Source organism: Echiichthys vipera (assembly GCF_963691815.1).
Source record: "Echiichthys vipera genome assembly, chromosome: 19".
Lineage (NCBI taxonomy): Eukaryota > Metazoa > Chordata > Actinopteri > Perciformes > Trachinidae > Echiichthys > Echiichthys vipera.
In genome coordinates, this window is record NC_139844.1 from 15,854,254 (window position 1) to 16,120,008 (window position 265,755).

General features: G+C 40.6%; 5 protein-coding genes across 7 annotated transcripts; 1 reads left to right on the forward strand and 4 right to left on the reverse strand.

Moving 5' to 3' along the window:
• The first annotated feature begins 988 nt into the window (after positions 1-988).
• On the forward strand, positions 989-178,369 carry utrn (utrophin). Of its 2 annotated transcripts, XM_083933790.1 has the most exons (79): positions 989-1,391; positions 3,274-3,438; positions 19,595-19,656; positions 20,426-20,518; positions 21,589-21,666; positions 24,192-24,284; positions 25,073-25,245; positions 26,628-26,743; positions 27,536-27,702; positions 31,919-32,149; positions 33,434-33,615; positions 34,431-34,581; positions 34,901-35,020; positions 35,468-35,569; positions 36,025-36,132; positions 36,265-36,444; positions 37,182-37,345; positions 37,447-37,570; positions 37,674-37,761; positions 38,476-38,720; positions 39,178-39,346; positions 40,633-40,760; positions 42,843-42,980; positions 43,073-43,186; positions 43,416-43,571; positions 43,831-44,001; positions 44,144-44,335; positions 45,102-45,236; positions 47,052-47,201; positions 47,700-47,861; positions 48,195-48,326; positions 48,557-48,730; positions 48,934-49,089; positions 49,180-49,350; positions 50,282-50,461; positions 51,077-51,205; positions 52,069-52,239; positions 52,433-52,489; positions 52,642-52,794; positions 53,539-53,676; positions 53,854-53,949; positions 54,178-54,348; positions 54,592-54,764; positions 56,449-56,599; positions 57,508-57,683; positions 58,012-58,147; positions 58,625-58,774; positions 59,001-59,153; positions 59,257-59,358; positions 59,555-59,675; positions 60,180-60,397; positions 60,658-60,775; positions 60,938-61,143; positions 62,068-62,222; positions 62,368-62,557; positions 107,160-107,332; positions 108,856-109,012; positions 117,670-117,799; positions 119,526-119,794; positions 120,718-120,864; positions 123,012-123,090; positions 124,455-124,515; positions 131,660-131,721; positions 132,829-132,903; positions 137,173-137,374; positions 137,903-137,988; positions 139,321-139,478; positions 143,230-143,396; positions 145,978-146,089; positions 150,578-150,714; positions 155,487-155,525; positions 156,046-156,111; positions 159,869-159,934; positions 167,947-168,108; positions 169,682-169,907; positions 173,151-173,226; positions 174,307-174,390; positions 175,786-175,811; positions 177,060-178,369. In XM_083933790.1, exons 2-79 carry the CDS (start codon positions 3,366-3,368, stop codon positions 177,066-177,068), a joined length of 10,611 nt encoding a protein of 3,536 aa, XP_083789916.1. In that variant the 5' UTR covers positions 989-1,391; positions 3,274-3,365; the 3' UTR covers positions 177,069-178,369. The 2 variants fall into 2 exon arrangements, with proteins under 2 accessions (XP_083789916.1, XP_083789917.1); XM_083933791.1 differs by lacking the exon at positions 155,487-155,525.
• Positions 178,370-215,785: 37,416 nt separating this feature from the next.
• epm2a (EPM2A glucan phosphatase, laforin) lies at positions 215,786-223,056 on the reverse strand. Its single transcript, XM_083933499.1, has 4 exons — positions 222,746-223,056; positions 221,017-221,191; positions 218,556-218,800; positions 215,786-217,364 (listed from the first exon to the last, which is right to left on the reverse strand). The coding sequence occupies exons 1-4, from the start codon at positions 222,990-222,992 to the stop codon at positions 217,081-217,083; spliced, it is 951 nt and encodes a 316-aa protein (XP_083789625.1). The 5' UTR covers positions 222,993-223,056; the 3' UTR covers positions 215,786-217,080.
• A 405-nt stretch (positions 223,057-223,461) lies between these two features.
• LOC310961647 (hydroperoxide isomerase ALOXE3-like) lies at positions 223,462-233,764 on the reverse strand. Of its 2 annotated transcripts, none has more exons than XM_083933797.1 (15): positions 233,691-233,764; positions 233,303-233,454; positions 231,755-231,959; positions 231,538-231,619; positions 228,818-228,940; positions 228,582-228,685; positions 227,707-227,879; positions 227,390-227,533; positions 227,005-227,208; positions 226,342-226,428; positions 226,014-226,180; positions 224,986-225,107; positions 224,728-224,828; positions 224,330-224,500; positions 223,462-224,210 (listed from the first exon to the last, which is right to left on the reverse strand). In XM_083933797.1, exons 2-15 carry the CDS (start codon positions 233,447-233,449, stop codon positions 224,031-224,033), a joined length of 2,010 nt encoding a protein of 669 aa, XP_083789923.1. In that variant the 5' UTR covers positions 233,450-233,454; positions 233,691-233,764; the 3' UTR covers positions 223,462-224,030. The 2 variants fall into 2 exon arrangements, with proteins under 2 accessions (XP_083789923.1, XP_083789922.1); XM_083933796.1 differs by having other exon boundaries at positions 233,303-233,458; positions 233,691-233,756.
• A 4,243-nt stretch (positions 233,765-238,007) lies between these two features.
• On the reverse strand, positions 238,008-254,157 carry LOC310962223 (uncharacterized protein; the record flags this gene model as incomplete). Its single annotated transcript, XM_083934611.1, has 29 exons — positions 238,008-238,187; positions 238,289-238,459; positions 238,921-239,021; positions 239,227-239,348; positions 239,475-239,641; positions 239,787-239,873; positions 240,275-240,478; positions 240,812-240,955; positions 241,125-241,297; positions 241,469-241,572; positions 241,736-241,858; positions 241,961-242,042; positions 242,169-242,373; positions 243,627-243,789; positions 244,058-244,181; positions 246,444-246,609; positions 246,730-246,900; positions 247,893-247,993; positions 248,090-248,211; positions 248,370-248,536; positions 248,642-248,728; positions 249,364-249,567; positions 251,305-251,448; positions 251,618-251,790; positions 252,173-252,276; positions 252,402-252,524; positions 252,617-252,698; positions 252,814-253,018; positions 254,005-254,157. The coding sequence occupies 29 exons, from the start codon at positions 254,155-254,157 to the stop codon at positions 238,008-238,010; spliced, it is 4,152 nt and encodes a 1,383-aa protein (XP_083790737.1).
• Positions 254,158-257,504: 3,347 nt separating this feature from the next.
• On the reverse strand, positions 257,505-262,683 carry LOC310961563 (F-box only protein 30-like). The gene is made up of 4 exons (XM_083933683.1): positions 262,545-262,683; positions 261,513-261,585; positions 258,569-260,722; positions 257,505-258,325 (listed from the first exon to the last, which is right to left on the reverse strand). Exons 3-4 carry the CDS (start codon positions 260,651-260,653, stop codon positions 258,131-258,133), a joined length of 2,280 nt encoding a protein of 759 aa, XP_083789809.1. The 5' UTR covers positions 260,654-260,722; positions 261,513-261,585; positions 262,545-262,683; the 3' UTR covers positions 257,505-258,130.
• Positions 262,684-265,755: the final 3,072 nt, after the last annotated feature.

A 265,755-nucleotide genomic window follows, 5' to 3' on the forward strand; every position in this document is an offset into this window, starting at 1 on the left:
TGGTTCCGGTCGAAAATTTCAAAATAAATGTGATGACGCGACAATTGTGGAGTAGCTTCGTAAAATGATAAAGACTGTGGGGTGGCAGGGTACTTATTATGTTGAAAGCCTAAATGGAAACCTCACTAAGGCATGGACGGATTACTAAATAAAACAACACAAAACGACCACAAAGGGCCACTGAGTGACTTAAAGTAGACGCAAAACCATCAACAACATACATATAAACTAACATATTAAAGGTTGAATATGGAGAATGAGCAGAACACCACCATCTAGTGTCTCAAGATCGTAGTCGCAACAACAGTAAATAATTCCAGCAGTCAGGTTGCCAGGTTGGTCAGACCCGGCCCAGTAGCCTCCAGGAGACCTGAGTCTGTTTGAGCCTGTTTGAACCCGTCCCCTCCGGCAAATCCTGTACCCCTCAAAACGCCCCGTGGGTGTATTTATTATTATTTTCTAAATATAGCTTTTAATAAAGATCTACATTTTCAACCTTTAACTACAAATGACCCAAAATGACTACAAGGAGGTGCAAAACAACTAGAAATAGATGTTAAAACAAGCACAAAGAGACAAAAGGTAGATAGATAAAGTAAAATCAGTAAAAATTGAAACAGAAAGACTAAAAAAATGACTTCAATGAAACGTAAAACTAAAATGGGTAAAAAAAAAGAATAAAAAATGCTCAATTACCACAAAGGTACAGCTTGGATGTTGTTATATGCAGACTGGGTGGGGGGCTCTTACCGGTCTGTGCATAGGGGTCCATTGTGTCCTAATCCGTCCATGCACTTAAGATCTATCTTAAATGCACAGTTTTCAGTAAAGGTAACGGGATACTAGCTAGCTGTCCTTGCTTCCCCGTGTTAGTTGGGCCGTCTTCAGACCCCTTTTACTTTGAAGGACTTGTTCTAGCACTTCCGCCACGCTTTATCTGACTCTTTCTAACTCAACATCGGTGTGAACAGCAGAGAGAAGAGTCAAAAGTAAGCAACAGGAACAAAGTTGTGGGGACGTGAGTCCACAGTAGCGCGGTGTTCACCCGTGAAATGTAAAAACCAACAACCATCTCTCCGTTTCCATAGAAACAGCCCGCCGTGCGCTTTCAAAGACGACGGTAGCTGTGCTTTGCTTTGCGGTGCTAAAAGGCGTCTCTTTTGGGGCACATTGCGGAGACTGGATGCGCTTGAGGACGGCTCTTTTTTAGTTGGATAGTTAGTTAAGAAGAGTACTTCGTACCGAGTATGAAAATGCCTTAAATTAAGTGGATTAATGTACTTTTTTCGAATCTTCTCCAATACATTTGACTGTACTTGTGTATCCATACTCTGCACGCACTGGACTTGTTGTGAGGGAGCACGTCTCCTGACTCCTTGGTGACAGCAGAGGTGAGTGAGTGCGTGTGTGTGTGTGTGATTGGGAATGAATAACTATTAAAAGTTAAAACGTTCAACAATCACTGTTTATACTTACTCTGAAGTTTTGCATGTAGCAATAGCCTGCGACCAGATTTGAAACTGCCTGATGAAAAGTCAGTCAGCTTTTACACCCCAGATAAAACATTAACTTCGACAAGGCCACCATATATTTACAGTTTAAAAGTCTCTATGTGTTTTGTAGCTGTATCATTGTGTTGTTTTTTTGTTATCACAGGGGTCCTTTAAAGTTATTGATCCCAAGCCAAGCCATTGACACTACTCTTGTTGAAACCACCCAATCTAAAAAGTACTGGACTCCACTTGTGCCTGTTGAAGTTTATATCTTAAAAAGTTTTCAGCCTAAACTGTCTGGTTTGATTGTATCATTTCAGTTGTTTTTGCCTTGGTTTGTCAAGACTTCTCCTCTCTCAGTGAGAGGAACCGAAATTTGTAAAGACACCATTAGATATCTGGGGCTGTCTTTTCCTTGAGTTTACAGTTGCTATTTTAAGATCTTGCATCATCTCTGAAGAACTGTAAGTCACTGGAGCACTGCTTGATAAAATGGCACATACACTCCTTTAATGGTAAAAGCAAGCTATTTTGGGAGTGAACATGGCTGAATTTTTAATGAAAGGATACTGAACTAAAACAGCCCACAAGTACTTAAGCATTAACCCCATGCACGGAAAAAAACAGGACTAACTGCAGCAACATTTGGAGATTATGAAATATGGTGTTTCTGTTTTGGAGCCGCTAGAAGTTTAGCATTTATCACAGCTGCCTTTAAGAAACATTACAATTAAGTGTAATATAATATTTGAGTGATCCCTCAGAGGAAACTTGCAGGAAATCATAGTTCGGGGTAAGCTGCTCTGGACAAAGGTTTGGATGACATCTGAACTTAATTGACCCATTAAAAAGCATCACTTGTATGAAGATAAACTTTACCCACTGCAGGCAGTAATGTTTTTCCATCTTCCATAATGCTGTTTGATCCACAAACCATTGTCAGGGTCTGAAATTAGGACTTATTAGCGATTGACTAAATGCACCTCACTGTAGTTAGACCTGTTGTAGATTAACTTTTTTTTGTCCACCTGCCACTGTGGCTGACGGGCTCCAGCCACACAATAGATTACCATTGTTTTTTGGCTGGTGAATGAAACAAATCTAGCAGGCACTTGCATATTTTACCAGCATTTGGCTGGTGCTAATTTCCAACCCTGGTTAGGTTATTTATTGAAATCTTACTGCTTATACTGTGGAAAAACGTTGTAATTCAGCATGAAGTTCCACAAAAGAAACCATTAGATTTGACAAGACGTCGACAGCATGAGATCGTTTGTGGGGACGGACCAAAGCAAAAATAAATAAATAAATAAAAACAAATGCTATGGTGGCTGACCAAAGACCAATTTCACCTCTACTGGATGCTTTGTGGGTGTTGAAAACTCTGATATTATTGGCTTGTTTTTTCCCCGCAAAGTCTACACTATGATTTTCCATTATTACAGCAATTACTATAATAGGAGTCGTTTTTTAAAGATTAATCTGTGTCTGGATTGTCAGCCTAAGGCCATGGTGTGAAACCAGTTTGTTTCTTCCCCAACATTGTTTCAGGGACATGGAGGTGAAGTCTCAAACAGCTGTTTTTGTTTTAATGACCCTACGGTGATCCTTGTGAAGTGCAAGATCTTCCTGTGTGCTATGTGACCATGTTCGAAAGTTTTGTGTGTGTAGCGCCAATGCATGTGACTTCTCCACTCCCAAGGCCTCCTTTTGGGATTATTTCCACTGCTTAAAGTCATATTAAAGCAGAACGGAGCTTAAGTTTTATTCTTTCTTACAGGTGCAGAAAGAGGGCTGTTGCACTGTGTGCCAAGAGGCCTGGACCTGTATCACACTATTTCAACTGATAAAGCATTGAATTTATTGGCTACTATGGCATCACACAGTGACACAGCAGAGGGCGGCGCCAACGAAGAGTTCAACGACATCATCAGGTGGAGATCTGGTATGTTTTTGAGAATTATTATCTCATAGCAGGCTATGTTTAATGCTTGATGCTCCATGTGGGACACACCCCTTCGCTTGCAGAGTGTGTAGTATCCATGCAGAACCAAATGCTGTCAGATCATTTTGACTTATGACTGGTTGTCCAATAACTACATTGACATTTTAACATTTTGTTTTACGTGCATAAGAGCGGTCACTGAAAGGAAACACTGACAGAGCCAGAAATCCTGTTGTGCGTGGTTAACCTCAGTTCCCATGGAGGCAATGGGGAAGGGACAGAGGCAAAGCATAGCAACAAAGGCATGAAGAGAACAGGAGATGGTTAATTGTGACATGTTTGCCAAGAGAAAGTCACAGGCAATGTGACCAATGGCAGTAGAAAAAGGCAAGACAAGAATGCAGGGATGGGTTTAAAAGAGCCGCACCCTGTGATCTCTTTCTCTGTGGATCATTCCATTACATAGGTTGATCTTTTCTTTTGTAGACACCACCCTCAGAGAGAGAGAGAGAGAGAAAGAGAGAGACAGACAGACACACACAAACATGTTGTCGCTCTGGCAGGGGAAGTGTTTTAGTTGAGCAAACCGTAAACATTCAGGATCAGCACAAAATATATCAGATCGTACCTGATACCTTGTGTGCACCTCTGCTCAAAGTGGGAATTTCCTCCTGGAATAGGATTTAATTTTAAGTGACTTTGTTCATGTGCTGTACATTTGCCTAAAAACTGTGTTGGTGTGATGACAAGTGATTGAGGGAGAGGCAGAAAGAAAAAGAAAAAAGGACCTCCTGGGTGTCTTCATTTTGCCCTCATCTTAAAGTACGGGACTTTAGTTTGATGCTCACAAAGGTGCATTTCACACTTATGTATTTATCAAATTAATGTATGAATGCTTGTATATTAGGCAGAAGAGGTTGATACCCTATTCCACAATGAAAATGCTGGATACAGTGAGTTTGGTAGATAATGCAAGTTAATCATACTGAAAATAATGATGATAGTCCATAGTGAATTCTTCTTCTTCTTCATAGTGAATTATTCTTGTCTCACATCTTGGGACTTGCTACTGTATTAAGTTATACAGAGGCAAAGAGGAAAGCAGGCACACATACTATATCCATTTGTGTAAAACATAGTATGTAAGACTGCAACTCTGCCATACAATGATGTTTGTTCTAATTAACGGTTATATGCAACTGGAATTCATCAAATAAATGCTTATGTTGGCATCAACAAGTGTTGGCATCATCAGGTGCTTTAATTGGAATCTGCCAGACTTCCTTTCCCAGTCTCCCTGCCAACTCTCCATCCTGGCTGTTTCTCTCTCTCTCTCTCTCTCTCTCTCTCTCTCTCTCTCTCTCTCTCTCTCTCTCTATCTCTCTATCTCTCTATCTCTCTCTCTCTCTCTCTCTCTCTCTCTCTCTCTCTCTCTCTCTCTCTCTCTCTCTCTCTCTCTCTCTCTCTACTGTAAACTGATATGCAAAAAGTAGTAATGAGAAAAGTGGGTAGATTTATCCATCCTGTCCAGTCCTTGTGCCAGCTTTCCACACCCGACCAGCCTCAGAGAGCTGGCAGGTTCTGTGCCAGGAATTCCACCGTGCCGATGAAGTTTGTAATTTACAACGATCGTGTCCAGACCACAATGATTCAGGTTTCCATAGAAACCCTAAAAGTAATGTTTTTTTGTTGTGGCAAAAGAGGGATACATTTAGCATGTAGCCTAGCTGCACTCTAAAACAGCCTACAAAAAATTGCAGGGCACACTAGTGTTGAAGTAAACTGCAGGCCTTTACCTAATTTGATCTTACCCTCACTTCAGTCGGTGGCTTTCCAGAAATATGGCTGAAATTAGGTGTTCTATTTTATAATTCATAGAGTATGAGAACTCTGAGAAACCAGGTCAAACCAGGGGAAGCGGCTGCACAGTTCACAATGAGAAAGTTCTGAAAATTCTGTTTTGTTGAAATTGGTCACGGTGCAGCCTAACAAATCTGGGCTTGTCTGCTGTGGTGTCAAAAATTGAGACCGGAAGATAGGGCTGAAATATTGGCTTCAAGAGGTGATTGGAAGCGTGTGTGTGTGTGTTTGAGGTGGGGCAGGTGGAAGGATGTTTTCACAGCTGAGACGAGCCTTGTGAGAAAAGCAGTGCGCTTGTTCATCTGATCTCCATACTGGCCACCATGGGGGCGTGTTTGAGTGGTTGAAGAATATAGTGTATCTATTGTGTGTATTCAAACACACACACACACACACACACACACACACACACACACACACACACACACACACACACACACACACACACCCTGATCTTGTGGAGGGAGTAAACACATTTTGTTATTTGGAAACTCAGTTCTAGTTATTTCAGCTGCTGTGTGTTCCATATGTAAACTACAGTGAAAACACCACTACTGTGTGCGTGTGTGAGTGTATGTGTGAGTGTGAGTGTGAGTTTGCGTGTGCGTATGTGTGAGTGTGCGTGTGTGTGTGTGTGTTGATGGAGGCCAGCTAGACAGTCTGTCCCTTTCACAGGCGCATGCACACTCATGCTTCTTGAGGGGCGTAGGGGGTGGCTCATGTTTTCCAGCGTGTCAACTTGTTATGCAAGCTTGCAATGAACCAGGGAGAGAATGTGCAGGGTAGAACCATGGAGAAAGTAGTGCATCTGGGAAAATTGCTCTTAGGTAGAAACTTTATTGCATCATTGGTGGGTTTAAGCAATAAAACATGTGACCATGTCGTATATTGGTCAAATAATCTTTAAGTACTGTTTTTCCTTGCTATAATACCAAGTTGGTGGGATCTAGCATTTCAGTATTGTAATGCCACTAAAACTTTTTATAAGATTAACATGTGTTGAAACAATTAGTCAATGGACAGATAATTATCCGACAACAAATGTGATTATAAATAATAATAATAATAATAATTAATCAGATAAACTGGTTCCAGCTTCTCAGCTGTGAGTATTTGCTGTTTTTCTTGAATATCTTTAAACAGGCAACATGAAGAGATCACATTATCATTTTGTAACTTGTGATTTTCACTATTGTCTCACATTTAATAGACAAATCATCGGACAATCTGTAATGAAAATAATAATTCCCTGTAGCCTTAAAATTGACCTAATAGGCTGAACTCTGTTTGAGAACCAGATGTGTGGTTTACCTCATGGCACAGCAGTTTCTAAAAGGGCTGAAACAGATTACAAACTTTTTTTTATGACAAACACCTGGTTGGATTACCCTATAACACTCTGAAGCCCTATCTACCTATTCTGCCTGTGCACTTCCCCTCCCCCTACCCATTCCAGAGTGCAGACAAATGTGAAAGGTCAAATATCATTCACTGGGTTAGGGGCTGTTGTTTAGAAACCATTACACAGTAATGGACACTCACCTAACCTTATTTCCTTATTTGTCACTTGAGAGCTCTGCCGTGGAAGATGGATCTTGTTCTACACCATTTTTCTCTTTTCTGTTGTTTTAAACCATTTCCTCGCCTCACTCATTACTCTCTCCTGTTATTAAGTGTGTATCCGCAGCAGTCCCAAGCAATGTACTAAAGATTTGGTGGTCTCCTTGAGTGAATGCAGCATTGAATTATGTTGCCTGTGGGTTGGAACCCTTAAAGATATACTTTATACCAATTTTGATCCAGGTCTGTGTCATGGCAATGTAGGCATTGCATTCAGATGGCCAGTGTTTGGCCTGTCTCCATGACAGAAGTCCCTGTGGAACAGAGCATCTGAGATCTGCCTGAATCTGCAGAATGACGTGTAAATCAGATTTTGGCATATCTCTGATGCTCCATTCCGTAGACTATGGAGACAGAACACAATGCCCACATTGCCATGACACAGACTTGGATTAAAATGGGTAAAGTATCTCTTTAACTTTTCTCAACTTTACCATAGAACCATCTACTAACACACTGTATTTGGGTGTGACATGCTGTATTGTGAAAATACATATTGTATCCAATAAGAGAACAGGAATGTGATAGTCACCAAACAGAGGGAGTGGGGGGGTGTGGCAAGAAGATTTGTTCCCATACTGGCTCAGATACACGTCATGGATCCTTGGCTGCTCGTAGCAGGGTGGACCGAGTACTTTAAAAGGTTTCAGCTGGTGTGTGAGTGCATGTTTGGAAAGAGGTCGGATTACGCATTCAGAAATAATTGGGTGAAACATTTACGTTGGTGATATTCGCCACCTAGCTATGACTGTAAAAACTCTTTCTGTCAGTGAGTGCAGTGGTATGCAGTGTTATGTAAATATGTAATGATGGGTGTGCATCTGCATGTGTGGGTAACAGGGAACACAAATCAAAACAAAGAAGCTTTCACTGTGGCCACCCCCTCGTACTGAGATGTCATGACCTGAACTTTTCTTTTTCTTTGCCTCCGGTCTTGAGCTTCAATGTCTTGTACAAGTCTATGGTCAGTGAGAGTTCTCATGCGCATCTTTCTGACCTTGAGGAAGCTAAATTGTCCACAGGGAATGCAGCTGGATGTGTCTTCACAGCAATTTATAGACACAAGTTTATGTTTGTGTCTTTGCTTGTAGCTGGATCTGGCTGCCTAGGATGTGGGAGGAAATTTGGGAAGTTAAGCACTGACCAGAACATCTCCCCTGGGTGTGGTTGTCTGTGGGACTCTGCCTTTTTGGTCCATGTGCGTCTGTGTGTATGTGTGTGTGTGTGTGTGTGTGTGTGTGTGTGTGTGTGTGTGTGTGTGTGTGTGTGTGTGTGTGTCCAGCAGCATTCAGAAACCCTGCCCAGCCCAGATGATATTTAAACTCTTTTAGAAAAGGGTGGAAATGGCAAGAAAATGATCAGTGTTGTATGCTCCTGTTGTTGTTGAACACATTCAAACTGGTCTCCTCTTTCCAAAGCAAGCCCTCCAAGTTTAAATCTCCCTTTCGGCCCCCTTTCCCTAGCTCATTAGGGCTACAAAGCCATGTTGCCCAATCTACCTTCTGACCCCTCGCATGACAGGATTTACTAAAACAAAAAAACAGACTGAGGCCCAGAGAGAGTTTAGATTAACCCTTCAAAGCTACAGTGGTATTTCACTACTGAGTTAGTTGAAGGGGTTGAATCTCTATTGAAATGCCCTTTTTCTCATAGTGCTAACGTTTCTTTTTCATCCTTTGCTCGTTGACAGTTTTGGGTTACTTGTTTTAGTATTTTTGGGGCTAAAACTAGGTGCATATTGCAGATATTTTAAACCTATCTGTTGCTTTTGTGTCTTTCCAGTGCTGCACAGAGTGGTCTATAGAGATAGACAGGACAGACAAGCAGAGAAACAATGTCTAAGGTCGGCAGAGTATGTTGTGACTACATGTAATGCACTTCTACAAAGAGATTTTGAAGATTTTGAAGCTTGATTTATACTTATGTGTAGACATGGGAATCTACTTTTCCAAGGGAGGAGGCCTGTGGAGTTATGGGAGATTTGCATTTTCCATCTCTTTCTTTTAGATGTTGGTCGGACCATGGATTCTCTGTGTGTGAGTGTGTGTGTGAGTGAGAAGCGCAGCCATGATTACCTCTGCTACTTCTGGAACAGTATTTTTCCTGTTAAAAATACTGTTCACCCAACCCACCCAGAAAAATCACATATAAAAGCAGCCATTTTCAACAAATCCTGCATTTGGAGGTCCTAATAATCACAAAGATGTTCATCATTAAAGGGGAAATGCCTTGTGAAACAAAAAAAAACAGTAGCCCTAAGGTCATCATGGGTTGTTGCAACAACACAAAAGTTAAAGGCGGGACTCTTGATGTCTCATGACTGTTAGGGATCACAAACGGAAATCAAAGTTGACAATCAGGACAAGAGGCTGAGAGAAAAAGGGCACAGCTACAATTTCATCACACATTTTTGCAGGACACTGAACATGAAAAAGTGACAGTACAGTGGACGTTTCTGAAGCCTACACTATACTAAGGCATGGGCATGTGACCCTTGATTGAACATTTTTTATTTTGACTAAATCTTGTGTGGTTTCTTGAGCCTGTAGAAGAGGAGGCTTTGGTGGTCAGCCAGAGAAGGATACACAGGCTATAAGGCTGTGTGACGTAAGGATTAGTCATATCTATAAATACAGTGTGTCTTGAATCACTCAAGTTAAATTAGTAAACATCCAGTAAACAAGTGGCTCTGAATGTCATGTAAACTCAGCAACGGTTGTGGTGAGACATGGGAATAAAAGGTTTAATTTTTTCCAACCATTAGTCAGACATAGGATTTTGATACACACACACACACACACACACACACACACACACACACACACACACACACACACACACACACACACACACACACACACACACACACACACACACACACACACACACACACACACACACACACAGATGTGCATATTCACTTGCAAGGCTTCATTTAAGCAGCTCGACGACGGATGCTCTCGGGGTGGTGTGCGAGGATGAGATGACAGAGGGGGGACGCCTGTCGTTGTGTTCATGACTGATGCAGCCCAGTGGAAAGTCCCTTTTGGTTTCTGATTCCTTCAGTCACTGCTGAGGCCGGCCTCACCCAACCCTAGTCATTCCTCTTGTTTTGTGGCCAGAGCAGCTGTTGTAGCTCTGCATGGAAGGAGGGGATTTAATTCAATCAGACTCTGGAAGTTGGTCACGAGTGGACCAGGATGGTATTCCTCCTTTACTTCCTCTTTGAAAACAAAACACAGGAAAAAAAACTTTCTCTCTCTGCCCCCCCATCTATTTTACCCTCTCTGTGGGAATAGAGTTGTTTATTCAGTTGCCCCTCATTGACTAAATATGTCAATGAGCAAATGGACTCAGGCCTTTGCCCTGTTCCCTTTTCCACCACACTGGCTCACAGATCACGAGCCATGTCACAGCTTTGACTATGTATCCAGCATTTATTCTAAGTCATTTTTTAAAAAGTTTCACTTTCATGTAAACAGTAGCAAAGGAAGTGCCTCCGTTGGCTCAGGGTGTCAGCGGTATGTTTTAGACTACAACCACACTACCACATTTTCATTTTAAAACAGCGTTTTTCTATGTTTTTTCAAAACAAAGACATTCTCCATTCACACAAGCGTTTAAGCGCCCTATCAGAAATAATCTCCTTCCATAATAACACACCTGAAAACGCATATCACGTGACCATTCCCATATACTGGGCATGCATGTGCCAGTGTAAAGGGGAAGCAGATGTGTAAGTTGAAAATACTGAAAAGAGTAAAAACAGCAATGGCGAAAAGCAACACCAGAGATTTATTTGCTTAGACCAATGATGAGGTAAAACTATTACTGAAAGTTACACATGTGGTGGAAAACAAAGCAAAGCAAATATGGTGACATATTATAGCGGTAACAGGAGCATTAATCATCACCTGAGGAGGTCAAAGCTAAGGTAAAGGAGTACCCCCACGAGAATGATGAGGTCACAAATGAGACTTACGGACGTGGTTGTCTGTATGATCGTTTCCAAAGGTCTCGGTTTCTGCCCGTCCAATCTAAAATGCAACCCTGGAATTTTCAAACTAAAACAGGCTCAGCAGCATTTCCAAATGTCTCCATTTTTAGGGCTCATATAAGTGGTGGTGTGGATGCTAGGCATAAACATAGCATAAGATAACATTTTTAAATGGATATATAGTCGTGTGGATGTAGCTTCAGTGTTTAGTTCACTGTGGATCATGTTTATCTGCTGTCATTCACTGTAACTCGGTAGAATCAGAGCTGTTGTTCCCATCAGCACTTTGTGTTTTCAGGAGAGAATCAGCTGTCAGTGACATATTGCGCACAAACACACACACACACACACACGCACGCACGCACGCACGCACGCACGCACGCACACACACACACACACACACACACACACACACACACACACACACACACACACACACACACACACACACACACACACACACACACACACACACACACACACACACACACACACACACACACACACACACACACACGCACACACTTCTATGTCACCTGTCACGTACCTTTTTATTGACATGCCGAAGCAGTCTCTGCTCTTGTCACTCACTTTTCCCACCTTCCTGTGCGTGCGTGCGTGCGTGCGTGCGTGCGTGCGTGCGTGCGTGCGTGCGTGGGTGCGTGTGTGCGTGCGTGCGTGCGTGCGTGCGTGCGTGCGTGCGTGCGTGCGTGCGTGCGTGCGTGCGTGCGTGCGTGCGTGCGTGCGTGCGTGCGTGTGTGTGTGTGTGTGTGTGTGTGTGTGTGATGTTACATCTGACAGCCCGCCCCAGTACCCCAAATAAACAAACCCACCATACTCTGTTAATGCTCTCACACCTCTACTTCCTCTTTCTCTTTCTCACTCACTCACCCACCACCACCACTACCACTTACTTGCCTTCCTCTTCCGGATTTGTTTTTGTTACTTCTTTGCTCTTTTTTTGTGTGTTAAAAAGACTTGCTTTCCGTCATGAATTTAAGTAAGTGGATGTCGTGGAGAAAGCGTCACTTTTTCAGGAGGAAAGGAAAGCCTGAAAATAGTCTTGATCTCGGTAAGTGGATGAGCTCGTCTGCAGTCCTGTCCATCTGTTGAGGAGTTTAACAATAAATTCAAAGAAACATTACAGAAAAACTAAGCTTAACTTACAAAGTGATCAGCCACTTTGCCCTTTTTGCTAGTTGAAAGGTCTGTTTAACACAACTGAATGTTCCAATGATGCTCTTGTTGACTACTGTAACTCAAAAATTAGTCTGAACATAACATAAGTTGATTGTCACTGTTTTTCATACCCACAGAATCAACATTATCTGTGACATCTTAGCTTTCCGTGACTCTTGTTTTGTCCTTGTTGCTTTATACAAAATAAACAATTGTGTGTACTCTTCTCTCAATCTACATATATTTGTAGTTTGTAATTATGTGCTGGCCTGTATCTCAAGCATCTCCTGTGTGGCTCTCAACCTTTGCTGCATCCAGCTTGTCAGCCGCTGGTGTCAGGTTATGTCTTTGAAAAGAAATGCACAGATTTCTCATTTTCATCATCTAGAATAACCTTTTTGAATGCAAAAAGGTGTGTTCATAAGATTGTTATGTGAAATGGGACCACAGTCGTATTTCACATTTTCTCACACTGCTTCACATTTGTATTTGAAATAGATTGACCCTCTTTGCAACTGAAGAGCCTTTTCTAGTTGTTTGTCAAAGTGCAGGCCATTTTCAATATCACTGGACTGTTCACTTGGGCTACACACACCGGACACCACTTCTTAGGATAACCGTAATATAATATAAATGGAGGATTGATCCCAAATTTCAAGTTGTGTTTTTTATTATCATCAAATGCAGATCAGAAAGTGAATGCCTCTCCGCCCCACCACAACAGTCCTGTGTTGTGTCTGTATTTGTGCGGTGATCTCTGGGTGATATCTTCTTTGTCTCTCTTCCCCATCCTGTCACGGCACATGCGCTCTGCCCTATTGCACGCAGGGATGGTGCCGAACAGTGTCTTTGTGTTTACCTGTGTTGATCCCCTATCCCGCGATGCATTATGACTCCCCACACTAGGCTTGCCCTGTCCTGTTCTGCTCTGCCCCCAATCTGTTTTCCTTTCATTGGCAGTGTCCCTTTTTCCCTCCCCTCTCTCTTTGCTGCAGCATTCTTCTGATCTTTTCCCTCGCTGGTCAAGGAGCAACAGAGGCAGAGGAGAGGGAGGCAGGAATGTCAAACTCTGTTTTCTGCTGATACTCTTGGACTATCTTGTCCTACCCTTTTTTTTTGTTTTTTTTGCTTTTGCTGCTTCTTTGGTTCAGCATTGTGGCGGCTCGCTGTAAAAGATGGCAGAGTATGGGCTTAAACACAGAGGTAGGAACTTTTGACAGGTATTTGACGCATGGCCCCGCTGGAAGCTAGGTGTGCTACAGGTGGTGCAGTTTGCCGTGATCGACTCAGACTGCAGATATGGTGGCAATTGCTGTGTAGATTTAGTGCTTTCCTGTAATCTGATCAAGGTGTATGCAAGCTTATAACCAGTTGGATAGTTGGATATTGTATAAAGTGTTAGTTTTTCAAGTGGATTTTAATTGCAGATGTACTATTATTTACTTTGTCTTGCACTTCAGTAAATGAAATAGTTAGATATTTAGTGTGTTCTTGAAAATGCTGACTTACTGAAATACATGATTTTTGGTCTCATCTTCCCCTCTCTCTGCTTATTTTCTCATTCATGTTACAGGCTGCTTTTTATATCTCTGGCTTGGCTCACAGTTTGTCAGCCTGCTCTGACACCACAGAGGTGTTTTTCAGGCTGCTAAGTGGGGATATGGGCTAATCTTTCTGGACGTTGGAAGTGTTTTCCTTACAAATTCCCAGATCTTGGCGAGGGAAGCGTGTCAACAAGGCTGTGCCGGCTGGGACAAGCTTAGACAAGTGACCACTGGAGGGAGGAGGGAGGAATGCATGGGGGAAATTAGAGGAATACTATGCATTCCTGTCAACCCGAATAGTCAAAATAAAGTAGATCTCTTCCATCAAACTGTTAATAGTATTGCATTTTATGTGACATTCTTTGTGTGTACATATATGAGGAAAGGGGACATTTGTCAGAAGGCTTTTAAGTCCACTGATGGACAACGGCTGGCTTGAAAGCCTGTGATTGTTGTAGTACTGTGTGTGTCCTGTGTAAGGATTAGTTCCCTCCAATAGGCTGTGGGCGGTACTGTACTGTACTGAAAGACAGCCAGCAGCTGAGCTCCTTCTAGACTCCCATCAAGGTGAAGTTCACCCTGGGAAACTTTTTTATGAGTGCAGTCTCTGCTTGAGAGTTGTCTCGCAGCCAAGACATAAACCCTCTGTAATTTTTCAGTACCAGTGACCCAAGTAAAGCATGCGCAAAAAAAGTTTATTTTGGGTACAGTGGCCTTGGACAGCTCTGAAATATACATCCCATTTCTGCCAATTAAACTTTCAGTGACTTGAGCTGATACTGGGGCTGAATGTACTCAGTTATTCCTTCAGTGGCCACACATGCATTGAAAGCTATACCGAAAAACAATGATTGGGAAAATCTAGAAGTTTAAGCGGTTAAGTATAACTTAAAGGTAATTGCTGCTCACTGGTGCGGCTAAACTTTGCAAATAAATCTATTTGTCTAAGCTCATAGCTCTCATGTTTACTGTGTGTTGCTGCCGTGGAAACCCCGGATGGTTTGTTTGTTTTTCACCTCAGTGCCTCCCACCGTTTTTTACCCCTCCTCCCTGATGTGTGGTCACAAGCTCTCTCCACCTGTGAGGGGGGGCTGTATATTTTATGCGTCTGCTCTGTGTTCCCAGCTGGCTGATTTGAGGAACATGTGTGTTTCTGTGAATTCTTTCATATTTTGTGGTGTCTTTTCTCAAACTTCTCATCTCGCCTACGTACCATTGGTCAACACTGGGTCAAGGACATGGGAGCAGCCGAGGAATTTGATAGATCAGTCATATCTCAGAAAAATAAACTTGTGCAGAATGTATTGCTGGCTGTTTTTGTGTTCATTCTTCATTTTCACTAAATCACTTCTGTTAACAGAAAGCTAAAGCAGGTTGTGAACATGATTAAGAGAATGTGTTTTGTGTTAGTAAGGGAACCCTGCATTGCACATCACTTGAAACACTGTAGTCTGTTGTGGTACAAACATGCATGTGTGTAAATAACAGAAATATTGAGAGCGTGTGCTCAGTGAGCTGTGAGAGGACACCAGTGGGATTTCTCTTCCTGTAATCACTACTTCCTGTTTGGCTGTTGAGGAAGAGAAATATTTGTTTGACAGCATGTTCACTGTACATGAATCTGCTTACACTAATGTGTGTGTGTATGTGTGAGCGTGTGACTGTGTATGTAGCTTAGCTATGGGAAATACGATGACTATTTGACAGGGGTTGATATTTGTTCTGCAAACAAACGCGGCTGTGACTTTGTTGTTTCACTGTGCTAATGCAGTTTGTTCACTTCCAGTCACTGAGCTGATGGGATATCTTTATCATATCACCAAGTCACCCATAAAGACTGGTTTCTAGTAGTCTTGACTAGGACCAGTCAAAAACTTTACTTTTTAATATTAATACTGCCTCAAATTCAGTGATGGCCTCTATTGATCTTCAGGCATCAATTAGTAAATTGTAAGTTAAAAACCCAAAAATTGTATCCTGTGAAGTCAGCGAGCTGTACACGTCAGAATATTCTATATAGCAACGCACTTAGCTCATGTGATTTTCAATCACAATGTGAAATACTTTTATTTTTCCTCTGCGTCTTAGTGTAAATTTAAAATATTGTATATACAGTATTGATCCTGTTATTCTTATGTTTTAGTTCCCTGTTTATATTGTTCATATTTTTCTATATGTTCTACAATTTATTGTTTCTTATTGATTTTCTTCTATGTTAGCTATCCACTTTGCTGCTGTGAAAAGGAAATTTCCCCTTTGTGGGATGAATAAAGGAATATCTTCTCTTATCTTAAAGGATCACAACTTACTGAACAGAGTTGTAGGATACACTTTGTGTTTGTTTTTGTGCATACCTGGGCATTTTGGGCATCCAGCTCACCCAATAGGTGTGTTTTTGCACAAAATTTTCATTTAGTATAGTTGATTGTAAAAGGAATGAATTAAGTCAAATTTATATTGACTCTAATAATGGCTATTGAAGCTTTAAGTGCTTCAGGTCTCTGTGATTTAAGACCACAGCTGATTTGACAGTTTGTTCACAACTAACTTTAAGTGTATATGTTTTTTCCCCTAACATATAAATGTCATCATGTAACTTGTGTATAACACCCACAGTTGAGATACACACACACACACACACACACACCAACACACACACACACACACACACACACACACACACACACACACACACACACACACACACACACACACACACACACACACACACACACTCTTGAACACAATTGCACACACAACCCCGTCGCTGCTTTGATCCGTCCAGCGGTAAGACATTCCTGTGCTTTGGTGAGTAGGAGCAGCAGACAGATTGAGGTAGAATAGCGTGTATGAATCGAGTGTATTGTCCTGTCAAGGTGGTAAGGTGGAGAGCCCAGGAGACCTGAGCCAACAGGGACCCTCTCCTCAGGGGCCTCAGAGGCCCTCCACAGGGTGCCGATAAGGCTGTAAGGACAGGAGGCCTCCACATGGGGCTTTTTTTTTTATAAAAGGGAAACTGATATTGTGTTGAAAGAATGCCAGTACTTTACCTGTCCTGCTCCTTGTGAGTTGTTTTCTAAATTTTGTTGTTTCTCTCCCTCTGGCTTCCTCTATTTATCTTTCCTGACCCCTCTCCTTATTTTTTTGTCGTTGTTTTGTCTTGTGGTCTGCCTGTCTTTTGTTCTTCCTTTCCCCTTATCTGTCAGGACATGTAAAACCGTTTCACCTGGAAGTTTCCACTGTGATTGATTGTCATTAGTTATCGGGCCCCCTGTAATGTCACCTACCCTTTGTCAATCACGTGGTCATATTTTTCAAAGACCTCTTCTTTGTCTCCTGTAACCCTTTCTCCATCATCTTCTTCATTCATCACCTCCTTCATCAATCACCTCTTTGTCTTTTTCACCCCTCGAGAAAGAATCCTTTAGGTTTTATTGTTGCTGCCTGAGATTTATGTGGAAAAATAGGTCAACATACTCTCAGGAGGGCCTTTTACAGTGTTACGGTTCAAAGCACTTTAAAGACAATGGCACAGAGAAGACGACACAGTGCAAGTGTGTATACTAGTCTAGGCAACTAGCCTCTCTTGCTTTTTGTCCCCACCTTAAAAACTCACCCTTCCAGTTGTCTCTCTTCACAGAAAGACTTGATGTGTCAGTCCCAGTCATCTTCTTCTCTGGTCTTCATGACATTTCTGGAGCATTTAAATGGAAAATACTGTATGTTTGCCTGATTCCTCATACATTCATACACATGTATGCACATACTGTGACACTTGGTAATAAGAATACTTGACAGCAACCTCTGACGTAGACCAAAAAAAGCCCGCTCTTGCGCCACGATTGATCTCCTCCTCTCACCTCTGTCAACCCCAGCTCTGGCCTCCTTTTGCAGTACATTTTTGTTTTTATGCTCCTTCTCTCCCAGCCAGCGGCTGTGAGCGCACACACACACACACACACACACACACACACACACACACACACACACACACACACACACACACACACACACACACACACACACACACACACACACACACACACACACACACACACACACACACACACACACACACACACACAACCCAAACAAAGACATTGACGACTGCTGGGCCTGGTGATCATAACCCTTGACCTTTTGTTCAGTTCATGGTGCTTTAAACAGCGGCTAGTTGAGTGACGGTGGCAGTTTAACGCTCATACACACATTTTTTTTACCACTTCTCCAACCCTAGATTACGGTCTGAGACCTCTCACGGGGCTTAGAAGCAGATGTGAATGCATTTCTTTTCTGACCCTCTCCCTCAGGTGTACAATTCTGAGACAACTTAATGAGCTGGTTGTTTAGGAGGTTAAAGAAAGGGCACATGAGAAAGGAAATAAACATTGCAGAACATGGCAGGCTGAAGTACAGATGTTTCTGAGGTGCAGGTTCCCCTCAGGTGTACAGTTGTTTACAATTCTATTGTAGATGCTTTTGTTCAGTATTTGGCTGTGGAAGGTTATACAGCTGCTGAACTGTATTTGTTGTTTATCATGTCATTATGTGTCCACAATGATTTTTTTGTACTGGTATGGAGTTTAATGATCCACCACTCTACATTCTTTAATAGATAATTACATCTGCACAAGATTCATTCTTTTCATGGCCTGTACTGTTTTATTTTATTGTTGATTTTGAAAAATTTACAAAGTTCCATCACAAGTCAACAGAGTCCAAAGTGCAGATGCTTTGGTCTGACTTTTTTTTTTTAATGATTCCAATACCTAAACTGGGAACTGGCCATTCCAAAGGTCCAGCAGCGAGTGCCAATCCGATAACAGTGCTCTCTTTTTTCCAAATTTTAAATCTGTATAATGCTAAGCAAATTAATGGAGCTCAGCAGAAAATATTAATGTATCGGGTACCCGATCAGCTCAATAACATTAGCATCAGGACTGATACTGATCTGACTGATATGATAATCAATACAGGTTTTGAATCATTACTTTAAAAATTACTTAAAAGTCTCCAGCACAAAAATGCTGTTGATCCATTTTGTGTCCATTCATTAGTTGTCTCAACATGGAGCAGGCATATGGAAACAGATTATCCATTTTCATTTATCACTAATGAACTCTGAACAGAACATCTATAGGTTATGAAGGTTTTCTACTCACACACTTTGGGCCACCAAATGTCATCTTTGGTTATGTTATAAAACATTCATCTTTAATATGTAATTTTGTCCAGTTTCCTTTGATATGTGACAAGCATACAATACATACATACAATACATTGTGAAGATATAATTCTAGTCATTATATTTGATATAATTTCCTCTCTCCCAAATGTGGAACAAAGTAGAAAATAATTTCCTAAGTTAAGTCCAGTTCTTTGTATGAGCTACTCTGATCCATTACAGCAGCCAGCCATCGCCCATGCACATCAAAGCAGCTGACCCGCTGCCTGCCACACAATGAGGCCTTATTAGAGAGCCATGTTGGAGAAAATGAATAAGGAGCAGAGAGGGAGGGAGTCAAGCGGGAAGAGAATGTGAAATATTTGTACAATTGGATTCAGAGACCAGGGGAATATTATAAATGGGCAAGGGCTTACGCACAGGTGCAGATTGTCTTTTTTTGGACACGGTGGTGTGTTAGCTTTACTGACATGGCACACCTTTTTACATTTTTCACGCATTATCCAAATACCCCACTTGCCTGCATTTTGTTGCTGGAATTTTCTGATGTTCCAGCCACATTGATCACAATGCTTTTAAGCCATGATGCCCCCAGCTACAATTACCATTTACCAGACCGTCAGTGTGAGAGTGATTATGGAAAGTGGGTTCCTGAAATAGACTTTGAGTTTTAACAATGTTCTTTGCTCTCATAATATCAGACAGTATGTACTGCCAATGTTCTTTTGTTCTGTTCATCTTTCTAACAAGCCCTTTTTTTCTGTTTCACAGATGAGCATGATGCAGTACAGAAGAAAACATTCACCAAATGGATAAATGCACAGTTCTCCAAGGTAACATGAAAGACCCCAGACCAGCTTAAATGAAGGCCAACCTTGAAGTTAAAGCGAGATAATGAATTTAAAACTTATCTGTGTCATATGCCTGTTATTGAAATGACAAACTAAATAATTACTGAGGTGGTGGGAATAAATTAAGCTTATTTTGGTCCTAAAATATGTAGTTTGTTTTTCTTAGTCCATTACTCTACCAAGCAACAGTGCTAATGGCTTAACGTGTGTGGTCTTGTTATTCTATCTCATTATTCTCATTAACACACCATTGACAGAACTGTGTTGAATATGATTAGTTTGTGGTCTTGTTAAAATATTTGCACTCAACATAATCTCTGAAGCTCTTAGATGTTCTTAGTTTCACTTCGTCTTCTTTTGTTGGTTGAAAAGCGTTGAATGTCTGTGACAATGATAGCAGTTGGTATGCCAAATTTTCTCTTCACCTTTTAACTATTTGACGCATTCTGATTCCTTCCAATCTTATCTGTTAAAAAAAGCTGTTAAAGGTTAATGACCTGCGTTGGGTTGTTGAGCTCGCCCTTTCACTCTTTTTTTATTAAAATACATGGAAATGTTATGCAAGCCGACAGTCACTCTGAATATTCACTTTTTTTATTTGACTACATAATTGATTCATAGTTAATAAATTAAAGGGATAGTTATTGCCTTTATTACATAGAGCAGTTGAAAAATGACAGGAATTAAGAGAGAGGGGATGATGAGCAGCAAAGAGTCGCGGGTCAGATTCAAACCTGTTTTCTTCTATCAGACAGGGAAGACGCCCATCACGGATATGTTCTCTGACCTGAGGGATGGGAGGAAGCTGCTGGACCTTCTGGAGGGTCTCACTGGCACAGTATTGGTGAGTTTGTGTATGTGTGTATCAAGGTTTACTGGCCTTTTTGTCACCTCTTTGTGACCAACACATTGTTAAGAAATTAGTCATTTGAACCTGAAATTCCTGAGATTTTTTTTCCTTTACTACCATTGGTTTACCTTATCAATACTTTATCGATACATTTGAAACCTGAGCTCTGGCTTGAAAAAAATGTTGTCTGCTGTGCGAGTGCATTTTATCAGGCTGTACATGGGCACATTTTTAAAGCACTGATTCCAAGCAAGGGTTGTTTGGCAATGAATGCAATGATATTGCAAGAGTTCTGTTTTTTTATCTGTAATGGGACTGCTGCATCCACTCAAGCCAGTACAAGCACATGCATTACCTCACATAAACTCAAAGACTAAATCTAATGTAAACATTAGAGCCACACAGGGGACCTCAGCAGATGTATTTTGGATGCTTGAATAGCATTAATTAACAATTTTTTTGCAAACACATTCCATTTCTCATTTCAGCAATTGTAGATGTGTTGAGATTGTAGTATTTCCTGCATGTAAGAGTTTTAGAGAAATAGATTCAGTCACATTATCAGTCACCTCTCTGTCACCCCTTCAGCAGCATATCTGCTTTCTAGCACATGCAGCCATTCTAAGTGTGAATTGTCCCTATGCCATGCATGCAGGCACCTACATGTACACACACACTCTCTCTGATACAGAACAGTAATTCTGTAATGGGGTGCTAATGAGTGGTTGAGGTATGGGAAGACTTAAAAAGGATTTACAGTTGGCAGCTATTCATCTTGCCATTCTTTCCATAATTTGGCCTGTGGACAATGCTGATAGGGTAATTGGTGTGATGACTGTGTGGAGAGAAACACTCGCTGAGTGATGGCATACCTTTTCTTGGTGTAGCAATACATCACATTTTTTCATGAGTAAATGGTTGTTTTATACACTTAATTTCCAAGAACAATTCCATGGATCTCTGCTGATCGTATGACCTGTCAAAGACTCATGCAGTCTTATGATTGGCTAACTAAACACTGTTTACACAGTCACCTGATCCGTGTTGTGTTTCCTGTTCCTCAGACCAAAGAGAGAGGCTCCACCAGAGTGCACGCTCTCAACAACATCAACAAAGTACTTCAAGTTCTGCATCAAAATAATGTGAGTATCAGGCGTTTTCTCTGTTGGCTTTTGTTTGATTTTGTTACGTCATGGTTGGCAGATGGTTTTAGTCAAATTGCGTACGTCAGTGGTTCTTAACAAGGGGAAAGACTCTGCAGGGTTTCATTTGAGCCACATATGGCAGCATAGTACAGCCAGAAAGAGGGAACTATAATGAACTGTAAACTTGGATGCTGTTGTGTTTTGTTGAAGTAAAAGCCCACAAACTCTTTGTCTATGGTACGTTTAACATTGTCTCACACTATGAGAGATTCCAGCCTATCTATTTGAATGTGCCATTTTATCTCCATTGAGTTCTGTATTTTTCTTTTTATGCCTCCTTCGCTCTGTGTACAATAGTCAGACTTAATGCCTTGACCTTAGCTGTGGGAGATAATGGGAAGGGCATGTTCATGGGAAGTAGCAGAGGTTGGAGTTTGCAGGCCTCCCCTGCTGTTTTTTTCTCCCCCAAGAACAAGACACTGTCAGCAGGCTGTGGAGGCCAGAGTTCCCACAGGCTGGCTGGAAAAAAAATGAAACAAGACCTTAGAAGTGTTTTTAAATAAATAGATATCCTAAAAATACTTGATTTTTCAAGTATAGAAACCACATTTAAAAAAGTGTTTTTGCTGTATTATTCCTTAATACTATTCCATCTTCGCCATCTCATGACCAGAGTTTAATGTGTGTGATGGAGTGCTGCAGGATGATTGTTGTTGCTTCAAAAGCTTTTTTTCCCAAACTTTTGGGAAAATTTGAGTTCACAGGGCAATACATCAACATTAGAAGGTGAGGATGGAAACATCGACACAGTAGCGCAAGTATGAGGAACTGAGCTTCTGTGTGAGAGACAGAGGTGCAGAAGAAAAAGAGGGACAGAGAGAGAGACAGACAGAGAAGGGATAATGTGGCAGGATGGAGCTAATTAGCACAAGAGAAGGGTCAGAGATCAGCTCTGCCATAGACAGAGAGGTAACTTTTAAGTTTGACCAGACACTTGACCTCATGTTCTACTTTGTGCCTTGATCCTCTCCAAAATATTTATATGTAATTAGTCTGCACTTGGTCTCACCTCATATGATAAATGTCTGACAAGGCTGCAGACACACTTCATAGGTAGCATTGGAGGGTGTAATTAGAGTGGGCTAATACACTGTGTGGGGAAAATGCATAGTTCAGAAGTTTTCAGCTGTAACAGTGTGGACACTCATTAAGATTTTAAGCAATAGTATGTACTCAGTCTCCACTGCAAGAAACTCAGATGTTATTATGAGTTGCTTCAATTCAATTTTATTTATAGTGCCAAATCATAAACTAAAGTTATCTCAGGACACTTTACAGAGTAGGTAAAGACCACACTATATGACTTATTTAAGATTTAAGACCCAACAATTCCCCCATAGAGTACGGTGGCAACGAAAACCTTTGCTATAACAGACAGAAACGTCGGTCAGACCCAGCTCTATGGAGGACGGACATCTGTCTTGACCGGTTGGGGAGGAAAAAAAGGAGAGAGAAAGAAAGAAAAGACGGACAGATGGATAGAGAGAGACAAAGACAGACAAAAAGACAGAGAGACAGACACACTTCCAGAGATGCAAGAAACCAAAAAGTAACAGTAACTATAATAACATCTATAGTAATGTGAATATGACTTATATGTTATGGCAGTTAATACGGCAGAATAGTAGGAACAAGCACATCAAAGGTGATAGAATATGAAAATGATAATAATTATGGTGGCAAACATGATCAATAATGAGTAGTGGCAATAGCCGCTGCGATACAGCGAGACATACCACTGATGGTGTTTTTATGGCTACAAATTTTTTAGTTTCTAAGACTGGTGACAGTATATATGACTAATAGCTATAATAGTAGCAGGAAGCGTCATGCAGGACCACGGCAGCAGGCACCACCACGATCAGCAGAGACCTGCGAGACGACAAAGCACAGCAGAAGTTGAATTAGTGACATGCATTGATGAGACATGAATGATATAGACAGAGAGGAGAGAAGCGCAGAGTATCTGGAAAAGTAATATTCCCCCGGCAGACTAGGCCTTAAAATTGTAGCAGCATCATTAAGCAGAACAAAATCAGCTTAAAAATAACAACATAACTAAGGGCTCGTAAACCCTAGCTGTAAGCTTTATCAAAAAGGAAAGTTATAAGTTTACTCTTAAATATGGGGACAGTGTCTGCCTCCCGAATAACACTTGGGAGTTGGTTCCAGAGGAGAGGAGCTTGGTAGCTGAAGGCTCTGCCTCCCATTCTACCTTTGGAGACTCTAGGAACGACACTTGAGTTTGTACATGCTGTAATCAGCTTATAAAAGATTTTATGATTACAGCAAACAAAAGATTTTCACTGAGAAGATTTTAGATTGCGTGCAACTGGGTTGGCTTTCCAACTAATCTGCTCAAAACAGGAATAATTTCTACTTAACAACTAATACACAACTTTGCACCACCGCTTGTATAATTAATTATTCATTTTTTCTTATCGTCTTGTCATTTCTTTCAGGTTGATCTGGTAAACATAGGAGGGACAGATATTGTGGATGGGAACCACAAGCTGACTTTGGGCCTCATCTGGAGTATTATCCTTCACTGGCAGGTGAGCACACATTCCTGTTCCTTTCAACCCCCATCATGCACACACACACACACACACACACACACACACACACACACACACACACACACACACACACACACACACACACACACACACACACACACACACACACACACACACACACACACACACACACACACACACACACACACACACACACACACACACACACACACACACACACACACACACACACAAAGACTCATTAATGTTTGCTCTGACTGTGAACTCATAATCCACTGATGATCCAGATGGAGTATTGATGTGCACACATGCATGCATGCATGCATCTAAATATGCGTATCATCCACTGCTTTGTATAAGTGTGACCTGCTGAAAATTACAATCATTTGAAGGAAAATAGTTCATCAATAGGTTCTTGGCACTGCCAGTTCTTTCAATATTAGTTTTTCATTATTATTTGTTTATGTTCATGTCACTCTGGTCACTGTATGCACCATGTATTTTATGGTGTTTGTTGTTGTGCATGCTAGACATGCTGTCGTCATCATAGAAAGTCATCATTTCACATAACCACAGATCATTGAAGTGATTGTGTTTTAATGTGATCTTTTCATATAATTTCTTAAATATTTTGGAAATCTATGCAAATCACAGTGGGAATGATGCTCTAATCTTCCATGTTTGCCTGATAATGAGTGAACCATTAGAATAATTATCGCTTTTCATATCAACAAAAAAAACATATGGAAAATAATTAATTCACACGTACTAATGTTAATGTATGTTTTTCCATGTTCATGTAGGTGAAAGACATTATGAAGGATATCATGTCCAACTTGCATCAAACCAACAGTGAGAAGATCTTACTGAGTTGGGTACGCCAGTGCACCCGCTCATACCCAGAAGTCAATGTGCTGAACTTCACCACCAGCTGGGCTGACGGCCTGGCTTTCAACAGCATCCTACACCACTTCAGGTGGGGAGAGATCATAGATTGTGGAAGTTGCTGGAGTGCAAAATGTGGTCATGGTAGCAAACACTGTCTGCAGTGATCTGATGATCCTTTTATTACATCTATGTCTTTGTGTTTCGGCATATTTAGTATGTATTGTATTGACTTCTTGCATACCAATTCTGTGAGACTGCATTTCCCATACTCTCTGTGCCATGTTTTGATATTTGTTGCTTATGGATTCATTTTCAGATTTAAGTTGACATATTTGACATATACCCTTTGACCTTTAAAGGTTTTTTTTAAGAAACCCACGTCTTGAATTTAGTGTGTGTGTGTGTGTGTGTGTGTGTGTGTGTGTGTGTGTGTGTGTGTGTGTGTGTGTGTGTGTGTGTGTGTGTGTGTGTGTGTGTGTGTGTGTGTGTGTGTGTGTGTGTGTGTGTGTGTGTGTGTGTGTGTGTGTGTGTGTGTGTGTGTGTGTGTGTGTGTGTGTGTGTGTGTGTGTGTGTGTGTGTGTGTGTGTGTGTGTGTACCCACAATCTGTGTAAGTAGCGAGAGGTCAGGTTGGCAGGTCAACGCCTGCCGGGTGTGTGTACACTGCTTGACTTGCCCTGTTTACGCCTGCCATGCCCTGTTTGAACATGCTTGGCGTGTGTGTGTACACTGTGGTGTGTGAAAGAAAGAGGGTGAGAGAAGCGTCAGGGGTATTTTCCCCCCTTTCTGTAACCCCTTTTCCTTACTAGTGACATGCACGTATGCAATCAGCCACACACACACTCTCTCTCTCTCTCTCTCTCTCTCACACACACACACACACACACACACACACACACACACACACACACACACACACACACACAGCCTGTGAGCTGTGAGAAAGGCCAGTGTTGGTTTAGACCTGGGCCAGGGTTTAGGTGGATCACTGAACACACACATTCCACTGCCAACTGGCCGCAACGCCAGTCCTCCTGCACCGCTAAGGGAAGAGTATTTTCCGTTTGGAGGACAAATATATGTTTCAAATATTTCTTATTTCTTGGGTGCCAGTGGCTCAGTGATTAGATCTGGTGCTCTATGTACCAAGGCTAGAAGGCCTCGACACAGCGACCCGAGTTCGATTCTCACCTTCGGCCCTTTGCTGCATGTCGCCCCCCTCCTCTCTAATTCCTGTTCCCTGTCATTCTTTAAGCTCTCCCATACAATAAAGGCATGAAAAGGCCAAAAAATTAATCTTAAAAAGAAAAAAAAAATCTTTCAGAAGCAGCACTTTGAGAAACATGCATATTAATAAAGATATGTGTGTTTTATGAGCTATCTGAGACTGTGAGCTTAATACTGGAAACCCTGAATTATAGTTATAGTCTCCAGGTTGCTGCTCTCATCACCACTGTTCTTTGTGTCTTCAGACCGAATGCATTCAGCTGGGATCAGGTGGTCAGGCTGAGCCCTGTGGAGAGACTGGACCATGCCTTCACTGCAGCAAAAGACCAGTTGGCTATTGAGAGGCTACTGGATGCTGAAGGTAGGACCATTCTGGGCTGTTTTAAAAGTTTTAAAATGTAAAAATTGATTACATAAGAAAATACCTTTTGTAGTACCCCTAAAGAATAGCTGGATATGAAATGAAGTACATTTAACTGTTCAGAAAATTCCCACATATCAAAACCTGGTCTGTATTCACGAAGCCTACCTTCATGTCCTGCCAGCAGTTGGATACAGTCACGGTGGAGCAAATACCTTGGTGTTGTCTTTGGCTGAAGATTAGTAACAAGCTGCTAGCTTACGAAGTCCATGTAGATCCTGTGCGTTTACTTGAGCTGTCTATATTCAAACACTTCTTGTTATGTCATGACTAGGGCTGTCCCGAATACCATCTGATTGATCTCTGAATATTCCGTACTAATCAGTGAAAAACGACTGTAAGTTACAGCAAAACACAGTAAAGACTGTCGCTGCAACACATGCCTTTTGCTCTAATTACATTTTGCATTAAATTTTAAAAACAAACAAAAAAACCTGCACATTTCCCAATACCAAAATTGAAAACTGAATACCTACGCAACTAACAAATATCAGAATATCTGAATATTCAAAGCCCTAGTCATGACACAGAGATAATCACACCTGACCTGTGTCAGGGCAAGGTTTAACCAGTACAACTTGCCTCAACCTGCATTCTTTTTAAACTACGATCTCACTCCATCTGCTATGCTGTCTCATGCAATTTTCACCTCTCTTTCCCTCACTCTCCTCTTCCTGCTTCTCATAATTAATTTCTATTTCTGATTTTTTGCCCCCCCCCACCCGCCCCCAGATGTGGCGGTGCAATTACCAGATAAGAAGTCAATCCTCATGTATGTAACATCACTGTTTGCCGTGCTGCCCAAAGACGTGAGCATGGAGGCTATCAAAGAAGTGGAGACCCTGCCACGCAAATACAAAGTGGAGTCAGAGGACTCAGGTCCAGGCCTCAGTGCTCAGGTAAAACACAAAATACAGAAGGTTTGTACTTTATGTGATATGATATTAGACGGTTAAAGAGTCACTGTACTATTTGCTCAACCTTTTAAACTGCTCTCACAAAAGTTGCTCGCTAGAATCCATGGATACATCTGTTTTGTAAGAAATCCAAGGTGATCTTTTATGTGCAATCTTTAAACATCCACAGCTGGTAACCGGCAATGTAGACAGAAGCACAGTAAGTCCAAACTAAAGGAATATATGACTGGAATAAAAAAAATGTGTTTTTTAAGAAATAGCTTGCTCTTATAGGTTCGGATGCAGATGCAGTTCACAGTTGCACAGTGAGAAAAAAACAGGATGACATTCAATTCCATTTATGTGGAAAAACTCATTTGCTATGGTTCTTGTTCTATAAATGAAGGCACATTGGCCAGTAAGCGATCTAAAATGTGTTATTTGTTTGTCTGTTTTTAGACCTTTTGCTGTAGTTAAACAGTGTCTAAATGATAAGAGAAGGTTTTTTCACGAGAACTACGTGTTCTCATGCGTGTTTGCCACTAGGGTTTTGCCATAACGATGCAAGCTATGTTTTAACCTGATTCATCAGATGGTTTGATACACAGGCCTAGTGATAGGCTGATACATCGGCGATATTAATGGCTGATATTTGCGTTTTATATTTGTATCCTATCGGCCGATGCAGTAGGATGCAGAAAGGCGTCCAAAGGCAGCTCTGTGTTTCTGAAGATGCCTTTTTTAAGTTCAATAAATATTCCTTTTTTTAAATTGAGACTCTTAACATTTGGTATCATCATTGTGTCATTGTATGATGTAAATCGAGGGAGCAAAAGTAGTACGGGCTCCAAATATCAGCTCAAGAAAATTGTCAGTCTGTATTGGTCATTGGCTAAGGCTGAGATAAAAAAAATTGGTATCGGCATCGGCCCTGAAAACTCTGTATTGGTCGATCCCTACACAGGTCTATATGAGAAGTCTATCAAACACTTGCCAAAGTCAGTCAGGAGAAGAGGGAAAACATCTTTGCCATCAAGAAAAGCCTTCAGTCAGTAAATACTCTTCAATTCTGATAAAACTGATGCTATTGCAGTGTCTATGCTAACCTTTTTAAGAAGCTACCATTGTTGTTTTGAATGAGCGGTCGTCTCTCCTGTCTTCGTCACTCCCGGCTCATAACTCCCCCCTCAAATGTCTGTAGCTCCTTAAAAGGCTGCTCACTTCTGCTCTAAACACAAATGCATTACCTGCAGACTTACAAGATGGATTTGACACGTGAACCTGTGATTCTCGCTTAATCTTGTGTTATCGCGAGAATTGGTAACCAATGATTAGTATAATGTGTAAAATTTGTTCTGCAAATTTATTGTACTATACTAGACTGAAACCTTATGGTTCATAGGACATACCAAATTGATAAAAGCATATTGGATGTCCTACATCAGACTGTCCATGAAGAATTTGTGTATCGTCCACCCCTAAAAACTAAACAAAACAGCATACTACCTCCTTAATACCTATGGTTCAGTTATGTCAGTAGTGGCAGTGCTTCCGACCAGCAGATATATCTCCCCCAGTGGCTGCGTGTCTGAACCCCCGTCTGTGCGGGTGTAAACAAACCGTTATCTCTCTTCATGAATGGAGAGATGATAGACCAGCTCCTGAACGTCAGCTTCAACAACTGAAAAGCCAAAGTCGTAAAAAATTTGAACCCATAACTGCTTCAACCTTCTGCTGCTGTGTTGCGTTTACGATAACATTCAGATTGAAGGCCACAGAAGCCGTAAATGTGCAGGCATAAGGAATATTGTGGAGTGTTTCATTGTGTGTTGCCAGATAGAACGGGTCACTCCCACCCTGAAATAGCCAATCTCCTTCATTCTCTCCAGCGCTGCTCATGAAAAGCACAGCAGGCACAGGCAAATAGGGAGCAGAGCCATGACTCACCCCTCTGACATTAGCCAACAGACCAAACTGCATGCTGCTGGAAACACAGAGTTGTAAAGGGGTGGAAGGAAATGAGGGAATAAAGTGGTGAGAATGCAAGTGCGTGTAGAGAGCTATCAGGGAAGGTTATTTGAGCATTAAAGATGCCAGTGTGCTGGTGGGTGGGTGGGTGGCTTTAGTATGTGACTGACATGCACATACTGATGCCGTTCAATGTTTAACATCTGCGAGCATTTTAGTGTCTTATTTCCACACCTGGACTTTCCTGCTGTTTAACTAACTTGTGATTGTGATCCAGTTCATATTCATAACATATATCCCACAGTAACTCCAGCAGACCAAGCACATTTAGCCTCAGGGCGGCTCGTTCATTTCAGTCAGAAATCAGAAAATCCCGAAACCACCTCTTAAGTTTTTATTGCCCGTGGACACATACTTCCCACGTCTTGGACCGAGTGCTGGAAAAGTCTTTTTAAATAGTGCCCTGATTGGTCCAACAAGGGGTTTACTTTCCTGGCACAGACACTCTCTCCATAGGAAGTGATGCGTAATACTGCTGGTAGTGAGACTGAGTGGAGGAAAAATAAAGGCTCTTTGTTTTTGATGACTGTATTTGGGTTCCACCCTTAGCTTCAGGATTTAGGTTCACGATATTTTTGTTGAGTTATTATTGTTGGTTTTAGATAACGATTGTTTTCAATATCAATGACAACATCAGGTTGAGATCTAATGACATGCTGACACATACTGTCAAATTTGGAATTTCACTGATGATATAAGTGCACTGACGCATGCATGATGATGCATTACATGCTCCAGAGTCACAAATGCAAAAATGATGAATGCAGGGATCGAGTTGAGCAAATCATCTGGTGATAATAAAGTGTTCTGTTGAAAGCCAGACCACAGCTATTTTACAGCCATTCAAGTCAATAAATAGACCAAGGCTGCAGTTCTCTCTCTCTCTCTCTCTCTCTCTCTCTCTCTCTCTCTCTCTCTCTCTCTCTCTCTCTCTCTCTCTCTCTCTCTCTCTCTCTCTCTCTCTCTCTCTCTCTCTCTCTCTCTCTCTCTCTCTCTCTCTCTCTCTCTCTCTCTCTCTCTCTCTCTCTTTCCCCCACTTGTCTTTCTATCTCTCATTGCTGCTTTGTCTCTGCCAGCCTCCACTGGTCCGACACAGGGCGTACAGTATTTTTGCGACTAACTCCAAAATATCCAAAAGGTCATCAAATATTTCCAGCAGGTGACCTTTTCCTGAGTGTGCTACACAGACATTACCTTTGTATAATATCAGCCTGGAACACAAAGGTCCATTTGACTTGTTACTGTATCAGTCTCTGCACACCCATTAGCATTTCTGTCATCTTCGACTTGGCATGGCTGTCACTGCCAAGATTTTATCTCCCATTCATTTCAGCTCCAGACAGATTTTTTTTTTTTGAGCCCTGTCAAACTTTTTCCTACTTTCCTTCATAAAATTGGAAACCTTAAATAGTTTGGTAATTTAGTTGTCTACAAAGGACGTATTTAATATCTTTTATGGTGTTAGATTTAGGAACGTATTCAGGGAAGTTGTTTTTCAAGGACACTGCACTGACAAGACTACTGCCATTCAACAAAGTTGTCTTTGCACTTACATCCAGAGTCTTGTTTTATTTTGAATTACTTACCATGTGTTACATTTGAACATGTTTTCACTCTTGTCAATAAACAATTTTTAAGCTATTTCTCCTTTGAAGCTACCCCATCCATCTCTTTGACTGTACCGTACACCCAACCTTACCCAGGATAACACTGTGTTTCAAACTTACTGTTATTCCTAGAATGAGGATTGAACTGCCCAGCGTGCCAGGGGCACCTCCCAGCATCCTATAATAGGCCTGCAGTTGTTGCTTTTTTCTTAGCTGAGCAGGGCAGGTTGCTCTGTGTGCTCCAGTGCAGCACAGGCCCCTCCCAGATGGCTGGCTCTATTTTAAAACTCACCAACTGATAGCACAGATGAAAATCAGAGTAAAGGACAAATGGAGGTTTTGGACATGGCTGTGTTTCATAGACACATGTGGCCATGTGAATGTGACACAAGGGAATCAAAACTTACTTTTTATTGTTTTCTACACATCCTGATTCTCCTGTTCCATGCTATCTGTGAATGTAATGCATGGCACAGTATTTCCTTTCAATAATATGTTACTAGAGTAATGGTTACCCAAGATGTAAACACATTCTCTTTAATATGTTCAGCTGGTGCATTCATCCCTTGCTTCATGTTTTTCAGAATGTACAGATGGAGGGAGCAGGCAGCAGCCGCTGGCCTGAGACTCCCAGCACCCTGACAGAGACAGAGGGGGAGATGGAGGTCAGTTTGCTGGAAGTAGACCTGGACAGCTACCAGACCACGTTGGAAGAGGTACTGACCTGGCTGCTGTCAGCTGAGGATGCCCTACAGATTCAGGAGGAGGTGTCGGACGATGTGGAAGAAGTCAAAGATCAATTTCACACACATGAGGTAAGAGGAGAAATGCAGACTGGCGAGGATGTAAACGCATAGATAGAGGTGCAAAAAAACATTTTTTTTTTTCATTAAAAAAATTACAATTAGATTAGTTTGGAATGAAACATCTAATTGAGAGACCACATTTAAAGACAAATGATGACACACTTATATGACAAGATATTTGTCTGGATTGCACACAAATTTTTTTGTTTAAGAACTTTAACTCTCCAGGGTTGAGACTGAAGATAGAATCCCAGAGATAGAGTCCTCAGTCAACAGTACATGCTCCGTACATGTTGGAAATGCCAGGAATTCTGGTGAGAACAGTGGCGCACAGCACCCCTTGGTGCTTTGGCGCAGAGCGTACTTGCATGCTTGAGAAGGTGTAGCTGCAGGGTTTGTGTCTGTGCTTGTGTGTAAAGGGGCTTTGGCTGGATTCCCTTGGCTGCAATGTGAATATTTGTGAAGTCTAATGTCTGGAATCCAGGTCAAAGCTGAAAGCTTGTAGTGAGACTGAGAGCAACAAAACCCAAAGCCTCTTTAACAGCCAGGCTTTTCAGGAGGTCTGAAAAAAATCAATCCAGTTTGTTTCGGCCTTGTTGTTCACATACTTACTCCAGCTTCTCCAGCAAAGCCTGATCAAAAACAATGTGCTCAGAGGTGCAGTCAGAAATGCTTACTCATCCAGAGAGCTCATGCAAAATAGATAATAACTCAATTCATTGGGCTTCATATTGCTCACGACAAGAACCAGGAAAAAGCAACTCCTATAAAGAGTTAAGAAGCAACCAAACTCCCTCAAAGTTGTTCTTGTATTCTTCTTGAAACATCTTTTCCTTCTTCTTTTGTTTTGTAATTGGCCTCATTTGGCTGCTTGACAGACTCTGCTTCAGTTTGTCTAACTGTTGCTACAGCAACACTCGTGAATGCAACAGTGCAGAGGTGATGCCCTGTGCTTCTTTTGGGCATCATTAAGCGTTATACCAAGTGAAGGGTGGGCAAAGAAACCTTTGCAGATTTTAGTATGTGGGTGCCAAGTGCCAGCATGCAGCCTCAGACTATATAAGCAACGTTGGGTCTCCATGTTAGACTGAATCTAAGGTATTTAAGGTATGTGGTTATACACTGTCTCTCTTAACTTGACATAGTGTACATACAGCTAGTGAGTCCCAGGGCTGTTTTGTTTCTGTCTCACAGCTTGATCGAAAGACCAACATTTCAAATTGAAACTGTGTCACAGTCAGAGGTTTGCAGGAAATCTTTTATCATAACTGTTTACCTCCCCTCCCCTAAAAGGCCTTTATGATGGAGCTGACAGCACACCAAAGCAGTGTAGGTAATGTGCTCCAAGCGGGTAACCAACTGATCGCCCAGGGCAATCTGACAGAGGAGGAAGAAGAGGAAATCCGAGAGCAGATGAGCCTCCTCAACTCCCGCTGGGAGAACCTCAGAGTGGCCAGCATGGACCGCCAGGCCAGGTAGATACACACACACACACACACACACACACACACACACACACACACACACACACACACACACACACACACACACACACATACACATACACATACACATACACACACACACACACACACACACACACACACACACACACACACACACACACACACACACACACACACACACACACTATATACTGCTTTAGTCCTGTGAGGAATTGCCACACCTTTTGCTGTTGTTCATTTCATTTGCAAACATCGTATGGTTGTAGTTTATCTGTGTCAAAAACTAGTGATATGACCCACTTGTGCCGTCATTTAAAAAAGAAAAGAAAAATAAGGCTTAAAACTCAAACAGCTGTGAAGTTTTTTTTAGAAGAATGTGCACTGCCATCATATCATAAGCCACAAATTGGCTGACGGAAGTAATTTTTCTCTCAGTGTCACTGCTGACCTCAGATGTTTGAGACTGCAAACTGTGGGAAGGTGACACCTAATAAGTCTTGATCCCTCCAAGGCTTTACAAGTCTAGCGCTCAATCGGTGTTATCAAGGTTTATGAAGCTTTTGACACACACGCAAGTTGTTTATAGATCGTATTCATGATGTCCATGAGAGCATTTGTTGACCCTGATATGTTTGTGTGTGCCATGACTCATTGTCAGTGGAGACTGTACAGTATACAGCATTGTCACTTATTGTAGCATTTGTGCTACTGCGAGGCAGTAATAATGAACAGAACAGGCAGTGTCACCTTAAAAATGATTAAACCCACAGCGTTCATGTCCCTTCTTCCCTTCTTCTCTCTGTGCTGACTTTCTCCCTGTCCAGGCTCCATGAAGTCCTGATGGATCTTCAGCAGCAGCAGTTACAGCAGCTATCTGATTGGCTGACGAAGACAGAGGAGCGGATAAGAAAGATAGAGACAGAACCAGCACCTAATGACCTGGAGCTCTACCAAGAACAGATAGAGCAGCATAAAGTAAATACAGTATCCCATTCAAATGTTTTCTGTCTCAGTGCTTATATTGCATGAATCTAATCAATGAAGAACTTGTCATTGATTTAACATGGACAGGATCACGTAGAATATAAAAATAACTGTCACAGTCTCACTGCACTGCTCTTGTCCCTAAAACCAACAAGTCTTGTGACCGCTTTGTCACATGTTTGATCCTGAACTTTAATGAGTCATTCACTGTCTCCATGGTGTCAACATAAAGTTTAAAAGCATCTCTGCCAGCTCTGTTAATAGGTAATATGCGACCGTGCTGAATTCACTATTCACCGTTTCTGTTCAGGAGCTTCAGAACGACCTGGAGGCGGAGCAGGTGAAGGTCAACTCTCTAACACACATGGTGGTCGTGGTAGATGAAAACAGTGGCGAGAGTGCCACCGCTGCCCTGGAGGAGCAACTACAAGTGAGTTGTCTGTAGTGTTTAAGAATATGTCAGTTCATGGAGGAGAATTCTCCTTCAGTAAATGCAATACATTGTTTTCATTTTCAAGTCTCTCTACTGCTACCTTATTTACTGTATAGGTATGTGTTTATACATTTATAACAATTATACAATTACATATACAGTACAGTAATTAAAGTTCACCCTCCTTCTTATTTTTAGAACTTCATCGACAAATCTGCCAGTGTGAAAATAACATTTCTATAGACTGTCAGGCTGTAACTAGTTTGTCTTTGACCCATGACTTCTGTAAAAAAACAATAGATCTGGAAGCTGTTTTAATTGCAGGTATTTTTGGCCATACTCTAGAGGTCCAAATAAAAAGTATTAAACTTTTCCCTTTCCTTTATATTCCTTTTTGTGAACATCCCATGTCTATATTAACGTTTTTCTTTTCCTACATTTAAGTCTTTGGGAGAGCGCTGGGCGGCTGTGTGTCGCTGGACAGAGGAGAGGTGGCACAAGCTGCAGGAAGTCTTCATGGTGTGGCAACAGCTTCTGTCAGACCAGGTAGGTCATGCAGCATGCTCTCCCTCTTGGACATACACGCACACGCCTATACATGCGCACTGTCTGCCTTAAATTATAAGGCATAATGGACTACTTCAACTCTCTCTCTCTACACATTGAGCTATATTGAGATGCAGAGAACCCCATAGTGTAATTTGAATATTCAAGTCTGTTCGGTTTTGCAAGGGAATGCCACTGTCATGAAGGACAGTGTTCAGTCCTTGACTCCATGACATCAACTTCAGCATTTTCAGTGCACACATCAAATATTTCACTTTTCTAAGATCATTTTATATTAGATATTTTTACTTAAACGGAAAGTCAAGTCTCACTGGTTTCTAATTTAGGTTAGAATTCAAGGTTTTACACATTACAGGACACAAAGACTCTGTTTGCAATGTTTGCTAAGTATTTTAAGTTAATGCTATTTTCCCACCTCTTCTCCTCTTCTGTAGAGTTTGTTTAGAGCGTGGTTGGCAGAAAACGAGGAGGCCTTGAGTGAAGTACAGACCAGCAACTTCAAGGACCCAAGTGAAATGAATTCCAATGTGCGCCGATTAGCAGTAAGTAGTCTTTGTAGATACTGCCACAGCAGATACTATAACAACTAACTGCCTTTAACTTTGTGAAATTTAATTATACACTTTCCCTGTTTAGTGTGTAGTCTTTGATTCCTTTGTTATTAAATCCTGTAGATTTTAAAGGAAGACATGGAAAACAAGAGGAGGACTCTCGACCAGCTGTCGGATGCAGGACAGGATGTGATTTTGCTACTTCGGAACCCTGAGGCAGGAGCCAAGATTGAGGCAAACACAGAGGAGCTGGCACATAGATGGGACAACCTGGTGCAGAAGCTGGAGGATTGCTCCTTCCAGGTGTGTGTGTGTGTGTGTGTGTGTGTGTGTGTGAGTGCGTGCGTGCGTGGCCTTTATTTGCATAAGCTTTATTCACAATGTATCTCACCTTCCTGCTTATTGCCTGAAAATTCCAATAGTTTACATCAGAATATAGATTATTTAAACATCCAGCGGTCAAAGTTGGGGGAGCCAGATCACTGGGAAAAAAAATACACTACAGAAGTTTAATTTAGGTGACTAGAATAAATAATGACCAGAACTGCTGTTTTAGACATAAAATCTCAACTTCATCTGACCACCACGCTGGTCACCAGCGTTGGTTCAGAGGTGATGCCCAGTGCTTCTTTTGGGCATCATTAAGCGTTATACCAAGTGAAGGGTGGGGAAAGAAACCTTTGCAGATTTTAGTATGTGGGTGCCGACTGCCAGCATGCAGCCTCAGACTATATAAGCAATGTTCGGTCTCCATGTTAGACTGAATCTGGATCATTTTAAGGTATGTGGTTATACACTGTCTCTCTTAACTTGACATAGTGTACATATAGCTAGTGAGTCCCAGGGCTGTTTTGTTTCTGTCTAAAGTCACTGCTGTACACTGTTATGGAGTGTATAGAATAAGTTTAGTTGCAATTGAAATTGCAGTGTTTTGACTAAACGTTGTTTTTTATGTAGTTTTTAAATAAAGTGGTTGTGACTTGAGTCTAGTTCATTTTTGTCCCATTTTTGTCCCATTCTGACTGATGCTCTGCCTAAAGGTAATGGAAGCTGTGACAGACTCTGGGATGACTGAGGCAGAAGAGCAGGTCGTCGTGGATACAGTTGCTGTGGCTGCAGCTGCCTCGATCGCTGACCAGGAGTTGAACCCACCTGCTCCCCCTAAGAAACGACTGGTGGAGACAGATGCAGAAGTCAGACGGATGTAAGAACTAGGACATACACAGACTAAACCTCCTTTGCCAGAAGAGTTTGGGAAAAAAGTATGCACAAACACACAATAATGTACCACATTGTGTTCTGCAGATTTGAAAACAAGCTTTCTGACCTCCTGAGTTGGATTAAAACATGGAAGTCGTCCACTCAGGCGCTGGCCTCCACACACCCTGACACTGCACCTGACACACCAGACCTGCAGGAGGAACTTAAGGTATAGCTGCAGGTGATACGGCTTCAAAAGACGATTTTAACTTCATGTTTGGGGACATGTTGTAAAAATCACACTGTGAATATGTGTTGACCAATCACTGCAGGATTTGGAGATGGACTTCACAGCAAAGGAAGCCACAGTTAGTCAAGTGATCAAGGAGGGACGGGACTTGATGGACCAGCTGGAGAGAGGTATGAAGGAAAGAAGAGACTCTCCTTTCTTACTGACACTGAAATGGTACATTATTATACACATCAACCAAACAATTATTTTACAGAAATCATCCAAGTTTTGTCAATCACATTCTGTGTTATTTATACTTTATCAGACACAGAAATTTTCCATTTCCCAGTTCAATTTCGTTTGTCTCTTAAGATTGTACTACTTTTCCACAGATGCTTGGTATATTCTGGGTATTTACAAGCCTACATTTAAAAAAAAAAAAAAGTTTTTCAGTTTTAGATGCCAGTAATCTGAACGTGTGTTTGTTTGTGGACAGAGTAGTAAAAATCTCTCAGTCTGCAGGGTTGCTGACTTCATATAACCACTCAATGAAATGAAGAGGCACTCAGAGTTTTAATGTGTTTACACTGTTCTGGAGGCAGTGAGGGGTAGTGGAGCTACACGGCTAAGTTGGAGCAGATTTGTTAAACACCAAACATTTCACTAAATTCAACTTATTTTTTCTCTCATATCTGCTGTTCTTTCATCCATACTGTCTGTTTTCCAATCTTTCATCCACTTGGGTTTTTATTCTTGCTAGGTTCTCTTACTTACACCAAAAACTTACAAAACAGGCTGTGACACATACTGTAGAGTAAATCATGTTCAATTCAAAGTCTGCTTAACTATTTACGTACATTTGAAGCAATCCTTTAAATCTGCCGGCTTCTATCTCTCCGTAGAGGGAGTGTGTGTGGACTCAGTGAGGGCAGACATAGACCTGATCCAAACCGAATGGGATGTGTGTGCGCGGGAGCTGCAGGCAGCCCGTGAACGAGTTCACACTCAAAGCCGGGTCAAAGTGGTGTCTGCAGAGCTTGCAGACCTGGACCAAGCCTTTGAGGAACAGGACCTGTGGTTGAACTCAACCTCAGCGTTGGAAAAGTGCGATGAGGCTGAGCTCAAAAGCCTGAGTGGCGAATGTCAGGTAAGAGTCATTGTTTCCATCCACATTCGCCCTGATCTCCTTTGTGTGACTTTAATCCTTAATTTCACCTCTTACCCTTTCGTCTATCCTCTTACATTCAGCTCATGCAGCTTGGGTAATTTTACAAACATTTCAGTTTCCTCAGCAGAGATGAAACACTTAAAAAGAAAATCATAACACGACTCCATCCATTAACCTGTGAATTTCTCTCCAGACTAACTTATTATTGCAGTCTTTGGTGCAGGCTTTCTTCATTTTTATACAGAAAAAAAAGATGAATTCTTTAAGAGGATTGGATGATGTTCAATGGCACAAATAAATCAAATACAAGAAAAATGAATTGCCGAAACTCTGTGTGGGTGTACAGAGAGAGCAACAATTTTCCCTACTGACTTATCCTTGAACAATTCTCCACTTACAAATTAATCAACTGTCGTTTTCCTCTTTTGTTCTTCAGTCTCGACTTGTCCGGGTCGCTGCCTTGAGTCCGCGATTGGAGCAGCTTTCCGCAGAGGTGGGGTCACTCGGAGCCATGCCCTTTCTGAAAGACAACATGGTGGTGGTATCGGCACATCACGCCTCCACACTGCAGCAGCTACAGAGCAAAGAGCAAGAGGTCAACAAAGGTACTTTTGCTGAACTATATCAAATTGATCAGTGCAGAGGAAACCTGTTCCAAAACTTTTAGCGGGTTCCTCTTTATTAACGATACCATATGCTTTTCAAGACCTGCCAGCCTTGAGGCATCCTCCTATTTCAGAGAGCCGCAATACAGGAGATTTAAGCCTTCCTTAAAACAAAGACCCATTTCTCTCCTTGCTCTTGGCTCAAAGCATTCAGGTTTATAGACTGAATGAGTGATAGTTAAGATCAGCAGTGCTCAGTCCCACAGGGGTTGTGTAAATTTCACATCAGCTTTTATATGAATCCTTGGCCAGCCACAAGTAATGGATGATGCCCTTATATGGCCTCCAAAAGCTCACAGATGCGTGGTTGTATACGTGAGCGATTGAGTGTAAGATCATCCCTCTGTGCCAGCTGCATCTCTACCTGAGGACGGGACTTGGACCTGGAGCAGCCCTGAAAATCAGTCAATTGGAATTTACATGCACTCCTATTGGCCAAAAACCAGTCTGTAAAGGGAGACTTGAATGCTCCTCTCCACTATAGGTGTGTGTGTGTGTGTGTGTGTGTGCGTGTGCCACTGTCTTTATGTTCCTCTTGGGCTTTTATGACTGTGAGGATTTGGACGAAAGCCAAGGAAAACCATTTTGTTTCTGCTTGAGGGCAGTTTGCCTCACGCTGGGGCCCCTCTCAAGCAGTCCCCCCCCCAACAGTTACGCTCCATCTCTGCTCTTTGTATATATAAACCTAGCCAGATTATGTAAGCATTAAATCACCTTTGTAATTAAAATGCTGACAGTTAAAGAGAGAAGAGAGACAGTTGAGAAGAAGAGCAGGGACAAAAAGAAATATAACCATTCAATATAAATAAGGTTTTCAAACATGCATAAAATATGTACAAGCACAAATATAAAAAAAACAACAGAAAAAGCTCACAGAACAAAATACGAATAATTTAAATGAATGATAAACTTATACACAAACTACAATCAGGAATGCACTTATTAAATTCTACCCCTTTTTTGCTACTCAGAAATTGATTTCCAAATTAAATCATTATCATTTACATATACACACAAACATACATACACAAACTCTTGCTGCCTGGAAAAAAGCACACATGCACAGAAGGGAAGTCCCAAACCTGCCCACTGCCCCCTTGTGGTTTAAAAGCTGATGCTTAAATGCGGTTGCTAAAGTTTTGATACCATAACTTAATATACTCTTTTGTCTCCCTCCTCCCTTATCCACACACGCGGTCCTCCCACTCCCCCCTGTCTTATTCCAGCTTTAGTCAGTCTTGAGGCCAACCAGATGGCGTCGAGCCAGGTGGAGGGTCTGGAGGCCAGGCTGGCCACTCTGAGAGAAGGAATAGTGGACATTCCTACAGCTGAGGGAGCAGTGGAGCGGGCACAAGTGAGTAGTTTATCATCTTGATAAATGAAGTCATACCTCTCTGTGAAAACTATGAATAAAAACCATCTTTCCACCAAACTACATTTAAATCAGTAAAGTACATATATTCTTATAACTACCTGACAGACTGATGACTCAGAACCAAAAACATTAACTCTAGTAAGCTGGTGAACGTTAACACACAAAGTATGATCACAAAGTCTCATTAGTTATTGTTAGATATTATTATTATAATTATATTTATCTTATGGTTTTAAGTTGTTTTTGGGGTGTCACTTAGGGAAACAATGTTTTCTTTTATTCTTATTTCTCAAATATTTGTATTCAACTCTTCAGTCTATAAATTGGCACAACCAATTCATTTCATAGATTCACTTTTATTTTTCTTACAATTATATTAATGATTTTATTATCCACAGTGTTGTTTAATGCTGATATTGTCACATAGTTTGTGTTGATAGTCTGCAAGTCATCGTTGCTGTCTGTATTTGTTACCAGATACCCTCCTGAAAGATTTTGATTCATAGAATTAATAAAAACTAAAATATCATTAAGTTAAAAATACAGACACAACTGCATACTCGTGTTGGAATAAAACAATGCATATTGGTTCTTTTGAATTGTCGCTGTGGTTTATCTGGAGATGGTTATCGGAATAACACATGTGCCCTCTGACATCTTAACTAAAAGGCTGCCATTGTTTGTGTCTGTCCATACGCTTGTGCGTATATCAGAGTAAGTGTTAACTGTGTTTTTCCTGCACACTATAGGTCCCTTTATCAGTCACTTCTCTGTATCAAACCTCTGTGTAGGAGTAAAAGGGTGTGTGTGGGTGTGTGTATGTGTGTGTGTGTGTGTGTTTTGGTATGCAGCTTTGTGATATAGGCGTTGTTGTGTTTTGTGTGTGTTGCTGTGCGTGTTTCTCTCCTCAATCCTCCGTTGGAATGTGGCTCAGTCCGTGCTCTTGTTATCGTGGTAGATAGGGCATGGTGCCGAGGAAGGGGCGGGGACTGGGCACATTCTGGGCAGTGTGCCCGTGCATGCTGCGCAGCGTGGGGTCACTCAACCAGTCAGTCAGCCTGACAACTGCCGTACAGTCCCATGACAACATCTCTCACTCCCATTAGCAATTAGCCTAATGATCGAAGGTGATATTCATCTGTGTCCACATGTTTAAATTGATTTTCTACTTTACAGAAATGTGAATTGCTTTTGAAATTATAAATTAACCAAAAAAAGTTGGTAGAAATTTAATCACCAGCGTGTATGAATGTATAAACTAATATGTATGAACTATGTTCAAAGAAATTAATGTGATTGCAGGTTGAAACAACATTGTTGCCTCTGTGCAAACACCTTTAGTCGAATACTTTGTTCTACATTGTTGTCTCATCCCTGCACATTGTGTTCATTAAACTTAATTCCTTAAGGTATTTTGTGGAGATTTTGACCACTTGTATTGCTGCGTATCAATGTTTTTAAAAGCTGGTTCCCAAGCACATCAGTGATATAATACCCATTCTTGCTGGCAGTTTCACACTACTCCACTGATTCACAGTGGCAAAACAAATTGTTGTGCCACATTTATGTCATATAAGACTTACTATAATTACCAGTCTTCAACTAAAGAGGCATTCTCATCAATATCCAAGTTGTGATTACAAGTGGTATTTTTTTAACAAGCATTAATATATTTGACTTGCTGCCTAATAACTCAGAAGTGCCTGAAAAACAAACAAACATGTCTGCCAAAGTCCGTCGTTTAACATAATTAATCCCAAATGTGGTGGTTTTAGCTTGATGTTTTTTTTAACCTTTGCATCACAACTCTGCAGTCAGATATATTGAGTCGTCCACGCGATATTAAATGACCAGAACTTTTTTCTTCCATATTGAAGCTTCAGTCAATCATGCAGGTTAAGGACATCTTAGGTTCTCAACCAAGGGAATGGCTCACTAGTAGATTTTGGTATTGTTGTTGTGACTGCATGCGTAATTCCTTCACAGACAAGAGTTTCCATGGTTTTCCATTACACGCAGCTTAGACGTGTCACTTAAAGTTTGAACTCTTGTTCACCTTAGGGCCTGTGTCTAGAGATTGAGCAAACACAGCAAGCCTCCGATCCTGCAGAACTGCAAAGATGGAGTCAGCTGTCCTCCAGGGCCCGTGAGGAGCTGGGCACACTGCAGTGCATCCTGGGTAGCATGAAGGACAATCAGGTAACGTAGCTGTAATTAGTGGCATAGAACGCCTACAAGTGTTTTTGTGTTTACTTGAGTGTTTTCGATACATGGTTTAATGTTGTTGTTAGGTGCGTTTGGTGGAAGTGGAACGTTGGTTGGACGCGGTTCAGGAACTGTTGTCTCGTGATGCCACGGGGTTGGGTGACAAAGAGAGTCTTCAGGAAGAGCTTAACCAGTGCAAGGTTGGAGGACAATGCAAAACATGAAAACACTGGTTGTTATCTCCCCCCCCCCCCCCCCCCCGACACATTTTGACATTTCAATGTTAAGGACACGACGACTTCGTCACTGAAAACTTACTTTTACTGCTGTTTATATGAAGACAGCAGTCATTTGACAACATATATTTTGACCTGAATTGATTACTGAGTTGCTTGTTTCATATTTACAAAGTATTATTCTTTATATAAGGAGTATGTGAATGAGATGGAGTCAGTGGGAGGTTCATTGAAGCAGATGGGAGAGAATGTGAGCGCCGTACAGGCGGCTGCAGTGCCAGGACTAGCCAAGTGGGGGCAGGATCAGTTGGACGAGTGCCGAAGCAAATGGGACGCGCTCAGCAAACAGGTGAGGAAAACGTTTCCCTTGGCTTTCTTTGGGGTTAACGATGATAACGATGACCTGGACAAATGAGAACATTGACAGGCTTTTCTCTTGTTTGCATTATGTGCTGTAATTTCCTACAGTTTATGTATGAAAGACATACAGCTTCTTATTTTGTGTGAATGTTTGTCTGCATTCATTCACATAATTACATTTTAGCGTCATTAGCAAGCCGCCGAGACATCTGTTGTACAAAGTCACACAGGGTCTCATATTCCTCCAGCTGTTGAAACATCAGGAGCGTGTAGCAGAGAGCCGGGAGAGGCAAGTGAATCTGAGGAAGGACTTGGCGGAGATGCAGGAGTGGATGACCCAGGTCGATGAGGAGTTTCTCATGAGGGACTTTGAATATAAGAGTCCTGAGGAGCTTGAATCATCGCTGGAGGAGATGAAGGTGGAAGCTGAGGCTTGATTATAACCTTATAGAAACACAACCTCTGGGAAATGTGTTAATTCTCTGATAAACACAGTGACTTTGAGTGTGTGGGTCTAACTGCCTTCCTCTGGCACTGTCGTTGTGCTCTTACCTCTTACAGAGGGCTAAAGAGGATGTGCTACAGAAGGAGGTGAAGGTGAAGATCCTGAAAGACAGCATCAACCTGCTGGTGTCCAGAACATCGCCCCCTGGTGGAGGCAGCGAACAAGAGCTGACCTCAGAGCTAGAGGGGGTTCTAGCCAACTACCACAAGCTCTGTGACCGCTTCAAGAGCAAGTGTCACACTCTGGAGGTAATGTGTATGGGTTTATTCTTCTGTGTTGGTTTATAGTATGCTGGTTTCAGTTTCAAATGTTGGCCACCTATGCATTTATTTATGTACTGTAGAAATGTATTTGCATCCCAGCTTCACAGTTTATTATAGAAGACTATAGATGAAAAAACAAGAAGCGTCTAGTCATACTGGATATAATTTAGTTTTATGTTAACAAGTTTTCCTGGTATAAAGAGGTCCCCTGAGACATATTAAAAACAAAAAAAAATCATAATTTTCTGCGTGGATGGCCTAATTTATCCGTCAACTTGCACCTCTCATGTTTCAGTATTGGAGTGACATGTTGGTTTAAGCAATGTGTCATTTCTCCAGCTCCCTTTCGTTAATTTTCATGCAAGAACAAGATAATAGCTGGAGGGGCTTGATGATTCTGGTTTTCAGAGCTAATCTGTGAGTGTAAAGTCATATCTTGGGGCACTGTTTTCGATTATTATCCCCCAGACTCTGCAGGGTAAAGGTCAGACACAACACCAAGATGTGCTTATGTTCATGTATATGCTTTGCCTCAAGTCCATTAGTCATCATTCCTCTTTATCCCTAGTATTTTGCTGTTTATTTTCTTTTGTAAAATGCCATCACAGTGAAGTCATGTTGTCCCAGGATTGTATTTGACTGCATACTTTAATACAGCTCTCAGTTTGAGGTAAGGTAATTTTAGTTTCTCTGGTTGTGCACAACTGTTTTTAATTATTTCTGAATGTGTTTATGTGTGTATACTGTGTAGGAGGTTTGGTCGTGTTGGATGGAGTTGCTTCAGTACCTGGATATGGAGCAGAGTTGGCTCAACACCCTGGGGGAGAAGGTCAAAGCCACTGACAACTTACCAGAGAGCACCGAGGCCGTTAATGAAGCTCTGGAGGTACAAATGCAAACGCACACACTCGTACACTTACTGTAATCACATTTAATTAATCTGTTATAGTGAAAATTGTTTATATGTATAGCATCCATCTTTGAATATGTTGCAAATTAGCATTCATTCTATTTCTTGCACCTACATTATACCGTATTTTCCGCACTATAAGGCGCACCACATTATAAGGCGCACCTTCAATGAATTACTTATTTTGAAACTTTTTTCATATATAAGGCGCACCGCATTATAAGGCGCATAGAATAGACGCTACAGTCGAGGCTGGGGTTACGTTAAGGACCGCCTCTAAATTCATTGATGTTAAGTTTGCGTGCTAGCGCTGTTGCCTTCAGTCGAATAGTGATTGTACTGACACTTCTACTTGCTGCTCTCTGTTCAACAACCCGCTGTTCGAGTTTGTCCTCCAACTGTTGCCATCTTGCTCTGTTACCTCGGAAAATCTGTTTAGTTTTCTTTACTTGGCGAAGGTCATCTTGTTGCTTCCTCCACTTCTGCACCATTGATTGGTTCATGTTAAACTCTCTCGCTGCTGCTCTATTCCCGTGTTCTACTGCGTGACTAATCGCCTTGAGTTTAAACTCTGCGTCGTAAGCATGTCTCTTAATAGGAGCCATTTTGGAGTCAAACACACAAATGGAAATGAAACGGCACGCTTCGCACAGTTATTTTTCTCAACATGCACCGCACGTTACTTCTTCTACGGGGGAAAATGGAGTTGGTGGCTGCTTACCGTAGTGGCTCAATATTGTTCCATAGATAAGCCTTATAGTGCAGAAAATACGGTATTTGAGATGCCCAGGAATTTAGTTTTAGTTTTAGCTTTCAAATGGCACGGAGACTAAATAAACCAAAGAGCCATTTAATATGCTAACTCTTAATAACCTCATTGTCTTTGACTTTGTCTTCTAAGATTCTTCTGCTTTGTCTTACTCCAATGCTATATCTGTACTGAAGACTTGCCCGCAGCATGACTGTCAAACTCACTTTAATCACAGTGCTGCTTCTGTAACATCGCATAGTGATGAAGGAAATTGAAGACCCTTGGAGACAATGTTTCCCCTTCTCCTTTTTGTCCTTGTGTGATTTTGGCTTTTTTTTATTTCCCTCTCTCCCTCACCCAGTCTCTCTCTCTCTCTCTCTCTCTCTCTCTCGTTCTCTCTCTCTCTCACTCTCACTCTCACTCTCTCTCACTCCCTCTCCATTTTTCTGAACCTCCCTCTCTCACCCCTCACCCTTTCCATTCCCCCAGTTTCCTAATCAGACTCACCTCTCTGGAGGGGGACTTTCGCTCTCTCTCTCTCTCTCTCTCTCTCTCTCTCTCTCTCTCTGTCCATTACCTCCGGGAAGGAAAAGCACATTTAATGACACCACATAAACAATGACTGTTGGATCCAAACAAGTGCCGTGACTCGACCAGCTTCCCTCTCACTCGTCTCTCATTTCTTGCTCAGTTATCATCTTTTTTTTAGCTTGCCTCCATCTGACACACCCAACGTTGCAATTTCTGCATCTGCACTCCATCTGTTATGCTATTTAGTTCTTTCTCTGTCTTGCACACACACACATTCACTTTTGACTAATTCACTGGATTTATTTTTCTCTCTGATGTTCTCGAGTGTTTGGTTTCTAGCTTCTTCTTTACAGTTTCTGTGGCAAATTTTTGCCAAAATTATTACTATTTTGACTTTTCATTTCATAATTTCTTCAGGCTCACTTCCTTTACCTCCCTCCTTGCTTGATTTTTCAGATTTTTATTGCCCCTAACTTTACCCATTTCTCTATCTCTTCATTCACTACCAGTCTTTGGAGAGTGCGCTACGCCACCCCGGGGACAACCGGACACAAATCAGAGAGCTGGGTCAGACGCTGATAGACGGGGGCATACTGGACGAACTCATTAGCGAAAAACTAGAGGCCTTCAATTCCCATTACGAGCAACTCAACCACCAGGTCAGGACCTTGGCTTTGTGTCTAAGCAAATGTGGGATATGCGTTTGTGTTTGTTACTGTAGAAAAAGTAAAATCAGACGTATGCATTTTCCTTTCATGTAGTATGTAATTTGTATTTTATTATATCCTTTGCAAATATGACATTGTGTCATTTTTCTAAAAATATTCATAGACTGTACACAGAAAGTTGTCACAATTGATTTGACTATATCATCACAAATTTTGTGTATTTATAAGCATCTTTAAACATTTTGTTGTACTCGCATCAAGGCAAATACATCAGGAAAAATGTATTTCAGATGGGTGTTCACATTCCTGAGTATAATTTTCAATAAGTGAAAATATCAGCTAGTATAGTCTTTTCCATCTACAGTTTTAGGATATGAACTTATTGGTAGTTGCTTAAATCAGGAATAACACATGACTGATAATCTTGACCGTGAATATTTCAAATCCATGACTTGACGTCTATGCCCATATGTCCCCCCTCCCTTCCAGGCGGTGAACAGGCAGATCAGCCTTGAGCAGCAGCTGCAGACTCTTAAGGAGAACGAACAGGCGCTCCAAACACTTCAGGAGTCTCTCAGCCAGCTGGACCACACACTCACCTCCTACCTCACTGACCGTGTTGACGCCTTCCAGCTCCCACAGGAGGCGCAGGTACAGAACACATGTGCACAACACACACTGTCAAACACGGAGGACAAGACGTGACACTCGGGGAAGCACCAACAACCTTATGGATCTTACTTCATGTAGTGTCATCTCACTTGTATGAAGGCTCCTTCACCTTAAGGTCCATGGAGCAGTCATAAAATATTATATTATTAGTAATATATTATATACACAATGACACAGCATGCTGTCCACAGATGTTCTGGAAAACTTAGCAGTCCTCAGCAGTCTGAAAAACTATAACAGGTATATTGATGTTTTAGTGTTTGAGTGCACATATACTCATGGTGCATGTGTTCACCTCCACTTTTCCTTCAGACCATCGGGGCAGAGATCGCAGCCCACGAGGTGACAGTGGAGGAGATGAGGAAGAGAAACGTGGCCAACTTGCCTCCCCCCTCCACTGATGGCAAAGCGGCTCGAGGTGGGACCATGCTGGACCAGTTACAGGTAACACTGACTCCTACTGGAGATCATCAGAAACTGCAGGAAGTCATGTCAGGCTGGTTTCTCTTCCTGTCACTAACATTACATAATCATGATTTTACAATTAATGTTAGAAATACTTTCATATTTTTTAGCATAAGAAATCTTGGCAGCATGGTAAGAGAAGTGTGTGTTTGTATGTGTGTTATTGTGTCACAGATGTATAACTTTCCTAACTCCTCCTTTCCTTGCAGAGGAAACTGAGGGAGATCTCCACAAAGTACCAGCTTTTCCAGAAGCCAGCTAACTTTGAGCAGCGCATGTTAGACTGTAAAAGAGTCTTGGATGGTGCAAAGGCTGAGCTTCACATTCTGGATATCAGGGACGTGGAGCCGGAAAAAATCCAGCCCCACCTTAGTGGTTGCATGGTGAGAGCTACAACTTTCTCCATCCCTCTTATACACAAATAGAAATGTTTTTTTTGTTGTTGCTGATTGCGTGAAGTGTTCTGTGTGTTCATTAAAGGATACATAAACAAACACATCTGCCAGCCCAGCTACCTATTTATGACACAAACACAAAAAGTTAATCTCTCCCTCACTTATTCTCCTTTTTTCCCTGTGAATTATAGAAATTATATAAGTTGCTGAGTGAGGTGAAGCTGGAGGTGGAGACAGTGATAAAGACCGGTCGACAGATTGTGCAGAAGCAGCAGACGGAGAACCCCAAGGCCATGGATGAACAGCTCACAGCTCTTAAACTGCTCTACAATGACCTGGGAGCACAGGTAAATTATTTTCACATGAATTCTCCTTCTGGAAATATTAATTATATCTCTGAAACCAATTAAGAATGTTCATTTCCCTTCTCTTTACAGGTAACAGAGGGCAAGCAGGACCTGGAAAAAGCTTTGTCTCTGTCTCAAAAGTTCCAGAAGGAGAGTGCCACCCTGGAGGAGTGGCTGACCACCAATGAGGCCCAGCTCCAGCAGAAGAACAGCTGTGGAGACATGCCAGCTGACATTGATGCTGAAATTGCGTGGGCTAATGTGAGTAATTGTCGAAACCTTTCTTCAGATCTCTCCAGCAGGAGAAAAGAAGTGTTTCTGCTTTTGGCCAGTAGGGAGAGCTGAAGGACAGTAGGATGTTCTTGAAAACCACAATCTCTCTCTCTTTCTAACACTGGAGAGAAATTGTATCAGTATTAAGAAAAGAGGATGACAAGGATGATGAGAGTGCTCCATTGTTAAAAAGTGTTGATTAAATCTACATCTACCTTTTTAAACAGTGAAAATGTGTCAAGGATTGTATGGATTGTATTGTGTATGAATCGCTTTCGCCCCTCACTGAGATACCAATTCAAGGCAAGTTTATTTATATAGCACATTTTAGGAAAAAGAAGATTCAAAGCGCTTCACATAAAACATGGAAAGGACAGTTTAAAACTATTGACACAGTAATTAAATATTATGGAAAATACACACAAGCTAAAAAAAGAATAACAGGTTACTTTGCAGTGTAAGTAATGAATAGTAAAATAATAATATTATAATTTAATACAAGGCAGTGTCAAACAGAAATGTCTTCAGACTTGATTTAAATGAACTGAGAGTTGCAGCGCGCATGGAGTTTTTTTGGGGAGTTTGTTCTTTTAATGCGGTGCATAAAAACTGAACCCTGGGGACAGAAGGCAGCACTGAACCAGATGACCTGAGAGGTCTGGATGGTTCATAATGCAGCAGAAGATCAGAAATGTATTGTAGCCCTAAACCATTCAGTGTTTATAAGACAAACAGTAGTATTTTGTGATCAATTATTTGACAGACATAAAGTGAAACGGCCTGAAACTATAATATGATCCCCAAAACCCAACTGACCCCGTTTTTGACTCCTTTATGCCCAAGGAATTGTGATGATGGTACTCAAGGTCACCCAGTGTGTGTGTGCGTGTGGGTGTGCGTCTGCGTGTGCTTCCTTCAGGGCTTACTCAAGGAGTCGGAGCGTCGTAAGGTAGAGCTGTCCAGCCTGATGGAGACCAGCACTGGTCTGCAGACTCTGGTGGAGAGCAGCGAGGCTCAATTGGAGGACAAACTCTGTGGCCTCAACGAAGCCTGGGACCGCGTCCGCACTTGGACAGAGGACTGGCTTAGTGCTGTGCTGGTGAGTGCAAATATTTCATAGAGTAAGGCTTCACACAAAGAGTTGCTGTGTTCGTTATTTTATTTTCTCTGAATAAGTAGAATTGCTCACCTGCTTTTTAGTTTTATGCTTAAACACTACTTTCATTTACCAAATGAAATAAGGTTACTCTTGGGAGATTAAATGTATTCCTGTCTTTTAGCATGCCCTTTTTGTGGGAAATGAGAATTCTTGGATCAATTATGACTGCATTTATGGTACATACAATGTGCATTGAGATTCAAAAAAGTTAATTGAATTTTAAATTAGTTTTTCCCAACCTGGAAAAGATTTAAAAAAAAAAATAGCATTACAAGGTTATTTCTTTAGAACCCAGTAAATAACTTGAAAATCAAGAATAAAGCAAGGACATGCAAATCACTTCTCCAATAAAAATGCTATTTGAAAAGACTGAGAAGCGTTTGTTCTTGAAATTGTGCACTGCAGCAAGTCCTATAAAGGTAATGGAACCCTCCGAGAATCATTAAAATGCATTTGTTTTAGATTAGGTAGTAAATGGGAAAAACACATGAAGACCTTTAATTACTGTTTTTATTTCCTAACACTGAGTCTTTGTTTTTCTTCGTATGAGTACAGAGTCACCAGAATGAAGTAGAAATTTTTGATGAGAACTTGGCTCACATCAGCACCTGGCTCTACCAGACCCAGATTCACCTGGACGAGGCTGAACGGCTCGCCCCGTCAGAGAGGCAGAAGGTGGTAAAGGTAAGGTAGAGGGACTCATCTGAAGAGAGAAAGCATCAGTATCAATAAATGCAGAATGGCCCTAAAGTGTGGACTGGATACAGCACACCTGGTACATAAAGGAAAGTTAAAACGTGTGAGATCACCAGTCTGTCTTTTTCCATATCATTAAAAAGTTATTAGTTTATAGGTCAGAATATATGTAAGATTTGGCAGAGCAGGGCAGATTATATAATAGTAGTTTAGAAGTGCTTTATGGAAATCACTTCATTGGGCAAGGAGATACATTCTGTAAGAATCCATCAAGAAAATCCCCTCCTGTTACCTTGTTGTATACAGAGATTTTAATGCGTTTACATGAAATTAATAGCAAGGTAATGATCTGTCATTTCTATATGTCCCATTTTGGATTGCCCACTGTTGCAGCAGATTTTTTTTGTGCTTGGCTAAGATAGGAATATTCAAGCACACAAACCTGGACATTTCCTGTAGTTAATAACTATTGCCTTCAACTTCACCATGCTTAAAGTAATTGAATAAAAAAGGGAGTGCATGCTAGTTGTCAGGGGCAACAGAGAAGTTTGTTGAAATATCGGAAAGAACATGGCTAAGTGAGAAAATGAGAAAAGACGAGAAGCTGAGCCTTTTTATGGTAGTGTCAAAAAATGTATATTAAATTCTTTACCCTTCCTCACGCCATGACAACTGAAGGTCTCACAAAATATCAGCTGCTGGTGCCTGGCAATGCTAACCTTGATCAGTACATGCTGTGCTAAGCTCTTTGGTCTGAACCAAGGCTACACCACCATCCAGTCTGAGAGAGAATTTCTGATAACATAAACCAATTTAAATAGATGACAAGCTACTCCATGGTCTGTCCTCAGCGTATGCTAGAGGAGCTGGAGGACATCGGTCTGCGTGTGGACAATGTCAAGGACCAGGCTATCATCCTGATGACCAGCAGGGGGCCCGCCTGCCGAGATGTGGTGGAGCCCAAACTAGCTGAGCTCAACTGCAACTTTGACAAAGTCTCCCAACATATTAAAACTGCCAAGGTACAAAAGCACTGATTGTATGTGAACCTAACCCCACTGGATCAAACAAACCAACATTCATTATTGCATTTACCAATGCAGAATGTAGTGATGAATTTAATCCTGCTGTATGCACAGAACGGTTTAATTGTCACATTGAAAGCATGCGGTATAGTCTGTACAGTCACCTTGTTCCTTGTCTTTCTGTATTCAGATGATGACCAGCCTCGAGTCAGGTGGTGTTGAGTTGAATCAGCAGATACCTCAGCAGGTACGGCAATTTCATCCAGTCTACACTAAAAATAGCTTCCAAGATTTTTGAAAAAAAATTCTACAAGGATGCATTTGCAGTCAGTGTATCACAAATTATACCACAGCTTGTACTTGTTTGACCTGAGGTGTGTTTCTGCTCTTTCTCATCAGGTCATTCGCAGCCAGGAGATCCAAGCGGAGAGTCAGACTCGTCCTGCTGATGCTATAGCCTCCAGTGAGGTGAGGGACCTGCAGGCAGAGCTCCAGGACACATTGAGGGCTCTGCAGCAGCAGGACCCAGCCATCATCCTGGATGATGACAAGGTACACAAGGTCATCTTTCAATTTTGTCCTTTTGTGGCATTTCATTTCATTTTTAAACTTTCAGTACTCACGATGATGATTGATAATATAATGAGAAAGGTACACATAGATAAGGCATGAGCAGCCAAATAGTAATAAAAATTGAGCCCCAAATGTCGAATTATTGTCGATAGGGAAATAGCTACTCTGTCTTTTGTCTGGCCAAAGATTTCCATTATGGTTAGCTATCTCAAGCAATTTTCCACAGAAATGTGAAAACACGCACACAAAATTGCCCCTGGTTGCCGATTATTCTCTTTCTGAAGTTTTATGAGATTTTCTATGAGGAATATGCTGGGCTACAGGCTATATAAAGCTGCCACCTGATAAGAAAAGCTTTGATTGGGCATTTCAAGGCCTAACAAGTCTGGAATTCCATCTGTTATCAAGGTTTTATGACGTAAAACACACTGCCCGAACAGACCTGACCAGTCCAAAGCAAGGTCAGCGTGCCAGTCGGGAAGCTCTTAGTATGTTCTAAACAGTATTTTACTGAGAAGCGTCCACATTGTCTCGAGTCTGAATGTGTTGGTTGTTTGACACAGGAGCAAGTTACAGCTAATGCTGTGTGTAAGTTGTTATTTCTTAAACTAACTGAATTGATAGATTTAATTAGTTAGTTAGTTTAATTAGACAGTAAACCTGTCTCCAAAGAACTTTGAATGGCGGCCTCTTGAACTGTTTATTTGACCCGTCTGTCAACAGATGGATGAGGAGAAAGCCAGTGTGGAAGACTTAATGAGAAGAGGAGAAGAACTGCTGCAGCAAACTACAGACGACGGCCAGAGGGAGGAGTTAAGACTTCTCCTAGTCCGCCTGCAGAGCCAATATTCTGCTCACAGGGTGAGATGCATTAAAAAACATGTTGTGTCTTCCTTAAGCTGGGTTTATATGTAAATGTTTTTTTAATCTAAGAAAACGTAGTTCTCTGTCCTATTATGTTTGCCCGATGTGCAGTTTGATCAGTGTGTGTGTGTGTGTGTGTGTGTGTGTGTGTGTGTGTGTGTTTTACTGCTTTAGGAGTTGAGGGTGCTACGGATCAGACAGGTCGAAGTCTCTGTGGAGTCCTCGTCTACTCACATCTTCAGGGAGCAGATAAGAGAGTTTTCAGCCGAGGTGAGGGATTCACACATGCATAAGCACCTGGTCTGTACACACAGACTCTAACTAGGATGTGACTTTAATCACTGAGTTATGTCTTTTACTATGTAAAGTAAAGTAAGTCTAAGTACTTGATTGGATTGACTGTACTTTAGCATAGTGTGCCATGCTGTATTATGATGTGGCACAATAGGCTTTAATGCAGTTTTCCTCTTTTTTTTTTTTCTTCTTCTCCTTTTGTAGGAAATGTTTTCAGTGGAGCGTAGCAGCGTTCCCTTACTGAGTCCCTCTGACTACCTGCTGGACATCAACAAAGTTCTCCTCGCGATGGCCGACAACGAGTTGCTTCTGAACTCCTCTGAACTCAGCGGGGGGCTCTACGAAGATTTTTCTTGCCAGGAGGACACACTGAGGGTAGGTCATTAGAAATTCTCATTGTAAACATCACAAAAATGATATATATAATTGATATTTTACTATACTAGCTTTTATGTAACAGTAGTAGAAGTAGAAGATAACACTAGTTCTGCACCTTTGGGAGAGCTTTCAAAATGCAAGTGTTCTGGTATCAATCATTCGGACATTTGAACTTTTCTCCCACCTCCCTCTCTCACCATGCTGTCTCTTTTCCTTTATCTTGCTTTCGTATTTTTATAGAATATAAAAGAGAATCTAGAGTGTGTTGGTGAGCAGGTCACAGGGATCCACGAGCGGCAGCCCGATGCCATTCGAGATGCTTCACCTGCTGAGGTTGCCCAGATCGGAGACGCCCTCACACAGCTCAATGCAGAGTGGGACCGCCTCAACCGCATGTACAACCACCGCAAGGGGTGCGCCAACTTCACACACAACCACTACAAATCACACTATACATACATCACTGAGAAGTAAGGTGTAGGATCAAACTTGATTAAGTTAAATGTTGCAGCAGTGGAGAGAAGTTATCAAGCCGCTGTTTTCAAATGAGCATTAATCTGTTTGTCAGGAAATGTGGTCGGGACTGCAGGGATACTAAATGCCAGCTGTCCGCAAGTCAGGGGACAGCAGGAACAGATACAGAGATAAACCAAGGCAAACAGTCGAGCTCCCTAAACACACAAACACACACACTGACCTTGGATACTATCAAAACAATTCCTTGGGCATAAACAATCTCATGCCTACTCACATTTTCACACGCTTATTCACTTACTGACACACACACACACACACACACACACACACACACACACACACACACACACACACACACACACACACACACACACACACACACACACACACACACACACACACACACACACACACTGGGTGACCTTGAGTACCATCAACACAATTCCTTGGGCATAAACAGTCCTCATATGCTGAGTACAGTATGTGCACATGCTAGAATAAACTAGTAAGCTAATTTTGAAGATTGCACACAAATGCTGAAGCACTCCGTCTGTAATCACAGTGACCTCTGGGCATCATTAAAAACCAAAAGAATGGAGTATATTTTGTAAAGTTGCTCATCCAAAACTCATTTCCTCAACTTCTCTCTCTCATCACATTTGTTGTGCTCCAAGGAGAAATAGCCCTTATGCAGACCATCAATGAGATAAAATCAGTTTTTTTTTAAATATAAGTCATTTTATGTAATCAGCCTTTCTGTCTATGCTGATTTATTAAATAGCATCTCTATGACCTTTCCTGTGTTGTCAGAGGTTCTTGATTGCTATGACATTTGCTGGTGTTTTAATAGAGGTCAACTGTGCCGTTTTCCTTATCATAAACCATGGAATGTGTACCGCGAGGGACCAGAAATTATTAATCTCTCATGCTACTCTATATTGAGCCAACTGGCTCCCAATGAAGCAAGAAGAAAAGAAAATATTTATATTAAGTCATTAAGAAGCAATCATAACCAGAATCTACTGTCATCCAAATCAAGAACAACATGAAGTGAGATTTAAAGGTCACATTCTGCTCACTTTCAGGTTCTCATTTGTATGTTGGGTTTCTACTAGATAATGTTTACATGCTCTAATGTTCAAAACCACATCATTTTTCTCATAATGTCTGTCTAAATAAACTTGTATTCAACCGTTGTCAGAAACGCTCCGTTTTAACACCTTTCTCTTTAAAAAAGCCATTTCTGTGCATTTCTCTGTGGATTGAGTGTTTTCACAGAATTCATATAGCACCCCAATCTGTTTTATAATCAAAAAGACATGGAAATCTCACTTGTTACGATATGGGATCTTTAAGTTTACAAAGCAATATATTCTTTAAAAAGATTAAGTTGGGTAATTGCTGTTAGTATTGGTTTCACTTTATGAGGGAAATTAATTTCATTTGGAGAATTTCCATTTGTGTGTTTGATGTTTAGTCAGAACATTTGTTTTAAAATGTCCTTAATGTGTATGAGATTTCCTTTTACATTTCCATTTAAGATATATGTAACAGGTGAAGTTGGTGGATTTATACTATCAATAAGAAAGACCTGGTGTGTGTTTCTTTGTCCTGCTGCAGGAGTTTTGACCGTGCTGTAGAGGAATGGAGGCAGTTCCACTGTGACATGAATGATCTGAACCAGTGGCTGACTGATACAGAGACACTGCTGTCGGAAAGCATTGGCCCTGATGGACAACTGGACCTGAACTCTGCACGACAACACCAAGAGGTTAGTGGAGGGTGACGGAGCATGCAGAGGTCTGAATATGTTTGTGTCACTTTACATGTAGAGTGGTGTATTTTACGATTAGGATTTTTATGTGTGCATTTGGTCACACACCACCACAGAGACATCAGTTAGTCTCATTAAGCAGAATATACTATATTGTGTTATATTTTCTTTTGTGGCATTTCTCCTTCATCTTTCGTCTAAGTAGTAAATATAGACAGACAGTATCCCACATGTTTTCAAGATTATTACCTTCCCAGGTGTCATTAGTTTGAAATATAAGCAGCTAGATGGTTGGAAATGTTAGACAAGAGATAATTGCATTTTGTTCCCCAAGGGGGAAAATGGGGGCCACACTGTACCTGATAAACAAACACCCGGCACACATACCTGTTCATTATGCAGAGCGAGAAACGGATAGAAGTCAAATGAAATATGAGAAGGAAGCTTTTTTTGTTTGATTTCTAAAGCGCTAATTTCATTTTCAAGAGGAATTAGATCCTCCGAAGCTGCTGCATTAGCACCATTTACACCTTTATCAGGGTGATTTGCAAAGAGCTGTCTAGCTCTTATACCTGTTTTCACAGTCTCCATGATTGATGCAAGGTGATGGAAATTGAGAGATCAATTAGCTGACTCACCCTTTCGTGGACTTCACAATCTCTCATTGTGTTTTACGGGTTTGATGTGGGAAGTTAAATCTGTCTCGGTGAAAATAGAGATTTTGCAGTTTAAATCTTGATGTGCCACAAATCATGCCTCTGTGTCAATCAGAGATTAGCTTGGTGAGTTGGACTTGAGTGGGGGATTTGGCCCTGAGTAAACCGGCTTATGCTGTTTGATTGATCCCTGATTCCACCTTTTTTGTGCTCATCATGCTCTCTTTCATTCCTTTATACGTTTTTTAGGAGCTGGAGGAAGGTCTTGTCAGCCACCAGCCTGTCCTGGCAGAACTGACCCGCACTGGGGAGCAGATAATTGGGCAGCTGTCATCCCCTGATGGATCCCTGCTTGAAGAGAAGCTAGACACCCTCAGCCAGCGTTGGAGAGCTGTCAACCGGCATGTCCTTGAGAGACAGCGCAGGTAATCGGAACACATAGAATGTTGCATCACCTATAGATTGAAAAGATTGAGACGTGGTCAAATTTGGATTGTGACTCACAATAAATATCATTGCTGTTTCTTGACAATACAACGTTTAGTTTTTACAGTATAATGTAGCACAGAGGTTAGCGCTCCCTCTCCATCACTGAAAGGCTTTGTTTCCTAATCAGGGTTTGGCAGGTTGACATTATCACTGTGCTCAATCTCTCTGTAACAGTAATTTAAATGTAAATTTTAAGATTAGGCCTGCAACCTGCGGGGAAATATAGATCCTAATCTGAGAACAATAATATGTTTGTGTTTGCAGGCTGGCTGGAGGAGACCCGGCCCTGTCAGACCTGGTGAGGAGACGCGAGGAGCTGGCTGTATGGTTGGAGCAAGCGGAAAATGCTGTCAGTTCCTTACCTGTGACTGCCACTGACAGCGATCTCAAAGAACTCAAGGTATAGAAAGGACCAAACCATGCTCCTGTTGCTGTGATTCATTAGAGTGCAGAGGTTTCTATTTTTGCTCAAGAGCTGGTAGATTCAGCTGTTTTTTATAGTCAGCTTTGATTCTGTTTTCCTTTGTTCTTTTTGCTTCACTGTACGCACAAGTTGCTCTCTGTATCTCAATCACAAGCAAAAACCTGTCAAAGCCAGCAAACAGAGAGAAACTAACTCAATGCAGTTTTGTTGAAGCAAATACAATCACTCACTCATTCCTTCCTGACAACTACCTCAGCAAGACTTTTTCTCCATGGAGACATATTGTGAGAAGTACCATGAATGATGTTTTGTGGCTATATGAAGAACTCTGTTCTACTGCTGACCTTCACAGTGTTACGTCTTATTTGCCATGTTTGTGTTTTTCTGTCATTTGTTATCAACAAATCAATTTGTCTTTGTGGAATTAAGTGTCAGTGCCTTTTTTTCTTGCAGGCCCTTGCCGAGGAAATGGATGTTCAGAATGAACGTCTCGGATGGGTTAACAAGCACGCCCCTCAGATCTTGGCCAGTCCTAGTGTGAGCCCTCAGAGCAGAGACCAGCATGTTGGCAAACTGAGAGCCATCAACCTCAACTGGAGCAAGGTCTTGACTTTTTATTAGTTTATTATTCTGATTTGTCTTCAAAGTTTTTGTCGTGGGTGAAAAGTTGAAAGCAAATTCATACTGTAATGTTTGCTATGCTTTACAACATCGTAACAGCCACAACACATCCTGTCCTCCCTGTTTTCATCATTTGCTCTTTGACTTCTTCTCTCCTGTCTCTCCACCTTCTTTCACTAATATTTTTTCCTTCCCCTTTCCTCTGCAGGTGACCCATGACTTGTTGGACAAAGTGGGGGAGTTGGAGACCAACCTGCAAAGTCATGCGCAGTTCCAGGACAGGATGAACAGACTCACTGACTGGGTTGTCGTCACACACCAGACCATCATGACTAGAGGCCTGAGCCCTGGCCAAGCGCAGGTAGATCGTCTGACTACATCAGGAGAATCAACACATCTAACCTCACTGATAATCCATTTTTATCATAAATGTTGCACCTAAAATGAGTTATTACCTGTTGTAGGCCTTGGAAGCCTCCATGAAGGACAGGAAGAAGGACCTGGAGGATCTTTTGGCTCATTCTATAGAGCTACAGAGACGACAGCAGCTGTTGCCTCACGAAAAGGTCCCAGTTTCCATAGCAATATGATTTAATAAAGATGTACTGCTGCTGTAATTGTAACATATAATTATACCATATTGCTTTTTAAAGCGGCACAAGTTTAATTGGTTGTCTTATTAATAGCTGGGTACGCTATGCTTTCTGTTGCTGATATTTTGTCATTAATTATACATTCCTGTCTATGCATTCATGTGTATAGAGTAAGGTAGAGCAGCTGGCAGGTGATTGGAAAGCTCTGGATGGTCGACTGAGGGAATCTCTTCAGCCACCCGTCTCCCCATGGACCCAGCACCAGCATGTTGTCCAGCACCAGCAGCTTGGTAAATATATCTACAAAGGCACTTATTTAAATGAATGATTCATCTCATTTCTGTATCCCATCCTCTATTTGAACAATACCTCAACTGTTTAGGGATGAAAACAGTCCCAATGTAGTATTAAGCCTTTAATGAGACAGAGAAAATTCAAATCAGATCGTTAACAGGAGAGGACGATAAACATTCTTGTATTGAGGTACAAAGTACTCAGGTGGCAGATTTGAAATTCCTTATTAGCTTGGCTATATCTGGTGCATGAAAATGCATGATGAAATTACAAATAAGAGGTGAGCAACAAAGTCCTGCTTGTGTATCACTAAAACAAACCCTGGTGTCTCATTCATCATGATTTAGTGCGATGCCACTATCCCCCTGAGAGCGATTTGACAGCACCTCCTCTCTCGCTCTAACATCCTTAATGTTCATTGCATCATTTCCTTTGAAAGAAGCTCTATATGTCAACATTACTTGCCTTGAGTTCCCTGCTTTTTCTTGCCACTTCTCCAGTGTCTGCGGTCCCCTCAGCCGTGCAGATGGCCAGCCTGGTGAGCGAGGACCCACACCACCAAACCCCGCACACACCGGACACTGTGGCGCCCACCGATCTCAATGAAACAGCCACCGAACTGGCAGACTGGCTACTCCTCATCACACAGATGCTAAAGTCTAACATTGTCACTGTGGGAGACACGGAAGAGATCAGGACTACTATGGGACGTTTGCAGGTGAGAACTGGGGAGCAGAGAGGACAGATGGAGAGAAGTTGTTGATATGTTCGTGTGATGAGTATTTTTTAGTGGAATAGTCACATGTTTTTGTCAAATTTAATTGCCAAATAAGATCATATGAGCAATTACCACCAAGAGACATTTCAAGCATCAAGCTTTTCTTCAGACAAAAGTTCTTCTGTCTGGCACCTAGTATTTATCCTCTGGATGTCTGTGCTTTTGTTTAACCTTTTGTTTTTGTGCCTTGTCCTTGGCAGGTGACGAAGAGTGACCTGGAACAGCGTCACCCTCAGCTAGAGGACATTTTCACCCTGGCACAGAACATCAAAAACAAGACCTCTAACCTGGACGTTCGCACATCCATTACTGAGAAACGTATGTAGAATGTAGGATGATCAGACTTTTCAGGATTTTTGAAAAATGTGCAACTTGTTTTTACATTTAATTGGTTTGATTTCACAGCATTTACATCTACTGTATGCTCACGTAACAATATCTTGTTTTCAATGTCAATGCATCTGTCTCTGTGTGGAGAAGTGGAGAAGGTACGCAGCCAGTGGGACAGCACTCAACATGGTGTCGAGGCACGGCTGCAGCAGCTGGACAACATGATTGGCCACAGCAACCAGTGGGAGGAGCAGAGGAAGGAGGTGAACGCTCTTATTGGGCACAACGAAGGACGTTTCCACCACCTTCTTCAGCAGTCTGGCGATCCCCTGACTAAACAGCTTTCTGACAACAAGGTTAGGGAAAAGTTTCACTGCTAGATGGCCTCTGGGTAATGCCTGTCCTTCCTAAGGTCATTTGTTGTGATTCTGTATCCTTTTCATCACAGTAGACTAGAAATATACTCACAGGAATTTGTCTGCTTACTTTCGTAATTGAAAGAAAATCTTAGACTAAACCAAATTTTACTTTATAAAGTGTTAGAGGTCCTTTTTACAGCTTTATAAGTCTGTGCAAGGTGGGAACGTATAAATCACCTCTCTGCAGTATCACTTAGAACCTTAATAACATTAATACACCCACATCATCCATCATTTTAATTTGAGATGATGACTTGTCTGAGAGTTCCTGAAAACAAATTCTGCCTCCTGAGAGTGTCTGACACATACAGGGACCAAACACTAGGGGGCAACTGAGTTTAACAGAATCCAGCAGGTTAGATGCACAGCTATCTGCTCCTGGTGGTGTGGTCTTGTTATGAGGAGTAATTGTCCATTTAAAAGAGACAAGTGTACCTTTTTGTTAAGGAATAAGAGCCTTGGGGTCATAAATATATGAGTTATTTGCTATTGCTTAATTTAAAAATAACATGGCCTCATGAATAACAGTTGGGTCTTATGTAACCTGCTTGATTAAGTAAAGGTTAAGATAACAATGTCACATTGCTGAGCTGTAGAATAACACATTTATTTGAATTTCAGGTGCCTGAAGTTTAATTTAATAAACTTTAGAGAGTTGCTCATTAATATTCTTACATAGCAAGCAATATATCTAACTAAAGCTGATACCAAGTCAGAACAATTTATAGAAAACTGTGCATACAAATTAATATTAAATAGTACCAACAGGGCCCTTTTCAGTGACACATAATGGTTAAATCACATATGTTGCATTGTCAATGTCTTAATGATCCTAATGCCACCATGCTAATTGCTTTATAGGTGTTTCTCCAAGACCTGGGCCGAGGCCAAGGTACAGTTGTGGCCTTCAACGAGCTGTCCAATCATCTTTTGCGGGAATATTCTACTGACGACACCAGGAGGATCAAAGAAGTCACAGATAAGCACAACGTTGCCTGGAACAGCATCAATAATAGGTGCACACCAACTCGCCTGTTAACCTGTACATACAGTTTGATATCGCTGCCAGTAGAGAATCATGTATTAACTGTTACAACAGTCATTTTCATAAATAGTTTGCATGTATAGCCACGTATTTGACTCATCGTTATTGATTGGCAGGGCTAGTGACCGCCACGCCCAGCTTGACAGTGAACTGAAGGGCCTGCAGATGTCTCTTAGGGAGCTGGAGTCCTTCCTCAAATGGCTCCAGGAGGCAGAGACTACGGTCAATGTTCTAGCCGACGCTTCCCAGAGGGAAGACCTGTCGCAGGACTCCGCCCATGTGAAGGAACTGAGGCAACAACTGGAGGTAGGCCTGTAAACGGATGGAGAAACTGTGTGTGTGTGCGTGTGTGTGTGTGTGTGTGCGTGTGTGTGTAAGCTATGCACAGGTGCTAGCCTATTATCTCAGTGTCATCCTTCATTAGTGCATCCTTCTCCAGTAGGACTGAGGGGTGTGTGTGTGTAGGTGCATCCATGTGTAAGTGGCTGGTTTAAGATGTGTGAATGAGAGGGCATACAGAGGGCGTGTGAGTGCTTGTATGCATTGAGTGCTGCTCATTGATCCTCTTGTCCTGTGCTGCTTAGGAATTCATTGTGTGTGTGTGTGTGTGTGTGTGTGTGTGTGTGTGTGTGTGTGTGTGTGTGTGTGTGTGTGTGTGTGTGTGTGTGTGTGTGTGTGTGTGTGTGTGTGTGTGTGTGTGTGTGTGTGTGTGTGTGTGTGTGTGTGTGTGTGTGTGTGTGTGTGTGTGTGTGTGTGTGTGTGTGTGTGTGTGTGTGTGTGTGTGTGTGTGTGTGTGTGTGTGTGTGTGTGTGTGTGTGTGTGTGCGCGCGCGCGCGCGCTGATGCTTCCTCTGACTAGTTTGTCATCTACCCAGACCTTCCCTCAGGGATCTGTTGACACACATCACCTTATGCTTAATGTAATATTTTAATCCTCAAATCGCTTCACCTCACCCTTATATTCTTTTTTTAGTGAATTTGAAAGGTCTTTTTCTTTTTAAGTGCTGACCCTGTAGGTCTTGTCCTTATTGCTTTCGAATTCTGCACTGAGGGGCTGTCATTTGTGCAAGACATTGTAAAAGATTGTGTGTGTGTATGTATCCAAGCTTCCTGTTGTTCTTTGGATAAACTCCTCGTCCCTGAGAAATTGCCGCTGTGTCGTACATCTTTCAGAACTGAAAGCTTTATTCCAATAATAACATTCTTGGTTTCATTGTCTTCAATGCCACAGTTCTATCACCCCCATTTCCAGTGTCCAATTATTTAAAAGCAGCCCAATGTTATAGGGCAAAATGACACTGAATCACTGCATGAATGGCCACAAAGATTTCTGAGGATTCATTAACTTGGTGTGGACATGAGGCTAAGAGACTTTTGCAGCTCATTGTTGAATCCTGGCTGAATTTGGTCTAATACAATTCTGACCATTGGAAAGAAATATATATTATTATTATGTTTTTCTGCCCGTTACAGTGATCTAAAGTTCATGTGTGGAACATAATCCATCATTGTAAGCCATTTGAAAACATCCTTTGAGCCTTAGAGGACATGTGTTGACAGAAAGTTGTCTCCTCAACCCTTTTATTAACTCACAATAACTGCTCTGCCGCTGTTGAGTGTCGGGTTACTCTAATCACAATTTTTGGCCACAGGCCATTGTCATTCTGACGGCTGTTTTCATATTAAGCCCACAGTTGGTGAGTGCTATGGAGCAATGACAAATACAAATGTGGCACATTAATTGAAATTTCCTGAAAACGTGCAGGCTGAATGGATATTGAATAAAACTTAACTGAGACAAGTGATGGGCTAATGATAGAGTGGACCACAGGCCTCACCAACTTTCGTTAAAAATAAACTGAGGTGGTGTCAAATAGTGCGACAAGTTGGGAAATGCAAATTTTGCTTTCTATCTGATGAGAAAAGTGATATTATTTTATATCATAATATAGATATTTATTGATAAAATCCTCTGTTATGGTTCATCTAGTTTTATATTGCATTCTCCATATATAGTACATTGTGGTGGTGTAGTTTATTTTCTGGAACTGTGGTTGAGCAAATTATGTGTTAATCCAATCTCGTCGAAGCTGCTCATGAATTAGCAACATTGTCTGCAATAGTCCAATACAACCAGAGACATTCGAGGGATAATTACCGCAGACTAATTTCCTATCATCTCAAAGTACATAATAACATATTGTCTCAGTCTTACTGAAGCTGGCATGTGTGGTATATAGAAGTCCCTTCATCATACCACACCACACACTTGCACACATGGTTGAAAGGTATAGCAATAATGGCATCAGCAGATGCAGAGGTGCATACAGCAGGAGGAGCTGCTTTTTTCAAGCTCGACCGGCATGTTTTTAGTGTGGGCATTAGAATGATGTGCCTCTGTGTGTTTGTGTGTGTGTTGAACACAGCAATGTTAGCAACAGAGACATAGATCGCTCTTTCTACAACCTTTTAGTTGAGAGCCGGCACTGTCAGTGCCTTTAAGACCAAGCCAACAAAACACTCGGTGTCCCTTGTAATTCTCTGTGAAGCAGAGTCAATACTCTGTGGAATGACTGGAATTGATGTTGTAAACCCCTTCTAAACAGAGTAAGCTCTAAGGTTGTCAATAGCATAGATACTTCAATACTAATCAATATATTACAAGGTTTAAAACTATGGCTCTTATCACTAGTCTGAACCTGGAGTGAGCTGAAGAGGTTGAAAACAAGGAAAACACACATAAAGGCTGCTTTCAAAGAGAGAAGGCTCTGTGGGTCAGTTTACCAATTAGCAGGCCTCTGGTAGCTGAGTAGTTAGAGCCTCTCTCTCCGGACAGTTCTCGCTGGCGCTGCCCTCGGCTTGCATGAGCAGTCAGCGCCGTTGTGTACTTCAGTTCAGGTTTCGTTGGTGCTACTTGGATCCTCAAAAACAATAGTGCAGGTGTCCATTGGCTGAAATGGTGTGAAGCTGCGGTGTGGTCCAAGCAAACCTCTCAAAAATGACGTTCAGGTCCGCCTTGTTCACTTGACAGTCCTGTCGGCCAGTCACTTCCACCAGTCAACCGGACAGTGACATCTTTTGTCACACACTCAACATAATCACACCCCCAACTTTCTCTCAGCATACGATACAATATCAATATTTGATGGTATCAAAAGTACCAAAGGTATAAAAAAACCCCGATCTACAATCAGTTTTTTTTATTTTTTTGCTGTGGTAGAGTCTCGTTTTTTTAGGCTGGTATTATATCAAAAAATTCAAATTCTGGTATTGTGACAACCTTAGTAAACTCATCATGATCCCCTCTACTGGTAACTGTGTATATATTTGTGCACAAGACTGTCGGTAAATGTTGATTACTGTAGCTGGATGCGTAGGTAAGCTGCATGTTGGTTTAAAGGAATTTGTTTGCCTTCATTTCCCCTTCATCTATAAAAAGACAAGGCAAGCAGGGACCAAGTGCTGTTGCGCTACACTGAAAACACTGTTTGTGTGTCAGTTTGTGCTCATTTTAAATGCATGAGTGATAGTAACGGGGGGCTGTCGGTGTGAAATGTGCTGCTGTTGGGCGATACAGATGTTTTCATCCTCACTTCAAATGGATGCCCCATGTCTTGTGGTTGGGAGAAAGATACATTTTTTTAACAGCACTTCAAATAAAAGTCAAGAGAATGAGTCACAGACAACATGAATATGTTTAAAATACCCAGTGTGTGTAATACTGTGTGGTCAGTGGCTCTGCAGGAGCTGAGCGACTGCTTTTTATGATAATCTCTGCTGATTGTGCCTCTGTTTCTTTTTTGTCTCTTGATGCCGGCCCTTTTTTCTCTTCCCCTCCTATTTTCTCTCCTCCTGCTCTACTTTCCTCCCATTTTTTCTTTTCTTCGACTTTTATCTGCAGCTTTTCAGTAAGGCCTCCCTCTTTTCTTCTCATTTAATCTTTTAATAGCTGCATTTGGTCCACAAAAACACAACACATGCACTCTCTCACTCTCTTTCTTTCTCTCTCTCTCTCTCTCTCCCGCTCTCTTTTCTTTTTTCCTGCTGTAATTTTCCTATTTTAATAATATCCTCAGTGTTTCTCAACAAAGAAGATGCATCAAATGCGTCTTGCAGTATTCCTCACCAAATGAAGTTTTTCACAAGCTGGCTTAGGTTTTTGAGATTGAGACAACAAGCATTACAACTCTGAGAAATTTCTGAGAAAAAGCTTTCAACTGTGAGAAATCATGTTTATCTTTCTGGCAAGGCAAATGGCTGTAAAGACTACGATACCAATGAGCCTCAGCTGACATATGGAGGTCAATGAGGGGCGCAAAATAAAAATTACACCTGTGAATTTTATGAATTCATCCACAATTGACTCTTAATCTGAAAGCTTGGCATTTGTGGCAAACACATCAGAAATTTAAGCTCTGTGATCAGATACTTCTGAAATGCTCCTTGTGAACTCATCTGCTGTATGTATGTTTTTAAGACTTGTGAATTTGTCTTTTATCAAAGAAAAAGATCTTTTCTAATACTGTTACTCAGCTTTTGTCCTCATGATTCAACCAGAAGTTTCATGGCTGTCAAAGCAGTAGACATGCTCCAACTGTCAGTCACTAACATTGCCATGGCAGGAAATAAATAGGACATTTGCTTCCAGGAACCCTGGACAGTCAAAATAACTCCTTCCTTTCCGTAACTCTATTGTGTGTGTATCTCATTTGTGCACTGAGTTCTTGCTCAGTCTCCTCTCTCTCTCGCGCTCTCTTTCTCTCTCGCTCTCTCGCGCTCTCACTCCCTCTCTCTCTTTCGCTCGCTTGCTCTCGCTCATTGATTTGTTGGTTGTCTCGCATAATGTCATTCTGCTTTTATGGCAGAGGCAGTGTTTGTCGTCCCTTACACCGCTGCATTTGATTTGTCTCTCTCTTTCTTTTCTTCTCTGCTTTCTCAAAGGGGCTTTCTTTCTCTCCCTTTCTGTGATCCAAAAGGAGTCATATCTCTCTCTCCCTCTCTTTCTCTCACTCATTCCCTCTCTGTCTCTCTCCGGAGCAGTGGCTGTAATAAGTGATCCGTGTACGATCAGCTTCTCTTCTCTTCCAGTGCAACTCGTGCCTTCCTCTCTCCTTCACCCCCCCTGGTTGCTGGCACTTTTCACTCTTTCCACCCTGTTGATTTTTTTTTCTTCTTCTTCTTCTTCATTATTTCTTTTTTTCTTCATTACCCTTTTCTGACTCTGCAGGGCGCCATCACAAGTGATTTGTTTGATTCTCTTCTGGCTCTGCAGTCGGGTTGCGCGTGTGAATGTCCGCGTGGAGGAGAAAGTGAGTGTTTCGTCTTGTCCTGCTTGTCTGCATCATCGTATGTGTGTGTGAGAGTGTGTGCATGCTGAGGGCTATGTGAGAGTGACTGTTTATAAAAAGAGAGAGAGAGAAAGAGAGAGCGTGAGTGAGATAACTGAGGCTGTACTACTGTGTGTAGTGTGTGTGTACGTGTGACGAAACATGCTGAGCTGAGTACGCTTGTAAGTGTGTGTGTGGTTTTTTGCTCTCTGCCTCTCTCTGTGTGCATGTGTGTGTGTGTGAGTATCACGTCAGCTTGGCTGGGGTCTGGTCGGCTGGCTAGGGAGAGGGAGAGGGAGAGGGAGAACAATATGAGTGGGGTAGGGCAGTGCTAGCATGCGGACCAGGAGCAGGCTGCTGCAGAGTTGTAGCAGTCTTAAGATGATGGCCATGGTCCGGACCTCCCTCCAGAAAGTGGTGGTCTTCCTACACAGGCTCCAGAGGATGGCCATCTCCTCGCCGCGCTACCAGAAACTCTGCAAGGTATGTGGACTCCAGGCGAGAGAGCGGCTGCAGGACTGAGAGTTTCTGTGTTAGTTTTTTTTTTTTCTTGATTTTTCTTTTACTTAATTGGACGGAAATTGGTTTTCAGCTTGTGCATGTGTGCAGTTTTTTTTTTCTTTTACACTTTTGACTCAGCTTGAGGCTTTTGGATTTGTTTTTGAGCCTTTGTTTTTAACTATGTACGGTAAAGGCTGTTTGGACTTTGTGTATGCCTATCAGCGGATAGCCACAAAGTTTTTGCTGGGTTTCTGTATTTTTTTCTTTGTAAATGTCATAAATGAGGCGTGTCTCACCATGCAGTCTGTCTTTGCCACATTGTTTCTTCTTTATTTTTGGTATATTTATTCATGAGACAAGACATCCTGTATATATATATAGAAATACATTTTTTTTTCTTCTGCAAAATAAATAATGACTGAAGCAGTGCATCCCTGTTGTGGTGAGTGTGCGCCTGTGTCTTGTATTTTTGTCTGGATAGTGTCAGTTTGAAGTGAGTTTTGACTGTAGGTGGTGCAGGCATTTATAAACTAACAAGGTGTTGTGCTGTTTATGACATCATACATTTTTGTACTTTATGTTTTTGAGAGGCATCCTTAGAGGATATGTTGTTTTAGTTCCTCAGTGATTAGAGGATTGATAAAAGTTTGCTCTATAATGGCCATAATGAACAATTAACTCTCTTAATTAAAGTCATGAGCTGACTTTCTTCTGGAGAAGTAATTTAAATGCTGAAATCACACACACAAATTTATTTGGAAAGAGTAAGAGAACAGACTTGTGTTCTTGATGTTTAATGAAAGAAGTCAGTCGTATCACTCTGTAAACTGTTACAGCTGTTTGTCCGCTCTATCGATTTCACTTTAGAGGAAACGACTACTGTTGTGTGGTGGACTTGTCGTCATTTTCTACCACTGTTGATCATTATTGATCTCTGCTCTTCATTGCTGTTTCTCTTGCGTTGCAAAACACTGACCTGCTCTTAGTCAGGGGCAGAGGGGACCAGCTGTTCAGATTTGACTGTGTGAGAGACTAATGCATCCGACTAGTTTCTGATTACATGCCAGCTTCAATCATGCCTCACTAAATGTGGTGGTTAAACTTAATCCATCCTTAATCCATGAATCCATCGCTCTTTAGTGCTCCAACCTTTATTCTACTGCATGTTCAGCTGTTTATCAGTCTTTCTTTCAAGTGTGGTCATGGGTAAATTCTGTTGAATGTATTTTACAGGTTTCGCTTACCTGTCTGGCCCTTTAGAAAATGGAAACGCAGAAATGGAATAGACGTGTGTGTGTGTGTGTGTGTGTGTGTGTGTGTGTGTGTGTGTGTGTGTGTGTGTGTGTGTGTGTGTGTGTGTGTGTGTGTGTGTGTGTGTGTGTGTGTGTGTGTGTGTGTGTGTGTGTGTGTGTGTGTGTGTGTGTGTGTGTGTGTGTGTGTGTGTGTGTGTGTGTGTGTGTGTGTGTGTGTGTGTGTGTGTGTGTGTGTGTGTGTGTGAAACAGCATTAGCCATCAATCATTTTCCTGCTCTTAGTTATTTACCTTTTGGCTGCTGTACTTGCGTTTGCTGTTTAAACCAGTTCTGGGAAAAAAGTGAAATCATATCATTCTCTCAGCCCTGCATGTTAACAGTATTTGCACAACCATCGCTTACTCTTTTTTCATTGTAAACTTATTTGACTCCGAAGTGGAATCGCTCATTTGGCTCCATTTAGCATCTTTAGAGGCCAGGCCTTCCTGGATTGTGTCCCCACCGGCGGTGGGAGGCATCAGTCATTCCACACTCGATTACCCTCCCCTGGGTTGCATCAGTCATTCCAGCTTCGTTTGGCCTTCCCTTGGGAGAATCAGTAATGCTGGGCTTGTCCTGCCTTCCTGGAGTATGTTCACTGGCTGCTAGACTGGAACAGTGACTTTTGCGTGATGGATTTGCTCAGGGCTCACCCTCCGGGGTCCGACCATTTCTGCCTCTGGACCTAAACAGCCCACTTGGCAGATAATAAGCTCTTAAATAAAAAAGTGGCGCCTCTTAAAGCAGATTTATATTGATTAATAGGAAAGGTAACCACTGTTAAAAAGAAATTCATGATAAAGATGGAAATAAGTTATGAGAAGTTATTAGTTATCAAACTTATGGGGCGCTCCGCAGTGTGCGACTCAAATAGCTTGCCAGCCTTGTCTTCTGCTATCAGGCTACTAAATTCAGACATTAGTCATTTTAAACTATCATTATTTAATGTATTTCGTGGATACTGTGCCTTTTTCATGGTAACACATGCAACAAATGACTATTCATTAGCTATTTATATTTATCCATCTTACTGTCCCTCACCGACCTCTGTTTGTTTGTTGACCTGGGGTTTTTGACATGCAACATGATGACGTTGTTAATGTCTGTGTGACTGTGGATGAGGTGAGCTGCAAATAAATTGCCTTAATTGGGACCAATAAAGTTGTCTGGATCAGAAATCTTATATGAAGGTTGTATATTACATGCAGGCTGTATTTTACTCTTGGCAGGGCAATTAAGTTGCGCAGCCAAGCTAATCTTCTCAAACGTATTGACTTCCATCATATTGGTCCTCACTTTGTCTGATGTCTTACAGATACGTAGGATAGACGGGGTGACCGCCGTGCCACCTCACCAAGCTATGAATGATTCAAATTTCATAAAGACTCATAACCGTTTAGTCGTCTCTTTCTGTTAATTGTGCTTCGCTAGAAGCTTTTAGGGTTTTTGGGAGTGCCCTTTAACAGCACTCATTATGTTGATGTATAATACTGAGCTTTGCAGTCTTTGCAAGCAGAAGCCATTAAACTTCAACAATTTTTAGAATTGCATCTATTATTTGGTACATAAATTGTTTTCTTCTCCCACTTTCCGAATTCATAGCAATACCGTTTAATGAGCTTGTAGGCTATTAGGGAAATTTACATCTATACAGTGCTCCCTAAAGCTCTGTTTATGTGTACGGTCTTATAGTGTATTTATCTCACACACAAAATCGCTCTCACTCCCATTAATGACGCCAGCTGAACGCCTTAAATGTAAATGGGAATCCTATTCTGATCATTTCTTTTTCCACTGTCCTTTAGCTTTACGTCCTTGTTCTCAAAGGATCACTTGTAGTCTTTGCTTGCATGCTTGTGACATAAGTAGTTTTCTGGTAAATAGTACTTCTGCGTAGCATGGCTGGTTAGCTTACATTGAGGCATACAATGTCCCGGCAGCCACAGTTTTGCTCTGCCCTGTCTCTCTGTGTGTAATCACTAGCTGAGAATTGGCTAAAGGGCCCACCTCCCTCCTGAGGAGTGTCCTCCTACTCTCATTACTGTGACATCGGCTCCTTTTGTGTGTGTGTGTGTGTGTGTGTGTGTGTGTGTGTGTGTGTGTGTGTGTGTGTGTGTGTGTGTGTGTGTGTGTGTGTGTGTGTGTGTGTGTGTGTGTGTGTGTGTGTGTGTGTGTGTGTGTGTGTGTGTGTGTGTGTGTGTGTGTGTGTGTGTGTGTGTGTGTGTGTGTGTGTGTGTGTGTGTGTGTGTGTGTGTGTGTGTGTGTGTGTGTGTGTGTGTATGTGTATGTGTATGTGTGTGTGTGTGTGTGTGTGTGTCCGTGTCCCACTTTAGAATAAGCCCTAAAGCATTGACAGTAGGTTGTCATCCCTTGTCTTTTCTATTGTTTGCCTGGCAGGTTCCACACTCTGTCCACCTTTGCTTGTGGCTCACTGCTTCCCCAGGACAGGTGACTCATGGCACGGGCATTGAGCCCAGCTGTCTGACCTTTCCGTCCTTGAGCTCCACCGGGGTCCTCTGGGTTATTAGCAAGTGTTAGCTTTAGCAGTTACTGCCTCAGGTGCAGGCAGATAAGCCCCCCCCCCCCCCCCCCCCCCCCCCCCTCACACACACACACACACACTCCCCCTGCTTGGACACATTTAGTTCATGGACACACATGACCACAATGCATTTAGTTACCTTGTGCACTTACACACACTAGTAAACAAACTCACTTACTTCGCAGCTAGTCTGAGTGATGAGTCACTCGTGGGAGAAAAATGTGGTGACAGATTCTTAAATGCAGATCATTTAAATTCATCAAGACGATATTGAGAGAGAGCAGGGACAATAAGAGGAAGTGAAGATGGGATTCTGCTCCCAATGAACATTACATGTAAATCATCGCAGATGGACATCCCATTGGCAGTACAGTGTAGTGGTGATTTGAAATAGCACTTAAATCACTGTTACAGCCCAGAGTTAAGCTGCTCTCCTGTTCTCAATTACCGTTACTGCAGCAAGTGAGCATTCGATAAGGGAGGATGAGGAGAAACTTGCCATGTGATTGACAAATGCCAATCTGGGATTAGATGAGATTTATATTATTAGATACAAATATAAATGGAGAGAAAGCCTCTCAACCTTCCTGCCTTTCCTCTCTCTTTACTTTTTTTCTCCCACATCCACATCCAGTAAACCCATTTATTGAGCTTGTATTGCATGCGTGCATAGAGTTTGCATCTTTGTGAGGATTTTGTACACACACTTCCATTAGTGGCTTTGAGACAGACTCTTAACAGCAAGCTCAACCTGCTAAGGCTTTTGTATTTTATCGTCAGATGGCTACTGGAAAGCTCTATAATCACCAAGCCCCTCAACATGTGATGGCCAGAATGAACAACAGTTTGTAGCCAGGAAGGAAGAGGGAAAGGAGGGGGAGACAGCTACATTAATATTGCTTTACAGTGTCTTTGAGGACCAAGTAAAAGAAATGGAAAATTTTTTTTCATTCATTGGTTAACAACTTATTGTAATTGTTAGTATGATGAATCATTACATTTAGTATGGGCAAGTGTTTTCAGCCCTTTGGCAAGTAGAGCTGGAAATGTTCCAGTACTGGTGTCAGTGAGCTTAGCTTACCATAAAACAATGGAAGCATGGGGAAACAGATAACCTGGCTCAACCATTAGCACATCTGAAATTATTATTAATTAACCCACTGTTTTTCTTGTTTAATCCATATAAAAACATCAACTTCATAGGGGAGTTGTGGCCTTTAAGAAACAATTGTAACACACACTTATTGCATGCAGTTAAACAGTTATGACTTATTTTAGCAAATCAAATCAAAGAATTTGTCAACAAGATAAATTAATTCAACTTTCTGCACAGTATTAGGCTTCATACTACAGCCACATTTCTGGTGTGTACTCAAGGTACTGAAATTTAATACCCAGCTATACTGTAAGACTTGTTTAGTTTTTAGACAGCAGACTCGGCCAGAACTCTCTAACTCACTTGACATTATGATATATGGCCGGCTCAGACATCCCGCGCCGGTCCCACTGATTTCAGACAGGATAGAGATTACAATGTCCTGCAGGCTCGGTGGACAAAAGACACATCTCACATATCGTTCAACTCCTTTTTTTTTTAGATTTTTTGCCCTTCTTTCGTTTCACTTCTCTTTCATGCCATGACCATCTCCCCCTCTTGAGCAGAATTGCTGTAAAAATAAGCGATTAAAAGTACTAAGAGATTTCTAGAGACTAACAGAAAGAAATCAAAGGGGACATGTTGACCTAGAGGAAGTGAGAGGCCGTGAAAGGCGGGAGGTGCTGCTGATTGTGCCAGCTTGAAAATCTCTTTGACCTTCCAGCTCCCCCTTACCCTCCTTTACATCGCCCACTGTTTTCCACATTGAGTCAGGGACCGGCCTAAGTGTAAGAAACAAAATGAGGAGTGCAATCATTTTTCCTTTGCTGCTCCTTCTATTCCTGGCCTTACGATCAATCTACAGGGACAAGGTCTGAGCTCTTTACCCCACCACTGTCCCACCCTGCCAATATCTATGATAAGGACACAAACACAGTGCTGACTCACAGTCCATGTTGTGTTTTTCTCTGTGTGTATGTGAGTGTCTGAGGTCTTGTGGTGCCTCTGTGGTGCTGACAAATACCACAGTTTCAGATTGGAGGAGAGATTACGGTGTGTAATCATCGCTCTAACACACTCTCACACACAGTGGTCCTCACTCATTCAGCCTCACACATGCGATCAATAGCATTAGGCCAGAATACTGATCAGAAGAGGATTGCCTCAATTATTATTATGCAGGTTATTACTTCCTGTTCTTTCTCTCCTCTTTTCTCCTTCATTCCTCCTGTCCTTCTGTTTACCCACCTTAACTTTAACGCTCATTCTTTACCCCTTTATGTTCTTCTACCTTTGGCCCTTTTCTCTCTCCTGTCAAGGGTAATTAGTTCTTTAAAAAGAAGTGGCTGGAAGATAGTGCCTGTTCCTTCTACATCTCAGCGATTTAGTTTTATTTATATGGTCCACTGAGTCCAAATAGTTTTGTATTTCTTCTGTTTTGTGGAAGACACTGAACATTTTCAGTGATTTATCACTCTTCAAATCTCTTATTCACATCTGAGTGAATGTCTTTGTTTTGTTGTCATTCTGTTTCTGAATGGTGAGACAAACATTTTTTGCAGAGACAGACATTTCTTTGATCAATTAAATAACCTTGTATTACAGTCACACAAAAAATAGCTATTTTTAACAAAGCCAATATGAAGCCACACTCTCCTCCTGCTGTACCCGTCGTCTTCCTCTTCTGTTATCACTCATCTCAGTACCAATTTCCCTAATACCACCCCTCAGTAAGCCAGTAAGTTAGCATATGCTCTGGCTCATATCCTCCTCTTTCCATTTATGCCGTCATCTGCTCTTCGCATGCCACTCTTAAATCATTCATGCTTACCCTTTTTTGTCCCATCCTTCTAAAACCTTCTGCCCATCTCGTCCCCAGGTCTTAGACAGATGGCTTACATGCTACTTGAGCACGCCTTGATGCCACGCTTATGAAGCAGATCATCACATGCTGCTTAAACATTGATCATATGCTTTCTCTGACACGGCAACATCTAATTATGCAGGGTCAGATACTCGTGTGTGTGTGTGTGTGTGTGTGTGTGTGTGTGTGTGTGTGTGTGTGTGTGTGTGTGTGTGTGTGTGTGTGTGTGTGTGTGTGTGTGTGTGTGTGTGTGTGTGTGTGTGTGTGTGTGTGTGTGTGTGTGTGTGTGTGTGTGTGTGTGTGTGTGTGTGTGTGTGTGTGTGTGTGTGTGTGTGTGTGTGTGTGTGTGTGTGTGTGTGTGTGTGTGTGTGTGTGTGTGTGTGTGTGTGTGTGTGCGTGTGTGTGTGTGTGTGTGTGTGTGTGTGTGTGCGTGTGTGTGTGCGCGCGCGTGCGTGTGCTGCTTCTATAGAGGTTTTGTGTATGTTTGCCTATTTTACAGTAAGCATTGTGAATGCTGCCTTAAAGAGCCTTTCAGGTAAATGTAAAAATTAGGGGATGTGTCAACAATTTGTCAGACAAGACCTTAGTTAGGGAATCATCTGAATACCTTGTGGATCAAAACTGTTCATGGTTCCTGTGATGGGCAGACCCCTGTCAGCGGCCTGAATGAAAGGGAAAGGAGTTGAAAGAGAAGCAGCACCTAAAGGTGGTTGGTGGGATCAAACAACAACAAAAAAGGTAGAAGTACAACAGAAAAAAAATAACATTAAGGAGAAGGTACAGGGATGAAGGAAATAGCTGTGTGCATTGGTTATAGGAGGAGATTACACTGAGCATGCCCTCAGAGGTAAATACTGTAGTGCGGTAAAAACAAAGAGTAACTGAAAATGGTTTCTGCTGTTATATCACAGGGAGATTAAAGATAAATCGTGCTATAAATAGTCTGTAATCTGCGGGAGGGTACAGGCTGCAAAAGGAGCCAGAGTAAAATGCCACAGTAGAAATTGTGTTGAAAAAGAGTTTGATTGGTATGAATGGTAGTCAAAAGCTCTTCACAGAAAGAGTTTGTTTAATATCTTAGCTTTACCCAAAGAAGCTCTTGCTGTTGACATGTAGTTCGGGTGCAAAGCAGCTTTTGGTAAAACTAGAAAGACATCAGAAATGTCCTTTTCACACAACATGGTAAAAAGATTAAAAGACACGAGACAGTTCCATCAAATGTGTTATATTCAAGAAAGTTGAGAAGGGGATCAGAGACGACAGGATCAGTGTGAGCAATAAAAAAGTTTGTGAAAGACAGTCCAACATAAGCTTTAACGCCACTTGAGCGGTACCTTCACACATTGGACCACAGACATCAAAGAGCTGTTAGACGTGAAGAGGAATCAAAGTAGATTTACCACAGTGCTGTAAGTGTTTATTGGTTCTGCATATTTCATATTTATCACCCAAATGTCTCAAAAGAGGGGCATTTGAAAAAAAAAATATTATTTTTTGGCAGTTCAAGCCTTTATTTCACAGGACAGACAGGAAGTGGGGTTGAGAGAGAGAGGGGAGACATGCAGCAAAGGGCGGCAGGTCGGAGTTGAATCCTCGGCCATTGCCTCGAGGACCTTCAGCCTCTTAACATGTGGCGACTGCTCTAACCACTCAGCCATCGGCCGCCCCAAAAGAGGGGCATTATCACTCATGACCCCAGAGGAGATAAGTCTGGCTTCCCAAAAAAGGAAGCAAGGAGGGTGATGACAAAAGATTATTTTTACAGGAAACAATTTAAGGTGATGAAAGAGAGACAGAAACATGACATTGGGGAAGGATAGAAAAAGAAAAAAGAGGGATATTTTGACAAGACGAAGTGGGAATTGGACATGGAGAAAGGGTGGGAACAAAGCGGTTGAAGCGATGAGAGCCTGACACAGGAAGAAAAGGAGGAAGTGGTCGATAGAAGTGCACGGTTGCTCTTTCCATCTTTGAGGTTTGCAGGGCAAATGTGAGAGTCATTGGAGACACACACACACAAACACACACACACACACACACACACACACACACACACACACACACACACACACACACACACACACACACACACACACACACACACACACACACACACACACACACACACACACACACACACACACTGTCCAGGATCGATTCAATTGCCCATTTTCAGTCTAAAGGATATTCTCAGATTGGGTATGGGGTGAAAATTCATTTATTGCTTCACTACATGAACGACTTCATTTTCACCGGCTGCCTTGCTTACCACTGTGAACAAAAGAAAAATACCCACAAAGCCTATTACACATTTGTGCAGTTTACAGCCGGGTAGGTCTTGTTGAATGTTTCCCTCTTTTAGTCTCTATCCCCTCTTCAGTGTCTGTGTGTGTGAATGTGTGTGTGTGCCAGTTCGTGCCTGCTAAATATCATTGGGATAAGCACCGGGGGCTTAATTAAAAAGCAATTACCTTTGGTCGCTGTGGGCGACGATTGGCGGAGAGTAGCTTGACTAATCTGGTGAATGGTGTGCGGGACCCTCAGCGTGCTACACACACAAACATGCACACCAATTGTGCAATCGTCTGCAGAATTAAATGAGGATTATAACAATTGTTAATTAGTGGAGAGTGGTGGTGGCTGAAAGGGTAGAGATGGGGCTGTAGGGCCAGGCACTGCATTCCCATCTGCCTTTGTGTCTTTATTTATGAGGCTAAAGGGGAAAATGATATACCTATAAATAATTAAATTTTCCAATATCGGCTAGTAAGCATGCTCTCTCTTTCTCTATGTCCATCTCCATCTCCACCGCCCCCCTCTCTCTCTCTCTCTCGTGCGTGCATGCGTGCGTTATTATATTATATCATTATATAGCACGGCAGCACACACAACTATGAATTCTACTAGCTGATAAGCCAAAGGTTTAGTGGCAGTACACACACATATTAGCCAACTACCAGAATGTAACCCTTAAGGATCTAAAAATAATCTGCCATAATGGTAAATAAAGCAATTATGCCATTTCCCAATATTGGCCTGATGAACTTGGTTAATTTACTCAAAATGTCAGTCAAAACAGTTAAAATTCAGAACAGACTTTTGCACAGGCATACTTGGGATGCTCTTTAAGTGAAAAGGGAAAAGGCAAACCTCAGACTTGAGAAGTGTGTTGTCACCGTAAGGAAAGGTTAGGAAAGGTTGTTGTTTGTCCGTCCTCTCAAAGACAGAGCTATGAATTGTGTATGTGCGTGTGTGGTGTTCTGTTTGCCCTTAGGTTTGTCAATTTGTGGTTATCAAGATTTAATTTTGGATTGATGTATTCCATCCCAGAGAGAGACCATTAATAACCGCTTACCACTCTGGAACACACACACACACACACACACACACACACACACACACACACACACACACACACACACACACACACACACACACACACACACACACACACACACACACACACACACACACACACACACACACACACACACACACACACACACACACACACACACACACACACACACACACACACACACACACACACACACACACACTAAGGCACACCCCTGGCTGACGTATCATAATTGTCCTCTGTCCTCTTTATATCCTGCCTTGCTCTATTTATAGCCCATTTTAAGCCCCGCCCTGCCAGACAGTGGCATAGCAACTAGATGATTGACAGGGTAATCGACGAGTATGCTCGATCCATCTGGCTCTCTCCTTCCTCTCCTGTTGACCTTCCCTGTGACATCACCAGCGTCTGACTGTCTACTTTCACTCCGTACTGTCTGTGCGCGTGATCATAAGTCAGTTGGGATTGGCCTCACAGCTCGCTGCTGAATGTCCCCTCTCACACAGAGATGGAGTGCCCAGCTCACAGAGGGGATGTGGGTCACAGAACACTCACTCACAAACTACCTTTACTGTACTTAACTACATGAATTACTAACCCCTTTAACCCCAACCTTTGTGCCCGTACATTCATTGGGCTGTCAGCTTTTTATTCAAAGTTTGAAGTACCGTTTGATTGTGTGGAAAGAATTCAGTATTGAAACTGTTATCAGTTGTGCTCGGTAGTTTGCTGACATTCTATAGTGTCTAACAGTTAGGTTGTTATTTGAGTGAGGCAACCAACAACGCAAATTAAAGGAAAATGTCAGTTATATAGCATGGATTAGGATGAGGCAACATGAGTATGAGTGAACATGACTTGTATCTAAATAAATTCAAATATATTTAACTTGATCTTTTTAAGGCATATATTTATGCTTCAGATTTATTTCTAACAAGGGATGTGTTTTGACATTTTCTTTGTTAATCCTCCTAGATTGTCGGCTGCTCAAGTTTTACATTTGCAGCAGCAGCAATAGTGTTTTGTTTATGATAAAAAATAATGTCGAAGTAATGATAAAGTAGATGAAGTCATGAGAAGTTATCTATGGTAGTGCTGCCAGGTAGTGTGTAAAATAAATAAACTAAACTAAAAGAAACACCTACTTTGAAGTGGACTGAGACTTGTATTTTCAGATAGCATTAAATGTTATTTTGTGTAAGTTTGAATGACACCTGTCACCTTTTTTTAAATCACAAGCCCAAAACATCTTCAGACTCTAGAGTTTGATTGACCATATACGCTGCCATGGTGCTGAATTCAAACTGATTCTCACATGTGTAGCAAAAACAGGCCAAATCCTAAAACCGGCTTAGAGATCTGCTATTTGTTGTCACACTGGCTTCACTTTCACAGCATCTGTCTACCTCTCTGTTTAGCAGAAAGATGAATTAGTGTCCTTGCGTGTAGCGGTACTCACTGCTAAATCTCCAGCCATGGTAACACTCAGTCCCCTGTTGGCATTCAAAGAAATACATTTTCAACTTTTTAAGGTTTGTTGACAGCATGGGGCTTACTGTCTCAAGATCAGCAGAAGTAGTGTTCTGACCGGGTGAACGAATCTGAAGTTGGAATCATGACTATCTGAAAGTACATGCTTTGGGAGTCTAACTGATAATTTTTGTGTCTCTGCTTAGCTGCATCTCAGAGTGCCTATCAGTTGAAGTATTATAAAAAAAAATTTCTCGCTATCTTATCCACCAGCTCCTTTTCAGAGCTTTACTGACTTCCACATTATGTTCTTAAATATTTGTTTGCTCTTCTGTATGGTCGAATGATTTAATAAATATTTTCAAAATTATGCAATGTAGTAGTTTTTCAGAATTGCTTAAACACTAAACTCTAAGCCCTAAACATATTTATCGACATTATTCACTCTTTTTAATAAAGCTATTAACACATTTCCACTCACTAAAACAAATTGCACTGTGGTGCACTATGGTAAACACAGGCAGCAGAAGCTGAACACAACACTTTTGCGATTGTTTAAACATAAGAATTGTTCACTCTTGTTTCTTAAGATGTGATTAAACAAAGTGACTAAAATATAAAAATGTTTTTACATATGAACCCCGGCTAGTGTTTGGAGAGTCAGGTCCAGAGATAGTTTGGAGTTTTTCTCAGTGGGGGGGGGGGGGCATCTGGGTAGAACCATGAGGGGGGAGGACATGACGCAAACGACAACGCATGGGCAGGTTCTTTATTTGTTTAAATTTGTCTGATGATTTCGGGCATTATATTCAAGTTATCAACACGCCCATTCAACCTTCATGAATACACAGGAGAATAAGTGGCTGTATTCACACCTGAGCTTCATTTCTGATGAAATTCGAGCAACTGAGATAGACCTTGTTCTTGTTCATGAAATGACAATGACAAAGAGTTGCAGAAGAAGGTCTATGACCAAGGCAATGGACTTGGCCTGCGGTGACATCGAAGTGAAGTCTTGTCAAGGTTTGGGCGAGGGTTTTTCCCCTGGTGCCTGGCAAGGGAGAATATTGAATGTGATGTGGACAAAGTCCTCTGGCCTGTACAAAGATGTGATGCAGAGGCAGGAAGAATCCCTCGTATGTATTATGTATTTAAAAAAACAAAAAAGAAAGAAAGAAATGTGTTTATATTATGCACGATGTAAATGCTTTTCTGAAGCTACATGCCCTGAACATTTTCAGATTTAATGTGTACTCGGCCCAGTCCCAGCCTGGTCAGAATCGTACATGAACTGATGAAGCCTCTTGGATGAGAGGTGAAACGTCTTCCTACACAAATAACCAAGTCCAGTTGCTTTTGAGTTAAATTTCTTTGGGGTTAACGATGTCCCGACAGATGCGAATATTTACAGGCTTATTTAGTGTGTAATGACTCCTCAACAGTGTTTATATACTGACTGGCTGTGTGTATGATCTGAAAGCACTTTTTGATTTTAAAGTGGTTTTGAGGCGATTGTTTGATTTTTTGGTAAAAACATCTGACCTGAGTGATCTGATTACAAGTTGTGCACACCGGGCAGCATCCTACCTCTCCACACACGTCTTCAGTGACCACTTGTGATCTGATTCCACCTCCCTGCTCTGTATGTAAATCAACATGTACATCATTTTCTTTAGGATATAGCTGGATATGTGCATTTGCAGCTGTATAAGGAACGGACGGACAAATTGCCCACAGTCTAATAATAACATCCAGAGCACTCGAGTCACTCTCAGTGGTTTCTGTAACATGAGAAATACTTATGATTATAAAATAATATTGTTTAAAAATACAAACACAGCCAAAATACATAGAGCTACAGGAACAGAAGTTGTGGACACAGCCCGTGAATGAGGACGTACTCTCACGCAGAGGGCTCAGTTGAGTAGGCGGTCCCTAATGTGGACAAGGGTCACATCCCTGTTCTCACCACCTCTGAATGTGGTTTTTGACATCTGTTCTCAGTGCGTCCTGAGAGTGGTTTCACCTGTAGTTAGAGCCGTCCACTTATGTTCTGATCACTCGGACCAAACGTTGCCGCTAAATGGAAACAGGGTCAGAGGTTTTGTGAATGTTGTTTGAAGATTCAGTTTTGCTTTTGCAGTTTTGAGAAAGAAGTCGAAGGTCTCAAGAAATGGGTCTTAGCAATTGTTAAATATAAGAGCACGGTTTCCCATTGAAAGGCATTCATCTATCTGCAGTATTTCTCCCAAATTATGTCCTTCTCATCTAATCCTTGTATGAAAAAAGACTGACAGCATTACCAAGGTGTGGGCTTCATTGTGTTGGGTTACAATACTAGCAAGCATGAACTGCAAGTACTGGTTGCCATGACAGTGTCACTGGCAGCCTGTTGGAAGAAAAAAAAAAGAACCACTGAGCGGGCAGCCGAAAGGAAATGAAATGAAATGTCAACTTAACCAACACATGAAGCGGAGATATACTTGAGTTGTATGTTCACAAACATAGAAGTGCCAAAGCCAGCTGCAGTTTAATAACAACAAACCAGGACTAAGGCTCTCCACACAACACAGTCCTGACACAAGCTTTGCCCTTTGCCACCTTACCACAGCTACATGAACCTCGCTAACCCTTTTTGTCTCAGGCCTCTGGTTTTTATTAATGTTTGACTGATGTTTTAGCCAGCGTATCTTAAAATAAATATACAAAGACGCATCAGAAATACCTGTACTGTAAGTCAGTAGACAGGGAAAGCTGAGGAAACAAGACCTCAGTGCATAAAATCAATCAAAGTTAGACCAATTTTTTTCTATTTTTATGACAAATGTCAGTCAAGCTGAAAAAGGGCCAGAGTAAAGTGTTTTAGAGAGAAGAGACAGCATTCATGCTCATTTATAGCCTGGCTTCAAAAGGCTGTTCATTGTTTCTTCCTAGCCATTCACATCTCTGGTTCAGATATTTTAATGGCTTCAAATATGATAAAAGTGGCTTGCACAGTAGATGGCACACATTAGAGTAATTGTATCCGACTTCAGTGGTTGTTAACCCTTGCAAGACAGTGTACGGTTTCAAACACTTACTGCTGGTCTCCTGTTGTGTGAATACCTTAGACTGTATAAAAGAAGTGGACGTAGCCTCCAGGTCTAAAAAGTGAAGCCGCTCTTTCTAATGACCAGCAGGTAGGCCACTCCACCAGTTACAAAAAGAAGTCAGATAGTAAACAAGTCAATAGGAAAATGACCCTACTTCTCACTTCATTTATTATCTTATTATCATTTTTCCAATGAGTTTATGGTTTCAGCCGCTCGTTTAAATCTTCTTCAATACAATACAACGAGGCCGCTTTGTGATGCTCTTATAAAAATGCAATAATACAGAAGTGTTGTAAAAAACTCCACAGCTGAACGAGGCTTAGTGCACTTAGTCCTCAGATGCAAATTCACACTGTATCGTAATGTCCAGCCAAAGCTCTCTTTCTTTTTCTTGGGCATTGCAGGTTATATTGCTGCCCTAATGCCATTTCATCATATAAAAACAGCTGTAAGTCTGATTGAATGGCACCCGAACCCCAGAATTGTATTTTCCCAGTAGTATGACGGCAGTTGGGCTGATGTGCTGTGTTGCAGAATTGCTTCTGGAAACTGCATGTATTAAGGGCTTGAACTGGAGGGGACAAATAGTCACTGTAATGGAAGATGGCCTTGGGCTATGTCTGTGGTATAACTCAGTTTTTCCCCAGCTATTGTAGATTTTATCAACTTCTGTTCTCCAATTTCAGTATAGAGCAATCGCAGGCGGCGGAGCAGTTTTTCTCTATTTCGTCTCTTTCTATGTTTTTTTCATTTTTTAAAGAAGTTTTCTTGTAAATTGCCTGATGGGCCCAGATGACTTAAACCTTGGTGATGTGAGATTATGCTTTTTCCTCTGTCTAAACCCACTTGTTTCTGTTTATACAATTGCAAGGAAAAGCCTTGGCCTTAAGATAGATGGTAAATGAAAGGCCTGGGCCTTAAGATAGATGGTAAATCAATTTAGGGCTCCAACCTCTCCATAGATGTGTCACACATCACTTTCACCATTCACTACTATACTTTAATTAACTAACACACACTCACAGCAGCTTTGCTATAATTGTAGTTTTTCACAAAGCAGACTAGAATGATAAATGGCTTTGACACTGGAAGTGCTGACTTGAGTTTGTGAGATGCTGATTGGCTGCACAGTTGACACGTCATACCCACTCTGTCTATAACACTCTATTTCCATTGTTTTCCTCTTTCCTGCCTCTACCTCCCTGTCTGTACTGAGTGTACTGAGTGCCTTGTTATTGCTTTTAAATTATTAAGTTGTTTCAGGCCATGATGTACTAAAAGTTGTGGGTTTGTTGTCCCTTCATCATATACCCTCCTCCTTCTGGCGCCTGTGCTCGGACCACATGCATTTTTTAACTCTGTCTTCACCTTGACCTTAACTATACACCTGTAATATTTGGGGACCGTATCTTGGAAGGTTGCCACGCTGTCGCAGTGCAAAAATCTGACCACAGGTGTTTTCATACAGAGATTGTGCAATTAAGGAACGCTGGCACGCAGGGTTTTGGGTCATTGACACAGAACCAAGCAAGGTAGCGTACAGCCACCCCAGTTTTGATATCAACAGAGTGTCGGCATTCTGGAAGCAAAATGGATGTCATCGAGTGTTTGTGTCAGTTTTAGAGAGAGAGTAAGTTATTTATAACTTCAGCGACTCTGAATGAGTACAATGCTTTGTAACTGTTTGCCCCTCCTGTGAGTCGACTCACCATCACTACTGTATGTCGTTCTGTCCTGCCAGCTTTTCCATTCACACAGACGTTGGCTCGGCAATACCAATTGCACCGTCACAGCTTTTAAAACATACCGTGATATTAGTTTGTCAAAGAAGCGAATACATGCATATTTACAGGATTTTAGACACATTTTCAATCCATGAGGTCTCAGTGATACACTGAGATGTGTTCTTTGAAAACTTGTGTGATTAAATCTGACTTACAAGTGTGTTTTAAATGCAGTCAACAGCATCTCAGATGTTTTCCCTCTTCATGGGTGCATGTATCAAAAATTGCACATAGCGTTATGTTTCATGGAAAATCAATTTGTAAAGAAAGAAATACCCACAGCAATACTGCCGGCACAGACAAGAAACTCAGCCTGAGGAAAGTTGTTTTTGTAAATTTAGCTGCATTTTCATGGTCTAGTATTGCTTTGATCTTTAAAAATAGACCCAGCTATATGTTTGTGAAAGGAAATCCTTATTTATGAAAACTTTCTTTAAGTTTTTACTTGAGCTAATTTTGGTGTACTAGAGATGGTATGAGTCATTAGTTAATTTTGCCAATGAAATGGGGTGACTCATTGCTGGCTCCACTTCTACTACAGAATGCACAAAGAACATGCACAAACTGTATGCATGCAGATAATTGTTGTTATTATTAAATCAATGGAAAAAATAATGATTTTAATGTTATTTGTCATTTCAGCCTTGGGTATCTCACATCATTTGTGTTGAGGGTTGAGCCTGGTGAGATTGTTGTCATGCTGTGGCATTTTTGTTTTATGGATGGGTGACCTTCATGGTATCATGTACTGAATATTTCTGTTGGTGAGTTGTTAAGTTCAGATCAGTTAGTTGACGGATCACCTGCTCGCTCTTCTGTGCATGGACAAAAATAAATCTCATCTTTGATTAAAAACCTTCCAATGATGTTTGGTTGATTATTAAATATTTATTGCCATCAAGCTGCAAACAAGGCAGCTGATTCTTGAAAAGCGGTAATTTTCATAATTAACATTTTTTAAACGTGATCCAATCTCTCTATGAACTTACTGCAGGTTTCTTGATAAATCCCAAAACTGCATAACCTAGTTTTATAGAAACTTTAAATAATTTTGAAGAAAATTGCAAAAACAACACTGTTTGATCAGTTTAGTTGGAAGACATTTAAGAATCAGCAAAAGCCGTGCTTCCATAAACATATTTTAATGCACATTTTAAAGATTTGCATTCGCTGACAGTGAACATTTAACTCAAAGGATTGATCAGCTGTTTGCGCTCTTGGCTTCCACCTAGATATTCCCATAACGTGTTTTCATCTCTGGACAGCATGAAACATGTCCAATACCAGCTTACATGAAGGAACAACTTGCCAAATTAAAACAAATTCCTGAAGACCTCTCGCCGTCTTTCTCTCTTATAGGTGAGATGACAGAGGTCACTTTTTTTGTTTTGTAAGCCATATATAGCCTATAGCGCCGACTTCTGATGAAACCACCTAGTTTATTTGCTCTGAACCAGTTGATGGAAACACACCTAAATCGAATTTCTTTTGTCACCACACTTCAAAAGTTAACTTGACAGTTGAATGGAAACAGCTATAGAGTCGCCATCTCAGCAAATTTATGTTGTATAGTTGAGTTTATGTTTTTAGAAGGAAACATTCTAAATTGCTAAACATTGTACAACCTTGAAATTATCTTGCTGTAGTTTTTAGGACCAGTATCAAGTACCATGACCATAACTCAACATCCTTTCTAAAAAATACATAGCTTTAATTGCACTCTGTGGTTTTTATATAGCAGTGCGCAATGTCTCATTAAAATAAACCGTACTGACATTGTGCTCCCACAGCTAAGGCGAGAAACATCCAAAGCTGCCTCTTTTTGAAATAGTGTCTAACAAAGGTACCTCAGTGTACTTTTCCACTGTACATCATTAACCTCCTCGCTGAATCCATAATAAGAGTAACCTTAATTTGAATTCCAGCCAGTGTTGTAATTAGGCCACAGTCTTCTTGTCTGCCTTCCCCTCAGTTGCTGCTCATAAATTTAACATCTGAATCAACGATGTTTGTGCTTTAGGAAGAGATAAGTAGACGACAAAACCACTCATAGAAAGTAGCGGGTCACATGAGATCATCTGTGTTTGCATTTTCCCCATGCAGCTCTTCCTCTTCTTTCTCTCACTTGCTTTTCACATTTTACTCTCTCTTGTGCCATGCCCTTGTCTCTTGTGCCAGGAAGTTTGGAGGTCATAGCTAGCTGACTGGAAGGTAGTCTCTTTTTCCTGAATGTCTGTCATCGGTTCTTGCCTAATTTTCATTGATTGATGGTAGAGGCTTTTAAATAAGTAAAAGTCAGCCATGTGATTACATTACACACAATACACATTGCCAGTACGGCAGAACGGTACGTACCCTTTTTGTGTTTTTCTTACATCTTTCACCGCAGGTAGAGATCGGAGCTCTTAATTTGGCCGCACTGTGCTGCACTGCTGAACCTTTGTCTCTACAGGACCACAGTATGTAAAAACTGTAAAATCAAAGTAAACAAATTGAGAGAGATGACCCTCACTGCACTTTCTAGAGCACGTCTTTTGAGTTTGAATCAATACTCACTTCCCCGGAAGACAAGCTCTGTAATACTGACCATTACTCTGGAGCTTTTAGTACATTTACTCTGTGTCAAAATTCCTTGTATGTTTGTTGCTTGTGTGTGATAGAGAAAGAAAGCTTGGCACGGGCTGCTGTTAGTGTCTTGGCGATTTTGAAACCTTGGAGCATCCTTATGTATCTAAAGAGCACTGTATAAGGGAGTGGTCAAGTCCGTTAAAATGAATGATATGTGAAGGCCGCGTATGTGTGTGGCTGGGAGTTTACTTGCAACATGATTTAGAGATTGGGCATTATGTCAACACAATTACTGCATCACAACTCTCCCACTCAGGGTTAAGTGGACTAACGGAGGCATAAAGCGTAAATCACATCCCGCCGTTGGACTCCAAGCGGGTCTGATGACAGTCCTGGTTGTGGAAGGAGAATAATGGGAAGAATAAGTGCAGTGTTGGAACCTTAAATTTGGTTATAATAAAAGTTTCACTCAGTGCGATTGTTGAGTGCAGATAGTATCAGTGTCAGTGGTAACTCAAGTTGTTTATTTGTTTTTTCTTCTTTCTTTTATATCCACTGTTCTTTCTGCTTTAAGCCGACTTGGTTTAAGGCCATCACGCACTGAATAGAATTTTTCTGTTATTTCAAGTGTGGAAGATTCGTGATGGTAAACATCTATCGCCAGGATGTCCTGGATTCTTCAAAGCATGTTATTATTTCATTATTTTTAGCCTGGAAAAATAGGATCTCAGCCACATACTAGGTTCAATTACAGAGAGGCTGCTGTCATCAGAGATGACGGCTCAGCAGTTCAGGCTTCGTTAAATAAGGGGAACTGTATTATTATATTTTTAAGCACTGCCAGTCAGAAACATGCATTATGCTAATATACAATACACAGATACACAAGGAGATGCAAAAAAAACTGTGTGCTAATCATATAAAACAAACTGACCCACTGCTGGACAATATGGGCACGCAGAACTACAGAACCAAGTTTTAATTTGAACATTATAAATCTATTCCATGTGAATTAGATTTTACCACTTTTATTTGCTCAGCAAAAGTATATTGGGATGATATTTTAACAGACGGCTAATAGCCTCATATACTCAGTACTTCTGAACTTGACTTGACTCTTGACTTGACTTTACTTCACTGAGTGATTAAATAAATCTCAAAGCTCTCATGTTGAAACCACTGCAGCCTCAGTGCTTTATACTCTTACTCTGTTGCTGTTTTCATTCTGTTTTACAGTATCTGTGTTGGCAATATAAAGTTATCAGTTCCCATCGTGCCTTCGGCTGGCTTCTGTTGCAGACTACTGAATCTGTCAAGCCAACATACAAAAATGAAACAGTTTCTTTCTTCTCCAGTCTGTTTTCTTCTTTATCCAGCTGCTGAATGTATAGCGGGTTAGAGGAGGGTTAATTGGGTACCAAAAGTTAAGCATCTGCTGACATCACTCATATCCACAAGCACTAAATAGATGCAAATCATAGGCATGAAAATAGAACTTAGCGGTCATCTTGCTCTCAGCCCAGACAGATATTACTGCCACTTAACAGGAACGGCATTAAAGATTCTGATGTATTTCTTAGTATGTTCTACATTAAAGAGCTCATCCTCGCTGTTAGGTGATGATATGACATGAAAGGTTTTTCATCCCTTCCCACTGGAAGGTGCACTCAGGAAATGAGCTCATGTCTTGAGTTCAACTTCTACCCACTAGTTGGACAGTTTAATGTATTGCATGTTTGATTGCCATGAAATTTTCTACAGACATTCATAGTCACAAAGAATGAATGCTATTGACTTAAGTGATCCTTAGACTTTTCCTCTGGCACCAGATAGTTTTTGTTTTTAGTGAAATGTCTAGGACAACTTTATACTCATAACCTAGGTGATCCCTTGATTACGAAAGGTTAGCACTCGAAAACACAAAACTAAGATGATGAACATGATGATGGTTCCGCCTGCTGAACATCACCCTGTTAATATTGTTATTGTTCACATGTTAGCAAGCTGACATAAGGATTTAGTTCAAAGCCGTGCTGTGCCCAAGTACAGCCGCAGAGTGCCGTTAGCATGGCTGCAGACTCTTATTGCATAACAGATGCTATTTATATGCTATTTATAGCAAAAATTAGCAGTGCACTTTCTTCCATTGAAGTAATTTCTTGTATTACGTGTGCTGCTTTGACAATGTTTTACATCACTTTGAGATTACCCAATACAAAATGTCCTTTGAAAACAGGGCTGTTTCAGTTGTCATTAAGTCAGCTTTTTGCTCTATTTAAAGCATCTTTGAGCTACAGCTGTAACAGCACAAGCCTCAACGATTAGACAAGCCTTTGAAACAAACCATGAAATTGATGACAAGCTAACAAGTAATCCTCAGACTCCATTTGAATAAAGAACAATCCATTCAAATTAGGCATAAAATTGATGCCATGCCAACATTAAAAGTTAACTATATACAACATTCCAAAGTATAATTTGGTGTACATCAGAGTAGCTTTTTGTAATTCAGTATTTGTAAGAGTCTCTGAGGATGTGTTCATATCAGTTTGGTAATTTATTGTATGGCGGTATGATAGATATGGTTTAGCGTAACCAAGGAGATTAGAGAGTACTGTTAGTAGAAGATTACAGTATAGTTGCTGTGATGGTCATTAAGTATTGGAAAGCTTCACAAAGACACTTCACTAAGTTATCATGTGTTTAGTTTATTATTAAAGTACCTTATTTGCAACCTTGTAACATGTTTTTATATCGGTGTTGTTTTTCTTTGCAGTCACAATGTTCTGTTTTAACGACTTGTCAGACTGTGCCTTCTCTGTATTTGAATGATTAACAGGATTCATTTCTGTATTCGTAATGATTTTCAATGTCTGTAAATGTGTTGGCGTATGGACTTTTCACAGGGTATCAAACTAATGTGTACAAGTGTTTATGAACTGCATATTTCAGGGATCGCTTTAGTTCACCATAATTGGACAGGCCTTTCATCTCTCGCTCTTACTGATTTTGAATATGCGTTTCCTCATCGAGGCAGATCAAAGGCAGCACATACAGATTAAAAAGAAGACAGTATAAATGTGTGTGTGTGTGCACTCATGCATGCGTGTCTGAATACTCATCATAAAAAGAACATCTGAGGGAACACTGATATCAGCCCCCTCTGTTCTGTGTTTATCACTTTTTATCGGTTTGTCTTAATCCTTATCTAACGGCACAGCATCCAGCTCAAATTACGACATATCTGAAACACTTTTTTAATAATGGGGTAGAAAATCCAACTTTGGCCATTGGCTCTTTAAACCCACATGAAGTGATTTTGACCACTAGTGTGTAAAAAATAGAAATAAAATAAACCCTCCCTCATACATTGTCTGTAATAATGTGTTAGCAAACACTCACCCAACATTACTTGTGCAGCACTACCAGAGAACATAGATTTTTGATCAGATTTGGTCTCCAACTCCAAGAAAAATAATTGTGTCCCTTTGTCTTCTCACATGTTTGTCTCTCCACACTAGCTACTTTACTTGATGCCATTTTTTGCTGGACAAGTAGTAAATAAAATTGTCTTGCGTGAGCTAGTATGCATGGAGGCCCACAATTTTGAAAGTTTTTTAGACTGGGTGTTGACTCTCAGTTGGATCGGCACCGCCAGCAACCCTTTCACATTTCAGGGAGTCACTTGATTAAATGTTAATATAATAAACACTGCTCAAGGAGGTTTTTTTCATTACTGTGCAGCACTGTTGGTGCCTTAAGTAGAAAGTATGGATGAATGACAGGGAGAGTGTAAAGAGGGAAAGTGACAGTGAGTTGGGTTGCTCGGTAACAGAGCTGCACAGTTTATTATTGCTTGTTAATGATCAGACGTGACCACATAAATGTGAGGCCAGTTTGCAAATACAGGTAAAGCTTAAGTAAGTAAAAAAAAGGTTGTTATTTTCTCTAGTGACGTTTAAAAGGCTGTTTAATACGACTAATAAATCTAAACCTTTTCTAAATGAAACCATTTAATCCCAAATGTCCAGTCATTTATATCTGATTTCTTTAGTGACCAGTGCATGTGCTTTTTCTCAACACTCACAAGATGTTTGACAAGCCAGCGATAACACAAAATCAATATTTAGTTCAGATGCAATAACGTAAAAGTTGCTTCGTCTGTTAATGGATTGCTCCCTGCTTCTGGGAAACAGACCAAGAGCCCTGGCCCAAGGTGATGAGTAATGGTGAGAAGTGGAGATGTGAAACATGCTAATGTTATATTCTTCAATAAAAAGAAAATTGGAGGCATTGGATGGGCAGTGAGTTAGATGTTATTTTTGTTAGATTTGTAATCTATTCCTTATTTAATCTATACATGGTCACGTATGAGATTTGGAAAGTCTCTGGGTTATGACTGTAATGCTAACTACCTCATTATTCTCCTATCAATTCAAATGTTCTATGGCCGGTCTCATTTCCTCATGTCATCTTATGACCCACGACGACTCAAACATTTCTCCTAGGAATGCAGAAAGATGTTTAACATGTACATTTGCATCCATCTGCGACTTTGCAGTCTAAAGGCATACTTACGTAACATTTGTGTCTCCTTCAGTGCTGTTTGAGGAGTGTGCGGTGTAGCCTCAACGGACCTGGCCCAGTCTGTGTGTGTTTGCCACTGTTCTCACCCTACCTACCCCCCGGCCCTCTCATCTTCATTTGAGGCACTGAGCCATGGCAGACACCACCGAGGCCCCAATGAGAACAAGCAGTGCTACTTTATTTTTTTTTCCCTCATCTCTCTCATTTTCCTCCTACTCCTCATGCTCTTGCTCCTCAGTGATGGAAGCAGCTGTTGTTTGTTCATTAACTTCTTTTAGGTAGCAGACATATCCCACAGAGTTAAAGTCATGTGCTCATGCAATCACACACACTAACACACGTACACTGCCACACACAAACACAAACACAGACGCACACCAACACCTTGTTTTCCTTTTAGCACATATCTCTCTCGATCTTGCTTTTGCAAAATCATTCTGTCTATCCATCTAATTAGACTAATTGAGTTTTCTTTGCCCTGAAGAGTCTCACTCGTTTTATGACACAATTCGTAAGAGCATTGCTTTTGTTTGATCAGTCAGGGAGTTTGAGGAAGAGAAAGGCGCAGACAGATCAAACTGCAGAATGTGTTTATATTTTTGTGCAGGCTCAAAACAATCTCCCTCTGTGCGAATAAAGGCAAAAAGGAAATGTCAGTCTTTCGAGCCACATGCGCTGTCTCTCTGATCTTTACGTCTCTCTCCCCACTTCCCCTGTCCCTCTCACAGATTCATTTGAATAACCCTCTGGTGTACTTGTAAGTGGAAGTTCAAAGCTGTGTCACCATGTCCTCTCCGCAACTTTTGATTGGAAGCGGATTGCCCTGATTTCCACATTGAGGTCATGTTAGTGTAATGCATACAGAAACAACAAAGTTGGATGAAGTTGTATTCTCATCCCTTCTGGTCTGTTTGTTTGTCAGGTTATTTTATAATGTTATAAGATCTGCACAAAACTTTGTGTCGATGAGGAAGCAGTGAACTTTTCTCATTGACAGATCAAAGGGGTGTGTGATTAAAAGGCATGTTACTTCAGAACAGATTTATGTAACACCATCAATCTTATGTGTTTATACACAGAAGAGGCAAATCCTCTATAATTGGCCCTGTCAAACAATGTCTGGCCCCTAGAGATCTCATTTCCAGCCTGCCAGTTTTTTCTGATATTTGATACCATACTCAAAATGACCCTTTCAGTCATAGTTTCTGAACAAATATGTGCTGATTGGACATGCACTGTTGCTAAATTCACTCAAAATTAGTGGGTAGAATTAAATAAATGGTACATTTAATGCATGTGCAATCATGAAAATGTTTGCATCTCCTAATGTGAAACTGGATGACTATCAATAGACCCTGAACAATGATGCACATGCAACTTATTTAAGTACCATTAGGAGCAACATAGTAGGACACTTTTTGGCATCAAATCCTGTTCAATGACAATATCCAGGTGTATATAGTTAATTTATGTTTAAATAATTTTTTTTAAAAACTTCATTAGATACTACTCTATCAAATATGTTTGCTACAAGAGGGAATGCAATGGATTTTGGAAACTCTAAGAATGCCATTTCCTCAGGATTTCAACAATGAAAAATGTCTGTGAGGACACCCATATAACAGCTGACAGATGATGTTGTCCCAGAATAAATGCATTTTGCTTCACAGCTATTCATTTGAATGAATTGGATGTTAAATGTATTCATGCTCCCATACTGGCCTGACATCTGTTCTGTGTGTATCTGTACCCTTGCTTGTCCTCGACTGACCATGTCCCAATTGGGAAATGATTTGAGTTTTATCTTGAAAACTGATACAGTGCAGGGTAAGCTGTTTGTGTGCTTGTCTGTTTTTGCAGGTGTTATGCTATTAAACAGAACTATAACTTGAGTTCAAAGAGCAGCAAAGATAAATTACTTTTAATTTATATTTCTCCAGACAACATCCCGTAAACACTTTACAACAGGAGACAACCATTCGACCCATTAAAAGATAACGTTTAAATAAACCTATAGTGAGACTTCACAGTCATGATGCGTGTCTACACATTGGCACTATTCAATTTCACCTTGATATTTAGTGGTAATAACAACTTGTTGTTGTCACTGTCATGCCCTACTGAGTTGATCGCCTCTAAAAATGAGTGGTTGTCATATTAATGATACCCTTTGACAACTTCTCTTTTTTGGGGCTTCGCCTTTAGTGCCCCTCAACAACCTGCAATGGGCCACATCCCGGACTTTTTTTCTCATCTCTTCTTGATCTGAGTATGTAGGCAATGTTCTCGGGAAGGGGGCTTCAGGCATGACATCAAACTAATGTTAGGAGTTATTCCATCCCAATGAATCTGCAGAACTCAATTTTCCCTCAGTTAACGTCTGAGAGAATTTGTCTCATTAGTAGCATGAATAAGACACAGTCAAGTGTGTAGCTAATTAGTGTGATGAATAATTGTTGGAATTTAATGTTAAGGGTTGTGTGAAATGATAAAGCACATCAACTGCAGACAGATATCTCTGTATGAAGTCTACATTTCAGTCTACAAAAGGAGTTCACTCTAATCTGTTAAGCAGTGATCATGCATTATCATATACAATAAGTGGAACATGCCTCAGTAATTGCCCAATCAGTATAATGATCCCTACTCAGACTTGTGTTTTGAACACATTGTCTGAAATAGGTTTTTGGTTGTTGGTAGTTATTAGTGTTGAGATACTGAATACTGCTAGCGACAGCAGAGCCCTGAGGCAGACAGTGCTGTTGGTCGACTCCCCGCCAACTCTAAAGGAGGTGTGCATGCTAAAAAGTTCAACAACAAAAAAAATCTTTCAAGTGGTCTTGATTCCTCCTCTGGAGGGAGTAGTAAGTACAGGCATGTCTGGAGTGGAGTGTGCCGTCCTGGCTTCGGGATTTTACAATTATATAGCTGGATGTGATCCCTGGAGAGAGAGCCGATAAGGCCATGAAGACACAGAATATTACGTAAGCTATTCCCATATGGTCTGTCTGTGTGAGAGTCAACAGGGAACAACCAAGAGCTGTGTCAGTGAAAAGGGAGAAAAAGGGGCAAAGATGATTTAAGGATTGGATTTTCATGGCGATGACTAGAGAACATTGCCTTTGTCACTGAAGAAAAGGAGACGTGTATCTCTAGAGATGAAACACTTTCAGAGAGAACCCAAAGGGACTACAGGACACTCTCTCTCCTTTCAAATTTCTTATTTTCACCATACGCCCAGTGGAGTGAAAAAAGCGATTCAGTGCTCGTCCACAGAAAGAGAAATTGAGCTCAGCAGTCTTAGAACATCATGTGCTAAGTTGTTGCAACGTACAGACCATCTTCAGGGAGCAGAGTGCCGCACGCTGACGACATTCATCAAACTTGTAATGGATTCACAGTGGGAGACTGCATATGAAACTCCCGTCATGTCTATGAGAATTGCAGCACTTTAGACCAGGGTATAAATGTGCTCCTGCTGGTACGACACTGAGTCAAATCTGTGGTTGCACTGGATATCACGACGCTGTATATCACACACCATAAAATGAGTCATTTAACTCAACAATAGCAGACGGTTTTATAAGTAGAAAGAGATATATGAAGTGGGAAGTTGAGGGAAGCAGTGGATAGGGAAGGGAGGAGGACATATGAAGACTCCAACCAGAGTTGTGCTTGACTGATGGGTGAAGTAATTTAGCTCAGCACGACAGAACACACTGTGCCGCTATAGACCTAGACGGCTCTCTTGCACTAAACATACCGGGAAGTAATAAGCCAGCCGTCAGCCAGTTGTTGTGCTGTAGGGGGGTGAGCTCAGAGGGAGGACAACCTGTGGGGGTTAGATATCTCACTCACCTTCCCTGAGCAATAAACTAGCTGGGAGGAGGAAGAGGAGGAGGAGAAGAGAGTAAAAAAAAGGGAAAAGATGAGTAGGATGAAATAGATCTGCCGAAAGCGCGAGATAGAGGAGGGAGGAGAGGGAAGAAAGAGGAGTTGCAGTTAACAGGAGCAGTGGAGGAAGACGATTATGACTAAGAGAAGGGATGAAATGTTTATGGGGGGTAGGATAGTGAAGCAGAGGTGTGGAGTTAGCACATAGGCTATATAACCAGAAAACTATACTGCAATAAAAAAGAACTCATCACACATTTATGCACCCACTATGTCGGTGTCATCGCTCCCTCCTCGCTGTCTCATATCGTCAACACTAACGCTGTCTTATTGTGTATCCACTGAACACCGCCGGCTTTGATTTCGTTTGGCACCTTGGCATCGGTCTAATAGTGTTTGTTTGAATCTCCTCAGGGTTTGACTTTGATAAACTTAGGAAGTAATAACGGCAAAGCATTTGGAAGAGAAGGGAAGGTTGGGCATATTTTTCTGAGCAGCAAACCTTTACAACCTTGTCAGAGTGGTAATGTAAAATATATTTGTTTTTTCAAAAGGTACCATTTAAAGAAAGACCTACAGAGGGCAGACCAATTAACTTGGGTATGATATACTGCACATATTATCAAGTACTATCTTACCCTACCCTACCCTACCATAATATCGCCTCAGCTCACACTTTATTGAACATTGACTCAGTGCCCAGCAGAGATATTTTAGCTGTTTCCTTATAGATGTATTTTCAATTCCTGCAGTCTCCTCACCTGTCATGCCAGAAGAGTTTGGTTTGAATTGTTTGCGCAATTTCTTCTCCCCAATTATTCTTCCTCCTCCAATATCCCTTCACCTTAAATCAACATGGGCCTTGTTGAATCCCTCTTTAGTGCCCTCTGTGTGTCTTTCTAACCTTTCTTTGGGCTTCTTTTGGCTTTATTACACTTTACTCAAGAGGGGGAGCAACAGGAAACAAAAGTCACCCAGCCTGACTCAAACTAAGGGTGTTCATGGACAGTGCCCTAAAAGTTCCTTATTAAAGCAATTTCAAACATGTTTTCTAATAGTTAAACAGAGACATTTTTTTAATAAATTGTATAAATCTTTGAACAAAGCTTTTGGTCCCTAGAAAAATCCTGGCTGTGGTGTACTGTAACATTGTAGCGGTTGTGTTTGGAAACTCCAGGATCTTATCTTTCCCCTGAACTGCAGCACTGTTGAGAGTCCCACCCAGTGGTTCATCCCTGAGGAGCCAGACAGCAACTCTGTTTGTAGCATGTAGGCACACACACACACACACACACACACACACACACACACACACACACACACACACACACACACACACACACACACACACACACACACACACACACACACACACACACACACACTCACACACCCCTCTGCTGTGTGATTTTTGGATCATGGAAAAATGAATCTGCTGCTTGTTCTCTCTGTGCTGTTTTTCATTAAATAGCGACAGAGAGGAATGTGGGTTGTGGTCATCGATCCAAACAATCTTCAATCAACAGGAGCCGTATTATATATAGATTTTTAACTGTAATGAAGCTCTAATTCTCATACAGACGTCATCTAAAAATCCCAGCTGGGCTATCTATATGATCAATAGAGCAGTTATGGGGGGGGGGGGGGGGGCAGATTATCTTATCCCTGCACGCTCAAAACTGAACTTCATCCAGCAGGGCCACTCCGACTGGGAAACTCTTCCGTAAACTGTCTCAGGGACACCAGAATCTAACAGCGAGTCTCAAAAGTCAATTTTGATCAGCGTTGTGAAGGGTGGGTCCGTTTTTTACAAACTCACAGTGTCCAGAGGGTTTAAGGTCATCCTTTTGGCATCTCTGAATGGTGTTTTTGTTTTCCTTCAGTTTGCCGCCTGAAGGCAAAGATAATGTTTGAAGTTGAGGGGGAAATGCAGGGCAATATTAATATTTATGAAGCCAGTGTATCAGCAAACAGTCATTTGTTCTCTTTAAAATCCATATTGACTTGATATAGGGGGGTATATTAAAGAGGATGTGTGGGTGGCAGTGGTGATGTTGATGAATATTTAAGTTCACAGAAAAGTTTGATTACCAGGTGGATTGTCGGGCTGTTATGAACTTTAGTGAAATTGTTTTTTTGGTGCAGGTGGGGGCAGGGGAAGGAGGATTTGAACACACCCTTTCCCACATTATCTGTTATTCATCTGTTTTCTGTCTCCTCTGAAATGACTGGAAAGTAACCTCAGGTAATCCATTCATGCCTTTGAAGCAAAACACTCTACTTTTGGCTTTTGAGGGGACGATAAAATATGTTCCATTACTGATATTATTGCCGTCTTTCTCACTTTTTTTCATTACTTTTTGTACTGAATTCACTTAAGCGTGAACTAATTCATCATCCTCTCCATTAATTTTTCTTCTCTTGTCTCTTGCTCTAGGCAAGGCCTCAGCACATGGCTGTCTGCACTTTTTTTTATAGTACAGTATAATGACAATAACAGTAATTTTCCTCATCTTCTTCAGGGCTGTCTGTGTTTTTGGGTTAGATTTTCTTAGCATGTGTGTGTTTAGAGAGAATTTGTTGCAGAATATACTGCTTGTTTCAATCATCACGCTTCATTGTTTCTCCTTCCCCCTCCAACTGGGAGGTCTTACTGTAGTTATTGTTTGTGATAGTTCAATATTTTGACATCAGCTTCATTACTCCCCTGTGTTTTTGTTCACACAATGATCTTCTACAGCTTGAAACAGCCTTTTCTCATGCAACAGTCTAATTAGTGCAGTCACCTAACCTTTCAAGGTCCTTTTCCTCCTTACCAAATTCAGAGGGTGGCAGGCTCATGCAGTAATTGTACTCCTATATCTGCACCTTCAGAAGCGATCACGTCACAGTAAGAGTCACTTTTCCCCCCTGTACTGTACTTTGGTGTACTGCGGCTACGTGCTGACAGACCACCCATTACGGTCAAGATCGTCAGTTCCCATGTGGCAGAGCACTTCAAATAGTGGTGAGGAGTGGAGAGAAAGTAGAAGAGATGCCCTGCAGGAGGTAAGCAGTGATACAAATTAAGAGGGAGGGGCAGAACTCTTTGAACACTTGTGAAAAGCAGGGTGATAAGAACTTAGAGGGCCCTCCGCAGCCTCTGGTTTTAAAATTCAGTCAATTCAGCAAGTCGATTTTACTTAAAATGTAGTGACTGGAAAACTTTTGCTTAAAAGGATATTTAAGGAATTTATTATTCCCTGAGGCCTCAGTTTCAGTGTTGAACTGTTTAATTTTTCACAAATTTATGAAATCAAACCTCATTTTGATACCGATGTTTTTTTTCCCCAGAAATAGGCAATTAATGCATTTACATACTGCAATTACCTCTCCATATAATTGTTATTCACATATGTAATCCAGCATTACTGGTTATGACTATCTCATTGATATCTGCCTCAGTGTTTAATTCCACTTTCCCTGCACTATATTAAGTTACTGCTAATGCAAAACAAATGTTTTCTTCTGCTGCTGGTTCACATTAATACCCTTCAACTGGCGGTCAACACGGTGGCTTTTATGGTTAAGCAGTCATAGGAAATGAAATGTATGTGTTAGAGGTGACTGCTTACTGTGTATGGTCTTATACACACAACCCCAGAGCCACTGTGTTCATCTCTTGCACAAGGATTAGCATTCAAGAGCCCCCACATTTCACCTCAATCTTAAGGTCATCTCCCAAGTGTTTGTAGACACACAAAAACACTAAAGGCCAACCATAATCAATAGCTGATTATCGGGCAACAGCACGCAGAGCTCCTAATCAATTTCAATTTCCCTGTTCAGCAGCTTACATATGAATTTCAGGATGTCCTTTTTCATGCTTATGAATACAAGGATGTGACTCGTGGTTCATTATTGGATCCGTGGAATAAGTTATTAGTGATTTGCACGACCTTTGACTCCAGTTGTCTTTCTCTAATTGCAGCTCTGTCAAATCAGCAGAGGTCAGCTGTCAATTGAGTGGCGGACAGAGGCTTTCTAATGTGCACATTAACAGTTCACAGACTCATGCTTTATTGCTTTTACAATGTGCGTATTCCCATTGCGCTCTACTTGCTCTTGTTTTGTTGTTTATGGAGTTGTCTTGATATTGGTTGGAGTTGTGTAGACATATGTTCAGATTTAGACAGGAAGCAGATGAATAAGTCCTTCACTTGAGTCATGTAGCCAGGCTTTGTCAGAAATACATGTAAGTACCTCATCCAGTTGGTTTGAGCAGAGACTGCGACAGCAAGAGAATGAATTGCGTGCAGTACTTCAGTCCTTTCAGGGGGCATATATTCTGTTTGACTTATTTGTATGTGGTCCAGAAAAGGGTGTTGTTTCCTGGGAGACACAGGACACGAAGCAAATGTGGATTACGCAAGCATGCTATTGAACAGCACCATTTTGTCAATGGCATGTCATCTACCAAACTATTTCATCCTCCTATCCAACAATCAAACTGGGAGCTGCACTAACCTTGTGTTGACAAAAGCGATGATGTGATGAGCGGGATGTGATGGCTGAAAGTATTCTTCACTCTGATCGTGTTTTCATAGAAAATAAAGGATAACTATTCTTTGAGTAAAGCTCAAGTGTAAACTTGAAGCTGTGACTACTACAGCAGGATTGCACAAAAAAATTAAATAAAGGGTGACATACAGGAAGAGCTCCATCATCTCTGCACACCTGCTACAATTTCTTCCACAGTTCGACAGGCTTTTCGTGCTGCCAAATGAGCAGCAGAGAAGGACTGCCAGTTATACACACAAATACACATATACACAAACAAAATCCTGGCCCTAATCTCCCCAGAAGGGTACTGCCCTCCTAACAGGAAGAGGAGTGTCAGTGATAACCCGGGGCACAGGAAGTGACTTCATGGGATGTGGCCTATTTGTGAGAATTATAGTGGAATGCTGCAGCTACATTGATTTTTGTCAGACACTATCCATTGGAGAGGCAGGAAGTGATCTGACTGGGGAATAGCCTCTGAGCAAGACCATGGTAGATGGGTCTGCTAGGGAAATTTGGCTCTGGGTGTATCTGTGTTTATGTGGCAATGTGTGTGTTTGTTCACTCTGGTGTTCATTTGCTCTGTTTGTGATTCTGCGATATGGTTACTCAACTTTATTTAGACGGTGTGGCCTCTGCTCCCTCTTGACATAATCTTAGAAAGCAAAACTGTTGTGCTGCTGCCTCCTCTCTTGCAGCTGTTGCTCTTTGACTCTGTGGCAGTCTTCTCTTTCTTTTTTGTTTTCTAGGTAAAGTAGTTAGGTTAGTAGCGAGACAAGGTTAGGTGCATGTGTTTGAGGATTTTATAGATTTATATTTTAGATTGAGTATTCCTGCTCATCTCTCAGTTCTTTGTTTTGTGTTACCTCTGTTGGTGAAAGAGTAAAACACTCAGAGATAGATAAATAGATGGATTTTTTGGAGCCAGCCTCAAGTGGCCATTTGAGGACCTGCTGTTTGTGGCACTTCGGCATGGGCTTCATTTCTCAGCCTTGGAGGTTGCCACTGGAGAGCAACCAAAGCTGTGATGGACCGGGCAGAAAGAAGAGATTTTTGACTTAGTTTCTTCCTCTCCTTCCTTTTTCAGCCTCAATCCTCACTGTGAATTGTTGGCATATGTACCCCCAAAAAATCTCATGCTGGATTCTCTCTCTCTCTCTCTCTCTCTCTCTCTCTCTCTCTCTCTCTCTCTCTCTCTCTCTCTCTCTCTCTCTCTCTCTCTCTCTCTCTCTCTCTCTCTCTCTCTCTCTCTCTCCCCCTCTCTCCCTCTCTCCTTCTATCTCTATCATCTTTCAGTTTTCTCTCTGTCTCTTTTGACTCACCCTCACACCCTTTCTTTTCTTATGTTTTCTTATCTGCTCGGCTGACTTTTATTATTGTTCCTGTTTTTTTCCTTGCCCCTTCTTGGTGCTGCTCCTCAGATCTCGTTGTCACTGCCTCATTCTTCTCAATCAGTCAACTTTTCTCTCCTCCCCTTGCCTGAGGGATTGGAAGCGTTTCGTTCTTAGCTCTGTATTGGCCCTAGTCCGCTTGGTTTAGTAATGAAGCCCAACATTCACCCACACATCTCCTGCCTTAAGCTCCATATAGATGTGTGTGTGTTTGCATTCTTAATAAGTGTCTGTTTTGTGAATGACAGTCCAGGAGTTGCAACTTTCAAAAACATGTACCCTTGGTAAGCCAAGATTGCCAAACATGTTTCACAGAAAGGTTGTTGCATCTCTTTTTTTCCCATTAATCTCATCTTCTACTCATTGTGAAATTAGTCATGCTTGTCAGATGTGCATATTCCCACCAGTTAATTCTACATCATTCGCTGGAAAGTCCTCCAATAGTATATATTTGTCGGCATATATTAAAAATGCTGTTTAAGGGCCTTGAGTATGTAAATAGTTTTAATTAGCAAAGCGTACATCAAAGTCTTTCTCTTATGAATATGCAATGTTGTATTGTATCCTTTTTTTTCTCTCACTTGACAGCCATCTGTCTGCCTGTCTTTGATGCACACCACATGTTTACCCTGCTGTTCAAAATGCCAACACACACTCACACACAAACACTTCCACATACAGGTATAATATATGGAATGCATTTTAATGCCATTCTCACATCTCTTTAACATAGCCCTATAGACCACTACCCAAGCCTTTTCAAACATGTTATTTATTTATAGATTAATTTAAATCATTTAGCCTTTGTTCTATACAGCACTCACATTATGCAGTACTCTGCAGGCTGATGGTATTCAAATTATGGGCTCTGAACTGTAACAGGCTTCAGTAACTTAGTACAGAACTCTGTACAGAAGATTGAATCTGCCCTGTTCTGACACCCAACCACCACACATTCTGAACTTCTATTGCTTTCTTTTTTATTCTTTTAACAAAAGAGTCATGCTTCCATCACCACTGAGCCAGATAGATAGAAAGTTCCACTAGTGGAGCTCTGTTCACTTGGCCCTCTGCCCTTACTTTCTTTGTTTTAATCCTCACAGACACCCTTTTTCTTCTTAGTCCTCTGTTTCTGCCATCTTGCACTTGCTCTTTAGTCACTTCCATCTTTTAGCCATTGTTATTTCTAAATACTAACCCTTATTTTACTGCTAAATTCCACATGAAGTTCTTACTTTTATCCAAAATTCTCCTCTCTCAAGCTCACTGCCCACACAGGCCTCAGGAAGTGGGTGTGTCGCGTTTAGTTTAGGGGGGAAAGAGAGAGAGAGGTAGAGGGAGGAGGGGAAAGGGAGGATACTGATCAAAATAATAAACAGCTGCGTGAAAGAGTGGAGTGAGTGGCCAGAGAGAAGGAGAGCAGCAGAGAACGAGGGGAAAGGGATGTGGACACCAGTGACCCCAGAGGGGAGAAAAAAACAAAGAAGAAACATAACTTTTTATGACATTTTCCTCATCCCAGGGGGGATGGGAGAACGGATGACAAACCTCTCCCACTTCTCAAGACGCAAAGAGGGGATAATCGGCAGAGCTTAGACTCCAAAAGGCCGGCGAGACAGACTCCCTACTCTGGATCGAAACACCAAGTCTTGAGGCAGCTCTCTGCAAACACGTGGCTCCAGAAAAAGAAGAAGGCATTCTTTGACTAAGTGGCCCAGTCATGGCAGTGATTAGGAGGGTGTGATGGAGCGAGACCAGACTGAGGCTGTAGTCGTGAGGGGCTGGTAGTAAGGCAGACACTATGGTGACTCTGTTTCTTTCAGCGCTACCTTTTACTCAGGGGAATGAGAGGGCAAACCATGTGCCTCTTTGTGCTGTCGTCTCTCCACTTGAAGTGTGTAGAGTTGTGTGACTGGCAGGAATAGAGTGCTTTTTATCAGAATAATTGAGAGCAAATGCCCCAGCCCTGCCTTGGGTAGGACTACCGTACATCGTGTAAACAGCTTCCTTCATGCCGACAGGAGAAGTGGAGGAAGGGAGGAGTAGCAAAGTCGAAGGAAAGAGCCATACCTGTCCTTTGGCCTTCTTCAGGTTTACATTAACCGGCTGGTCCATCAAGACAAAAATCGCTGTCTCCACTTTGCAGACCCCGACCCAAGATTTGTTGGATTTTTCTCTGAGTTTTATTGTCCCATTCCTAGCCAGAGACTACGCTTTCAGCCACCAGCCTCTACTTTGTCAAAGCTCCTGTAGCACCATTATAAATCCCAATTTAGTCCCAGCTCTGAAGCATGACTGCAGGGTAGCTGTCATTCCCCTTTCTCAGCTTGGCTGCCTTTCCCAAGAGGATGCTACGAACATGTGGAGGGATTGGGCGAGCACATGCACCGCCACACGTGCAGAAGTGCTGCCAAGGGGTGTGTGATGTGTGTAAATTGCTTGTTTTGGGACTGAAACCCAAATTTGACCCTCCTGCGTTTGAATTTCTTACAAGAGCTGGGTTTCTTGGTGGTTGGATTCAAGTTTGTTCATACTTTGGATTGAGTATTGATCCCAGCCCTGACCTGGAAGGTATCTGTTTTGACTGTAACCCCTGGGGGACATTTCTACCTGTGCTGAATCCTTGCCGACTTTCCACCTGTATGATAGTAGAGAACATGTAGGCGGTGGAGGGGACAGGAGAAGTCTGTGCACACATTCCAATATGATTGGCTTGAACTTCAGCTTGCAGGAGCTACTCAGAAAGCTTGAACAGGTATATATCCACTGATGTTTAGATTCATTTTTGATGACAGCTTGGTCATGGACTCACAGTGGCTTTTGAATGCAATCTTGTAAACACCATGAATACAAACACAGTCACCTTTCATTCTTCAGCTCCCCTTTTGTTTGTAGTTGTGGACCTAATGTAGTCAGATTTGTGAGGTCTGAGCAGTCATTATTGAACTCATTAAAATGGTATAATCGGTTCTGGCCTGCTTTGCTAGTTATTAGAGGGCGAAAACCATGCAGAGAGAGAATTAGTAAAGAATGAAACCCAGAGCCTCAAATTAGGCCTAATTCTTTCAAAGCAAACCTTTCCAGTAATTGTTTTATTAAAGGCTAATGACAAACAAGGCTTCACCCAGTAAGTATCATTTGTCAATGTGAAATACTTATTTTGGGCAAAAATATCAGCAAAAGGACAATGTGTTTGTGTGAATTTTACTTCAGCCACAGCTTAACTGTGTGTTTAATGATTTTAATCTTCATAAACATCTAAGTATAGTTGTAACTTCAGTTAGCATGGGAGAGTCTGTCACATCCTATCTGGGCTGCAAGCAGCCTGCAGCCAACAATTCTTTATCACTCATAACAGTGTGCATGAGATTCCAAACCCATTAACCTTTCTGTTGCCTTTCTACCAACACAGGCACACACGCTTACATAAAAGCTTATGTGTTTTCACTGTCATCAGTATCTAAAGCTAAGCTAAGGGCTTACATCTTTGTGTGTGAGAGTATGTGCATGTAGGTGTATGGAAGTTAAAGAGCGAAATTTGATGTCTTATATATCCACATTCAGTCAATTTCTATCAATAACCCATAAATAAAACATTGAAAAGTGGAGAACAGGCTTTTCATAGCTGAAACGGTGACCTGTTGAAAACATAATTTTTTGGTGGTGGTGGTACGTGCGTGCGTGTGTGTGTGTGCGTAGCTTTGTAGATGAATATATGTGCCTCTGTATGCCCACACAGTCTGTGCCTTCTGTGTTGTGTATGTGTGCAGTTACTATTACTTCCAGTGGAAGTAGAAGCGCTGAAGAAAAGGAAAAGTGAGGCACTTGGGTAATGACTTGAAACAGGGCCAGCTGGCTTACTGGCAAAATGACTCTGTATTTCACTCTTTGTCTGTCCTTCTGTCTTCCTTTTTCTATATGTCTGTCTTTTTCTCTCCTTTTCTCTTTCCATCTCGTTCTCCTTATGCCTATCTCTCTCTCTCTCACTTTGTCTGGTCTATGACCTTTAAAAGGCATTTGATTTGTGTCAAAAAGCCAGCAGATGATTATCCTGGCAGATCACAGTCGAGGGGTTTGCTTCAGCCTTTGTAAAATAGCTATTGGCATTCAGTAAATTGCAGCACTGTGTCAAGGATGACTGTGGTAATTGATAGTTATTTTGTGTGTAATCTGGTTTAACTGTAGCTGGAATTCCATTTAATCCACTTTTTTTCAAAAAACACAGTTTACAGAGTAGCTGAGGTGTGGTCACATTACCCACTTACAATCACATGTTGTCAGGTGCACATAAATCAACTGTGTGTGTCTCTGATGTGTTTTACCTTTAGTATATTCCCTCTATATTATGTTATCTACAGTATGCAGCTATAAGTGGTGTGTGTGTGATTTGACTGGTGAGCGCCATTGGGTAAACTGTATCCAACATACAAACATTTTAAGTTAATTTAAAGAATTTGAGAGCTGAGAACAGTCTTGCCAACTGTTAATAACCTCTCTTTATAATTGTTAATTTATTTTAATATCCTAGAACAGTGCTGCAACATTAATTTAATTTCCCCAGATGAGGCAGTTTTACAGTAATTGTAAAATGAAAAGGTTGATTGCATACTGTAATGCAACAATGAGGAGGATACACAAGCAACAACTGCAGGCACTTAAGATGGGTCGTTTAACCCACAATGACCACAATATCTTTTTTTGTTACTTTACTGTAGTAGGCTATAGATCTCATTAAACTTTTATCTTTTATCTACACTCATTTGGTGCGATTTGCAAATCAGTCTCTGTGCTGCAGGCAGTGTTACACTTATCCATATGGTATTGGAGTCTTTTCATCATCTGTAGTTCAAATGGGTTGAACTGAGGGGAGACCCACTAGAGAGAGGAGAAAATGGAGCAGTTTTACACATCTAAAAATAAAACATTTGACAGGATCCACTCCTTGCGTCATCCCCCTTGTGTTTGCACCCTCACACACAAACACTCACACGTAGCCTTTGAGATGTGGTTGTGTAATAGAGCTGCCTTGTTCAGGACAGTGACAAACACATGAAAAACCATACTTTGTCACAGTATTGAATGTAGTTGCCTCTTGCAGCCACACACACTTAATAACAATACTTTGGAATAGCACTGCAATACATTAGTATTGCATACTGTCTCCGGGCATTAAATTAGCAAAGCTTGCTTTGGTGTTGCCCTGGTACAACCTAATGCAGTATTAGTATGGAGGCAGACATTGCCTAGGGACTTGCTTCTGGTTGGGGCGGGCCTTCGTAGTCAGTGAAAGGGTAGAAGTTGAAAATCTCTTTAGTCAAAGAGTCAGAAAGTACCTCAAGGACATTTCATGAAAATATAAACTTCTCTGCCCTCTGGAAATGTTATGTGGTATGATGTGAACCCTTAAAACTAGTCATTTTGACAAAATCCAACGTTATTTTCGGTCCATGAATAATCAGCTGTGACAGCCCAGAAGACTCTGACGTTGTTGGGCATTTTTTTTTTTTTTTATGAGCTTGCTTCACTGACTGCCCTTGACTGTGCATTTGCTAGGGCACTTTAGTTTCCCTGAAGAAAATCGTTTTTGTCTGTGTATTTGTAGGATATCCAGGCTGAGATCGATGCCCACAATGACATCTACAAGAGTGTGGACGGGAATAAGTCGAAGATGGTCAAGGCTCTGGGCAGCTCAGAGGAAGCTGTGTTCCTTCAACACAGACTGGATGATATGAACCAACGCTGGAGCGACCTGAAGGCCAAATCAGCCAACATCCGGTCAGTAAAAATTCAATACTTACAAATAGAAATGTTTGTTTGCTCTAGTGTTTGTAGTTATTCAGCTCAGATTCAGCTTGCAATTTTCTGCTCTGTTGCTGCTCTGCTGAAAAAAAACCATCTCAGCAGAAGGTCTCTGCCTCAGTTTACCATTTGGACCAACCAGGGGAAGTGAAACACATTGAAGAAGTGAGAAATGTAATTCTCACATATTAAATGAGAAAATAAGACAACAAAAAGGAAAGTTCAAAAGGTTAAGGTTGTAAACACTGAATTCTATCTGAAACACCAGACTCTTTATTTTTAGGAAATATTTCTAAAAAAAAAAAAAATTCTTTACACCCCATCCTAGGTTTAACTCGAATTATATAAACCTTATTGTTTACTGGGGCTTAGACTACTCTCAGCCCATGAAAATAAAACATAGCCCTGTTCATAATGGAATATAACTCACATGGCTATGAATTATTGGAAAACAACGTGACCGCATGTTGTGGACTATTTAAACAGTTGTTGTGTTTCCTGTCAGTTGTTTCGACACAGTAGCTCCTGTGTTCCACATGTCCACCATCGAGCACAGGGATGAAATACAGCTCCAAAAGAACATGAGGGTCGCCACAGTGGCGCATAAACTTCTGAGGACAGAGACAATGCAGCGTCAGCCGCAACCTTGGAATAAATAAATAATGTTGGCGATGCAGAGAGTGAAGAAAGTGAAGGTGGAAGTGAAGTTGACAGGGCCAGATGGAGATGTTGAAACTGAGAGAAGGAGGGAGGATGGAGGGAAGCAGCAGAGGAGGATGACAAAAGCTTTAGTGGCAGGGGAAAGGGTTGGAGGGGCTGAATGAAAATCAGGTTAAATTAAAAAATGTGCAGGAAAGGATTCTGCACTGCACCTTGGGTCAAGGTCAAGCATTGCAAACATAAAAGGTTGGACTTGTTCCAGAGGAAGACAAGTGCAAGAAAAATAGACAGTGAGAGATCAGTCTGTGTGGGCGGTGGACTACGTTGTGTGTTGATTGTATACAGCCCATTATGCCTTAATTGCAGTACATGTGTAATTATGACTAACTCAACGAGCGGCAATAGGTCTCTGCACACAGTGTTCAGATACATTATGCCTGGAGGAGAGGAGAAAAACAAAAGTGCAGTGTATGTATGCTACAACCCACGCAATTAGCAGCCAACTGTGTTCACTTTTATGAATAACACGTACCCCAGGAGGCCAGCAACCCTCTAGAGTGGTCAGCATTCAGGTTTTTACAGAGGTTTTGTAGCAATAAAAGCTTTTTGTTGATTTAATCTTTTATGGTTTTTTTTATACAAGTAATAAGCTTTTAACATTATCAGTTTCCTAAAAAATAAAAGAATATATGTTGTTTTACTTATGTCTCTTAAATAGATCTGATTTATTTGATAGATTATTTGATTCGTCAGCACAAGTCTGTATATGCTGTATAAGAGTGAGAGCTGAAAATGCATATACTATATTAATTGTTTAAGCGAATTGTGTATGTTGGCAGAGCCCATCTGGAGGCGAGTGCGGAGCGCTGGTCTCGTCTGCTGGGCCTCCTGGAGGAGCTGTGGAGGTGGATCTGCATGAAGGATGAGGAGCTGGCCAAGCAGATGCCAGTCGGAGGAGATGTCCCCACCCTGCTGCAACAGCAAAATCACTGCACGGTATGTTCTGTCGTACAGGCAATGCTCTGTCTATGATTTACAAGATTGATCATCATACTTTTTGCTCAGTGTTTTCTTCAGTTCTTTATAGAAGAGAAAGCATTTCTCCTGTATTAGCATTTTAGAACCATACCAAACCTTATTTTGCCTCATTAGACCTTTCTTAATGACTCTTTGGGTGTGTACAGACTGTGACACCTCTCTGCTCCTGCTAAGATGGAGAACTTTATCATTCCTATAGGTTGATTAATTCCTACCAATCTCCAACCTGAGCAGAGTTCTAATTAGCTGAAAATTCGAAAACACCTCAGTGGGTGTTCAGGTCCTTTAAGTCAAAAGCAACTGGATGATTGAGAATCTAAATAAGCATCATGTTGATAACATGACCACCACTGCAGGAAAAGCACGGGTATTACTAAAAACATTAACAATGGCTCCGTTCTTATCTAGTGTCCCAGTAAAGTGTGACAGTGAGTCAGCATACACACTGCCAGGACCCTGAAACTGAAGCAATCAAGCCATACTGAGCCATACTTTATTTCATTATTCACACCTGTGCTGTAGACTGGACCAAGCTAAACAACACTGGATTAGCCTGTGTAAATGCCTTTAAGAGAGAGGACTCTCTACCTATACCTTATTATATCCTCGACCAAAGTTGACAATCCAGGCAGCTGTGCAGTTTTTTTAATTTTAGTGATCATAAACATTCAGTGACTGTATTCAGTGTCTTCACATCTGCTGAACAGTGAGGCAGTCAGTGCTGAAACCACAGTGAGATACTGTTATTGTAAAGCAATGGCAGTAATCACTGTGACGTTATGAAGCATCAGGCTCGTCAGCACGGTGGCTACAGGATGTTTGGCTATTTTAACTACAGATTGCAGCAGTCAAGCATAACCACAGCCTGATGTTTATGTTTTCATGGTTAATAATAATCAGCATAATGGTCACTCAGCACTTAACATGCACACAACTTGTATCAGCGCAACATCAAAATCACTACTACACTATCAGTGTTGTTGTACCCTTCATTTTAACTCCTACAAATAAATATTGCTTTATATCACACTGTATCATTTATTCTAACAAGTGATCAATACCTTCATTTTGTCAACCCATAGACACATTTGTCATCACAGCTATTTGTCATATGTGCTCCCCACTGTATTATTTATTGTAACCACTGGTTATTGTGATAGTGCATTGGCATGTAATTGCTTTAAGATAGATGACTCACCCTGTGGCAAATGCTTATTCCCTCTCCGCTGGCCGCCACTACTGTTGATGTCACTCTTGACATCATAATGCCTTTCTCCACACTATTATTTTTGCTCCCCAAAAGACCTTTAGAGTAAACACATGTGCTGTTGTGCGTGGGCGCAGGATCCTAGACACACTGAGACAGATTAACATAAACATCCATCACATTTATATCTGTGTAAGGTACGTACTTTATTTACTCCTGTGTATGTGCTATTTTATTACAGATTGACAAACAATTCTAAGCGCAAACATATCTAAATCTTTAATTATTACATATTACAATACATTTTCATAGTACATTTTGGTAGCTACAAGACTTATCAAGCAATCGTGTACACAGAGACACAATCAGTTTCCTAAAAGCCACAATTATAAGTACAAATACATTGAAGGAAAAGAAAAAAGGAATGAAAGGAAAGAAAAAGGAGAAAAAAAGGGAAAAGGAAAGTTTTGATATGGAAAGATAAACAAATACACAAAAAAATATATTTACACATTTTTAAAACGTCTCTATACTTTAGGAATTGTAAACCTCATTGTAACCCCCAACAAAGAAACAGGAAACTAAGGCTTCATTATTAGAAAAAAAATAGCATGATGGATTTTTCAAGCCAATAATTTCAAATTATTGAGATTGGCAGATATCTGATCTACTGTAGAGACCAAGTGGGGCATTTCCTCTGACAGTCAATCAATTTCTTGGCCGCTGTATTGTCTGATAAGTACAGTTGTCTTTAATGATTTAATAAAGAATCATCATCCAAAAGCAGAAGTGATTACATAAAACAATATATACCCCCAAGATTATAGCAATAACCTATATTATTAAAATATTGCTGCCAGTGCAATTCTAGATCATGTCAATATGTCGTATCCAGGGAGCTAATAACTACAATTTGGCGAGGATTCTGGCCCTCATTATACTGTAAATGTAGTCTGTGAAGGAAAGAGATATATGAATTAAAAAAAATGATTTCATGTAGTGATTATGGGAAGAAAGAGATTTATTCTTCCAGTTAAGACCTGGAATCAAGAGTTTCAGTTCTCTCTGTGTTTTGCCCTGTGAGGACTGAGATGATGTGAGATGAGGTGCACTCGGTGTCTTGCTCAGCTGACAGAGAACAGAGAAAAGCCTCAACTCTGCAAATCAGACAAGGTCCATTAGATAAGGAACTGGACTTTTAGCACACAATAATTGCAGGAGAATACAATCTTCTGGCATCTCTAGTTTCACCTCCCTTTTTCTCATTACCCTCTCTTAGCTCTTCTGTCCCGGTGGTGTCTGTCCTTCTGTTGGTCCCCTTTCGCACCTTCTTTCTTTACCTCACTATGTTCTCCCCATTCCCTTGTTCATCTCTGGGTCTTCAGCTTTGAATAGGCCAGAATAGGAAATAATGGAACAGGAGAGTTGAAGGCTCACTTTTCATTATGACAGTGGTTTATTTTTTCCCTTCGCATCCTTCTCCTCTGTATTCTTAAAAGATTGGCTTGGAGGTCTTGCCGACCCTGGAAGCGATGAGGGCTGAGCCGCACAAAGAGCTGGGGCTTTGAACATGTCATGCTCTATTACTTTCTTATGCTGACGCACAGACACACACACACACACACACACACTTGCAATTCTCTTTTGCTCAGGCATACATACACAGGCACTTCCGTCACTCAGTGATACACACCTGCTATGTCAGTGTAATGGAGGAAATATGTACATCTATATGGAAAGTGGTATATATGAGGTAGGGAGGACTTAGGAGTCCCTACCCCCCTGTTTTTTTTTCTGGGAGACTTGGAGAGATAAAAGCGGAATGCTAAGCTACTTAGCTCAACAGAGAGCAACCGATATTGCTGTTATTAAAGAATCAGAGGGAACAAAAATATGACAGAGCAGTGATCTGAACTGCCGAAGAAAGTGATGACACGGAGCGGCAAACAAAAATGAGTGCTTGAGAAAAGAGAATGGAAAGGGGTGTAATTGTGTAAGAAAGGAAGGTATTAGATGTATAAATATGGTGCACTCTTACCTGTCTGTTTTCAGGATATTTAGTTTCTATTTATGTTGCACTAGATTTTGCCTGAAAGCAGCTCTGTTCTTTTGGCAACTCGCTGGAAGAATTTCAAAAATTAGAGGGAAAGAGAGAGAGGTATTGTCCTGTTTTACTTGAGTGACTTTTTGATCCCTCCTCTGTGTATTGATCTTTGTCTGTGTTTTTCCCCGCAAAAAATGGCCATAATAGCAGTCATTAATCGCACTCGCATTAAATGATCCAATATAATGCCTATGTCAGCATCCAGCTGATTAAGTCCGGCAATCTCCTCTATTAAATTAACAGCTTCAAGGACTGGGAACAAGGGACCAAGTGCTTGTAAGCATTTTTAATCTTCCAGCAACAGTTGTGATTTTGTTAGGACATCGCAATCTTTTCAAGTGCTCCTGCAAATGTTTCCGAGTGAAACATATGAAAACGAACAGTCAAAGTGGGATTCTGTTTCAATTTAAATGTATTTAACTTCCTAAGCAGTCTCAATATGCTTAAGCGGGGCACAATTACCCTGTGTGAAGTGAGCAGGCTAAAGAACCCATCTTAATCACTGCCTGTGTGATTGATGAGGACCATTTGCACCTGAACGGACAGGTCATAAAGAGGATGAAATGAATTAAAGCGCTGTGTTGGACTTTACCTTATCTCTTAGGAAAAGGAAGAACTTTTTTTAAACCCACAATTGCCCCCCTTTTTGAGTAACTTTTAATGTTTTTTGTCTGCTTCTTTTGCATTTGTTGTATTTCTTGTATCCTGACAGTGTGAAGCCCTGCTGGGCGAATGCAATTTTGTGTTTAGTTGAGTCAAGTGCACGGCTTACTAAAGAGTTTACATATAGATTTTTGCCCACTATAGAGGAATATGTCTACACTGAGCCTCAATAGTACAGGACATTAAAGCTGCTATAATCAATATTTTTGTAATGCCTTAATAATGTCTCAAATGACATGTATATAAAAGGTGTTGCCTTAGTGATGAACCAACAGATAAATATCACCGACTCTGATATTCCCTCCAACGCTAGTGAACATTTTAGTGTCTTTCAAGTCATTGTTTTGATTTTACAGCAACATTAATATTTTGGTTACCTCTTAATGCTCTCATCAATGTGATTTCCAGCCACAGTATGCAGCTGTTTTAGCAAAAATAATCCTCATTTTAGCATTTAGCAGCTGAAGAGACAGATGTCATGTCTGTTCAAAGAATAGACCTAAAAAGAGAGTGAATATTGGAAACAACCATCAGGTGGACAGAAACACGACTCTTAATGAATGCTAACATTGCTATGTCTTTGCTGGATGTGTAAATAAGCAGCTGTTGTATCTGGAATGACTGACTATTTAAAAATATATTTTTCTTGCCATAAGCAACAGAACCTTTCTCTTCAATAGACTAAAATTCCTGTTAATCATTTCAGTGGTAGTAACACAACATTGTAAATAAAATAAACATATCCGATACATATTTGACTGGAAATGATTAAATAACTATGCTGTGTTAGAAGCTGTCATTGAAGAAACTTGTGTTTGTATTATTATTTAACTGTGCCTTACTACTTTTTTTTTAGCTGCAAAGCAGTCTGACACGTGTGTTTGTGGGTATTTTAGTTCATTAGATATAATGGTTAAAGCTGGAAGTAGTAGATTAGTAGAGCATGTCAGATAAAGATTTCACACAACAAGCACTTAGCAGGAGCTTTGAGCTACTCCAATATAACCGTGAATGTTGAGGGCAAAGGAGCAAGCAGATGTTCAGATACTTCGAGACGCCTTCATGAGCTGTGAAAATCAAATTTAACTCAGACAACAAGTTCAAACATGTGCCTCTACTAAAACTACTTAGTTTTATTAGCTAGAGATAAATAAGAAATTATCAGTTTCTTGATAATTTATCATTTCTTTCAACTGTGAACCCTTATTCTGAAGGCTCCCTGAGCCCCAGTCAGGTGCTTTCCTGACAGCTGGTATGTTGTGGTGGTCCGAGGGCTTTTTTTTCCTCCTGGAAAAAGATGAGGGTTGCTGTAATATCGCAGAGAAGCTTAGATAGCAGGGTTTTGAGAGCGGGAAAGAGGGATGTTTGGCAGAGCTCTTAAAGCTCTGTGCTGTGATGTTATCTTATCTCCACCACAGCACAGGACACATGGTGATAAGAGTTTACGTTGTTGCTACAGTCACACACAAACATAGACCTGGACGCAATGATTCAGATACAGAAATGCACACAACCAAGGTCACAGTCACTCATGGCTACAAGATAGATGCTGTACTGTAAGTATTGTGGGACCGACAGGAGTCCCATCTTCCTCTGGTCTTCATGAATCAGTGGGCAAGGCCATATTCTGTTGTGCCAGTACTAAAAACTAGCAGGAGTATGAGATTTCCATGTCTTTTTTCACTACAAAGTAGGTTGAGTTGCTTTATAAATACTGTGAAAACCTCAAAACACTCAATCCACAGAGAAATGCGTACATTGTGATGTCACAACTATACTATATATAGGTAGAAAGTGCGGTTACAGTGCAGTCCAGAGCAATGACAGTACAGAGATGCTGAGAGCACAAATGCGGAAGACCCAGAAACACTGACCAATCGGTGCAGCCTGGCCTGTTTCGGGTGGCTGTCTCAAAGAGAAAGGTGCTAAAACAGACTTTTTCAGACAGAGAGTGAATACAAGTTTATTCAGACTAGGGGTACCCCGAATAGTTGACTAAAATAACGTGTTTTTTGTAGTATAACCTGAAAAGGAGAATAATATGTGATCTTCAAAAAGAAGAGTATAATGAAGACCTGGCCCTTTTCATCTTTGACAGTCATCCATGCCGTCATCATGTCGTCTTCCATCAATCATATGCCAACTGGGAATGCAAGGAGAAAAAAAAGCTTTTTTCTTAACCTGAAAGCTGTGCATGTGTTTGATATTTACTGCTCCCTCTGGTAAGTGTGTCCTTGTGTGACACTAATGTGAGGGGGAAGTTTCACTATAAAGTACTCCTTTGAGTGTTCGGGCAAGGACTTTGGAGTTGTCTTCTGTCTGAACTGTACAGATACCCAGTGTCTGGATGACAGGCAGAGAGGCTGTTTTTTACAGAGGGAATTACTTGGCTCTACTTGTGTTGCCATTGTTAAGAACCTTCCTTCTGTCTATCTCTTTGGAGACTGTAACAGTGAAAAATGATGTTTGTGGAAACAGTAATGTCATAAATGTCAACATTTATTGTAACTAGAGCTGTGTGATATGGTTATTAATATGATAACTATGATATTTTTGACGTTAAGGCTTCAAAGTTCATTCATGATCTTGGAAACGGCTGTTGACAAACACAACAAGCTCAATTTAGTAGCTGTTCCGGAGCTTTAAATCAACAAAAAAACTGTTGACGATTTCGCCAAAATCCTGACATATCCCAATATGGTAAATGTAAATGTATGTAAATTCACAAATATTATCAACCACACTCTTCATATGCTTCACATGTGTCAACAAAAGCTTCAATAACCAATTTAGTATTTAATTAGAGATCGTCCAGAATAATTGGATCATACCATGGCAATATTATTCTACTAAAAGTTGATAAGCAATAATATTCATGCTGAAGCCGTCAGACCATTAATTGATGATTTGATTAACAGAAATAGAGAATAAACAACCTCTTCACACTCAAATCTATCCCTTTCAAAGTTCAATTTAAGCCACCAACAAATCTGTGAGTGCGAGGATGTTGGTTCCTACTGGTGGGTTTTCTCGCAGCTTAGCTCCCCACCCTCCTTTTCTTATCTGTGCTCCACATACCCTCCTCTCTTTTCCTCTTCCTCGATCACCTCTCATTTACCTTCTATCTCTCAAGGTCCCTTTTTTTGAGCTACCTGCCTATTATGTTTCCACGATGTGAGCGAGTCGGAAATCATTGGAATGGAGGTATTAGCAGGTGTGATTTAATTTGTTTTCAGCAGGATTCTCCATTTCAGCACAAGGGTACATTTGTCTGCAGGAGGCTGTGTGAGATTGTCATTGCCATGGTCTAGACTTTTACAGAAACTTACTCTCTGAAATGAGCTTTGTTATTTTGAAACTAGAAGAAAACTGAGTGAGTACATTTCAAGGCCTGTGAGCAGACTGTTACTTCCCGCCCTCCTATCCTGCCATTTTCCCCTTCTCTACCGCTCTCTCCAGATGGTACTATATATATGATCTGCTGTGTAGTCAGTCATGTGTGCACAACTACAAAACCAAATATTCGGCGTCCCTTTTTCGCTGCACTTGTCTGTTTGATAAGTGTGAGACTTTATCAAAGCGAGTCGTCCCATCTAATCAACTTGCCTCGCAGCAGCTTAAACTACATCACCTCACAAAGCAATCACACACTCGGATAGGTAATGAAGTCCCCCAGGGGTCAAACTTCTATTAAAACAAAAATAATTATACTGTTACATGCCATGCTTACCATCTCTATTTAGTTTTAGAGCCTGCTTTGAGCTGAAATGAGGATATCTTTTCATATCATTTTGCCTTTTTGTATATGTTTTTCTGTACTTCAGGATCTGGAGTGTGTGTGTATGCTGTGTTAGTGTGCGGTAATTTCTCTATTGCAGGCAGTGTGAGCAGGTTATGTCGTATTGCTAGCCAGCTCCATAATGATAATTACTGCAGGGTTATTGCTCACACCAACTCACTTTTTTCTCAGCTAGTTTCACACCAACTGAGGAAATGGCCGGTTTGACCCCGTACTCTTGCCTTCAATCACTGTACTGTTTTCAGAGCTCTCACTCCTGCTGACACAAACATCGCTGCTCTCACTCTTAACTCTTGCTTTAGCTCTTAACAAGGGAAGGCAGGGAAGACACAGTGTCTGGCTATGCAAAAACAACTAATGAGTGTTGTTTATCTCTTACATAAAGATAACCTTAAACATTTTGTTCTTTGGTCCTATGTGTGAGTGTTAATTAAGTGTGTCTTTTGTAATTGATTCAAGCAGAACTTGTTGATCAGTAGGTATTTCTGTGGGGTGGGAAGCAACAATCTGGATACATCACCTTGTTTAGAATACAGTAGGTTCATTAGGAGTTCATTGGTGCCGACAAGATAGGGAGACAAGAGCAAACATGCACATACCTGCAGAGGAAACGCATTAATTACTCCTTTCTCAAATCAATTGAGGAAAATAAACTCTGCTTACAAATACACTTTCCTTCTCATTCAAGTGGTTAATTCTGTCTTCGGTCATTACAAAAATGTAACTGGATAATGTAATTGTTACTACTTTAATCATTACAAAGTAGTAAAGTAATTTGTTTTTGTTTTTTGTTCATATAAATCGAAGCCCCTTTAACCCATTGCTCTGCATTTCTCCTGTAGGTACTACGGTCAGAACTGAAGGAACGTGAGCACTTGGTGATTAGTACTTTGGATCAAGCCCGGATGTTTCTCGCTGACCAGCCCATCGAGGGTCCAGGAGAGCCACGCAAGAACCTTCAGCCAAAGACAGGCATGTTTACACTCTCCATTAAAACCCACCTACATACTCCTCTGTATAATACACTCAATGGTTTTACTCTTTAATGGGCATTCTGTGTCACCACTAACAGGTGGAGTGTTGCGCAACTGTGTGTTACGCATCCATAAAATGCAACTGATTGTACTGTGGGATTGTGAACAGAAAATAGTGAACATGCTATTTTCATCATACTGTGGGAATTTTTCAATGCATTATTTAGTGGATACATTTCACACTCAGACACTAAAATAAAAAAACTTGAGGGAATAAATAGTCCTCTATAGGTTACAATTACATGTTCAGTGTCTTATAGGTCACCAGAATGTCCTTGTAGACTCCCTTTTAATCAGTATGGAGTACCATATTGGAGTAACATAGTATCCCATTCAGTACTGCACACACAAAAACAGACTTAAACAGGCATTCATAGCAAGACTTTCTGGGTTTCTTTAAATCAAATGAAATTAGGAGTTATTTGGCCCAGTTTTGAGGTTAAGTGCTCTAGAAACACCATTCACTATAGTCCGAGCTGGTGGTAATACCAATAACTAACAGAGCACCCGAGAATGAAATATGCACCGACTCATTCAGCATTCCCTCTCTGTCTCTTTCGGATGCGGCAGGGAAGTCTTGGTTAAGTCAGCACATTTCCCTTCAAACTAAAACCCTACTGTGTAAATAATTTAACCTACCCAAGGGGCTGTGTAGGGGTGTGCCAAGACTTCAGAGGGCATTCTGATAGGCTTGTTGTCTGTGATCTTTGATACGGATATCAAAGCGCTGCCTCATTGTATGAATAGATAAAAAGCTGATCTAAGATCAGAAACTGTGCTTGTTGTTTAATCAGTGGAGACAGAATCTCTTATAGTGACACTGTAGCAAAGTCTTAACCACTTCTATCGTCTTACATTCTTCCTCTCGCTTATTTAGTTTGGTCTAAGTTAAGTTGAATTTTGTTCTGTTTGTACCTTACATTCTCTATTACACAGACATAAAACATTACATTGTGTGTATCTGTATGAGGCGCCACCTGCAGTCTTACAGATGTCTGCTTCGTGTGTGTACAGTATTCATGTCAGGGAGGGAGAGTGCTACAGGTGAAGATGGTAATCCATGCCACTACCCTGGAGATAAGACCTTGGAATTTATAAAAGCTGCTCATCTTTTTTGCAGTATTAAGGGAGCCGTTTTCTCTTCTATCCACTCATTTCTTTCCTCACTGTCTGTATCTTCTGTAGATGAGATCCTTTTTTCTTTTTCTTTTTTTTCATTACCAATCGCCCTTCCCCTCTCCCCCCTCATCTTGAGTTTAACTTATTTGCCCACGCTGAAATCAAACAAAAAGACATAGGAATGATGGAAAGTAATGTGCAGGGAGAGGGGAAATGCCCAATAAAGGCTGATGCAGTATCCTAACCTAAATGATACAAAAAAGTATGCAGATTATGTAGAGACATCAAAGACGTAATTATAAAACATAGGTTTTATCATATTATATTTTTTTGATCATATATAAAAGTACATGAATGGAAAACATCAATATCATACTGTAATATTGAAAAAGTTAAGGTTTCTAAAGTTAAAAAGAGGTGGTCGGGTGCAAGGATTTGAGTTGGTTGCATTTCCAACATTTAAGGTAAGGGAAACTATATTAGCAGACAATATAGGGCATGAAACCTTTCTTTGTCAAGAAAATAACTTCTCTCTCCTCCTCCAGACCTAACCCCAGAGGAGAAGGCCAGAGGGTTGGCCCGGGCCATCCGCAAGCAGACAGGCGAGGTGAGGGAGCGGTGGGAGCGTTTGAAAGGACACATGGGTGGCTGGCAGAGTCAGGTGGAGCAAGCCTTGGAGCGACTCCAGGAGCTGCAGAGCTCCATGGACCAGCTCGACCTGCGGCTGACTCGCGCAGAGGATGCCAAAGCTACTTGGCAGCCTGTGGGGGATCTGCTGATCGACTCCCTGCAGGACCACATCGACAAGACCATGGTGAGTCAGAGAGATGGTGCTGCTGTATGCACTATTTGTTAAGCACCATAATCATCAAGACATCAAGTCAAGAGTTAGATCCCCTACCCCTCTGTACATCATTACAACCAGCAGAACTGAATCAACTTGAATAAATCTGGTCATTTCTTTAACTTGCAGGATGTTTTACAAAACTAGTTTAACAGTAAAGTCGGTGCTGCCCATTGAGATTTGTTTCAGTAAATTTTGCCCAGACAGTACATCCATAATGCACACATAATAAATAAGTGTGTGCAGTAAAGTGAGTGAGACAAGGCTGTGAATTCTAACTCAATTTCCACCTCTTTCCTTTTCTTTTTGGAACAAAGCCACTTGATTTGATGATTTACTCGGTTTGAGGATTCTGTCTTGTTTGTTTGCAAATGCTAATTCATTAAATTTGAGGATGTCTTTTCCCAAAGGAGACCTGGCCAAGAAACAAGCAACACATTTAGTTTACAAGCAGAAAAATGACTTCCTAATAAACAGTAAACAATAAATGATGAATGTTGTGACGAGAAACAGAGGACAGGGGAGAAACGGTGGCACCAACAGTAGTCAAATAATGGTTCACAGGTTGCATGAGCAAATGCAACTCCTTCACAGTTGCACTCTGTTACACCATCTCACATCGTAATGATGCCTCCCAGTGGTATGGGCATTCTGGCCAATTATCTCTCTTAATATCCACGTCATGTCGGCAACTATTAATCTATTCATAGGTTATGCTACAACAACTCTCTTCCAGTATGTGACACAAACTACGGAGACATTAATGACAGGAATTCAGTTACTGTTTGTAGAAACACAAACATCATAATTAAGTAATAAGCCTAAGTTTATCATTTTAATACAGTTACAATATAAATTTTCCAACCAATAATAACATAAAACCTTCTGTTCAGACCTTCAGAGAGGAGATTGCCCCGTTCCGTCAGGATGTAAGAATCGTCAATGAGCTGTCTGCAGAGCTGACACCGTTGGACATCCAGCTGTCCTCTACCGCCTCCAGACAACTGGACCAGCTCAACATGAGATGGAAACTACTACAGGTAGTTGAAATCCTCCAGAATCATCTGCAGATATTACAGCGGACACGCATACCTGTTTATTGCTTTCTCTTGGTTTCTCTGTCACTTTTTCTTCCTACAGTATTTTGTCCACACTTGCCTCGATGAATGCTGGTTTCAACATATCTTGGTTGTTTCTTCCTGTTCCTTCATTCTCCTACTGTCTGTATTTTTTCCCTTCTGTCTTTCTTTATCTCTCCCTCCTTCAGTTTCTCTCCCTGTGTGTGCTTGCTGATTTCACTTTGTGTCAGCCAAAAGCACAGAAGACTGAGAGGTGTCCCTCTACCTGTGCACCTGTTTTATTTGAACACAGCTCTGCTCACTGCAACACTTTGTCACTGCACATCAATGGACACTATCCCCACAGAACACCAGTCACATTCTTGGCTCTCTACATACCTGAATGTCTCGTTGTGATCCGCGTAGTGAATCGCTGAGTGTTTCTTAGAGTGGAGCATGTCTCAGCCATGGAAGGAAAGTCGTGGAGGAGTCACTTTACAAAGAGAAAAGAAGTGATGTTGGTGTACAATTCAAATCAGCGAGTGAACAAGTTGTGTTCCAATTCTTCATTTGTGTATCGGTTGTCCACATTAGTAAACATTAGCACTATTTTTCTTTCAGTGATGGACAGCTTATGTAATTTTGTTCTATATCTACAATACATGTTTGGATCAGGACAGCGATCGGTGCAGAAAAAGTTGATGCCAAAATATTTTTCTCCCTAATGACTGACTCTTTGAGATCTTTGACCAAGTTTGCTGGTGATGCCTTTGGTGCCCAGCAATACAGTAGGAGGACTGAATACAGGTCACACCGTCCAGCTGTGTTGGCATCAATTTTGAAGGACACCAGGCAGCCACAGATAGACCACGATTTCAAAAACAATGTCACTGAAAGTTTTGCAGACTTCATTTGAAGTTATTTTGGTATGCAGCCATGTGGCGTTGTTGCTAAATGATAAATGACCCTCGACAGAAAAACAAGCAGGAAAGGGAGTTGCGTTTTGAGAAAATGTAAAATCTTGGATTGAAACCTTATGTCATCCCTTTTTTAAGTGTGACAGTGCCGCAGACAGAAAATAGGTTAATTTGTAGCATTGTGATATTTACCATGTACCATACAGGCACCCACTGAGAGAATGACCATAACTCAAATACAGAGTCAGAGGAGGACTGCATACTTCTCTCTGCTATTTTTATTTCTTTTAGTCCGCAGGAAGGCCACAGACTCGGTAATAAGTCAGGTCTGACTGTGTAGTTTGATGATTTAGTTTTCATATGCAGGCAGCTCCCATCTTCCTCTCGATGGGACAGTGGCCATAATAGCCATTAGTGGCCAGATAGCAACTGAGCTACTGACTTTTCTGTGTCAATTTCCGGGATCCCTGTGTGGATGTGCTATCATGCCTGAGGTGTGTGTGTGCGAGACTGCCAATACTGTTTGTGCTATTCACCCCGCTAGAGCAAAGTAACCCCACAGCCAGGCAGGGCACAGGTGCACTGCCTGTCTGAGAGGTCAATACACAGCTTTCACAGGGGAGCAGGACTGAAAGTGTGTGTGAATGATTACACAAAGCTGTAGGAAGCTTTTTTCTTCTGATTTACATGCACTATATGCATTGTAGTTCTTTCAGTACGCTTGAAAGCAACACTTTGACAGACTGCTTCCAGTGTGAATACTTATGGAGGATGCTGCTGCTGCTGACATGCAAGCCACAGGTGTGCATGTTGTCACAATAACTGTGTTAGCTGCAGTGGGTATCAAGGATAGAAACAATGGGAACAATGAGTTCAAATTAAGTGATTTTAAGTTGTGATATGTAATTTCTATACAATGCTATACATATCTGTGGACTGCTATAAACAGGTAAATAATATTACATGTATATTAACTGTATTCTCATTCAAGATATAATAGCGGATATATTTAACGTCTCAAACTAAAAAAGGTTTCTTGAGTTTTGCATCAACTCCACTTCCAACTTAATTGCACTAAATTAAATTAATTCTTACCATTCCAACGTTAGCCACATTAAAGCCCTGTTTCTCTGAATGCAACCTTTTTAGGACCACAGCTGACTGTCTTCTCTCCCATCTGTCTGTGTGTCTGTCTGTCCGGTCGTCGTGCAGGTGGCAGTGGAAGATAGACTGAAGCTGCTTCAGGAAGCCCACCGAGACTTTGGTCCTTCCTCCCAACATTTCCTCTCCAGTACGTACAGAGCCAATTTCCTCTCCCAGGGAATCAGAACATTTTTTCAGGCTTGGTTTGTTTCCAGTCAGTTTCAAAGTTTGATTTACATCCCCCTAATTTTCCTGTGTCCCATCCTTTAATCTTTGGCCATACGCTTCGCAGGAATGCATGCTTAGTGGTTATGTGTGGGCATGCGCATTCTCACTCTCTCACACACACACACACACACACATACACAGACAAGTTTGCAGACGAGGCACTTCACTCTTGAATAATGCAAGGTTTAATTACAGCTCTCCACTGACTCCCGTCCTCTTTCTCCCTCTTTAGAGTGGTCATTAGCAGAGAGAGAGGGGCAGAGATATTTAGAGACAGAGGTATAGAGGAAAAAGATAAATGCACATTAAACAAAGCAGCCAGTCTCTCTCTCTCTCCTCTCTCTAATGTCATTTTCTATAATCATACAGCCATTAGTGTTCTTTCTGCTCCACCTGATATGCTTTGCTGGCTGTCAGACAAAATGGACGATGTATGATTCAGAGCAGGTGGTAAGCTCGACCCTGCCGTGCCGTGTCGCCAGCAGACATGAATTTACCAAGTAAGCCCTGCTGAGAACTCAGCATCTGCACCAGACAAAACAGCGCGCCATCTTTTGTTTCATCTTCCTGGCACTATGACGCTATCTACTCCATCACACATTCAATCTCATTACACTAGTAGCTTAATATTCCCTCAGGGATCAATAAAGTACTGCGTGCTTATCTTGCCCTATCCATCTCATATATCTCCCAATCTTGCTTAATCTCTTTCTTTTACTGTCTTTTCATCTCTCTATCTGAGCGTAGAGAGGAGGGAAAGTGGGAGGGCGATAAATCAAGCAACATTTCTGCTCTGTATTGCTTTTGAGAGATTCTCATGTTTTGTATCTGGCTGCTTTTGACAACATATCAGCTTGTCATTTTTAGGATGTCCTTGGTCTGTCAGGATTTATTGTCTTATTTTGTATCCACAAAGTTTAACATAAACCTGGGCCACGTGGCACCTCACCTCGACTGTTTTCTCTCTGCTATTTAATTTATTTTTCATGGCCTATTGTCTCGCTCCTGCCAAGAAAGCAATACCCATTTACATTTTTTACTCTCTCAATTTCATGCAAAGTAAGAGTCTTTTTGTTCACATAGATAGACGATGTTATTATGGAAGTGTTAGATGTAAGAATTATTTCAATTCAAGCCCCAAACACTAAATGGATTACTCTGGCGCATGTTAAAATTGTGCAATGTTTATTAAGATAGTGTTTTGATATTGACTGCTTGACTTTTTGTCTTTCTCTCCATCCCTCCTTTTTCTTTATCTTTGTCTACCTCTCTCTCTGTCTGCAGCTTCTGTACAGCTCCCCTGGCAACGTGCAGTTTCTCAGAATAAAGTTCCATATTACATCAAGTAAGTAGTGAGAAATAGCCCTCTTTGTGGCAGTATAAATTGTATGCATATTTGTGTGCTTGTGCGTGTGCGTGTGCGTGTGCGTGTGCGTGTGCGTGTGCGTGTGCGTGTGTGTGTGTGTGTTAGTGTGTGTGTGCACGCGACAATAGCCCCTTTCACACAGCCTGTTTGTTGTGGGGCTGTTTTATTATGCCCAGCAGTCTCTGTGAAAGGAAGTGAGATGGAATGGGGGGGGCAGATCTGTTGAGTCCATTTGAGCCGGCATCGGAAGTAGTCACAGAGCTGCAACAGGCTGAGCCTGTGTGAACGGGAAAGCCGGCAGGGCAGAACAACATGCGGTGCTGATGCACGAGTCGACCTAGAGGAATATCAAAAAGGAACAAAGCAGCATTTAATCTAGCTTAAGTTATTAATTAGTTACTGGAACATTGTATGCAAACTCCACGGTCTCTTCCCTTCTCTCTTTTTTCTCTCTCCCTCTATCTAACACAGGGACGTGTGCTGCAGCACATCTCTTGATTAACAGTGCAGAGCTTTACGCAGCTTTTGCTTGGTCTGTGCGAATGACCGGCATTCTGGGGTTGTGGTTGTGATAAGGGGTTGGCAGAGTTGTGAGCACGTAAATGAAATTTTTCCAATCTCAGACGGTTTGACAAGTTTTCAGAGAACTTAAGACCTTTTTTAAATAAAGGTTATAGAAAAGTCGGAGAAGTTAACAAAGAGGGGTAGAGTTTTATTCCCCCTCCCTGGTGATCATCTTTCGACCGCAATTTGTGAGGGGTCTTGAACCACAGATTGGAAACCAGTATCCTAAACTTCAAGCTACTGGAGATGTACAAGTCTGCAACATCGGCAAAAGACTTTGCTCCTTGAAAGTGCTTTTAGTCATTTATGGACCATGCCCTAATGTCTATGTCATGCAGGTTAATGCAATCTAGCTAAAATATACTGACTAGTCAAACTGTCATACAGTGTGATATTTGACGACTTTAAAGCTGTCGGTAATTTTCGATGAAAAATATGTTTTGTCACTCTGCTTCCACCTGCTGCTCCCTAAGTGCTGCTGTTGGCATCTGCTAGATGCCATCAGCATCAAGACGACCAATCAGAGCCAAGGAGTCTCTCGCATTGGCAATGACTGCTCGTGAACTGTAAAATCAACAATCAAACGGTAAAACTAGGCAGAAAAAGATTCATATTTGAATCAATATTCATATTTGATTAGCGCTGCCTAGTTTCAAAGTTTGATCGTAGTCTAGACTAGTCATTAACACTGCGTCAGAGACCAGAGAGAATCTTGTAGTTGCCATTAGCAGCACCCCGTGGAGGCAGAGCTACATAATTATTTCACAGATCAGCTGTATCATTGTGCTGTTAGGATATAGTGAAAGTTTCAGCAAATTTGGAGAAAAAAAACATATTATTCATAGAAGGTTACCAACTTCAGCTTTAACTAGCATATTTGCAAGATAAATGGATCGCCTGTAGATTTCCAACTGCTAACTCAAGTGAGACCAAAATGTCAGTGTAATGGCACTATGGTGCAGATGGAGTAGTTTTTATTTTTAATGCATGATAAAATTTCATAGTTGACTGTGAAATTGGCCATTATCTCAAGCTTTTTTTCTGTGGGGAGTCTAATACATTTCAACCCTTTCACATTAAAGCTCTAATGACCTCTCACATACATCCCCTACGAATGGTAAGGCAGTTTCATGTATATTCTTCGCACGTACAGAATTTATTTTACTCCCAATCAGGAGTTTCTTTCTGCTCATTTGCTCCTGTGTGTGTATTGAAATTCAAGCCATTTCACCTGCGCATTTCTCATTCAGTCCACCATTAGCACCTCCTTTTGAATAGATAATACCTGGCTGAATCCCAGGGCAGCTTCCCACGCTGTTCTTATAGTGACTATAACAACTTTAGCTTGAAATCTTGCTTGTCATTCTAATTTTTGCCAAACCAGTCCAAACAGCAGGTTTCTACTAAAGGCAGAGAGAAGATCTGTGTTATTGGCAACCAAGACAGCCTCTCTTCTGTTCAGAAAATTGTCTGTTCTGAAAGTGTGAAGGACCTCATTATCCAGAATTCATGTAACTGTATGTCAGTAAACAGCTGATTATCAAAAACTGATTTGACTCTACTTGAGAAAAATCTTTGGGTTGCAGTTTCAGCTAGCACTTGTCAGTCTTGTGTCCTTGGTTTCTCTCTCTTACATTTCTATTGGGACACTGCAACAGTCTTACTTCGTGATTCAGATGATTAAACTAGTGTCAGTTATCAGGGCTGCCCCCTTAAATCGCTCTTTTTTCCCTGAGTCCAAATGTCACCACCGCAATAAATTGCCAACTAGCCATTTAAAAAAAATCCCCCTTGTGCAATTGCCTATAGAACAACCCACAATAAAAGCTTCAGCCACAGCGATTTACAGGTCTAGATTTTTCTTGGTGATAGGTTATATGTCTCCCAAAAGTTTTGATATAACATTTTCCAAAGCATAGATATTTATGTTTAGTCAAAACTTAAACTTGAAGAGACTTAAAATTTTAGACTCATTTAGAAGAGCTCCTGGAAACCTAGTAAAAACATCCATCAATCCAAAAAAAAGAAAGAAGATTCAGTTTATTGAATCATATTGTGAATTCTGAGTTGATTTGGGAGGAGGTCAAGATGTCACGTTTTCAGACGGATGATAAAGACACAGAGATGTAGAAAAAGGGATTTAGACAAAAGAGAGAGGGGGAGGGACACCTATGCTGTGCTTGGCCCTGCAGCTTGGCACTAGAGGGGGATCAGATAAAAGCCAGAGACAGGCAAGGACTCAGAGGACAGGCTTATGACTTTAGAGTCAACAACAGTCTGTGATCACAGATGTGCCCAGCCAGTGAACCTGCGTCTGCCCACTCACACAAACAGAACACATGTGCACAAGGGCGTTCGCACAAAACAATACACACACATTTAGACCCATAAATAGAGAATCCCATCCTCTTGCTGGCAAGGAAAGGCTTACACACAGACAACCACACACACACACACACACACACACACACGCACACACACACACACACACACACACACACACACACACACACACACACACACACACACACACACACACACACACACACACACACACACACACACACACACACCAGATGTACAGTATATGAACTCTAACTGAAACCAACCTCAGACATGCTCAAACACACACCATTTTCAGCACACACTCTTTCTTCTAATGATACCTTGAGGTCAGTTGGACCAGGTTTTTCATCCAAATGGCAGCTTTAATGTTTAGGTTAAATAAGCTTTCAGAAACTTGAGGAAAAAAAATCAATCCACATTCCTCTGTGTGTGGCTTCTCTTTCATATTAAAATGAAGATAGTCTGCTGTACACTGGCCTTGCTGATCCTCTCACACACATTGATTTACATGCAGGCTGGTGCATACCCATTCAAACCTACTTCATTTGCAACTTGAAAACTGAACTCTAAATCCATCTCCAGAACTAATCACAGGTCTCTTTCAGTGCCGTGAGATCTTTGGGATACCTGCATCAGTCTTTGACACATTAATTTCCCCAATCGTCCTCTCCTCCGTCTCCTCCCACTCTGCCTCTTTTCTTTGAGCTAACAAAGGGCACCTGATTAAAACCGCGCCTTATCCCTCCCCTGTAGGGATGTGTTCGGCGGACATCAAATGGTTTCACAAAAGTTCTGTGCCTGCCATCTCATGCTGGCAACCTCACATGCTGTTCCATTTCACCAATTCTGGCACTTCTGCAGAGGGTTCAGATGCCTTGTAGGCTTTGTGAGGGTAAATATAACAAGACTGCACCTCTGAGAAGATTGAAGAAAGTCTCCTCTACATGTCAAGGCCTTTTTGGATATACTGTCGGTCTACGTCTTTGTCAGGAAACATTGTTGGGCTTGGTTGGACCAAACAGAACAGTCAGCCTTGATACACAAGTAAACTTTATGCATCCCTTTCTCAGGCTTTGTTATGTAAGTTAAATTTAGTTTTAAGAATCGAATGCAGTTTGAACTGTATTTCGAAAGCAGAACAGTGACAACTTTAGGACGGAAAGGGTTCATTTTTTTAAAGAGCAAAAAAGAGGCAGGGGAGGAGACGTGAAAGACTGAAAATGTCAGTTAGAGAATGCAGGCTCTTCTCACCTGTCACAGACACTTCGAGATAAGTTAGGCAGGTCGCTGTCACCGAAAAAGAAACATTTCTGAAATATTCCTCTTGCTTACTCAATATTTGACTAATTCTGTCTCTTTGGATTCATCGGCACACTCATGATTATTCATGGTGCTCCTTCAGTGCGTGACAGTTGTGCTGAGCAAATGGTCTGATGGGATACGTCCACACCTGGTACGACGGGGCATTCTCAGCTTTCTGATCTTTAAATGTCCTTTTGTAGGAAAGACAGAAAGACAGGCACAGTAATGAGTTGTGGGAAAATTGTGGTTATGGTTAATTATGGAGCACTGGCGAAGAAGTGAGTAATTAGCAAAAACTATTTAACCTTCTGTAAGACTCTTCAGCAGCTGTAAATGGCAACGCTACACCGACGACGTCAAAGCAAATAGCAATTATTTTTGATAGGCTTAATTGTTATTGTTGTGATTTGTCTGAGAGGGTCTGACCGCACACTTCTTTCGGATGTTTTCAGTGTGAGAGAAAAATCTCATAAAAACCATCTTGTAGAAGGTTATTTTCCCTGCTCACATTACCCCAGTGGCTACATAAATTTTATTCTTCCTCTGCCTGCTGCAGTGTCCCCAACATGACCTCATTTGATTTGTTGCTGCTTACTCTGAAATTTAATTTAATGATGTTTATGAAGGCAAATGTCACATGCAGTGCACAAGTCCCAAGCTGCTTTATTGCGAGAGTCCTGCGTCAGCCACCCCCTGGAATTTCAGGAAATCCACCGTTTCTAATCAGCAGTCCAAAACAATAGAATTGTTTTCTGCTGCTCGACCATTTAATTAATTTCCCTTTATTGTGGAGGTTTTATATGATGCTTTTACACCTGATCTGATTGGTTAAAAGGAACTCCGCAGCATTTACTGTTTGGATTCAGTTTAGGCTGTTATTAAAGCTGTCAATCAAAGTCAGTTTGTGGACTTCACACTTAAAGAAGATCATTCAGAACATTAATATAGCAGCAAATAAATGTTATATAATAGCCTGGCTGGCCACGTGCATGCAAGTGTATGTGAGTACTTTAAGCGTCAGTGTTAGATGCCAAGGGCCGTCAGAAAACGTTGGTAATTGACGAGTTGGGAAATGGTCCATGAGAACCTTTGAACAACTTGACCAGGACCTCTTGAAAAGATGGGCTTTGGTTCACTGAAATGGTTGATCTGTTTGTTTGTAAAAAGCCAAAGTGTTAACACAAACCAAATTACTGGTGTGAAAGCAACCTTAGATTGGGAAGACCTCACTGGGTTGTAGTACGCTGAGAATGTACTGCTGTTATCTCCTGGAAGCTTTCAGCTCTTCAATGTTCTCTGATGTCTCTCTTCTCGCCTTTGAATGTGTCCTGCCTATATAAACCATAGCAGCTTTGTAGTAAATGGACAACAGTTTGCTATTTCTTCCTCCTACAGGACAACAAAAAGATGGCTTAGGCACTCCAAAGGGAATGCATTGAAGGGAAAGAGTTGAGTACAGTTGAACCTGACAACTAAGTCGTCCTCATTATGGCATTCATGAGTTATGGATATGAGCACAAGCTTTCTAATCTTTTTGTTGATGAAAATATGTGTATGTGTGTGTAGATAAATACAACAAAGATTTGTGTATTGAGTTGATTGTGTGTCTCGTCATTGTACTATCTCTTGTCTCTTCTGCACTTCAACAACAGAAATGTGGCTTGGATGTCCAGAATTCCTCCTCTTTGTTTTGTGTTTGTGTGCAGCAAATGTCAGTAAATCCCTACTATCCCCTACCTTGGATTTATTAATACTATCATTCAGACAAGCTCTCTGTAAAGTAAAACCTGAGCCTGTCCTCAGCACCAGTAGGCCCAGGCATTAGCGATGCTTGTGCAGGTGTTAAAGGGGTCATCAGCTCTACGGCCGGTGAATAGTGAGTACGCAGAGGGCTCCTGTCATCTTCTCCACCACCTCAGTTCCCTGTCAGCACTCCACTTCACTTCCTGCTGCCTGTCAGCGGAGAGCGTACCATCACAGACACCACGGGGGAGAAAAAACAGACTTTTATTTCAAAATCCTTTTTCTTCTGAAAATCTTCTTAAACATTCAACATGGATCTGAGTGTGGCCTCCGACAGCCAGATGCTTCATAAAATATACACACACACAACAGTCTCACACACAAACACGCGCGCACACAGAACCGCATCACGGCCAACAGACCTCAAATAGATGCACTGATTGGCAGCCGCGGCTTGAGAGAAGTCGGCTTCTTTGCTGTCCTGTGTTTGATCAGTTGGTAGCGCGGCCTGTGTGTGTGTGTGTGTGTGTGTGTGTGTGTGTGTGTGTGTGTGTGTGTGTGTGTGTGTGTGTGTGTGTGTGTGTGTGTGTGTGTGTGTGTGTGTGTGTGTGTGTGTGTGTGTGTGTGTGTGTGTGTGTGTGTGTGTGTGTGTGTGTGTGTGTGTGTGTGTGTGTGTGTGTGTGTGTGTGTGTGTGTGTGTGTGTGCGTGTGTTCTGTTTGAATCACAAATGTAAACAGGGAGTTTGGACTAGGTCCGCTTATGTTTATCCCATAAGCGCCCCTTATGATGATGATGTTTGAAAAGACAGATGCTGTGATGAGAGGGATTCGCAGTACGTGTTTATTTGTGTGTATGTGTTTCATTCAGACAGCTTTTGTGTGTGTGTGTGTTTGATTTATGATTTGTGAAGGAATTTGTAGGCTCTTTCCCCAATATGAGTGCGACAACAAAGAAGTTTGGCAATAAAGCCATCAACAGTGTTTGCCCACATCTCGGGATGATGATAGTAGTGATGTTAGCTGTGAGTCATGCCATTTTGTGTCTATGTTTTGTGTACCTTCGCTTTCAAAGTAGCTTTGTGTGTTTTGACGCCAGTGGCTCCCGTTCTATTTGTGTGTTTTTGTGTTTCTCAGCCTAATGGTTGTTTTCTATTGTTGTGGTTTTCAGTCACCAGACACAGACAACCTGCTGGGACCACCCAAAGATGACAGAGCTCTACCAGTCACTGGGTAAGAAACACATACACTCACTCAGTGTCAACCTGTCCTGAAATAATATTGCTAAGCCGAAACTGAAAATATGGTTGCCATTTTTGTCACCATATTTTTTATTTTCTGTGTGGTTACTAATACAAAATTATTTTCTTCGTCACTTCCACAGTCCCACAACTTAATTTGCTTCACCATTGTCACTGAAACAGATGCCTGTACACAAGCAAACACACCAATACACGTGCAGCATTGTCTGGTTCCAGTTCTGATTATAATAGCAATATTTAAATATCAATAACCAAATAGTAAATATTCCCAAATTTCCATCCCTATTCTTTATTTGTTAAAAGTAATTACTCAAACTCTTCATTTTGATCTCATCTACAAACCTGCTAAGATTCATGACTGCATCTTGCACAGCTATCGGGCTACTGTAAGGCGGGTGGCCCCTTCCTTACTTTACAACCCCTTGCTCATCTTATCCGATCACTTATTTTTGAACTCTGCCTTATTTTTTAACTGTGCCTTAATTTTGACTTAAAATCTGACTGCATACAGACAGAAATAAGCACCCAGAAAAAATATTCGAAACAACCGTGGTCTACCACAGGTTCCAATGAAAGGTTCTCAGTTTGAATGTGAGATAACACCAAAATCTCGTAGACCCATTTCTCTCTTGTATCGTTAGTTTACCTTTACATTAAACTTGATGAAAATTACCCCTTGATCTTTTCGCCCTCTCTCCTGCTCCCTGGTAATATCCATATGCACGTCTTCCCCAGTGAGTTGGCTAGTAAGACGGTTCTTTAATGAGGAGCTGGATAAGCAAAAAGCTGTGAAACTTTGGGAGCATTTTCTGTAGGGCAACGGCTCAACAAATAGCACCGGCCCCCACTGAGACAGGACTCAATAACCTAATTACACAGTGCACATTAGCCAGCTCTCCCCTCGGTAATCTCCATAGACTATAACTAACAAAAAGTCCTTTTCCATGGAAGACAAAGGTCCTGCTTGTGTTGCAGAGTAGGCAGATTTTTGTTGCACATTGTTTTCGGTTTAATTTCTGTCTCTGTTTTCTTTTTGTCCATCTACCTTTCATCTCTCTTTCTCTATCCATGCCTGTAGCGGACTTGAACAATGTGAGATTCTCAGCATACCGAACAGCCATGAAGATCCGCAGACTACAGAAAGCACTGTGTTGTAAGTAAAGTGCACACGCACTCATAGACACCTTAATACCTAGAATCTTGGTCTGCTTCTTTTGAAGTCTGGGTGCAAAGAACGGATGCGGTAACGATTTAAAGCTTTGCCAGATGCTGTGGCAGAACTGGGAAGGAGCCAAAGATAATTTGGCTCTAAAATTATCATGATTTTGACCATGCAGTGTCACAGCTGCTGCTTGTGTTAAACCTGTTGAGTATAGCCTCATTCGGTGTGTACAGGTGGGATTTTTTTTAGGATTTTTTTTTTTTCTCAACACCTAAGCTTTGATAAAGGTGGCTATTACCTACAGTCTCAGGTGGCTATCAGCCCCATCTAAACACACACACAAACTGCAGGTGCATGCAGACAGCGAGGTTGCAACCACCATGGCAGCAATTACTTGTGCTGAGCACAATGTAATAATGTTGAAAAATGTTAACTATTATCCAGCTGTTGACATAATAGCAACACACACCGCGTGCCCAAGCTACTCATTTACATCCTGCTGTTTGTAGGAAGCTTGCTCTGTGTGCATGTTTGAAACAAACAGATGAAATGTACTATGCCTTATGCAGAATGTGTGTGCAGCTTTGGCCTGTGTACCTGAATAATCGTGGGTATCAAAGTGTGTTATTGTGTTTGTGAGCTGTTAATGAGTTTGAATGATTTAGGCGTTTTAGTTTGCTATCTCATATTGGCTCTCTGATCTCATGCTTGTGTTTGTGATGGGAATACATTAGCCTGAGTGATTTCGACTTGGGGCACTGCAATTCAATTTCATCCATTAGATTAGAACAGTCACAGCGCAAAACACGCAGATACACTTGCCGACACACACACATACACACAGCAGAAGGATCAGTAGTTATTAGCCTGGATTCATGAGGAATCTTAGTGTGTGTGTGTGTGTGTGTGTGTGTGTGTGTGTGTGTGTGTGTGTGTGTGTGTGTGTGTGTGTGTGTGTGTGTGTGTGTGTGTGTGTGTGTGTGTGTGTGTGTGTGTGTGTGTGTGTGTGTGTGTGTGTGTGTGTGTGTGTGTGTGTGTGTGTGTGTGTGTGTGTGTGTGTGTGTGTGTGTGTGTGTCAGGGATACTATAAAACATCTAATTGGGTTAAGTCTGCACCAGGGGGCTGGTGAAGCAGATGAGCTTGCGTGGCGCCCTACTAATGTACCACAGCCTCTCACATCTCATAGCTTTATATCTGTGTGTGAAGTGAGAAAGCTAGAGAGACGTAATGTTTTGCTTTCTGACAACATGACTGCACTGCCATGCCCAATGAATCCACTTGAATACACCCAAGTAATTAGTTCTGTGTGGTCGACAAGGAGCATGCAACACACCTCGAAATGAGTATAAGAGGAAGTTTAAATGGTTTGTGGAAAAGGGTCAGATGTAAAGATGCATACAAAGCAATACACGGTTCATGCCCCATTAAAACTTGTGTTCAAAATTCCACTCTCTAATATTGGTAAACCTGAACCTCCTGTATTTTAGTATTTATTGGATGGAAGTTCTGTAATCAGTAACCTGAAAACAGAAATATACATACGTAGTTGTATGTAGCACTCCCCTCTATAAACCTAGACGACCAGTCACGCTCACGAGCGGCGGCCAAGCCGAATCCTCCTGCTCCCGCGTTGAGACCACAAGGCACAGCCTATCAGAAGCTGGTTTAGCTCCTCACGGCTAAGTTCATTCGCTTAGCTAATGAATGCCTACCACACACTCAAAGTTAGCTCAGTAGACAGTCTCTTAGACATTAAAAACTACACACTTGACTATTTTCTTTGTAGAATTTCATACACGCGGACATGCGTCTCCGTTGCGCTTAGTCACGTCGTTGTTATTAATTTTTTTCCTCTCTCTGTCACATTCTCCCAAAAACACACCTTCTCACACTTCCGGTCTACACCTATCAATCACACCTTAACCAACAAATGACACTCTCAATCAGTACTTCCTCTCTCCCCATGAGTTTCTTCAAAATAAAATGGAATATTTAACAATATACATTTGTGTCTTTTAATCTTATTTTTTACACCTTACTCCTTTTGTATTTTTGATCGACTTTTATTAAAAGTTTTAACCAAATATGAACTCATGTAAACCATAAATTATTTAAGGATACTTAACAGGGTTACATGTAGATAAGTTGAGAAATGTGTGCAACATTTTTTTAGTAATGTTCTACACCCACACTGTAATAACGGTCATTAAACACCTGTAGCAGAGAATACCCTGTGTATTTGTTTCACCGCCCACAGTAGCCCAGTCTACATGTCTTCAACAGAGCTGGGGTTAACTGGTTTGCCTTTTCAGTGGACCTTGAATAAAGCACTAATTAAGTTCCATCAGGATCTGATCTTGCCCTTAGTAACTTTGTAAAGTAATGTGAAAACACATTGTCCAAAATGCATACAATGTACTAATTCCACCCATGTTTTGAGTCAGAAAAAACTATCATCTTAAAGCAATGTTTAAGCATTGGGGGAAATACACTTATTTGTTGTCATGCCAACATAAACAAATGAAGCATGTTAATGACAGGAGTAACCTGTGGGCACATTTTATTACTTCTGGACAGAGCCAGGCTTGCCATTTCCCCCACTTTACAGTCTTTGTGCTAAGCTACGCTAATTGACTGCTGCGTCCAGTCTCATATTTAACAGTCAGAAGACGAGAGTGGTATTGATCTTTTTATCCACCTCTGTACAAGCGTGTGAATAGGGGAATAAGCACATTTACCAACTACCAATCCATTTAATTAATTTTGTCTCATCACTTCAAGGAGTGTCAGTATCTCGATAAAAGACAGAAAAAAACAACACTTGAGCTGTATCCCAAACCCCATACTCTATTCAGCATCTACTGCATGCTGCGAGACACTGCACAGCATTACATGAGAAACAGCACCCTCAAAAAATCAACCGTTATGCATGCTGCCTGTTTTGAGCATACTTTATTCAAACATGTAGGTGTGCTCCGATCATCTAGGAGTTCCCTACACAAGGGGTTCACACAAGTTAAGTAAGACTGCAAACCGTAGGGAGCAAAATTAATATTTATTGGGTGTCGCTTGATTGACACTGTACATCTTGTAAATTAATTAAATCACATTTATTTACAAGTTGCATACATTTCAATCATATATGTTGTCAGTGTTATCAGTTTTGGTTTAGATATGTATTAAATGTTTCATTTCAGTCGTGCAACAGTAACAACACTGTATCCAAGGTGTTACCAGGGTAACACACAGAGGGGTGTTCCGAATGGCAGGATTTTTGTGAAGTGGCGTTCCCTCGACTGCAAGGAGCAGGGAGTACTGTAGCATGGTATAAGAGCACAGCGATTATTCCAGAAATTTCTTGATGCAATTTTTTATTGGAAACCGATGACACAATCTAGTCCCACTGGCAGATTTTTTGTTTATTCTAAAAAAATAAAACACAGTATTGAACAAAAGGACTCATTAAGATGGAGAGTGCTTGGTGTTCCATCACTATAAATACCACCATATTTCAGTTGGACAAAATATTCTTTTGTGTGTGTGAATGGCAGTATCTACTGCACAACAGCTGCTGAAAATGTATTTTATCAATTTTTTAATTATTTAGTTTTTCTTGGTTTGTTTGTGTAGCTGCCTATTTTTTTTTGATAGTGTTGTCCAAAAGGCCCTGACTAGCATGATAGCCAAGATGGTAGCTACAGTACAGAAGGTGATGGAAGTATGATTGGGTTATTGGTATAGATAGATTCCTTTTTGTCTTTGTCGCTGAAAATAAAGCCAACACATCCAATTAGAAGAAACTAGACTGCTCTCAGTCTGACATTTATTCCTCGTTTGTCTTTTTCTGTTCAGATTTCCCTCTGATAATATTTCACCACAGTGATCCGTCTGTACTCCCTGCACTCCCTGCAGTCTCTTGCAGTTAGTTGTTTTGAACTATTTTGGACAGAATATCAGTCAAGTCTGCAGTTTTTAAGTGACTCTATGAATTGCCTGTGCCATTTTCAGCTTCTTGTCCTGTTCAGATTTGGCATTTTTAGAAAAATCTTAGCCGCAGCCGAAAGCCAATTGAACAAATCTAAAAGGTTACTAATGGTTCTAGCTCCCTCACTTTTTCTTCTTTGTCCCTTCTCTCTGTTCTTGTTAACCTTCCTCCACTCTCCTCTCTTTTTCACTTTTACTTTTCTCCCCATCCTCTTTGTTTCTGTCTCCTCATTGTTTCTCTCTACGCTGTCCTTTATTTTCTTTTTCATCTGCAGTGGACCTGCTGGACCTCAGCGTGGCCCAGAACACCTTCGAGCAGCACAAGCTCACCAACAACAATCAGCTGCTGTCTGTCCCCGATGTTATCAACTGCCTGACGTCCATCTACGACGGCCTGGAGCAGGAGCACAAAGACTTGGTTAACGTGCCGCTCTGCGTTGACATGTGTCTCAACTGGCTGCTTAATGTTTACGACACGTACGTATACCTTGTTGTTTTGCATTTAGGACAGGATTATGAAGGATTCATAAATATTTTCAGAATTTGTCACAGATTATGACAAAATCTGGAAATCATGCACACTGCCAACCCATTCCTCACCTTTTAATAATAGCAGTCAACTGATGGCTGCAATCAGGGTTGCCATAATATAAAGTTTGTTTACACATTAAACATGTATAGAAATAGACGGTGTAAAATGTCTTAAGTCAGATTGGATGAATGTGGCAGGACTGATGTGTGTCATCACTATGCTCTTACATTTTCAAATCCATCTAGATTAGTGTGTCATCTGTGCATACTAATTACGTGTGTGTGTGTGTGTGTGTGTGTGTGTGTGTGTGTGTGTGTGTGTGTGTGTGTGTGTGTGTGTGTGTGTGTGTGTGTGTGTGTGTGTGTGTGTGTGTGTGTGTGTGTGTGTGTGTGTGTGTGTGTGTGTGTGTGTGTGTGTGTGTGTGTGTGTGTGTGTGTGTGTGCGTGTGTGGGGGGGGGGTCTGTTCCCTGCAGTGGTCGCAGTGGGAAGATCCGTGTCCTATCTATGAAGATCGGTCTGCTCTCTCTCTCCAAGGGACACTTGGAGGAGAAATACAAATGTAAGTGCCAACAAGTAGGTAAGATGCACTTAAATGCACTGCTGCCCCCCATCCACCGTACAGGCCAGTCCGCGGCAAGTTCATTCCATATGCTTCCACCACGGTTGTAATCCCAGCAGTATTAATCAAACTCACAGAAAGAGAGAGATAGAGAGGAGCTGGAGAACGGGTCGTCTAATTGCATGAGAGACCTCCTACGCACTTCCCCTGTTCTTTATTTAATTTTCTATTCTGATTTATTTTTTAGGATTAGCGAGTTTGAATTAAGGCTCGCTGCACTGGGAGGAGACTGTCATCTTGGCTTCCTGCTCTTTGTCTCTGCTGCTTTATCTCTCTCTGTCTGTCTTCCTCTGCTGTCACTGCTCACACCATTGTTCATCAATCCAACTGTGCCATTTTGTCTTCTATCCTATCTTACTTACTATTGCTTCTCTTCTTTTCTTCATCCTCCATCTCCTCTTCCTCTTTCTCCTCCTTTTCTCTTGCCATGGCATCCCTGAGCCTATTCGTTCCACTGGCAGTTTCTATTAGCCTGAGAAGGGTATCAAGCACGCTTGATTGCGCTGTTTCTCCTTTACTTTTTTTAAGCCTCATTGGCTGTCAGTGCCACGCGCTACACTGCAACCCACACATACACCTAACTAGGCATGGTGCCATTCTGCACTCTTTTTTGTGACAGTGGCACATGTCAAATGTAATCTTGTGGCAGTAAATAGTGAGTTAGAGATGTGGGTGTTGATCAGTCAGATGACAAGAGGTGTGTGTAGGACGAGGCATAGGGGCCAGGCCTCACACAGAGATCAAAGCCAAGCGGAGCAGAAAGACCTGTCATGCCCTTCCTGTCACCCTCTCCCTCCCCTCTTTCTCTGGATTACCCTCCCTGTTCTCTTTGCTCAGTATTTGCATGAGCTCTGGAGAGGCTCCATAACTTCATCTAAAATATAGCGTGTTAACTGGCCGAGCCTGCGTGTCACTGGGCAGGCATCCAGTACAGCTCTGCCTATCTCTTGGGGATTGTGGCGGAAAGTTGGAGGCAGAGAAAGAGAGCTTAGAGCAGAAAAAACCTGGCATGTAAGAAGTAAGACAGACTTATTAAAAATGCATATTTTTCCTGATTTCTTGTCTCCCCTCCCACCTCCTACATACATACACATATACTAACACTTTCCCTCCCACTCTGTGTCATACTTTCTCCCTCTACATCTATTTATATATATATACCTGTATCTTTTATTTGATCTTTTATCACCCACATGCTTTGACTCTTTCTCTCACTCCCTCTTTGTCTTTTTATCTCTTTGTTCCTCATCCATCTCCACCTTCCCCCCTCAGTCCTCTTCAGCCAGGTGGCATCGGCAGGTGACACGTGTGACCAGAGGCAGCTCGGTCTGCTGCTACATGAAGCCATCCAGGTCCCGAAGCAGCTAGGGGAGGTGGCCGCTTTTGGAGGCTCCAACATTGAACCCAGCGTCCGCAGCTGCTTCCAGCATGTATGTACACACAAAGATACACACAAGCAGGCAGCACAAGCACGTAATGGAATTAATATCAGATAACAGATAAATAACAGGCACGGGGAGTCACAACTCTGTAAAAACATTCCGTAAATTCACGTTACACAAACGGCAAATATCTTTTACCGACATGTTGTTTACTTTGCCTCGACGCTCTGTTAGTACGTCATATGCTTCGTTGATTGGTTGCTTTGGCCTGTCTGGACTGGATCAATCATCAACATAGGTGGTGAAAGACAGATGATTTTTTTTCAATCAGCAACCGGTATTTCTGCCTCTTCCGTTGTCAGGTTACGGACAACGTGCAGCAAATTGCAATATAAAAATTAAAAAGAGATAATTAAGAATCATGAATTAAATTAAGGTGGACAACATAATTAAAATTAAATTAAACCATTAACACCAATATGCCAAAACTGTACTGGTTCTAGCCTCACAAAATGTATATTTGCCCTGACATAACTTTTTTCCCCTATTTGTATCATTTTATACCAACATTTTTAGACTTAAGTTGCTTAATCGAGAAATGACAGATGAATTGCTGATGAAAGCAGTAGTTGCTGGAGGCTATGGCTCTGGAACTTAACTCAAATCAGCCAAAACATTGCCATTTCCCATAATATATACTCATTCTTATTTTGAAAACAAAATATCCACATATTCTGGAGACATGTTTAGTCTGTTGGTAGTCACAAAAAAATGGTGACTGCGGTGCCATCTGTTGCAGCTTACAGACATTTCACTTTTATTTAAAGGATTAGCATGGACTCCTTCTTGACACACTCCCTGAGCCAGTTTGTGACATGAATCAACACCATCTAGTACAGTGTTCAAGAAGTTGAAGATTAATGAACTTCAAAAAGATGGGATTTATTGTTGGGCTGTTCCTTTGCATTCTTACAGAGCAGGGACATCTCTACCTAAGATTCTTTATTGGCTTCTAAATCTACCCGTGGGTTTGTCTAGCTTTATGTTACAGTGACCAAAGGTAGGTCAACGTGGTCATTTCGAGGAACATTACTGATAATAGTTTTTGGCAGGTAATCAGTACTATAAGAGATTAAGTTTCGGTGCATCTTCCCAAAGCTGAAGTCATTAAGCTTCTCAGTCTCCTCCACATCTCCCAGCCATCTAACACCTGCCTCTCTCAATCCTGTAAAAGGGCTTCAATATTTAAGCTCTGCTGATCAACCATGAAGCCCCAAATGGCCTCCAGGCTTCTGCTGGCTGTCCTCTGGTGTTTTACTGCGGCCAGCTAACCACTTTCCTCGGGTTTATCTCTGGACGTTACTGGCATTTAATAATGTCTTCATTCCCTAGGATCGCTGTTTCATTTTTCTTCTCCCTCCCCGGCTCCTGCTTCGGTAGTCATAAATTGGAGCCAAACATTAAAATTAGGAAGCTGTAAATTTCATTGATCTCCTGCGCGGCATTTCTCAAAATAGCAAGTGAGGCAGTTTTAAACCTTCCCACTCTCTCTGTCTCTCACTCTCTGTCTTTCTCTCTATCGTTTTCTTATCCAAATAATTCAAAACACCTTGCCTATAACTCACTCTCTTGATGACGTATGAATACACACATGCACACACAGGCGTGAGCACGCACTAATTGCTCAAAGACTTAAACATGAATTGATGTGCCAGCTTTAGAACAGTTGCTCATTAATCATTCAATCATCAAACCAAGTTGACAGGCAATGACACTCTCTCTCTCTCTCTCTCTCTCTCTCTCTCTCTCTCTCTCTCTCTCTCTCTCTCTCTCTCTCTCTCTCTCTCTCTCTCACTCTCACACACATTTATGCACACAAGCAAAGCCCTGTGCCACCTGTGTCAGTTTGCCCTGCCAGTGTCACTGCAGTCACCCAGTACATTTGCTTTAATGGCCCTGTGATTAATGAGTTGCACTGCCATAAATATGGCCCCTTTTACTGATCCTTTGTCGCTCTCCTTCGTTTATCCATCCATCCCTCTATCTAGCTATCCTTCGTAGTCATTCCTCCTTTGCAGTAATTAATCTGTAAGTGCTATAATTCTGCCATTAGATGGCACAGAGGAGGGACGGGAGGGGTGGGGTGGGGGGGGAGATGAGACCAGCATATGGGAAAGGAGAGACCAAGAGATACTTTGATTGTGCAGGGGAAGGTGAAATGGAAGGGTGAAGGCTGTAAAGATTATTTGAGGTGTCATCAGGTTGAAAGTGTAATTGGCAGATTTCTCATTTGTCAACCAGTAACCTACAGAAGCCATTTTACTGTATGCCCTTCAACCCATCTGTGAGAACACTTTAATTAACATGTTGTGGTTTTCAAGTTTTCAAAATGGAAATATAATTCACAGCATTAAAAATAATCAAAGATTGATCACCTGTAATGTATTTACCCAGGTGATCTTCAGGGTTGATATATAACATTTTTTGACTCTAGTGGCGATATAAAACCTGAGTTTCAGAACCAATAACACAACAATGCCTTCTTTGATACCTTGGTTATAGGAATATAAACATATGTATATACTGTATACAGTATATATATATATATATACTGTATATGTATACATAACTGAACTCAAACTTCAATGTTGTTGAAAAATGCAGAATTTATGAAATATAGTTGATAGTTGGAGTTTGACATCTTGATATTTGTTGCAATGAACACATTTAACCTCATCACACACAGCAAAGCACACTGTTGAATTTTGTTTTTGTGAACTGGCTGCAAATATTGATTAATAAAGCCGATCCCTGATTCCAGGTTTCAATGCGACTCCTTTTAGTTTGTTTTGGAGCATGAATTTATTTTGGCAGAATATTCTAAGGAGATTGAGACCTTAACTGTACAGTCTTGCACACCATAAGCCTTGGGATGGGACCAGGGAACACACACCCATACATACACTTACTTTCTGTATTCTTTTTGATTATTCTCTCCTCGTATTCCAAATGTATTCAGCTCTTTGCTGCATTTGCTGCTCTTTTTGTGTGTCAGGGATGATGGAAAGGTCGTCTTTGATTTGCTTAGCGGTAACAACAGCCGTGTCAAAGCTTCTCACCCTGTGTTGGCTTTCCGAAAAAGCTCATTATAATCTGTGGTCGAACAAATATTCTCCTAAAATATATTTTGTGAAAATTCTTTTTTTGTCTTTTATTTTGTCTTCATGACAGGTAGGAAAGTTTTTTTTAGCTTGTTCGGTTTCACATCGAGAATATTTACAACAATAGATGTAGCATGGTGCAAGCAGAGGTTACACAAACAAATACACCTCCAAAAGTTTAGAGCAGCAGTTAAGAGTAGGTGTTTGGGGCGTTTTTAATAACAACACAACTGTTAGCTCACAGCAAAGCTATGGCCGTGTAGGACAAGGGCAGTGAGGGTGTTTAACTCAGTACGTTTTTATTGTTAGATATTTCAACCAATAAATATGATGAATACGGACCTCATAAAAGTTATTTTGTCTCAGTCCACAATTCAAGGCCCTAATGCGCCTGAGGGAATTGTGGCCATCTTAAATTTGTCTACATATTTATTAGGCTTTCAGTAACAAGCAACAAAGTCACAGCCTGTTATTCATTTATGTGAATGATGCTGTGCATGTTTCTCTGTCATGCTACATAGTGCCTTTAGAGTTTTTCAGCTTTGTTGAACTTTTATGGAAACCGTAAACTTCACATGGTTGGTGAACTTTTTTATTTGAATGCTCCTAACTCTTGGCCGTGCCTCTTTTGTGCCCAGGTGACCAACAAGGTGGAGCTGGAACCGAGGCAGTTTGTCGATTGGATGCGTCTGGAGCCTCAGTCCATGGTTTGGCTTCCTGTCCTACACAGAGTAGCTGCAGCAGAGACGGCGAAACATCAGGCCAAATGTAACATCTGCAAGGAGTGTCCTATAGTTGGCTTCAGGTAAACATACACCCAAAGAGACAAGTGTGCGCCATGTAAAAGTCCTCACACACAAACTGCAAATGTGGCAGTGTTCTGTGTTGTTCTCTCTCCTGGTTGAGCATAAAGGGCAGATCTGCACTGGAGGGCAGGCATTTATCTAAATGTCAACAGCTGATACACCCCTGACTAAATACCATCCGGTGGTTTGCAAGAAAGCATACACACACACACATACTCACAAAGACAGCAACACGCACATACACACGTTCACAAAGTTCACAAAGAGCCGATTGGCTGGCAAACAATCCATAACAGACCACCCTCTGATACTGGGCAAACAAACACACCCATAGCTGCCTTTGTTTCAGTTCATTCCTGATCTTATCGTATCTTATACTTATACAGTAACAACAGGTAAACAACAGCTAAAGTCAAAATTCAGTTTTTTTTACTTATCAGTTGTGCTGGGAAAAGCTTTTTCTGTGACTGGAAATATGTGTAACACTATTCCAATTGAAGTAATGTTGCTGGATTGTCCCCTTCATATCACTTGCTTTGCCAGCAGAAAGAGAAATACAGTCAGACATTTGATGAAGCACACTACTCCCAAGTTCTGTCATTGATCGATGAGACGGTGCGTAGAGGGAAGGAAAGGCAGAGAGCAAGAGCGAAAGAGGAAGGAAAATGCATGGCAGGCATTTTGTAGATTTCATTTTTACTCCTTGCAAGTAACAGTACAGTAGTAGTAGTTTTCAATCTAGCATGGTACATGGGATGATCCAAGAACAGAAATTTAAAGTATAATGTGTCAGAAGATGTGTTTACATTTGACAGATGTCAATTCAACTGCCACAAATTAGTTAACAACCCACGAGCCACATTCAACAACACGCACCATTTCCTGGGCATTCAAGCAAAGTTGTCCTGAGCATCAGTACATTTGCATACTTACTTTCAATGCTGGACCTGCCAACAATAATTAAAATATAATGGCTTCTGCTACAGAAAGGCAGTGAGACAGAAGACTGTCAGGGTGTTTTTAATACGATAATTTGTCAGGCTAATTATGTAAAATTGGATGTTGACCTTTTATTTTTTAAAGCGGTTTTATTTATGTACTTTTGTTTTAATATTTATGTGGTTATGGCATCTTATGACTAAGGGATTCTGAACATGGGGTACTTGATTATGATTTAAGAAAGAAATTTGTTTTGAGGTGGAACATAAACATCAAAATAGAACCATCCAACTAGCTGTGATGATAATTTTAAGTACATTTATTGTTACAATAACCATTGGACATACCTCTCATCAACCAGGTCAGTTGTAACGTCATCATGCCTCCACACCAGTGATAACTGTGGCCAGAGGCATTGGGTTGTCCATCCATCCACCCGTCCATCTGTCCCAGTCTTTTCTTCAAATTTGGCACAAATGGACTCAAGGATGAACTGATTAGAATTCAGAGGTCATAGGTCAAGGTCACTGTGACCTCACAAAATGCAATTTTGGCCATAGCTCAAGAAATCCTCCCCCATTTTTGACAACATTTCACACAAACGTCTAATAGGATAAAATGACAAAGAGATGCCATTTTTTATCCGAAAGATCAAAGGTCAACTTCACTGTGTCATCATAATGTTCCCGTCCATTATTGAACGCCATAACTCAGGAACAGAAGGGGAGACATTTGGTTGGATACTGAATTGGTGACACTAATCTTGAAACTGTGTAAGTGAAGCATCCATGTTTCACCAAAAGATACACTTTATACCTGTTCTATTAAATTCGAGTCTTCACTACATATATTACGCGAGTCTGAACAGTTTGGATGTAAATTCGGCAATGCATAATGTAATTCTAGTTTTACTATTGGTATTAATGTTTTTTTTTGTTATTCCATTATTCCTATTTCAATCACTGCTTGAATTGATCATATATTGATAATTTCTTTGTAAAGCATTTGGAATCTTCCACAAAAGGTGCTTAATAAAAAGCACTTTTTAACAGATAAGAGGGTGTCACCTTAGAAGGCCAGACAATAAAGGTTCCATCGTTAACTAAAGTTGTTAGTGGATAAACTCATTAATTGAGGGCCATCTCAGCACCTCAAGCTGTGAAGGTGAATTGACAACCCCTCCTTGACGTAATATGCTACATGTCAGAATGTAATGGCGCGTAAGACTTAGTGGTGTCGTTTGCGCTGTTGCATCCTTTGATATATGGCAGTCTCTCATACCTCATCAGTCAGCTAACCTTGGGAGAGCTGCAGAGGGGAGAAAGATAAAAGACTTAAGTCATTATGTCTGAATGGCTCCTGTCTCAAATTGAGCTGTTAAATGGCCTCCTGGCTACAGTTGCTGCTGAGGACAACATCCTGACAGTTGTTGTGTTTTGGTGGAAATCCAACTGTCTGTCATTGAGAAGGGTTTGGATGTGGGTGTGAGTTTCTGTACGTATGCATGCATGTGGAGGATTTCTCACTCTCACACACAGACACACCTTGAGGACATGAAAGGGACATCTACACACACTACTTCCCAACTCAACTTATCTCAGTTTTCACCTCCTTTTCTCTCTCGCTGCTCTCTCTCTCTAGGTATCGCAGTCTGAAGCATTTCAACTACGACGTGTGTCAGAGCTGCTTCTTTTCTGGGCGCACAGCCAAGGGCCATAAGCTCAACTACCCCATGGTGGAGTACTGCACACCGGTGAGGAAGTAACATACACACACACACACACACACACACACACACACACAAACGTACACGTTGTTTAGCAGCTCATCTCATATCTCTTTTCCATGTGCTCACACACTTCACTTATCCATTTAATGAAGGCACACATTCACACGTACAGCAACATATTTATACTGATTTTTTTTCATTTCAATCCATTACCTTAGGATGAACACTTGCCATTTCTTTAATTTACATATATTTTGTAATCTATAGCTTTTTATTTATATTTAAAGCATGTTAACAAATGAATGAATTTCACCCATTTGTGAACAAGAACAACAACCATGAGCATTAAGATGCTGCGATAACTTGAGTTTTGTGTCGCCCATTGAAGTCACAGTTACACTTGCTTATCGTCCCATAACCATCGCAAATAACAAATAACAAAGAAATGTTTTACTGGTCAGGAGTAGGAGTTATGCTAACCCTCTGCCTGTCAAAGGACCAAATTATCCCAATGGAGAGTACTAACTTTGCTTTACAGCAGTCACACTGACAAGACTATCTGTGGATGTGTCTGCAGACTTTTGTTAATCAGCCTGGTGGGCGCAGGAATCGGCCGATGCTGATCATCTAAAAATGGACTTAATTGGCCAGATTAATTGGTCTATTACTAGTTACAGTGACAACATAAGTCAGTGGAACCATAAAGTGTGTCACACTCACTAGTTTAATAACTCCATTTTGGCCTATCATTTAATGAATAGAATTTGATGACTTCCCCATGGAAATATGAAGGAATTTAAATCCAGCAATCCTCAATTCCTCTCTAGCTGCAGGTTACAAACATAGCACACAAAAAACACCTCTCCATGCTTCCCACTAATCCACTGCTCGTTTGTCACAAAACCTCACCTCAGAGAGCCCACGACTTGCTGCACGTCAGTTTATACAGAAGTTTATGTGGTTAAACTTAGTTAGTCCGCTACAACAATCATAGTTCTTTTGAATGGAAATGTGTTTTGAAATCTCAACCTATTTCTATGGTTAAACCTACCTTTTGTCGGATTAGAAGGTAATTTGGCAAAGAACTGCATCAGCCAATCATATACTATGTACAAGAGCACATTCCTCTTTGATAAGTTTGCAACATGAATGCCATGTTTTTACCGTTAAACAGGCAATAATCGCAACAAAAGCTAAAATAACTTTTGTAAAAGCCATACTCATGATATTACACAGAGGTGTGCAGCAGTTTGGCAGTTTGAGTCTTGAGTCTTTGAACTCATAAGTATAATACTCAAACTGGACTTCCTTAGTAGTATTTGATCTTTTCACCGGTACCTGAAACAGTATGCCCCTTACTACATGCATTTTCTTTTAACGCAGAACAGAAAGCCAACTAAGGCCTGACTCACAGTCCCGATCCCAATTTATCTTTAAGGTTAAAAACCATTTGTCCTGATAGTATTGTTGTTAAACTCTTTCATATACAGTATTTCAAGTGTAGAACAGATTTTTAGGCCTTGACTGTGGTTAATGCAAATTGACATCACTCATGCCACTTGTCTCTGCGTCCTACTTCCCATGCAGTTGATTTCTCCAACTTGTTTCACAATCAACCCTCCCCACAGATCTCTGCCTTAATTTGAACTTCATGAATAAATGGTAAAATGCTTGTGGCTCTCTAAGGTCTTTTTATAATTTCTGCCAGAAAGCAATATTTCACTTTACTACTATGCAGAGAGAAGAATATTAGAAAAGGGGGAGCTGCTTGGCAAAATTGAACATTGCCCTCTTTCGCAATTAGGATTGCACACTTGTGGGCCAACTCGATTCAATATTGCTTAACGTCAAACTTTGAGTGACTCGAGTGGAGACATTTCTCATTTCTGTCTTTTAATTTGCTTTTTCAATTTTGCAAATGGGATAGATATTGACTCTGGGAGAGTAGCTGTAGGGAGCAGTGATCATTCTTCTCTGAGTTAAGATGCCCAGCAGCTGCCTGCTAGGACTTTGAAAAAACTTGATCTTAAATTTAGCTGCTGAAACAAACACTTAAAATGTTGGTTAAAGATTATTACGCAGCTACAGGGGATGCAAACCACTCAGGAGTTTACTGATCAGCAGCTTTACTGGAAGGGAAGTGATAAACAGTGATTTCAGAGAGGACTCAACATTTCGCCTGGACTTTTTCCACATTTTGTATCTTTAAATCGATGTGGATTTTATTTAGATTTTTGAAAATGATCTGCACACATCCCCATAAAACAAAAGGATGTTTTTTCAAATTATACTATTAAATACTGCTCACTCTTCCTGAGATGTCTGCACAACTTGACCCACTCTTTGGCCCGTTCAAGCGATTAGACATAATTGTAAATAACTTATGTATATCTGAATATATCAGTGTATATATCTATTAGTGGTACAATAAACATTATTAGACTATTTCAGAGCTGGTGGACCAAGACTATAAGCAGCTAAGCAAGGCAGACTTTTGTTAGATGGCATCATGAATGTAAGGGCCACATTGATAAGATATCATGGCAGATCTCCCTAGGACAATAATCCGTGCGGTAGCAATCTGGTGTGTTTGGCAGAAAAGAGAGACTCATGACAACAGCTTGGAAGCTTTGTCTGTCCTGTCACAGCAAATACACAATATTTGAAGCACTGATTAAACTAATATTTGAACTAAACAGCCTTAATGTTAAGCTCTGCATCTACCAGAAAGAAGTTACAAGTTATTTCTATCACGGCTGTGAAGAATGGCTGTGATAGCAGCATTCTCTGTCTGCAGACTTTTCATCACCAACAAGAATAAAGGGAGCAATGAATGGAGCCAGATGCAAACTAATTATTGAGGACAGCTTACCTTGCAGTGGCAAACACATTAGACTGGTGCAACAGCTTACGTGCTACTTGAACAAAAGCACACAATACAGTGAGATCAATACTGGAAGGCTATAAGTAAGGATAAAACGTTGAAACGCTCCGACTGAAATCCTGCTAAGAAGCTATGACGTCACATGATGCTTGTTTCTCATAAACACTGCATATCCAACTGATTGAGCTGCATTTAACTGCAAGATACTGTAGACTTTGAGTAAATCGCCCAAATGTAGCTGCTCCAAACTGTTAGATGTATTCAAGATCCAACTGACAAAAGGAAATCAAATGAAAAATTCACCTGTTCAACTCAACTTTGATACATTTGAAGTGTACATTTTTTCATTGTTTCCCTTTATTTCCTCTAAAAAATATCAGCATGATACATAATTATATTTACCTTTCTCCCCATACTCAAACCAAATTGTGTTTCAGTTTTATACCTTTGAAAATAGTGAGTCCATACGGAATAATGATTCTACAACAAAACTGATTTTCAAGACAGTTAAAGACTGATTGCAGCTTCTGCGAGACTGCAGTCATTTAATAAGATTCATTCTCTCATCTTTGTTGCACTGTGTACTTTATGGCTACAATATTGCTTTTTTTATTAGGTTTTCATTTTATAGGAGTGGCATTTTCATAGGGGGATTTTTTGCCAAATTTGGTGCCTTGCTGTATTGATTACTGCAATTTTAATGTTTTTGCCTTTCCTGGATGGAGCTGTTGTTTGGTTTCGACTGTGTGTGGTGTCTCTAGTGTCATTTTGTTGTCACAATCCATAAAGGCATCTCCTGGTGGCTTTGTGGTTATGACACGCACTAACACACTAACTTCAACATCTCAGATATGATTCCAGCTGCGGTACTTAATTCCATTACCCCCATTTTCTCTCTCACATACATTAGTCACTATCTTTTAAAGGCAATAAGCTAAGAATAATAAACCTGGTAAACCACACAGGAAGGAGTTTTACGCAAACACACACACATATAAACTTGCTGAAATCTTCTCCAGCTTTAGTGTAATTGTTCTGTAATTGCTATTGGTTTGCCTGAGCTTACCATTTGAAATTGCATGGATTAGTCAATAAGCCATATGAACTCAGTGGAGTCTGTTCATTTATGCATATCTTTCAAGTGTGTGTGTGTGTGTGTGTGTGTGTGTGTGTGTGTGTGTGTGTGTGTGTGTGTGTGTGTGTGTGTGTGTGTGTGTGTGTGTGTGTGTGTGTGTGTGTGTGTGTGTGTGTGTGTGTGTGTGTGTGTGTGTGTGTGTGTGTGTGTGTGTGTGTGTGTGTGTGTGTGTGTGTGTGTGTGTGTGTGTGTGTGTGTGTGGGGGCGTGCGTGCGTGCTCAGCAGTGGTTGTCTGAAGCCTCTGCAAAGGGATTTTCTTCTCCGGTCAGACTATTGTGGTAATTTGTTGTTTGCTTGCCAGGCAGAAACCGGCAGGATGAACACCTTCGCTAAGTATCTAATTAACAAAACACATTCTCTTCCATACCAATGAATATGCTGCTGATGTGTGCACAAGAAACTGTGGAAATGAATAAACTCTATCACACACACACACACACACATACTGTCAATAAATAACACAAACTTCATCCGTCTCTCTCTCGTACTGCAGACGACATCAGGTGAGGACATGCGTGATTTCACCAAAGTGCTGAAGAACAAATTTCGTTCGAAGAAGTACTTTGCCAAACACCCTCGGCTAGGTTACCTACCAGTCCAGACAGTTCTGGAGGGCGACAACCTGGAAACGTGAGTAAAACTTGAGTGTCTTTTTGAAACATAACAAAATAATACATCTGATTAAAGTATATTAAAAACTCATCAATTCCAGATAGACTGAAGCAGAACACACTTTATTTTCATGTCTATCATGCATCACAATGTCTTTCAGCTGGTCTTAAGTCAAAGTAAAAAGGACGTTGTCTTAGCTTCAGTAATATGACGTGTTAAGTTAAAAGTGGCGAGGGTTAAATTATGAGAAGAATGTCCATCAGATCCCTTTTTAAAAAATAGCTGGGTGAAAGTGTGATATGGTGCTCCAGTGAGCTCTTAACAAATGTTGGCCTCCAGCCATACATCCGTGACTTGCACCTGACTTATTTTCAGCATATTACAAAAGATTACATAAAAATTAACACACAGAGACCGATCTATTTTCTTTACTCATTCTGGGACAGGTTCAAATAACAATGGTTAAAATTGATGTGGCCGTGGCTAAGACATCATGACTCAAGCTCTAAAAACCTTGGGTGCTTCACTTTCCAAAAATGCAACATGATAGTGTCTTTCATTCGAACCTCCCTGCTCAGTAAAGTCTCCCACTTCTTCGTAACTCATACTTGTCTTTAGTACTTTTTAGTACTACTTGAGTGATTTAAATATTAATTTTCTTAGACTTGACAAAGCTTCTTGAGTCACACAAGCAGGGGTAGTTGCCTCCATGTGACTGTCATTGACATGTAAAATTGGTGGAGTGACCCTTCTAAATGTATTTTAGTGTCAAATCTCTGTCAGAAATCTCCTCAGGTCACAGCAGGTTATGAGAAGTCTCATGCCCGGCACACCCACACCTGTGCCCCAGTATGTGGGAGAGTGTTGATTTCCCTCTCAGTTTAAGTGTTTATCTACCCGTCGGCCCAGTCATTACCTGGTGCCGTCGCTGCACTGTAGATCTTCCGTCAGCAGCACCTGCCCCAGTGACGACGTCTGATCTATGTCCCTGCCCCTGCCAGACATAAATCCCTCTCGGAGAGCCGTTTAACTCGGCCCACATTATGCAGACGCCTCAGGCGGGCTGCTCATCCTCCCCAACGGAGTGTGTGTCTGAGTTGTGGTCTTTTCAAATCCCAGCCGCACACCCGTGAGCTCCGAGGCTGTCACTCTTCTGCTCGTTTTTTGTGTTTTCTCTACCAATTCAATGTGTTTTATTGGCTTGACAAAAGACAAGATAATGCCAAAGCGTCAAATAATAATGACATGAAAAAGAAAAAGGAACAATTCATTCCATGTATCTATTGTGTCCTTTTCTCTCCCTGTCAAACATTTCCCGTTCAGACAATGAAGTTTTGCATCTTGAAATCACCAAAAACTCTCACAGATGTTTGTGCGTGCTTTCACAATGACTCATCTGTTCACTTGTGATATATTTTCCCTGACATCCAGTTGCACACAGTCACCTCTCAGATGGATTGCACTCCCTTTTTCATCCCTCCCATCCTTGCCCGTCCTCCTCCCTCAACTCCCACCATGCTCCGTTCTCACTTCCCTTCCTCTCTGAAAAATGACTCCCGCAGTGATGCCTGCGAGATAAATGCCTTTTAAAGGCTGAGGAATTGTGAAGAAACGCAGGGATCTTTTCAAAATATGGGGAAGGGAATGGAGACTTGGAATTTAGGATCATTTCCTCACAGTCATCATTTTCCCGTCTCTTACTGCATTAGATCTCTCCTGTGAGCTGTGAGCTGTCCACATGTTGCCAATGGCTTCAGTACGCTATAAACAGTGTTATGTGCAGAAATAAGCCCGTATGTGCATTTTTTTAAAGATGTGGCTCAAACATACAATCAGTATTAAGAAATGCTACGTTACATGCCACGTTCATTTTAGACCCATATTATCACACTTTAGTGGCTTTTATTATCTCCATGTCACTAAAATTAATACTGTGACCTAAATGGAAATTGATTTTTATGCAATTGGTAGAAGGTCCCTGATTAAAAACAGGAATCATAGATTAAGTAAATGTCTTAACATTGGCTGCCATGTTTGTTGTAATAAAAATATGAACTCTCCTTATCTTTCAACTTTAAAATATAGGTTATGACATTCTTTATTTGTAATAAAAATCTGATCAATCAGTAGAACAGAGAAGAGAGTTAGAGCTGGTTAATGTGGCCCGGGAAAGGGAAGTTTGGGCTCCCCTGCTAGAGCTGCTGCCCCCGCTACCCGATCCCAGATGAGCGGTTGAAGATGAATGAGTGTGTTAAATTCTAAACAATATTATGAGATATCATTTAAAAAAATATCCAAAGACATTTTAATGCGTCACCAAGCTCCATTGGTCGTCTTAATAAAGTGGTCTTCTAAGGAGCTGTCATTTTAAAGTACTGTAATGGCAGAAGAGAAAATGACATACTCTGCTTTATTATTGGCTCCCTAATTCACTCTCTCGCTTTTTCTCTCCTTTCCACTCTTGTATCATCATTCCTCTTTTTTGATTCCACCCACTCTGTTTCTTTCCACCTTGAGAGAGCAAAACACCACCTACTCCCTCACCTCCCACTTATATCTTTGCTTCATTGAATGGAAGATAGAATTTTTGACTCATCACATCTCTATTTGATAATGTGAAATAGCTACAGCATTCTTATATTTCCCACTCAGAGTTGGTTCGTACTTTTCTGTGCATTAGCAGGCACTACCTAATGAGGAATTCATTTATAAAGGACTGAAAAAAAGATACCTTTTCTGTCAGTAAAGTAGTTTTTGTATGTAAAATCCCATTTTGTATATGTATGTTTACTATACAGCATGTGTAGAAGTAAGTAGCCCAAATTAGATTAAGGTGAATAAATCTTTTGTCAGAAAAAAATGCAAGTTGCACGTTTTTTGCTGGATTTCTAGTTGTGTGTTGAGAGTTTATTACAGTGGGTACACCATCTACCTGTGTACGAGGTGTATGAGGTAGAGGTGTCAACATGTACAGAAGGCCTTTTTTCCCTCACAGAGAAATTGGAGGACAGGGCCAGCAGTGGTGTGATAGAGTGATTCGACAGCATGGTGCACTGAATAGGTTTTTAAAAAGCTTTCAGGGCATTCACTGAAACATAGAACAGATGACAAAAGTTTCAAGCAGTCAGCTGTTCCACGTTTTCAGTGCCAAATCAAAAGCGGGGATGCAAAAAATATATATATATAAATATATATATATATATATATATATTTCATTTTAAACATGCTCTCTGATTTGATAGAAAAGGTCATATTCTCAATGAAAATGAACATTCTTTAGATGAGGCAATAAAATGGAAGATATTCATTATAGATTGACTAAAGGTGATCTTTGGTCATGAATTCTGACTGCATTCAGACCTTTTGCTCAATGCCAGTGGAGTAGAAATGTGAACAGGGTCTGCTCCCTGTTATTGTACTTCAATGGTCACAACAAGCCTGCCATAAAAACACACCCTTTACAGCCAGCACATTTGTCAGGCCTGAAACACACCCAAGGTCTCTGCTGCAATGATTCCTCCCTCCCTCTCTGGCCTTTCCTTCACTCATTTTTACTCACTCTTCATTTCCAATGTCTTTTCCCTCCCTCACTCTCAACACAGTAACTATAAACTATGTATTTTCAAGTGCATCCATCTGAAGGTTAAAGTTGTGTCATTCTATCCGGGTCAAATTTGGGTGAAATGAAAACCGCCTACACTTTACAAAGCTATCAATTTATGGCAAGGCTGAAAACTGAAAAACATAATAAGCAGACTGACTGTTCCTTCTGGCAAAGATGTCAACCGGGGCCGTAGAAATTGCGGCACCACTGGTTCTGAACAGTTAGCTGAGTCTGCCCGGCCGACCCAATCTCTTTTTCTCTCACTATTTTTCTCTTTGTTACATTTCCAAATCTCCTCGCAGCTACAGAAGTGTGACTACCCTGGTTGCCCCGCTGGGAGAAACATAACCACCAAAACGTACTTCTATCTAAATTCTCCTGCTCTAATGTGGGAACAAAAGCTCTTAACAGGTTCTAGCCAGCCTCCTCCGTGAAAACAATAAATTCCCATTTGCTTACAAATGACAATTTATGCTCTGCATATCTAACAATAGCTGCAATTATCATGGACTAGAAACCAGAAACTTTAAACATGTAATGGAATCAAGAAACATACCTATAGCATCCTGGTTTGTCCTATTTTGTTTCCAACATCTATAATTAACAGTAGCTTAATTTGCTTGATTTGTATACACCAAACACATCTTTTCATAACCTAATGTACTCAACAGCAGATTAACTAGAAAATAGGTTCAATAGATGTTTTTGCTGGCATGCTCTTTTAGTCAATCCTGCTGGAAATACATGAGAAAAAAGGGATGAAATTGGGCTATATCATTCTGTATGCAGGAGTAATTGTAAAAAAAAAAATGAAATATGTGTGACAGTTGTGAATTTAACTAACATCAAACCTTTTCTGTGTGAGCTTTTATACACACAACCTAGGTATATTAAAGTGTGCTGAGAGGTCCGCTTGCCCTTCATTTTAAAACGTACTGTCAATCTCTTCATTTCCTGTTTCGCAAGTCTATTTTGATGGAGCTTTTAGGGAATGTCACACTCACAGCAGATAATCATGGTCGCATATGGTGTACGTATTGGTGTTTTACAGACCAGCCACTCAGCTGTTGAACGGACATTTCCTTCCACGTCTTCCTCCACCTGCTATGTTTTTTGACCCTGAAATGTTTTGTGGTATCTTACCTCCCCCTCCCTTCTTCCTTCCCTTCCTCCAATTCTTTTACAGTCCCGTCACTCTCATCAGCATGTGTCCGGAGCAGTATGAGTGAGTATCTACGCCACCAGCATCACCACCTCGTCTCCAGACTGGAATGTTTTTTAACGACACCTTCTTTACTCCCTTCTCTTCTCACTCACCCCCTTTAAGTCCTCACTCCAACTAATCCATGACCACACTGCACATTGCCTGCCTGCCTGCCTGCCTGCCTGCTCCACTGGCTGAACATGCAACCAAAAATCTCACCCACTGTTTCGTTACCGTCACCTTCTTTTTCTATAGAGCATCCAACTAGCCTTCAGTTGCTCATCCCAACAGCGGCTGTCAAAAATCATCCAACTTCTCCGTAGATCATCCCACTCCTCTATTTCTCTTTTTAGGATCATCCAATTTGTTTTCTAGGTGATGTTGTGAAGGGCCATTAGGATGTGTGTGTGTGTGTGTGTGTGTGTGTGTGTGTGTGTGTGAGTGAGCAAGCGTGTGCATGTGCCTGTGAATATCTGTGTGTTAATGATGTTGTATGAGCAAGCAGAATCTCATTCATCTCCATTACCCCATTCATTTCCAGGCTGTCCCAGTCACCTCAGCTCTCTCATGATGATACTCACTCCAGGATAGAGCAGTATGCCAGCAGGTAGGCATTGCATACCCCAATCACCATCTCATCGTCTCAGATGCAACAATGCACACACATAAAGACTTGCTAACTGCATTTAAATGTTGCACATTTAAAAGATTAAAAAGCGTCATTATAGAATGAAAACCCACCTTTTAGATAACCTTGCAAGGTTAATCTCTTTACTAAAATACATACTTTTTCTACCTTTTTTCCCCTAAAGAGCACAGTCTGTACAGTATTTACAATGCATTATTTTGTAAATATCATCTTTATTTGGATAGATACAACAAAGGCAGACATGATGTTGATGCTCAACAAAAAAATTATACTGTACATTGATTTAAAGTGAGATAAATGGCAACCAGTTACTGCCTGGAATTAATGAAAAAATGACATTTAAAATGGAATATACTGTATTACGCTTTTTGAAAAGGCTCAACAAAAATGTAAAACAAACATATGTGATTTGCAGCAAATTAGGTGCAATCAGATGAAAACCACAAACGTCAGATGCACACGTAGTTCGAATTGTTGAACTGTTGTATATCATCAACTGTACAGTACAGCTTCAAGACAATCAATAAATCAATCAGTACAAATCCAAATTATTGGATGTTTTTGAGGTGTTTGCATTTTATTTCTCATTATCCAACAAAACATCTCTCACACTAAAGCACGTTTTGCTATTATCAAAGAACCCTGTTACTTATTTTTGGAATAACTAGATTTATTGAGCTGGGACTTTACAAAGACGGGAAGAAGGAGATGTTAACCACTGATAGAGAGAAAAAAAGATGTAATTTAAATGTCATTTTGAAACCTGTTTCACTACAATTATAGACAAATGAGGGAAGCATAAATGTTATCCTCCAGTTTCCTCTCAGACAGCACCAGAGCAACTGACACACACAATAAGCAATATCTTTATTTATGTATTGGCCAGGAGTCTGAACAATGTCCCGCAAAAGTTCAGTGTAACTTTGAAAAATGGGATCATTACTGTCAGTCTGATCTTTTTAATATATTCATAGTAGAAAACTCTGCATCTCTAGATGCTTTATGAACCTTGAGTGCAGTGGAAATGTGGCATTCAGTAGACTTGCATTTTGTCAAGTGTCAGGGAAGCTACAAACAACGATCATGGTATGCACTTTGTGTATCTTCTTTTTTATTTAGTAGTGATTGCATACATAAAAAAAAACATGCAACCACTGATGCCTGATAGCTGTTTTTCTGAAAAACCACCTCAAATAATCCTACTGTGTACATCAACACATCCATGCACACAGTGTGTGATCTGCAGTTAATCATCACCAACATCACCATGTAATTTTCTGTTGAACTAAGACTGAAAACCTGTCATGTCTGATTTGAAGATAAGCCTGAATATTAAGATCCCAAAGTATCCCAAATCCCATCTTGCCCCTTGAATACATCTTTAATCAGAGCAAAGCTTATCGTCTCTAAAGCAGACCAGGGTTACATGTGTCAAAACAGAACCTGGGGTCCATCCACGAAAACACTTTTAATCGTGAAGGCTCTCCTGATGCAGCACTGCTCTGTCTGGCATTTAACCTTTCATTGGTCACACACCATTAACCTCCGCTCAGCGTCTCTGCTTGCATTGTTTTATCAGCAATGACACAGACATGAGCCTTGTGAATTACAAATTTAACTGAAATACAGACGCTGACATTGTAGATTATAGCGTAGCTTATAGATTTGCATGGAGAAATGCACACATTGATGAAGTTTCACCAGTGGAGTAATGACTTTAAATATCTCCCTCTTTGCATATTCTGCCACAGTCGCAGTTTGTATGTGGAACGTGTTCTTAATCTGCTGGGCAACGCTGCTGCCTTTCTGTTACAGAGTTCACCATATACAGACTTTGATCTGAGGAACCAGTCTCATAAGCATGGCTCTCTCTGCTGTACATGTCCTAAATGTCTCCAAAAAATATGGTTGTGCAGACATACAGTATGTATAGTAGCCTACAGATGTGGTTATAATAATAATAATAATTCATTTTATTTATATAGCGCTTTTCAGAAACCCAAAGTCGCTTACAGAGTAGGACATATAGTATATACAGACGATAAACAACAGGAGACAAGGATGACAGGGAAGCAAGGCGAAGGGGGCGTGGGGTAATGGTGATACAGACAAATAGTAGAAACAGGTACAACAATAGAGGTGGGGGGATGGATTGAAGAGCAGTGGGGGGGGGGGGGGGGGGTCAAGGGGAGGGGCTGAAATGGGTGAGGAGAGCGGAAGGAGTGTGGGGGGGGAGTCGGGGGGGGAGGCCGGGAGTGAATGTAGTTATGGGTAGGGGAGGTTGTAGGCTTGTGAGAAAAGGAAGGTTTTTAGACGGGATTTAAATGTTGTGAGTGATGGAGAGTCGCGGATGGGCTGGGGGAGAGAGTTCCAGAGTCGGGGTGCAGTTCTAGAGAAAGCTCTGTGTCCGAAGGTGAGTTTGGAAGGTGGCATGGTCAGAGTTAGGGAGGAGGAGGATCGGAGGGCTCGGGAGGGGCGGTGGGGGGTAAGGAGGTCAGAGAGGTAGGGTGGTGCCAGATGGTGAAGAGCTTTGAAGGTGAGGAGGAGTATTTTGAAGTCGATGCGTTGTTTGATCGGGAGCCAGTGGAGGGTGTAGAGAATGGGGGTGATGTGTTCACGGGAGCGGGTGTGGGTGAGGAGGCGAGCAGCAGAGTTCTGGACCATTTGGAGTCTATGGAGGGAATGGGAGGTGATGCCAGTGAGGAGGGAATTGCAGTAATCGAGACGTGAGGAGATGAGGCGTGGATGAGGGATTCAGCGGCAGGGGGGGAGAGGCAGTGTCTGATTTTGGCGATGCGGCGGAGGTGGAAGTAGGAGGTCTTGACGATGGAGCGGACGTGGTGATCAAAGGAGAGCGTGGGGTCCAGGATAACACCAAGGTTGCGTGCAAGGGGGGAGGGAGAGATGATTGAGCTGTCAATGGTAAGTGAGATGGGTCCGGTTTTATTTAAAGTGGATTTGGTGCCAATGAGGAGGAGTTCTGTTTTGTCGCTGTTGAGTTTGAGGAAGTTCTGGGACAGCCATGTTTTTATTGCAGAAATGCAGGTTTCAATGTGGTTGAGTGGAAAATTTTGGGTGGGTTTGGTGCGGATGTAGATCTGGGTGTCGTCAGCATAGCAGTGGAAATCGAGGTTGAGTGAGCGGATGAGGTGACCAAGGGGGAATAGGTAGCATATGAAGAGAAGGGGGCCAAGGACTGAGCCTTGAGGGACCCCCTGCGAAACAGGAGAGAGGGTGGATGTGTGGCCGGAGAGGGAGACGAACTGTTGCCTGTTGGTGAGGTAGGAGGTGAGCCAGTCGAGGGCAGTGCCCTCAACACCCTGCTGGCGCAGCCTTTCGAGGAGGATGGAATGATTGATAGTGTCGAAGGCTGCGCTGAGGTCGAGTAGTAGCAGGATGTTGAGGGCACCGGAGTCTGCAGAGGTGAGGAGGTCATTGAGAACTTTGACAAGGGCAGTTTCGGTGCTGTGAAGTGGGCGGAAACCGGATTGGAGGGGTTCGTAGAGGTTGTTTGACTGGAGGTGGGAGTGAAGTTGGGGTTATAAGGTCATCGGTCATTTAACCTGCTTGGAGACTACATTCTTTGCATTTTCGTTGGTATGCTAATGTGTCATTGACATCCACATTTGTTGACATTGCTTTTCTGCATTTGGATGAAATGACAACGCTGAAATGCAATTTAAGATTCAGTCACTGAAGATTTTTTCATTCTCAGGTTGGCCCAGATGGAGCGCTCCAACGGCTCTCTGCCCACAGACAGCAGCTCAGCCACAGGAAGCATGTAAGTCACCACTGGTCATTTCCTACATATTTACAAGTTTCTACATTTCCTTCAACATGACTACACATTTCCGACAAACATTGTTTTACAGATTTTTTTTTCTCCCAGTTGCTGAGCACATTCATACAACTATTCCAACATTTGGTCCAAAGTCAAGTAAAATGTTGTTGATGCTTTATTTCATTAAAAACTCTAAGACATCTTCATGTGCATCTGTTAGGGTAGCCCCGAAAACCTGCCTTTTTTGCTTTTAGTATGTGAAAGAAATGAGGTGGCTGAAGAGAGAGAGTGTGAGAAAGGAGAATGGTTTTTAGAGAGCAAAAGAAGTGTGGAGTGAGGGGAAAAAAGTCAATGAGATGTGGCTGAATTCAGCTGAAAGGACTTTAGTATAAATGAAATGGACTCGGATGCCAACAATAAGAAGTGAGAGTGATTGGTTTCAGGATCTCTGATAACGAACAGTTATCTTTGATCGGGGAGATGAGCACATGGCAAACTTGAAAAAGAAAAAATCACAAAAAAAGAGGGGAAGCTGATGAGGAGCGTGCGTGTGTGTGTGTGTGTGTGTGTGTGTGTGTGTGTGTGTGTGTGTGTGTGTGTGTGTGTGTGTGTGTGTGTGTGTGTGTGTGTGTGTGTGTGTGTGTGTGTGTGTGTGTGTGTGTGTGTGTGTGTGTGTGTGTGTGTGTGTGTGTGTGTGTGTGTGTGTGTGTGTGTGTGTGTGTGTGTGTGTGTGTGTGTGTGTGTGTGTGTGTGTGTGTGTGTGTGGCTGTCTCTCTCTTTTCTGCAGGCCATTTGAGTCGACGTGCGTATTTGTCCCTTTTCCAAACTAAGATCCTAATCGGGGGAATGAGCTCTTGAGGTTCAATTGCCCTCTGAGCTCATGGACACACTAACATGTGTTCAAACAGAAACACACACACACATAAGAACACACTTTTCACAGTGTTCTTTGCAGTAAATTACTTTCCGTTCTGATAGCCAGTTTTGATAAGATCACAAGATTTCCCAGATCATCATCCTAGATTTGGAAATAAGCCATGTGTGAAATTAATTTGTACATGAATATAACAGATACAGAAGATTTTTTTAAATCTCAACAATTTCAAGTAGCACAAAACCAAAAATCTACACAGTTTTCAAAAGTGTGCACCTGGAGTGAAGGGTTTCACTCTCTGGTATGTAGAGGAAAGCAAAAACTTTTTAAATTTCTAAAGAAAGAAAATTCTTAAAATAGGAGTATTACAGCACAACAGTGAAAAAGGCATCTGGGAGGATGACTTCAACCTTTGAGAATCTTGAGTGAAGATGAAGTGAAGCATCAAGCTTTTTTTTGTTGTAGGTTGCATCCCCTGTTGAGGTTCCTGCATCATGCGGACCATTGCACCCACACTTCACTTTGCCTTACCGTGTAGAATAGCGGTTTAAGAAGCAGAAGATGTTCGATTGAAGACTCCCAAAAGCCCTCTATGCCTTTCACCTGATCAATAGAAAGACAGAATAATAGAAAGACAAAATGTGTTGGTGAGCAGGAGAAGGTGGATTTATTTTCCTCACACAGTGAGACAAACACATATTTCCCACTCCTCTTTGCTCTTTTGTGCTTTGTACTCAGGCGTATTTAAGAGAAGAAGCCATTATCTTTGTCAGCTCTGAAACAACACTGACGCTCGTACACACAAGTGTGTGGAGCTCTAATGAGGTGAGGGAGATGATGGTTTGATGACGTCTAATGGGTTTTACAGCAGAGGGAAAAAAACACCCAGCAGGGCAGATTTAGAACACAATCATAGTTCCATGTCTTTCTGCACGATTCATGCATTCAGCTCTGCTGCAAAACAACAACAGCCGCATTGTAACTGTGTAGATTAAAAAGTCTCAATCCTCCAAGAAAAATAATTTAAAGGACATCACAAACCAGAACTAGTGCATTTTTCACTGCCGTTATACTCATCAGTGTGTAGTGCCTACTTAAAATTTCAAGAAAAAAATGTGTCCTTTTTTTTAATCTAAGGTGCATTTTTGTAATGCACAGCCACATTTCATTTGGTTATTACATAAAATGAATAAGCAAGCTCTCAACAGGAAACATTTGGGTGTTTGGGAGACACGACTTTTATTTATTGCAACGTAGTGAACAGTGCCACTAATTAGGAAGGGAAATTATGCAATATGTCTGCTGATGTAGTTTATTATTGCTCCCTGTGTGCAGGATGATTAACTCATTTGAATGGAATAAAGCATATCGGCTCTTAATTTCTACTGAGAGCTTAATCATGTTGTGATGAAAATTTAGACTTTTATCCCACTTCATTTTCTATAAATAATTGTATAATACAGTTAATGTATATGCAAGGTCTTTGCAAGTCTGATGTGTTACAGTATACTTGTGCTAACACTCACTTAAATGCTACCATGCTGCAATAAAATGTCATTGATATTAGTTGTGAATGAAGCTTGGGCTGTTTTTAAAAGACCAGAATCAGCCTGTAGCCCTGTTTATAGATACCACTAAAGAAAAACAGCCATCTCAGCCATATCTCTTCTCAAAAGTGGAGGCTGTGCATTGTGTTGTCAGACTCCTCAGCTACGAATCCTTCCTCTTCCTTTTAATGCCTTTGGTGTGAAGTGGTTAATTGTCTTTCCTCTCTTTTTGTAAGATTTTTTTTTTTCTGCCTTTCTGCCTACAGCAGATTTCACCCAAGCCTCTTTGTCTATCACACCACTCCATCTGGTTGTTTGTGTGGAGGAGACACACACACAAACACACACATTCCCAGAAAAGATCCCCATGCTTCACACGATAGTAGAAGGGGCCTTCTTGACGTGTTTGAGCTTATGAAAACATGCAGATGTGTAACATGGATGACTGCGTTTGCCAATTACATGCATGTTTGGCTCTTGGCTTGTATTTTCTGATTGCTCGAAGCCTGCAAACACTGATTTGGACTTGCTGCCAGCTGTGCAGTGATATCAATAATTAGTGTGTGTGTGTGTGTGTGTGTGTGTGTGTGTGTGTGTGTGTGTGTGTGTGTGTGTGTGTGTGTGTGTGTGTGTGTGTGTGTGTGTGTGTGTGTGTGTGTGTGTGTGTGTGTGTGTGTGTGTGTGTGTGTGTGTGTGTGTGTGTGTGTGTGTGTGTGTGTGTGTGTGTGTGTGTGTGTGTGTGTGTGTGTGTGTGTGTGTGTCTCAGTGGCTCCAGTGCTTGATTCATTGTTGTCCTGCATTGCTTTTATCTCAAAGGGAATCCTTAATTAGGAAGCCAGTGTTGCCTATTTTCCTTGACCTCCAGCTAAAGCACAATGGTGTCAGCGATGCCTCGGGACGTCACAGAGGAGTCAGTGTCCCTGTTTTGCTTTTATCCGCCTGGCTTTTTTGTTTGGTTATCTACCCCTTTCCAGTTTTCCCCAAGTGCTGTCCCTTTTTCGTGTCTTTTGATATTTTGCCCTTTATTCCTGTCCATCTCCTTTTAATTTCTCTAGCTCTATTCTTTTTAAATCTCCTTTCATCATACCCTGTCCTGCCCTCTTTCATTTCCCCTTTTCATCATTTTTAGCTGTAGTCTGCTCATGTTTTACCTTTGGGTCCAGGCAACCCTTAGATCGCACACTAAGCACTGAGGTAAACATTGAAAGCATTGAAACACCAGGACTTTACTGGGATCAATTCCCAAATGCGGGAGTCCCTCAGAAAGCAAGGTTTTAACAAGGAATAAAGACTTGTAGACCTGTTTCCCTCCATCTCTATCTCCCACTATTTCTCTCTAAGCTCAGTCCAGGCAGCTGATAATGCTATTCAGCCTGAGAGGAGCGGCTTGCTTTGTGATATGTTAGCTAGGCATCAGGCCCGGACACTATTGTTGTTGGGGAAAGTCTGTAAAAGTCCCTCAGCCTTGTGCCCACTTGCCCTCACCAAGCACCGCAATCATATTCACAATGCGTTTCAGCTAATAGCTTCAGCATTCATCACCATTAATCACATTTAATTCCTCTCCCACACTGATGCTCTCTGCCTCTCTCATCTCTTTCTTCTCCGTGTTCCTTCCTCGTCAACCAGCACCACACTGCCTGAGCCTCCGGTCCTTTCACTCCACTTTCACTTTCTCCTATTAGTCCAGATTTATTCCATATTCGTGTGTGTGTGTGTGTGTGTGTCTGTGTGTGTGTGTGTGTGTGTGTGTGTGTGTGTGTGTGTGTGTGTGTGTGTGTGTGTGTGTGTGTGTGTGTGTGTGTGTGTGTGTGTGTGTGTGTGTGTGTGTGTGTGTGTGTGTGTGTGTGTGTGTGTGTGTGTGTGTGTGTGTGTGTGTGTGTGTGTGTGTGTGTGTGTGTGTGTGTCATTTGAAATTGATGAATAACTATGTTTATGTGTTACATATAAAAAAAGTCCTGTAAGAGTTTTCAGAAAGACTATAAAGGTTAGATTGATGTGAAAAAGAAAAGTAAAGACTGCATAAAGGACTTTTGGAAAGAACTGTCAAGGAAGATTTAATGCTTACGTGACTTTTCTTTCTTTTAACCAGTGGAACAAACATTTCTATAGTTGAGAGGTTTAGTTCCCTGTTTTGAAAGTTTAATTCATGAGTCTATTATCATCTGTGCCTTTCATTTTCACAAGAAAATATGAATAGTTTGGACTTCACACAAATCCCATTCTCTAAACTTGTGTTTCAAATCGCACTGTAAGCTTAGGCTGGTTAAAGATAAAAACATTTTTCTCCTCAGCATACATGGAATTCTACTGGCTTGGTATATTGTTCCTTTTATGTGAAAAGAGGTGAGAGCCTCATTCTGCGTAGGCTACCTTTCATTAGCTATGTACTCGCCCCAGACCTTGGTCATGAAATAGTCTAATTATTGTCACTTCTGACAAACAACATTTTTCCTATCTGTGACTTCTTGTATTATACATGCAATGGTAATTGTATTCTAAATATTTCCTGAATACCCTTTGATTGTCTCCTCTGGTGAAATTCAAGGGTGTCTTATGTAAAACCTGAGACGTTTTAGTTTGCCAGCTTGCTCTCCAGAGCATATTTGATTAACTGAATCATTACAGCCAGGGATTAAGCACTTAATTATGGTCTGGCCCTAATAAGATTGTGTGAACCATGTTTATAGCAAGTCACCGCTTATTTTAAAAGGTGCCAAGAGTTCCTGCCTGGATGTCACAGATTGAGGTGTGTCTTAAAGTACAGTACAGTTTTCAGCTCATATAAGTCATGACAGTGCTCTGTCCCTTGAAGCTCGTTGGTCATTGATAATAGGGATGTAAAGGAAGTTGCACATACCCTACTCACTATAAACAGATTCTGCATTTGAAAGCAGTACAAGCTTTTTGTTATTATTTAATCTGCATTCATTTGCAGATATCTGTTTATAGAGACGCCATCTCTCAACCATCTCTCTCTCCATTATCACTTCTCAAGTTGCTAATTGGATCGTAAATAATGACTGTCGCTCGTAAAGGAAGTCTTGGTTGGATATCCGCCGGCTTTACCGGAAAGTCGGAAATATTAGCCATCTTATCTCCCATCAGACAGGTAGCCAATGGGTTCCAAGCACCTACCTAAACTAAATGCGCTTTTTTGTCTAATGGTTTACACCCTTCTTAAATTTCTTTAATGAAGTATCTTTCGCTTAAGGGACAATCTGAATCTTATTTTTGTTTTGGCCACCATTCCTAATACCATTGGGCTCAAAGTTAATTTCAGTGATGTGAGAATGCAGTGGCATTGCTAAAAAGAAATCCAACAGGGCTGTTTACTGTTTCTGTAAATGTTCCACAGTTTACAACTTTGCGTTTTAACCTGGTTTCAACCCAGCTCACCATAGTCATCATGCCATTTCAGGTTTGCTCACTTTTACTTTCCAATTTAAGTCGCTTTGATAATAATATTAATGTAATAATAAATTTATTTATCTGGCACATTTTAAAAGCAGACCTCACAATGTGCTTCACATCAAAAGACAAAATAGAAAGCAAAACAACAGATATGAAACAGCCGACATCAAGGTAAAAACATGAAAGACACTAAAAAACTAAACAAAATCAAGTCTAAACAAATGGATCCTGAGCTGCTTTTTAAACAGACAGATCTTAAATCTGATGGGAGAGAGTTCCGAAGTTTAGGAGCTACAACCTCAAAAGCACAGCCTCCTTTTGTTCTTGAGCCTGGAGCGAGGAACAACCAACAAACTCTGATCAGAGGACCTCGGAGACCTCCTGCTGATGATGTAGGGCTGCAGTAGCTCTTTAATGTGCAGTAGGCAGGCGCCAGACAACGCAAGCCTTTAAACGGGATCACAAGAATTTGGACTCTAAATTTCATAGGAAGTCAGTGTAAAAAAATTAAAGATGGGAGTAAAATGAGCCCTAATCAGGACAAATTGTTGGTTTGTTTATTCTCTGCACGCCTGTGTTTCTTTCCACATTAGACTTTGTTGTAGCCTTGTCACCATGTTCCCAGATCTCAGCATTTTCTGTAGTGTGTAACAGGTTATCATGACGGATACAAATAATAGCCAAAACTGCAAAAACAAGATCCAAGTTTTCATAAAAATGAACATTTCTTATAAATCTATAGTATGTATTATATGAAGTAGCAGCAGACCATTTGTCTATAATATATTTGCTCTTATAGTCCAGATATATTCTTGTTAATGTTACATAACTGCAGAATGTTAAGGTTACGTAATGGCAGTTTCAGCACTGCTTGATATTTGGACATGATGAACTGAATAGAAATAGAAGTGGATAGAAAGCCACACGTTGAGTCAACATGCCACTAAACTTCCTCAGCCAAACTTTATTTCGAGCTGTCAAACTGGCTCTGGAAATTACAGTCACTCTAGCAATGGAAAAGATTTTCAAATGACTGCCAGCTTTTTTTCTTTTTGCGCTTGTGTGGCTGTCAGGTTTTAGTCTTCAAGGCTCAGGTTGTGTTTCAGAATGAAGGTGACAGCTGGGCTTTGGCAAGATCTGCCACCCCTTTTCAGATCACTGATAGCACGTAAAGAGATCGACCCGCACGCACACATGCAGATACACAACAGCAGCCATGTCTCCTTCTCTCCCTCCATATCTTTCTATCTTTCTGCTAGGCTCCTTCTCCTCTCTGCTCCCTCCATCTCCTCACAGCCCTCCCTTATTCCAGTTATCAGATAGTAGAGACTGACACATCTGTGTTCCACCAGGGACTGTGGAGCTTACAGCGTAGCAGACCGACAATAGCTTAAGATCTTATATATCATGGCAGCTACAACAATCTTTTAGATTAGGTTCTTTGGTTGCTGTCATTCCTATTTCTATTTACTGTTTCTCGGTAGTGCATTTATTACCACCCAAACTGTTTGATGTCATCTGACCTTTTTTTTTTAAATAAATCAATGAAACACTGAGTGGTATCAGTTCAGCAACTTTACTGCCACATATATGATCAGAATGGCAAGATGAATGTATAGTTTTCCTGAAAACAGCTATAAAATTGTCACAGACATTCAGAGAGCAGGCCGGTAATGCTACAGTATATCAAGTGAAAGCTATCAGGGGACATAGGACACATAAACATCCACTTAACTCCTGCTGAAAGATAAGTTTAGCAGAGTAGCAACTTTTGAAATCAGTTCATTATTGATTTCAGTAATACTGTTAATAATAGACAGACGTGGACTGGAAATAATCCGAATAAAGTTTATTTTCTTAAAAAGAAAGATTAGAATGGTTAGAGAACATATTTTTGTGGATACTTTTTCTCAGTGTAGTTTCTCTCATAACTTAATCAGCTTTAACAGGTTTAAAATTTCATTCATCACTTTTAAGCACCCATTTCAAGTTATTTCCAAACATAATAATCTGTTATAACAATTTACTTACCATAATTATTCTAAACTGCGGAACATTTTTCCCGTGCATAGTTCGTCCACCCTCCCCAGCCGAACAGAGGGTGAATTGAGCTCACTAATAGGGACAAAACGTCTGGGCTCCTCACTCATCACATAACTTTGCACTTGCTTCCACAGGGACGACGAGCATGCCCTGATTCTGCAGTACTGTCAGACGCTGGGAGGGGAGGGCTCCCCCTGCAGTCAGCCCCAGAGTCCTGCCCAGATCCTACAGGCTGTGGAGAGGGAGGAACGAAGTGAGCTGGAGCGGATCATAGCTCGTCTGGAGGAGGAGCAGAGGTAAGTCGATAGAAATGTCCATTAAGAAATTTCAGAGAATTCTTTGTCGAAATATAGGAAATCCATTCCTTATGTTTGGAAGTGTCATTTGAGTTCATGTATTTATTGTCACACTCCAGTGCACAATATATACAACATCCACACACTTCCCGCACCCCAAGTCTGTCTCACATGCCAAGTCCCCGGTTTGATTAGTAAATGGTTGATGACTCAGAGACAGGGTCACACTACGATCTATTGTTGTAGTGTTGTTTTTTGCACATCCAGTGGCTCAACTGGAGTGATTTAACACTGATACACACACAGACACTCCGGTAGAGCAAAAAGGGGAGAGAGAGCTTTACTGCCAGGCTCATAAATGCCAACTTAAGTAAAGCAGGGCAGCTTATGGTTCAGCACCGATAGAGAGAGCGAGGGTGGGGGTGGATGAGTGGGTTGGGTGGCTTTATGTTTGTATATCCAATTCAAATTAGATTTCACTGAGAAAGCAGAAAGCAGAGGTAAACATGACTGTGGTATTTTTGTGCGGCTCCCCACTGTGGGGGTTCAGGAAGGAGCTTTTCACTGCTCTGTTTGAGAGTCTTTCAGTGATAATATAATAATATTTAACTGTATTTGTTTGTCATAATCATAGGAAGTGTTTAATAAGAGAGAAGCCTTCTGGGCCTATCAGTTGCAGTGTTGATGTATATAAATCATGGCAAAGATATGCAATAACAACATGAAAGCCCAGCTTTCAGGAACATAAGTCCTCTTATATTTATATGAGGCTCCCAGGAATGCAACACTGTAAAGTTAATGGTTCCACATGGCTACAAGTCTGACGGATAAATAATTATCATGTAAAATAAAAAAAACATGATAAGAGGACCCTTATTAGTATTACAAAAAGACACATGTTCATATACTGTATATATTTACTGTATAATACTTATATGTATACATTATATGATATAGAAATACATTCAAGGATACTGTACAGCTATAGAAGCATAACTATATACATACACATACTGTGTACTGACACCTGTGTTCATGCTACATAAAACATGTATGTACAAAAACATGTCTACATACAGTATAATGTGGCACTGAAGCAGAGCAACGGTCCGTCCTCCTTTCTACTGAGTACTGTGTATGGGGAGATTGGCAGTAACCTTTACCTTGACCTTGAGAAGGGTGACAAATTCATGGAAGAACCAACAGAAATTGTTTTGTCTTATATGTTTTCCTTCAAATTGTCATCTGTATGTACATGCAATACACATGCACATACACTATAAAATGTAATGAATAAAGATGTTGTGTATGGAATCATGTAACCAGTGATGGAAAGTTTAAACATGTGGACGTGTAAATTATTTGTTTTAAAGTACCCAGAAGTAAGATAGTATAATGTTATCTACACATTGATGCATCACTAGTAATAATCCAGTGATACAATACATAATGGTATAACACTCACATTGTTTCTGCAAAACAATAGCTTCTAATTGATGATGATCTAAATACTTTCTCTGCCTTTGAGTGTGACATTGAGATATGTGTTGTGTTTCTAACCCTTCTTTCCCAGGAGCCTGCAGAGGGAGTATGAGCAGCTAAAGGAGCAGCATGGCCAACGAGGGGGCCCTGCTGGAAGCCCCTGGGATTCGGAGGGTCCTGATGAAGCCGACCTTCTAGCTGAGGCCAAGCTGCTACGACAACACAAGGGCCGGCTGGAGGCCCGCATGCACATCCTGGAGGAACACAACAAACAGCTGGAGTCTCAGCTCCACCGCCTCCGACAGCTACTGCACCAGGTGACAGAACACTTACACCAATTTTTTGGGCAGTGTTATCCCAATAAGCCGCAGGTTATGGCTGAGAGGAGACAGAGATTGATAGTCATAGTCTCTGGGTTGTTTCTTGCTGTTGTGGACTTTTCCCTGACAACTTTAAAACAGACATGTTTGAAATGGATTCAAACTGCAGCTGTGAAGAGGTCAGAGTCCGAGAGAGATGGTCAAGCAAGCTACAGAGGGAATGAGGAGAGCGAGTGCTATTCATAGATTGTTTTTTGAGGATAATACTACATATTATACCTGTAATCACCATTATGTGATATAAAACCAAGTAAGAAGCAATCTTTAATATGTGAGCTTTGAACAAAACATGAGACAATCATCAATCTTTGTAGCAGAGTTTGTACTTGTGTTTTTAGTAATTATTTTGGGCAAATTCAATCAATACATTTCTTCCAGATGAATTGTGTTTTTACAGCCGTGAAGTCTAATGAAGTTTGTTTGGTCCATTTTTGGGGAGCAGCAGGGCAGTGATAACACCCACGCACATCAGCTGGCAGGGCGGTTTCAGCAATTCATAAAATACAAAAACTAATTTGAAAAGTGTAACGGTGATACAAAAGTCCCTCAATAAAGTATATTCATATAAATCATCAACATAAATATGTAATTGTGCACCACACGTTAGTATGTAAACGTGCTAACCCATTCGGTTTTTAGTTTTAGTCAGTTGTGCCTTGAATAACAAAATCTGTTCATTGACGCTCAGATGACATCCTAATCACATCATTACCATTCCACCCAGGAGTCCAGCCGTCGTCTCCCGTCCCTCTATCAATAACTTCCAGATTTGTTTATGCCCGGTCTAATTGCTCACTGAGGTTGGATTGTTTGTGCCAAGTTAGAAAAGCACAACCCTCAAGCCAAACAAACAGCATTCTCGACAAATCACACTGAGCAAACACCGGAGCAGGTATTGGCTCACTGGTAGCTGTGGAGCGTGGAAGCACAGTAATAACTCATAACAAATATGGCCCGAGGAAGGCAGCTGACGTGACTCTGCAGATTTTTAATGGATGAAGATTAACAGTTTGACTTTTCCCTGAATTTTAAACAGTACATGTATTGTAGAAATGCTCATTTGTGAGTAAAAGTCTGTAATCTTGAAAAGTAAAAGTACTTATTAGGCAGCACCAACAGGCCCCTGTCAGTATTATATTATCGTCATGTATTATATTGTTGAATTATTACTGATATATAGTTACAGCAGAATGTTATTTTTGTAGCTTGTTGATATCAAACTAATTTAACCACTTCATACACATTATGTAGATTAATTAAAGAAAATAAATCACAATTCCTAAGTCACAGGTTTTCTATATAAAATCCTGATGTGAAAAGTAACCAATAGCTTTAAATGTCAAATACACTGTACCCTTCAACTTTGAAACAACCTGCCTGAGGAGACAAGGGTTGCAGAATCAGTGAACTAGACTTGCTTTTTATGTGAGGTCGTATTTTTTATCTTTTTACTTCCTTTTATTCTTGTTATTTGGATTTATTTTTGTATGACATGTTTTTTTTTGTTTATCATTTGTCTTCTCTCTACTATGTTTGTGTATCTTTTGTCTAGTTTTTTTTATATACCCTAATTTTGTCCTGCTTTTGTTTGGACTAACTCTTTGGCTTTGATGATACCCAGAATGTTAAATGCAAATACTTCAAAACTGTCCTGAGGTACAATTCTGTATGTGGTGCCACACTCAAATTCTGTACATAAGAGTGATTCTAATGCTGATTCTGACACAAATTTTTAGACATTTATGGCACAAACAGCTACCTGCATACACTAAAACACCCCTACTCTAAATAAGAACTTCTCTTTTCTGACATTTAAGTCCTCAGAGTCCTGATAATATGTCAACTTTTCTTTCCATCAACAGCAGCATTACTGCCAAGCTGCAGAATAATAAAGCCAGTCAGCTTGACGGCACGCACTAAATTCACACTCCTGAAGGCTGACCATAGCCCTGACCTTAGCTATTCTAAGATAAGCCTCAAGACAGTGGTTGTGCTCTAGAGACGTTTCCAACATGTTAGCCTTTACTTAGCGCCGTGGGCACCAGGAGATGAAGGAGACGAAGAAGAAGTGGGGGGATGAGGGGGAGGGAGGCAACATTGATTCGGTTTCTTGCAGTTGAAAATATGAAGGGAATGTGGGAGTCTGCCATAAATGTCACCAGACATCAAGTGTTCGCTTGTGTCAGAGCAACAGAGAGTGTTTTCACCAATTGATCAACTGTCCACGGTTCTTCAGTTACACACCCCTAATCTCTAATTGATCGACTGAATTAGTGTTCTATAATGTTTTTCAGAGTAACTGGGCTTTTTACTGTCATTGTGTTCTCGTGTTGTGGTTGGAGAAATTGCTTTCATCATACATGACTTCAATCTTCATTTTGATCACAAAGAATAAAACTATTTATTTGTAATTCTTTGTAGAGGCAAGGCCCCCGTCCGATACATAGTGAATGTAAACACTGCTAGATTATTGTGGGTCATCTGCATGCAGTCTGCTACTGCCGTACCTGTGGCAGCTGAATTGATGTCAGTCACATCAGCCCCACGGGAGATGGATTTCCATATGTGTTAGACAGGAAACCTAGAGTTATAAAGTCAAGACCAATATACATCTTCTCCCTCAGTGAGGAAACTTTGATATTATTTCTTTAGATTTGGACACACATGTGTATTGTGTATTATTATGGACACAAGAATATCTATTAGAAATTGTGGCTGGGTGTCATGACTTAGATTTTCTTGTTCATGCTGGCAATCCAGAAATTTCTACTGTTGCACTCAAAAAAATAACTCTGTTTACGACAATTCACTAGAACACAAAATCTAAATATTCGCATTGTCCTTTGAGGTCCTCGAATTTAATTGATACTGTAGCATGTTGAACTCAAATTGGGACATTGGCAGATACATTATGTTTATGAGAAATGTTTTTGTACACACAACAACAGCTTCATTGTGCCGCCCTCTGGTATTCCCTTGTCTGTGCTTGGCGCTGTGAAGCACGGCTAATTTTGAAGTTGTCAAGCGGATGCCAAGCGGAATAATTCTGTTATAATGATGGCGTTTTCTTTCCGCTTTCTTCCCTTCGTGTGTGTGTGTGTGTGTATCTGTGTGTGTGTGTGTGTGTCTCTCTCTCTCTCTCTCTCTCTCTCTTTCTCTACCTCTCTCTCTCTCTCTTAGCCGGAGGTGGACTCAAGGGTAAATGGAGTCTCATCTCCAACTGTGCAAGATCGAGGGCCACTTAATGAAAACTCAGGTGAGACACTTTGACACAAACACTCATACTACCATTGATATTGACATACGAAGATCATGACTGCAGAAGCATTCCGCGGGTACACTGAACGTTCCCACACCAAACTTGTTGCTCTCTGTCTTATGGTACAATATTAAAAGAACAATATTTTTTGCCACTTGGGGTCTCTCAATCAAAATTAGAACTAAAGACTCAGTTTGGTGACCTTGAAGTGAAGTAGCATGAGATCAGGGAAGTTGTTTTCTTCACTACCAGCGCTGTCATAGCATTCAGCTTCTCCCTGTTAGGCTTCCTACAGTTTTCATGGACCAGGGGTCTCATTTAAAGTGGACATGCCCACAAAAGCTGAAAATGGCGTGCCCAAAAAACATTCTGATCTTCAACAAACAGGGATATATAAGTCTGTGTGCGCAGCTGTTTCTCCAGTGCACTTGGAGCACCTGACAGCACAATGTCAAGGCTGAGCTACAGTGTACAAAACTTTTTTACAACTGAGTTTGCACCTGATTATATATACTCACTATTAGAAGATATTCTTAAATACTTCTGATGCCATTCTTTAATGCTTATGTTTTATCTTCGATTTCTACAACCACCATCTGCATCAGCAATTTCACCTGTCTCCAAAATGGTCGTACGCATGGGTCAGAGTTTACTTACAGGTGCACACATTCTCCTGTCAGGCTTGTTTTTATAGATTACAACTTTTGCAGTGAAAATGTAAGGGCCCAGTTTTGTGCATACGCAGTGTTTATACATGAGCCCCCTAGTTGATTAAAACCATTAAAACACGGAATAAAGTAGTTTATGATGCCACTGACAGGTGACAAAATGTAACAGATCTTGAATAAAATGCTACATTTTAACATTTAGTGACTGAAATTCAATATATATATGTGTGTGTGTGTGTGTGTGTGTGTGTGTGTGTGTGTGTGTGTGTGTGTGTGTGTGTGTGTGTGTGTGTGTGTGTGTGTGTGTGTGTGTGTGTGTGTGTGTGTGTGTGTGTGTGTGTGTGTGTGTGTGTGTGTGTGTGTGTGTGTGTGTGTGTGTGTGTGTGTGTGTGTGTGTGTGTGTGTTCAGATGAGCTGCTGGATTCCCACCACAGCAGCTCTGACCTGGCAGATGTAATGGAGCAGATTAACAACTCCTTCCCTGCATGCAGTCGTAAGTTTCCCCAACTCCTCCTCTCTCTCACTGTCACTGTGCGTTCCCAGCCCCTGAAGACAGATTTGTGTTTCGCCACAAGGACGCTGGTCAGCAGAAAAGTAGTACATGTCACACAGTTTAACTGTTCATACTTCATCCCTCACAGGGTTTATTTACGTGGAGTGTCCTAGATGTGTGAATTAGGCAAGTCTGTACCCTCTTTGTACAGAAATGGCATTCGTTCTCTGATAAATGTGTCTATAATCTCCTAAAATAGAATAGCAACAAAACTGTGCAATTGAAAAGCTTGAAGTAGAGAATAGTTGGCATTATTGTTTGAACATGACTGAGGCGGTAATCAGTTATCAGAACAGTTGCTTAATGGACAAAATGTTTCAGCTTAAACAATTCCTGCTTAAGTCTTCTGTGCCATTTTCTCACATTTTATATAATATTATTAAAACAATGCTAAGCGGGTGAGGCCGTATGATGCAGCAACAATACATTAAATAAAACCGGAAACTGCGGGGGAGAGACAGAGATGCTTTCCTGCAATAAACATAATGTACAATTTTATCTAGGCTCATCATCCCCCTTCTAATTGTCTCCTTTTTTCCTCTCGCTGCTTTTTATGATCCTTCTGTCTTCTCCGTCCTCTTTCACTTCCCTCACTCACTGCTGCTCTGCATCCCGTCTTTTACTTCATACTGTCTTTCAGTTTTGTTCTTGGGTGGTGTGTGTAAGTATTTGTGTGTGTGCTGTGGGCTGTCATGTATAAATGATAGCAGCTGGAGCAGCTGGGCTCTTATCTGTAGTCATGAATTCAAAAGGTCTTGTCCTGTATTTCAATGAAGGCTGGTTAATAGAGCGTGCTTTTTTCAAAAAGTATAATCATGGTTCACGCAGCGCATGCAGGTTCCTCTGCATTGTGATTTCGTGGTTTCAATTGTGATGAAATTCTTTTCTCAAACACATTGATTTTAAATAAAGCCTTTAGGGTTTTTCATTATCGTTTAAATTTGGTATTTGATATGATCGGGAAAAACCTTGAACACCGAAAGCAGAGGTTGAAAGAAAATGCACCTCTGGGAATGTTAATCAAACAGAAAAACAAGTTAAAAATGTGTGAATAGCGAGTTTGAACTTGCTGACTTGTACATGCCTTTGAATTTTTTAGTTTAGAGTTAAAACTCCTATGAGGGCTTAAGTTAAAAATCCATTCTAATCTGGCAGACGCTCCGGCATTATTAGCATTTGTTTCCTGCAGGGCTCCGAGGCAACGGGACTGATACACACACTCATGGCTCGTGGTAGGCTCATGATTTAGTGAAGACTTATAAAAACAAAACAGAGATAAACTGGGGAGCTGAAGTGTTTAACGACTCTATTGTCTCTTTGCTTTGTCTTTCACAGCCTCAAGCCTCTCCTCAAGACCACAGGTAAGACGGGGTTCTTCCATACTTTTAGATACACAATAGTTCTATAAATCAGTCTGTGTTTGCAGCTGGTGTGGAAAAGTGCGGAGCTACATTTTAGAGGTAATTGCAGCCACAAAAGTAGTCCCCTACATATAGCCTTCACCTGCCTCAGCCCTCCACATTTGGTGGCCTGTGAGAAAGCGACAGCTAATGGATGTCTCTGGAGTGCCATTAGTTGATCCTCTTATTCCCTCAGTGTGAAGCCAAGGTGCATTTTGGGACAGAGGTGTCGTCACTGACCTCTTACCGCTGTCATTTTTTTACCCTGCTCTGGTGCTTCTCCACTCACACCATCCTTTTCTTCCTCTCACTGTGTTTTTAAATTGCTCTTCACACACAGCTAATACCCTTACGTGCCAGTTAAAGTGCTTATTGCTATGAATCCATTTGTTGCATAACAGACACATACACATATTTTCCCTTTCATTACTACTCCCCTCTTGGATGACCATTACACTTCAAGGTATGGCTTTCATCATTCTACACCTCTAAATTGAATTTAAGTTTTTTTGACTTCATTATGCAAACTTTATATTCTGTTCACTCAGAAAATTACATTAACCAAACGTCTTACATCTCCTCTGTCTCCTTTTACTGGTAGTTGAGTCATTCTTTCACTTTTCACACCTTTTCTTCATTGTCCTTGGCGAACACTGTGCCATACACTTTCTGTTGGTTTTCACACAAAGACATGGGTGAATAGGTTTGAGTGCCTGATTCCATTTCTAAGAAGACAGTTGTGTTTTGTAAAATGTCTCCTGCATCATCCACGCCCACCTCCCCTCTTTCCTTCACACCATGCTACTAATGGACTGTAACTGGCTTGAGGCACTGCCGTCCATTTACCGGCCTTCAAACCCAATTACTTTGTTTGAACATCCGATATTTCCACACAGTGATTTCTTGAGGAAGAGAAATGAGGCGGGTGGACGCCTGGTAGAATATGCACACCTTATATCAAGGCTGAGTCCTTCCCATAGCGGCCAGGGTTCGATCACTGGGATCTGGCATTCCCTCTCTCTCCTGTGCATTGCCTGTCGCTCCCCAATCACTTTCCAGAAGAAATGAGACAGGCTCACCTACAAAAAATACAAAAGTACTAAAAAAGTGTGGCTACTTGAACCCAGGTGCACACCTATTGCACCATTGTGTCATTTCTGTTGTTTGATCCCAAATGATGATTTCATGAAAGTGTTTTCTGTTTTGCAGGTGATGTGAGGTTTGTGTGTGTTGAAGGCGACAGGACCATTCCCAAACAAACAATCCCCCCGACCCTAAATCCCAAAGACGCACAGGACCAGACAACTTAACTACTTTTACCACCTTGTCTTGTACTATGCAAACTGTACATTTTATGAACTGTAGATTGTACCTGAACTTTGTTCAACATTTGTCAGTGATTTGTTTAGATATGCAGATGAGTATATGGACACGGGGCTTTGTATAGTAAAATATGCTTGTTTGTTTTTGTTTGCAGAGGGTGGTTTGAGATTTGTGTTTTGTTCTTGTTAGGTTCGGCCCTCACAGGGACTCAACCTGTTCAATTATTTTTGTCATTCCACTGCTTTGTACCCTCCAGCCGCCGTTTGCAGTTATTTGTCAATGGAAGTAGCCACAGGTTTCCAAGTTTGGGAGCACGCACAGTTCCTGAGTAATAACATCTAATGGCCGAAAGGATCATTCTGAAGACTTCACTTCTCAAAGTGTCTGTTTTGTCAAATTATGTCAAGTTCCCCTTTAAAGCATTGAAATGCCGGTAAATTTTGTGTCCACTGCGATTTGTTAATATAAACTTTAGCCCTTCTGTGCCTATACTGTTCCACATATGGAAAGAGAGATAAGAGTCCATGAATGAATGTGGGAATGTGTATAAAGAGAGAAGTTTTGGAGGATAAAGATTTAAATCTAAAGTTGTTCTGAATTTGGGTTTGTTGGAGGCCCACCGTCATTATGTAGAATAGTTTTTTAAAAAGATATATGTTCAGAAATCAGAGGAAAGCCATGATTGCCTTGCTACCTCAGACTCATAGACACAGTTTTGTTTTTGTGGTTTGTAAACTTGTTTAAAACAGTTGTGATCATTTACAGGACAAGAACAACCTGGTTTAGCATTCTAAGCTTGAGCTTACTGTATTGGTGTACACTGCATCGAGGAGATACCAAGTTTTAAAAAAAGTTACAGTTACTGTACCAATGGGTCTGTGGCCTGCTGAAGCTTGCCGCCTGTTATGATGAGTATTACTTTTATCTGTTGTTGGTTTTTCCACTGGCCTTCTAGCACTGGTCCCTCACTGCGTTGTGTTGTTGTGCTATATGCTATCCTGTAAAACTTGTGAGACAGAACAACACTACTATAACCTCCTCTGACTGTAGACTAATGGTGATGTTTTAATGATTCCAATCATGATGAACCGTACCACGGCAGAACTGTGTCGCTTCTCCTGAGGTATGTAAAATAGATTGACCACACTACGTGTAATATGGCTCTGTTTTATTCTAAATAAATTTTTTATAACAAGCACGCGCCCCCTCTGCTGTTATTTTTTAATTAACTTACTATTGGTTTAGTTCTTTTGATTGTTAGGACTGTAATGGTAAATTAAATGTGTAAATATATAAAGGTAATATAGATGAAGCACTTCACAGAATTTCATAAACACTGATCAAAAATGTATTCCATGTGCTTAACGTGTTTTTATATGCTGCACTTATCTTCTGTCTAAAACCATCGCCTACATACATACACACACACACACACACACACACACGTCCTTTTGAGGAATAAGTCCTCAGTGTCAACCAGCCAGGATGGTAGCATTATTATTTATCAAAGGAATTGATCACGCAGTGAGAGATGTATCATTATTATGTGTTTGCAGTGAGCATGCTGAGCTGTAACTGTGTACTCCAAATGAATGATGAAAGGTAATTTCTCCTCCCTTTGTTCCTGCTCTTCAAGTGTAGCTTTAGCTCAAGTGCATTGATTAGTCTTAAAAGTTGTGTCAGGGCGGCCAGTGGCACAGCGGTAAGAGCAGTCGCCCCATGTAAAGAGGCTGAAGGTCCTCGAGGCAGCGGCCACAAGTTCGACTCTGAACTTGACCTGCGGCCCTTTGCTGCATGTCTCTCTCTCTCTCTCTCTCTCTCTCTCTCTCTCTCTCTCTCTCTCTCTCTCTCTCTCGCTCTCTAACACACACCATTTTCTGTCTGTCCTATCTAATAAAAGGCTTGAAAACTGCCAAAAAAAAATCTGTCATTCGATTAAAGACATTTAACTTGGTCTAACTTGGCCAAGCTGTCACTGGTTATAAATCAAATCTGACTGCACAGGTCCTTTCATGGTGTAAAATCGTCTCATTTAAGCAAAACGTTCAGACTAAAATATGTCCAGACAGAAAATTGTCTCGAGTTATAGTGTAGAACCACAAGAAAAGGTGATTACTGACATATAAATCCGTGGATCGTCTCCATATTTATTTATTTTTTGTGACACCTGAGCAAATTCAACACAAATTAAAGTAGCAACATTTTCATGCCAAGTTTTGTCTTAATAGCACTCCCTATCATCTATGGTCCAGTGGTCCATAACACGCTTCAATAATGCAATAGCAGCCAAGTGGTTGTGCACCCTAATTGGATCTGGGGCTGCTGTCCAAATTCTGGCTCACATCATCTGGGCTCCCTGAAGTGCTTTAATTAGTCTACCACTCTTTCTGTGATGCACCACAGGAATCGGCGTGTTTTAATTATTAAGGCAAGGACGTTTAAGTAAAAAACTAGCAAGTGAGAGGTGGTTCTTACAGTATCTCTTACCTTATCACAATTATTACTAATATTAATGTTTCAATTTTATAATATGTTGAGATGGACTTGGTTTAATCACTGTAACAATCTAAAGTGCTCATATGATTCTTAGTGAAAACAAGACTGCATGAGTTATCAGCAGTCTTTCCAAAATATTTTAATCCTGCTCAGATGTAGCTCTCTGTGTTTTAGCACATTAGACCGGCAAACTCCAGTGAGTTGCAGTCTGCTTGTTGGACCGAGGAAGGATTAGTATTTTGCAGTTCAACAAAAACATAATTCATTTAGTGTTTTTTTTAATAATGATATGATAGTAATGTAAGGGAAATGATCTGGGTTTGCAAATGGACATGGAAGGTCAGGGTAAGCTGTAGAGCATTGTGGCCCTGGAGCTGGTTGAAATTGCAAGATGCTTGTTGACATGAAAGATTGGAACCAAACCAACTCTAATCAGCAGTGTCCTGCAAGCCATGTCCTCAGTCTTAATCAGCCATAACAGTAGACAAAGTAGTTTTAACTCGAGCTGACATGTTGTCCAGTTATTGCTCAAATGCTTCATCTGAGCACTATAAGGACTACTTATCCACATTGGCCTAAAAGGTTAAGCTTTTAGGGCAGTAGTAGCTTAGTCCATAGGGGCTTGACCTGGCTTGGGAACCGAAGCGTAGCTGATTCAAGTGCCCCGTACGGTTCAAGTACTCGTATGGGCCAACAATGGAGAGTGGACTGGTGGCTGGAGAGGTACCATATCACTTCCTGGGCACTACCCAGGTGCCCTTGAGCAATGCACCAAAACTCAAAAAAATTATCTTGGCGCTTCCTCATGGGGGCAGCCCTTTCACTATGACATCTCTCCATTAAAGGTTGAATATGAAGAATGAGCAGAACACCACCATCTAGTGTCTCAAGATCTTAGTCGCAACAACTAAACATAATTCCACCACTGAGGTTGCCAGGTTGGTCAGACACACTTACTAGCAAACAAAATACTTTAGCAAACAAATTCCTTTAAACTTTTTAATTTAACAACAAAACAATATGACTGTTTGACACTTTACCTTTTTTCAGAAACACTTCCAAGTGACAGTGACGCAGTCAACGCTGATCCAGGATTTCAACATTTTTCTTCAACGTTTTCCAGCCAAAAATTCCAGTTACTAAAGCATACATAAACTTATGAGAATAGTTTAAAAACACAAATTCTCCGGATGTAAGGAAAGCTTCCTAAGTTTCCTAGTAGGGGCGGTAGTAGCTCAGTCCATAGGTGACTGGGCTAGGAACCGGACCATGAATGGAGTGTGGACTGGCGGCTGGAGAGGTGCCAGTTCATCTCCTGGGCACTGCCGAGGTGCTGTTGAGCAAGGCTACGAAACTGCTCGGGGCGCCGGTCACTGGCAGCCCCCTCGCTCTAACATCTCTCCATTGGTTGCATGTATATAGGTCCTGTTTGTGCATGTGTGTGTATTTCGGGCCTGTGTGTCTGTAAAATGAAAAATAATGCAGAAGTGCACAGACCATGTTTGCACAGTCACCTAGAATCTTTGCTGAGAAGAAGTAGCCTATATATGAATGTAGAAGTCCAGTGTCTGAAACAGTTCACTTAAATTTAGATTAAACCCAACAATGTGGCAAGACAGCAGTGACCCTCGTTAAGCAATAGAGAAGACCAACTACACATGCATGCACAGGTAAGTAACAAAGCAAGGAACCTTAGGTGCCTATAGCGGGCACAGTGTGAACATCTGGGGTCCTAATGAAGAGCTTAACACTATATCTGATGCATTGAATGTTTTAAATCCCTCTATTCTCTGTCCATTTTAACTTCCTGAGTCATCAGGATCACAGCTGCCCCTAGTGTCTCCTTTGATAGTGACCTAATTGCCAATGAAACCTTTACCCTGAACCTGTGTATAGGAGTATCCTACAGGATAACAGACAGTATCAAATCTATTTAATTTCCTTGCCCTCTTGTCGCTGTACTCCTCTGAGCGTCACCATCTGTGATCTGTCGATTCTCTTTGCTCTGCGTTAAAACCGGCTGACGATTCCTCCAGGCTTTGGCCGTATGTCCTCAGCTGTCCACCGACCAAACCAACCAAATTCTGGATGGGGCTGTAGTGCTCATTTTGCTGGATGTTTATTTTTGTTCCTTTGCTCTGCCTGTTTCTCATACATGCATCAGTGCTGGCTGGCATGCAGATCCGTTCGACAGCTGTCCCCTTTGATCAGATGCTTGGCAGGCAGCAACGGAGCTAGTTGTATGGGTTACTTGGCGGGTAGCTGCCCTTGGCATGAGGCAAGGGCAGGGAACAGATGTTGAGTAGGGGGGAGGCAAGACACCGCGGGACCTGTCTGAGGTATGGGATACAGGCTGGACTCCAGAGAGATGGATTTAGGGAAGCTAGAGGGGAGAGGAAAAAACGGATCAGGAGGCTATCCAGTTTTTGTTTTCATTACTGCTATTACGTCAGCAGTTGAATCTCTGTTATGCCACAGTGCTCCTCTATGTATAAATGTTGATGCTCAAGCAAACTTGAGTTAAACTAGTATCCTAATGAACCTCACAGCTTTAACAGTTCCCTTGCACTACTTATCTTCTGAAGTGTATTGTTCTTAATACACTTCAGATCTCTGGAATATGCTGAGTGCACATGGTGACTTAGCACTAGGATAATTTTATCTCTCCCTTTGACAATTAATTTTAAGTAGCTAACTGCACTGGACCTTCCTCTGGCAGGGCATTGACCTAGGGTTTTCATTTTGGATGCTTTAGGGAATATTCTGGGCATTAGTCCCATATCAGCATTTCCTTCTGTGGGCTTTAAAGAGAAATGGACAGCATAAACTGATGTACCTAATCCTTATAATATTTCAATTTTATGTACTTTAATTAAGAGCCAGCCTTAGTATGGCACAGTGCATCCGCAATTTTTCAGGTTGTGATCTTCTACTGTTAATCAGCCCTCCTTAAACTTTTAATTATTATCTTGCAAATTTATATCCTATCCTTTGCACTCGTCTCTCATTATTACTTATCAGTTGCTTGCCTCCTTTTTACTCATATTTAAAGGCACTCATTAGCACCAATGCATTTGCTAACATTTATCATCCCTTCTTACACTTATATGGCTGGTACAGATACACAACCATAGATGCTGTACTTGTATCCATTTCTCCTGCCTTTCTCTCCAAAACTGCACGTACTGTACTAAGCTGTCTAAGCCGAAATGTCTCACATCTCTTTGTAACAGGCTCAATTATGATGCCTGGTCAGGACCAAGGGCCAATGAAGGGAGACCAACCGCTATCAGTGTCTCTGAAATTAGGGCAGTGTGAGATGTGCGGGTATTCAGTCAGTATCTTCCCAGTTTCATTACAGCATGGATCATTAGCTGCAGGCAGGTTCATTGACATTCCTGGTCACGATGTAAAGCCCTGCTAACACAATGCCACTAAAAACCAATCAGGCTGCTTGTAAACACAGCCACTAATGAAATTTGATGGGCATTGTATTGGCTGAAAGATTTCGGCAAAATGTGAAATGGACCTTTGTTATTTTGTGTATAGGAAAAAGAAATAATATCCATATCCACAGTTCCCAACTCTGTTGTGTGCTGAAAGATTGCACTTTGATTTGCATATTTCCCTGTATGTGTGAGTCGGAAAGTTGTCCCAGGTTTTTTTACTCATACCTTTTGCTTTCATAACAAACTGTCTACCAGAGGCACATCTGATGCTCATCACACCTCTGTGACTGACAGGTTGTAGTTAATGCATCACAACAGTTTGCCACAATCCTGCAGATCGTGAATGAGAAACACTTTGAATTATTAAATGATCGCTGTTGGCCATGATGCTCAGAGCCCAGGTGCCACAACATCAGCATGTTTATGAGAGTAATATAGTGAATGACGTATCCCCCAAGCTATAGCAGAATTGTAGATGAGTCACTGCCGGAAAAATGCAACCTTGAGTTATGTGGTCCATATTTTAAATGATAGTTGTTTGGTATGCAGATGCTATTCTGATAATTGAGGCTGAACTTTTGGCATGATAAATGTGCTTGCAGGGCTCATTGTCACTGTCGTCAAATGCCCGAAACAAGAGTGACTGAAACCGTGGCTTTACATTTTCTTTTATGTTTTTAAAACAAAATGCACCCAAATGAGCCTGAGGATGTGTATGTGAAATGACACCTTGTCTTCATAATGGTTCTCTGTAAACCAGTGTTGTCAAGTTTATTCATGAGCCTACTATACATATAGTGTAGAGCTTTATCAAGTCAAGTCATGGCAACTTTATTGTTAATTTCTGCAATATATGCCAGACATGCAGAGTAATGATCGAAAATATGTCTCTCTCTCTCTTATCCCATAGTGCAATAAGTAGAAAAGGTAAGTTATATTTACAATAAATAAATATGAAATAGAGTAAAAGGTATGTACAATATTAATAGTATAAAAGTTTGGGGAAAGACCAGGGATAGAATTTAGGCTGGGACAATCATCTGTATTTTCAGATCGTCCTCTCATCATTGTGTTTGATCGCCATTACCTGAGATGATTGGGCTGTGGGGGTTAACCTGTTATCTCAGCGTGCAAACACATGAGCCTTTTTTGCAGAAGACAAATCATAGTAGGATAAGCACAGGTGGAAATAATAAAATTAATGATGGCTGAATTCCATTTGGCTGCTTTGGTCCTGGTAATGTGAATGCCGGCTCACTGTCACACTGCCGGGACAGACTGGCACATAATAGAGCCATCAGTAACACAGGTGCTTTTCCTATCACATGTTAAAATGTCTGCTGTGAAAAAGGCCCACGGAGACTGACAGTGTGTTCTCAGTAAGATTAAACAGATGTCAAGAAGCACAGTTTCTCATGCTAATTGAAATCACATAGAGTACATAATTTATTTCCTGCCTAGTTAACAGCCCCTTTCCCAAAATGTGACTGTACAGCAGTTTGGAAGAGTGCAAACTCCAAAATACAGGGATGGGAGTCTTTGCGTAGACATTTCCAGTACGTGTGAAAGTTATTGTTTGACACCAACACACTCTGAGTATACTTGGAGTGTCTGGTTCCCCAACACTAGCAGGAAACCTGCTCCACAGAGAAGTGGCTGAATGGGATTAAACTTTTCCCCCAAGTTCTTTTTTTAGAATATGCATATCACGTTCTTTTTGACAAATGGGGTGCAAATGATCAAAACACAATTCACAGAGGCCTTTAAAGAACCTTTCAAATTCAGCAGGCAAGCTGATGGGAGGAAGGGGAGGTGTCATGTGTCAAAGGAAAAGGTAACTGTGCTACCACTTGAGAAACAAGGGAAAAGATGTCAGTGAATAATGTAGGTTGGAGTTTTGTATGAGAGTGGTTTGATATGCTCATTTGACTTGTCACTAAAGAGTGTGAGAAAGCTGTGTGTGTATGTGAATCAGTGAGTGTGCGTTGTTGAAAACCTCCAAGCTGCGTTTTTTTTTACTTCATCTGAAAGACTCAATGCTTCTCAATGAACTCCTCTGACTAAACTTGAAAATGCATTGTGGTCCGAAAAACAAGGCTGTTGAGATGCAAATTTTCCACTTGACAGCTCCTGTAAAGAATGAATAGGAAGTAAATTGAAGAGAAAAATAAGATAATAGTGCAAAAAGAAAATCAGGAATGCAATGATTCTACTGTATAAGCCGAAATGATACTGAAGCTGAAGAGACAGTAAAGGTAAGCAGACAATCAAGCTGTCAGCTGGTGGCAACCACATCTTACTCAGCCCACTGTAATCATTTCTGTTGTAAATAAGTGAGTACTGGATCACTTGTGATTCCTATCCTCTCGCATACTCTTAGCTTTGTAATACAGAATGTGAGCTGAAACGGGTGGTCTTCTGCTTGAGTTTTTGATAATAACTGATGGAGTAATGCTTTCAATTATCTGCTAGTGAGTACAGGAGCTATCCATCATCTGCCTTCGTTCTTTTCATTTTCTCTAATTAACAGTTCCAGTGGCTGCCGGTTAGAAGTGATCCTGTCCCCTTGTGCAACCTCAGGTGCTAAACCTCTTGCTATACTGTATTTCTTTGTATCTTCTCTCTTTTCTTTTTTCCTCATTTAGCCAACTACTACTACTTTGCAGATTTAGCCAAGCTTTGTGTATTGCTCATTTTTTAATAGATGTTCCCACTTGCATACTTCCATTTAGCATCTAGATCAGGATTTGGCAACCTTTTCCATGATGAGTGTCAATTTATGTACAAAGATGAAGATGGCCGGTCTGCCAGTGGCATTTAATGTGCATGTATTTTATGTTATTTTAAAGACATCAAGTGTGGCAATGTACTCAGTAGGCAGTAAGGCCCCTTTTAGCTCATGATAAAAACATCCATACAGTATGGGATATGGAGACCATGATCAAAGTAAACCTTTGAGTTCAAAATAGCGTTACATAAATGGATTTTGTTCAGATAAACTGTGTATTAGCCCATGACCTTCAGTATTGTACACCATTACTTATGTCCTAAGGTGTATGCAGGTTGAACTTATGAAAAGTAGCTCAAACTTAATTTTACACATGTATGTTTTTTTTGTTTCTCATTCTAATGAAGAGAAACAGCACAATAGCAGCCTTCAAAATGAAAATCTCATGGCTGGAATCTCAGTTTCGTAATTTCACCCCCTCGCTCCCTCTGTGTCTGTATTTCATTATTCATGGATGACAAGAGTTGCCAGGGAAAGTGTTGTCCCACTTTTTCCTGTCTCTCCCTCTAAAATATGTTGAAATAAAGCTGAAACCAATCCGGCTTAGGGCCCTATCTCGTAACCCGTTTCCATTGCTGTAGTCTTAATGAGAATTAGCCGGGGCTCTAGCGTCTGTGTGTGATACAGATGGCAGTTTGAAAGCATCCTTTCACAGGAATAGGCTGTGGATGGCGCGACACAACACCTTGTTTTTGTTCCCAAATCTGCAGGTGAACAATGGAAGCTGAGCTCAACCAGAGCTGCCAGCCTTGTCTCCTCTGCATTGTTTTCTGCTGACGAGGGACAAGCCAAAGAACAAGTGGAACAAACAGCTAAATATAACAAAAACCTGTTTAATGCTCCACGATCAGCAATGTGCTCCTGTGTGAATACATTTACACTATACTATATGGCTGTGAGTGCTTACATGTTTAAATTTTGACTTGAATTAATACGAATGTGAATGCGGCTGCATTATCTTATATAGTGTGTGCTTTGATGTGACACAGAGCTTTGTTTAGCTGTATTTAGTTTGGTGCCTGAATATCGTCCGTGTGTATACAAGTCTGGAGCTTTGGGCTTTGTGAGTTCTTCTCTGGGAGATATGTGTTCAATCTTTCCATTAACTATTGAAAACAACATCTGCTTCGGAGAATTCCTTGTCAAGCTCTGGACCCTGAAGCAGGGAAGTTGCTCAAAGAACCATTTAATGTGGGCTCCTGCTGCCACCGAACAGTCATAATGCACAACTTTTGGCATTGGGAATTTCACAAAATGATAAATAATAATGGCAAAGTGGTTTTCTTGACAAGTTTTTGATTGCCAGGAGATTTCTCAGACAAAAGTTTGAACTGACAAATTCTGTTAGCTACAGCTTCAGTTTTCTTGTCCCTCATAGCAAACTTAGACAAAATGTTTGGACGGATTCAATTTGCACATTAGCTGATAGCCTTCAAGGGAGAGCTTAGATATGGATTTCTAGGGAGGGTTTTCAGAACATGATTTCAGCTTTGTAATTAAAATTTCATCATGTAATGACGCGAACCAGAGGCTAAATGGGCATAAAGGTTAATCATCTGTCCAATAGCTGGAAGGTCAGACTTTGTGTACTTTGGATAATGTGAGATATTAAGTGTGTGCAGACTGCTAATATCAGCTGTGCACTGACATAAAACTAAATGACATGTTACGCGTGAGCTCTGACAAGCATTGTCGATTAAAGGTCAATTATTAATTATCACAATGCGTGGAAGAAACACCAGAATAATATAATAATAAAAATATATATTTAATCTGCATGCTTATTACCATGCGGCCTTGTGTCTGTGTTCAAACCTACTGTAGGGTAAATGATTGCGGGTGAATTAGTCCTCCCAGAGAATCTTATTGGAAAACATTGCAGCAATCACTTAATGGTCCCAATCTGTCCCTCCTCCATTAATGAATCTCTCCTCTTTTTTCTTTCAGTTTCACTTATCCACCTACCTTAAAGCCTCACTTGTCTTCAGTTGAATTGTGTTAATCCCTCTCCCACATTTCTCTCATCTTTCACTGATTCCTTCGCTTTTCACGTTTCTTTTTTGCCTTCTTTTCTTCATGCCTTCATTTTGCTCTGCCATGCATGAACGAACTGCTTAAGAGACAATTGTCGTTGTTCAAGGCAATCCTTAATGTTCATATAGTGATACATACAGTAGTGCATGTTGCTTTCCTTTATTCAGATAGAAAATAAACAACTGTGAAATGTATTCAGTGGCCCACATCTGCACACTGTGGAAAAAATGGTAATGTTTTAATGAAAGTGCGTAGCTATTAAATACTGTATGCATACACATACAATTCATGTGCTTGTCCATGCATGTTCACATAACGAAAAAACACAAATACAGGCAGGAATGTAGGCACACATTCTTACAGTAAACATATGCTTTTTAGCGTATATAGTACCTCCCCCCACCTCCATCAAGTGGGAGACTAGAATCCTTTAATTTGGAGTTGTAGGTGTTATTTGTATTGGTGTTTTTGCCAGGTGTCTTCTGTGCTTCATTAGTCTTCCTTTATGCTATCTTTCTTCATCTTTCTAGTGCCTGAGGAAAAGTGAGAGTTGTCCGGGGATGCTACGTCACAGGTGGAAAAGCCTCCACATATGGGCTACTTCTCTTCCCATGCAAGTGTAGTAGTCTTGATTGACAGGTTCATTGATTAGTTGGCCAGACCTTTGAGAACGCTACCCTACTGACAGGCTTTAGTGTTGAGTAAATGAGAGGAATATTTGTCTCACTGGATACCAGACAAAAGCTGGGAAGGCCTGCATTAGCTGTCATTTTTAACTGGCACATCCAAAGCCTAATTATTGCATTTTATTTTAGCACATGTATGAGAGTCATTTCAATTCACTGTAGAAGACAAATTAAATGACACATTGGGTTTCATGCTTGAATGTGCAAGAGAGACTGTGAGCTCTTCTGTTGTAACCTGTGGTAACCTCCTAATTTCTCCCACAATATTCCACAGATTTACCTCTCTGTGTTATGAAAGCGCTTTCCCTTGATTTCTTAGCAAAACCTGGGTAAATGCACCCTAGCTGCTAATATAGATGCCATTTGCCATAACATGCTCACAGAGTGGGGTCATTATTGATTTAGGTTAATCTCTCCCTTATGTACAGGATTAGCTCTGTCTGCGACTGTGCAAACCACTGTTTACCAAAGACAACAGAATGTATCAGAAAGCCCAGTTGAATTCGATCAGACAAGCAGCTAACACTGATCTCTGCTAATCCAGCCAATGACAGAGTCTGTCAGAGCAGGTTGTCATGGTGACAGCTGATATTCTGGGATGGAAAGGAATCGGATAGATTTTATTAAATGACCAGCTGTGTATCACGGATACAGATCATTTTCTTGGCTGTAGGGGAAAATTGTACATTTTCTGCCAACAATAAAGAACTGAGAGTGAAAAAATCTCAAATATAAACCGATGAATGTACACACATACAATTTCATGTGGGTGTACATGCATGTTCTCATAAAGAAAACGCACACAAATACAGACAGGAATGCAGGCACTAACGTGACAGTAGGGTTTTTTTTTTTGCTTATATAGTACTTCTCCAGTTTACTGGGGCATTATGTTGACCACTGGTGTACAATGTGGTGTGAAAACCTGCTCACACCTGTGTTACTGCGCTGTAGAGTAGAACAGGACTATGTCCAGTTTGCGATGTGGATTGGGAGGCTTGGAACCCGCAGCTTTATTTTTTGTTGTTGTTCTGTTTCATACTAATGTAATGGGCTTAGACCTCCTCGCTGCCTATTTCACTGGGAATAAACAAACTGATCTCCTCAAACTCCTCCTTTCCCTCCACATGACTCGAGGTCTGTAAACTCATTAGTGATTGTTGAGATTTGATCTCTTTGTGAGCATGGGTGTGGGTGTACTGTATACCAAATTAGTGGGTGGATGCGTGCTAGGTTATACGCTTTTGTGTCCATATGTGTGTGTCTGGTTATGTGTGTATGGAGTGCTGAGAGCCAGGGAAAATAATGCAGTTTGCATGTTTTTTGTCTTGCTTCATATTCTAACCATGTGAATCAGGGTTCTTGTTTGTTTGGGAATATACTCCACACTGAGATCTGTTCTTTAAAATAATATCACATTGTGACCAGCCATGCGGAAGATTGGCCTCAGCTGAAGTAACACCAGCATCTTCTGCCTGCACAAGAAAGGGTTTAGGGTTGTACAATATGTTAACATTTTCCAAACGACTACTGTCAGCCCAGCACCTGCAATCGCTGATATATTCACCCAGGTATGCAAGGCAGCATTCTCACAGAGACCCCCCTGAGTTTTGCTTATTTTATGAGTCTGTGGTGTTTAGCGATGCATAATCTCTACCGGCCACTGTTGAAAATCACATATATATCTCGCTGTATATGTTTGAAATGTATCAACTGTATATTGATTGATCAGCTCCCCATGTTTGTGTGAGAGCTGGTCTGTGTCCATACAAGCGGATTCACACGCTACAGTGGGCGGGGAACTGAAATCATTGAATCAGTACATAAACACTGTGGATTTCTTCCAAAGGAGCTGACAGGAAAACTGTTTTGGTGCAGTCCATTTCTGCTGTGGTCAGTCTGGTAAAGGTAGGTTAGCATTCGCTGTCCACTCAGCTACTGACAAACAGCCGTACAGAAGAAGACAGAGTTGATAGAATGATAGAAAATTCTTGTCTCTTAAACTGTAAGGATATATTTGCCCACTAGTGACCTCATACTTCATGCCAGTGTTGTGTCTAGCCAGTGGCTTACTCTCCGCAGCTGCAGTAACAACATATGCTAGTGAACTGTTGAGTCCTACTGGGGGAAAAAACGCATAAAAATAGGCCAGTGCCATCTGTGAATTATTTGCCAACCATGTGAATATCGGTCCATACCACTATTCTGCCAATACATAGGTGCATCCTTATAATATTCTTTAAACTATTTTTCTGTGCGAATCCTTCTCGTCCTTCCCACATTTTTTATTACAGGTTGGTGTGAGGTTTGAGAAACTCCACACTGAGTGAGGCCTTTGGGTCTTACACACACAAACATGCCCAAATCAATTTCTAATCTTCATATTTACACACACAAAGACTCAAGGCAGAGACCTATTGAATGCCCTTTTCTTTGCTCTCCCAAGATTGCCTGTCAGGCTTGTCATGGTTGGCTGATGTGGACATAGTTTCAATTCTTTCTTTGAATGTGGTGTTTGTGTGTGCAGTCGCTCCAGCAATCATGGGAAGGTGAAATTCTTTATCTTCATCTTCAGATGAGTACCTAGCAGCTCCCTTGGTTACAGACCTTGCATAAATCCTACCACAGTATGTCCTAGCCTGGTAACATTGCACAGCAACAGAGATCTCTTGAGAGTGGCAGGCATAAACAGGGGTTATTTATGTTTGTCCCTGACCCCAGACTATTTTCTATACCTTGCTTGACTGCACAAGGATAAGCAAACCTACTTAAACAGATGAGGGTTAAATATTCTGCATATAGAAAAACGAAATGTCTTTAGTACTATAGCAGTTTCAGTTTCCTGAGGTACTTCATCACTCAAGCCAAAGCACACTATAGTAGTCAAGAGGCAGCAAGACAGAGACACTTGACATTGCGCCCTCTGTTTTACATTTCCTATTAAATAAAGGTGATGATAAAACAAAGGACAGGATAAGAAACGACTATCATTTTATCTCCAGAGAAGATATATATTTCGCTTCTCACTCAGAAGGAAGAATTCAGTTTCAAACCAATTTCGTAGGAAAACAAGAGATAAAGATATTTAGTCGATAGTCGATTCTTCCACACTATTGTTTGGATAGTCTCACTATAACAAACCATCTGTTTTTGTGAGCTGCAGTACAAATGTGGATGATGATGGCAGCTTTGTAGATTGGAGTGAGAGCCCAAGGCAATGGCTTGCATTAACAATCTAATTTACTTCCATGGAAGAGGGCCAAAATACTTCATTGGCCCTTATTGCCTGTTCTGTTTGTATCTTTTTGCATTCCCCCAGCTCTTTCTCTTAATGAAGAATTTATCTGCAAGGTAGCAGTTTCAGGCTTTGTCGAAGCTGAGCTACTATTTCATAAGAAAAAATCAATCCAAACGACATCCTTCTTTGAAGGCATTATTACAATATCCTTAATTTACGTGTTAGGCATTTTACTCTTTGGCATGCAGCATCAATGACAGTAGGTCAGCCTTGATCACAATACCATTGAAAAATAATATTCCTGCTTGAAAAGTAATGTTTGATGATTGATACATTAATTGCGGTGCCAGTGGACATAACTGCAATCCGTGCATCACTACCTCTTAGCATTTAGCCTTTTAAAAAAATACCTCTTTTAGAGGGGTCAGGGTGGGGGAGAGGGGAGAAAGAAGGTAAAAATACCACATAGAATTGATCTAGGCTGCGACTAAAATATCCCCCCGGCGACTTCATTTTGGAGGGCTACATGCCATGGGGCGGGTAAATGTTTGTCTCGATGGCCGTGCTTGTGCAATAAATTATGCATCACATATCAAAACATTGTAGTAGCTATAAAATGATAAATTATGATGGCAGCAAATGTTACCAGTGATTTGTTTTGTGTCTCACTGAAGTAGCTCCCCCGAGGTCACCATTGTAGAAAATAGTTCCCCTAAGAAGCAATGTAGCGTACACATCACCGCTCTTTAAAAGTTCAGCACCCATTACAGTGGAAGGTGCTCCACAGAGCCCATTTCACCAACGCTAAACTGGCTAAGATATACCCTAGTCACAGTGACGCTTGTAACCACTGTAAGCAGTCCTCAGCCGACCACGCACACATGTTCTGGACGTGTCCAAAGCTTACTGAGTTTTGGTCTGATATATTTCAAACCCTCAAACAGGCTCTTAACAAAAATTTGGAAAAAAATCCGGTGACTGCTCTTTTTGGGCTCCCTCAGTCTAAAAATCTGCCCATAACTACGCAACGGGGCCGCAGTGACTGTGATCTGAGCGCAGCAAAGTGGCAGCACATTCCCAGTGTGACTGAACCTGAATCAAAGAGGAAAACACAGAGGAGATAAGTGGCTACGATGCTGTGGCACAAGAGCTCAGTTAGAAGCAGGCGGCCTGACTATATGGATGGTGGTGCACAGAGGGTGTGTGAGAGGGTGTCTGCTGAAGACAGTGATGAAGAGTTCTGATTAGAGAAGCGTACGGGATCGGATCTGTGCCATCTGTAGTTCTGATGAGTAATTAATGAGCATTTCTTTTGTCAAAGTTTTGCACTGTTAAAGTTTTCAATTGGCAATGTTTTGAAATTCAATTAATAATATTAAAATGGATTTCTTAATAATACTTTGGCCTCTTTTATAAGCATGTATTGCTTTATGATACTGTTATCTCAATGAAAAGTACTGAAACAATGTACAGTTTGTGCAACAAAAAGAGACGTTTTATTATTTGGCCGGTAAAAATTGACTTGGCCAGTAGATTCTTTCATCTACCGGTCCCCTTGACAGGTGAGCCAAAACGTGAGTTTCCAGCCCTGGAAGTGATATACATCATCTGAAAGCTGGGAACTTAAAGATTTATATGAGATGCAGCTGTCGTCATGAATCTGTATTAACCACTGTGTTTTTGTTAAGCGTTTATTCAATGCTTGTGTATGAGGTAGAACATTATGACATGAGTTCATCATGTCCAGAGTCGGCATATATTCATATCTTACATAACTTATTGTAACCAAACCAGAGGTGGTGATTGTTGGAGCACTGGAAATGTTTACAACAGAGTTAACAAGGCAATTAAGCGAACGTCTTAGTTTGGTTAAAGAGAGAAACTTTAATTCTGAAGGTGTAAGGTTGTATTTTTCTGTTTGAGGAAAATGAGTGTAAAAATATATCCTTACATTTTGTGAGTTTAAAGACGAGCGTTCAGTCATCCTATTAAAAACTCTCTCTCCCTCCATACAGCTGTTTATAAGCAGCTGAGTGGACAGCTGCTGCACACACACCTGGGCGAATATATTATCAATCATAACATGTGCCAACCCTATACAGTATGCAAAAATAACACTTGTACCGCATGAGAATAACTGTTTTTTTGCCCCAAACCCTGTGGGATTATCATGAAGTGGGCATGACTGTAAAGAGGAGACTTGTGGGTACCAATAGAACCCGTTTTCATTGAGATACCTTGAGTTTAAAGGTCAAGGGCCCCCTCTGAAAATGGCCGTACCCGATTTCCTAACGTCAAAATGTAAGCAACAAGCTAGCATGTCATGTTGGTGCAACTGAATTCTTTAGATTGTCTAGTTTTAGATGATACCAACATATTCAGTATAGCTTTGAAATTGAGACAGCATTTATATTGAGAAACTTGGGCTGAACAAAAACAATCGCACAAAGCCACATCATTAGAGAAATAAATTTGTATATGTGATCAAATGTTGAGCTGTTTAGTGAGTCATTGCATTCTCATATCATTTCAATTTTTGAGTTGCTTTTGTCCTGTCTGGAACATATGATAAGATACCTACGGTTTTAAGCTAATTTAGCCCTTGCTGGCAATGTTAACAAACTTTACATGCCATCAGAGAGAGGACATTTTATAAGAACAATACATTTATTTATCTGTTATAATGTCCCGAGCTTAGAGCTGAATGAAACACAACTATGGTTTCAAATACTTTCCACAGGTACTTTTCTTCTTAACGGGGCAGGCTCAGCATGTAATTGCCCCTTTGCTATGGGTGATAACAGACCGTAGTTGTACTCAGATTTAAAGGCACTGCTGGTCTCCATGCATTTTCTGTGCTGAGATATATAGTTATTGAGATCAGTGCCTTTTTCTACCACCAATGCAGGCATACAGGTCCTGTCCATCTTAGCTACCATCACAGGTTACAAGTGCCAGTCTTCTGAGGACATGTCACATTCAGTCTTGTGACTTTTTCATCCTCAAAGAGAAGAAAAGCTTTCGTTTGATTTGTATTATGTGATCATTCGGCGTAAAAGATGTTTTGCAACCAAAATTCATGTAGTAATTGTTTTCCTGTCATTTCCATTGAAAATGCTACTGCCTGATATAAAAGGCACACTGAAACAAAACTAAAACAACAAGATAGAACTAATATGGTGCCTTTTATAAAAAGCTTGGACAATTATCTGTTTAATTCTTTCCTGTAGGAATCGTCAACAGCCATTTTTACCCACTTAAGAGTTAGTTAGATTGCTTCCATTAAATGTCATGAATAAGTAATTGTAATCTTTGCTGCTGTGTTGTAGGGAAATTATGAGGAAATTGAATTCATACGAGCGCACACACACACACACACACACACACACACACACACACACACACACACACACACACACACACACACACACACACACACACACACACACACACACACACACACACACACACACATGCATGCACACACACAGTAGCGCAAGTTAAAACACACACATTTTTAATTGAGTCTATTATGTTTCTGAGTCATCCAACTCCTCCTAGGTCACGAGAGACCAGCTAATAATTGAATGTAAAGGTCTCTTCTCTCTGTCCAACACCCTCAGCCCTGTGAAGACAGGAAGGCGCTACTGATAACAATGACTTTAGTGTACTTACTTGAGACAATATTTTGTCATTCCTCAAACCCCTAACAGATGTTTTGAGGCCTGGATGCAATTGCGGGCCAGCATTCACCTGTCAGTCAGCAAACGATTTAATGAGATCATCTAAGACTTTCCCAAACATGGACAGCCTCTACCATTACACTCCCTTCACTTGGTGTCTGTGCTGAGCTTAATAAGCAAGGCGGGGAAATAATAGCTGGTTAAGGTTTCAGAAATGGAAAGAAACATTTTCATGTCACACTGTGGCCATTGGCAAGAGCAGGACTAAATAACAATGCCAAACACTGCTCTAATAAAGCACTCACTCTCTATCATCACAGATGTCCTTTTCTCCCTCGATCTCTAAATAAAGTCAGTTCCACCCCCTGTGTGAATCATTTTAGCAACGCTTTTCACACTCACTGATCCAGTTTGTGCTGAAATAGTCTTCTGAGAAGTGATACGAGAGGACCACAAAATGCCAGCAAGTGGCTGGTGCAGTTTACCAAAGTGGCTTAGTCAAAGATGAGCTAAGTTGCTACATGTGAAGTGAAACAATTATGAAACATGCTTTATTTTTTTATTTTGATCATGTTGTTCTTAGTAACTTTTGGATATGTATATACAGTATATATATATATATATATAGTATCGTTTTCTATTATATTTCTCTTACATGGTAATACAGACAAAGACTGTGCCTATATTTAATCATATCATCAGCCTGGTCTTTATTATTGACCTAGACATACTGACTCTGCTGCTATTATATAGTATCACATAACTGTCACTTTAACAGCACACTGTCACTTTACCTTGTCATTTTTGTCCCCATAGGCTTTTGTATAGTTTTAAAATTGTTTTATTCTATTATTTCTCTTATTTCTATTGATTTTACTTTCTTTGTTTTAATGTATGTATCTGTTCTGTTGCTGTTTTTGTGATGCTGCAACAACTGAATTTCTTTGCTGGGGATCGTTAAAAGTGTATCTTATCTCACATGAACTTAGAGACTAAAGGAAGTGATAGAAATTATGTGAGAGTGACAGTTATTTGGCCATTCACCATTTCTCCCGTTCAGTGGGTGGAACTTAAGTATTTTGGACACCAGCCCAACGGGCTTCTGGCACTGAATTTTCATTGACAGGGCAAGTTATTACTAGATGAGTGTGCAGGGTACAGTTTTGCTATTTGATTTCTTAGATTTAATATGTGAGTACCAGTACTTAGTGATCTCAGTTACTGGCAAAAAATGAGAAAAACTCTAATTTCATTGACCCATTCCTATTTCGTTCTTTTTTGCCAAAATATTTGCATTTCCATGCAAATTTTCTAAAACCTTACAGTACACATGGCTTTAGGGTCATTGTTGGCTTAGACAATAGATTAAGGATGCTTACTTGTCCTACCAGAACAGCATGTGCCAATTTTGAGTCCCATCCCATATTAAAAATCAGGCCTATAGCTTACCATCCCCAGAAAAGTTTTTTAACATTTATTTTGGTCCACAGTATTATTTTGTGTGCACGCGCATGGACACTGTGTTCAGGCCTGACTGCACTGAAATTGTTTCAGGTGCCCCGAGTTCATGTTTACCTGCAGTGTAAAAGTAAACTTCAAGTTTAACTTAAAGTTTGAGCATGCTTCATTGTGACTGACTGAATAAATTGCTTATCCTGCCTTGGCCTGAAAAAAAAAATGCATTTCTTTTCAAAGGTTATTTACTACCAGCATAGCTATTGAGTTTCACTGAACCTTGCCCTTTTCTTTTTCCACTCCCACAACATAACACAAGAAAATATACACAGACATTTCTCAAACTGAAAAACATAGACACATCTTGCCCCCTGCAGTCACATCTGGAACTTATGTCCACCCTGAAGTCTGCAAGGAAAATGTCAGTCTAGGAGGAACCAGAGGAAAAACATTAGCCAGAGTATTCTACTGATGAATACAGAAGCAGACTTAATGAGATTGAAAGAGGGCAGGTAGAATTGAAGGTGTAAACTGGCGAGCACAAAATGAGAATTTGCGGAAAACATTCCAGGCAGAAATGGGCTGAAGGTGCTGATTATGCAGGAGAGAGGGACTGGGTTGGACAGCAGACAGTACAATAACTGTTTCTTCCTCACTGCACTTCCTGTCTGTTTGTCTGTCATCACTCCGTACTACATTGTACGTCTGACTCACGGCTTGTCCTATCACACTTAATTTTAGTGTTTGCCTCAGCAAATGCTCATAAACATGTTAGAAATGTTTACTATAAGTGAAACAGAAAATAAACAACACACACACAAACACACACACACACACACACACACACACACACACACACACACACACACACACACACACACTGTCTCAGAACACACTCAATGCCTCCATAGAGATTTATAAAAGGGATAACCTCTGCTCTATCGGTTAACCTTATACCCACAGCTTATTTGCTCTTAATGAACACAGCTAACCGTTAAATCCTGTCAAATGGACACGAGGTCACCCAACGCGCACAGAGCCACATCTATTACCAGCTGAACATACTCACCTGACTAATGCTAATGAGAAGAGAGCTTTAATGAGGTCATTTTGATGTCTTACAGAATGCTTTGCTGAATCTACTGCCTGGTGCAAAATTCATACCAAGGCTCATGTTTCATCTGCACTCTTTCTCTTCTCCTACCAATTGTGTTTATGATAAATACAATGCACTTCTTCGTGCTACACCTTCTTTATCATTCTCACTTATTATGAGTTCCATGCCTGCTTGAGTAATGTTAAATGACCATGCTTATGTAACAGGTTCAATTACGGCATGAGGTGCCCAAACTGAATGCTAAAAAGACAGGTGATTCACAAGCTGAGTGAGAAATACTTTGCAATAAAGAAATCGATGTATGTCATTTATACCGAGACAGAGACCCTATCTGCTTCATGCAGCATTTCCAAATGAGCCAATTTACTCAAATGCTTGAAACTGAAGTCAAACCTGCATAACGAACCCTATTCAAATGGTGTGCCTCCACACAGAGCTTTGACCTGCACAATTATTCAAGGAAGAATGGATTCAAATGACTTCTGAGGAAAATGGTACAGACTTAAAGCAGAGGGGGCAATCATTGGCACAGAATGAGAACCCCAAGTAGGGCAGCAGTTTGCTGCAAAGAGAAGAGGATCCAAGCGGAATAAAGAGATCCTTCTCAAAGCCTGAGGGCGAGGGCACCATCCTGGAACAGAGGGGCGCTATCAGGACACTGACACACTGACTTCTCCTTTTAGTACTCCATGGGTGGAAAGAAGGGTCGGTGCACATGAACACTCAGACACCTATGGGATGATTAACAACAACCCACACTCTTTTAATATTACTGAGCGACTACTGGCTTGCACTCACTGTATCCCAGATGTCTTTTTACTTTCTTTCTCATTCTGAGCCTCCCACTGCCACTGAGTGCTACCCTGCTCTTTTACTATTCATTTTACTTCTCTGTTAGCTATTAAGCATTCAAGTCACTTAAATTTGTTTGTTGACTATTCAGTCGGTGTTTCACTCCATTATAAAATGAGAAAGAGTTTTCCTTGGAGGGTCAGGCATTTCAACGTAATCAGATATTTTTTATCAAAGGAGTTTTAGGCTTTTCCTCATTTTGTCAGTTCAGCAATACCACAATTTGTCGATATGCGAGAGGGCTGAGTTCCAGTCAATTTAGATTTCTGCTTTAGAATGATAAAATGTTGCATCCAGTGTATGTCAGGGAATTGACAGAAGTGCACTGAAGTTCACATTGTTGCAGATTTAGCTTTTGATTAAAATTTACAATCAAGAGTGACTCATATTGTATACGTCTTCAGATGATAAACTCTGTATTGACTCTGTAATGTTCTGAGATGAATATCCCCCTTATAAATTACCCTCAGTGGACAGTTACGGTGATCGACCATTACTTAAGCTTATCGACTGCCAGATCAATGGTGTCTTGGCATTAAATTCCTGGTGTCATAATTGTTTGCATTCACTGTAGTGCACTGGTTTTCTCTTAAAATGGTAGGGATGTGGTGTGTCTGCCATGAGGGCCGTCTATTATTCAGCTGCATCAAACATCAATTCCTGGAACATATTCAGAATCCGGTCTGATTTCCTCCCTGGAAACCATAAAATATGATTTCCCATATCTATTTTTTCTCTCCCACCCTGGTCGCTGCAGAACATGATTGAGTATTTAAGCAGCCTGGGGATAAACAACAGGCTTCACAAAGAAGCATCAGAAATGTTCATTTCGGCAGAGCTCTGACTGATAGGATGCACCAGGGGGTGATTTGTCGTTGTGGATCCCAAGATAGGACAGTGTGCCAAAACTTTTTTTTTGTGATATCCTTTAGTAGAATGTTATTATAAAAATACTAAAACAATAAAGTCAAATATGTATTTTGATAATATATACAGTGCATCTACTTATCTTTTGGTCTTTGAAGGCCAACACAAAACCTCCATCTGACTGAATAAAATCTGCATAAAATTGTGATCTTTTTAAAATTGAGTTTTGAGGTGACATTTGTTTCTATAGTATTTTAGACCAAGAATTCTTTGCACTGTTTAACTAAGGTAATTGACCATTTTTTTTTCCTGAAAAAATTAAACTGCACTACGAACATTCACATGCTGTCTCCATCTGCATCTGAGCCTGTGTTCAAGGTGTGCAGTATTGTGGTGACTTTCCTCAAAACAATAGATAAGGTGAAGGATTATAGAGCGGATTTATACTTATACTATATACTATATATATGTTTGTTACACAGCGAGTATAAATGCAGTACCGAACAATTCCTGTTTTCTCCTATCTATAATTTTGTGTGAAATTGTATTCCAATGTATATCTCTATTTAATTGCTGCATTCTTAGTTTAATTACGCAAATAACTGAATTCAAAACACCCCCCCTTTTTACTTTTTGAAGTCATCTGCCCTGCCAGTGAAATTTGGTGGGATATGTAAGTTTAACAATCTTGTCTATAAGTGCTGTGTTGCTCATGGAGGTTTTGTTGGCTCTTGAGATAACATTTGTTTGGATTTGGCACTATTTGAATTGAAATTGAATTGAATTTATGCCCTGACAACTGAAACACTAACATTTTCAAATTCTTCTTTAAAAGGTTAGGCTACATGGTATAGAGTGTGATGTGACTGCCATATTTGTTTTGGAATGTCCCACAATAAGGTCATATGGTCAAATTTAAATAATTACATACCTGCAAACTTGTCGTTTTTCTCCGACAATCGCCGTAATGGCAAAGCGGTATGACACATGTGCAGTGGAATTAGAGCTGCGCTGTTCTCTTTCTATGACAGTACAGACCAGTCTTTACTGCGCATGTGTCATACCACCAAAGCCACCTCCATCTTTAATTGGTGACTTAGCCTCTTTCTACTAGTCTTTAGAATCTTGAAGCACACACAGGGCTCCAGACTGCGACTAGATGTCTTGCTATATCAATATGTAAGTGGCTAAACAGCAACAGAGTGACAGATAAGACGGTAACAATGTGTCAGCACTGTAGAAGAAGATAGTGCCGTCGGGCACCGTAACCCAAACATGTAACACGTGAGCCCTCGCAGCTTTGTGTCGGCAACTGACGAACATGAAGCCTTCGTATGTGACAGGCTGCGACAGACTGTCTCTGCTGTCTATCAGCAGCTCCCGAGCTTTACCGCTGTGCCGGTACCGTAGGCTACACCGCGGCTAACACAAGTACTATGAAAAGACACCTGCAGCCCCACCACAGCCCTCTGCTAAAATCAACCCCCACCCCTTTCGAAAATTCGGAAATCTTAAAATAGCGTTAAAATCTTGTCTCATCTTATCTCATCTCATGAGCTGAGGGTCTCGTCACATCCCTAATTCTGAATGTGTGATGTATTTTTTTTTAACATTCTACTGTCATACTACCACTCCCGACACTGTAACCCCTTTTTTACTCTGAGGTGTTTGCAGGTCTGTAATTAATTTGAACCACCAATCCTGCTTTTCATTTCAATAATTGGAAGTGAAAGCTAATTTTGATCGATTTTCGATTTAGAATTGGCATTTTGGCATATCTATTATCTAGGTATCTTAATACATTAGCATGCAGCATTGTGGGTATTTTTGTGAAAAGTTATTGACATTTAAAACATTGTGTGGGTCACCAGCTGCTTGGGTACACTGACTGATTGTGATGGATCACCAGTATTACTGTGCCATGGTGTTTTCTGATTCTCAGAGCATCAGCTCTGGTGCCTGTCGTGTAATTTTTCCTCTAAATGCGGAAAAAAATGTCCCTTATGCTCACACACACACACACACACACACACACACACACACACACGCAGTCTCACTTGCATTCAGTAGGGGGATTCAGGGAATTCTTTGAGCGTGTGTCCAATGTTCTGTGTTGTTGATATACGGGTGGCAAATGGGACAGACGCTTCCCTTCTCGGCACATTCAATATCCTGCTTCTTTCACTCATTGTTTTCTGTCCATGAAAATAAACACCAGACAGATATTAAAACCTGATGCAGTCGCAGAGAGCCTGGACTATCGCGCCCTCAGAGAGCTGAAAACAGAACGACACAGATGGAAAGGATAATGAAATACTGGCAAAAAGAACAACGTGACAGCTGTGCAGACAGTTGTTAGTGATGAAGCATACTGGCATTGGCTTGCTTGTCAATGAAAGACACTCATTGAAGTAGGCCTCTGTCGGTGCATCGCATCTGTGTTTGCATGTGGGTAGTGTGGGACCAGTATCCCCATCATATAAATTCTAAATTGTGTGTTTTCTTTAATTGCATTTACTTAAAACAACAAGAAAGAAAGACAATTTCACCCTTTTCGGATAAATCAGCATGTCATTTGATAAGAATAATGCATTTTGGCAATACGAGCACAGTGGCCTGCTTCATCATGTATTATTTCAAGATAATGATGCTCATTTCAGAAAAGTGCTGAGCAAGAAGTATTCTGTTCATAATGAGTAGAAATCATGAAAACACTAGTTAATGAATGTATTTATTTAGCTAAATACCCTCTGAGAAACATATAAACATGATAAAAATTTAATTTACAGTGATACAGTGGAACAAAAAAGTGTATTCTGAATGTTATAAAGAGCCTTTGCAACCCAAATGTATTTCTTTTTTTTTTAATTTGAAAACTTCTGCTCAACAGCCAGAAATGAGAATCTTCACCCTGAGACCAAGCCCAATCACTTGTACACAATCATCCCTCGTTCTTCCATCTCCTCATTTCCTTCCTTTTTTTGTCTCCCGGCAATCAGAGCCTCACATCGTCTCTGCCCCCAAATTACAGAACTCAATCAGGGGCACTTTTCTCTTGAACTCCTGGAGGGATCTCTCTTTTCAAGCACCACACAAATGGATAAAACCAATCTCCCACTCATCCATATAGTACAATGCTGTTGATTCTCCATTTGATCTATGTAGTGACTATCATTTCCTAATCACTGTTTGAAGTGGTTTGTGTTGATTAAATGTGTCTGGTAGTTGTCTCTCTCTCCTGAGATCAGTTCTATCTGCATCTCCTATCTTTTGTCCAGCTTTGCCTGTCATTTTTTGTGTTCTTGTGTCATTCATGCCAAAGTTGAGGTTTATGAAGGCTAAATCTAGATTTACATACATTTTTGCCAAATTTCCAGTGCAGAGACACTATAAATCTCTTCATTTTATGTAATCATGATTTTTCTTAAATCACTTTAAAGTACTTTCAGAGTTTGAGTTCCCATGAATACATTTCTGTAAGTCAATAATGAATATGTATGCAATTTTCCCCACACCTTCAAATAATCTGCATTACTCAACCATTAATCACCTCTTTTAAATTAAACTCCAGTAGGAACTCGAAAATAGCCTAGTCCTAAAAAAGCCATATATCTTTGAGTGCACAGCTGAAATCCACAGATATTTATGGTGAAACAAGAAAGCATTCAACTGAGATCATGTTTATGTTCTTAGGTAAATTTGAGAGTTTTTTTCAAAAAAGGCAAAACTAGTGAATGGGTGCAACACCGGCATCCTCTGTGCAACAGGGAGCAAAATAGTTGTAGTTATTGAAATATCCCTACTTCCTACTTTGTTTTAAACATCAGCAGTACCAATCTAACCTGTTCTCATCAATGTGTTCGTATGCTATCTTACGAAAACGTATTCACAACATTTGTATGCTATCTCATGAAATATTTCTCTATATATATTCTTTTTAACACTGTAAAGCGGTGACCCTTTTAGTGAACGTGACCGGTTAAGTTTAGTTAAGAAAAGATAACGGCTAACTTTTGGCACCAAAACTACTGTTACGTGACTGGTTAAGTTTAGGCAACAAAAGTTGATGGTTCAGTTTAGCCACCAAAACGACTTGGTTAATTTTAGAAAGAGGTCGGGTTTAGCTCAGTACTTCAGGGACAGGAACACCGGTCCCTCAGCTGAAAGTCCTGTGTTTTGGCACCTGGACTTGGACTTGTACTTATAAAGCTTTACATTATTTGTCACATTCATCCAATCACGTAGACATTCATACTGATGGCAGTGGACACCATCTAATCTCATCTAACCATTCACACCACATTCAAACACCCATGTTAGGTTCATTGCCAAGGACACTTCGGGGATCAAACTGCCGATCTCTCGAATGAAGGACGACCTGCTCTACCTCTGATTCAGCCTCCTCCACCCTCCTCCCAGTGTAGATCTTAGAGCTCTTCAATAAAATCACCTGATTTCCTTATTTGCTCCGGGCATAATTTCTACAGTAATAAATACGTCCATTTCATATGAATTACATTGCATAATTTTTCAACGTACATCGTAAAGTGAGCCTGATCAATTACACAGACAGCGGGGTACCAATCAGATACCATATTCTTGTAAACACTCCTCAACCTGCAACTACAGAGACGACTTGAGACCACATTAATCTGAATCTATTCCAAAATGTTTGATATTCAGTCTTGTTTTTCTTTTTCTTGAAGCAGCAAAAGATGTTCAGTTCTGATTAATGACCACCCTCCCTACCCAAAACAGCTCTCTGTTGTTCTTTAGGGAATACAAGAACTAAACTACTTGACTACAACTACTTAGTGTAATTCAGTCAACGTACTATATTGCCTGCAGGATATTTTCAGCTCTGTCACATGAGAGTTTATTAAATGAAGCACAGGGCTTTTGAGAACTGTTACGCAATGCCTTGTAGCTTTGGTGCTGTGGCAGTTGGCGACAAGCAAGTGGAAAGGCAGACAGGCGGAATGAGTGCTAGGGCCAAGTGTCCAGACAGCTCAGCACATAGGCTGGAGTTCAGTTTGGGCATTTGAAGCTGACCCACCAAACATGATAGCATGGGGTCCTTGCAGTAATAGATGCTCAATAGCTAGTTGGAGTTCATCTGCATTGGTAGTTGTCTAGAATTCAGACCTGTTCTGTTTTACAAAGAGGAATACATAACAAAAATACGGGCGAGGATGTTTTATTCTTTTGTGAGGAAGTGAAAGAGTGTACGGTGAGCAGAACTGTGAAAAATACAAGAGCTTTGGGAGGAACTTTTGTTTTATGCCTTGAAAGTTTGAATTACAGTGTATCATAAAACCTTGGTGCGTGACAGATCTTTTGAGCAAAGACATCCGTATCTAAAATTAATACTGTGTATTGATTTTTCAAAACAAGGGCTGGGATTTTGGTGATAGAAGTGAAATGTACTCATAAATCTGATGTTCACTCCTACAGTGTTATTTGCTGTGTGATAATGTTTTTCTGACTCCATTGCGTATTTCAACACACACTGGAAGGCGTATTGTTAGACCCACAAACTGTAATGCATTTGCCTTGTCATTTTTTTTTGCATGCAGGTTGAAGCCATTGCTTTGAAGCCATTTAACCTTGACCCTATTATCCATTAATTTTGTCTCACTTTGATAATTCTCTTGTCTACGCCAGTGAGTAAGTGAAAAATAATTCTGGTTTTCTTGGCAAAATTAGATTTTAAAATTCCATAGCCACCTTCATGCCAAAGTAAAGTGATTCAATTTTATGCAGAAATAATTGTCTCTGTGTATGTGTGTGTGTGTGTGTGTGTGTGTGTGTGTGTGTGTGTGTGTGTGTGTGTGTGTGTGTGTGTGTGTGTGTGTGTGTGTGTCTGTGTGTTTAAGATGGTGGTGGGGGTTTGAGGGAAGGGCTGAGTTTCATGTTTGGCTGCATCTGCTTGTGTGTGAGGATGCGTAATTCATTGTGTCCACTGGAGCACAGACCCAAATATTTTCCAATTTTCTATACCCGTGAAGATGCCAAACTAAATTACTAGTAGACACAAAACAATGAGACAGTGCTGTCAGCCCTGCCAGTCAATGAAGCTAACATTAGTCCTGTTTTCTTTCTTGAGTCTTACTGTCTTTTCCTTAATAGGCATTATAAATCATCTGATTGTTTGTAAAATATAGCTTTTAAAAGGACATGTTATCAGCCAGGCAATGCAGTGGTATAATATCAATCAATATCAAACACATAACTGGCTGATGGAAAAGCGTGAGATGTGTGAAGAAAAGTATACCGGATGAAGGAAAAGAATGATGGGTGTTGAGAAGTGAAGAGAGTAGTTTAAGAGTTGGGGAGGGGTAAAGGCGCAGGATGAGAGGGAACGTGAGGGTGGTAGAATAGAGAATGAGATTCATTGTCAAGCAGTAGAGTGCCCATATTAGATCCCAAATTCTACTGTTTTACCAGAGCAATTGCAAAAAGACAAGAGAAAGAGAATAGGAAAAGGAAGCTGGGTGTATCAGGGGTATGGTGGAAACTAAAAATAATGTAGTTTTGTGCAGAGGCCAAAGGGCTAAACCGGAGCTGAAAAAAATGGGTATGGATGATGCACCCCTATTTCCTACAAATTACATTTATATGCTGCTATTCTCTATCATTGATTGACATTCAATGACACCTGGGAGTGCCGAACCAAGAAGTATGGTTCGGCACTACCAGGTGTATAGATGTCAATCAATGATAGAGACTAGGCAGCCTATAAAGTTACGTTTGTCGGACTAGGGTGCATCATGCAAAACACAGGTCTGCCCATCAGGAGCAATTTGGGGCTCAAAGTCTTGCCAATCTGGCAGGCAGGCAGGAGGAGGAGCTGGGGATTTATACTGTCAACCTTGTGATTAAAGGCTCTACCTGCTGAGACACAGCCATCTACCTGCTGCTGCCCTCATGAAACAGAAATATATTAGGGCATAACGGTAATCAATAATACATATAATTTACATTTAGGCTTTTTACTTTTATGCACATTGAGTTGGAATTGGTTTAATAGGCCACTAAGGAGATTTAGACAAGGGAGTAGGCCCATTTCCTTTTTTTTTAAATGGTGTACTGAATCATGGAGTTGCAGGTAGGATATTGTAAGATAAGACATACTTTATTGTCCTCAAGGGACTTGCCTGGGTAATAGGGCTACACAGCTGCAATCATCTTAAAACTAAAGTAGCCAACAAGACAGTGCAGTGGTACAGCAATACAGTAATAAATTACATAGAACAAAAATGCCTTGTAAGATAAAATATAAAAATACACAGGCGTTACTAAAATGAGGCAAGAAATCATAAAAACCAAAAAACCATAGTACATAAAACTAAACACAACAGTGCTTTTTTGCTTATGGAACTAAAGATGATTTGATGTGTTTGTCTGGAGGCTCAGATAAAGTGATGTTAAACTGGGATTATGTTTGTCATATCAGCATTTGAGATGGCTGGCTTCGTGCACAGCGCCACTGCTCTTTTTGCCAGCATATACAGCTATCCTGAACCGCTTTGAAACTCTTCCTTGCTTTGGTTGGGCCCTGTGAGTTGATTGACAATGAGCTGTCTTTTCAGTTTTCAGTAGCAAAACACAGACAATAGCTTGACCCATAATCCAAAGTGAACTGATTTAGATTGGAGATTATTTCAGCAGTTTTCTAAAAAGCCTAATATTAAGCTTCTGTATGTAACAAATTTAATAACTTAGCTTAGATGTTTCTTACGGAATTCACATTAGGTGTCATGGTTAATTTCTTCTCTTATGTTTTTCTAGACACACAGGCACACATTGTTCCTCAGATTTAAAAATATATATATATCCAATCAAAGAACCAGGCATTTTTTAATCAGTTATTCATCTTTTATACTGATTATTCAACGGTGAATCTCCATCCAAGCCTTGGTGATGCTTAAACGATGCATAGTTGATTGAAAAATAAGCAATACATAAAAGAGTTTGACTTGACATAAGATGTCTATTGTCTGTTGTATTGTTGTCTATGCTACTCACGTGGTAATGTCAGTGCATTATTAGGGGAGGCAATGAGAGTATGGAGCCAATAATGCAAACATTTAGTATCAAGACAATAAACTTTCACATGCCTATGCAAATTTATAAATAGGGGAAATTATCCCTCAGAAATAACACAAACCATGTCTGGAAATGCGGGGGAGTATTTGAAGAGATGGTGTGCTATGACTTTGCCTTTTCTGTCACTGTGAGCTGTAGGCTATTATCTGTCCAAAGAGACATCAGTCTGCTGGAAATGTGTCATGAAATTACCCACAATCCCATTCAGCCCTCCCATCAACATGGCAGTTTCACAGCCCCCCAGAGTTGCAGGATAATTCAGGGAGGGATTTCCAGTGAAATTGTGCATCCTTCTGTGTGCATCTTCGTGCCTGTGTGTGTGAGGTATGAAAAAGAGATAAGTCGTACACTCAGGTTGAAAGATTGACATTGAACTTTTTTTTAAGATAAAGACAGATAGGTGGAGTCCAACAGCACAAACTTCTTCTTCTTACTTTTTCAATTGAAAAGTAATTGTAGAGTAGCCTTAGTTGAAATGTTTTGACAGTGGAGGTAAACTCTTCAAATGCCTCATTAAGTACTATATGAAGTTTACCAACATTCCTCCCTTAATATGTCAGCTTTTTTAACAGTATATGACAACTTGTGGTATAATATTAGCCTGCTGTGCAAGACCAATTTGCCTTCGAATATTGCCTCAAGGCTTTGCAATAATATTCAGTCTCACCAACCAGACACGGAACCCTCTAAGGCTCTGCCAAAGGCCCTTACCAATGTCTTTTAGGACCTGATCGTACTAATGTATTCCTGAAGTAAGTTTTGAACACCTGGCTTACTCCTCAGACTAAGGACATGCCTCATCTACTTTCCATCTGTCTGGCAGCAGGGCCCAGATGTGCTGCTGACCAGGAACAGTAGTAAACGAGAGAGAGAGAGAGAGAGAGGGAGAGGGAGAGAGAGAGAGAGAGAGAGAGAGAGAGAGAGAGAGAGAGAGAGAGAGAGAGAGAGAGAGAGAGAGAGAGAGAGAGAGAACAGAAAATCAGGACAAATACAGAGCAGCAAGATGAATCTCTCATAGCTACATTTCTATCAAAATAAACATGTTTTAAGAGCATTTCAAACAAGCAAGTTAAGGTACGTACTGGTAGTTATTTTGAGGCCAATTGTCATGCTGAATCTAAATAATCTTATTGTCATGCTCTTTACTTATTCATACAAATGGCTTTGTACAAACAGTATACATTCTACTATTACTTTGCAAAACTGATATAGAGATGGGCAAGCCAATCTTCTCTGGTAGGCCTGCATTCATTATCCGTTGGTACTGATGATTTATGAGTTTGGCAGTCGGGAGTCCTGGAAACCATATGTCTTCTCCTCCCTACACACACAGGGTCCGTCCTATTAATGATGTTCGGATTCATCATCCAAAGATGCAAAACACAAAAATGAACTTTTAATGATATCGACAGCACCAGCACTTTTCCTCATTTTAACTCCCAGCTCTGCTAAAAAAATCACAACAGTAAGAAAAAGCTCTTTAAGGAAATTTTTGGGTTCCAGTGGAGGCTGTTGTTGTCAAACGTGTAAAGAGAAATTACCTTCTTCCAATTGTCCATCAGTCAGCATGGTATTAGGTTGAAAGAAAGAAAATCACAAGGATATCCAAAGGTGTCCATTAGTCAGTGGCTAATCGAAATGTGCTTTCTATTGTATTGAGTGGCTCTTTATCTGGTAAGCACCCTAATGCCATGTAAATGATAAGCTGCACATACTGTAATCGGCTCTCTGCACATTAAATACCCGAGCTATCTGAAATACATTTACATAAAAGGCCACCTTCCAAATGTTTATCTCGATAGTCTGGTCAGTTGAGAGCCCTTCTTTAGAGGACTAATCAGGCAGCAACTCCTCCATGCAGACATGTGAATATCTACAGTGGTGGAAAGAGATCTGTGTGTGTGTGTGTGTGTGTGTGTGTGTGTGTGTGTGTGTGTGTGTGTGTGTGTGTGTGTGTGTGTGTGTGTGTGTGTGTGTGTGTGTGTGTGTGTGTGTGTGTGTGTGTGTGTGCGTGCGTCCGTGTGTGCGTGTGTGTTCTGAACGCAGGTCCATCTGTGCTGAATGGTCCCCTGCTCTGCAGTAACTGTTATCCATTTTGGCAGAAATTCTGTGTCAAATGGTGGGAGCGTGAGGAGGGTAAGAAGAGTCAAGTTAGAGTCATGTTCTGTCCCCTGTCATCCTACTTCAGGTCTCCTTACCTTTGTTCGCCCTGTGATCCTGGACAACTCAGGCATACTGGTACCTGAGATGGGATCAGGGAAGGCATGATGCACCTGTTTGCATGTGGAATAGCAGGCAGTTGTGGGATTTGTAATTGGACAAGGATATTCAGGGACATAGTTTTGTGAGAACTGTCATCTGGGAAGGGTTTGTTTTAAAGTCTACAGTTTGAGCACAGAGATTGGTTGGGGAAGAAAATTAGGGAAGCATAACAAACATGACAACTTCCTTTGCTTATGCAGTATAATAAAAGTGAATCATTCTGATTCTTAATCTAACTGTCAAAGCCTAATTAATCTGTGTGAGGAATCTCTGTAAAAATTAATGTTTAAAAAATTCAGAGTAAACCACTGAAACCCATCATACAACAGCTTTTTCCCTGCAGTGTCATGCTAAAATGATGGACGTGTCTTTCGTTGGATCATTTAGCGCTCATTGATCTCATGATTACCATGTTAACTGAACTGTCAGCCTTGGCATCTGGCGTCACTGATTCAGGCAGGGGAAGGAACCTAGGGAGGCAGGCCCACTTATCATGCATGGCCACACAATCTCTATTGTCTTCCTCTGAAGGCTAGCCAGCTTAATTACCTGCTTTAGGTTCACAAAGTAATGCATACCTGTCCACTCTTGTTTAGTTCAAGCTGAATTACAAATATAAATACAAAGTTTGTGTAGACACACATCAAACAAAATCAGATTTCTTTCTTCACATATCACTGCCGTTATTCACTGCAATACCATAATTGGTGGAGACAATTTACAAAAATTAACTGAAAGAAAAAACATTAGACATGATTTGAATAGCATAGACAACTGAGTGATTGTGTTGTTAAACGTCCCTATCCTCCACCAGAATCAGATGAAGTGGAGAAACGTGACCACCTAAACAGTTTAATGACTCTATTTTAGGCAATCTGAGGCTCACATTTATTATGCTGTAAATCTGTAGCTCAGCACAGAAAAAAAACTCACAGAGAGCTTGCGTCATAAATCATGCAAATATTTTCAGGGGTCCCAATTTTGATTTATATACTAATCAAAAGCCTTTTAGTTTGATTAGAACATTAAAAAACAATGGAGGTATGATATTGCTAAAACAAATCCAAACTTAAACACACTCAATTTTAAAAAGGCGCTGACTTATACTTGAAGTTGGCAGAAAACTAACATTATTCTTGCCCCTAGCATTAACATAACAGTATAAAGCCGGCAAAATTTTTGCTGCCATGGACAGCAAGTAAAAGGTTCTGGTTAATGGGCCAAAACATACAACACCACTTATGGTCATTTTAAGAATGCTCCATTTGTCTTCATAAAAACAGTGGCTATTAATCCTTTGATCATTTAAACAGAGTTCAATAGACTTAGCTTATTTATTCATAGGTTTTTGTTGGGAACTAATAATAGATTTAATCATTTAGAATAAAGTCATTTAATTAGTCACTATAGTTTACAGCGGACAATCAGTGAAATAACTAACAAAAACAAGTAATATGGTGGTTATGAGGTGAGCAAAAACCCCTAGGCACTGCGCGTAAACCATATAATGGCAGGGAAAACCCAGACAGCGTATAGATAAAGACATCAATATTTTGATCAGGGATTGTGCACAACACACAGCCCTTACACTCTCTTGTTTTTCTCTGTGGAACACATCACTCTTGTTATTTGCTATGGTTCAAAAGCTTTGTATCCCCCTCCCTTGTTCATACCAGAATCTGTCCCACTGACACTGATCAATGGCACTGCCAACATGGAAGATGGAGAGAGCCACAGAGGTATTGACAGCAAGAATAGATTTTACAGGAAGTCAGTCAGTACAGTGGCTCAGTGAATGGCAGCGGTTTGGGGATTGTCAAACCAAATTACTTACTTCATCCATTTCTCATTTCCCCTCACAAACCACTCTTCCTATCTCTGTGATGAACAGTAATGTGCTAAAATTGACTGTGATTTCAGTGTCATAAATGGAGGCACCTGAATCACAACCACCAACAATCATCTTCATTGCAATTGTGTCTTAAAATTAAAAATCTCTTTGAAGTCCAGCAATAGTGAACAACAGTCTGGTGCAATTACTTAAAATAACCTCAGTTGTAATGAGAGTATAAGCAATCTTTGCTTGACAAAGATTAGTTTTGTCAAAACTACTATATGTTGTATCTTGGCTACATTTATCAGCCAAAGCTTTTTAAAAGCTAACCAAGCAAACCAATCACTGACAGGTGAACTTTAGATACAACAATTTACTTCACTCAGAATATTTTTTAAATTAAATACTGGCATTAAGAGAAATATGGCCTATCCGAGCTCACTGAAAACCACACCATTAAGGAAACAAGCTGTTAAATTGATTATTATTAGATTATATTTGAGTTAAACCACTATTTACAATCTGACAAACAAAGGGTATGCATAATATACAGTAGAATTAGGTTTTATTCCAATAACAAAAAACAAAAACAGCGACAATGACATGTTTGTTTTCTTGCATGGAACTCAAACACCTATTAAATAACTAACCTAACTAGGTCACTGATGTAAAATGTCCAAAAATAAGTAAAAAAATCTATGATGCATATTAATAGATGTGTGACAAACAAATTGCACTTATTTTAAAATACCTTTTAAAAAAAAAAACACATGAAAAATGCACAAGTAAAATCTCAGTAAGGTTCTTGATAAAAGCCTGCAAACTGATAAGCAAATTAATTGGGTGCATAGTTTGTGTGTTACTCCAATAAATTATTCTCTGATTGTATTCACACAGTCTGCATGAGAGATATCAATTCTGCATATATCATTGACCAGTCTTTGTTATGGTACCCCAGTGGCTGCGTATTATTGAATATCAGCAGGGCACTGCCACAAGCTGCATGAGGAATGACTCAGACTGCAAATAATGCATTAAAGTTCACTTCAGTTCTCCCCGATCAACACTTTAGTTTGTCAGTATTTCATAAGTAATGGCTTGATTTCCATTAAATGTACTGTACAGATCATGTTCATTGTCATCCCATAGACAGTTTAGCAGTTGTTGGCTGCTTGATAATCCCCCCTATTGGCTCTTGTGGATCTTTTGAAAGCTCCTACTCTGTCTCTGTCCTAGTCCTAATACCAAATTTGATTTGATTTCTTATAACTTGACTTTAATGACTTTCTTATAACTTAAGACATTTCCACCAGACCTTTTGAAGGTTTCTATCACCACATCATGGGCTCAGCTTGGACTAAGTTTGACACTCCTACAAACCTCACTCTATCTGTTTTTCCATAAGAATGGCTCCTGCGAGATAATCCTTCTGACCTGCTAAAGTGGTGGTCGAGCTTGGGGAAGTCAGTATTTCCAATTAGCAAAACCTGTTGGAAAAAGCTGCTGTCAGTGTCTACAAAAATACATATCTATCAAGTCTTGTATGTGGTGTATCTGGAGGAACACATAATAGGTTTTGGCATGACACAAAAATGCAATTCAGCCTCACACAAGCCGATTTAACAATGTTACACTGTGGCCTCCCGGATTTAGTGATACTTACTGCATTTTTATTACTGACTGATATGCCACAGAATGCCTCAGTCAGATGTTATTGAATGGCATAGAGATAAACCTCACTTCCTGTTCTCTGACAGGATGGGCTGCTGAAACATACATGGTGGAATAAGCCTGTAAATATGAAAGTATCGGGTCTCTTTATTTTTCTTACAGTCAGTACCTACAGGGAGCAAAGTCAAGTGGAGTGTCTTCATTGCAGGATTTTTCTTAAGCACACATTCAGCTCACACCCTGCAAATTGTATGGCTGGACTTGGAAACCAATTAATAAATGAATCAGGGGTGCAGACTAATGTAATAAATAATTTGTGCTCTTTGTGTATGCAGGACTCATTGGACTGCTTTTGCATGTGGAAAAAGCTTAACTTCTCTTTGATAAATGAATGCTCAGTGCAGACCGGTCTAGCTAATAGAACTGCACAGAAGACGAATGGTAAATATTTCAAAGGCCAGAGTTCATGTTCACAATCATTAGAGGACCAAAAGATTATTGCACAGAACACATTTCACACAAGCTGAAATAGACCGGCTGGATATGTTTAGATAAAATCATCTAATACAGAAAGTAAATAAAGAATGACTTCTTGTGAGTAGGCCATACTGACGTTAAATCACTTTCCTCATCCATCTCACAGATATGCAAAGTAAAGCAGAGGGATGTTTAATGAGCCTTTGCAAGACAAAGACTAAGACTAAGTGTCTGGCTGGCTTTTCAAAGTTTTGTTACCAAACTGCTGGATGAATTGAGGTAATGATAGAGAGTAAATATAGCTACAGTATATCTCATCTCATCTTATCTTCATCCGCTTATCCGGGGTCGGGTCGCGGGGGCAGCAGCTTTAGCAGGGAGCCCCAAACTTCCCTTTCCCGGGCCACATTAACCAGCTCTAACTTGGGTATCCGGAGGCGTTCCCAGGCCAGTGTGGAGATATAATCTCTCCACCTAGTCCTTGGTCTTCCTCGAGGCCTCCTCCCAGCTGGACGTGCCTGGAACACCTCCCTAGTGAGGCGCCCAGGGGGCATCCTTACTATATGCACGAACCACCTCAACTGGCTAGCAACGAAGATTGACCGGTAGATCGAAGCTTTGCCTTCCAGCTCAGCTCTCTTTTCGTCACAACGGTGCAGTAGAGCGACTGCAACACCGCCCCCGCTGCTCCGATTCTCCGGCCAAACTCACCCTCCATCGTCCCCTCACTCGTGAACATGATCCAGAGGAACTTGAACTCCTTCACTTGTAGTAAGGATTCATTCCGTACCTAGAGTAAGCAATCCACCAGTTTCCTGATGAGAGCAATGGCCTCAGATTTAGAGGTGCTGATTCTCATCCCAGCCGTTTCACACTCAGCTGCGATCCAATCCAGTGAGTGCTGAAGGTCACTGGCCGACGATGCCATCAGGACCACATCATCTGCAAAAAGCAGAGACGAGATCCTCAGCCCACCGAACTGCAACCCCTCCCCACCACGACTACGCCTCGATATCCTGTCCATGAAAATATTTATCTTATGTAGAGTGTTATACTACCGTTCACAGTTTGACTTGTGTTGTCTACTTACGCTCTGTATTTTCTCTGCACAGATTCTGTGTGCTCTCTGCTATCTACATTTGTCCGAGGACTTGGTTTCTTTGATACACTGATGTGCATTATTACCACTGATAATTATAATGATGGAATTTTGTCACAGCTGGTGAGATTTGCCATGCTGTAGAAGCACAGAACTGGCATTTTTATTTAATCTAGGCTTGGCTTCTCTGAGCTGATTGTACTGATTTTAATCTGCCACCAGAAACAGACACTAACGCAGTGCATTTTAAACAACATAGCCACTATGGAAAATTTATATTCTAAACATGTCCTTTCATTCATATGATGATGGTGTACAAATATAAAGAATGGGTATGCTTTAATTCAGCAGTATGAATGTGTCTAAAAATAAGCAAAGGAAATAAATACAAGCTGATGCTTGCAGTGACATTGCAAGGAAAAAACACTAGGCTAAACACAGGCACACGATGTATCCTCTGGGCATACTCTGGATTTAATGGTACTTCAGAGATATTTGTGAGTTATCTGTAGGCTACCATAATAAGCTGTTTCTCTAACTCTTGCAAATGCACATGCAACTCGAGCATCCATTAAGTAACAGACACAGCACTGTATACATAGGCATACGTTTCCTTAAACCAGTACACAGAATCTTAAAAAAAAGAAAAAAAGGAAAGTATGTCACTCATTTTATATTCAGTTTTTGTGAATATTTTAGAACAATTTAAAAATCCACTATGATTTGCTTGTGCTAGCACACGCACACTTCAATCTACGCATCCACCCCTGCCTCATACTGTAAGGTGCTGTCTTCTGAAGGGACTTGCTGAAAGGTTATGAGAATATGACTTGTGCTCGAGGGGATAAGTCTTTCCTGCTCCACTGACCTTCTTAAATCAGGGACAAGTAACAAAACTGTATATTAAAAAAGCAATATATCCTCAGTAGGAGTCTAAGCAGAGGTTCAAAAATGACAACAAACAGTATTCCAGTTATGTCTTATTATGTATGCATTAAAATGGTCTGGCAGGGATGTAGTTTTCGTTTAGGAGATGGGTCGGAATAGCATCTGTCGGAGATTAAATGCTATCAAGCTCTGTGGGAGAGATGGGACGGAGCTGCATTCTTCAATGTCTGGGAGCAGAATACTTCTCTGACAGAGGGGGAGAGGCATTGTCATTTTCCCTTCTGAGTTAAAAAATAAGAAAAGTGTACACAAATGCAAAAGCAACTGTGGAAATACCCTTTACTGTGGAGCACAGCTTGTTGGATGAGAGCAAATTGTGGTAAAGGTAGCACAGGGATATTTGTTGCTGTTATTCATTCTTATTCATTACTGTTTAACACATCAGCTAAAATGTCAACTCTATTTATTGAACTTTAAAAAAAAATGCTGAAAGGTCTTTCCAAGCACCCCTGTAGGGATTTACTGAAAACAACTAACAAGTACAATTTGCAACTGTATGTGCTAAATGGCAGAGGGTAATTCCTGATGTTAAAAGCTAACGCACCACAGTAGGATTAATTGCTTGGAACATGTATAGTGTCAGCCAGCAGAACTCTCTCCAGATGCTCAGGGATCAACCAGATTTCAAAAGCCACTCAGCTGAAGTGGGTATTTTACTTACATTAGATTTAAGTGGAAAGAAGTTCATTTTCTTTCTCAAGGTTATTCCACTTACTGGCACCTTTCACGCTGACTATACAGAATGCTTTTTTCATCACACATCGTCATGAAACATTTCAGTTTCTAAGAGTCCTGTCCAGTCAGGCTTTCCATGACTGTAAATTCTGCCTGGACACTCAATCTCATGTCTCTGTGTAAGAGATGGATGATCGCAGTTGTCCAAACTTCTGGATGAAGTCTGCTTGAGCCTGGACTAAAGCCTCCTCATCGATGTAGACTGCTGGCCTCCTGGCTGCAACAAAGTACTGCACCTTCCTTAGGCTCCAGCCAAGGACGTACATGAGCAGGCCACACACAGCTGCTGTCGACCTGCCTACCCCGGCGTTACAGTGAACATAGACAGTGTGACCATTCTCCAAGAGACCATGGAGCAAGAATACAGCCTGGGGAAGCATCCTGATCCGACCTGCAGAAGAAGAAAAACATAATACACTAAAATGATGAGGCTTGCAATATTGTATATGATTCCTATCTTGTGAAAAGACCAAAATCAACAATGTACTACTTTGTCCCAATACTCTGAAATTTCATTGTTTTGTTTGTGGGCACGCAGCCCCATGCCTATTAACTTTCAATTTTAAAAAACAGCACACAAGTGTTTGTTTTTCGTTTTTAAAGGCTCCGTAATTTACTGGGCACTTTTAAAAACATTACTAAACTGAAGTAAATAGTGCATTAGTTTGGGACTATTTTCAGCTGTGGATTAATACACATTCTGTATTATAGTGAGGTTTATGTTGGTCTCATTGACTCAGGATGATGAAACATGTCACCTGATACAATAGTGTGTCTCACTGATGTGTTTTTGTTTTAAATCATTTCTGATCAACAAAAGATATATAAAAAAAAAGTATCGACAGGTACACATGTAGTAAGATCTCTTAATTAAGTTAAACGTTGGTTTATCGATGAAAATATTTATTTGCTTAAAGCCCCACTCCAAACACTTATTGAACTACTCTGCTGGGTTTAAGAGCCCTGCAGGTGGATGGACGGAGCCCGGGCTCCCTGCTCATGGAGCTAATGTTAGCAGTCTGCAACTAAGTCATAGTTGGGCGTCCTGAATCCAGTGTCAGTCAGAACCAGAATCAGATGAAGAGTCTGTTAGTGAACTAATATCGGCATTTGTATTTGTATTGTACATAGCATTTGTTTATGTTGTTTGTGGCTTGTTAGCTTGTAACTGGCAGTGGCTGACACAGCTATGATCGCAAATTACATAGTTGGCCATGATCAGAATCACAGATCCTTTTGAGGCATATTTCTTCCATTCATCTAGTTATAGGAAATGTTCCTGAAATAAATCATCCTTGCTAATTTCTTGACCTTGACATTTTTGAATGGAACCTTCAATTGGCTTTCTACGGTGAGAAAACAATATTATAAAGGTTGACATTCTGTGTATGTTTAGAGCTTTAGACGGACAACCCAGGCTCATGACAACACTTCAATGTACATGCACACTGCACTGCCTAAGTGTCTCTGAGAAAGATTGAGTCCCTAACAGCTCCAAGCTTTCTGCCTCCTCTTTCTAACTTGAGTAAATATTATTATTATTAATCTATTTATTCTTATATCTCCACAGAATTCTCCTTACCCTCAGTGCTCATGTCAGGTGTGGGTATCCACACATACACCAGGCCACAGTCTTTGTACAATTGCATCATGGTCTCCGGGGTCATGGCCTCCTCAGGGTTGCGCCTACAGCCATTAGAGTTGTTCACCAAATCACACTCTGTCTGGAAGTTCATCACTGCAGTGATCCCCAAATCATGCTTCATCTTTATAGTCACATGTTCCACCTGTCGAGGACAGCTGCCCAGCCAAATGCGTGGGAGCACCCTGGAGCCAATAAATATGGATGCATTAAACATTTGTCAAATGTATGCAAGTCATTATTGAATGCTACACATGCTTAACACGTGAGAGAGACCATTGCAGCTGGCCATTGCGATGTGTAGGAGTACATAATTTCAAGTTACTCCTTAACAGAATGATGTTCTTTTTTTAGGCAGATCAGGGGAATGCTACATTTAGCAGGTCACTAATAAACAAAAGGTTTCATCTCACCTATTTTCCTTTCTCTTTCTCTTTTTCTGTGTTTTATTGACCTCCCTCTAATGCTCCTCCTGACCACTATGGTCTGAGGCAGACTCCATTTAGTGCTCATTAGCATGCATAAAGTCGACAACCAGTGGAGGTGAAACGTAAAAGTTAGGAAGGACACTTAATCTGATGTCCCAGAGTGGCACTGCAGTAAAGGTCTCTGTTCTTGCTGTAATCAGATGACCTCTCCTCTTGACATAAGATATCCCTGTTTTTTCTACTGAATTCTTATACACTTTTTCTTACTCACAGACCGTATCAATAAATAACAATATGACTATAACAACTGAAATGGTGGGACAAAGTTGTGTAAAAACAATTTTCTTATTATTTTCATGTGTGACTTGCAGTTTGAGTGACTATTTGAATATATTGCCGTGACATTTAAATATAAGAAATCTTGGAAGATTTTAGTAGATGCTTTATTGTTTTACCTTTCATTTAACCTAACAATGTAGGAATATAATGTTTTGGAAAGTATGTTAGTTTTATCTGCATTGTTCAGTTGATTTTACAAATTGAGTCCTTTTCAGTTCAACAGCAATACAAACTCATCCCATGTCTAAATAACCTTTAATCCTCCTCTCCCCTACCAGCATGAGAGAAGAGGAACCTGCTAGACACAGTGAGTTAAAGTGAATCATATATTGAGTTATTGCAGAGGTGAGTGTGTATGATACTTTGTGCTACAAGGATGCAAGGTCTGAGAGACCAATTTGAAAAAGCTATTAATAGGAAAGATACATGGGCACAGCGTTTCCTACTGAACACAGGTCCTTGACATAGGCCTTGTAAGGTCTTCGGACACAAATTAAAACCTGATGGCACCAACCAGACCTGCTCATTCTTATGCAAGTTATGTGCTCACTGCCTCAGGAGTCTCGGGCTAATTTCTGCTGTGCCTGGTATACTGTGGCACTGAGTATGTGCTTCACTAAAGGAGGGCATGCATGAGTACGTTGATTGAACGTATGCCCGGTTTCTATGTGTGTTCAACAATTTAAGCTCAACATACAGATTTCATTGAAATATGAGCACATGATTAAGCAGCTGATGTGGCCCACATGTACCCAAACAGCTGTCCCAATCATGTAGCTAGATTCATGAGGTTTTGGTTTTCAAACAGTACGTCACTGCTACTGGGCAGCATATTGGCAAAAAAAAGTAAATATAAAAATATGATGGCAAAGTGAAAAAAAGGAAAGCACAATGGCTCGATTCAAGAAAATCTCTAAATTGACAACAGCACAGGGTGTTCTGTACTTCTGCTATTGTACCTGTTTGTTAAGAAAACTAAAAGTTGTTACCCGCTTGCAGATGCACCCCAAGTCAGTGCACCCCGAGTGTGTGCGTTCTGGTAAAGTGTGGTGAATAAAGGGTGCCCCAAACAACAAATAGCCTTAGGGCCCATGGCCACCTTAGTCACCATTTGCATATGAGCGTAATTGACTACATTTTCATAGTGACATGCAGCATTTATAATCAGAAAATCGAAGAGAGCAATGATAAAAACAAAGGAGTGAGCAGACCTTAGAGGGTGCTTGTGGGAGGGACAACTTTCATCTGTCCTCTTTGCTGGACATTGTGCTGAAGATGAATTTCCTCTTAACAGATTTAATATTATGGTTGTTTGGTTATGTTGATTATGTTTTAAGAACGTAAGGAAGATAAGAGAAGAGGAGCTGATGACGTGAGAACACAACGTCATTGTTTTGATGGTGAGACCCTTAGCGGCAGACATTTACATACTGAACATTTAACTACACCTCGGTAGTTTGTATTCAGGTTGCAGGACTGCCTTCGTATGTCACCTGTGCTGACCACCTCTAAAAGTCAAAAGTAAGGCTACAAACTTAATGACACTGATTTCTAAAATCTTTAAGCTAACACTGTCATGTTTTACTACACATGACATGACACTCGTCACACTGATGGCTTTTGCTTTGTATTACCTGGAGAAATGAATGGCATTCTGACCGGCCACACTGAAGTAAAAGTCGGTGGTGTGTTTCATCTCATCTGTGTGTCCTGTTTCCTCTATCCAGTGACCAATCGGATGACAGTACACTCCAGCAACCATGTTCCTCTCATCATATGAACAACATCTGTCGTGGCACGAACCGCTACCTGGAGTTAAAGAAGACAAGCTTTCTGCAGGTTGGTGACCAAATACCCTTTTAGGATGTTTTAGGACATTGAGTACTCATAAAGATTTATATTTTTAAGATTTATTTCCTAAACAAATACAGGCAGATGGAGCCTATATTTTTGTGTTAGGGACAAAATATACTATGTTGCCTTAAACAGGAAAACAACTTTTTAAGCATCATAAACAAAAAGAGGGAGGATGATAACTAATGATAACGACCAGTGGTGAAGACGATGTTTGAGGTGTTGAATACTTTAACTTAACAAAACCTCTCTAGTATATGTTATTCATCTGTCAGGTAGGTAGGGGACTCCAGGTATTGTTGTCTCATAGGTTGGTTGTCACAGGGCTTATTACAGCCAAACCAGGGTGTGCGGTGACATCATGTTGCTTTATAAAGCATTTGGTGGGATGTCATGCTTATTGCTATCTGGACAGTTTGGGGAAGACGTAAAAAACATTTAAATTAGGACAGTATTGGGTTAGAGTACTTTCTCCTGTTGGTGAAGTGTTTGTAATAAAAGTTTGTAAACCATTTGGCATACCATAATCAAAACACATAATAAAAAGAGGAAGTAAATAGCTTTGATTTTTTTGGGTCTACTTTTTAGCTGCTAGCTAAAGACATGTGGTAGCTAGCATACAACCTTTGTCAGAGGGAATGGTTGTAACACGTCAGATGTTGTATTCATAAGGGCGTTTTATAAAATGGATTTAATAGCTAGATTTTTTTTCAACACTGTAAATTCCTTAATTTTACCTCATCAAAGACGATAATTGGTACAAATAATCATTATTTTAAACATATAGACAAAGGGCCTTTATGGGTATAACAGAGATGGTGATTCTATAAATTTAAAACGTATTTTGTGTATTTGGCTTAAAAAACTAAAAAGTTACAAATGTTTTTTTAAGTATTTTTTGTTTTTCTTTTTTACTGAAACCCTGTCAAAATGATGGGGACAACCAACCCAGTGTCTTTGGTGGTTAATAACTTGTTTAACTGTTAAAATAAGTTATACAAATGAAAGGAATGCCGATCCAATATATACAGGACCTTAAGCTTCCCTGCATTGTCGGGATGACTATTGTGAGATGTGTTGTTGTGAATAATGATAAATCCAGTGTAAAAAGTGTGACAGCGAACCCCGGTCTCCCCTACAGTAAGTAGCTAATCTGCAGATTGAACTCATACAATCAGTTTATAAAATATGACGCATTTTTACAAACAACCCAACAGAAGGCTGTTTACCATAGTTTCATTAGCTGCACTTCAACCAACTACAGTCATTTCTATTGAAGTTTACCGGTGCACTCAGATCCATACGCCACTGAACGTTTACTCTGGTAAATACAAGTCACTTTACCGCCATCATGTGGCGGTACACGTGCATTACACGTTTGACGCAAACATGGCGGAGTTGTTTTCGTCTTTTCTGAAACGTTACCTTGGATGGGAATTACGTTATTTCTGTATGACCCCTCCAAAACAACATCCTTCTGATGCACACCATCAGAGTACTGATAAATACCTTCCCAGATATAACGGCCTCGGACTCTTTTGACGAACTTGAACCAGAGTGGGTCTTTGAACGGCTCTGCCAGCTGCACGTCGCCGAGCCACAGACACGGTTCGTGGGTTGACGGGAGCTTCTGTGGGGCTGTCATCGGAACCGCTCCGCTCGGGTCCCAGTGGCCAATTTCCGCACGCGAACCCAAAACAAAGACCTCTACATCCGAAGACTCGGGAGTGAGGATGACACCGAATCTGAATAACATTGTTGCTATGTCCTGAGTCGTTTATTATGGCGGACAAGAGCTTTTACATTAATAGCTCATGAAGTACGCGTTGCATTGACTTTACAGTGTCTAAAAATAAACGGTTGGTGTTCTGGAGAGTGTAGTTTGCAGCAAAGAAGTGGAATACAATAATAAAGTCCCATCCTGTCAGAATTAAAGCGAACATGCTACTAGTGTTATTCAAAAATACTTTACATTCTTTTCTCAATTACTGAAGTATAGTAGGCTACTTAAGTTGTACAAATTGTATGTTTATAAGACGTCATATAGTAAAACTAATGTGTGTGTGTGTGTGTGTGTGTGTGTGTGTGTGTGTGTGTGTGTGTGTGTAGTAACAACTTCACCTGAAGTAGGAAAAAATGAAAAATTGTACACATTAGACCACTTTTATTATTTTATAATTAGATTTCATGCATTTCCATTTCTATAGGATAAAACCTCTGTTGGATAAATAAATGGATACTATGCTATCAGTATTAATGTCTATACTCATACTCATAAAAGTAAAGAAAAAAATACATAGATGTAAACCTGAGGTGAAATTGCTGCTTTTGAATGCTGACGGAGAACATAAAGAGGAACTCCTTGAGAACTCTGATATGATGAAAATACTCTTAATTGGCATTAAACACACAGTAGTTCTGCCTTCAGAATTGATGATATGTAAAAAATGAATGTAATGCACTTGAAATGACATCAGTAGCAGAAAAAACACACCAATGCAGAAAACCTTTAAATTATTATATTATTAAAACCTTTAAATTATTATAATTATTAACCAAAAGTTATAATTTAGGAGGAGGTTAATTGTTTAATAGGGACCTCTGTTATTCAGCTATGTTTCTGCACCACAACACAAGCTCAATATAGTCCTCTTTCCCCAGCATGCACAACTTTACTAACTTTCTCTAACACCGCACCTTTTGTATGTACTAATTTCAAACTATAACACACCTCCCATCATTTAAGACAGGTGTTGAGAAACGCATGAATGCGTATTGGCTCCCTCAGACTTTCTTAAATAGTTATACTGTTCTCTATCACAGCGGGGTTCAGATATGTGTAGGGTGGTTTAAGCTGTGAGTTTCTTGTTGTGATTTCTTCACTGAGGAAGGACAACTCTTCTTGAAAGTCCTTAATCATCTGCTTAGGGGCAGGCTCATCGAATCGCTCATCAGGGTATGAACCCAAGAGAACCTGTCAACGTGATAAACAGAACACAGAAAATTAGACTTACAGCATTTCAGGGGATTTAAAAAAACAAACAGTGGATAGGCCATAATAAACCTACAAGTTTTCATTAACATCAAACTTACAACATCTGAGAATGTCTCTGAAAGCATTCGTGTCATTCCTGCAAAGCTGACTGTCTCGCCAACATTTGGGAGGGTCTCCAAAATTGTCTTCATGCTGGACTCCCCCTTAGTGGATGGTGGAGGTTTGACCAACAGGAGTGAGCCACTGGGCGCCCAGGAGTAGTAGTCAAACTAAAGTAGGAAAAAAGTTCGATAAGCATCAATTCAATTTTTTATTGTGTGATTGTGGGACCAGCTTTAATGGATAACTAATTGAATAAACTGATTCTAATGTAAAATAAATAGAAATAGATGAAGCAGATTGCATTTCTGACAAATGTTTCATACATTTTTTTGGTTTTGTTTAGACAGACTAAATACTTGATCAATGAACAATATCCACTGTCACAGCTATTTACCTGCCCACTGTTAACTGCGGCATGTTGAGCCGACACTGTGAAGATCACCATGGTGATGAACTTGATCACTTCCTCCACTGTATGAAAGGCTGCCGGACACCCTGTTGGTAACACGATCATTATCAGTTAATCTCTGACATTAAACATTTTAAATATTATATGCTACTACGACGTTTTTACATAGAGTTTATATGTTATATGTGTGTGTGTGTGTGTGTGTGTGTGTTTTCAAATGACTTCAGAACCTGGGTTAGTTACCTGAGGCTTTGTTTCCTAAGAAGGCATGTGTGAATATCTCACTGATCCATTCCTGCAGCTCAGTGTCTTTACGTACCTCACTGTCTGAGGGATAATAGTACTCTACTACCGCCTTCACAAATCTGGTGAACACAAAATAATTTGATTTAAAATTTGAAAGGATAACACTTGTACAACCTTGTTTCCAAAAAAGTTGAGATGCTGTGTAAAATATAAAAATATAGTGCGATAATTTGCAAATCATTGAAATCCCATATTTTGAAAATGATATCTTCATTAAGATTTTGAAGCCAGCGATACGTTTCAAAAAAGTTGGGACAGGGTCATATTTACCACTCTGTTGCATCAGCTCCTATATATAAACATCTCTCTGTAAGCATTTGGGAACTTACTGTCATTTTGAAAGAGCAATGTTTTACCATTCTTGCATGATGAAGGATTTCAGCTGCTCAACAGTTAAGCACATCATGAAATGTAAAATACGACAAACATTTTCAATGGTTGACAAGTTGGTCCTGTCCAATTTTAGGTTGAGAAACAATATTGTTAAATGAACGTGTTAGGTTCATTGATGACTCTAAATTGCCCTTAGGTGTGAATGGTTGTCTGTCTCTGTTCGTCTCTATGTGCCCTGTGATAGACTGGCGTCCTGTCCAGGGTGTACCCCGCCTCACGCCTGATGTCAGCTGGGATCGCCCCCCCCCCGCGCAACCCAGGTAGGGACAAACGGTTGAAAATTAATGGATGAATGAATGTCTGCCAGCACACTCTTTCACAGAGTGGTGAATCTCGCTCAATCTTTTCTTCAGAAATACTTGATTTCAACATTTGATATGTATATCTTTGATATTTTCAATTTAATATGGGGTTTAATTGTTTTGCAAATCATCACATTCTGTTTCTATTTACATTTTTACAGTGTTCAAACTTCTTTGGAAATGGGGTTAGATTGCATTTATGACTGTAAGTTGTTGCTTGTAAAAAAAAAAAAAATCAACATGGACAGTGTCAGTATTGATTTAAGTAACCTGTTGATGATGCTCCACAGCTTCAGGCCATCATCCCTGTAGTAGAAGTTGGGGACAGACTCCAGCCCTCGTGCAGTGATGTTCTCTGGCAGACAGAGGGAGCTGTAGGTCGTTTCAGAGTGAGACCTTCTCATGACCTCTGTCAGTCCTTCATATCCAAGTGAACTCTAAGAATAAATATTACACAAGTATTAACCATTAAACACATTTCATCAAGTAAAAAAAGTGACATTGTAAAATGATCAAAGGGCTGACACGTAGTTCTGCAATGGTGCAATGGAATTGAAATTGTCTGAATATTCAGAATATATATTTTAAAGAGCCATACTATACTTAAGGACCCCTCAGGTGCAAGAAGAGATTTGCGGCCTGTAGTGTTTATGTAGAGAGTGTACCGGAAGTGTGGAAACAGCAGCTGTAAAGAGAAAGGGGAGATTCAATTTTAAAAGTCAAAGTAAGATGCTTATTCGAACAAAAAGGCAGCATATCCTTGGTGTGTTGATCACCAAAGAAAGGCATAAGCGAACAAATCTATGGGAATGAGATGGAACAAATAACATACAGTAATATTAAAAAATACAGACTTGTAAAGATGTCGAGTCTTGTGCTGGTCCTTGACTCTGCATGTACTATTACCCCTGCCAACTTTGTTTCTAATATTTACTTATTTATTATGTATGTGTTTGTTATGTAATGTAATAAAATGCATTTAAATCAACATATTAAATTTTGACATTGAATATATGTGTAGATACAAAGTTATGGTGCGCCCTGCTGGCCTAGAAGTGTAAGGTGCTGAATCTCAACATCATAGTTTTGATTTGGACCTTTATTGCATACATTTCTAATCTGTCTTTTGCCCCATTTCCAGTCACTGCTCTTCTAAAGACTCTGTAATAAAGATATAATACGCTTAAAAAATACAGGAAAATAAATCAGTTAAAAGTCACATCATCACTTCAGCATTACAATCTCTGCTGTGTAATCATACCTTGTAGAGGGGATGAATGACAGAGAAGCTGCGGAGAGCGGCAACAGTATAGGCCTCTGCCAGAAAGTGAGTGTTCATGAGGTGATGGACTGCTTGATGATCCATGTAATCTACATTTTTAATAAACATCTTGGCAAGCAGCCAATCAGTCTCTGAATCACTGGGCAGGAAGATGGGGTTCTGCTCAGAAGGTTGTTGCTGCAGCTACAATGTGATGAAAACACATTTAATTTGTGTATGTTAAAATAGCACAAGAAAACATCTGAAAACATGCTAATGTACTGTGGCATGTAATATGATGTATGCCTACGTCACTAGACCAGTGATTTTACTTAGGTTTATACAGTACAAATTCTGTCACGGATTTGCTCCATTAGTCAAATACCTGTATTGCAATTGGCATCAGTTTGCTTTCTGGGTTCACGTAGAACAAACAGAGACCAGGAGCCACATGCAGAGGTTCACCATTATAGACTCTAGGGGGTATTCCATCCATCTTCTTCTGGTCATAGAGGAATATATTGCCTTTCTGTTTGTATGGGGAGACAGAAGGGTGTGTTGACGACATTGAGAAGTATCACAGCTTTGTAGTACTGTACATCAAGGCAATAGGATTCACTGTGATTTAATTAAACTCTGTAAAATCACACGTAGTGCCAAAGCAAATATTGTCACCCATTTAAAGCCGCTCTTTTTTCATACCTTCATTTCCTTATGCAGAGAGCTTCCCTTTTCCAGGAACGGCTTCACCATTTCCTCTGTGACTGCAAAGTTTGGGGGAAGCTTTGAGCAGCGCTTGATCACATTGGGGTTGATTGAGTTCAGAAACTGGGATCCATAAAAGTCATCCTCCTTCCAGTGCTCTGCAACATACTCTGGAAGAAAATGCAAATTGAATACAATACATTACATATATAATATGTACAATATGTCTAAAATGTTTTTCTTTCTTCTTCTACAACATGATGATCACAGTCATTTAACAAGAGTGTTCCTGACAGGCTTACTTTGTAGAGAAATAAATTGTTTCACCCCACAGGAACAACATCTTATCTAATGTAATTCTCCATTGTGCAATTTATGTTTGAGATTCAGTAGAATGCATTCAGAAGCCCCGCAATAGATGTTGTCGGTGCTGGCACACAAAAAACATTTATCAAATTTTTTTGTTTAAACTGAACATATATTCATGTTAAATGCATAATCATAAGCATACAACAAATGTTTTGCCTGTTATACATTTTTGGAAAATATTTTGTCATTTGAATGTGTCTTGGTTTTAGATCATCACATATCCCATAATAGTGTGAGTGGTCAGAGAAAGTTTTTAAAAATAATATATTTTCACGGGTCAGAATATTTGATTTTCCCTCATTAAAGTCCAGCTAATTACTTTAATATGTAAGATACAAAAGTGCCGCCATATTAAAACATTGTATTAGTATTAGTTATGTTATAGTAACTGATGATAGTGTCTGCCAAATGCTGAAATGCAGTCACTTATCAATGTGAAAGTATGACAATGACATTGTCTTGGTAAGTTATGCTGCAGAAATAATGGGGGGGCGGGTGTCTACCTGACATTGTTGTCTTTTTCCACCAGAAGATTTTTTTTATGTCTTCAATGCATTCCCATTTATCAGTAGATCCAAGCATCCCCTTAAACTGGAGTTCAAGACCACTGGAGTAAGAGAAAAAAGGGTAAATACAATACATGATTAAACAACATGCTGCTAATGTTAATTTTACTTTTTTTGCTTCAAAACATAGACATTATGGCTATATTGGTTGTGTCCATTGAACATAAACCCACGTTTTCTGGTTTGTAGACTCTATTTCTGTTGCTTTGGACTTAGAAAAGCGGATTTCAGCTGGGAGCTCAGCCACATTTTCAAAGTGGTTGATGTGAGGTAGTCCTTCAGCCATTGTCTTCCATCTAAAAAAAACAAAACAAAGTTTCTGAATAACACATTTCTCCAGATGGACTTCTGAGAACAGACATTGCACTGCTGGCTGTGAGAATGCGTCCGTATTATTTGCAGAGGGAGTTCACACCCTCCATTGTTATCGCTGTCTACATCCCGCATCAGCTGATGGCGCGGTGGCCTGTGAAGTTATCAGCTTCGCCACAGCAAACTGCGGACTGAACATCCAGATGCATTCTTGGGTATTACAGGTGATTTTAATCATGCCTCATTAAACAACACCTTAAATAATTTCCATCAGTATATTAACTGCCCTACCAGAGACAATAAAACATTGGATTTATTATATGCTAATGCTATGGACGCATATGATGCCACAGCCCTTCACCCCCCTCGGCAGGTAAGACCACAACCTGGTCATGATGACCCCAACGTATGTCCCTCTTGTGAGAAGGCAGCCTGTGCACACCAGGACAGTGAGGAGGTGGACTCAGGAGATCGCTGAGGCACTGTAGAACTGCTTCGAGTCCATAGACTGGGATGTACTCTGTGAGCCACATGGGGAGGACATTGATAAAACGACCAACTGCATTACAGATTATATTAGATTCTGCAAGGACGCCACCATGCCAGCCGGGACCGTTCACTGCTTCTCCAATAACAGGCCCTGGATTACCAATGACCCGAAGGAACCCCTGAACAAGAAGAAGAGGGCGTTCAGGTCAGGAGACAGAGAGGAGCAGATGGCAGTGCAGCACGGACTCTGAGAGATGCTGAGGATGTGCAAGGACAACTACAGGAGAAAGCTGGAGGCCAAACTCCAACAGAACAATGTGGGGGATGTGTGGACAGGAATGAAGCACATCGCAGGGATGAAGGGGAAAAACAGGCAGACATTTGGAAGCCTGTATACAGCTAACCAGTATAACTAGTTTTCCAACCGGTTTAGCCCTTCGACACCCCCAACACCCCACATAATCACACAATCACACTGTCCAAAATGGCTGGACTCCCCCCCCTCCACTGATGACATCTGCACCACCCCCTACCCAACGGTGGCTACAGGCCAGAAAAAAAGGCAGCTGGAACGACTACATCAGTGAAAGGCTGCAGGACCTGATGGCATCTCACCCAGGATCCTGAAGACCCGCGCCAGCAAGCTGTCGCCTGTACTTGGACATCTATACAACCTGAGTCTGATCCAGGAAGAAGTCCTGTTGCTGTGAAAGACCTCTTACTTGGTCCCAGTCCCCAAGAAGTCAAGGCCATGACCCGGCAGACTACAGACCAGTTGCCCTGTCATCTAATGTGATTAAGGTCCTGGAGAGACTGGTCTTGGCCCAGCTGAGGCCAAATGTGAGGACGTTTCTGGACCCTCTGCATTTTGCAGAGCCCCATTTAGGAGTCAATGACGCTGTCATCTACCTGCTGCAAGTTGCCGCGAGTTGATGACTCGAGGATCTCCTGGATTATTGACTACTTGACAGGCAGGCCATAGTTTGTCCTTCTGGGCAGTGTCCTGTCTGAGGTGGTGGTCAGTGATACAGGAGCTCCACAGGGAACTGTGCTTTCTCTCTTCCTCTTCACCTTATACACCACTGACTTTCAGTACAACACTGAGTCATGTCACAAGTCACAAGTTTTCCGACGACTCAGCTGTTGGGAGGGGATGAGGGTGAGTACAGGACACTGGTAGACAACTTTGTCGAGTGGTCTGAACAGAATCACCTTAAGAGGAGCGTCAACAAGACCAGAGAGATGTTGATCGACTTTGGCAGGAGGAAGAGGATGCCTTCACAGCCACTACCGATCGGGGGGGGGGTGGGGGGGTGGGGGGGTTGGAGAACTACAAATACTTGGGAGTGGTGATCTACAACAGACTGGACTGGAAATCTAAGACCGAGACTGTGAACAAGAAGGGGATGAGCAGACTATTTCCTGGGGAAGATGAGATAATTAAATATGTGCAGCAAGATGTTGGAGTCGGTTGTTGCCAGCGCCATTTTCTTTGCTGCTGTGTGTTTGGGCGGCAGCATCAAAGCCAGTGACACCAACAGACTTGATAAAATCATCAAGAAGGCTGGCTCTTTACTTGGTCTCAGGCTGGAGTCTTTTGAGTCCGTGGTGGAGAGGAAATGGTTGAAGAAACTGTTAGCCATCATAGACAATGATCAGTAACCTCTCCATCCCCCAGTTGTCAGACAGCGGAGCACCTTCTCACACAGCCTGCTCCAGCTCCGCTGTCGAAGGGACAGATACAGAAAATCTTTCCTGCCACATGCCATCACACTGTACTTATAAAGTGTTTAGAACAATACAATCCGAGGCACCTCATGTTTTTCTCATAATCTGTCCACTGCACCTTATACTACTATATGTTTACATTTGCACTCAATAAGTCCACTTATTTACACATTTTGTTTTTTTTAGGTATCTTTTATATTGCCTTTCTATGATATATATGGTATATATTACTGTTTTGATGTGTCTGTGTGTAATGCTGCTGTTACACTGCAATTTCCCGGATGGGATCAATAACGTATTTCTATTCTATTATAGAACATACAGAAAATGCAGCTAGGTACATATAGCACACATGCAAACTTACTGGTAAAAACTCTTTTTATGGTTCAGCTCATTTTTCCGATGGTCAATCAACAGGGGCTGATCCTCCTCAAAAGCCTTCATGGCTGAGGCGTGAAAAGAACATAGCAGCAGTCAAATTTTGAATGACAAAACTAACAAAAAATGTTAAACAAAGAAAAGGTGTGTACAAATAAGTAATATCCCTAAATATTGCATTATTTGGGTGATTTTAAACAGACCTCTTCCTCCTCTCAGCTCCACCAGTTCTCCCCTGGAGATCCATCTGTAACAGGGGAAAAGCATGGTATCTCCTTCTGGAGTCGTCACCACTATGTTGGATAAGTACCACTCATTTTCTGGGAGAAGAAAACAAGGATCTTTCTCCACTTTGACCAGCAGGAGTTTCCCCAGAGACAAACTGGTTTTCACGGTGTAGTTCCCTGTCTTGAAATAAGGAAAATATGAATATGAATATATACAGTACATATATATAACAAATACAATATAGTACAGTTCAACATGTATGTCAGTGTAGTATATTCAAATTCGACCCAAAATACTAATTTAGGCACACATCTAAAGAGTACAATAGAGCTGATAACCTGCGATCATATCTCAGAAATGGTTGAGTTGATAACATTTACACAGATTTAGCTAGTTATTTTTTACCACTTGAGAATCGATAAAAAAATATTTTTTTAAATATCCTTTTAAAATACCACATTAAGACACCCAGACTTTGAGGAACACGATAGAAAAATGCAAGCTGTGATTTGGTATCAGAAACCTTTGACATTTGCAGATTTCTGCATGAATCGCATTGCATGCTGATTTGATGGCGTGCACTTGTGTTGTGTAAACTGCACAGAAACCTCCTTACTGTCAGCATACCTGTCAGCCATACATTTAATGAATACCCTAGGTATCTAAACGTAGTTTGTTTTTGTAGGGTTGTTACCCAAAGGTAGCAACAGCTCATTTTCTAGTGACACAAGTCTCACTCGGGGGAATCGCTACAGGGGGCTTACATCATCATACATGAGCACAATAGGACTCATTGAACCTACAAGAGTGTCAGCTTTCCAGCCACGCCCAATTAATGTAATTCAAGACTGTAAGAAAGACAAAAAGTAGTCAGACCCAGCAGCGGGCCATCCCAACATTAGGAAGAAATCCCATCTCACACACCTTTTTACCAATTTATTTTGATATATATATATATCATCACTATCACTTCCTTATTAAGATGATTTATAAGTATGTCATTCCTTTTCTCAGATGCAGACTGTCTGTCTGCTTACAGATGTATGTTTGAATGTTTGTATTTAAATAAACTTTAGTTCCTTACATTTTACTGATTGGTTCATGTTGTAGTACAAGATGGTTTTCAGAGACAGGAAATTAGTTAGATCTGAACCTAAATCATCTCACCTTAACCGTTCAAGGTTAATGCCTAACCTCAACCATCTGGCAATACTTTCTCAAATCTTTTGTTACCATCTTGTCATGACCGCCTTTTCTGATTGACTGATTACGAGTTAGTGCCACCCCTTCGACAGCAACGTAATTCCACAATTTCAGTTGCAAATGATAGAATATAAACCCAAGTGCAATACTAATTAGAACACAGTCTTTGTTTTCATCAGAGTTTTGGAGGCAGGACGAACTTTTTATGCAGGTAAAACTCTACTCTCAATAGATGTTTAGAGACAAATACTAACCCAACATAAATGTATGCACAAAAAAGCAGGGAATGTAAGAATTATTATATGAGCGATTTAACTTACTTTCCCAGTTGAAAAGTCGATGCCAAAGTTGGACAACTCAGTTGGCCGACTCTGCTCTTCAGATCCAAATAAGGTGACATATATGTGGTTCCATGTTCCTGCATGTTTCAGGTCACCTGTTGTCACCTGTAGCTTGTACTCTGCCATTGTCACTGTCTAGAAGAAGAAACAAGATAAAATCTCTACTATGCAGAGTGAACGCAAACAAAACTTCAAATTTGCAAATAATACATTTATATTGTTGATATTTTATAGGATCCAGTTATTCGCATCCATAAAGTTTGTTAATGCTTAACTTTGTCTGGTATTATCAGTACAAATATAAACATTCTTGTTAGATTTACAGTGTTTCACACCATGAGGAAAGATGAGGAAAATTCTTACTTACACTTTTAAATGGAGGCTGTTTTACTTCGTCTTTGCCTGATATCCGCAGGTCTAGGCGTTCCCTCTGTATCTCTTCGGTCTTTGCCTCAGTGAGCTCCTCCACCCTTATTTAAACCTTTTTGGTACTCCCTCCCCCACCTTATTTCAAGTCGCTTATCTCTAAGCAATGTTGTTTTTCTGGTTTTTAGTGATCATGTAATTGTAGAGGGTGAGGGGCAGGCACAGCTGGTAAACAACCCATTTTCGCTCCAGGCAGAAAGAGTGTTCAAACCTTATGGAGATCAAACGGTCACTTCACAAACACAGTGTGGACTAGTATATAGGTTGTTAAGCAGGTGGGCAGTTGGCCAATTAATGCTTAGCTGTGTGGCGCAGTATGAGACAGGCTACTTCACAAATACATGCAAGTTATAGCTTGGCAACTGAGGCTTAGGAGGAAAACAGTACACTCCACTCAATTAATTTATTTGTTACCTGGCTGGTGGGGCAGGGGAGGAGGTGTGTTTGGGCTGCAGCTGTGTATTGCTTGCTGCAACGCGTTGACAAAGGAAGAGAGGTGTGCGGAGCATATGTCCATGGTGTGAAGGAGGAGATGTGGGGGAATAATTAATTGGGGTATTATTATCACACGCTTTTACGCTTTTTCACACACATTTGTTGATAATCATGTCAGCATGAGCCACATACAGTGTTAAAAAAAGAAATTTGCTTGCTTGGTCCAGAGGGCAAAGGGCAGGTGCACCACCTAGTGTCTACCTGTGCATGCACGCCACTGCTGGATAAATAAAGTTCACTTGACTTGAATTATTCTGAAAAAAGTAGTCATTGTATATGAGTGTAGGGAACTTGAGTTTTTTTGTTGTTGTAATTGCTTCACCGAAGCGGGACAACTCTGCTTGAAAATCCTTGATTATCTGCTTAGGGGCAGGTTCCTCTGGGTATGTACCCAATTAGCATGTGAAAGTGGCAAACACATGACAAAATAATTTGCAAACTTATTTGTGGTTAAAACAACAACAAAAAGAATCACATTTTAAAAATGCGGGTAGGCCATAATGATCCCACTGTAAGTATTCATTAACACCAAACTTCTATGTATTTCTCTGAAAGCCAAGACCGTTCTGAAAAGTGGTCTTCTTTCCAACATCTCCAAAAATTGTCTTCCTGCTTGAATGCCCCTTTGTCATTGGAGCAGGTTTGAGCAGCAGCAGCCAGACCTTAGGGTTCCAGGACAGGTAGTCAAACTAAATGATGAGAGAACCTTTGCGAAACAAAATAAATTAACTGATTCTAATCTTAAACGTTACAAAAGAATGGATGCAAATCCATAAATGAAATACAACCTTTGTACCATTGTAATGCTCAGATAATGTCCTGCTAAAGCCAAAAAGGAGGTAGTAATGGATGAAGCACATTGCAGATCCCACGTTGTCTCTCTGTTCCGTGTTCTTGCTATCTGGTTCTTCTCTTTCTTTAATAAACCCTCTCACTAGCTTTAACTTTTTAAAACTACTTTCCCCACTGTATGCTTTGACATACAGATAATGCAAGTGTAAACTAGGTTGTGTATCTGGTTTTTCATGTCTGTACATGCAGCTGTAAAGGGAGAGGGGGAGGGGGAGAGGTAAGTGGTCCATGTCCATACGATCGAAAACAACCTTTTTTGTGTCCTTCGTTCTTAAAAAGTTTCCCGTCCACACAGACTTGGCTCAAGAAATATCTGCGTCCACACGAAACCAGTGAAACCGGCTAAAAATGCTACAATACACATGCCCGGCCTGGATGTGGAGCTGTAACTGCCACAGAAATAGAACAACAGAGAAAAAGAGACGATATTGTGTATAATCATAATACAAACACAGCGCTGCAGTCATTGAATAGTCAGTTAATAAATGGACTTACACGGCTCAGAACATCATGGTAAATTTCAGCCTGCATGCTAATTTTTAAAGCCTAACAATAGCTAATATTGGTAGCAGAACAAGTTACTAGTGGACTATTAGGTCACTGCGCACCTAGCCCCAGCGTGAGGAGCGGAGAGAGAAGCGATATTAAATGACAGCATAACAAAGAAAAGACTATCACGCTGAGCTGAAATACAAACACTGTGCTGCAACACGTGTCTTTCGGTTTCATTAAAGGCATTATTGTTTTTAAGGATTGTGTTATAAAAACAAATAACTATTCAAATATTTGTGTAGACAGTGGAATGTAGTGTGAGATCATCAACTGTAGAGATGAAAAACACTTCATTTAAATTCAAACTAAGACACATAGTCACACTTAGTCACATTTGAAGAACTAAAACATCGATCATAGTCAGCACATTTTGAGGGTGATTTGGTTGTTGAATAAGGAGGATAAATCCACACAATCTTGAAAACTTTATTTTTGAAAGTACAAGTCTTGTTCTGGAAAAGCAGAACATTTATATCAAAATGTCGAACTTACTGTGTCCCTGTCCTCAGACAACATAAACATGGACTGGTAAAATATTTTCTTTAGAAACTAAACAGATCATTTCCAGGTCACTGGGGGGAGAGATGGGATTGGCTCAAAGGCCGTTGATTCATCCTCACTGTTTTGTTTCCCAGTACTGTATTCTGTACATACCAAACATTTTTAAAGAAATCTAATTTATTCTCTCTTTAATCTAAAATGCTGATTTCTTACTCCTTTGCTCCCCATATTGTTCTTTTCATTTAGTATGCCTAAATTTAAGTAGGAACCGATGCGTTTTTATTAGTACCAACAACATGTCGACAACTTAAAGTGAAATTCCTGGAGTCATCCCAGGGTCTTTTTCGGCAAATACACTCATCAAATAAGCCATCAAGACAAATTTTTTAGAGATATCCTGCAGAGCCGCTAACAGTCGCTAACACCTGAATGCGGCTAACACTGATTAGCTCGAGGCAGCACGGTGAATGCATTAAAATAAAAACAAACCTCTGCATGATAAGAGTCCCTACACATTAACCAAAGCACCAACAACGTAGTTAGTGAACACAGGGTTTATTAAAAGAGTGTTTTGAAAGATTTACCAACTGGCCCCGGTAGCAGCTCCTCTCGCAGTAAAGTCCATTCAAGTCAATTACCAAATACACTCCAAAAGGAGGGAGCCCATTGGTGCTTTGTTTTATGTGCAGGGACTCTTCTCATGCTACTGCAGAGGTTTGGTGTTATCTTGAGCAGTATTAGTTGCTAAAAAAGCTGTTTCAATGCGTTAAAAATGCTTTTCCTAGCTAATCAGTGTTAGACCCATTAGTTTCGGGGATATCTCCGTCAATAGTTGTTACTCGAAAAACTGGTCCTGGTGGCCTATTTGATGAGTGTATTTGCGGAAAAAGACCCTGGGGTAAACTTTACGCCAGAATTTCATTTCAATGTGAGGAATCTATTGTTGTTGCACAAGCACCAAAGGGCCTGCAGAGTACCTGTTTTGATAGTTGATGCCTCTGGCTTTTCTCTTTGAATTCTCTCCTGTTTGGTCTCCTTAAAACGTAGTGAAGAGTCAATTATACTGTAGTCTTGGTCTTGCTTACATTTACTGTAAATACTGAGTAGTATTCATGTGATATGTCATAGTTTCATGTGAGATCATAGTTTTAAAGACAATTACCTGTGTTCATATAATGAAGTTACATTTGATCACATTACAGTATGTCATTACTTATCAGCAGATGTTTGCTGTTTTTGACTATGCCCTAATCAATACGTCATGAGTCCAAGCATAAACATTTGCTACCCGTATTACTACTACTGCTCTCTTAAGTTATTTCTTAACTTGCATCTATGTCTACATAATATGCATAAAGATACAGGTACCCTAACCCTACCATAGCCTTAACATTATACAAGCCAGAATAAAGCCCTTGAGAGTTCAACACACATCCCAGCATGCAATGTATGTACATGTACATACAAATACTAATAATAGTTAAAGTCCCACTCCAGACACTAGTTAAAGTATGTCAAAACTACTATATGATTAATATTTAGTTTAACATGGATTTTCACATAGAAAGTAAAGAAATACATGGCACATCTACTGAGAAATATTTGCGTCACGCTTCGCCCTCACTGCTCTTGCTCACACTCGAGGTCACACATGTACTCGTGGTAACTACTTTCCTGCATCTACCAGAGGTTGATGGGCAGTCCCAAGGTTTAAATAGAAGCACACAAAAAGGTCATTAAGATGACTAAACCCATCGGAGAAATCGTTATCATAAGTGTAGCCCTTTAAACTCACTAAAGGAAAGTCGTCTGATTTTAATTCCAGAGTCTTCTCCTTTCATTTTTAAAGGTGGTTTGACTAAATCGAAACACTGTTCTCTATCTCAGCTGGGTTCAGATATGTGTAGGGAATTTTGAGCTGTGTGTTCCTCATGGTAATTGCTTCAGTGAGGTGAGACAACTTTGCTTGAAAGTCGTTAATCATCTGCTTAGGGGCAGGCTCATCGAATCGCTCCTCAGGGTATGAACCTAAGACAACCTGCCAACGTGACAAAAACAACACGGAAAATTAAAACTGACACAGCATTCTGAAAAAAAGATATTTTCACTTTGTGGATAGGTGAGAATGATCCCACTTACAACATCTGTGTATTTGTCTGAAAGCAGCCAAAGCATTGCTGCAAAGCTGACTGTCTTGCCAACATCTGGGAGGGTCTCCAAAATCGTTTTCATGCTCGACTGCCCCTTAGTCATTGGTGGAGGTTTTAGCATCAGGTCTGAGGCATTGGGCATCCAGGACACGTAGTCAAACTAAAGTATAGAAAGACCTTGAATATGCATCAACTTTGAAAGGAAACAAACTGATTCTAATTTAAACATGACAGAAAAAGGGATGTAAATCTATATAGCAAATGCAACGTTTGCACCATTGTAATGCTCAACTAATGCCCTGCTAAAGGGAAGTATTAAAAGAAAAATAGTATGAAGCAGATTGCAGATCTGTATTAAAACAAACTTGATACTTTATTTAGTTTTTCATTGTCACACTGGCTGCAAGAGTTAAAATTCTGGTATCGGTGGAAAATCACTCTGGGCTGTTGAAAGAAAAAAGAAAGAAATACAATTATCTTGGGAGGTGCTTAACCCCAGATGCAGCAATGGCGCCCTTGCAAAACCAATAGGGGAAAGGTTTATACCTGCTCTGTATATGTGGTAAGACAGTCTTTACTTGATTTATCATCAATATGTATTCAACTGTCACAGCTATTTACCTGCCCACTGTTAACTGCAGCATGTTGAGCCGTCACTGTGAAGATCACCATGGTGATAAACTTGATCACCTCCGCGACTGTATGAAAGTCTGCTGGAAACCCTGTTGGCAGCACGATCATTATCAGTTCAAGACATTCAACATCTGCATTGAAAAATCTCAAATATTATAGGCTAATGTGATGTTTATACATACAGTGTGTATAAACAGTATGTATATTTACAATATATATATGAATATCTGTTTATATCTACATACATATATGTAAATAATGCTTACAAATGACTTCAGAACATGGGTTAGTTACCTGAGGCTGTGTTTCCTAAGAAGGCATGTGTGAATATCTCACTGATCCATTCCTGCAGCTCAGTGTCTTTGCGCACCTCACTGTCTGAGGGATAATAGTACTGCACTACCGCCTTCACAAAGCTGGTGAACACAGAGTCATTTTATTTAACATTTGGGTAAATTATATTTGTATGTGAAAAAATGAGTTGCTGCTCGTTTAAAAGCAACAACATCAACATGGACAGTGTCAGTATTGATTTAAGTAACCTGTTGATGATGCTCCACAGCTTCAGGCCATCATCTCTGTAGTAGAAGTTGGGGACAGACTCCAGTCCCCGTGCAGTGATGTTCTCTGGCAGACAGAGGGAGCTGTAGGTCGTTTCAGAGTGAGATCGTCTCATGAGCTCTATCAGTCCTTCATATCCAAGTGAACTCTGAGAATAAATAATGCTCAAATATTTACTGAGACACAAAGTCTACATTTTTACAAAAAATTAAAGGCTAAAACTTTGTTTTGCAAGGTGCTATATTGTTGGAATAGTCTGAATAGTGATGATTGTACATTTTAAGGAGCCATACTTTACTTAAACCCCCATCAGGTGCAAGAAGATCTTTGCGGGCTTTAGCATTTATGAAGAGCGTGTAACGGAAGTGTGGAAGCAGCAGCTGTACAGACAGAGGGAAGAATTTTAAAAGTCAAAGTAAAAGGCTATTATTTATTTACTTATTTGAACAAACAGGTAGCACATCATGGTTGTATCGATCAGCAAAGGAAGCCATAAGCAAACAAAACTGAAAACAGGTTTTTTTAAGGGCTTTTTTTTTTATTAGAGTAAACCGAGCCCCCAACACAGCGACTTCCTGGTTGATCCAATAAGTATTGTGAAAAACTGCAGTTCTCCGAGTGTCCCCCCTGTTTCCTGACTCCACTCCACTCTACTATCGATTCGTAAAGACCTAAAGGAGAAATACCTGATAAACCATTTAATTAAAAGTCAAATCATCAATTCAGACTTAGGGAATAGAAAAAGTGCACCAGCACTTTGACCTCTGCTGTGTAATCATACCTTGTAGAGGGGATGAATCACAGAGAAGCTGCGAAGAGTGGCAACAGCATAGACCTCTGCCAGAAAGTGAGTGTTCATCAGGTGATGGACTGCTTGATGATCCATGAAATCTGCATTTTTAATAAACATCTTGGCAAGCAGCCAGTCAGTCTCTGAATCACTGGGCAGGAAGATGGGGTTCTGCTCAGAAGGTTGTTGATGCAGCTACAATGTGATGAAAACACATTTAATTTGTGTATGTTAAAATAGCGCAACAATACTAATGTATGGGGAATATAACTGACATTTAAAAAGTGTCTCTGTCTTTTGGCTTTCTCTGCAACCATTTATCTGATCAAATTGTCAGGACAGTCTCAGGACATATTTATCAGACTGCTGAACCAAAGTGCTGGGTACAGCTCTCTCTTTGTCTATTTCAAGCACCAGCAATGTAACTTTCAGAATGAACGCTTTTGTTCCCGGATATACCATATCAGCAGTCATTTTACTTCAGAACAGTACAAATATGATGACTGATGTGCTCCATCAGTAAAATACCTGTATTGCAATTGGCATCAGTTTGTTTTCTGGGTTCATGTAGAGCAAACAGAGACCAGGAGTCACATGCAGAGGTTCACCATTATAGGTTCTAGGGGGTATTCCATCCATCTTCTTCTGGTCATAGAGGAATATATTGCCTTTCTGTTTGTAAAGGGAAGACAGAAGGGTTAAGTGTTAAGGACATCGAGAAGTATCACAGCTTTGAACTCAAGGCAATAGGATTCAGAGACTTTCCACTGTAATTAAATTGAACTCTGTAAAATCACACGTAGTGCCAAAGCAAAGTTTTAAAGCCACTCTCCTTTCATACCTTCATTTCCTTATGCAGAGAGCTTCCCTCTTGCAGGAACGGCTTCACCATTTCCTCTGTGACTGGAAAGTTTGGGGGAAGCGTTGAGCAGCGCTTGATCACATTGGGGTTGACTGAGTTCAGAAACTGGGATCCATAAAAGTCATCTTCCTTCCAGTGCTCTGCAGTATACTCTGACATAAAAACAATTTGCAAATGAAATATCTAGTATAATGCCTGTCTTAAATGTCACTCAACTAAAAACAAAATTATTGGCTTGTTTCTGAAAGGTTTTACTATTGTACCTATCTATTGTTATGAAACTCCGAGTAATGCTGCAGAAGATAATGGAGGGGGAAAGTTACCTGACAGTGGTGTCTTTTTCCACCAGAAGATTTTTTTTATGTCTTCAATGCTTTCCCATTTTTCATTAGACCCAGCCATCCCCTTAAGCTTGAGTTCAAGACCACTGAAGTAAAACAGGGGAAAAAAGAGAAAGCACAATAAACAATCAAATAACAAACTGATATGAATGCTTTAAATTTACTTTTTGAGAATATATATATATATATATATATATATATATATATATATATATGGTTGTTGGTTGTTTCCAGTGTATGTATACCCACGTTATCGTTCTTGAATTGCTCATTTCAGTAACTTTGGATTTAGAAAAGGAAACTTCAGCTGGGAGCTCAGAAACATCATCGTAATGGTTGATGTGTGGTAATCCTTCAGCCAAAATCTTCCATCTAAAAAAAAAAAAAAAAACCTTTATCAAAAAGCAACTAGACGTTTCTCCAGATAAACTTCTGAGATGATAACTGCAGCTCTATGCACACATGAAAACTTACTGGTAAACATCCCTTTTAAGGTTCAGCTCATTTTTCCGATGGTCAATCAACAGGGGATGGTCCTCCTCAAAAACCTTCATGGCTGAGGTGTGCGAAGCATTTTGAATGAAAAAAATAAATTTGTGTGTGAAAAAATGTGAAAACAAAGGACATATTAAAATCTTAATATTCATTTATATATCAATTATTTGGGAAATTTAAGGCAGACCTCTTCCTCCTCTCAGCTCCACCAGTTCTCCCCTGGAGATCCATCTGTAACAGGGGAAAAGCATGGTATCTCCTTCTGGAGTCGTCACCACTATTTTGGATAAGTACCACTCATTTTCTGGGAGAAGAAAAAGAGGATCTTTCTCCACTTTGACCAGCAGGAGTTTCCCCAGAGACAAACTGGTTTTCAGGCTGTAGGTCCCTGTCTTGGGATAAGGATAATATGAATATAAAGAAATAAAATAAAGTACAGTTCAACATGTATGTTATGGTGTAGTATATACACATTTAACCTACGATATTCAGTAGAACATCACATAGGCAAGCACCTCCTCTAAAATAGTTACTTTAATGTACAAACCTTACAGTATGCACATGCAGTGATAGACAATCATGCCAACTAGCTTGTCAAAAGTCTTTATCCTTTTTGGGAATATTTGGGCTTTTTACAATAGTGGCTTATTTCACATGAGTGAAACTGTATTTAAATGTGTCATGTGACTGTAGACCCATAAAGATAAAATGCCATTGAGCCTTGTTTCTACCAAGCAGTCCCGTTCAGTTCTTTGCACTGAAAAGTTGTGGATAGGACTGTTTCATTCTGACCCATTTTTTAATACCTCTCTGTTGAGGTACCTGGCAGACTGATCTGATACTAAACGGTGGAGCTAGAAACACAGCAGTGAGTTGATTGGTGCAGATGTTCTTCAGCATCATGGGCGAAGAATGAAAAGAAGTATTAGCTTGTTTATCAGCACAGTTTTCCAGGGCTGCCATCGCATGTCTGAACAATACAAAAATAAATGCAAAAACTAACAACAGGAAGCTACTAGTTTGGTTGATACGCCTTCATTTGCGAGTACTGTCTGAGGTTGAATCGCAAAACAGATTTAGCGTGTAGGTACATGTCCATTCGGGACATGTACAGTTCTAAAGTTGCTATGTCGAAAGTGTTTGATGGAAATGACAGAAGGTTGTGTTTATACCATGGTCCGGGTCAATACTTGATTCTGATTGGCTACAGAGTATCAATTATAAGCGGACACCTACACACACTTACTAATAACCTCATTAAAAAATAACTAAATGACTGTACTGATTACTTTCACCAAAAATGATTGCGTAACTGATTAGTTACTTTAATGCTTCCATTGGTAATGCGCAGATAGCTCTCATTTCAGTACTGTTGTTATCTCTCATAGTCTTGATATTGATTTTGGGAATGTGAGGTGGCTGATAGCTAGGTAGCAGTGATTGTTTTTAACATACGGTTAAATTGTATTTCGTGTTTGTCAACCCTTCAACTTGAATTAGTCATTAGATAGAGAAAAATATTACCTCAGAATAAATGTAGCACAAACAAAAGCCATCACATTGTCCCCAGACCTAGCTTGAGAATTATTATATGTATATATATTTTTATATATATTATATGTTATTTGTTCTGGATTCAACTCACTTTCCCAGTTTTAAAGTCGATGCCAATGTTGTCCAACTCCGTAGCCTGACTCTGCCCTTCAGTTCCAAATAAGGTGACATTTATGTGGTCCCATGTTCCTGCATGTTGCAGGTCACCTGTTGTCACCTCTAGTGTGTACTCTGACATTGTCAGTCTGTGGAAACTGTTCGGACAAAGAAACAAAATAAATAGCAATAATTAATCATCTCTGCAAAAGAAAACTTTAAATTTGCTAATAATTAATTTGCTAAAAGCTTTTGACTCGAAATGTTCATTCACAGGCATCGAAAAAGCTTGTCAACGGTTAGCTTTGTCGAGAAAGTTTTGTTGTTTCTGTTTCGATCATCAACTGTCATACCATAAGGAAATATGAGGAAAGTTCCTACTGTACCCTTACCTTCAGATTGAGGCTTTTTGTACTACCTTTTTGCCTTATGGCTACAGGTCCAGGTTTCACTCTCTCTGGTCTGTGGTCTTTTCTTGCTCTCTCTTTCTGCTGTCCTTCTACAGTAAGTCGTTCCACCACTGTGCTCTGATATAAAAGGTGATCAAACTCTAAACAATGTTGTGTTTCTGGTTTTTAATGTGTTTACACGAAAGTACACACGTATGCACACACACACACACACACACACACACACAATCACACACACACACACACACACACACGGACACACACACATGAATCCTTCCCTTGGTACACAATTAAGTACACAAAATTATTGGTTTGAGGAGTGTGAGTGTGAGGTGACTAGTGCAGGCTGATACTTTAGTCTAGGAAGACTAAAATACATAGGCTTCCTGCCAGGGGTAGCAAGTCTGAACATAATTAACTGGTAGAAAAGGGAAAGGATGCACACAGATAGGCAGGTACAGGTTCCAGATGCTTGTAATCTCTAACTGTCATCGCAAATAGACTTGTTATTTTCATATACTTGAGCAGCCCTATGGTCCAAATTTCAGACTACAGCAGCTATGCTTGTTAAACTGCCACACTGAGCTGATTTACAGATGACAAGTGTGTTTACAACGTGTCAACACCCACAAGTTTACATTTAGATTATGTTCAAATGTCATACACTCAACATACAGCTCCTCCTTCTTTATCTAGTTAAAATAGTAGTTTAGATATCCAAGTAACACATCTACAGTGCCATCACAATAAGATAAGATGATACGGTATTATTCTGTGCCTTTCAGTGGTGTCCGTTCCAAATACTGTATCATGTACTAGGCACTGCTACTGCCCTGTGGATTTATTTTATAAATTATGTAAAAAGACTTCAACCTGGAAATGTGTATGTGTCTTTTAATTAAAGAAGTAGTAAACCTGACCTCAGGTCTGATTTTGCTTTGTTGTTAAAAGAGTTAAATACTCTATACAAATACCATACACCAATGTTTTAACTCCTTACGTAAATAGCAAAGGGTTACAGTGTTAGGTTTGACACTCCTGTTATACCGAATGTGATGAGAGAAAGAGGTAGAAATGGATAGGTTCATGAGTGGTCACTGTTGAGATGTTGATGAAGCTTTGGTTCCAAGAAACAGCTGACTTGCTTATAAAAAAGAGTTACAAATGAAGTAACTCCGTCTGAAGTTTTGTTTTATTTAATTAGGTAGTTCCTTAGTCTTAATCAAGTGAACCACCTGGCTTACATTTGGTAGACTTGACAGGTACGTAATTCTTGTGATGCGGCATACACAGGTTGGAAAACCACTGTCAGTGCAATACCTCTTTCATAGATTCATCTCCTCATTTAACAATCACCGCATGTAAACCAGGATTATCGACCATAAGCTGCATATTTTTTTTTATTAATTACTGTAATGCAACACAGGAATTTTCTCTTAGTTCAGAACATTTCTGTGAGCTGTCAATTATTGCTGATAGCCTAGATTGTGTCAGTTTTCGAGAAACTAGAAAAAGACTTGAATATTGTTAACTATTGTTAATCTTATGTATCATGTTGCATTGCATTTTATGTATTTAATTATGTATTTGGTACGATTATTAGTATGTTCTATACTTTTATAGTTGAGGTAATAATGTCGCATAATATTCACATATCTAATAAATATTTATTTACGGTCACTGCAAGGCCTTAAAGGCCCCATAATATGCTATTTTGTTTAGCATACTTGTATTGTGGATGTGTACTAGATGTGTTTACATGCTTTCATGTTCAAAGAAACATTATTTTTCTCAGTCTTTCTGAAGAAACCTGTATTAACCCTCTTGAAACCTGTATTGCAGCTGTCCCTTTAAACTTCCCTGCTGAAGAAAAAACATTTTGTTCTTATTGGTCAGTGTTTCCAAGTCTTCTGCATCTGTGCTTTTGCCATCATCACACCATCATTGCAGCCAAGGAATAACTCGTGGGCAGGAAATGTGCTACCATATTCTTGGTCTTGCATATAAATAATGAGGTGCCTTGCACAATGAGATAATTTTATCAAAGACAAACCTGTTATATTATTAGGAGTACGAGAACAGTTACAATTCATCACATTATGTCATCACTGATCAGCAGATGTCTGTTTTCTTGGAATATGACCTAATTTATATAAATCATGAGTCCAAGCTTAAACATGTGCTACTGTACACAAACTGCTTATTATTAAACTATTTCTCAGCACGTCTATGTAATTCACACAAAGATACATGTACTACATAGCCTAACTGAACATAATACAAACCAGAATATAGTCCCCCAGAGGTTAACACAACCCAGCCAGCAATACAGGTGTTACGAAGGTATTGACTAATGCAAAAGAATAAAACAGGCTTTATCAGGCTTAGTTAAATAGCTATACTGTTCTCTATCTCAGTGGGGTTCAGATATGTGTAGGGTGGTTCAAGCTGTGAGTTTCTTGTTGTAATTGCTTCACTGAGGTGGGACAACTCTGCTTGAAATTCCTTAATCATCTGCTTAGGGGCAGGCTCATCAAATCGCTCCTCAGGGTATGAACCCAAGAGAACCTGTCAAGATGACATGAAAAAAAAAAGCATTTTGTTTGGTGACTTCTTTTAAAGTACTTTTAAAATTGGGGGTTATAGTCAAAATGGGTTATAATGAGCTTTTATCATTACCAAACTTACCACATCAGTGTACTTTTCTGAAAGTACCCATGCCAACGCTGCAAAACTCACTGTCTGTCCAACATCCGGGAGGGTCTCCAAAATTGTCTTCATGCCTGACATGCCCTTAGATGTTGGGGGAGGTTTGAGCAGCAGAAGCGAGCCATTGGGCACCCAGGAGTGGTAGTCAAACTAAATTATAAAAGAAATTTCAGTGCGTAATACTGTTGTGTTGTTTTTGATACTCCCTTCACTCAAAAATGCATTTGGCCTATTGTTACGTCACTTGGATGTTTGTGTTACTGAGCTTACATAACCTATTAAGTTATGTGAGAACAGTCGAGGTAACATGTGAGGGCAAGTACGACTCAACCTCTCCAACCTGCTTGACTACATTTAAAAAACATAGAGTTCCTGATTGTTTTTAGTTTTGATGAATAACACGTGATGGGACGACGCCTATTAAAGGAAGTATAAAACTGTATATAATTAAGGGTCAGACCTCAACCGGCTCTATAATAAAAAAATTTAAAAAACATGGGAACCTCACATTTTACAATGTGGGACCTTTAAAGCTCAATCCAAACTCTTCTCCTGAATGGTTTTACGGTGGTAGAATGAGTTACTGAGCTCAACAAGTCGGACTGTCTAGTCAACATGTGGAAGGTTCTCCAAATGTGTCTTCATACTTGACTGCCTCTTAGTGGTTGGAGGAGGTTTGTGCAGCAGGAGCTAGCCATTGGGCATCCAGGAGTGTCAAACTATTATGAAAGAACCTTCAATATGTATCAACTTTAATGGGTAACTAAATCGGTAAATTGATTGTTATTTTAAACATTACTGAAATGGGATGTAAATCTAGTTGGGAAATGCAATCAGTGAGCAGCATGAATCAGCAATGAAGAGCCAAACAGCCAGGGCCGCATTAGATTGCACTGGCGTTACATGCAACCTTTCACTGTGTTTATCTTCACTAAATTGTACAGTTTTGAAAATAAATAAATAAATATGAATCCCATAATTGAAAATACCTACCTAATAGTTGAATAATTGGGTCCAGCCTGAAAAACTGCATGAATTAGCTCTTCTTGTTGGTTAGTTGCCAAATGTTTCATACATTTGAACGGTTAAAACAAAGTTAATACCTGATCAAGCAAGTAATATCTATTGTCCCAACTATTTACCTGCCCACTGTTAACTGCAGCATGTTGAGCCGACACTGTGAAGATCACCATGGTGATGAACTTGATTACTTCCTCGACTGTATGAAAGGCTGCCGGAAACCCTGTTTGGGGCACGATCATTGTCACTTAATCTTTGAGATTCACCATCTGCATTGAAAATAGTGTTTACAAATGACTTTAGAACATGGGTTAGTTACCTGAGGCTTTGTTTCCTAAGAAGGCATGTGTGAATATCTCACTGATCCATTCCTGCAGTTCAGTGTCTTTACGCACCTCACTGTCTGAGGGATAATAGTACTGCACTACTGCCGTCACAAAGCTGGTGAACACAAAATGATTTTATTTAAAATTTGGGAGAGTTAGATTTGTTTGTGAAAAAAGGAGTTGTTGCTTTCAAAAGTTATTCAACATGGACAGTGTCAGTATTGATTTAAGTAAGTTTTTGAGTAAGATTTAAGTATTTGATTTTTAAGTAACCTGTTGATGATGCTCCACAGCCTCAGGCCATCATCTCTGTAGTAGAAGTTGGGGACAGACTCCAGCCCTCGTGCAGTGATGTTCTCTGGCAGACAGAGAGAGCTGTAGGTCGTTTCAGAGTGAGACCGTCTCATGAGCTCTGTCAGTCCGTCATATCCAAGTGAACTCTGTAAATAAAAAAAAACACAAATATTGTGTATTTTTGTTGTTTTGTAAGTTGCAATATAATCTGAATAATCCGATTATTCATAAATATATATAAAGAGCCATACTTTACTTAAAACCCCATCAGGTCCAAAAAGAGATTTGCGGCCTTTGGTGTTTATGTAGATAGTGCTCCTGAAGTGTGGAAACAGCAGCTGTACAGACAGAGGGAAGAATCTTAAAATTTAAAGTAAGATGCTTATTTGGGTCGATCACCAATGCAAGCCTGTCAACAGGTTGCTGATCATCAAATGCTGATGAATACATATATGATCTATATGAACTTAACTTTCACTTATGAATCCGCTGTTAATTTGAAAAGTGAGTAAAAAAGTCCTTGTCTAAATAGAATGCTGGGGTTGAACTCCCAAATGTATCTGTTGTATTTGCTCTGCACTATTCAGACCCTTGCTAACACAGATTTACAACTACTTATTGACTCACTAGGAAAAAGAGCCTCAGTGTGATGCCTCTCAATGTGCTATATTTTATAGACACAAATAGGGAAAAGGAAAGTTTAACTCCAAGGTCCCTATTTTGATGATCTATGGCATATGTTCTATATCACTGGTTCTCATCACTAATCTTACTAACTTAATAGTGCACCCTTTAAATAACAGGAAAATACAACGTCCAGTTAATGTATTGCCCTTTTATTTAAGGGGAAAGGATTGAATGCTTTCTGCTGTGTAAACACATTTGCTACTTACACAACATGGGCACTGGGTGATAAGATCAAGGGAATAGAAAAAAGTGCACCAGCAGTATGACCTCTACTGTGTTATCATACCTTGTAGAGGGGATGAATCACAGAGAAACTGCGAAGAGTGGCAACAGCATAGACCTCTGCCAGAAAGTGAGTGTTCATGAGGTGATGGACTGCTTGATGATCCATGGAATCTGCATTTCTAATAAACATCTTTGCAAGCAGCCAATCAGTCTCTGAATCACTGGGCAGGAAGATGGGGTTCTGCTCAGAAGGTTGTTGATGCAGCTAGAATTCGATAACACAGTTTATACCATTACCTTCATGTATTGCTTTGTACCCAAGGAAGTTGGGTGTTGAGTATTAGCTCTTGAAATCGGGACATACTCATTAGAAGTGCATTATGTGTACACTGGTACTGATTGAGAGGAAACCTTATTAGCTGTTACACTGCTGAATGGTATGCTGGGTACAGCTGACTGTAGCTAGCTACAGTACAGATGAAGAAAAATAAACTTGTGATGTTACACTGTGGCAAACAAAAATATTTCAAGCATCAACAATGTTGCTTTCATGATGAACGATTTTGTCCCAGAAATAGCTTGGTCCCAAATAGCTAGCTGTTAGCAAATTACCCATATACTAGCATTGCTAGGGGACACAAATATTCCATGGCAGGTGTATTGCTCAGGACCCAAGGAAACACAGTTTGAAGTTGTTTGGACTGGTGGTTTTCCAGTAAGCTGCAAGCAGCAATACCTGAGTAGTGTTAAAAGTGTGATAAAACAAGATATAAGATAAAGAAGACAGAGAGAGGGGCGCTGTTCAGCTGGCGACACATGTGCATGGTGTCTCCCAAACCTGATAAACACAGTAGTATGTGAACAAATGTATGTACTGGCCCAGAGTAACAGTGCAATGTGAGCTGACTTGTGCTTGCATATGCTCAGAACACACTTCTGAATCTCTGAGACACAGGGATACGTGTAGACAAAGGTACAACCCAGCTGCTAGCTAGCATCCTTTGGTAACTGAGCTGACCTGAAGGAGACTGTAGCAACGGAAATCCAGACCAGCACTGCCAATAATCTTTGCCAATCTCCGGCGAAATCCACCAGCCCTGACAACATCAGTGCCCCTATCCCAAAGACATATAGGAGCTAACCCTGGTGTGGCAGCCAGCATTCACTAGACATACACTGCCCTGACAGCCTTCACACATAATTCCACTTCCTAAGAACCTATGTCCCAAAGAGTGCCATGACTTTCAACCTGCTGCCCTAACCTTTGTATTAATGAAGAGAATCATCTTTTTCATCATGCTTTCTCAGTCTATACAGGATAAACTTGACCCATACCAGATTGTGTATAAGCAAGAGCGCAGCACTGAAGATGCTGTTGTTACCGTATTGAGCCTGATTCTCAAAAACCTCTGGATGCACCAAAAATAAATCCATATAAGTACTGTTCATAGACTTCTCCTCTGCAGTTAACACAATATACAGTAGTTGGACATACTGCTCTCCAAAAATGCATCAGCTAGAGATTTACCCGTATTTCACCCACTGGTTCTGCTCCTCCCTGCTCCTTTCTATTCCAAAAATGATCAAAGAGATAAAAGTGAATGGACCTGAGGTGGGCCCAAATGAAGCCTGGTTGCTGAGCTAGCTAGTGACGGCATTCAACTGTTACTCCAAGAGTCCACATCTATAATTATGTATTATGTAACTTTAAGCTTTAATATAATTGAAATAAGTGGGCTACATAAAAGTGAAATCCGCCATGAATGGTTAAATTAGCGAAAGAGGCTGTTAACATGTTTATTTCTGCTGTTAAGTTGCATTTTAACATGACGATCTAAGGGATTGACTTGCTTTTGGAGCACCCTCAAGTGGCCATTTGAGGAACTGCAGTGTTTGACACTTCTGGACTGGCCTAAATTTTCAGCCCCGAAGGTTGCTGCTTGGAGTAGACCGGTTTATACGGTGTGAATATTGTTGCTGAGTGGCTCCATTAGTCAAATACCTGTATTGCAATTGGCATCAGTTTGTTTTCTGGGTTCATATAGAACAAACAGAGACCAGGAGTCACATGCAGAGGTTCACCATTATAGGTTCTAGGGGGTATTCCATCCATCTTCTTCTGGTCATAGAGGAATATATTGCCTTTCTGTTTGTGAAGGGAAGACAGAAGAAAGAAGTGTTTAGGACATCAACTAGTATCACAGCTTTGAACTCAAGGCAATAGGATTCAGAGACTTTACACTGTGATTAAATTGAACTCTGTAAAACCACACGTAGTGCCAAAGCAAAGTTTTAAAGCCACTCTCCTTTCATACCTTCATTTCCTCATGCAGAGAGCTTCCCTCTTCCAGGAACGGCTTCACCATTTCCTCTGTGACTGGAAAGTTTGGGGGAAGCTTTGAGCAGCGCTTGATCACATTGGGGTTGACTGCGTTCAGAAACTGGGATCCATAAAATGTATCTTCCTTCCAGTGCTCTGCAACATACTCTGAAATAATAGCAATTTACAAATGTAATATGTAATAGCTAATGTCTAAAAAATTTTTATTTCGGTTTGAAGTACAACATAATGATCACAGTAATTTAATTGAAAACAAGATTATGGTTTAATCCTGAAATAATTTTATTTTGTAGAAAAACTAATTGTTTTACCCAACCAGAACAATCTCCTATTTAATGTAATTCAACATTGTGAGGTCGATTGGAATAGTGCAGCATGGACTGTGGATCAAACTGCTTCTCTTAACAGAATATACTGTTAATGTTGTATTGTAATGTCTTGTATATATTTCACTACTACTACTAGTACTACTAGTTACATTTTTGTGTTGAGTTATGCTGCAGAACTGGAAAATGGAAGAAAAGGTTACCTGACATTGTTGTCTTTTTATAGCAGAAGATGTTTTTCAAGTCTTCAATGCTCTCCCATGTTTCCCTAGATCCAAGCAGCCCCTTAAGCTTGAGTTCAAGACCACTGAAATAAGAGATGGTAAAAAAAAAAGAAAAAGGGGTAAAACCATACTGGATTAAACAACATACTGATTTGAATGTTTTAAATTTCAGAGATCTTGTCCAACACTAATATATGTGTATACCCACGTTATCATTTTTGTATTATCTATTTCTGTTGCTTTGGACTTAGAAAAGCGGATTTCAGCTGGTAGCTCAGACACATTATCGAAGTGGTTGATGTGAGGTAGTCCTTCAGCCAAAGTCTTCCATCTTAAAAAAACAAACAAATTCTTGAAAAAGACATTTCTCCAGATTAACTTCTGAGGGCATAATTGCAGCTCTTGGTACTGTAAACAACCTACTGGTAAAAGTTCTTTTTGAGATTCAGCTCTTTTTTCCTGTGCTCAATCAACAGGGGGTGGTCCTCCTCAAAAACCGTCATGGCTGAGGCGTGAAAAGAACATTCAAAACATGTCAAAAAGGTGTGAAAACAAAAGATATCTATACATCTTATTATAAATGATCTATATATGAATTATTTGGGGACTTGGAGGCAGACCTCTCCCTCCTCTCAACTCCACCAGTTCTCCCCTGGAGATCCATCTGTAACAGGGGAAAAGCATGGTATCTCCTTCCGGAGTCGTCACCACTATTTTGGATAAGTACCACTCATCCTCTGGGAGAAGAAAAAGAGGATCTTTCTCCACTTTGACCAGCAGAACTTTCCCAAGAGACAAACTGGTTTTCACAGTGTAGGTCCCTGTCTGGAAAACATTATGACATTATACCATGTGCCTGTCACAAATGAAGGATGAATTACATCAAGGTAGATCAACAAATATGAAAGACAAAGCAATTGCAACAGTCGTTCAAATAGCTATTTTTGCTGGTACGGAATATACCGTAAGCAACAGATGTCACAGCCTTTCATCAGTATATCTTAAAATGAAGACTAACAGACTCACAATACTCCCAAACTACAGTTCTTAGTCAAATGTAACAGAGCTTTCTGTTGACATCATCTCAAGTATGTATCTGTGCAAGGAAAAACAATAAAAATCACTGTATGACACGGATTTTATGAGCACATACTGAACATATTTAACCCGAGGGTGTGTTCAGCAGAAATGAAAAAAAGAAAAAAAAAAAGCAAGGGCTGCACAATTCTTTTAATTTTGTCTTTATTTAACAAAAGAGACACACTTTTAAATGATTTGCAACAAATCCACATCTATCAATACATAGATGATCATGTCGATCAGCTGCATGCATTACTGTAGTTGCGTCATGATGGCCCCTGAGCTATTTTCAGTTAGTTAACATGCAGCCTTAACCTTCAGATGTTCTGGGTTTGCATGGATTTTCATCTGTTGTCTACATTTGGCTGCAATTACAGTGGAACAGATCTTATTGACCTGGGTCCTTTACGAACAGGTCTTTTTCAAACAAAAAATAGTCATCATAATTGTAGTAGAGTAAAATAAGTGAGGTTATCTAGATCTAAAAGAGTTACGTACTTATGTAGACAAATTACACCTGTGTCACCCCAACACTCATGCATGCACAAGACAAAAGAGTATGGTCGTACCTAATTTGAGACTCATATATTAAATAATGGCCAATTCAATTCAATTCAATTCAATTCACTGCAATTCAATTCAATTTTATTTATAGTGCCAAATCATAACAAAAGTTATCTCAGGACACTTTACAAACTAGGTAAAGACCACAGCAATTGGACTGAACTTACCATCCCAGTTTTAAAATCTAAACCGAAGTTGTCCAGCTCAGTTCGTTCACTCTCCCCTCCAGTTCCAATTAATGTTACATGTATATGGTCAAATGTCCCTGCATATGCCATGTTGCCTGTGGTCACTTCTAGCTTGTACTCAGCCATTGTCATTCAGTTCTTTGTGTGGATTGGAATAAAAAAAAAAAATCCAAGCCTGATGGCAAATATTACTCTTACTGTCTAAGCAAAATACCTGCACCACCTACCTTTTGGCTCTATTTGCCTCCTGCTTTTCTGACTTCTCCTTTTTTTACTTTTCCATACATCGTGCCCCTCCCCTCTTTGGGAGGAGATCATTGGCAGGTAGTTTGATTATGATTTGTTAAAAAAATGAACTGTTCAAGAAGGCAGACAGCTACAGCCAAAAGGGTTGCTCAATACGCAAAAGGACATTCAAATGCATATATTTAACACACGCACACAATTCATTAGGCAACCTTTTTTTTTTCTTTTTTTTACAAAAATTTGACTAAGGTCTTGATGGATAGTGTTTGAACTATGGCCAAACACAAGTGCACAGTGGCCCAGATACAGTCATGCAAAACATTTAGATTCAGATATGTATATTATAACTGCTCCAAGTCTGTGTTGAACGACAGGTTCTGTCTCCATTACAGGTGCATGAAGCCGTGGGCGGAGTCATTCCTCTATAAGCTCAGGTAAACGGGCCTGCAGAGACCCCTGCATAACTGTGTGATGATCATGACCGGCCCATTGAGTTAAAGCTCTCCATAAATTAAGCACGTTCCTATGAAAATCTCAGAATTCTCTTTATATTATTGTTACATGGAGTCCAACCACTTTATATAACACTTGTTATGTCTATACACCTCTCTCATGGTTGCTACGGTGTCACACTCACTCTAATTAATCCAGTCTACTGATTTTTGTTTAGCCTCCTATCTTGATCTAAATGTTCTTATTCAGACGTAAAATAACATTCATAACCACAAATATAAAATGGCCTACGATTTAATTTTTGTATTTTTTGTTCATAAATGAATATAGAATGGTCGGAGCAAAGCCTCATGGGAAACTGGAACCGCGTTTCGCTCCAATGATCGCTCCGCGTTTATCCAATGAACGAATGGGGATGAATGAGCGGCTGTCAGGCAGAGAGAAAGCGGATAGTGAGTGGAGGAATCGGATTTGGTTGTTTGAGTTGCTCAGTTACACCCGATGGAGGGCAAGAAGAGAAAGGAGAAAGGAGGGGCTGAAAAGGCTAAATAAAGAAGGAGAAGCAGATGCTGGAGGAGAGTGCACCAGAATGGTCGAAAATCATGGATTCATTCAGAAACGACTAGGCGCAAACTAGTGCTGCAGGTGAGTTGACAGGAAAACTGTTAGGTGTTGTCTTCATATCACGGTCTGAGTTTTACAAACACAGAGAGAGAGAGAGAGAGAGAGAGACAGACACCCCCATCCTGGTGGAGGGGATGGGTTGGGCCCTTGCAGTCAGAATTGTGGATTTTTGTGTCCCACTCCGCCCCTGCATAAAGCTCTCAGTGGAACTACACTGGTTAAATCCAGGTTAATAAATAAAGTTAAATTTAATTTTTAATTTACTATAAACCCCATAGAGAATCTCTGGAAAATCCTTGGCGACAAAGTAATGTCTAAGAAACCCACTACAGTTACTGAACTGTGGAAGAGACTGAAGAAGAATGGAGCAAGCTCAAACCAGAGCAGTGTGAGAAACTAGAGATGTCCTGTGGGCGCAGATGTGCTGAAGTCATTCAAAGCAACAGCCTCTACACTCCCTGTTCATTTTTGAATCCTATAGCCCGAAGAAAACATTGTTTTAATCCCTGACACAGTGGTTACTACTCTCTAATTTTGCTCACTGTTTTTTCACAAAATAAAAGTTTTTGTTGAAGTGCCTTGGTTATTTAAAAAATACATGCTAGTACAGCAGTGTTATAGCCACAGCTGAAATCCAACACGACTGTTAATAACAGTATTTCAGAATACATCAACTGTTAATACTTTGTTCTCTAATATTGGTCTTTAGTGTATATATGTAAACAACAGAGTCTACAGATGAGGCTTATGGAAATGCCATTAGTTTTAAATGTATAGTGTTTATCAGCCAGGGTAGTGGACAAATTCAAATTTGGGCCTTAAACTAGAGGAAAAGTCAATGGAACACCAAAGATTAGTGATGTTTATTCCAGATCTTATGTAAACCATGTAATAGTTGTTGAGATATTTCAATCAATCATGTCTGTCTATGCCAAAAAGTTGTTAAAAACAATCATCTTGGGCTTTACTGAATGTTAGGTTAACATTTGTCAGGTTCCCAGAAAGCTGCAGGTACAGTATATTAGCATGTGTATCGCCTGAAAGGTGTGATTTGCATGTGTAAGTGTATGATTATTTGCAACTGTATGATTGTGTTGTTTTCAGTGCAGAGGAGGACTTCAATGAACTTTGGGTTACTTAACACAATCCTCATGATAACAGTGTTAGGTTTTTCACAAAGGGATTCAATATCCCAATTAATATCACCTATTGATAATATTCAAAAATATGATAACCATCTGCGGATGTTTTTCCAAAACAGAAAAAAACACCTTTTAAATGTAGTTTAAATTAAGATATTTCTATATAGGCTTTATCAGGCTTAGTTAAATAGCTATACTGTTCTCTATCTCAGTGGGGTTCAGATATGTGTAGGGTGGTTCAAGCTGTGAGTTTCTTGTTGTAATTGCTTCACTGAGGCAGTACAACTCTGCTTGAAATTCCTTAATCATCTGCTTAGGGGCAGGCTCATCGAAACTCTCCTCAGGGTATGAACCCAAGAGAACCTGTCAAGATGAAAAAAAGAAAGCATTTTGTTTGGTAACTTCTTTTAAAGTACTTTTAAAATTGGGGGTTATAGTCAAAATGGGTTATAATGAGCTTTTATCATTACCAAACTTACCACATCAGTGTACTTTTCTGAAAGTACCCATGCCAACGCTGCAAAACTCACTGTCTGTCCAACATCCGGGAGGGTCTCCAAAATTGTCTGCATGCCTGACATGCCCTTAGATGTTGGAGGAGGTTTGAGCAGCAGAAGCGAGCTATTGGGCCCCCAGGAGTGGTAGTCAAACTAAATAATAAAAGAAATTTCAGTGCGTATTACTGAGCGTACATAACCTATTAAGTTATGTGGGAACAGGAGAGGGAACATGTGAGCGCAAGTACGGCTCAACCTCTCCAACCTGTTTGACTGTGGAAATGTAATGAACTACATTTAAAAAACATGTTCCTGTTTGTTTTTAGTTTTGATGAATAACACGTTATTCAAAAATCTGATAACCATCTGCCGATGTTTTTCCAAAACAGAAAAAAACACCTTTTAAATGTAGTTTAAATTGAGATATTTCCTTTTTTCCAGGCACATATGAATAATAACGTTTTTAATAGAATAACTAAGGAGAACTTTAAAGACAAACAAATATATAAAAGGGTGTAAAGACTTTATTAAATTGTAACAAGTCACATGCATTATCGGGATATCCTCATATCAACATCCAACTGTTTTGACTCATGTCCAGACATCCTATAAACCCAGCCAACAAACCTGCATTGGGTTGACACTCGCTATAGGGATCAGAGAGACAAGATCATTGAGGTTCACATAGCAACATACTGTAGGAGGGATAAGCAAACTTTATGTGAAGTGCTGGCATAACTCCTTTCACACAGAAATAGTGCAATATAACCAACAAGCTGCTTTTCCAACCAATGTCTACTAGTGAAAGGCAATATAGTGAAAACATTAGTCATGTCATATAGAATAATATAAATCTAGTGTGCATATTTGTCTTCAAGAAAATATATTTTATCTTACCAGAATAAGGGCGCATATTTAGAACAAATCCATGCAGAGCTCAATGCTTAATGTTGTTTTTAATTGACATATAAACCACCCTCAACAACAGAACCTTATTGTGGCAAATAAGGTGTTATTTCATTAAGGCTTCTTCACAATCTAGTGTTATACAGGAAGAGTTATTTGACAGAAATATCTGTAATTACATCATCCACATAATACCACGGTGACTTTTGTGCAGTCACGAGAGGCCGGCGTTGTTAGTCAGGTGTTAACGTGACGCAGGACGCGACGCAGAGACTGTCCATCTCGTGCAGTACACATGGCAGGAAGGGGTACGGGCTCTGTCTTGTGCTCCACTATGTTGAAGTGGCACTTCTTAAGATGGTCTGACATGCTGGGGAGATCAGAGAAACCCCACGACAACACTGGGCTGAAAGCAGTGCTGAATCTCCACACCTGCATCAGCAAATAAAAAAATTATTGGAATGAAGAGGGCATTGCATATCAAACTTTATCATTATTTTTACTGTAAAGTATAATATTGTAGCTTTTACTGTAGAGCTACAGTGGCACAATTGGAATGTTGCCTCTTGCAAAATCACATGCATCTTTATAACCCCTTTTGATTAAAGATTTAGAGATTTTTAAAAAACATAAAAAACAATGCAATACATTTAAAATACAGATTTTTTTACTCACTCTATTTTTGATCTGCCATGACACAGTGCCAGGGGTACCAGGATGTTGTCTTTGCTCCCACTGCAGCTCCACTATGCCCCTGGTCTGGAGGAGACTGGCACAAAGCTCCCTCATAGTTCGTGACACCAGTGACAGCTGACACAGGCTGAAACTGTCCAGGAACCTAGCTATGTGCCACAGTATCTCGATGGGAAGCCCACTAAATTGGTCAGACTGAAAGTCACTTGGGAGTTTTGCCCTTGGACAAGGCTGAACCCCAAAGGACCTGAGATGCCTGTCATGAACCACTTTGGCCCCCTGGGTTGACGGGTAAAACCTCCGCTGAGAAAATGTGCAGCCATAATATGCCAGGGGGCAACGGTGCTCCATCCACCCATTTAGACCAGCGTGAATGTCACCATGGACATTTATGAAATGGGAAGAAAACTGGTCGCGGCGCAATGACTGACCACAGACGAAGGGAAACATGTGCTGGTAGCGGGGGTTAGGTGGGAGGTAGCGGTTATGTGGGACTGCCTCGACCTCCAGAGCTTCTAGGACAAGGCCAAGGCGAAGAGTGCGGAAAGGGCTGGGGTAGGAGAGCTGGGGAGCAGCATGGTCACAAGCTGATGCAGAGGCAATGTCACCCACTCTAGTGTTGGTTAACAAGATTGCTGCAGGGAAAGTGAAAGTCTGTGTGCCAAAGTTAACACGGTAGCCATCAACATAGACTGTGTCAGAGATCTTTCTACACTCTCTGGACTCCTCTAAACAGAAAAGCAGCGCTGCTGTGATCAGATCAATTTCTCCCAGACCCATGGGGTCATCATCCTGTTCCAGATCTGAAGTATCTACCGCCTTGTCCTCCATTTGGGGTCGCAATTTATACAGTGGCCTGTTTGGGAGGAAACCTATCCGTCCATTAGGTAATGAACCTTGGCCCTGGCCCCTAAAAAACTGGTAGTTGTGGGTCTTAAGCTCAGGCCCATGGTTTTCTAAAATAACTAGCCCCCTATCTTCCAGGACCACATGACCAGCCCTCTGTGCCACACCCTGGCTGACATGCACTGGAGATACCATTCGAGGGGTGACTGCCTCTTGAGAAACCCCATCAATAATGTCTTCTTGCACCTCAACAGGACAGGTTGTCTCCAGACAGGCCTCTGTTGCTCCTGACAGTGGTCCATTTTTTGTCTTTACAAGCTTTGGATCTGTTCCTTTTAGAGCCCCATTTCCTCCCAAGCAGCTAGAACAAACACTTTGCTCCCCCATCTCTTGTTTGTTCAAACACCCTGTGCCTACAGGCGATTGGTCTTGCAGTCCATTTTTAAGGTCTCCATAGTTGCCTAATCTACTCTTCTGCAAAACTGCTCCTCTGTTCACACACTCTGTGCTGCTGTCAACAGAGTTAGCAATGCTAACAAACTCCAAAGCAGCAGCTAAACTTCTTGCAGTCTCCACTGTGGCCTCGTAGAGTTTACTGAAATGCTCCTCGTTCAAGCCATTAATTCCACTGACAATTCTTTCCTTTGCCGAGCCTGGTGGGGGAGGCTGAGGCTGACATGAGGACGATGAGTGTGAAGGTGATTCAGTAACGGTGGAGGCCTCAGAGCCAGTTAGCAAAGTGGAGTCTGTTGCCATGTTCTCCTTACAAACAGGGACACGTGGCTCTCCTTCTGCAGTAGGTGCCATGGCAATCACCTTGAGAGACTCAAGTAGTGTACGCTGGTCCTGAAGAGCGAGTGCCATGTCCAGCTGCTCCACCTCGTCTACCCCACGGCTCAGGCTTTCGTAGGAGGTATAGTCCAGGCAGCTAACAGGCCATCTGTTCCACTCCATAGTGCAGCACACCACTCCAGCAGGGCACACTTCAAGGTGTGCATACATTTGGTTGCGCACCAGGGTGACGGGGCAGCCATAGCCACTGTTTAGGCAGGGAACCCTCACCAGTGGGCACATAAGGTGGTGCTCATTAACTTTGCAGGAGTGAAATACAGCCCCACATACCAGAGTACAGGCGATCAGATCACAAGAAATGCCTGGTTGAGGTCTGACCATGCATCTCTGATTAACACAGGACATACAGTGGACATGGCCCTCCTCCATCTTCAGACCTCAAGGGGTAGAACTCTTCTGAGGATGACTGTGAGAAAATCCACTGTCCTGCCAAATAAGCTGAAAGAGTAATGTCAGTGTATTAAAGATGAAATGAGATAAGACAAGACAAAATAACACTTCACCGGGGTGGGAGTATTAGTATTGTTGGGTGGACCACAGAGGCACTGAAGTCTGGTTCTCCTCTATAAATACATTTATCATCAGCGCTTGTGTTACATGACAACTACTATGTGACTGATGAGTAGCATTCTTAGACTTTTGATGCACACATAAGATTTAAACCAAGAAATCAAAGAAGTGTGGTGTTGAAACAGAGCTTTGGTCCAGTTGTTACATGGCTGCTATAATTCCTGCAAACCACCAGATGTCACTGTGCTTGCTCAGATCTGTGCCCCAAAGTTAGCTCACAGAAAGTGTTAGGTAAAAAATAACAAGGGAGTATCCACTGTCATTTTGCACTGCAAACTGTCCTGTTGAGGTAAAAAAGGGCTACATTGCTGAAATTTCTATTTATACAAAGGAGTAAATATTTCAGATCTGAAAAAGACTTAATGACATCACAGTGATGAGTAATAAACAGTAAAATAGTAGAGCTCATGTAACTCAGAACTGACTCAACACTGACATAGTAACATAGCAGCCTCCTCAAATGAATACATTAATAAAGTCAATGCAACAAGACAACCAAACAAACTGAATTAGGAAGCAACCCAAACTGTCTGACTTGTTGGTGTTGATCTGTTGCCATGTCTAGAGCCTGTACAACAACTGTGAAACAGTGCCCTCACTCGTTTGTGGAAGTCAACTGCAGTAACATGATGCACAGAAGGCCATCTCATACAAATACCTTATTAGGAAAGCTTCCCAGCAAATATCAAGGAGGTCACATTTGAAAATCCTGGGACTGCGTCAGAAAGAGTCTTAAGAAAGCAAAAACAACAACAAAAACAGAACAATTAAGTATTCAAATCTTTGATTAGACATGTTGCTTTCTCATTGTGAAGTTAAGTTTTTGATGATGCAGTTAGTATGTATGATGAGTTCTTGCATACTAACTGCAAAAACATTGTACTAAAGAGATGAGTATACAGTACATGTTATATGAAATGAATACCCATTTGAACAAAATAAGTGAAGTGTACCTGGAGATCTTGTACAGACAGAAATTACACTTATTGTGTGCATTTATTTAAGTATCTTTTAATTCCATTGTATTTGGACAATCCTGTGTGTAGTAAAGAAAACTGATGTTCTATAACTGAGCTCATGTGGGATGCTACTACTAAGTAACACAGGCAGCACAAGTGTGTATGTACCACTTTATTAAGCTTTATATGAATATACGTTAATGCAAATTTGATAATGAATAGCTATTTTGTCACTTCAAAGTCTGACTGGATTTATAAATGCAGCTTGCATGGACATCAGTAACCGTACATCATCTAACTTATCACAGCCATAACATTATATATTGTATCATATACCTTTACTGTGGTAAAAATCTACAATGCCAGCTCTTGTTCAATTAGTTTTAGCAGTTAATCGGGCTGGTTCACTTAAGAAGTGGCCCAAATAAGGCGCATAAATAGGTGACAGCTGATGCAGCTTCCTACCAACCACAGTTAAAGTTTACTGACAACAAACATCCCTGCACCACAGGAACAGAAGATGACAAGTTTCAGATACGGTGTCAGTTACAGTCATTTGTATAAACCCCGTATTACAAGCCAGTTTGTTGTTTCTTTCGCTATTAATTCAACTTGTTTTTGTAACAATGGCAAGTTAGCTTCATCAGCTAATGGCGGCTAACAACAGCTAGCCATCTCGGGAGTTCACCACAAGAACAAAATGTTGGTTTATCACACGAGTAGCTTCTCACCTTCTCTTTGTGTTGGGAGGAAAGCGAACGATAAGATATGTCTGGGTGTTATATAGAAGTACTACCAGCCCTTACTGTAGTTTACCTCTCTTGAGAAAGTGCCAATGAGAGCTAACTGAACTACAATCCTTGTCGCTCAGCCTCCATTTTTTTTCCTGTTCAAAACTTTATTGACCAAAATGTACATCAGCTACACTTTTCATTACAAGGGTTGAAATGAAAAGGAACAACGGCAAGAACAGTAATTAAATAATAATAATAAAAATATACACAATAAAATAAAATGTAATTGTGAAGATAGGACCAATGTACCATTTGGTTAAAATGTGTAAAATTAAAAAAAAAAAAAAAAGGAAAATCTGAAAGGTACATTTTAAAAGCTACAATAAACGTTTAGCCTAAATGAACTAAATACAAGTAAACAATTTATTAATAAAGTAGGCCAATTTGCCCTAACCCAAGATCACATGATTTAAACTGAAATTAAGCATATATTATAGGTCTATTTATATTAGGCTATATATTATAAAATGACAAATACATATGACAAATTACACTTGTTAAAGAGATGAATGGTTTTCGTGTAGTTTATTTCAAATTAATTTATTACTAAATTTGACATACAGTATATAGCCTACCACCTATAAATGAAATGAAACTCTCCGAAATAGCTTTGCAGGCAGACACAACTTCTCTTTGGGTGGCAGTTATGATGCAGTTCAGTTTAAAAGTATATGTGTCCATTATTAATAAATAAATCGGACACAGGACTCACATACATCACAGATATCTTAATTTTAGACCTAATTACACTGCCTTGCACATCTTTTTATTTAAGCTTACCTACAGTGGCAAGTAACAAGCAGGAGAGGTCACTGTTGTACTATGTTTGCCAAGCGGCCCCCTAGCTGGTAATGGTCAAACATGTGCCTCAATTCATTGCGTTAGCTGAGGGAGACGCCACATTTCGAGGTCGGGGTCACCTACAAAACAGCACCCCTGGAGCTGGAGGAGTTGACTCATCGACACATCAGCAGGACAATGCTTAGTAATACTGAATACACTTATCATGAGGTGTTAAAACAAACCCATGCAGTCAGTGGGAGTGTCACCATTCAGGCTACATGATGTGAAATGTAAATATATAAAAATACAAAGAGTCAGAATTAGCAATGACTTTTCCCAGTTAAATCTGTGTACATTTTAGCTAATAAAGTAAGGAAATCACATTTGTGTTTAGGCTATATCTTAACCATTGTAGAGGCTACAATTCAAACTACACTGGAGATCAACATTAGAGAACAAATTATAAATACTTGATTTATTCTGAAATACTATTGTTCCAAATGTGATAGAATATCAGCTGTGGCTATACCTCTGCTGTATTAGCATGCTTTTTTAATAACCGAGGCACAACAAAAACCTTGATTTTGTGAAAAACACAGTGAGCAAAGAGAGAACAGTAACCATTGTGTCAGAATAGAATATTTAAACAATGTTTTCTTGTGTAGAGGCCCTTGCTTTGAATGACTTCAGCACATCTACACCCACAGGACATCACTAGTTTCTCACACTGCTCTGGTTTGATCTCGCTCCATTCTTCTTGCAGTCTCCTCCACAGTTCAGTAACTGTAGTGGGTTTCTTAGACATTACTTTGCAGACAAGGATTTTCAGAAATTCTCTATGTTTTTTTAGATTTGCATTGTGACAGGGGGCATTGTCTTGCATGGAAATTGCAGGCTGATTGGGAGACCACTGAGTTGAAGGTATTTCATGTTGCCGAAGGAGGTTCACATAAACATTTGCATTCACCCTGCCATGTAGCTGTACAAGAGACCCAACTCCTGCTGCAGAAAAGATCCCCCAAATCATAACACTTCCCCCTCCAAATTTAACTGACTTCTTTACACAATGTGGGTTCAGTCTTTCTCTAGTCCTACCCCGAACATAATGTTTCCCATCAGACACAAATAAATTGAACGTACTCTCATCACTGAAGTGCACTCTGGACCAGAGAATAGAAAAATGGTGTATACTCGGATTTCAAAACCCATTACTAGACATGCATATGCTTATAATGTTACATGTACAAGTTGAATTGTTATAAGATATGTGATGTATTAGATTAAAACCTGCTCAGTGGATTTTGCAGAACAAAATGCAGTCATAGCGTTTGCTTGGATTTCTCTGTCAGACTGTTTTTAATTTGTGCATACAGCATAATGAATTTGATTTAACATGAATCCAAGAATGATGGCATGCAAACACCTTTGATCCACTGGTTCATATGCTTCATTTGAGATAGTATTTGACCATGTACTGTGCAGACTATGCACAGTCAACTACTAACCCATTAGACAGACAATTAATTGGGTGAAGAGAATGATAGATGGGTGGATGACTGGGCAGCTAGGTGGATGGATATTTAAATTTACCACTAATGGAGCTGTGAAATTCACACACTGTACGGTGCTGAAAACCAAGACTTCCCTTGTACGTTTTTAAGTGGTTATGTAAAATTCTTTGTGCTGTTGTCTGTATATCAATCCCAATTTTCCTGATTCCCCTGAGTTGTACAAAGCTTGATGGTGGTGAAAAGCTGGATTGATGGTGTTAACGTTTTGAGGAAGTCTAGCAGAAATGTATGTTTTTGTGTTTTTGGATTATCCAATATTTTACAACCCTAAGATGGTGACATCTTTATTACAGAGTGAAAGGGGGAAACACTCTAAAAAGAACATAAAGAATTACGATATACCATGCCTTTAATTGATGATTATATAAATGACCAGTCTCTCTTAACCAGTGCATCATAAAAATAATAATAATGCCTAAGTCATCGCTAGAAACCCTCGGGTAAACCCACGCAGACTGCATTCCTAGAATAAACCGAGCACCGCCTCGCCTTTTGCCCTGAAGTGTGGCTGCAGCATCCGAGTTGTCTCTCCTTCTCAAACATGTCACTTTTATTCAGGTTCAATATCAGATGCTCGCTCACAAAGCCCTGGGCACCAGCATTGGCAGTGTCACAGCAAGTCCATTATAAGTTTATTTGTGATTTATACCACCTTGTGTGAGTCACGACAGGACTTTACCAAGAAAACAGCAGGCTCCCCAGGAGTGGGCTGTGTCTTTGCAAGGTATAACGTACTTAGTGAAGTTAAAACATTAAAGTCCTCCCACACATGTAGTAAATAATGTTAAAATACT

What these genes read in the sequence shown, in the direction of transcription:
- utrn (XM_083933790.1), top strand. Translation starts at nt 3,366, where the DNA reads ATGGCATCACACAGTGACACAGCAGAGGGCGGCGCCAACGAAGAGTTC. An exon ending in CATCATCAGGTGGAGATCTG is followed by an intron (nt 3,439 to 19,594) that starts GTATGTTTTTGA and finishes TCTGTTTCACAG; the next exon opens with ATGAGCATGATGCAGTACAG. An exon ending in CTCCTTCCCTGCATGCAGTC is followed by an intron (nt 174,391 to 175,785) that starts GTAAGTTTCCCC and finishes TGTCTTTCACAG; the next exon opens with CCTCAAGCCTCTCCTCAAGA.
- epm2a (XM_083933499.1), bottom strand. Translation starts at nt 222,992, where the DNA reads ATGTTATTCAGATTCGGTGTCATCCTCACTCCCGAGTCTTCGGATGTA. An exon ending in AGGCCGTTATATCTGGGAAG is followed by an intron (nt 221,192 to 222,745) that starts GTATTTATCAGT and finishes CTTTAACTCCAG; the next exon opens with GTAGCGGTTCGTGCCACGAC. An exon ending in AATGCCATTCATTTCTCCAG is followed by an intron (nt 218,801 to 221,016) that starts GTAATACAAAGC and finishes TATTGGCTCCAG; the next exon opens with GGTGCTCCCACGCATTTGGC.
- LOC310961647 (XM_083933797.1), bottom strand. Translation starts at nt 233,449, where the DNA reads ATGGCAGAGTACAAGCTACAGGTGACAACAGGTGACCTGAAACATGCA. An exon ending in TCATTCATCCCCTCTACAAG is followed by an intron (nt 226,429 to 227,004) that starts GTATGATTACAC and finishes TTCTCTTTACAG; the next exon opens with CTGCTGTTTCCACACTTCCG. An exon ending in CTGTGGAGCATCATCAACAG is followed by an intron (nt 225,108 to 226,013) that starts GTTACTTAAATC and finishes TGTGTTCACCAG; the next exon opens with ATTTGTGAAGGCGGTAGTAG.
- LOC310961563 (XM_083933683.1), bottom strand. Translation starts at nt 260,653, where the DNA reads ATGGAGGAGGGCCATGTCCACTGTATGTCCTGTGTTAATCAGAGATGC. An exon ending in CATGGCAGATCAAAAATAGA is followed by an intron (nt 258,326 to 258,568) that starts GTGAGTAAAAAA and finishes TTGCTGATGCAG; the next exon opens with GTGTGGAGATTCAGCACTGC.